This window comes from Xyrauchen texanus, chromosome 20 (genome assembly GCF_025860055.1).
Source record: "Xyrauchen texanus isolate HMW12.3.18 chromosome 20, RBS_HiC_50CHRs, whole genome shotgun sequence".
NCBI classification, from domain to species: Eukaryota; Metazoa; Chordata; class Actinopteri; order Cypriniformes; family Catostomidae; genus Xyrauchen; species Xyrauchen texanus.
Genome location: NC_068295.1, coordinates 33,498,256 through 33,777,956, shown reverse-complemented (window position 1 = coordinate 33,777,956; position 279,701 = coordinate 33,498,256). Strand labels below are relative to the sequence as shown.

The 279,701-nt window shown below is 39.4% G+C and overlaps 3 protein-coding genes across 3 annotated transcripts; 2 read left to right on the top strand and 1 right to left on the bottom strand.

Moving 5' to 3' along the window:
- Positions 1–8,239: 8,239 nt before the first annotated feature.
- On the bottom strand, positions 8,240–29,560 carry LOC127660685 (suppressor of cytokine signaling 5-like). Its single transcript, XM_052151051.1, has 2 exons — positions 29,238–29,560; positions 8,240–14,603 (listed from the first exon to the last, which is right to left on the bottom strand). Exon 2 carries the CDS (start codon positions 14,584–14,586, stop codon positions 12,874–12,876), a length of 1,713 nt encoding a protein of 570 aa, XP_052007011.1. The 5' UTR covers positions 14,587–14,603; positions 29,238–29,560; the 3' UTR covers positions 8,240–12,873.
- An 11,380-nt stretch (positions 29,561–40,940) lies between these two features.
- LOC127660682 (protein kinase C epsilon type-like) lies at positions 40,941–185,345 on the top strand. The gene is made up of 15 exons (XM_052151047.1): positions 40,941–42,680; positions 77,882–77,945; positions 101,606–101,768; positions 109,110–109,144; positions 116,043–116,131; positions 116,503–116,632; positions 118,733–118,875; positions 119,439–119,532; positions 120,559–120,773; positions 121,988–122,161; positions 144,105–144,259; positions 165,905–166,043; positions 168,971–169,159; positions 178,828–178,974; positions 183,580–185,345. Exons 1-15 carry the CDS (start codon positions 42,333–42,335, stop codon positions 183,724–183,726), a joined length of 2,232 nt encoding a protein of 743 aa, XP_052007007.1. The 5' UTR covers positions 40,941–42,332; the 3' UTR covers positions 183,727–185,345.
- A 5,543-nt stretch (positions 185,346–190,888) lies between these two features.
- LOC127660680 (endothelial PAS domain-containing protein 1-like) lies at positions 190,889–265,438 on the top strand. The gene is made up of 16 exons (XM_052151046.1): positions 190,889–191,189; positions 214,585–214,775; positions 226,774–226,925; positions 228,442–228,526; positions 232,383–232,495; positions 232,581–232,783; positions 240,702–240,808; positions 256,540–256,687; positions 257,135–257,328; positions 258,110–258,291; positions 258,373–258,483; positions 260,171–260,637; positions 261,518–261,614; positions 261,713–261,818; positions 263,489–263,638; positions 264,015–265,438. Exons 1-16 carry the CDS (start codon positions 191,164–191,166, stop codon positions 264,164–264,166), a joined length of 2,484 nt encoding a protein of 827 aa, XP_052007006.1. The 5' UTR covers positions 190,889–191,163; the 3' UTR covers positions 264,167–265,438.
- The last annotated feature ends 14,263 nt before the right edge of the window (positions 265,439–279,701 follow it).

Sequence of the window (279,701 nt, the reverse complement as noted above, 5' to 3'; positions counted from 1 at the left end):
GTCTATGTGAAAATATGCATCTTGGAGACCTATTGATGTAAACCAGTCTCCGTGATGAATAGAATGAGAATGGCAAATTGAAGCCAGTAACTCCTTTCTACTATATTCAGAACCCAAGGATGAACTGCGAATGTGAGCCAGCGCTCCATCAGAACAGCGGAAGGACCATGACGCTCACTAGTGGTGCGACGCCCTCTAGTGGTGAAGAGAGGGAATGTGGCTCTGAACTGGGAGTCATATTCATGTTTTTTGTTTTATTTTTGTGTTTGTTTTTATTTTCACACAACTCTGCACCCTCAGCACTCTGCCTGGATGCGCCAGAGAATTTTGTATTTGAAACATACCATGAATGCTTGTGTGAACTTTCTCCTTTGGCCTCAGAACGTCCCCACGGGTGGAGGGAGAAAAACATTTGCATGGGGCAACTGGGGAACGTGTATTATTGCCCTGCACACACCTTGGGAATGAAACAGAACCATCTGTTTTGAACACAGGAAAACGTCCAGCATCCATCTCTGTTTCCCCGCGTGAGGGAGATGAGAGACCCGGACAGAAAAACCTGTGGTGCTGTCTCTGTGCCCCTCCTTGAGGCAAACAAATGCCTCAGGTCGCCTGTCTCTTCTTATGCCCCTGGGGGTTAAAAGGACAGTGTCTCACAGTAAAAGACAGTTTTGGCTTTTAATGGCCCGGCTTGGGATGCTGAGCAGCGTTTCCCAGTTGCTGGAGCTGTGTAGTGTGGTCGAGGCTGTAAATTAGGTTGTCTTCCCTTTCCAGAGGGCCTGAAACCAGTAAGACTTGGCTGATAAGTATGAGCCGGTGGCACAGGTGGGAGACATTCCTCAAATGCCTCTCCCTCCTTTCTCCTCAGGTTGCACAGCTGGCACATAGCATAACAGTTGCCTTCGGATCTATGGGGGTGTCCCTGACAAGTTCAGCCGTAGGGCTCTCTCACCTACCACCACCAATCCCATGCTTATCCCGCAGCTTTGAACTGCGCCGCAAGACTTACGCAAGTTCAACACTGCGATAATGCAGATCTTCTCCTAGAGAACAGGGTTGGGAACCAGAGTCAAACTATTGTCCCATCTCCTCTAACAGCTTGGCCTGAGAAGCCGTCAAGAGGGACGTTGTGTTGAGGGCTGGAACTGCAAGAGCTGAAGACTTATATATCTATAAGCTCATCTTCCCTGGTAGTGCGGCCCCCCGTGAAGGAGAGAAATTTCCCCATGTCCTCCATCCCCTGGACGTCAAGCCTCGAGAACCCTTTGCACTCAGTGAGAAAAAGGCTTATCCCAATATCGCCTCATTTCTGCCACACAGGTTGGGATGGCTTGGAGGAACTGCTTCATTTGAGGGAGGCAAGATGGGAGCCTCTTGCCATCTTGCAAGTCCCTTTCAGCTCCCGTACCCGCTGGCTGTGACGCCCAGTCAATCAAGAGTTTATCCGTGGCCCTGAGACAGACCTCAAACAAATCCAACTCGGACTGAATCGGAGATGGAGAACACTCCTCCTGTGTGCTCGGTGGCCTGGACTGATCCATGGGCAAAATGGTACCTTCTTTGTCATCCTCGTCCTACTCGAGGATGTCAGATAAAACTTCATCCCCATCGTCGTCTTCCTCTCCCGCCAATGTGTACTCGAACCGCGGGGGAAGGACTGGAGATACATTGTCCATCATTTCGCCCCATGACTGGACCTGCGGACACTCTGCTGAATCTTCTCTGACGTTAGAAGAGAGACACAGGTTCTTTTTGCTCGCGACTGTAACCCTCAACCTTCTCTCTCGAACCTTTGAGAAGGATGAACAATGGGGGCAACCCTACGAGCTGAACAATGCGACCTGAGTGTATTTAGCCCCCAGGCACAAGATGCAATGTGGATGAGAATCTTTTGCTGAGATGCAGGTGGCTCATGCACTTAAATGGGGAGGGCGGCCTTTTCCACCTGAACTCTCCGGCTCTTTGGTTATCATTCTTCTGCAGTAAGTCCACCACAATTACACAGAAAATACAATGAGCCATGTATTATTTTCCTCTTATTTGAAGCATAGAGAGTGCCGCAAAAAGTCTGAAAAACACAGAAAACTCACCAGGGCGCATTAGTTCACTCAGCTATACAAATAATTGCCACTCCACAAGCTTGCATAAAAATATTTATTGTGTTTGGACGATGACCGAAAGAACTAGGTCACAAGTACAAGTGGCCGAAATGGGCTTCCTCAGAAGGGTGGCGGGCTTCTCCCTTAGAGATAGGGTGAGGAGCTCAGTCATCCGTGAGGAGCTCGGAGTAGAGCTGCTCCTTTGCGTCAAAAGGAGTCAGTTCAGGTGGTTTGGGCATCTGGTAAGGATGCCCCCTGGCCGCCTCCCTAGGGAGGTGTTTCAGGCACGTCCAGCTGGGAGGAGGCCTCGGGGAAGACCCAGGATTAGGTGGAGAGATTACATCTCCACACTGGCCTGGGAATGCCTCAGGGTCCCCCAGTCAGAGCTGGTTAATGTGGCTCGGGATAGGGAAGTTTGGGGCCCCCTGCTGGAGCAGCTGCCCCCACGACCCGACTTCAGATAAGTGGTTGAAGATGGATGGATGGATGGTGTTTGGATGTTATCAGTGTCTTCGTCGTCAGACTATTGAACAATAAATCCTAGTGTGTCTGCAGAGAGCTGCTTCCAAAAATCTTCCACAGGGAAGAGAGCAAGAATGAGGCTGCAACAGGTAGCTGTGGTTTATATTAGGGAGGTGGAACTCCTTAAAAGCTGAAATGATTGGTATGTCAATCTTGACAGACGTTGTGTTATTGGTGCTTCCACAATCGGTAACGCCAGGGGCATTCCATTAGTGAGATACCGAAGGAGTGTTAGAAAGAGAACTGCGTCTTCTTGGGACTTTAAATAATTTTCTGCTCGATATCAAAATGTGAACAGTCATGAACACTTCTACCTGTGTCGACAGTTTATGACCTTACCCCAAAATCATTTATGACCTTACCACTTCTAATTAAAGATTATAAAGACAAACATTTATTTACTTGGAATAAAATACACTGATGGATCACACCCAGAAAGACCAGCAATTTGTGTCAAGAAAGTAAATGAGGTCAAAATAAAACAATTCAAGGTTTGTCTTTAAATGTGAAGTGTGTAAAAATACAAAACTAAAGACTGTTTTCAAAATGGCCACTAGAACACTTCTCCTTTCTTCTATTGGTCAGCCAAACAGAAGGTCATGCCCCAAACTCACGCTATTGGTTTAGCCAATGTCAGGCAGGTTGGGATGAGAGCAGCACAGAGCCACATAATCTTTACACTTTTCGTGGAAATCAACCTTTACTTATATTGTATATTTGTCTTTGCACATTGAACTGAAATAGGAGAGGGTATTTTAACATAGAAAAAATATGACACAAATCACGTTACAGATGCTGAGACCATTTTTTCCAATTATGCATGTGAAAAGAGCATGTTAAATAATAATTGCACACTGTGCACTACATTTTTGTGGTTTTCTGTCATGTTTTTTCACGTATAGTTGACTGACAGAGGCAATATGCCAGTTTTGCATAACACATTAAGTTAGAACTAAAACTATGCCAAAATGACTTAAGCGCACCACCCACATGAATTGGTTAATCTTGCAATACATGGCAGATACTACATATTTTCATGAGCTTGTGGTTAATCCGCTGTAGAGAGCACAGTAAGGCTTGTTTCTGCAGATAAAGATACGATAGTGATGGCTGTGTTTTTCTTGGCTCCGGTGGCCAAACTGGTGTGCAGGAAGCAGATTTTGGCCCTGCCCTCTCCTCGCGGACAGCTTGACTGCTGCCTTCCACACTGGGTGTAAAATACTATCTGGGGATGTATTTCTGGTATGAAATATGGATGGGAGCCTGTGCATGTGTGTGTATTTGGCAGGGAAAGTTGAGCAAGAGGTCACCGTTCAGTTTGCCACCACAGACATGGAGGCCGTCCAGAGCGAACAAGACAGCGGCTTTTTCTCCCTCTCTCATTCTGCATTGCTATGGATTATATGTGGAGATATGAGGCATGAAAGAAGTGCACGCACATGTTTGGAGAGACCTGGGTGTTTCTCTGTGTGCGAGAAGCAGTTATAAGGGATTATATATTTTATCTTGTGGTTACATTGGTTTCAAAGACCTAGTTCCATACCATATTTAAATTAGAATAGTTTTTGTGAATTCTATCTTCCAAACTAAAATTTTAAATCATCATATTTTGGCTATGGCTCTTGGGTAAACAAGTGAACACAATACTGCAATGCATTCAAGGGTCAATTATATAATGAAGGTAGATTTTAACTGAAGGTTTGAACTATGTTCTCAAGGTATTTTTCATAAATTCATACAATTTATCAATTACAATATTTGTTGGCTTAAACAATGGCTTAATATTTTCATACATTACCTTTAAAAACAATTCTGTTTCGTGAATAATTTTGTGCTTCATAAATGTGGTAGAACTTTATTTTACAGTATTATTCTACATTTACGTACTATACAACAACTACAGTAATTACTAGGTACTAACCCTAAACCTAACACTAACCCTAACCTCAACCCATATGTGGCGAGCAGGGCGGGGCTGAGCGGCGTTAGGGCAGAGCGAGGCTGGGAAGTTAAGTGGTGATTGAGGTCCACCTGTGTGCCACACTGGTCTCGCGTTCCAGTGAGGGGCGGCGGGAGTATTTAAGGAGAGGAGACAGCGGCAGACGAGAGAGAGACACATGAAGCTGTCTGTGTGTGCGTGTGTGTGTGTCTGCGTGTCACTGTGTTGGATGCTGAAATGCAAACCTTTTGTGTACTGCTGAAAAGCGGTGTTTTATTTTGTGCGATTGAAAAGTGCAACAATAAATGTCTACGTATTTTGTCAAGCCGGTCCCAGCTTCCTACTTTCCTTAACTGTTACACCATATTAAGTACATATAGTTACCTAATATTACTCAGTGCTTTCGTAAGTACGCTGTAAGTATAATGAAAGTGCACGTACTGTAAAATAAAGTGCAACTAAGGCTGGTCGATATGACAATATATATCATGGGATGATAAAAAGTGTCAATCGATAGAGTTTTTGCTATATCTTGTATATCGTGATATGTAAATATCCATGTGCGCAGCATGGACTTATCTATCAGTGGGCTGGGCTTCACGTGAAACTCAGAGAAGTTAAGAAACATGAACAGAGCTTTTATGCCATTAAAATTTTTTCGCTGACCAGCCAAGCAAATTCAATGACATCCATCTTGCGTTTGGTGCTTCATAAGTGCTTAATATGCTTCTCATCTGACATGCGCATCTGTTTCATGTCTGCATTTTCAAGTGCACATGAGTCCAGCAGGCTTCCCCATATTTAAAGGAGAGCACAGTCCAGGATCACTCACACTACTTAATCATTTTGAACACAGGAAAAACCCTTAGAGAAAAGCATCTCCACAGAACAGGACAACTCCCAAAGAAGTCAAGAAAATTAAGAGAAGCTTGTTATTAAACCAGGTGCGACATCTGTGGTGTGGGTTCACAAATGCCAACACAGAGCATAGAAATATAATCTGCAAAATGTCTCATGACAATAATCACTCATAATACAAGCAATCTGTTTTGCCACCTCAAATGAAACATGTAAAAGAATGAAAGCCAAAAGATGTGTTTTGCATTAATTAGGTAACAAAATGTATAATTTTTTTTGCAAGAAGTGCAAATTTGTGTTAATTTTCTTTTAGGTATTATTGTCTTTTTTGCATATATTTGGTAGATCGGAAGTTTTGATTTTTATTTTATTTTTTTTGCTATTGTCAAGTTCCAGATAAAGAGATAAATATATAAGAGGAAGTATTTAATTCACTGACTGAATCATCCAAATATCTGCACTACAATGTGGTTATTTATATATAGACCAATTTTTATTTTTACTAAGTTTAACTTCTAACGAGCATTCTTACGATTTTTCTTAAATTTAAACCCTGACCTAAACCTAACACTATCGAACCCCTTATCCAAAACCCTAAATCTAATCATGATTTTAAAAGGAAAAAACTTTTGGGTAACACAAAAGAAAAAAAAAATATCAGGGTGTGGAAGAGACAAGGGAAGCCTTTATGACCCGGTTGTTGTAAAAGTCGTAGCTTTTTGTATGAGCCATTTCTCTGAAATCAATATTTTAGTATTGATTTCTATACTTTTTAATCAATAGGTGTTGGGGCGGTTGTGTGTTAATTTCTTACCCTGGTGAAGAGGTATGCTGGCTATGGAAGGCTTGAGAAGGTTGGAAACGTCTCTGTAATCTAAATTAAAGATTTATTCACCCACTGACCAGCTTACTTTCATCAAAAAGGACAAAAATTTGAAGAAACTGGTTCTGGTTCGAGGCTGGATAAAATTCGATCTGTACACACAGCTTGCTACATAGAGCAAAAATTGAGAGAGTGTTGTTTTCAAAGATTAGGTTTCATTGATTGTCCAGCAGCGCTTGAGTGATGAATAATGTAATTTTTAATAAAGTAAACCTAAATGGCTCCTTTTCTTCCGCTCAGTCCCCCATGTCCAAAGGATGAGTTCAATTATTCATGAGGTGTGGGTGGATAATGTGTAACTGATAACCTGCATGCTATTTATATTTCATTTCAAAAGAACAAATAATACTGCCAACCTCCAGGACAAATCTCAGCTCATATGCAAGTGATGTAACTATACTTTCTGTTTTGATGGAATATCAAAATGATTACCACATAAAAAGAACAACGGAATTTATTGCAAAACAATTTCTAAAGCATATTTAAAATATATATATATATATATATATATATATATATATATATATATATATATATATATTGTCAATAAAGTCAACATGAAACTGCATTTTTAACCCAATTTCCTTCCACAATGTGACAGATTGGATTGCGAAACATTGTCCCTCCCTATTGTTGGACAGGAAACATACATGGCTATTTTGAACTATTTATTAGATCAAAAAGCAGTTGGAGGATGACGGCTTTCAATTATCTATCTGATTAATAATTATTTTCATAATTTGTTTATTTTTTTTTCAAAAGCAGATGAAAGAACCCAATCTGTGAACAGATTTACTGCATGAAATACACTCAATACTTTTATTAATAATATTAAGACAATGAAGCATTCACAAAGCACCAAGAGTGACAACTACAAATGCATTGGCTGTAACAATGAACAGGTTATGCAAAGAATAAAAGAAAGTCAAAGAAAATATTCAGAGGTGGAGAGAAAAGACAACAAACACAAGAAATAAAATGTGAACATCATTGTTTCCTAAATACAACTCTTTCATCTGGACATTAGTTAATAAAATGAGAACAGACAACAATATTTGGTGATACGTGTTTGATTAGAGATGTGTTAGTCTGTGGTAGCTGAGAAGGCTGTTGTGATTGGTCAGAATGTATAAGGCGTTGAGGAGGCAGAATGACAGTCATTAGCCCCCATTATCGTCAAGCCCTATCAACACAGCACCCACATACTGTACACACTGCTACAAGTGTGCACGTATAGCATTAAAGTGACATAGGATTGTGACCATGGTTACATCACACTCATTGTGTATTAGAGATACTGTATGACTTACTGTATGTAAAAAATAACATCTTGCTAAATGCTACTCTGCTTGCATAAAACTATTAAACAACACTTTTTGATACTGAGAACCAAAGTCAAAATAATCAGGGGCCTGATTTATAAAATTAGATTTGATAATAAATTCAATGGTTTTTAAATTACGTTACAATTGATGAACAAATTATTTATAAGGAAAGAAACAAACATGAAATCGTCTTTTTTGTTTGGTATGCCAGTGCATGTTTGTTTGTGTGAATGAATGAATGAATAAATGAGTGATCACATTTGCATGCACAATAATATTTTGGCCAACACTTTACAATAAGGTTGCATTTGTTAACATTAGTTAACATGAACAATACGTTTACTGCACTTTTTAAACTTCTTGGTTAAATGTTAACTTCAACATAAACTAATACATTTTTAAAATTCAAATTTTTATATGTTAATTTCTGTAAATGCATTATGAACTAACAATTGTATTTTCATTGGCTTAATTTAACATTAACCTAAATTAATAACTGCTATAATATATATGTATATATGTATGTATATATATATATATATATATATATATATATATATATATATATATATATATATATATATATATTAACAAATACAACCTTATTGTAAAGTGTTTCCATATTTTGATATTTTGAACTTAGTCGAAGTTGAATTGAGAATATGGGCAGAATATTGGCGTTTTATGAAATGTTCATACGAACAGTTATACGAAATAATTTCTATATAATTATTGTGCGTTCATATTTTTATAAATGGGGCCCCAAAGCTTAAACACTGGCCCTTAAGGAAAATCTAAAGTGTTATGCTCTAAACAGAAGGATATGAAAGTTCAAGATCAACTGCTGCCCTTGCCAGTCTGTAGTATATAGTGCATTATATAATTCACTCTAACTAACACATTGCTTTAAACCAGGAAATCAAATTCTAGACGGTTTATAATCATATGGCAAGAAAACCAACATTTAACAATTATGGTTACATTTGAGTATGTGTGCATGTATCAAGCAATATTTCACCAGCTATGTTACAAGCAAGGTCTAATTGACATGGTCATTTAGTCAGTATGTGCTACAATGGCTGACATAAAAAAAATTCCCATGGGGAAAGGGGAGCACCAGACTCCATTTAGAGAAGCTGTTTCATTTATCAACTTGTTAACCATTGAAAACATGGAAATAGCACACCAAGCCATTATCACTCAACACCGCTCATAGAAGTCTCAAAAGAAGACTCCTCACTGTAATCTTTGTTGCCTTCTGCAGCTGACTGCTGCTGCTGCTCTTAATTCCCCCCTAAATGAAATGCAATAAACCATGCCTGAGTTACTGGAGATCACTGTGTTGGATTAAATTGGTGTCACACATTCTTCACATATTGGTCATTTTCAAAGCCAGTGGTTCTCCACTGGTGGGTCAAGACCCACAAATTGATTCCAAGTCTGTTTTGATAGGGTGTGGAGAGAAACAATTCTAAATCCAAATAATAAATAATGCAACTAGCTACCCATATAACATGTATATTAAGCATAGCAAAATAAATAGGCTTATCTATGTCTAATAGACATTGTAATGGTTTTAATGGGAACTGTGCTGTTTTGGTGTGTCTCTATGGGTAATATTGGTCGCATGTTAAGTTTAGTGGATACCATTAGGGACAAATACATATCTGTAATTGCAACCAACACAAACCATTATATCCTAATGGAATATGGCCCCAAACAAACTATACTCGTCATAGTATTTAAAGTGGAAACCATTAGAACTATTGTTTTTTGTTTTTATTTTTAGCAATATGTGTGTCCAATAAAAAAAACATGGCTAATATTTGTCTCATGTTCAATGCGTTATTCTGGTAAATCAAACCTCTGCTGTTGTTCATGCATTTACAATATTGTCCATTTGGTTAATGTCAAGTTAATAGTGTTGCACATTGTTGGGACTATACAGTACATGCTAAAATTACAGTTCAATTATTGATTTCAAGGACACTTTTGTTACTTTCCTACGATAAACAATTTTAGTAATGTGTTTGATTGCCAATTAATGTCCAGGGTAAAATCTAGGTCCAGAAGCACAACCAGTTGAGAACCACTGATATCAATTATTAACCAAATAACAGACCATTCCTTACAGTATTCAATAGAGCACTTTTTGTGTTAACCTTATGCTAATGCTTAAGTATATAATCCGGACTAGCAAAGAAAAAGCTTTCTGCATTCACCGTTACATATCTGAGAAAGGGGCTGATCCTGACGATGTGGTCATTTTGGGGAGGAAGAGGAAAAATAGAGCAAAAAAAGTCCTTTTAACAGGTGGTAAATTTAGAGGTTAGCATTAATTTTAGCCTGTGATTAGTGCCTGTACGGCAGGGCAGGAGAGACTCGCTCACTGTGTATTGGCATAAAGAGTCTCAAATGGCTGTAAGAGTACAGTGTTTTAAAAAAACTGTGTAAAGAAGGGATTTTATGAGGAATAGGCTGCCACTAAGCGTTTAACAGACCTCAAACCAACACCCTTGAAAATACTGTGTACATCATCAGAATACATTCCTGAAGTTGAGCAGAGCCTCTTGAATGTCTTCAGAATTTTACTATTATTTGCCACTAGTCTCATTTAGCCTTGTTTTAATATTTTGCTAAGAGGAAAAATGTCCTTGGAGTCATTATATGTGTGTTTCCTTACATAAAAATACTGTGGTGGTACATTGTTACAGTGATGGCTACAGAACAAATTGATATGGTTCTTTATTATACGATGGTACTGAATAATAAACATGTACTAGGTACTATAGTACATGGAATCCCAAAGTTCTTCAAAGAAATATCATGGAATTACCAGGTTACTGTACATATCGAAAAATCCATGGCATTACCATGTCCTTAAAAAGAAAACAGTACTACTATTTTGTTACTCAGACAAAAATGAGACTATGCATAACATTTGTCAAATGTAATTAAAAAACTGAGACACATTTAATTTTAAAACTGTGATGTGTTAATGTGTGTGTGTGGGTATATATATATATATATGGCTCAGGAGAGGCTTTGAAACTGCTAGCTTTAAGTGTGACCAAGGGATCTGGTGACATGTTCTGTCTGTAAACAATTAAAAGTCTAGTTTACCTAAGGTCTAGAAAGCCACTGACATCTTCTGATGTGTACCAGTGCACAGTTGACATAATATGAGCCTGTATACAGAGCATACAGTGTACAGGGTGGAAGAAATTTGGTTGTTTTGAGTATTCAGGAAGGTCATTCATGTGGAAAAAAGCCTAAAATTAACAAAATGACTTCCTTTCAGCAAAAACCAAGGCTTATTCTGAAACAGTATTTAATTGCAGTTGAAATAAATGGCTTTAAAATGAGTGCTACTCTGCCACAAAAATGGACACTATAATTAGTCATTGTGCTCAATATAAATAATCAAAAGGCATGGTGGAAAATCTCTCTTGCACAATAACAACTTAGATACACACCTTTGTCCCTGATTATCAAACATCCAAATACTGCAAATTGTCACTCTTTTATAACTAGTATGAAACTACTATGCATGGGCTGACATCTGACTGGACTTTAAGAGCCTACCATTATAATGCCAAATATCTGATATCAAAGTGGAAAAGTGCAATTTCTGTGCCACTAGTGGTGCCAAACAGAAATGCAAAAATAATGGTTTTCAAACAGGTTTTGTGGACACTCATCATCCTCCATTGGTCAGAAAAACAGATCATCCTGCCCCAAACTCATGCAATACTTCAGCTTTAACTTATATTAAACATACAAGCATGATTTTGTTGGCCTTAATCAAAATGTTTTGTAATTCAACTGCAAAACATTTTTAAAAGTATAGAGTTTTAAAACTTTTTACAGTGTTTAGGGAATCTCAAACACTAGTGCACACTATTATGATGAGGGAAGCATAGCAGCATGCTTCAAACTGAATAAAAGTGCAACATTATCAAGTGGAACCAACCAAACTTGAGCTAGACACCAATCCAATAAACATATACACAGTGATGGCATCTATCTGTGTTCCAACTATATATAAAGTGAAAATCTTAATTAGAGATATCTATACAAGTTTTGTATGGGTGAATTTCTCTCTCCTTTGGTGATTGCATATATAAACATGTTTGCTTAAAGCCTAGAGCACATAACATTTGCACAGGCTAGGTAAAAGATACTTGACAATTACATCAACTTTGGGTGACTTATGCTGAGAAAATGGGAGAATTTGGGGGTAAAACTTACATCCAGTGAATAAGGTCCATAAAAAGACACACAGACAAACAATATAATCCATTTATATGCATGTACTTGAGTCTATAGGTCTTTGTGCGGTACATCAACAACAATTAAAGTGCCATATGTTATTTTAGACTTTCACTGATAAAAATAGAAAATAGTAAAATAGATTGTTTAAAACTAGGTTAATGCTGGGATATGACACTACATAAGAGTCTGGTTTTAAATAATACCCTCTCTATCATATGGCACATGGTGCACTATGCCTGTGTGCCTTCTCTCGGTGACCACTGATAAAGAAAATGGTAGCATTTTGTGTACAGCAGCTCCCACCTCCTTATGCAATTAACTCATGCCTTTCATTGTCTGCTCCCATTTATAAAATAAAACATGCTTAGTACTGGAAGTTGCGTGTCTAACGGTGACCATGTACATGTACACAGAGCTTAACAAGTGCTGCCTCTTGACATTCCCAGGAGATGGCTGTAAAGTTTCTTAAAGATATTGCTGATTAATTATCTGTGACTTAGCAAATATCTTTGCTAGGTTTTAGAACATAGCAGATATTCAGGTGTGAGGAGTTCCAAAAATTACGTGTATATATTTTAACACTGGACTAAGCATATAAGTCATCCATTTGCCAACAAAACAATGTGACAACTCTTGTATACTGCTCAAAATAGTGTAATACTCTACAAAATATAATGCTGGGGGCATGCGGGCAAACAAATGATCCAGAGAAAAAGAACAATGAGAAAGAAACCTTCTCATTCCCAGCATGCTGAACACTTCAGCACATAAGCTAGCCCAACAGCATGTACTGCTTTGAATCATACTTATAAATTCCATATGTTGTATTAACTAAAAAATGTTTTTAGTTTATAACATCCTCCACCGGATACGTCTAAAGTCAGCTATATGATGGATAATATCAGCCACACACTCCTTTGGCATCATGGCTTTTGCCCACACTCCTGCCTCCCTCAGGCACAGAGCCAGACCTCATTTGACCTTGAGCGGTGGCTCTCTCTCCAGCCAGCGTACACGCACTTTCTGTTTGTAGTGATATTCCTTAAGGAAGTTCTGCATGGTTGGAGGCAGTGGAAGGGCACCAATGCCATCGTAGCTGGTGTGTCGGCAAATGGCGGCTCGCGCCAGGTGCTGAAGACTGAAAGGGAAGGTCCGGTGTAAAGGAGCGGTGAGCAAAGGCTCAAAAAACATACAGGCACTAGGGTCTTTATAGTGCTCTAGTAGACCTGTTACCGTGGAAGAGTGGAAGACACAGGGGTCATGTGCATCAAAGCTAAAGTTGTGATTCCATTGTTCGATGCGTGCATGCAGTGAGCGGTTATAGCGCCGAAAACTTACAGAGAATAAGTAGTCCTCCTGTGCTGAGTCGCGCAGCAGGAAGGTGCCTTCAGGCCGTCCATCCAGCAGTGCTTCTGCCTTGTACCGGTCCATCACTCCCCAATAACAGGGAAGTGCAGTTATGGCCTGTAAGTCAGGCACCAAACAATGGATATAGTCGATCTGTGTGTGGACCTTCCAAGGCCCCAGCTGTCTGGAGCAGTGAGCATCCCCAGAGGCATGCCTCTGCTTGGGTCTCCTTGTCTGCAAGCAGAGAGTTGTTGAGTCCTCCTCAGAATCACAGTCAACAGGGTGGGTTAACACTGTCATACTCGCCACAACCTGTGTGGCTATCCCGGACAACCCCCCAGAAATAGAGGAGACTGTTCCCAGGCTCCTGCCCTCCCCAAGTCCATCCCCGACACCAGGAGCCATCTTTGGTCCCATTTTGTAGAGGGAAGAGCTCTGTGAAGTTGCCTCCAGTGTATGGATTTGTGCATTTGGAGGAGGGTCAACTCCTTCCTCTATACTAATCCTGCGCCGTTCACGAAGTCTCTCCTCTTCATCCTCAGGGGATGTATGCACTGAATCAAATGCATCCAAAAGAGCAGTTGAGGAATGAGGGCTGACTGGCGCCGTATGCTGCTTAATAAGGTGCCACTTGTTGGCCAGATCAGAACCAGGAGGGAAAGGGCATGTCTCTAGCATCAGTTCGGTTAGGTGGATCTTACGTTTGGAGGAAACCTGACCTTTGGCTGACTGAGTACGATGGTGCATGTGCAGAGGGAGGCACAGGCCTACGGTGTCCCTAAGTCGCTGCCGCAGAGAGAGGGCACTAAGGCGGCGCCCACTGCTGCCAACTAATACAGAATCATTTATCTCTTGAATAGAGCTAACCCCATAGCGACGCTCCCTCCTGGCTGTACTTCCTCTAGAGCGTCCTGTTTGCCTGTCGGCCTCAAGTGAACTCTGTGTTTTAGTTGAGCATGAATGCTTCTTTTTACCTCCCCAGGGAGCGTGACGGGAATAGGAGTCTCTACGCACTAGAGGGCCCCTCCGGACATCCTCAATCTCTTTGTCAACGGTGATTTCTACTATTTCAGGAATATCTGCCACACAGTTATGTCCTCTGCGTCCTCCAGTCACCACTGGGAGTGGTGACAAGGTCCGTGAAGGGATTGAAGACCTAGTTTCATAGGGTTCACCTGCATGTGCTCCTCTGCCCAAGTCCACCACACACTGGAAATGGTCTATATCCTGGACATAATCTATATCCTGGTTACACAGATTTGAATCTGAGCCATCGTTGTGGAAGAGGGCTTGGCATCTATTCCTGAGGTTACCCCACATCTTGCCAACGTTCTCCATAGAATGGAGCCCAGGACCTGTCAGGAAAACAGGCAAAGAATTAACAATCTTGGATTTGTGAAAGCAGTGAAGGTGTATATGCTGTGCAGAAATGTGTGCGGTTATGTTTGTGTCATTTTGATGGGAGAAGGTCTGTAAAAACTAAATTCCTTGGGCATAGAAATAAATGCATATGTCAGGATGATATTTCAAACTGTTAACAGTGTGAGCAATAGGATAAGCTAGTAGCTGGGCGAAGTAGATTGTGAAGCATGTTAGACCTATAGTATAAAGCAGCACTAAACCATGTCAAGTGTGTGAGCTTGAGTTAAAAGAATGTGTGCATAAAGTTATATACACAGATCATGCATATGTAAAGTGGGTGCAGGAGTGGTACAGTTAGTGCAGAGTTGCCAGGCAGACATACAACGAAACAAGGCCATGTCTATAAATGAACTGAGGGATCTACTCCCAACTGATCTACTGGTATGTACTGTATTACTGAGCCAGTCTGGACCTGACCAAGAACTTTCACTGTCATGGCAGCAGACTCACACAAATACACACTTAAACACACAAGAGAGAGAGTGAGGTACAGACAAGGGAGTGTAGATAGGGGGAGAGGGGGTACACAGACAGAAGGGAGAGTAGATAGGGGAGAGGGGGGGTGCACAGACAGAGGACATATAGACAGACACTGTGAGGCTGTTTATGTTTTCCCTTTTTAACTAAGAGAAAGTGCTGATCTTGTGATTGTGCTGCACAAATTATGCAAAATTGAGGCCAATGGGAGATCATGCTCAATTTTCCCCATTATAATGGGAGACTAAACGTATCATCTCCATAGAGAAAAATATTCTTGGTCTTATGCCAAGAAAATACATTTGAATTAAAACATAACATAATATTTGAACAGACCATTTCATGAGCTTAAAATTAACCCCAGTTTTGTCCTCCAGCAATGTAGATTACATTGGAAGAGATGAGCTGTGGCAGTGTATCCATATTGTTTTGCTCTCAAAGCATCTTGACAGGTGGCACACTTGATGGGGACTTGTGGTCTCATAGCTTTTGCTTATGTGTCTGTAAATTCCACAAGATCGTAGAGTGTCTCCCATTTAGGACTTAATGATTCAGATGTGTGCTCTCAAGCTCCTCCTTTGCAGCCACTATGCGCCCTCCATTTGAACAGTTCTTGTGCCGAGGTGCACGTGTGGACTTTACAGAGGGCAATTCTAGACACAGGAGTAAATGGGGTCCAAAATGTCTTGAGATTTATCCATTTCACCACACTCAGAGGTGTTTGAAAACACATGTGACCATATAGTGCTCAAAGTGTAAAAGCTCATCTGTTCTAATGTGCTCCAACAGTAGTGAAGCACTACCTGTTCAACTCTCAATTAACCGCTGTGCTAAAACAAGAGTTTTAAACTTTTCCAGTTATGTCTGGCTTTGAGGAAATAACATGTCCAGTCTAAAAATGTGAAAAAGTGCATACATACATACATGCACATGAACTTAACGGAAGTTCTGTAGTGTGCCTTTTATCAACATTCAATGATGCAGATAAGAGCAACACACCAGAAACTCAGTTAACATAGCTATTCCACTGGAATTCTGCTCTAAACATCACGTGTTTGATAAAATGCAAGTATAATTGAAAGAAACAATGCACATTTTTGTCTAAGCTTTATTTTCACTTTTTTGTGCTTTATTATAAATGCAGTAATGCACATAGTGAGCGATGAGTGCAATCATGAAATCAGAGACCATCCCGCAAAATCTAAACAAAGATCCTTACAGGTGACACATATTCTGATCATCTCTCACACCTTTATGTGTCACAATGTCTCACAGTATAAATGTTAATGCTTAGTTTTAAATTGAAGAGTTTTATCAAAGCTCATTTGTAGTAAAGTTTGGAATCTTGCGCAGTTTCCACACTTAAGGGGTGGTAGCACCTTTTACTACAATCTTCAAACTTGACCTCCCTTCCCTGAATTACGAGGGACCAGAACAAAAAAATATACAGCCTGCACTTTCAGATTCCTACAATACGGTAGTACTTCTTTTAAAGAAAATTGTCTTTAATAAAATCTTTTATGAACCAGACTCACCTTTACATATATTTTATTATTCACATACTATAATTGAAAGGTTCACCCCAAAATGAAAATTCTCTCATTATTCACTTACCCTGATGCCATACCAGAGGTGTATGACTGTCTTTCTTCAGCAGAACAAAAATGAATATTTTTAGAAGATAGAGCTCTGTCAGTTCCTTAATGGAAGTACACAGGTGCCAGCACTTATATGGTCCAAAAGTCACATTTAGGCAGCATAAAAGTAATCCATGCGACTCCAGCCGATTATATAATGTCTTCTGAAGCAAATCGATAGGTTTATGTAAGAAAAATGTAGATAATTAAAACTTATTAACTTTAAATCTATACTTCCATCCAGGGTTCTGATGCTGTTTGAAATGGCAGAACTCTCGCATAACGTTCGTTCTTCTGTTTTAAATAAGCGCCACTTCCAAATTCTAAAGTGAACTCGTCGATACGCTTACATCACACTTCGCGTCAGCTGCTGGCAGGAAGCGCTTTTAAACAGTTAACATTTGAATTAGGGATGCACCGATCCGATATTACCGTAATTTCCGGACTATTGAGCGCACCTGAATATAAGCCGCACCCACTGATTTTTAAATAAAATATCATTTTAAACATAAATAAGCTGCACCTGTCTATAAGCCGCAGGTGCCTACCGGTACATTGAAACAAATGAACTTTACTCAGGCTTGTAACAAAAATAAATAGGCTTTAACGAAACACGGTGTGGCAGCGGGGGCGTGGTCAAGCGCCTGTCCGGGAGAGAAAAGCGGTAAGGGCGCTTACACCTTAGCTAAATTATGTCTAACACCGGTGTCTAATTTCAGTAAGCATGGGGAGAGCGGCTTAAAAAGGCAGCAGCCACAGAGCTGAGAGAGTGACACACGTCAGTCTAGTGTTGGCGCATAGAAGAATTGAGAAACTTTATAAAATTGATTGTAAACATTGCTGTGGCCATTAAAAGCCTTACCTGGAACGTCAAGTGCCCTGCTGAAAACTGTCACACTGGTGCTCGTGTGACAGTTTTCCCAAGGACACGTGAAGCAGGGCACTTGAAATTAGACACCGGTGTTAGACATAATTTAGCGCAGGTGTAAGCGCCCTTACAGCTTTTCTCTCCCGGACGGGCGCTTGACCACGCCCCCGCTGCCACACACGGCTTGTAATAAAACATTTGCAGTAAACAGTAGCCTACCAAGAAAGTAATTGGTCACTATCTTCCTCGTCCTGTGCACTGAAACCACTGAAGTCATCTCCTTCGGTGTCGGAGTTGAATAGCCTCAGATTTTGTCTTTTTGCACTGAGTCAATTCCTCACGCTGCTGTTTCCAACGGCTTATCATCGACTCATTAAGACCAAGCTCCCGTGCAGCAGATCTATTTCCTTTTCAACAGCCAGATCAATCGCCTTCAACTTGAAAGCAGCATCATATGCGTTTCTCCATGTCTTTGCCATGGTGAGGGTGACAAAATTACTACCGTAATCAGAATGATGGGAAGTTTGAGAGCACTCGATTTAATCTAAACAGTAAACAAAAAAAGTTGTTTTGACCTTAACCCGTTCGGCAATTTCATTGGTCTAATGAAAGCTTCACGCTGCCGAAAAACTGAGCACATCACAGAATATTTTTTTTTAAATTTTTTTTTTATAAAATTTGAAAGCGGGAAAAATCCATATATTAGCCGCGTCATTGTATAAGCCGCGAGGTTCAATGCGTGGGAAAAAAGTTGCGGCTTATAGTCCGGAAATTACGGTAGGTGGATCTTACGTTTGGAGGAAACCTGACCTTTGGCTGACTGAGTACGATGGTGCATGTGTAGAGGGAGGCACAGGCCTACGGTGTCCCTAAGTCGCTGCCGCAGAGAGAGGGCACTAAGGCGGTGCCCACTGCTGCCAACTAATACAGAATCATTTATCTCTTGAATAGAGCTAACCCCATAGCGACGCTCCCTCCTGGCTGTACTTCCTCTAGAGCGTCCTGTTTGCCTGTCAATCGGTATAGTCTCAAATACTGAAGCTTTTAGATGAATCGGGTATCGGTCCGACGAGCCCGATCCAAATCCGATACTGTGTGTTAGTAATGTTTATTAATGTCAAGCTAAAACACAAATCATAAAAGAACCATAAAAACACAAATAAAGTAGTTCATATGACTCATGCATTTTATTCGAAGCCACTTGAAGACGTGCAATAGCTCTGTGAATCACAAAAGGCTGTTTTTAATAAGTAAATATATAAAATGCACGCGCAGCTCCAGTGCATCAGTGAATGGCGCTGCTCTGTTTACACACACTCGTGCCTATTTTTAGCATTCACGCAGTGTGCAATATTGGAGCACTACTAACGAACAACATCTCAGATGTAGATGCTCAATAGTTCGGTTCACTTATAATAAGCACTACTAACGAACAACATCTCAGATGTAGATGCTCAATAGTTCGGTTCACTTATAATAAGCACTACTAACGAACAACATCTCAGATGTAGATGCTCAATAGTTCGGTTCACTTATAATAAGCACTACTAACGAACAACATCTCAGATGTAGATGCTCAATAGTTCGGTTCACTTATAATAAGCACTTAGAATGGCACTGGAGGTGCATTTTATCAGAATTTGAATAAGAAGCAAATTAACTACAGTGAACTTGCCTACAAACAGACACATACAATACTTACTGGATAGTTCAGAAAGTCAAAATAAATATGCTGGCAAAATATGACTTTTGGACCATCAATGTGCTGGCACACATGTACTTCCATTATACGAACCTGACAGAGCTGTATCTTCTTCCAAAATCTTCAATTGTGTTCTGCTGAAGAAATACATTCATACACATCTGGGATGGCATCAGGGTGAATTATGAAAGAATTTTCATTTTTGGGTTAACTATTCTTTAAGACAACATATCTCATAATGAAACATGAGCAGAACAAAATTTGTGTGCAAATAATTAATGAATCCATTCTTACGTAAATTGTCCCATTTTACAAAAAAAAAAAAAAAAAAAAAAAAGGTCCAATGTGTGCAAACTAGGGACTGGCCATTTTGTTTAAAATAATAATAATATAATTTGTTTAATATGATATAATATATATATATATATATATATATATATATATATATATATATATACACACACACACACACACACACACACAAAAGTAGTTCAGGTCCTTGAATCTGATTGGATGAGAGACGTTCCATGAGCACTGATGGTCTGACACCATCAGCATTCGGACGCTTCACTGTGTGTATCACTCCACTTGAGTTCGTCAATCTAAACTAAAGTGTAAGAGCAGGGAATATGTGTTGAGAGCTAAAGTAGGCTATGTGTCTCTTTTTACTATTTTATTCTATTTTTTTTACATTACATATGTTAGCCAGCAGGTGGTGGCAAAACATCATTCACGTGAAGTGAATCTGTTAATCGTTGTTTACATGGAAATGTGCTCCATGATCGCTCGTATTTCTACTACACTACTAAAGCTAGGAAATAGCTTTAAACAGCTTTAAACTAACAACTTTAGCATTAAGGCTCATCACAGCTGAGAGACACAACAGACTGATTGATTACAGAACTCAACGTGCTTACCTTGCCAGAGTTTCCACATTGGATACATACTGTTTAAAATGGCAGAGGACATTACGGTTTCTATAGGGAATGACTCTTGCGCACCGGCTACCGCGAAATAGAGAGGAATACCCCCGCTTGGACGGCTATTTTTCCACTGAGAAAGCTGTTCTTAAGAAAGCTGACAGCATCTCTGCTTGGGTGTGGCAACAGATGATCACACACGCTCCATGTCTCTCTCTCTCGCTCTCTCTCACACACACAAACACCCATCCATCTATCTATTGATCTATCTATACACACACACAAACACGTGCGTGCGTGCGTAATTACTCTAGTACTAGTTGATGCACATAAACATATAGGCTGTGTTATACGTCTTTGGCTGCTGCATTGCGTGTCATTGTTCCAGTGTCATTTCATTATTATAGGCTCTTATAATGTAGTATGTTACAATGGCATAATACAAATATAATGCATGATATTTAGTCGTTATGTAAAGACTCATTGACCAATTCATTGTAACAATGCTCAGAATGTGCATGTCTGTTCTTCCTTCAGGTTACCGTAATAAGCTTAGTAGGTGTGCACCAATGTTTCTGAACAGTGTATCTACAAACTGCGGTTGGCGTGACTGGAGATGACATAACCATTGCATTTTTAAAATGCCGTCTTAAGTTGAAAATAGTTTTGAAGACCCTGCTTTTCTGTTACATTCAGATGTGATTCATCTAGACGTTTGAAAGAAAGATTTGCCGTGTGTGTGCGCATTCTTCTCTAGAGTTTGGAGCACCATCTTTGCCCCGGACAGAGTCACTCTGCGCTCTGTTGGAGTTTGTTGCTGTGATGATTCATGCTTTCTCCCATTTAACCAATTATAAACTACATACTGGGAAAACTGAAACGCCACTCCCTCAGCACCAAGGGAGATTTACAGTCAATGATAATATTCACTTTTATTAAATAATATACATTGAGTCAAACTTTCTACATTATATGACAATACAACTCGTTTAGCAAACATTTGCAGAGACAGGGTGTTCAAAACATGGTGGATTAAACTTTATTTTGATTACACCTGTAGAACAAACGTTTACCAGTTTGGTTGCTATGAGACATCTCTGACAATCAAGGTACTGCCGTAATCAATCTCAAAATAAAAAAGGCCCTTCTTTGACACGTTTGTGTATAGTTGTCAGGTATTTGTCAATTAATTTCGAATTCAGTGATAATTCAAGTCAAGCATTTTCATGATCGATCATTGCTGTCACTTCCGAGTACTCAGTACTGTGCTCATCCCCATTGTAAACAGTGTCCTATTATATTATGGTGTACTTCATGACAATCTAAACTATATTACTGAGCACATGTTAAGCCTATGTGAAACCTTAAATGAACACGTCACGAAGGATGATGGGCAGGGAGTAATATTAGACTGAAGAATCACTTACATTGAGACTTTGGATTTAACCCATCCAATGATACGACACTTCAAGCACCAGCCTTCTAAGAGGCCTTTCAAACTGGCAGTTTAGTCGGAATCAAAGTATGGTTTGCATGAAAAAGAGGTAATATCAAAGCTGTTTTTCTGACTGGGGTGCGGACCACTGGTACGGAACCAGAGATTACCTTTTGGAGGTGGTCCGAGTTTGGTTGCAATGGAACTGTGGAACAGTTGGCATCAATGAAAAAAATCATTTGTGCACGGAAATGTACAGGGGCTTGATAGAATCATAATGAGAGTCTAAAACCAGTCCAATACTGCAGAGGGCATCGGGAAAATTCACACTTGGATTCGGACCGAAGCAAATGTACCCAGTAAGAAAACCACCCAAGCATCTCAATTATCCGGTTTCCCCCCCAACCATAACTTAAAAAGCTTCATTAGGTTCAGGCAGCAAAGTGTTTGCATACTCCAGATATGAGATAGAAATGAAGTATTCTTTTATTTCACACGCTCCTTTAAGCTATGCTCTTCCAGCCTACCACAATATCAGATGCATCGGCCTTGTGTTTTTTCCATGCGAGCTGGCATATTTTTTCCCTTGACTATGCAAATCACTTTCACAAAAATAAACAGCTCTAGCTTCCAAGAAAGAATGCACTGAAGAGGGTATTCTCTCTAAACATTGCTCAAGGGACAACAAAGATTAAATAACTTTCTGTAGAACATTTTTCACAAGTATTCCTTCATAGAAACCACCTAAAAGCCTTAAAGGAATAATTCACCCAAAATTGAACATTTTGTCATCCTTTACTCCCTCTCTAGTCATTACGACCCCTATTTTCTGTCTTCTGTGATACACAAAAGTAGATCTTAAACAGACGGTCAGACCTTCTGACACATCATAAAGACTACGTTGACACTTTTACAATGCTGTTACAATAAAAAAGAGCTACTTTTTAAACTTGTTATAATACTTTTCTGTCTTTTGGACACTTGGCTGGCAGTATAAATTTCGTTGAATTGAAAACACAACACAAAGTGCAAAACCACAAAGCTCAGAATTTCTTCTAAAGACCTCCTTTTGTGTTTCACATTAGAAAAAATATAATGCAAGGTTACAATGTCATGAGGTAGTAAACAATGCCGAAATTTTCATTTTTGAGTGAACTATCTTTAAAATGACAACTGATGCCATTCAAATATCGACTCAACATGTCAAGTCAATGTCATCAGTAAACAAACATCTTGCCCTTTTTCTGCAATTAAATGATGCACAGACGTGGCACAACAAGAAGGGTTTTATAACCTCTACTTCAGTGCATGCTGTGCAAAAGTTCTCCTCAAAAGCCTTGATCTTCTCCTCAGACTGCTAATTAGACAGTTACATGGTGATAGTCTGCCTTCTCTCAAAAAATGCACTGATCCAGCTCTCTTGGATGAGAAAGTGCAGAAAAGCATGAGAGCTCCCCAGAACCACTGTGAGTAGTTCAGGCCAAAGCTTAAGCACATGTCATTATCAGACCAGCAATTTGGGATGTGGAACTACTCTTGTGAAGCTCTCTTTCATAAAAGCACTTCAATTCAGTGGTGTAGGTCATGAACAGAGTGCATGGATGAATTGCCAGTTTAAGAGCTAGTATGAATGTGTGTTATGAGCTCATCTCATCTACCCATGTCCTACTGTCTGTCCTCATTAGCTGGGCTCTTCTCTGATTAGATGTTAAATAGAGGTGAGATCATAAAGCATTCCCAAAATAATATATAGGTTTCCCACACCAATTAATTTCCATGGTTTATCCATGACTTGTCCAGTCATTCATAATTACTGCATAAGGATTAAAGAAAAATAAGAAATTATAATAATAATAATAATCGAATGGAGATTGCAATCACAATGAGCAATTTCTAGATGATGACAGACAATTTTAGAGCTGAGGATGAGGAAACCCCAGTCACGGAAGAAATGTCCATGACTTTTTAATATTTTGTTAGTTTCCATGACTTTTCCAGTTCTGGGAAAATTTGTAAAATTATATATATTTCTAGGTATTCCATGACATCGGTCACCCTGAATATACAGTAGATTACAGATTATACACATGTTTACACAGATTTCTGAAACAATACACTTACTGTTTATCTCTGATGCATGAATTATTAAATCACAAAATAATAAAATATCTGAATGTTTCTTATTACTCCATTACAAAAATAACATCATTCCCAATTAGGGATGCACTGATATGAAATTTCTTGTCCGATACCAATTAAAAAAATTATAATTTCATCTGTTGAACACATGACATGCCAAACTGTCATGAAGTCAAAGTCTGCAGGTTTCAGAGCATTTTGGATGGTTTCCCTCATCATATAGCCTACAGTTAAGTGCCATTTTCACAAATGACACATCCATTTATGCAATTTGTTTCTGTATTAACATACAATAAAAATCAGATATTGCATGTTCTTATAGCACGTTTTTACGCTTTTAACTGACAAGGCTTTGGTTTTCATTTGGTCAATAATTGGCTGATAAAAATCAGCAGTCAATACACCAATTCAATACATCAGTCAATACACCCCTATTCCTAATCTTTATTATTTTCGCCAAAAAATCTGGATTTTCTGAGATACTGGTCTATCCATTACAATAGAAGACAATAGTAAATATTACAGATTTGATTGATGGATCACCGCTTTTCACCATGTTAAATTTATGTTGTCTTAAAACACAATGACATATAAAGAGATCAATAAAATACAATTATAAATAAGGGACTACAATAATCACCCATGGTGGTTTGGATATAACACCAAACCCTGAATTAGGGCTGCACGATTTGGACAAAAAGTCATATTGCGATTATTTTGAAAAAGATTGCGTTTGGAACTGCGATTATGATGGTAATGTTTTCCACATATTCAACTGCAAAAAGGCTGCTGGGGATTTCACACTTGAGCCCTCTTAAAAAGAACCAAACTGAGACCTTTTTTCAGTTCAACCACAAACAAATAAATATATAAATGGTGAAACAAAGTCTTCTTCATATCCAAATGTTACCATCCACCGTGTACCTGTTTTTGTCCATTTTGTGAGACCGTCTCAGCCCACTAATCATCATCATTCGTTTTTGAAACCATCAACTTGAATATTAGGGATGCTCCAATCAGGATTCCAATACAATCTCCACATTTTCTTTTCATCTCATCAATCGATGCTGATCATTTAACTTTTTATCAGCAGCTCTGTCAAAACTGGTTATATGCTAACTTTCTGCTCAATGTCACTGTTAGCTGAATTTCTCTGTTGGTAAAACCATAGTTGTTGCATAGATTTTGCTGTCAAAAATAATGTTGATTGATTGAATAATTCAGTATACACAAAATATAAATGTTACTCTTTATTCTAGGCCTTAAAAACTAGTTGGCTTATACAAACTATTATTTACTGTATATAAGATAGCCCTAAAGAATGAGGCTTAATGTCAAACTGAAGTTGAACTGATAACCCATTGGTGTAATAAAGTTTAAAGTGAAAATTTTGGTTAGTTTGTCACCATTTAATGTAATTATTTTTATTCATTATTTTATTATATTTAATTTAGTAATGCATTATAGTATAGTAACTAAATATTTGATATAGATTTATTATATGTACGATCCTTTTCATTTTGTTGGATGTTGGTAAAATTAGTTCCGCTTTCACTTGTTTCCGCGGAAGTGTAATAAGGGTGACACGCTCTCTCGTGAGGTAAACAAATGACAGGAGACTGGAGAAAGAGAAGTTTCTGGACTCTGCAGGTGTTACTTTTAATGCTGTTTGCTCAGCAAGCATTTAATAAAGATGTTTGAATTATTCCCCATCTTGTATTCTGCGTTATTATTATGATACCTGTGCCTTGTGGAGACTGAGATGCTGCGCCAGTTTAGTATAAATAAAGCGTTTAGCGCACATAAGCAAACGGAACCGAACTCTGAGCACTTCTGTTACTCTAAGCATGAGAGAGAGTTGTGGAGCACAGAACCGCTCTGAAAACACCAACAATGCTCTAACTTAATATACACTGCAGCGCAAATAAACTTTGAAGAGAGCAGAATATTTATTTAATTAAATCGCAGCCCTCCCAGTTTAATAATCGCATAAGGTCATATCGCGGTTTCGATTTTATTTCGATTAATTGTGCAGCCCTACCTTGAATTGTTAAAAATGTCTTTTAAGATATGTCCACTGTACCAGACACCATGCATCAGAGGGTTAAAGACACAACAATAAAACAATTAAGCAACATATCACAGAAGATTGAGAACAGTAACCCTCAGAAGTGTTGGATGCCTTAATAAACATGTACATATGAGCAGATAATAGGCCAACAAACAACAGCCTAACTGCATTTTGACTTATGTTCAGGGCACTAAATTCAGTATCTAGTATCTAGTGCCCACACTGAAAAATAATTTTTAAATCACACAATTGTGTAGAAGTATTACAATTGAATTATTACTTGATGAAAAAGACAAAAGAAAAGTTATTTAATAAAAACCTATATATGATCTATAAGGACCTTTTGAAGATGTAGCCAAACTACACCCTAGCGGTTCACCCTAAAGAGAAGAAATGTACAAGGACTATTAAACTCAGAAAATATCTTGGTTTGACACGCCTATTCTCATGGGGTCCAGATAAATGGCCTGGCTTTTGGACAACATTAAGTGGCGGAAGTGCGTACTCTTTTTAATGAAGAAAGAAAAATAAACAAGTAGTGATTTGTAGAATCTCACATTCAGAGTTTACACAAAATATTGTTGCAAAGCTGTTTTTGGGAATATAACGGCAAAATCTGATTAGTTACCTTGTTAACATCTTAAATGTAACAAAAAGTCATTTGAATGAATGACACAAGAATTACATCTAAATCAGTTGGACCAAAAGTACATTGTCATTGACAAACCCATATAGATTCATCAATATTGTGAATACTGGAGAGGATGCACCCCCTCAATATCTATAGGGGTTATGCCCCTGAATAACATCCTTTATAAAATATTAAGTCTTGTCATGTAAATATGTGAAGTATTTGGACTAGACTGAATATAGGAACTGAGTGAAATCAGTTGGCTACAAACTACATGCAGCTGTTGAGAATGATAAGGTAGTGAAATATTTGACTGCTTTTTGTAGATCCTGCAATTTGCACAATACATTGCCAGTTAATAATAGTAAATTATCGTGATGCATTCAATAACTAGAAAAATAATAATGCTCATATTATTGTTATGAACTCGGCGGGGTTCATTAAACTCAGTACCTGCAGTTCAGATGCTTTAATGGTTGTTTTGTGGATGCAATCTCTTTCAAGAGTAATCCAAGCGATGAGCAGGCTAACTTTACGCATCACTTGAGTGAGTGTGCTGAGCAGCCTGGAGAGGAGAGCTAGTGTGAGAGAGGGGAGGATGTTGGAATGTTACATTGTAACTAGGGTTGCCACTTTTGAAGTTGTAAAATAAGGGACACTTAAAATATATATCCGTTCTTATTTGCTGAAATTATAACTTTCCTGACCCATGACTTCAATAATATTCTTATTTTTTAGATTATTTATCAAGTTTATCTAATATATGTACACATTTTGTTGGTTTATATTAATACATATATTAATAAATGTTTTCCTTCACCTGTAGACTATTTCTTGTCTTTGACTCATTGATTTTGAAGTCAGAAGTTTACATACACCTTAGCCAAATACATTTCAACTCAGTTTTTCACAATTCATCATAGAAAACATTCTCTGTCTTAGGTCAGTTAGGATCACTACTTTATTTTAAGAATGTGAAATATCAGAATAATAGTAGAGAGAATTATTTATTTCAGCTTTTATTTCTTTCATCACATTCCCAGTGGGTCAGAAATGAACATACACTTTGTTAATATTTGGTAGCTTTGCCTTTATTTTGCTTTATAACTTTGGAGGTATGCTTGGGGTGATTGTCCATTTGGAAGACCCATTTGCGACCGAGCTTTAACTTCCTGGCTGAAGTTGAGCTGTTGCTTCAATATATCCACATCATTTTCCTTCCTCATGATGTCATCTATTTTGTGAAGTGCACCGGTCCCTCCTGCAGCAAAGTACCTTCAAAACATGATGCTGCCACCCCCATGCTTCATGGTTGAGACGATGTTCTTCGGCTTCCAAGCCTCACCGTTTTTCCTCCAAACATAACAATGGGCATTACGTCCAAACAGTTTGTTTTTGTTTCATCAGACCAGAGGACATTTCTCCAAAAAGTAAGATCTTTGTCCCCATGTGCACTTGCAAACTGTAGTCTGGCTTTTTTATGGTGGTTTTGGAGCAGTGGCTTCTTCCTTGCTGACCAGCCTTTCAGGTTATGTTGATATAGAACTAATTTTACTGTGGATATAGATACTTGTCTACATGTTTCCTCCAGCTATCTTCACAAGGTCCTTTGCTGTTGTTCTGGGATTGATTTGCATTTTTCGTACCAAACTACGTTAATCTCTAGAAGTATCATGGTATGATGGCTGTGTGGTCCCATGGTGTTTATACTTTCATACTATTGTTTGTACAGATGAAAGTGGTACCTTCAGGCATTTGGAAATTGCTCCAAGGATGAACCAGATTTGTGGAGGTCCACAATTTTTTTTTCTGAGGTCTTGGCTGATTTCTTTTGATTTTCTCATGATGTCAAGCAAAGAAGCACTGAGTTTGAAGGTGGGCCTTAAAATACACCCACAGGTACACTTCCAATTCAGTACACCTCCTATCAGAAGCTAATTGGCTAATTGTCTAAAGGCTTGAGATAATTTTCTTGAGTTTTCCAAGCTGCTTAAAGGCACAGATAACTTAGTGTATGTAAACTTCTGACCCACTGAAATTGTGATATAGTCAACTAAAAGAGAAAAAAATCTGTCAGTAAAATATTTTGGAAATATGAATTGTCATGTCCTAAACAACTTGCCAAAACTAGTTTGCTCATATTAAATCTGAGGAGTGGTTAAAACATTTGTTTGAATGATTTTCACCTAAGTGTATGTAAACTTCTGAATTCAACTGTGCATTGTTCGATCTGTGTAATTTTGTACATCTTACTGAACATTTATATGGAGAGAAAACAAATCCAGTTTTAGCACAACATGTGGACATTTCAGTCAGTCCCTTACCAACCATAGGCAACATTTCCCATTTATATCAATGTAAAATTAGCGATCTGGGACGATTTCACCGTGACGCCATATGACCACCTTAAATACGGGACAAATTTCAATACGGGACGCATGATTTCATCTTTAAATACGGGACGATCCCGTATATTATGGGACGGGTGGGAACCCTAATTGTAACATTCGTAGAGGGGAAACATCCATGTGACATCGCTCGCGTTCCGTTACATAAAATCTCGAGAACTCGCAGGCAGGCTGCTTTATCCGAGCACATAAATGCGGCGATAAATATAAAGTGTTAAAATATGCAAAGCATGTCGCGTTACAATCCTTAGAGGGGATAAGGTAAACGGGTGTACATACCTCGTTTATTCTTGGTTAATTCTTCGTAGCCGTCTTTTGTCTACAGAAGATGGCTATTTAGAAGGTGTTCGGCTAGCTACTGTCCCACATGCGATCGGTGAATAAAACAAACGAGAAAAAGCGTAACATCACATTCCTGATATTGGTTGTTGTAAAGCATTGGTAGAAAAGAATCCATCTTTCTGGGCGGTTGGAACGGCAGCAAAATCCCAATGCAAATCTCTGGGCCACCTCTCTCCCGTCCGAGCCCGTCCTTCTCCTTGTCAACCCGCTTAGCGGAGCCGTGCAAAGGCGTGAAGAAGAGGCCGATAATGCGAAATCGTTGGCGGGTTGGGACTGGCGAAGTGTGGGGAGATGTAGGAAGAGATCGTACTTCCGACGGATGAGGGGGAGTGACGGACGTTGTGGCCCGCCAATGAGATTGAGCGCGTTGCCTCGGTTGCCACCCTGAAAACGTGGAGATTCGAGATAATACATGAGTGCCAAAGGATGAATGATTAATGATTACAGTCGATCAAACAAAGTAGCCATCTGTTGGATTTATCAGCTTATCAATAAGAGTGATCCATAATGCCACTAAAGGTTGTAAGCAAATGACCATAAATGTGCCTGTAGCCAACTGCAAATTGGGTTTGTTCAAAAGAGGGTACAGGTTAACAGGATAATAGATCAAATAAAAATAAATATTATATAAATATGTTATATTTGTATTATTGTATTCATATATTCTATTTATTTATAAAGAAAATATTTACAATAAAACATACAGATAAAAAATATTAAAATAAAATATAAATCTCATTTTAAAAAATTTGAAAAAACTAAAAGTTAAAAAAAATATCTTTCAGTTCGCATGGATTAAATTTTTTTTATAGTTTATATTATCAAACAGCATGAATTTTTAATTTATTTGTTTGTTGTTTTTACCAAATATACACTCCCAAAAAGGATGTGTTAAATTTAAAAAAAAATAATTTAAATAAATTACATGTGAGTTTTTTGTGTGTTTTTATGTAGCATAATTTTTTATTTTTTGAATTGGGTTAATAAAAATGACACAAAGTGTTAATTAATGTGTTAATTATAACACATTAATGTGTTACAGATCTTAACACATTATCTGTGTTCATGCTATTCTAGTAACTAGACACATGTACACTCATTGTATATCACTGTCATGCGATTGTCTAATCAGCCAATCTTGTGGCAGCAGTGCAAGGCATAAAATCATGCAGATAGAGGTCAGGACCTTCAGTTAATGCTGACATCAACCATCAGAATGGGGAATAAATGTGACCTCAGTGGTTTTTGTGGGCGGGTTTGAGTATTTCTGGTGTACAGTACCTAATAAAGTGATCCGTGAGTGTATGCGTTAAGAAATGACACAGGTTTTGTTGTTTTTAACAAATCAACTTTGTGAATTTACAACAAAAACAAAGTATTATATGTTTAACCATTTAGAATATCGTATAATGGAGAATAAAATATCTTACAATAAAATAAAATGTGACTTTATTACTGTAATCCCAGAGGGGTAATTTAGTTATGGACACACATAGTGGAAGGGACAAACTGGGGAACTGATGAAGACAGAAGTACATTAGTGTGTACAGGGTAATTTATATGAATACATATGGTGCTGTTTGTCAGGTTTTGCATGTCTTACATTGGTTCTCAATCATTTTGGCACAATTGTCGAATGACTATTAAACTTTCTTAAACTATATGACTAACTATATGAACATTAGGTCATTTGTTCTCATGACTATAGTCATTTATAATTGCTTTGGCACAAAATGCATTGAGTAAGCCTCGCAGATCAAAATAGTTTACATTCGTTTGCTATTGAATGATATTACTCTCAAATGCAATTATACACATGTTCACTATGTAAATCCCTACATGCTAAATAGAACAACCAACAATCACAATAACCTGTCACACATATATTAGATACATAATAGTTATGTGGTATTGTTGTAATAGTTGTCAGATGGATAGACTTTGGCTAGTCTATCCATTTAGAGCAACCAAACGCAAATGCTGTCCAATTTAGCTGACAGGTGAAACTCATAACCTCTCAGTTCTCAAATACATTTACAGTATACTGCAAGGGTAAGACTGAATTTCACAGCTGTGGATTATGGAGCAGGCAGGAGACCCACAGGGGCAAGAGCCTGCTCATGCAAGAGGAAGGGGCATTAGAGTGTGGGGTGGTATGGTGAGGGGGAGAGGAAGAGATTGAGGGGGGCACAGAGGATGAGGAAGAGCCAGAGAAAGCAAAGGCACAGAGAAATCTCAAATGAGATACGGGCAACAATTATAGACCATGTCATCAACCGTGGCCTAAGTATGACAGAGGCTGGTTTGAGAGTGCACCCTAATCTGGGCCGGTCCATGGTGTAGTCAATAGTCCAGACATTCAGGAGAGAAAATGGCTGTGTAATAAAATATTGTTCTGCAATATTCCTTCACACTGGTATTCCAGTAAACTTGGCCAATGCATGTCTCCGAATTTATGTAGAATACATTGACTTTTCTGTGCTGTATTTGCTGTCTAGGATTGAGGGTCTGCCCCATTGTGGTGGCAGAAGATCAGTTTTCACTGCTCAACAAGAACTTGAAATTTGTAATCTGGTCATAGCAAACAATGCTATTAGACTAAAAAGATATTCAAAGTGCAGTCACACAAGATGACGGCATCTTTAAAAATGTCAACACCGTCAGCCTCTCCACAATTGATAGGAGTGCTGAAGAGAAATCGGATTGCAATGAAGCAACTCTACAAGATACCTTTTGAGAGGAATGGTGAGAGAGTGAAGGAGCTGAGGTACCAGTATGTACAGGTAAAAATTCATTATTGTACACTACACAGTGCTGTAATCTCCATGTTTTTCAGTATTGACAAGTACAACCTGTATATGCAGAATGTTACAATGTGGGATATGTGTAACTGTATGATATACAATATCTACTGTAAATTATAAAGTTGCTTTACTATCTTTTATTGAGTGATGGAGCTGGAGGCTGATGAATCCCCACACATTTGAGAATGTTGATGAGGCAGGATTCAACTTGACCAAAGTCAGGACACGTGGCCGTAATATTATAGGTCACCGAGCCACTGTTCTTTTCTGCATGGAGATGGAAGGTCTATAATCATGGTCCTCATGACCAGTTGTCCTTACTGGGTGAAATGGATGCTGGTTGTGAGGATATCACAGCAGATTGTTGTAGGGGTGGCGGCATCATGCCAAAAGATTTTTCCCTCATTGCATTGCAAGGGAAGATATCAGGTGTGATGTAGATGAAACTTTTTGGCCAGACAGATGAGAGATAAGAAGACCCATGAGGTTTTTGCACGTATTGTAGTTCCTGAATTTTGCTGTTGTGTCATTTATTATTTTTCACTGTACAAGCTTTCTTTATGTATTTTCGGTTGACAGTAAAGTGTGTACATAAAATGTTGAGAAATGTTTGAATAAATGTTTTGTTGAAAATATAGTGTGTGTGTGCCATGACTTTTTGACATCAATACTATTCAGCTGCCTACATATACAATGTTAGCAATTGGACAATATTACATAGTGGGTAACTCACACTTTCAGAGTACACTGTCATTTGACAAGATATCTTTGCATTTGACTGTCTTGGTCTAAGCAATGATAAAGTAACCTTTTCTTTTGATGACAATGATGTATTCATTGATGGATTTATTTATATTTGAAACATGATTGAGGTGATTACTCCATCAAAACTTTGAGAATTCACCTTTTGGAGGTCACATAGGGTGGTGTGCTGAATGTACAACGTGATGTGAGGATTGTACTTCGAGTTTTGACAATTGTAAATGTGCCAAAACCATTGAGGAAAAACTATAATATGGGGTATGTTGGTCCCATACATGCACAAAATTGAATGTGCCATGCTCTATATGATTCTTGTCATGGAGTTTAAGTTTGTTCAGAAGGGCCGTTCATGTGTTTGTCAAAACAAAGAAGCATTGTCCATGATTTCTGAAACTGACAGTTGCAGACAGTGATTTCTAATGCACTAAGTATGAACATAAATGCTGGCCTTTTTGGTAATGAAGTAAGCTTTAATACCCTCAAAGAGACCTAAATGGCCACTTCTATTCTTGCTACACAGAGCCTACACACTCATAAACCCTGCATTATCAATGTCTCAAAGGGGCATTCATTTTCATCCTACTGTTGATGTCATCATTTGGAGTCACACCACATGGTAGACTCATGTGAGGCCATATAGAGTAGGCTAGAATATCTTTGACTATGTCATTGGAGGCTGAGAATCAGCCTCAGGGAAATGTCCCGATTTCTAAATAAAATAACCATTCATTCTCAAGTAGACATCACTCATCTCATTATTGTGACTGAAACAAAAGTACAAAGAGCTCAAAAAGACCAGAGAAATTGTAGAGTAAGTGATGGATGAATCAAATGGTGAGTTTTCATTTGCATATTTATAAAGACTGTGCTCGCCTTAATAATTTTAGACTTCAATAGTTCTAACATTTAGATTTATGACAGCGCGTGCAGGTCGCCTACTCTTTTAACTGAAGCGAGTGCCAGCAAGAGCGTGGTTTTGAGCGAGAGCTGCTTGAGGTGCACGGCTCGGAGAGGTTCGAACGGGGCACCTTTGAGTGCGTCCAGGACCATGGCCAGGTCCCAGATCGGCACCGAAGGTGGGCGAGGAGGGTTCATCCTCCTAGCGCCTCTTAGGAAACGAACAATCAGATCGTTCTTTCCCAATGAATGTCCTTTATCAGGATTGTGGGACGCTGCTATGGCAGCCACATAGACTTTGAGCGTGGAGGGTGTGCGGGCCACCTCCAGCAGCTCCTGCAAAAAGGCAAGTACACTCGGTATCTTGCACGTTTTGGGGTTCAAGCTCTTGGTATCACACCAGTCACTGAACACTTTCCACTTTTGGGCATACAAGCGCCTCGTAGAGGGGGCTCATGCCTCAGCAATGGTTTTCAGAACTCCACTGGGGAGGTTCTCGGGAACCCGTTGAGGGGCCATGCATGGAGGGCCCACAGATCGGGGCGGGGATGAAGAATCATCCCGCTGGCCTGTCCGAGGAGGTCTTGCCTCAGCGGAATCGGCCATGGGGCAGATTGCATCATCTGTACCAGCTCTGGAAACCACGTCTGGTTTTTCCAGAGTGGGGCTACCAGGAGCACTGCACATTTCACCTCCCTGATCCGACTGATGACCTGAGGCAGCATCGTGATCGGGGGAAAAGCATACAAGGGGCGGCTCGGCCAGATTTGGGCGAGCGCGTCCGTGCTTTTTGAGAAGAAGAGAGGGCAGTGTGCGTTTTCCTTGGAGGCGAAGAGGTCGACCTCTGCCTCGCCAAAGGTTCGCCATAACCACTGAACCGTCCGAGGGTGGAGAGACCATTCTCCTGGGAGAACTTTGTCTCTGGATAGCATGTCCGCTCCTTGGTTCAGGACGCCTGGAACGTGCGCTGCTCTTAGCGAGCGCAGGTGGTGTTGTGACCATAGGATGAGCTCCCTGGCCATAGAGTGCAGGGAGCTCGACCTGAGTCCACCTTGGCGATTTATATACGAAACTACCGTCATGTTGTCCGTTCGGACCAGGACGTGTTCGTTTTGCAGGTACAGAAGCAGGGCTCTGAGAGCCAAGGCGACCGCTTTTCATTTCCAGACAATTTATATGTAGGCGCTTTTCCGGGTTTGACCAAAAACCGGAAACAGGCCTGCCCTCGTAAAGGGCCCCCCATCCTATTTTGGAGGCATCTGTCGTGATAATTTTTCTCCGCGTATTCACGCCCAGACTCACGCCGGTTTGATACCATTTTATGGCTTTCCAGGGCGTCAGGGCTTTTATACAGCCGTGATTCACTCTGATCAAAAAGTGGCCTGAGCTCCACGCGTGAGTGGGGACGCGGCTCTTGAGCCAGCGTTGGAGAGGACGCATGTGCAACAATCCTAGCTGGAGTACAGCTGATGCCGAGGCCATGAGGCCGAGCATTCTTTGAAATCGTTTGACGGGGGCGTGCGCGCCCGTTTTGAACGATGTTGCAAGGCGTCGAATAGAGAGCGCGCTCTGATGAGAGGCGCGCTGTCATCTGCACTGAGTCTAGCACTATTCCCAGAAAAGAAATATTCTGGCTGGGGGATAGCACGCTCTTTGCAAAATTTATTCTCAGACCCAGGCATTGTAAATGGCTGATAGTCCAAGATCTGTGTGTCATTAACTGAACCTCTGATTGTGCTATGATTAGCCAATTGTCGAGGTAATTCAGTATCCGCACTTCCCTCTGTCTCAGGGGGGAAAGTGCTGCGTCCATACATTTCGTGAATGTACGGGGGGCCAATGATAGGCCGAATGGTAGTACTGTGTACTGGTATGACTGTCCCTCGAAAGCGAATCTCAGAAAAGACCTGTGATGAGGCGCTATCGGGATGTGAAAGTAAGCATCTTTCAGATCCACTGATAGAAACCAATCCCCGGGGCGAACTTGCGCGAGGATATGTTTAGTTGTTAACATTCTGAACGAGCGAATCATTAACGCTTTGTTCAGATGTCTGAGATCCAGGATGGGGCAAAGGCCACCGTCCTTTTTCGGGACGAGAAAATAGCGGCTGTAGAAACCCGCCTCGCTCAAAGAGGGAGGAACAGTTTCTATAAGCCCTTCTCTATCAGTTTGAGCACCTCGGTGCGTAGAACATGTGACACATCTTTCCTCACTTTCGTCTCGACCACCGCTGAAAAGCGGGGTGGTCTCGCGAGCGAATTGAAGTGAGTATCCGTGTTTTATTATGTTCAAAACCCATTTCGGCATGTCAGGGATTTTTTCCCAGGCTTCTGCTCGCACAGATATGGGCTGAATGCCGGCTGGGGGTGTGTCGTAGTGACGTATGGGCCCCGCCGGCAAATCGCTTTGTGCTAACACAGAATCTACAGCTCTCAGAGGCGCAGGTGCGCGCTGAGCAGCTGTATTGAGTGCTGAGTGCAGAGGTGCGTGTGAGAGTACAGGCACATGCGCTATTTCCGAAATGCCGACAGCATGAGTGCTTGAAACTGTATGAACAGTGTTTTGAAGTGGGGGTGCATTCATCATTATGGGCACGCGCGCCACGTTCATAAAGCTTTCCGCATTTAGCGGGGAGTTTCTTAGCTCGCGCATTACATCTGTGATGTTTGCGGCATAGCTGTTTGAAACTGTGTGAGTAGCTGTGTGTAGGGGTGCGTGCAATGCAGCAGGCACACGCGCTACACTTATAGCACTTCCCGTTTTTACTGGGGAAGTGTTTATAACTGTGGGAACAGTGCTTGTGTGTAGCGGTGCATACATGACAATAGGCACACGATCTACATGTTTGGGACATCCAGCCTGAGCTGGGGAGGTGTTTGGCACTGTTTGGACAGTATTGATATGTGGGAATGCGCACTTTAGTGTGGACATGTGAACCCCTAGTGACACAGGCAGAAAATGATTCTTTTGGGGATTTATGTGTGTCGCCGTAAAAACGGCGTTTGATTGCAGGTGAGCGAGTTTTATGACTGGCCCATTGACTGCTGTATAGACATTTCCAGCCGCCTGTAAGGGGACTGGGTAATGTTTTGAATGTTTGAGAGGAAGCAGTCCGGCATCTGCGAGACACGTACTTCCTCTTTTCCTTCCTGCTGCTAGGAAGACTTATGAGGCTCCGAATTCAGGGTGATTCTGGGTCGAGGGCCTCGTTGCTCCTGCGGCTTTCTTCGGCCAGCGGAACGCGAGCGGCATCGAGCGTCCTTCTCCAGTCTGCTCTTAGGCTGGGAGACGGGTGGCTCTGCCCTGGCTCGCTGCTGCTGCTGGGGCGGTTTTTGAGATGAGCTGGAGCGCTTAGGCAGGAAGTGATGCATAGCTTGGGAATCTTTTCGTGCCGCAGTGAAGCGCTCCGTGAAATCTCTCACCGTAGATCCGAACAGGCCGCTCGGAGTGACAGGCGCGTCAAGGAAGGGTGCTTTATCCACGTCCTTCATCTCCGTTAGCGTTAGCCACAGGTGGCGCTCAAGGACGACCAAGTTAGCCATGGCCCGGCCAATGGATTGGGCGGTGGCCTTTGTGGCTCGCAAAGCTACGTCCGTAGCGGTGCGCAGGTCCTTAAAAGCATCAGGTTCAGGTCCAGACTCGTCCATAGAACGGAGAAGTTTGGCTTGAAACACTTGTAGAACCGCCATCGAATGCAGCGCTGACGCAGCTTGACCGGCGGCGGCGTATGCGCGACCGGTGAGAGCTGATGTGGTTCTGCACGGCTTCGATGGGTGAGAAGCTCTGGTCTTCCATCCAGCGGTGGAGGGTGGGCATAGATGGTTGGCCACAGTCTCCTCTAGGGGCAGAGTTGCCTCGTAGCCTCTTTCTCTCGCGCCGTCCACTGAGGAGAGCGAGGAAGAGAAAGAAGGCTTTAGGCGAGCCGAGTGCGGGGCTTTCCACGACGTTGTGAGCTCGTCGTGCACCTCAGGGAAGAAAGGAGAGGGTCTCTGTCGGGGGGCCTGCCGGCGCCCCTGCAGGAACCACTCGTCCAGCCGGCTGCGGGTGGGTTCTTCCGGAGAAGACCAGTCGAGCCCGAGGTCTTCCACGGCCTTGGACAGGATACGGACGATCTCCGAGTCCATACCGGTGCCCGCACTCGTGTCCGCTGTTGTAGATGGCGCGGGGTCGAACGAGCCCGGCCAGTCGTCAGATGCAGCGTCAAGAGAGAGGCTGTCATCCTTTCGATCGTCGTCCCCCGATGCGCCGAACGAGACGAGACCCACCGCTTCGTTGGAGGGGTGCAGGCCCGCTCTCGTGAAATGGACCGGCTCGTGGGAGACATCTAGTAGCGGCGATGCACGCGGGACTGAGCCGGCGTGACATCACCGAAGTCGGGTGCTCCGGCAGCCTCTGTGAGCGGCGCTTTTCTTGCGCAGCTCGAACAGAGGTGGCAGCATCGGGGCAGCTGGCTCAGCTGGCGGTGAAAACGGCAAAGCGAAGCGCAGCTCGGCGAGGCCCAGGAGTCGCATTCAGGACATCCGCCCTGAATGAGTGCAGCTTCTGCATGGTCCAGACCCAGGCAGCGAGTGCAGAGGACGTGCCGATCTCCGTTGTGAAGAGGGCCTCTGCACGAGGCGCAGGCTGAAGGCATTTGCAACAACGCCTTGGAAAATCACTCTTTTAATTCTAAAAAGAGTCGCGGGGGTGAATGCTTGCAGAAGAAAAAGGATATGCGATGCGCGCCGGATGGCGTAGCAGAAGGCTTTGAAGGCGGCTGAAGGTGCCGGCGTCCTCTCAGCAGTCCCGCTGTATGCGTGTCAACGGCGGCGAAAGACTCCAATAATCCGGAGGATCCAGCGAAGAGAAGGTCTTCGCTGAAGGAGATTAAATCTAAAGAACCGGAATGACGGGATGCTCATTATATAGCCCTCATATGCTAATTTCAGCAGGCTATGAGCGCTGCGAAGCGGGCGCCCCCATTGGTGGCGCGTTCTAAATCGCCCCGTCATTGGTTCGAGCAGTTGCCGCAGCACAGCCAATGACCGAGCTGCTTCGCTCATCACTGTCTGCTGTGCAGCTGCAATGCGTTTTACATAAAGACTTCAATATTTCTCGAGAAACAGAGTTTTCCCATAGCGTAAGCTACTTACGCAATAGGAGAGACCTCTCGATAAGGGAACCTGTAATTTATAACCAAAAGAATCATACCTTTTAGCCAACAAACTTGCTTTAAAGTGTTTTAAAACAGACACTTTTTAAAACCTATTTACCTCAAAATGCCTTGATAGAACTCAAAAGATTTGTCAACTAAACAACAAAAAAAATAAATTCTAATGAGATGAGTCATCATATATATACACATTTTATGTAGTTCCAAACCCAAACGACTTACTGTCTTCTGTGGGAAGAACTTAAAAGGAGATGTCAAGAATAATGATATGGACTGACAGCCTCACGTTCATTTCAGCCTCATTAGCAGCATCTACATTTTACGATTTATTCTCATATTCCTCAAAAGAAACAAAATAGTACAGGTTTAAAAAATAAAAACATCAGGGTGAGTAAATGACAAAATTTTCATTTTTAAGTAAGTCAACCCATAGACAATGTTACGCTTTATTAAAATTTTGTATTGCGCATTCCATTTCAAGACATGATATTGTAACTTAAAAGAAACCTGACATAACAGAAAAATAAACATAGTCTCATATTACACATTTTAAAAGGTGTCCTGTATTGGAGCTGGAACCACTGAGTTTTGGAGCAGGTGAGCCAAGTGCTCAAAGTTGATGGGCAGTACACAGGGGAAATAGCTGTAAAAGATGGCAATAACCAATGAGTCAGTTATCACTTTCAGAACATGATGCTGTATTTTATGAAGGGGCCCCGTAATAGTACCTCCTAAAACATTCACACAAAAGTGCTAAAATGCAAAATTCTAAAAATATTACCGTACAGCTGCTTTTATTAAATTAATTAACATAATGTGAAACCAATTTATTGCCATAGCAGATGTAGTACACTGTGTAATATATTCATTTATGGTTTGTGCTCTATGATCATCTATTATGATTCATGTTTTATAAAGACACTATCTGTACTACTGATCTTTTGTAGGGTCTAGTAGTGTGTCTGCTTTGATCTGCCATGTAACATTAAGTGTAAAGGTTTTGATGACACATTTCAGACAAGAAACTTGCTAATGATCAGGTCACTATACAAATTGGCAATTTTCAGCTGTTGACATTTAACAAGACACTACACACACTTATAACTAAGAGAAAATTATATGTACCTTAATTCACAGTATTCCTCTGATGGCGTCCGTTTCTTTAAAAGTTTGCGGTCTTGGAGCATATCTGTATGCGCTTGATTCCATGCCCATGAGAGTGCTGTGAATCTGGTCCCGCCCTGATAGGAAACCAAAGCATGATTGGATGAAGATAGAACGTGTTATGATTGGTCAGAGTAATGTGACCGTTATCTGATTGGCTTGAGTAGACGATGGGCGGAGTCCTCCTATTTGTAGATTTGTGTGCACATCTTGATGCTAGATTTGTTTCAAAATTGACAAATGCGTGTAGCGATCTGCAAATGTACAGGAAGCAATCCACAAATAAATGAGCGCACTTTACAAATGAATGCTGGACAGAGTGTTTGTGAGTTAAAAAAAATACATTTATTAATCATTTTTATATGTGCAAATACAATTTTATTTATTTGTGAATTCACTTTATTTTTTGAGAAACTCCTAACATATATTTATAAATATCACTCTTTTTATTTGTGGAACTCATATTTGTGAACCAACTTTCTATTTGAAAACCTCTTTCCATTTGTATGTTAATATGCAACAATTCCATCTCCATACAAATACTATGCATGATAGTCTAAGACTTATATAAAGACACTGCCATCTGTTGGATTTAAATGAAGCACAAATCTTCAATCGTTGTTATTAGATGCTCCAGTACCAAATATATTGCACAGTGCTCCTCAGTTTTAATGGGCATTTTATGATCTCCTGAACATAAACTGTTTCCTAAATAAAATGTTTCACACTATGAAGTGTCTCAAGCAAAAAGGGCAACAGGTTTGTGTAATATGAGCTTTAGAAACTGTTTTTATTAATGCCATTCTAGGCAATCTGGTATTTTAAAGAATAAAACAACAGTGTCCACTCAAGTACACATTAGTTATATATTATTTAACACATCCACATCCATAAATTGTCTTTAATCATAAAGACCCATTTCTAAAACCAGATGCTATGCTGTAGGGTGCAATGGAAATTCCATCCACAAGACAGTGCTATTGCTTGACTAATGATGTTGATAAGGTGAATCTCAGTATATAACTGTACGAAGCGGTCACATTGTAAAGTAGAAATAATTGTTAGTGACATCAAATAAATAAATAAATATTGCCATAAAACATATGGTGTTAAACTGCTCTGAACTGAAAACTACCTCTTTTGCACATCTGATGCCAATACATTTCATGCAGCACTGGAGTTTTCGCAGCATTGATTTGTACACATTCATATGCATGATAACACCCACTAAGAAAATTAAAGAAATTAAAAAATAAGGAAAAATAAAACCCTCTTTTGCAGTTGGCGCTAAAGAATAAGTTTAATGTAACGTTACTAAATGGGGCAATGTAAGTACCCTACATAAAGTGTGTTCAAATAATCACTAATCATATTAAATAACTGAAGGGAAACCAAGTATATCCGGTGTAAGCTTTAAGATACAAATGCTTTCTTTAGGCAGTCTGTTTGGTTGTCTGCATTGCATGCCTTGGACAGAGTACAATTATTCACAATTTACATTCACATACACGCATCATCTGTAAAAATCCCAGTCAATGATGCTTGACCACAGTGCGCAGCAGCAGCAGGTCCAGGGCCCCTTCAGAGCTGCACTCACACTCCGCCGTCTCCGCTCACTAACTGACGTGTTTTGCGCATTTCCTGCAGCAGCCTTCAGAGTCGGGAGAAAAAGAGGCAGGTCTGCATGAAACTGAGTACCGACGGACAGGAAAAACGAAGGACCCTGGGTGAAGCAAGAGAGTACGGAACACTTGTAAACATCAGGCTTTGGCTGCGACCGTTCTTCTTTCTGGAGCGAATCAGAAACACGCTGGGAGAACTTTCCTCTCAATGTGCGGAGGAGGACTGCCAGGGCAGACACATCTCCAGCCAGCCAGACGAGGAACAGGAGACCCTGTGGAGATCCCGTATATATTTCAGGCATGTTTTAAGGTGTGGAATGTTGGTTGTGTCTCTGTTAACACATCGTTTATGGCCATTTTCTCTCCAGCGTGTCTCGCTCAGTGTCTCCAGGGTTGTTGGGCAGCTTCAGTATCACATGTAGAGTGTTCATAGATCATAGCAATTCTGTTTGGACCGGGAAAATAGCCTTTGAATGCATATTTACGAGGACGAGGAAGGTATTGTTATTTCACAAGGATAAACAATACACAAACCAGTAGTGGACCGTGAGATACACCAGTTGAATAATTAACCAAGCGCTGAAGTGGAATATTATTGTCACAAAAGCTCTCTGTTGACACTGTAACGCCATGATGGTTTTTAACGGTCTGTTGAAGATTAAGATCTGCGAGGCTTTGGACCTGAAGCCCACAGCCTGGTCTCTGAGACACGCCGTCGTCCCCAAGATGCAAACCTTCCTGCTGGACACATACATCGCCCTCAACGTGGATGATTTTCGCGTGGGTCAGACCTCGACCAAGCAGAAGACCAACAGTCCCGCCTGGCACGATGAGTTTGTGACGGAGGTGCGCGATGGCCGGAGGATCGAGCTGTCAGTGTTTCATGACGCGCCGATTGGCTACGACGACTTTGTGGCCAACTGCACTATTCAGTTTGAGGAATTGCTGCATAACTGCAGCAAACACTTCGAGGACTGGGTAATAATGTTATAATTGTGGCTATTTTATTTTCTCCAAGGTAAACAACCTCAATGCCTCAACCTAAGATTTGAATTATAAAACAGATAGTTCCAGGTGCTGATTGGACAACAGCCGTGATTTATTAATGATAAAGCACAGCTATTAACTCTTCACCGATTCTATTTGTATCACTGCGTAGTATAACATTATTCTTGTTAATGATTTTATACAAAAAAACAACAACAACAACCATCAAGGCCACTCACATGAGATAAAGATTCCAGTAATATCAGTAACCCTCTAAAAGCTGTTTAAATCTACATGGAGAGGGTCCCCTCATGGGGGCTGCCATGTTGTGATCACATGACCAGATACTTCTTGCTTAATCTCTGTGCCCTGTTATTGGACACTTTCACTCAATGACTACGTTTACATGGACGCCAGAAAGCTGGTTATTGCAAGAAGATGACGTGTTGTGAGAAAGCAGCGTTCTTATTTACATGCACTGTATAAGCGGCGTACTCTTTACTCCCATATACATGGGGCTCGATCAGTAAGCAGCTTTCTCCAGAGCAATGTAATTTCCCAGTAACACTTGTGTAAATAACAAACATGGTATCCGAGGTTCACTATTTTGTTCTCTGTTGCTTCACTTTATTTCCAGATATTCCAGGGTTGTTTATATGTTTCTTTCCTTAACTTTCTATTGTGACCTGCAGCGGAATTTCACTATAGTGGGGTTTCCTTTACGTAAAACTCTAGGATTCCCTCTATGTATGAGCGTACTGTATATACATGAATGTGAGGGACCGACAATGTTCTACAGTGGTATTTATAAATGGGTAGGCCTATAGTTAATTGTGTATGTGCTTTTCTCACTGTAGAAAGGTTTCGTTGACTTGTTGGACTCCATCCTATGACGTTTATTGTTCCTCGCACATGTGCAAAACCTGTTCAGAATGCAGCGTATGTGTTTACATGGCCACATAAGCAGCTTTCAGTGGGAGAACCCTAGGTGTGTTAAACCGCTTTATCTTAATCCCTTAAACAGCGTAAGGAAATCAGCGTTCGTGTTTACATGTTTTTTAGAACGCTGCTTTCTGCAAAACCTTGGAATAACACGCTTTCTTAAGCGCATGTAAACGCAGTCATTGATTAAGGTAATGACTGACTGTGAATAGTGTATTTCCACAATGGCAAGTCCAAAATGACCTGCAAAGAAAAATTACAGAGTGGACCTTTACGCACCAATAAGGTATGAAAGGCCATGCTATCAACAGTTTTCCTAACCAACCTCTGGGCGGCGCATAGATGATTCTGATTGCCACTGGACTGTTTTCAAGTTCTGGTCTCCATAAGAAGCGATGTAAAAACTACCAAAGCGAGCGATCCATATGGAGAAAATATTACCATTTTAAGTGTGAGAAAGATTAGTTCAGGCTTAACTTGGGCAGTCCTTGGCTGTCATAACTCAAAGTTGTGAATGATTTCGAGTTGCTTTGGATAAAAGCATCTGCTAAATGACTAAATGACAAAATGTAAATGTAAATAACAAAGTAAAGAAATTCACTTCCATTGGAAGTGCCTCACTGTAACCCAGACTTTTGCTTTTTTTAAGCGGCATAACAGTAAAGCTCCTATCTACTTGAACGGGGAAAGACCGATTGTTCAAGATTATGATCAAAAAAAATCTTTCAAATCAAGCAATAAAATTTGACAACAATGGTTTCGTAAATTGTGCTTTACCTCAATCACACTAAAAATGCAATTTTTTTAGGCTGGTCTAATTAATGCACATGCACGTTATCATAAAGCATGGCTGTTGACCAATCAGAATCCAGGACTGGAACTATACGTTTTATAAAAAATTTAAAAAAAGCAAAAAGGCACTAAATGCTGTGCCATTACTGCTATATTGTGAAGATAACACGACCTCTCATACCTTATTGCATAAATATACTCATTATTCACTCACCCACAACTAAAACCGACAGGATCCAATGCAATGACAACTTGTATTTTCCCCTTGACTGCTTTTGACATCATTGGTGTCTTGTGCAAGCAGCAGATGTGTGTGTTGCTTGCCTCTTTCACTGATGCCACCTGCATCATTGCTGCAGCAAACGCCTCAGATGAATGATCAGATAACCTTGTTGCATAGAAACAGTTCACTGCCTGTCATAAATATTTCTGCAGCTGCAAAGAGCCATGTTGCCATCATTAATGAAGACATATGGTAATCTGATTGCAAATGGAAAGGCAGGACAGACTTGCATGTCATCGTTTATAGGGAGGGTAGGGCAGCAATTTTAAATCTGATATTTGGAAATTGGAAAAACTACATCTGGGTGTTGTATAGGTAAACTCAACGTGGTTTGTCAGCTAACCTAAAATATGGTGCGTTTACATTTCTACTTTTTGTAGGATATTTTCAATGTTTTTTTATTGCCTTGGAATGAGGTCTACAATCACCTTAACATCTGTATTTTAATGGCAAAAATAGTACAGTTCGTATAATAGTATAGTGCAGTTCTTATAATATTTTGAAATGTTAATGGTACGTTTGATTCCACCGCCCCCACAGGTTTTTTTTTTCAGACTGTTTCAATACACCCTTGAATCTGTATTTGATTGTCACTGACAAACTCCATCGTATGCACCTAAATAAGCATCAGTTTTGTATACTGACTTCCTTATCCAAATTTCTTGAGCTCAGTCTTCAGTCAATAGTCCTACTTAATTTCAATAGAAGTATAGCATCTGTCTTTGGCTTGGCCGCAGACACCGAGCAGCCTCGGAAGCTGCTTTGCTCTTTGTAGTCTTAGACAGACAAAGATGTGCATTACTGATATGCGATCATCAGTTCTGTTGTGATGTTGAGAAGTACTGTGTCTGTGAAATCGCCTGCGTTTATGTTGCCATTTTAGATTGGATTGGCACACGATTGGTCCCCGTTATTAAGACAGAGAGCATTATCAATCCTTATGTGTGGAGAAGCAGGGTGTCCTGATTTGACCTATTCTCACAAACACATGGACAGATAAGTCACATATATTCAGAGAAGTTGCCTGAAGTGTATGGCTCTATTCACTGAACAAAATATGAAGATGAAATATATGTAAACAGATGTATTTTTATACATATTATACAAAACACAGAGTATGTCTGTGTTTGTCGCACCCAATTCCAATTTGTCCAGATCCATTTATTCAGACAGTGTCATAAATAACCAGTATATTTAATTTAGTTGCACAAGTAATGACTTAAGCGTCAGTACGATGCCACAAGATTTTTTTTTTCTCTCGAAAATCTGAGAGGAACTTTCATTGTGGAAAGAAATGACAGAAAACAGTGGTCAGGAAATTTTGCCATGAAGCAAGACAACAGCATCTGGCATTACTGTATTTTACACATTTCACTTGCATATGTGTCTGAAACCACTCACTGATTCACTATTCACTACGCAGCTAATTCCACAAAGTTCACTATATGGGGAATGATTTAGTGAAAATGAGTGAATGCAGACACTATTGCAAATTGTGTATGATGTTAAATACTCGTGTCTCAAATAAAGAAGAAATTACTTTAAACCCATCCTGGTCTCATAGAAACATGTTAGTATAGACCATTGCAAGGATGTTAACAATAACAAAGGAATTAATACTGTACTGCGCATGCCTGGCCCTGAAGCATTTTTGGTAGCAGCATTTTTGAACCCAGATTTGTAAAAATAAAATGACTAGCATGTCCATTTGGAGTCTAGCTAAAACAGAACAAACAAGATATTTGCAAAAACCAAAAATAATCAATGAGGTGTCATTACAAGGTGCTTTAAATAAACTATTTTAAAGAACATCAAACGTTTACCTGATGTGACTTACCCAGACGTGTTGTTGATACTAAGCTCTATCAGAGAGAGGCGATGAAATTGGATTATAAATTTGTGTTTAAACTCGTGTTTGCGCGAGTAACGCGAATCCGCGAGTATTCCCCCTTCTCTTCCGGAAAAGGACAGGAGGAGGGGCTTCTATGACTTGGTTCATATTAAAGTACAACCAGTAGCTGGAATCAAATAGAAATGCATATTTTCAGAACTTACCTGGTAGTCCAACTTCCTCGCTCACTTTCCTCCAAGCGATTTCTTTTTTTGTCTGGTCTCTGTACATGTATGACGTTGTGTCATACAATTACGGGTGCCAACTCACCGCTACAACAATTTTTTCATCCATTTTTCCAGAGTTCTTCTGCTACTACGTCAGTACGTTAGTGACATCCGGACAATCTCAATGCCTATAAGCTTTCGTGACAACACGGCATGCAAATTTTTCACTCGAATTGAAAGATTTCTGATGAAGCGATTTCACGTGTTCGAGTCACGCCATTCACTTAACTTGCGCTGCCCGGCACGAATTCGTGTCTATTCACGTCAAATCCGAATGCCCCTGCTGAGGTCTGTGCACACCACCTCTAAAAGGCTGGGTTATAAAATCTAGTCTGCATTGACCACTTCAGTCAGCACAGTGTGAGAAACCAGCGCCCTCTAAAGCGGCACAGTTTCCTAATAAAAATCCATTATAGCTCTTTAGTAAAGTAAAATATAGACCTAAAAATGTGTTTAAAGGAGTTTTGTTACTTTGCATAAAATTGTATTATTCCATAGGAAGGTGGACATTTCTGTGTTGTTGCCCATTTGCTTTTTATGACACTCTTGGTTAGGTTTAGGTTTAAGGTTTAGGGTAGGGAAGTCATTTTTTTTATTTAAAACTTTGTTGAACATTTAAGGTGCTGTAAGTGATTTTAGCCATTCTAGAATTTTCACAAGCTAATTCCGTTGGATTAGCCATGCCCCTCTTTCCAAAACCCCCACTCCAAAAATACTAATGAGCTTTATTAAGAACGATATCTAGCAGAAACGGTTGTTAAAAACAGCAGATAAATAGCACCCTCAACTGACAACTTTTATGAGCAAAATGGCATAACATTGAAATTAATCCTCAATAATTCACTGCAATTACAATCCTATATGAACGCAAAAAATGATTTATGGGTAGAAATCGTCAGAGGCCGCGGCCTGCGGACAAATTTTTGTTTGCTGTTTACCAAGTCTAGTGCTGTCACAGAGACAGGTGATATATCTTATGACACTTATTTCATTCATATCTTTCAGTGAGTAAGACATTTTTCTTTGATACCTTTCCATGAAAAAAATCGCTTACACCACCTTTAACATTAAAAACCTAATTTGTTTGGAAGAAAATGTAACTTTCTTTTAGTGCCACTTAGTGGACATTTCATCATGGAACTGCAGTGGCAAATGTCGAACGGTCAATTTTTTTTTCTTCTTGAGATTAGTCCCTTTAAACCAGATTTTACCATTCAGATTAAAGCACATGTTTAGAAATTAGATTTTAATATGATAGCACATACGGTGGCATGTGCTTGGATGGGTTTGTGGAAATGTAATTTTATGTTTTTTTTGTTGTTATTGTTCAGACTACAAACTACAAAAAGAAAATCTTATTTTTGCTGCATGTCTGAACAAAGCCTGAGTGTGTGTCTGTCAAGACAGACTAGATAACAAAAAAAACAAGAGCATCTGTCTGTTGTACAGATGTGCACAGAGGTGGGCTTTGGTGTGACTCATGGGCATCGCTTGCATAACTTGAGCAATTTGTATGAATGTGTTTTAGTGTGAGTAGGTTCTAGAGTTTGTCCAGAGCTACAAGTATCACTCATTTAAGAATTTCCCACGAACCCAAAACTCACATGAAACACACACAAACACGTCTATCAATGAACAACCCTTTTGGATCGTGCCCACACTTGCACGCTTTAGGCCTGTTTTGTTCTAAAGGGCATGTCAGTGTTATGTTGTTAATCTCAGGCAGCTCTTCACAGGAGCTTTTCATCTCCATTTGCTTTGAGCGAGAGTACCATTGGTGGGGCCAGTTGGAGGTGTGAAGGCTGAAGGCTGCCGGCTGTGTAAACTTCAGAATAAGTTTAAGGTTGGGCTAAATCCACACTCCCCCCTTGGTCTGTCTGCTGTGTCCTTTTTCTTCTCTCAGGTCCCTCAAACTAGACCAGTTCACCCCATTCCTTAATGGTGTATCGAGGAACTGGGTCATAACTTGGTATGGGGGGTGGAGCTAGTTTTTACACAGATTACAGAAAACTCTCCCCATCTTCCATTGGTTGAAATGCCAAAAATTCCGTCTGGGCCTGCTCATAGCTGTTAACAAAGAACATGCGTGCTAGATGGAGTGCCAATAATTAGCTGCAGTGTGAAAGTGGCTATGAAGTATCACACTTAACCCTAAGCTTCAAAATTCATTCAGCTCAAAGGATAAGCCTTCATTCTCAAAACTTTTAAAAGTTACAATGTTAATGTCAGCCTATATTGCACAAGAGATCTTTCTTGCACTAATATTTCTTCCAAGCACACATATTAAACTATTTGACTTCGTTTCTGCATCCTAGATGGTGATTATGCATGCCATTTTTGCAAAACAGGAAAAATATTTTTGTGTGTATTTTTATCCTGTTGTAATTTAGATTTTTTTAGAAAGCCTACATAACTCTACTGAGGTAAATTTTGCGTGTGCATTGCACAATGCATCTCGTAAGATGTGTAGTGTAGTGTGATACTTACAGCATTTGTCATTCTACATAACAATATGGCAAGCTTACAGTTTGTGGGCAAATCCTACATATTGTAGTAGGGTGTATTGATGTAAACATTTGTCAAGAGCCTTAACTTATGTTTTTGTTGAGCTGTAGTTGGTCATTCTTTGTTTGTTCTCTCGTAAAAAAAAATGGCATGATATGTAAATACGTACCATACGTCTGGCCAGTGCCAGCCAATGCTATCAGCTGACCAGCCAGGGCCAATAGCCTCGGACCACGAGCCGCTAGACCAAAATCAATCTGCTTTCCCACCATCGGGCAAATAACTCAGCAGCGTTGCCCAAAAACCCACCCTTAAAACTCAGCTGCGGTGACAACATCACCACAACATTTAACAAGAAATAGGGAAGCTCAAGCTGAGGTATCATGATATGTACTGTAGTTATCTATAATAACAAGTTTATATCGAATGTAATCAGCAAGATAAGTTAGCGTTGACAACTCACCGACTGTAACTGCCATGGTGTCCCGAGTTGTTTCTCCACTAACAGCGGTACGATGTCCCTGCACACCATCTATTAAACTTCACCTAACTATGGAAAGTAATTTCTTCAGGCACCGCTTTGTCCATTGGGTGTTTTAATGGATATGTACTGTGCCAACATTTTTTTTTTTCATCCCGAATCTGTACCGCGTACTATAACCTGTATTTGGGAAGTTTGGTGAAACTCCGCCTTTGACATTGAATGCACCTCTATGCCCGGTTGGCATTGTTTGTCCCTAGAGTAATTGGTGGGCCAAAGGCCATTGGCCGTTGGCCCCGAGGAAGCCCCTAGATGGCACGATAAAGCCCGGAAGTTACAGTGGGAATGCAGCTGGCCCTGGCATGCAATAGCATGCCTTCATTTGTCCCTGATAGTGGAAGCACAACAATCACCAAAGGAAGTGGCAAAACAGTCCACAAGTTGGGGTGGCTGTGGCTCAGGTGGTAGAGCGGGTCGGCCGTTAATCGTATTGTTGGTGATTCCCGGCCCACATGACTCCACATGCTGAAGTGTCCTTGGGCAAGACACTGAACCCCAAGTTGCTCCCAATGGCAGGCTAGCGCCTTGCATGGCATCTCTGCCATCATTGATGTGTGAGTGTGAAAGGGTGAATGGGACACATGACAGTGTAAAGCACATTGGTAACCTAAGGTTAAAAAAGGAAGTGCAGAGCATTTCCAAGTTGTAATGCAAGTTTGGAAATCTGTAATATTTGCTTGTTTTGGGGGTGACAACATGTCCGTTTGCCTTGGAGGATCCTTAAAGTCAAACTGGGATTTTTAATTTGCCTGTTTTCATATTGAAGCGCTCTCTGTTGTCATACATGGATACGTGTCATAAATGACGTGTTTGTTTGCCATTTAAACCTAGCGTATCAGTTTAATTTGAACCAGCTTTGCTTGTCTCCCTCTCTGCGCATGGGTTAGAGGGAGAGAGAGAGCGTGTGCTCTTATTCAAGTGACTGTGATAACAAAGCACTTTTTGATAAAAACATAAAACAAGTAACTCTGAATAAACACTTTGATGTTCACAATTAAGAAGTCTGAAAATATCTGTTTGTATCTTACCTCAGTTTAAGTGAACTTGCTGATGTGTTCGGTGATTAAGTTTGTTAGTGGAGAATACTCTTTGATATAGATACACATAACTCACTCCGGCTTTCAAGAAACAGGAACACTCCCGGTTGAAATAAATAAATTGTTACATGTGTAGGACGTTTGCGTTGTAAGGATGTACATGCAGATTTCAGATATAAAATCGGTGATTGAATGATTAATGTTTACACGCTGAAATTAAATGATTTCCTATTAAGTCAGTAGGGACATTGGAATGTTTGGGCAGAGCAATATGGCGGTAAAGTGGCTTCACATGATATGACATCAAAAGCAAACAGTTCTATATTAAATATCTCTGGTTTGGATGCTTTTGCAGCAGGAAAGAGCAGCTAACAATGTGAGACTGCTTTTTATAGCATACAAAAATGAATCTCTTGGTGACTAGACTAAATATTAGAAGGAATGACCTGAAGCCGGGTCTTTAATGGGGACTTTAAGGGGCAAAAATGCCTCTTAAAGTAACGCAAATGCCTTGGAAATTATGAATTCCCTCTTTACATTTTTCTAATATTTTAGAAAAATATTATTTGATGCTGACTTAAATTTATTGGTAAAAACCTTACTAAATTAATTTGGAATTTATATTAATACATTGATTCAATTTAAGTATTTTAAAAAAAATGGCCTTATAAATCAGATCTGAGGGTAAATATTGCCTCACAATAAAAAAGTTTATTTCTGACCCTGACCTGAAGGCACAAAGCTTGATGTGCATCAGTGCAATTGTTGTTATTTTAAACATAGTGATTTTTCTGTTGTATTTGTTGTAGATGAGTACTGCAATTCAATATTATTCAATTCAATATAATTTCACTGCCTTTATTATACCATGTAGGGGTGGGTGGTTACAAAATTTTAAAGTAGGGGTATATTTATTTCAAAGTAACAGAAAAATATAAAATGTATAAAACCAATATCGCACCTGTGTTGATGTACTGAATATCAGCACAGCTGTGATTAACTGCGGGACAAGGCCAAGCAATTTTGCTGGTGTGATATTGCTTAAATATATCTGTGTTTCTAGTTTTCTTTTGCAACATTTAGATTAAAGAGCGAAATGCCACGTCTGGTGTAGCAGGTCCATGTTGTATGTAAGCCATTGTCTTGCACAGGTGTCATTTGTAGATCACACTGCAGTGGTCTGATATTTATATCCTCAAAATGCCATTGCTCTGAGGCCATGACTGACAGACAGCAGCAAAATAAAAGCTGTCTGGATTGACAGGAGCCTTTCGTAGCATGACCTTGTTTCCCTGTGGGGCCCAATTGAGGAGTGGACAGTAGTATCCTCCCGGTGGCCCTGAAGGAAACAGGGACTGGGGTACTGCCGGGCCAAAGCTAAAAATACCAGCGGTGTGTTTGAGTCACACGGTAGCCTGGACTTCCTGTTTTCACTCTCCCAAATTTGCTTCCCAGAGAGGGGACACAGAAAAGAGGCTGGGGGGACATGATGCCTTAAGTGACATCAAGAAATACACGCTTACTCAACAATGTTCACGATTCACACAGAAAGAGAAAAGATGGCCAACACGTGAGGGGAGGGCTGAAAGTAATATGGGATTATAGACAAATTTAAAACAGATGCATTAGAATGTGATTCTCCATTCTCATTAATCCTTCACACAAGGTGTTTTAGCTTTACCTACTGTAGTATCAGAGGGGGCACTGATGCATCTTTGGTTCTGTGAAAATGAAATGCCATGTCTGAGCTGCCTTAAAAGCGAAGTGTCTAATTTCCACGCCACTTGCATCATGCAACGGAATTGCATAAAGAATGACTGATCGTGAAAACACAGTAATTGCTTGACTTTTCAACTTACAAACACTTTACACTATAAATCTACATCCACATTCACTTACAAATTCTTCTTTTGTTTTTGTCGATTCACATTCTTTGTGCATATCTCCACCTACTGGACACGGAGGAGAATTTATAGTAAAAAAGGACTTAAATATTGATCTGTTTCTCACCCACACCTATCGTATTTCTTCTGAAGACATGGATTAAACCACATGTGTCTTATGAATTACTTTTATACTGCCTTTATGTACTTTTTGGACCTTCAAAGTTTTGTTTACCATTCACTTGCATTGTATGGACCTACAGAGCTGAAACATTCTTCTAAAAATCTTTGTTTGTGCTCAGCAGAATAATGAAAGTCATACACATCTGGGATGGCATGAGGGTGAGTAAATGATGAGAAAAATTTCATTTATGGGTGAGCTATCCATTTAATAATGTGTTCTCCCCACTTTACCCATTATATTTACACCCCTGCTTAGGACAAAACGTATTTGGGGATGTCTGCTTGATAATGATATATTGGCTGCATCTGAATTTGCATACTTCCCTACTACATATGCCAATAAGAGTAAGCCAATGAGTAAAAAAGTAGTTATTCCTAAAACAGTACACGAGAAATACACAGATGACAAGGGCTGGACTGGAAAGAGAAATTGGCCCAGGATTTTAGGGGGGGCACGCGACATATTACGTTTCTATTGTATCTCATGTTTTTGTTGAGAAAACAAGCATATCCTCATGCTCAGTAAACTATACTCATTTATACACACCAGTTTAATTGATGGAGTGTCCCTCAGCTAGCAAAGTCTTTCTCGGATGCCATGTTTGTTGTTTACAGAAGCATCACAGGGATTACGTTGCTACAGGAACTCTGCTTTCTGATGAGTAGCACATATACGGGAGTAAAGAGTACACCGCTTATCCAGTGTATTTAAACAGGAACCCAGCTTTCTCGCAGTAACCCACATTCTCATAATAACCCACTTACTGGTGTCCACCTAAACATAGTGACAGAACTGTTTGTTCATTAAATGTGATCAACTTGTGTCCACACTCAACAGCGCCACCCAGTGCATTCTGTTGTGAGTTTTAGTTTGTGTTCAGGATTTAACATGCATCTCACTGTATGGCTAGCAATGCAAAATTTTGTGAAATTCGAATAGTATTTTAAATTTTTTAATACTTATTGCAAACAAATATTCATGCACAACCTAGTTATTTCATCATATATTCGAGTCACGGGACAGTGCCCATTTTTCCATAAGTAGTATGTACCTACAGAATGTATTCATACTACTCACTTGCATATAAGAACGTACTTTATTACCGGCCGGGAAGTGCATTCTTCAAATACAGTACATTCTGATTCATTCATAATCATTCTTTTTCATTATTGATGTTGGTTGTATTTTTGTGCCTTGGGCTTAACCTGTTAACCTTGAATGAAAGTCATATTTCAAGTGCTGTTGTGTTGTGATTATTACCTGCCAGGTTACACAAACATCTTATCTATGTTTCTCCAATTAGATGGCAGATTGTTGATTGTGGAGACAGACAGAAATACACAACAGCTGTAACCCTGTGATGTGATAAGAGGGAGGAACATGTTTCCTCAAGTCCACATTCCTTGAATAACAGAATAACTTGGAAAAAGTCCCTGAAAAGAGAATGGCCCAGAAGAGCATCCATAAAGGCCTCCTTTTATGAGAGTGTAGGGGTGTGTGTGTTTCTAAGGCAGGGTTTAATTGAAAGCGATGCAGGAGTGGTGGTTAGGTCTTGTGTTGAACTAAGAGAACATGACTCCAGTTTACACTCATGTGATCTCTAACTTATTTTAAATTCACGGTAATGTAATAGTGCTTTGAAGGGAATTGCGATACAAGCAGTCTTTTAGAATTCAAAGTGTGCTTTTGGAACACGTAAAGGATTCGGTGATTACAAAGCAAAACAAAGAGAGAGAGAATGCATGTCAGGAATGCTTTTAACTGTTGGTCCCTGATTTGAAATATGGTTGTCACCACTTAAAATATCAGCTAAAGCACATACCAGTGCTTTTAATCTCATGTCAACACACGCACACACTGGCACAGAACCATTTTGGTAGACAGTCTTGTGTTGAACACATTGTGGATGTGTAAGTGATTTTGTTGGATGCATCTCATGAAAACCTCATGGACATAAAATGTGACCTGGGGGCTTGGGTCTGTTATAAATCAACATATTTTTTACCTATACTCTTTGTATCGATTATTCACTGAAACAGTTGTTTGCAAATTGGTATTTTATTTTAGGACAATTAAGAGTTTTTGCATTTGTAAATGTTTTTTATGACAATTAAGCTAATTTTTACTATTTAAAATTAATAAATAAAAATTCAGCTGAAGTTGATTCTCATTATATTCTTATTATTGTAAGGCATTCATTTGTATTAATGAACAAATGAAAGTATAATTTTTTTTAAAATTTTTGTGTAGAAACATTTTAGAGTTTTAGTTTGGCCATTGTTTGTTGATTTTGATGACGAAACATGGCAGGCAATGACTGCAGTGAGGTGGGATGTTGAAGGCAAAGATGACAAATTGCAGAGGGTACTGAGAGAGATATATGACTGGAGCACAGGTTAAGGAAAATCCAGTTAAAAACAACAATAGAGCGTGAGCATGTGAGATACAAAGCACAACACACGCGAACGATCTGACAAACGCAACTCTCAAGGGCTGCTTATAAAGGGTAAAGGAGATAGCGTGCAGGTGTCGCATTAATCAGGCAGCATGCTGCAGCGTAATTAACGCCACACCCGCAACAACATGAGGGAAGACACACACACACACAAAAAAAAAGAAAAATGAAAAAACCCTGGTGAGCCTTTCGTAAATTGAGAGCTCATTAACTAATTGAAATGCTCGTTAACGAATATAAAAGCTTTTTAAAAATGATACAGGAAGCAACCCAACAACATACAGCACTTATGCGACCTTCAAATCCTTCTGGGAAGTTCCTACATATGAGTTTGGAAGTTGTAATTATGAGGTGAGGTGTGATTAAGTGATTTTGGTGATATAAAAGGGTACGTTGGGCAGTTTAATTTTGCAACAAAATAAAGAGCAAAGGGTGCACATTAGGTGTGTAATTGATGCTCCATTTAGGCATTTTATAATAATTTCATAATCATAATGGCAGAGATGGGAAATTTTGTTTTGTTGTTTTAAGCATGTAGTTTCATAAACATTCATGCATTATGAATGTTTGCATTTCTTTGAGCCTTAAGTTGGGGGCATGTCACCGAACGACACTGTGGTGGCATTTTTGTGTGCTATTTTTGTAACACTCGGATGCGTTTATTCAGTGTTGTATGCTAAATATGGAGACTCCTATACCTATAATGGTTGCCATAGTCATGATTTGTGTTTGAAGTTCCTGACCATTCAGACTGAAAACATGTAAACAATTAAAAAATGTGATCTCAGTGATTTGGACTGTGGCATGATTGGTGGTGCTGGTTTGAGTATTTCTGTAACTGCTGATCTCTTGGGATTTTTACACACAACAGTCTCTAGAATTTACTCAGAATGGTGCAAAAACAAAAAATATCCAGTGAGTTGCAGTTCTGTGGACAGAAACGCCTTGTTAATGAGAGAGGTCAACAGACTATGGCCAGTCTGGTTCGAACTGAAAAAGTCTATGGTAACTCAGATAACCAGCTCTGTACAATTGTGGTGAGAAGAATATGCTATTCTGAGATGCAGGTTGGTGCTGTTTTGGTGGCACAAGGGGAACCTACACAATATTATAAAGGTGGTTTTAATGTTGTGGCTCATCAATGTATATATAGTACTTGTGCTGCCTGTCTAAACAAAGCCTTATTTTCTGCATAATATTATTTTAGTATTAGATATCCTAAGGATTTTTTAAAATATTTTGATATAGTATTTCTCTATGACCGTGTGTGTGTGTGTGTGTGTGTGTGTGTGTGTGTGTGTGTGTGTGTTTTACAAGGTTTATGTGGACATTCTTACATTTTCTTACATTACAAACTGGTACTTACGAGGGTATTATGCTATAAATGTGATTTATGGGGACATTTCTTGTGTCCTCAATTCAAATCACTTAAAAATCATACTAAACAATGTTTTTAGGGGATAGAATCTATAGTTTGTACAGTATAAAATTAATTATGTCTATGTATGAGTCCTCATAAGGATAGCCGCACTAACGTGTGTGTGTGTGTGTCAGTGGGGTATCGATTAGCTTGTGAGATCTGGTGTGTCACCACACACACACACACACACACACACACACACACACACACACACACTCTGCAGGCAGGAGACATCTGAGAGAAATAGCACAACACATCCCTGTGTCCTGCCTAAACAGCTGTTCTCTTTCACCTACTCTTGCTTTCTTTTTTCATCTTACATTCTCTTATTTCTATCATTTCTTTGTTCTACCTGCAGTAGCATAGCCAGAAACGAGTGAGTGGGTGGGCCAAGAGAAATTATCAATTGGATGAGATCTGTAAACATCTAATTTGTTTATTTAATTAATTAATAAAAAAATAAAAATGTTCAGTGTTCAGCTTGTAAGAGAGAAAAAGCATAAGCGATTATAGCGTTGTTATAACTACAGCATTCTAGTTTTGTTTTTTGAGTTGTTTTGAAAACTTTAATGCTGACATTATCCAGCACAACAGCCTCTGATGTTAGCGGTTCATGGTTTGTGGTTCAAGGCCAGCAAGCTTTTGGCTGTTGGTGGAATAAGACAATGATTGGGTGGAATACCAAATGGGTGGCACTGGCATATCCAGTCTATCTATACATGACACATCTGCACAGATTACATGCATTCAGCATGTTCTACATAATGCCTTTTAGCTCTCATTTTTTCTTTACCCTCAAACTTGAACTGGGCTGTATACAGAATCGTAAAAATAATGATTGTTTCAAATGGATTTCTCAACTCCATCTGCAATTGGTTGCACAAACGAATAGTCATGCACCAATTCATGCCATTGGTTGAGCCAATGTTGTTGTGCTAGGCTGGTTGGGGTTTTCAAACAAATACAGTAGAACAATGTTTTGATAGTGTCAGATTGTTTAAAATTTTCAGGAACAACAACCTGGTAATGGCTTACTTATTGTCTTTGTATCTGTAAGCATCTGTAAGCGTAACATTTGTTTTTAATATGAGGGTGTGTTCACACTTGGCAGGTTTGGTTTGATTAAAACAATCTCTGGTGTGATTGCTCTGTTAGTGCGGTTCATTTGAACAAGTGTGAGCACTGCCATCCAAACCTTGGTGCGTACCAAACAAGCGGACCGAGACCCCCACAGGAAGCTGAAAAATTTGGGGGTGGGTATGTTTTCTTTAATGCTGGCTCAAGTAAGAGCAGGGGAATCATTACACTGATAAGTACAGATTTTTCTACCAATTTCAATTATAATAAAATTCGTTCAACCCCCAAAAAACCTTCTGTTTTCACTTCTTTAAAGGTCATTATATAATAATACCGTATACCATGATATATTCTAAGATGTTATCTTACCATGAAAATCTCATACTGTTGCAACCCTAGTCTAAATACATTTATAAACTTTTTCTATCAATATACCATAGTTAATACAGTTAGTGTTACTACAGTAAATCCATGGTTAATGTTTTTAAGTGTTGTGAATGTGATGTTAGGATTGAAAAGCCTTTTAATTTATGTTCTCTCTGGTTTTCTTTGTCAGTGCTGTTTAGAATGTTTTGAGTTGTTTATTTTAAACTATTTTCATCACCGAGACATAAGAGTTTTGCAACCGATAATTCTGTACTGCTTTCAAATAGGTTTTGCAATCCCTACTGCGCATCTCACTGGTTCACAAATGCGTTTAAAATAGTCTGTTTTGGTTGAGACCAGTCTGCAAATTACTGCACCTGCACTGCGCTCGTGCTACTCTATCAATTGAGCTGTGTTGATAATTGATCTGTAGTGCTGTCATTCATCTTTTGAAGTGAGCCAAATGTGCTCCAAAATATAACGTTCTGATGACACGGGATAAGGCTCATTAATATTCATGAAAGTGCTAACTGATTGGTCAGTGAGACTGAGGCGAGCAAGCTGGGGACGGGAAGATAAATGGTAAATGAGTTCCACCTCTGTGAGGGCAGGTGGGAATATTTAAGGAGAGGAGACAGCGGCAGACGAGAGAGAGAGAGACGCATGAAGTGATGTGTTTGTGTGTCTATATGTTGAACGTGTCTGCTGAAAAGCAGCACATGTATTGATGTTACAGCTGAAATTGTGTGACACTGAAATGTGTATGTGCAATAAATGTCAAGCCAGTCCCAGCTTCCTTCTTTGCCAGTCTTGAATCCATTACAGAGATGTTCCAATCTCCTGCCATCCTACGTTTAATAAATAAGCCACATGAAATTAAGTGAGTTTGATATGTGTGTTCTCTTTCAAGCATATGTTTCGGTGACTCACTGTCCCTTACACGTATTCCTCAGGAGCCCTATTGCATTGTGCCATCCCTTACTAGCTACAGATGTGACGCTCGTCAGTGATGGGCTGTAGCTTCCCTAAAAGTAGTGAAGCTATTAGCTTAACTACATTTTTGAGAAGCAAGATGGTACATTTGCTAGTTTTTAAATCAGATAGCTTTTCAGTAGCAAAGCAATGCTTTTGACAAATTAGCAGCATAGCATTGACACAAGCTACACCGCTACATCATGCTTTGTACCAGGTGTTTACTAATGCCAGTTTTGAATCAGAACTAAATATGTCCGATCACAAATGAATTGGTCACACGTGACAAGAAAGCGGTCTGAATCGGTTCACAATTCAATCTGAATGACTCAAAGCTTGCGCTCGCACTGCTGAATCATTTGGCACACGCTCTCACTTGTCAACAAGCTTGTGGAATATTTGATATCTTTATTTTCTGTGTTAACACTGATTTGTAGAGGATCTACAATCAATCAAAGGAACCAAACCTGCCAATATTATCCTTTGCCAGTGATGAAGAGAGTCTTTATTAAGTTCAATACATGTGCAATTTCTGAAAGACTTCTGCAGGTAAACAAATTTTCCAACCAAAAGAGAATCAAAACACTTAGTATACACAAAAACACTTAAAGTATTATGACATTACCATGTTTTTTTTTTAAACATGTACCATTACCTTGAAGCACCATGTAAATTCAATAGTATATGAATATGGTTATAATAAATCAAATTACCTTTGTAGTAAAATGGTATTCTTTTGAAGTACTTTGAAGCACCATGCAACTACAGAATGGTGCATTAAGGGTTGTATAACAAAGTACCATGGTATTACCATCTAATACCATCAGAAATCACAATGTTATTGCCCAGATGTGCTCTCTCTCTCTCTCGCACACACACGCACATGCGCACACATGCACACAATGCCCTCTTATCAAAAGCTTCCAGTAAATACAGTACAGAAATACAACAGCTAGTCACAGAATTACAGGATAAGATGAATAGTATACTGTATGTGCGCAAAGTTTTTATTCAGAAATGTGCAAATTAAATTACGTTTAAATGGGTATGGGTTTGAAGAGGTAGTAGTGTGTGTGTGTGTGTGTGTGTGTGTGTGTGTGTGTGTGTGTGTGTGTATATAAAAGTACAAATTTAGATTTTTCATATTGAACACGTTTTTGTAGAGGTAGTAGTATAAATATGAAAACTAAAATATAAAAATAGTGATTTTACTGGTTGAACACATGGGTTTGTATAGGTTTAGCAAGACTAAAAATGAAATTACATTTCTTTTACGTATGCATATGTATTGCACCTACTATATAATAGGGTTGCAGCGGTATACCGGTTTCACGGTATACCACGGTTTGAAAATTGACAGTTATCATACATGTACATTTGCTTATCTACGGTATTGAGAAAAACATGCAACCGGACGAAGAATCTAACATGCGCTTGCGCATCTCCTTTATTCCTTGTCTGCCTGTCAGACTCGTCAACTACACACACAGGCACGCAGGCACGTGCGCACATAGTTTAATAATAATCTTGCAAACAGATAAAGCAGACATGGGCAACATACAACCCGCAGGCTTGATCATGGTTTAATGTGGCCCGCGGCTCATTTATCGTAAAAGCGTTTTTATTTCTCATTGGATATTTCAGTTAACTTGCATTGGGACCTAACACTTCTCCACAAGCGTTTAACATGCTCAGGGTTGCCAGATAAGAGACGAAACTATGAAGATAATTTTGGTGCAAATCAAATGAGCACCTGTGACAGTGTTATTTGTAGTTGTAGAGATTAGCCACACATGTGTATCAGTAATTTTATTTTAAGAGTTGCAAGCTTGTAGATTTTTTTTCTCTCCCACAAACACAACACAACAGTTACACGTTCTCAAAGTCTTCATTGCAGGTGCACAAATCCTTTTCTATGAATCACAAATTAAGAAACTCATACGCTCACATTTTTTATACAGTTGTTGCAGTAAATACAGGTGAAACTCGAAAAATTAGAATATCGTGCAAAAGTTCATTAATTTCAGTAATTCAACTTAAAAGGTAAAACTAATATATTATATAGACTCATTACAAGCAAAGTAAGATATTTCAAGCCTTTATTTGATATAATTTTGGTGATTATGGCTTACAGCTTATGAAAACCCCAAATTCAGAATCTCAGAAAATTAGAATATTGTGAAAAGGTTCAGTATTGTAGGCTCAAAGTGTCACACTCTAATCAGCTAAACACCTGCAAAGGGTTCCTGAGCCTTTAAATGGTCTCTCAGTCTGGTTCAGTTGAATTCACAATCACGGGGAAGACTGCTGACCTGACAGTTGTGCAGAAAACCATCATTGACACCCTCCACAAGGAGGGAAAGCCTCAAAAGGTAATTGCAAAAGAAGTTGGATGTTCTCAAAGTGCTGTATCAAAGCACATTAATAGAAAGTTAAGTGGAAGGGAAAAGTGTGGAAGAAAAAGGTGCACAAGCAGCAGGGATGACCGTAGCCTGGAGAGGATTGTCAGGAAAAGGCCATTCAAATGTGTGGGGAGCTTCACAAGGAGTGGACTGAGGCTGGAGTTACTGCATCAAGAGCCACCACACACAGACGGGTCCTGGACATGGGCTTCAAATGTCAAACGCCTTACCTGGGCTAAAGAAAAAAGAACTGGTCTGTTGCTCAGTGGTCCAAAGTCCTCTTTTCTGATGAGAGCAAATTTTGCATCTCATTTGGAAACCAAGGTCCCAGAGTCTGGAGGAAGAATGGAGAGGCACACAATCCAAGATGCTTGAAGTCCAGTGTGAAGTTTCCACAGTCTGTGTTGGTTTGGGGAGCCATGTCATCGGCTGGTGTTGGTCCACTGTGCTTTATTAAGTCCAGAGTCAACGCAGCCGTCTACCGGGACATTTTAGAGCACTTCATGCTTCCTTCAGCAGACAAGCTTTATGGAGATGCTGACTTCATTTTCCAGCAGGACTTGGCACCTGCCCACACTGCCAAAAGTACCAAAACCTGGTTCAATGACCATGGTATTACTGTGCTTGATTGGCCAGCAAACTCGCCTGACCTGAACCCCATAGAGAATCTATGGGGCATTGCCAAGAGAAAGATGAGAGACATGAGACCAAACAATGCAGAAGAGCTGAAGGCCGCTATTGAAGCATCTTGGTCTTCCATAACACCTCAGCAGTGCCATAGGCTGATAGCATCCATGCCACGCCGCATTGAGGCAGTAATTAATGCAAAAGGGGCCCAAACCAAGTACTGAGTACATATGCATGATTATACTTTTCAGAGGGCCGACATTTCTGTATTTAAAATCCTTTTTTTTATTGATTTCATGTAATATTCTAATTTTCTGAGATTCTGAATTTGGGGTTTTCATAAGCTGTAAGCCATAATCATCAAAATTATATCAAATAAAGGCTTGAAATATCTTACTTTGCTTGTAATGAGTCTATATAATATATTAGTTTCACCTCTTAAGTTGAATTACTGAAATTAATGAACTTTTGCACGATATTCTAATTTTTCGAATTTCACCTGTATGGTGCAAAACACATTCACACACCCGCATCAAAAAATTTGAAGTCACGGACAAATTTTGCTCATCCGCAAATCAGTATCTGAATTTATCCAACGAGAGTTGCACACTTTTTTTTCCTTTGATATTTTTCTCGCACAAACACAAGTACAAAACTATAACTGCTTGAATCTGCTGCTATGATTCTCAAGCACTGTTTTTCGTGCGCTCTCCCTTTTGCACCACATGTCTGTGTAAAATATGGAGCAAAAGTGATTTGTGCATCTGTAGAGGCAGCAGGCGGGCACTGTTCAGAGATCAGAGAATTTTGGCCAATCAGAAGAGCTAGTTTGGGCGCATCTCCATTGGTGGAACATGATGCCCGAACAGGAAAAAAAAAACTTTCTGAAATCACTCACCTTTATACTTTTGTTTATAGTTTATATATGCACGCTGGTCACTGTGGTCAAGCCAGCCGCGATTAAAATCCATATAACAGAAGGACGTGCTTTCTGACTCCTGTTGAGTGCAGAAGATAGCCAATCCTGTAGTTCAATTAAAAGTGCAGTGTTTGAGAAAATTAAAGGCAACAACTCCCCAAAATTATTAATGTTGTTGAACTGAATACAAAGCAATAACCACAAAATAATTACTACAAAATTAACATCAACACTGAAATAAGAGCGTGCGTTTTATCTGTCAATCGGACACACATGCATGTTGCATTCGTTTCTATAGCAAAAATAAACTCATCATGCATCAAATAAATAAAGACCATCACGCCATAGAAAGCAGGAGAGCTTTGTTATAAAATGTTCAGTGTAGAAATCAAATTAATCATGCTAAAAAGTCATGTTTTCATTTTTAAATACTTTGATAGTAATGATGTAAAAACAGTTGCAAATGGACTGTTTGATTCATGAGAAAGTGAAGTTCAATGAAATAATATCCATAATATCTTAGCCTCCCCCTTCTTTAATTCTGTTTTTATTTAGTTTTTTTTTTCTAAAATAAAGAAAATCTCAAATACATAACGCCATAGCTTAAAGCAATGCAGCTCCTGTGTAAGTGTATGAACCACTGATCAGTGTTGTGTGGAATTGGCTGTGATGCAAGGGGCACCAAATTGGTCACGGCAGGTCTGATGACGTTTAAAAGAAAATAATGACCTATCTATACTAATTTCATCAAACAGGCTTTTGCACCCTGTAAAATACCCTAATTTGGAATGTACCTTATTTTTTTTTTAAATGTACGTTTACACTGTGCTCCTGGGAGGGGTGCAACATGTTATGTTGTTGTTTTTGTGATTATTTCAGTATGAATAGTTGAAAATGGTCATGTTCATGTTTTGATGCAATATATATATTGCATCAATACATAAATACATAATGTCATATGTTAATAAGCATGGTATGTTTGAACAAGAAACCCTTCAAACATGAAAACTTTTTACATGTGTTTGAATATGAGGATCTGATCCACGTGCCTTGAAAAAATGAGATTTTTGGGGTGATTTTGCCTTTAATTATATTAATAACAAACCTATAAAGGAAAGCTTTTTATGATGTGTTTGAACATGAGGAAGTGATGAAAGTGCTAGGATGAAGTTGATTTAGCCTTACATTTTTTCAAAAACTGTAGAGTTAAATTACTTGAAAATGGAAACAGTAACAGTCAGGGTCACTCTAACCTATAATCCTTTAAAAATGTGAGCAAACCTATAAAGGAAAGCTTTTTAAGAGTGTTTGAATATGAGGAAATTATCCAAGTGCTAGGATGCACTTTGAATTTTGGGGTGATGTCTCAAACACTGCACTTTAAATTGACATACAGAATTTACAATTCAAAGTTTATTACACGGTACATATGAATGACAATGAGAGATCCTTGGCAGAAAAGTCACATTTATTTTATGTAATATGTACATTTAATGTCATTTAATTCATTAAACTTTGGTTATAAAATATTTACCTGCCCTATCCAAGAGTCTTAACCAGTCAGATTTCACATAGGCTAAATCAAACATATTAATAAACACCAGCACATGACAAATACTTAATAAACTTGTTTTCGTCAATATAGTATTTTTGATACAACAACTGTATCAAAAATGTGAGCGTATGAGTTTCTTAATTTGTGATTCATAGAAAAGGATTTGTGCACCTGCAATGAAGACTTTTGAGAACGTGTAACTGTTGTGTTGTGTTTGTGGGAGAAAAAAAAATCTACAAGCTTGCAACTCTTAAAATAAAATTACTGATACACATGTGTGGCTAATCTCTACAACTACAAATAACACTGTCACAGGTGCTCATTTGATTTGCACCAAAATTATCTTCATACGAAACACCCCAGTTTGAGATTTATACTTGCGCAAATTGGAAATATTCTGCCTAATGTAATACTTATTTTGTTCAATCTGGCAACCATGCACGCGAGTGTGCTATTTCTATCTGGCTTTCCCCTTTGAACAAACTTAGCGATCTGTAGTGCAACATTCTGCTCAAGGAAAATTGTTATATGGCTACAGTGGCAGTTTAAGTTAAAGTTTCAAGATGTGTTTCAGCTAGTATTTATTTTTCATAAATACATTAATTTATTATTATTATTACTATTATTTAAAACTAGCACCCTGACCTAACCATGGTAATGAGGAGCCTTTCCTTCTGTGTAATATGTGTATAAATATGTAATATTAGGTAACAAATGGGCTCATATACGTAAATATGCTCTTCAATTTTAAAAGGGGGAGAGAAAACTTCCTGTAGATTTTGTTGTTGACATCATTAACAAAAATAATGACACCTGATGCATGTCCTTGTACTGGAACATGAACAAAACTATGCAACATAAAAGGAAATGCAACCCAGGATACATTAAATACAGGTTATGTTTAATCTACAGCAGGTCGACACTTGATTTCCAATGTAAAATCTGCGTCCTGAAGCAAAACCAGTTGAGAACCACCGAGTTAAAGGTACAGACAGGAGCAGTCTGGCCTCGCTGTCTCGCACCTACAGTATATGTTAATGGTTAATAATCATAGGACATTACTTCAAAAGATCACACAGCTGATGTTATTTTTCATTTAGTAGTTCATTTAACATGCTATGCTAACATGTAAACTAACATGCTTTAGTTATATAACATGTTATAGTTACATTATATTTTTTATCATGTTTATAATTCTGTTTATTATAATTCTGTTAGCTTTCTTATTTTTTCTATTTTATTTATTTTCAAAAGGGAGACTTTTTTTACACATATGTACCAAGAGTGGACGCCGCATCATTCTTAAAAGTGTAACACATACTTTAATAAAAATAAATGGTTTCAAGTTTTAAATATAATAAAGTGTTTGCTCAAAAATAAATAATTAACTAAAAAAAGTTTTCACTAATAATAGTAATTGTGTAATACCTTATACCGTGAAACCATGATATTTTCGGAGACAGTTATCAGTTACCTGTTCCGAAGTGTAGCTTTTAGCTTAGCATAACACATTTTTCTGTTGAGTAGGTGGTAGCTTAGCTAGCAAAATTTTAGTAGCTTGCTCAACACTAACGCTCGTGTCTGGGAGTGGCTCCGCTTTCCAGTATAAGAGGACCGAGTCACTTCGTTATTCATAAACCTCTCGCTTCTCTCCAGAAGCCTGGTTTATTGTTTGTGATATTCATCGACTAGGATCCACACTGGCCGCTGACTACTCATTCCGGTACGGAGTTCTTTTGTCGAATTACTGGCCACCAAGCCGTGTTCGTTTTGTCCTGCAATTTGCTCTCTGGCTAATAATTAGGATTTCTTTAGCACTCCAGCTAAATGGCTGCAGCAATGCAGAGTACTGCGGCTAATGTGATGAATTCTTCATGGCTTTGCTCTTGCGGGAACAAAATTTTTTGCAAAGACACACACCAGGTCTGCGCTGCTTGTCTTGAGCTGAAACATGGCCAAGCGATGATTGACAACCTGAGATCGTGTGAGCATTGTACACGTTCCACCATGAAGAGTCTTCGTCACAGACTAGCACACCAAGCTAGCCTGTCAGGCCAGGATCCCTTCTTGTCAGCTAGCCATGCTTTGGCTACTGCTCTGCAAGTATCCATTTCTGGAGAGCTGCCCACCACGGTAGCTTTGACCTGGAGTGAACAGCTCGATGCGTGCACCCCTTCGTCCACTGCGCTCCATCCAGATGAAAACAAGGAGGAGGCACTTGATTACAAGGACGAAGACAGTTATATTTTCTTTTCTCTGTTGAGAGGTTCCTTTTTCCTTCTGCTTGCACAATCGGGGCAACCCCTCGCCGCGACGGGAACCACGGAAGAGGCAGGTGAGGCACCATCCTCTCCACTTCTCAGCATTGATCTGCAAGGTGGGTGCAAACACGTGGCAGAGAAACTAAATATTCCGCGGCCGACTGTGGTTGGCTTCAAAGTCTTGATATGAGGGCAAAAGGTTGCTTAGGGCAAAATTGGTGCCGAGACAGCTTCTTCTAATATTTCCAGAGCTATTGGAAGTGTTTGCGGTAACCTGGAAGGATAAATGCCCATTCAGGGGGGATCCACGCTCAATGTAGAGGGAATGGAAAAAGAAGGTCTTCTCCGCATGCCTCCCATGGAGCCTTTAGTTGGATCTTTCGTATTCCTAGGTGACAGAGACCACATGTGAGTGCGGCTGGTAAGAGTGGAGTTCCAGAGCAAAAGAATGCTTGGCCCAGGAAGAACTATCCACCTTCTACAGCTCAGATGGATCAGCCTGCTCCTCATTCCACTTAGGGAGCGATGAGGAAGAAGGCATTCTGATGGGTCTTTTCTGTGGGAAGCTCAATCAGACCCAGTTCATTAAACATTATTTTGATTGTTCAGCTGGTTCCCCGACATGCTGTCGTCTGGTCCTCAACCACTCCTCCACCCTCTGGTGTATCACAGCCACTTGCAGTGCCCTGTTTTCTTTTCTCTAAAGGATCAGAGCGCTCTGTTGAGAATAGATGCACATGGAGATATTTATTTTATCCTCAGAGCGCTTGGCACTGTGGGACTGGCCATGAGTGGTTCAATTTGAATGTAACTGGTTTACCCAACAGTGTTATAAGGGCCATACAGAATGCTAGATCATCATCTACAAGATCTCTTTGTGAGGTTCCTTTTCAATGTTTAGTGGCAATCATACTATCATTTCTACAAGATTTGATAGATAAGGGGAAGGGATTCTCAACCATTAAGGTGTTTTTGGCTGCTATATCAGCATGTCATGTAGGCTTTTATGGAAACACAGTAGGGCAACATCCCAAAGTGTGTCGTTTTATGAAAGGCACACATTAAGCTCTCCCAGTCTCAAAATCACTTTCTCCCTCATGGAACTTAGCTATGGTGCTTGAAGCTATTTCTGTGTCTCCATTTGAGCCCTGGACAAAGTTATTTTTAAAATATTGTCGTTCAAGGTGTGAATATTGTTAGCAGCTTCAGCTAAATGCTTTAGTAAAATTCATGCACTCTCAATAAATTCTGCATGTATGCAATTTATGCCAGGGCACGCAGGGGTTATATTATGTCCAACCCCTGCATTTATGCCCAAAGTCATTCAGTCCATTGTTCCTCTTGATCTTAGAGCTTTTTGTCCACCACCTTTTGCTTCATTGGAACAGCAAAGGTTGATTTCCTTATGCCTGGCCCATGCACTGTGTATATATACACAGAATTGATTGAGAGGTTCAGGGAAAGTGATCAGCTGTTTGTATCTTGGGCGAACCAACACATGGGGAAACCTGTCGCCAAACATCAGCTTTCGCATTGGGTAGTGGAAGTGATTTCTTTGGCATATTCCAGTAAGGATTTTATGGCCCCAACTGGTTTACGTGCACATTACAAGAGGGGAATGTCTGCATCGTGGGCTCTCTTTAAGGGGTTTAAGATAAAGGATGTTTGTGAAGCTGCAAGCTGGTCTTCATCAAGGTTCTATAAATTGGATGTTTCTTCACAGACATCAGTGCATGCTCTTCTGAGTTTAGGTTCTTGAGTCCACCAGGACTCTTCCAGCCCTGGATTTAATGTCAGAATTGTTGGCAGAATGTTTTGAAACAGGCTATCTGGCAATATGGGAGTTAGGATATGCCACAGTGAGACACCGAAATATATGCTTGAAAGAGATAGGTTATAGGTTATTTGCGTAACCCCGGTTCTCTGATAGCATTAAGTGAAGTGCCTAACCAGATCACCCTCCTTGCTTTGTGAAGCGAGGAAGAGGTGTGCTTGTTTTGAATAACAAAGTGACGATGTATTGTTCCTTTTATACTGGGAAGCGGAGCCACTCCTGGACACGAGCATCATGTCTGCCAGCCAATAAGGGCTTCCACAGTGAGACACCTCACTTAATGCTATCAGAAAGCAGGGGTAACGCAAGTACCCTATAGTTATGCGTTGATGTCACTGTGAGTATGCAAGTGTGTTTGTGTGAGTGTGTGTTGGGGTCACACAGAAAGTGGTGATGGCAACTAGAGTGGTGATGAGGCACTATTAACTTAACACATATGCGCTTCTATTAACTTATACACATATGCGCTTCAACCAGGGCCGCCGCTGGCCAAATTGATGCCATACGCAGAGTTTCAGGTGGACGAGGGAGGGGGGGTTTACATGATATGAGCATGAAGTGATCGTCTGTGTTCTGCAACTGCTTTTGGGTCCTTGAATAATGTATATCGTGCAAGTAAGGGAAAGATGGTGCCCCCCTAGGGAGTTGGTGCCTTACGCAGACTGCATAGTATGCATGCAGGGAGAGGCGGTACTGGCTGCAACACACGCTGCCAAATGATAATAGTATCTTCCTCTCTCTCTCCTGCCCACTCTCTTAGGAAGGGCACCTGATTCATGTGGCGCACCATCGCTGATGTCAGGGTAGGAGGTCATCATGTCACAGATCATTTATACCTCTTGATATCGAAAGGTGAACATTTGATTCTCTAGGCCCTTTCCCCACCTACAGTCCTGGTACTTTTCCCTTAGTAACTTTTTGATGAGAACTTTTTAGAGGAATGGAACACCTGAGGAATCTTCCCCTCTTGGATTCTCACTCACATAAGTAACCCCCATATAGTCATCATTTAGTATCGACAATTTTTTCCTATGACAATTTTTGCACGTGGGATTCAATAACAACAACACCAATAAAAACTTTGGCTGCAACCTAATCATTTAATGGTTTTCCTGACACTGTTTTGGATGAATGGAACTCTTAAGGAAACAGCTTTAAAAGCACCTTATTTCATCCTACTAGCCTTTGAAGGCAGCATTTTACCATTTTGAATGCAGTCTGTGTCTTCAGGTTACAGTTTACAAAAGGACGTGCAGTGTTCCTGATGCCGGAGTGAGAGGAGGGATGAAGCGCTCTTTAACCACGCAGCACATGCAAAACCTAGCGAACAAGATGTTGAAAATGCAATATTTATCAACACAATATTTTACAATAAAGGCTTTTATGACTCAAAATAAATTACTCTCTTGAAATACTGCCTCATTTACTTAAAAGAAGACGTTTTTGCAGTAACCATGCAGTAACAGGCATGCAGTACTTCCCTCATATAAACTAGATTTTATGACTGTACAATAGAATACAATTACCCACTCTCAATAAACATCTGATTATTTTCATCCGTCATCCCAGGGACATTTTTATATAGTAATCCAGAAATCACTTTATTTTCTGTATTGTCACACAGTACAAACAGTAAAGATGCAATGAAAAGTCAAGTAAATTTTATTTGTATAGCATCTTTCACAACACACATCATTTCAAAGCAGCTTTACAGAAGACCAGGCATTAACAGAAGATATAACTGTCTATAATGTTGTAAGCCCGTTTATCGGTCCAATGGCGGTCTCCAATAATACGGGTTAAGGTCTCTGCGCATTACTGTCTTTCCTTTTACACAACCCAACAAGATTAAATGAAATACATTTTCTCTTATGTATTACCTCGTTATTTCATCTGACACCATAAATGAAAAAGGTTTTAATGATATTAATATTAATGAGCATTATTAAAAGTGAGCGAATGTTTGATTATTATTTTTAACTCTTTAATTATATTTTACCCGTTCAGATTAGGAAACTATGTTGCTTTGAGGTCCTCGCGTGTTTTTCTCTTTTATGCGGGTCTCACGATCACAAGCTTCATCCGTTTTGGATCATCAAACAGAGATAATTGCTATATACCTAAGATCGGTCACATTCACGTTTACACAACCAAAGATACTTCAGTATAGCCCCCATGGAATTGCATACACTTGAATTTAACTTAACGTTTTCTTCAGTAGAGGTCACGGCCACTATTACAGATGTAAGTTGACCAACATAACTTCTCTTGTAATAGCTTTGGATTGGCCGTGCATGGTTTCGTGCGTACACTTATCTGGAGAAACATCAAATTAAAACAGAGGTAAGACACACCCGAATTTAGATTGGTCTAGCTGCATTTGCTGTTCTAAACGGAAATTCCCTTTTTGTATTTGCAAACCAAGTACACTTGATTTGATGCCAAATATTAGTCGTCACTAATCTGACACATACGAATTAGTCAGAATAAAATCAAATGTTTACAATTTATTGACCAGGTAAATAGAACAATAATTCACAATCCAATTCATAGAGTAAAATCATCAATCAATCAAATATAATAACAACAATTCAGAAATCGAGGAATTTATAGAAATATTTACCTGGCAACGAAAACCACACACAGCGATCGTGTGGGAAGAGTACCTACAGACCCCTCGAATCTTTTGCCCATTTTTCTTATAAACCCAGATAATTCAATATGCTCACCAAATGGTGGTGTCTGTCATTATAATTAGGGTTCACAACTGTGGGATCAGAGTTTGTAATTGAATGGGTTCTTGATTCCTGTAGATTTACATGCAGGAGGTAGTTTGTATGGAGGATCTGGGGAAGGGCACACCTTTAAGGGGCACACCACATTTCTCATATTTTATAAATTCTTTTTGCTTTTCATTATGGCTGGGAGAATGAGACCAGCTTACCAGGCACACTGAGACACTTTAAATTATACCAAACATGTATATTTACTTTTTGTACACACTTAACATTGCATAGGTTTTTAGTGAGCTTTAAAGGGTAACTAAACCCTAAACCAACTTTTTTTAGTTAATGGTCTGTAAACATGGGGCTTTATTAGTACTGGTCATTGATTCAAGTAATTTTTTTGACATTTGTGTATAAAGTGTTTTAATTCTACAATATATGGTGTAAAAACGTCTGAGTGCTGTCCTCTTCAGGTTGAACGGTGGCTACTGCAGTTGAATTTTCCTATTGGCTGTTGCGGTACTTCGTGACGTAAGCGGTGACAGCTGACGTAAGCAGGTTCCAGCTCACCACGCCAGATTCATGTACATGTCGTCTTGCGACCGTTTGAGAAATAATAATAACATAGAGTCTGACAGCAGCTGTCAATTAATCCGTCACTACGAGTCTCAGGTACCCCACCCCCCCCCCCCCCCACCCGCTCAGCCCCGCACTCGGTTCGGTCCCTCTATCCCCGCCGGGGTCTGCCCACTTTCCTGCATTTTCAAATGTTTCTGGTGGGTGGAGTCAGACTCTGAGCAGGTGTTTAGTTACCCTTTAAGTGAGGAGGAGAAGGGGGGAGTAAGGGGAGATGACGAGACTGTAGAAATGAGGTGCGAGCTGTTTGCTGCGTCTCGGATGTTGCTGTTACATATGCAAGAGAGAGTTCAAATGTTAATTCTCATGAGAGCCTTTTGTTTTCTCGAGGAGTAGCCCAGACACGCTGGCACACGCCTTACAATGTCAATGAGTCATCATTGTGTAATTAGATAAAATACGATTGTCAATCATGTTTAAAAATAAGTAATTAAACAATAATTGTATTTATAATCCCAGTGAACAAGCCGACGGCGACTGTGGCAAGGAACACAAAACGCCATTAAATGTTGGTTAATGGGAGAAAAATAACCTGGGAGAAACCAGACTCACTGTGGGGGCCAGTTCCCCTCTGGCTAACATCATGAATATAATGTCAATATTACTTATATATAGTGCAAGTCATGGTTTAAAATTATTAAACTAAGTAAGTGTTAAGGGACAGTGTTTAAACATTGTATGTACTGTAAGATTAATGACCAATGTCTTTAAAGTCCAGCCTGGATTAACCATAGAAGTTCACATAGATGCAATTGTCCTTGTTAATTGGCTGATGAAGGCTTTTGTTGGCAATTGATAGTCTATGTATTCCATTTCAAGAGCGTAGTCCATCAATAGGCCGAGGTGATTCAGGCAGAGATTAGTGAGGTTCGGTGTGGTCCATCCTAATATGAAGTAACCCATTTCTTATGGTTGGAGTTGGCATCAGTTCATCTTCTGAAGTCCATCATAATAGACTGAAGTGATGTTTGGCTGGCACCGGCTGCATTTAGTCATCATCACACAGTGACACATAGCAGTGGAGTCCAACACGAAGCAGGAATGGAGCTGGATCCAGCCGTTTCTGGTGACCTCAGGATAGGAGTCCCGAGGTTGAGACAGGGAAACAAATAAAATAATATAAGCATAGATGCCATTAAATTTATTGCAGAGATATAAATCATGATTAATGTTTCTGGTTTCTGGTTCCGGCAGACTAAACTAAAGCAGCCTAATTGTGGGTTGAAGGATAAATTATGTGTATGCCTGGCTAGTCTTTAGTCTAGACTTAAACTGAGGGAAAGTGTATGCATCTCGAACAGTGTTAGAGAGACTATTCCATAGTTTAGGAGCCAAATATGAAAAGGATCTACCTCTTGTGAATTTTGATATTCTAGGAACTATTAACAGGCCAGAATTTTGCACTCGTAATGAACATGATGGAATATAGCATGGTAGAAGGTCACTTAAGTACTGCGGAGCTAGACCATTCAAATCTTTGTATGTAGTAAACAGAGTTTTAAAATGAATACGAAATTTACCATATAGCCAATGTAACGATGATAAAATGGGGCTAATATGATCATATTTCTTGGTTCTCGTCAGCACTCTGGCTGCTGCATTTTGAACCAATTGAAGTTTATTTATTGATCTTGCTGGAAGTCCTCCCAGTAATGCATTACAATAATCTATTCTTGAGGTCATGAATGCATGAATTAGTTTTTCGGCATCAGCAACAGAGAGCATGTGCCGTAATTTAGCAATATTTCTTAGGTGGAAGAATGCTGTTCTACAAACATTGGTAATCTGATTTTCACAGGACAGATTGGTATCAAATATAACACCCAAGTTCTTCGCTGTTGAAGATGATGTAACTGTACATCCATCAAGAGACAAATTATATTTTAGCTGCTTATTTATTGAGTTTTTTGGTCCAGTAATTAGTACCTCTGTTTTTTCAGAATCAAGTAGAAGGGAATTTCTGTCCATCCAATCTTTTATTTTATTGATACACTCTGCTAATTTGGAGAATTGTGAAATCTCATCAGGTTTTGAAGAAATATAAAGTTGTGTATCGTCGGCATAGCAGTGGAAACTTATTCCACAATTCCTGATAATATACAGTGCAGCATATGAGCATATACAAGGAGAAAAGCAGAGGCCCTAAAACTGATCCCTGTGGCACGCCATACTGTTGTTTGGTTTGACAATTCCTCATTTACATAGACAAAGTGGTAGCGGTCTGCTAAATAGGACCTAAACCATGCTAATACAACTCCACAAATGCCAACATAATTCTCTAACCTATTCAAGAGAATGTCATGATCTATTGTGTTGAATGCAGCACTAAGATCTAAAAGCACTAGAAGTGAAATGCAGCCGCTATCAGATGATAAGAGCAAGTCATTTGTAACTCTGATAAGTGCAGTCTCTGTACCGTGGTGAGACCTAAATCCTGACTGAAATTCTTCATAGATACTATTTCTCTGTAGAAATGAAAAACACTCAAATCATCTCCTGATTGAGTCATGCAGCAGCTCTGCTCAAACACACACACACACACACACACACACACACACACACACACACACACACACACACGTGAAACAGGTGATCCTCTTTGGATACTTTGTTTGTTTATGTTATTTATGTTAAGGGAATTCAAAAGTTAGTGCAATTCTCTGAGTAGCAGGCTAGCAGTTACAAATTTGTTTACAAGTGGCGGCTGCCGACTTCTCATATTTCTCATTGCTTTGTGTGACGTTTTTGACCAATCACAGGTTGCAGCACCTCCCAGAGTCCCTCTAAGCCCCCAAAAGTTTCTTCCCAGGAGTGGGAGCTAAAAATGTTCCTTAAAACAGCTTTGAGGAACTATAGTTCCTCAAGTGCGAAAAATAACAAAAAGTACTAGTCCTGTGGAAAAGTACTTGAAACGGGCTTAAGTCCCTGCAGTAGGAAAGAGCCTTATATGAGCTGTATACAAGCCTACCTTGCTTTGACCTACCAACGTGAGGTTTACTCTGCTGTACATTATGGACTTACCTAAATGCAAACATTGCCTTTCACACACTCACATACATGGGTGCACATTGACACGTACGGTATGTGCAAAAAACTTTCACAGATTCAAACATTCACTATATCTGCTTTTTTAATATGGCTAGTTGATACATTTGGTGTGTCGCTGTACCTGCAAGATTGAGAGAATTCAGAGATCAGCTTCAGCATGACATCACAGGAAGTGGGAGGAAGGAGGTTATAAGGTAATTTGATGGTAAAATGATTAGTCAGAGTGTCCTGCCCCCAAGTCAGTCAAAGTCCTGTAAATCAGTGCAAAAATATTCTGGAAAGTCTCCAGTATGGTATTTATAAACCATTCACTGATATATTCATTCATGCTCCATTATCCAGGGAGCTAAGAAACACTACAGCAGCCCCAGGACTTACAAAGGCACATCAGGTTTGAAAAATGAAAGTTGGATTTGAATATTCATAAATTCTACAAACAGCTTGTGGGTAGTGTGACCTGCTATACACCATGTAAAAATTATTTAAAAAGCATTAAGCTAATACTTGTAGAATAAATGTAATGTCTCATAGCTAGTATTTTAGCAATGAAACAGTTTTGCACTAAAAATGAAGTGGCATGCTGTTGCATTAATTGGGCTAAGTAAAATACAGTTTTAAACTTAATGTTTAAAACCAACATACAAAACTGCTCACATTTGTGTAATTGGACTTTTGACTCCAAACCTTATGGTTACTGAGCCCTTGTGACAGCCTCATCATGTGGTCACTCAGATGTATTTTCCAGTGAATATGTAGAGTAAAGAATCTCAGCTACTGTAATCAAATTGACCTTGATGCTGGTACTTTTGGTTTGCGTGTGAAATTTGTGTGAGTGTGCTTGCAAAAGATTTTTTGCACTGGTGCATCCTGTGTAAAACCTGTTTTGAGTGCACTAACATGATACAGCTCGCCATAACCCAACTCCCACACACATCCTCGCTGTCTCTGTCTCTCTCTAGTCTCATAGCATGTACAAATCTCTCCTCTCATCCCCACATCCTCCCTCCATTTCCTGCTGTAATCTGGTTTTGATGGAAGATCTGTTATACTGTCATTAGCTGCAGAGAGGAGAGATGGCTTTATATCAGCACAAGACTCACATGGCTCTTGCTGTTTCCTCTCTCAGTGACACATACTCAGATATTTGTTTGACTGATCTTGATCGTGCATGCTTGTTTATTTTTGTCAGTGTTATCAGTGATAAGGCATTCATAGGTGGTGTGCAAACTTAGCGAGAATTCATAGGCACTGATTTATTGTATTACAGTCTTTGCACACACCTGTAAATCAGTGGAGTAATCAGATTATCTATTTAGTCATACATTTAGGATATAAACACCAGGATGTTGGCCTACAGGGTAGTTGAAAAATAACATTATGAACATGAACATGCTAATTTTCAACATAATTAATATCATTAACTTTTTATGTGAGCCAAAAATATCATAGAAGCACCAGAAAATGACGTGGTTGCTTAAGCAATTGTGCTTTTTCTTTCACATTTGCCATTATGACACTATCAGTTAGGTTTAGGTTAGGGACTAGGGAGATGGCGCATTAACCTTAAAAACGTTATTTGTTTGGGGGAATATTTAACTTGCTTTTAGAGTGGACATTTACCTAGGAACTGCCGCGATACTTGTTAATTTATTCCATAGACTTTTTATAAAATGCTTTATAAAAGAGTTGTAAGCCATGAACCATGCCTCCCAGCACCGAGGTGAATCACAACATCATGAACTTTGTTTTGAGGCAAAAAAGTATTTGAAAATCAGACATAAAGACAAAGGTACAAGACTGTGTACTTACCGTCTTTTATGAGGGCACACACTACTGTACAATCCCATGAAGCATTGCGAATAATGTTGCATTTAATAAAAACCGATGGGAATATATACAACTATTGATTTTAGGTTGTTGATTCTAAGTATAGTTACATATTTTATGTTTATTGCAAAATATTCCGACATGTACAAATATATAAGTAGTTTAAGGGTGAAGGGAGACCGACTCAATGTCATTCACAGTGCATCATTGGAGTGTACGATCGCTCCGAAGCACATTTCGTGGGCTTGGTTGGCCATGGTTCTCTGATTGGTGTAGCTTTCTCTGCTGGACCATGGGTAATATAGTTGTTTAACATAAATTCTGATATCAAACACGATTTTTAAACAATGAAGTTGAAATAACGCAGACCGATGGCTTCAACGGAAGCATATACCATTGATGAACATTTTCGTAGCTCAAGGAAGGTCTGTCTTTAAAGATTTTTAAGTTATCATTGAAAATCTATTCATCAATTGGATAAATTAATGGGATTCGTACTTCCAGAACCAGACTGATGCTCTATTTCATTTAGCAAACATTTTGCCACAGGCACTGTATTTTCATGAGATCGGGATGTATAAAATAATTACAAAAATGCTGTTTTAATCAGTTACAATAGTTTATAATTTACTATGGAAATTAGGTATTTTGCTATTGCTTATATTGTTGGCTCCATGCTTGTGGTTTACCTCATTTGCAATTTGTAAATATAAATGATGTATTGTTTAGATGGGTTAAGTTCTGCTGCTAAAATTTTCATTCTTGTTTGATTGTCCTTGCAGATAGACCTGGAGCCAGAGGGAAAGGTCTATGTTATTATCGATCTGTCTGGATCGTCCAGTGAAGGTAAGACATTAGTGTACACTGTCTGTGATCGCATTACATGTCATTTAAAGACTGCATGAATCATGTTCCTGTGTAATCATTATCCCTAATATAAGATTTCTCAAAAGGACAAAATCTCACACACACAGGTTTTGATTCCAGTCATCTTGTATTCTGTTTGATACACCAAAAAAATTAAGTGTGGGATACACAGTAAATAGGAGTGTTGTATTATTAGGTCACTTAACATAAACCACTTGCCTTATTGGTAAAGGCAATGCCTAGCCTTAATGCTGAAGAGCATGGATGCGCATTAGCGGGACCAATCTGAAAAATCTTATTATTTTCATAAGTATGATTTCAGCTATAGAAGCTACTGTAACTTAATGATACTTAAAAAAAACTTTAGGATTTTGGTCACATTTAATTTATTTTATTGAAACGTAAGCAAAGCAAGAAGTTTAGGATTTTATTTCAAGTTTTATTTCATAAAATCCTTAGTATGATGCATGCCTTAAAAAAAAGCTGCCTTGGGGTTTTGCCGATCAGAATTCATTTTATGCCTTTGCTTTTCAAGCAAACAATCTCTTCATATTTGGATTAAACATTGCTGGTTTAATCACCTCGGCGTTCACGTTCCTCTTCGAAGCTGGTTTCATTAGCAAGATAAGAGAATTATTGTTATATACACCTAACTGATTGTCAGTGGGGGTTAGGTTTTTCTATCAATGATCTCAATTCTCTCCATCATACATAAATACCTACTATATCAGTATGGCTTTTCAATCTGCTATGTTTCGTTTGAACAGAGCTCGGTGCACGCCGATCTTTGTGTTTGGTATGTCAAAGGTTGTGTGTTTTTTCCAGTGTGGCAGGGTGTCGTGTGGGGGCTATTTCAAGTTTGACCTGTATGTTTTTTTTTGTTCACATTTTATTTAGCATGCATTTACAATACAACAATAAATTTGCAAAATAAAGCCAGAACTGTTGCACACTGTAACGTTACATGAATAAAACTTTTATCGATGTTATTGGTTACTTCAGTAACACAAACTTACTTCAAGCTGCCTTGAAGGACAAGAGGAGGAGGAAGATGATGCCGCTCCGTGTCTCTCCTGAGAGCTCATCTTTACAGACTGATCGAAGACGATTATTAGACGATCGAAGGTCTCATATAATATTAAATTATATAATTATAGGTCAAATATTATTTACATATTGTTAGTAAGTAATACAACAAAGCACAACGTATTGCATAACTACAAATCACCGCGAGAGCTTTCCAATATCGCGCCACTGAGTGACGTCTGTACATCCGGGTCAGAGAGCACCTGTCCATCAAAAGCTCACTATCCAATCAGAGTAGATCACTGTTAAGCCCACCCCCACGAGAGGTTTGTCTCAAAACAGCAAACGAAAAACTGCGAAGCGTAAGCGAAATCTGTGGCAATGTATTCAGAATCCACGATTTGCAAAGCGAATCTTTGAAAAACATTAACAAAAAATGAAGCATATTTGAAGAGCCTGTTAAATTCGATGCGACTGAGTTCATTTTTTCATTTTAATTGTGTTTTTCTTCTTTTGTAATGGAATATTTTTGATAGTTTCTGAAAAAGTTACGTTCAGTTTTATAAAGTTACATTCATTATTATTGACACAATCGTAATTCCATAGTTTCATGGCGGGTAATGTACTGTGCTCCAAAACATTGGTGCTGATTGGCCCAAGAGGAGTCCTGTTCGCCAATGAACGCTATCTATCGATCTGCGCTCGATTGCTCTTCCTTCATCCTCCAACTACCCGGATGTCTGTCTCAGTAACTTGAAATTGAATTTGAGAACTGAATCTGAATTGTGAGAAGTGAATGTGAAGACATATAGAGAGTTTAATTTTCAGTGAGGATCAAATTTTATTGGACTTCAGTTCCAAACGAATAAATTCAATTTCAAATGATACAATTCAGATTCAGTTTTTGAATAAATTCAATTTTAATTAAACAATACAATTTCAAATGATGTGATTCAAATTCAGTTTCTGGTGGCACATATTTCAGCCCATACTGCACGTATCTTCACAGAAATTGATGTATGATGTCACAGTATCTTTGAGCTCGTCCAGGTCTGTGGCTGCAGCCTCAAACACCCCAATCAGCACAGTCAAAGCAGGCTTATAGGTCCAGCTCTGCTTCATTTGTTTACTATTTACAATCCTTACTACAGGTTTAGCTGATTTTAGTTTCTGCTTGTAGGTCAGGAGAAGATGAACCAGACAGTGATCAGATAGTCCTAAAGCTGCACCTGGGACAGAGTGATATGCATCCTTTACAGTAGTGTAGCAGTGATCCAGTATATTGTGTAACTGGTGTAACATTGTGGCAGAGCAGGAGCAGAGCAAGATGAAGATGATGGTGAAGTGCTGAATCCAAATGCAGTTTTATTTACAGTGCTGGTATCCAAATGTGATTAAAAAACAAAACTTGATTTGACTTAACTGTTACAAACAACATGACACCAACAATACTCGACCAGAGACAATGGCAAACATGAGGGCTTAAATACATGGACATGGGTAACAACATGACATTGACAACCAATGATGAGACTAAACTAATGAACATGATAACAAGTCTAATAAACAGGAACCAATAATAAAACAGAACTGATAATAAGATAACAAGACACACAAAACCAGATATTCACATGACCGGAACAAATGAGGGGAATAGGAAATCACAAAAAAAAACATCACAAACAAACAAAAGTAACAAAAACACTAGAGAGCTCCACACGGAAGCAGCCATCTGCAGCGCCATCTTATCCATCAACTGCAGGAACATGCTGGGTACCGAGACAATCGACAGAGATGTGCTGGAGAGGACAAGTGAGTCACAGAAAGGGACAGAGACACAACATGTTTGCAAAATAAAGTTCACAGGCAGTCCATCATGCTGGTCCCTCAATCAGGTCAAACCATGATGAGAAATAACCCCATCACAGCTCTGAATCCCCCTGTGCTTATTACTGCCTGCCTGAGCTGTGTGGAGTAATGAATACTGCAGATACTAATTTGCACTCAGTGCTTATTTATGCCTCTTTGACTACAAGAATTTCTGTATTGTTTCTAAGAAAAACAGACCTGTCCTTTTCACTCTGCTCACTGACATTCAGTATTGAAACGGAGTCATTATGCATTCAAGATGTAGACTGCTGTCTGTGTGTGTGTGTGTGTGTGCGTGCGTGCTTTCTAATCCATTTACATGAAATCTGCTCCGTTGCCTGAACAGTTAGAGTGAAATTGCCATTAATGGTTTTGATTTTGAAAAGATACCTTTTGTACTCAACTCAAATGTGTCTCCTCTAAAAGATGTGATGAGCGAATGGCAATCATATGCAAAAGGGAATTGAGAATACAGAAAGAACAAGAATGTACTTAGACAGAAATAATGCCCCTCTTGCTCTCTTCATCCCAAATCAAAATATCCCACTCCCAAATCTCTATGATATTCTGGTCTGTAAATATTACTTGGGTCCCTCATTCAGTGTTATACTATGGAATTTTTTACTGATCGTAGGTCCAGTCATTTAGAAAACTGATAGTACATCTTTGCTTAACTTGGCTTTGTAAGCAACTCTATTTAGCCATTAGCTTATACTTTCATTTAAAATGTTTTATGAAGCTTGATCTCATGAAAATTATGTGACACTGGTGACATTTTTGCAAAATTACATTACACATATTGCGGCTGTTCCGAGGTGAAATGTCCATTGTGTGGAGCTAAAAGCAAGTTAAATGTTCTCCCTAACCTTTAAAATGTATCATCTTTCAAGTCATGCACTTTAAAATGTTTAAATGTCATAAGATAGCATTGTGTGAGGAACTGAGTGAAAAGTAAGCATTGATGAATTGAAAATCTGCCATCTTACTTGTGATTTGTGTGAATAAATATCATTGTTGTTGTAGCGCCTCTAGTGTTCATTGCACCAGGAAAGTGGCACGATATATACAACAAGCCACGTAATGATAATTTTGCAAAATTGTGATGTACAAAACCAGCCCAGATGGGACTTGTGATAGAAATCAAGTATATTCAGCGCATTTGTTTTTTAACACTGAAGCGTGCCAAGTCTTGACTATCACTCCACTTTTCCCGTGGAGTTCAAAGCACCGCTGGAATTTGATGCTCTGACGCGACGAACGCGTCTTCAACTGGCACAGTTAGACACAGTCCACCGGCAGATTAATATCGTGGAGGATGAGAGATTAAGAGATTTAATGCCCATTGCAATGAATACTAAACCTATAGGGACGAAAGCCATATTTACACAGCAAAAGTGGCACTGAAGCTGCATCGGAAGTGGCAATTAGGTGTATTTTTACAAAGCAGGAATAAATGCATTTACAAAGAAAATGCATAAATAATGTTATGAGATTACAATTTTAAATGTAAAATAATGAATTTAGAAATATGAAATGAATGAATACTAGTAATTAGTCAATACACAACCTATGAGGAATAATCTTTCATTAAGTCAACCTCCCAGTAAGACTTTGGGAAACATTTAATGTTACTTGAATAGACCAATATTTCTATCTTTTTATTGAAGGCACTTTTTTGGGAAAATGTTAATGAAGCATTGTATTGTTACATATTGTTTAGTTTTCTTTCATAAGATGGAAATAAATGCATGTTGACAGGAAAATAAGTATATATGGTGTCAGAATTCGCCATTTTCAAAATCTGTGATTCTTCTTCTTTTGGCTGCTCCCATTAGGGGTCACCACAATGGACCATCAGTGAGCCACATATTTGACTTGGCACAGGTTTTATGCCAAATGCCATCCTGATGCAACCCCCAGTGGTGGGGTGGACTATCACTCACACCTATTGGGCACTTTTACAGGATCCAATTCACTTCATGTCATTCATGTTTTGGACTTGTTGGAACTTTTGGAAACCAGAGCACCTGGAGGAAACCCATGCAAATGCATGGAGGACATACAATCTCCACACAGAAAGACCCAGTTGGTCCAGGACTCAAACCCGGAATCTTCTTTCTGTGAGGTGACAGTGCTAACCACTGAGCCACCGTGCCCCCCTTTTCAAAATCTGCGAACCTAGAAATGTTTTTGCTATAAATCACAATCAAGAATTTTAATAGACTGACAGCCCTAATTAAATGTATATTCCTGGTAAGCACTATAATTCAATGTAGTTTTAACACCTGACATTAATTTGTAAACATGCTATTTTGGCCTTTGCACTAAGAAAAGTGAAAAAATTTAGACATGTTATCGGTTCATCTAACCACTGATCTACAAATGTCCCAGACCGACTGTGACTAACATAATGAGTAAAAGTGGATGGCATGCTGGCTAGCTAAAGTAGTTGTCAATGCCATTCTAGTTTGTTTGTAGACGCGTGTAGCACCACAAGGAGATGTTCCGTTAAAAAAAATTGTAAGTCCAGATGTTCATGTATGTAGTTATAACACTATGTGTTAGTTGTAGATTGACCATATGTTGTTTGCACAATGTTAACAAGCTAAGTAAAATAATAGTGTTCCCTTTACAAAAAGCTTCACTTTGATGCTGCGCTGCTAAGCGCTACGGGGGAACAACTCTAGCTGTGAACCGAGCTGAAATAGTGTGTGTAACACGTCAATAAACATTGACTGGAATTTATAGCCTCGGCTGATGTAATCATTAGATGCACCTGTGGCCAGGCTATAAATGGATACGTCACCAGGTGTCGTCAGAAACTCTTTTTTCAGAGTGATTCTGTTTCTGTGTGTTTCACAAACCCTGTCAAAACTTTCTTTCCTCTGTTAGGAGTTAGAATCAGTTAGGCAGTGTGCAGTGAACGTTGTTCTCTTTGTTCTCTTTTTTCTTCTCTCTTCTGTTTAGAAAATATTATATATATATATATATATTTCTAAAAAAAAAAGAAAGAAAAAAAGAGAGAATGACTGAAAGCCACAAACGGTGCGTGTTCCCCTCTTCTTGATCTATTGCTGAAGAGGACACACATCAGTTTTTGCTCTGTTTGTTTGGGGGTAAGAGCATGCTGCTCTTGTGTTGCAGCAGGGTGGGTGCGAGCACTGCGATTTGCTTTAACAGGCAGAGTGCTTCGTGCTCGCCTCACTTGCTTCCGGGAGTCAGCACTCACGAAAAATAAAAAAATAAAGATCGTTCGTGGGGCTCTTGCATGGATTTGGCTGAGGAGCAAGAGACGGGTTGATCCCTTTCTCTCACTCTCTCCCCAAACCCAGCTGGTCCTTCACATGATCTCGAAGTGCGTTCCGACGCTTCTTCGGATCATGAGGAGGATCGCGATTCTCTTCCCGCCTCCGAGCTTTCCGTCCGCGATAAAAAAAAAATCTACGGAGGAATTGCTCGATGTTGTTACTCAAGCGGTTGCCAGATTGGACTGGCCACACGAAAGAGACACCAAACCCTCCAAATGAGGGGATAGATTTTATCTTCCAGTCTAAGAAAGGGAACGCCTCATGAGTCCCTTCCCTTCTTTGATAACCTCAATGAAGAGCTTTTTCGCTCATGGAGGAACCCCTAAAAAAATAAAAAATTTATTAATATATTTATTAAATAAATAAATAATAATAAAAAAAAAAATATATATATATATATATTTTCTTCCCGTGTTCACATACCCTCGACGTCATTATATTCGACCATCGTGGGTGCTGAGGCACGGGGGTATTCAATGATGCCGCCGGTCGAAGAGACGCTTGCGGGCTATCTCTCGCCGGGCTCGGCATCGTCACTTAAGAAGCACTCTCTCCCCTCAAAGCCTTGTAGGACAACCTCCACTTTAGTGGGAAGGGCTTATCAAGCAGCAGGTCAGGCTGGTGCTGCTCTGCACACCATGCTGTTTTACAGGCGTACCAGAATGACCTCCCGGACGACCTGAGTGTGGGTTCTGCGCTTGACGAGCAAGCCTCAGACCCGCCTCAGTCCTGTCTGAACGGAGGCTCAAAAGCAAAGCGTGGCGAGTCGTGCTCCTCCTCCCAGGGATTGGGGACAGTCTCGCCTCCCTCGCCAGCCCCCGAAGCAAGACCTCAGGGCTATCATTTCTAGTAAGAGAAACCCTGACGGTCTTGCGCCTAGATTAGGGGGTAGCTCCCCTCGGGACGGGGCGCGTGCTTCACTTCACCCCTCCCGGTACCCCCTCAAAGCCCCTCCATTCCCGCCACCTCTTGGTGTTTCGGGTTGCAGAGGCTTCCGTCAAAATTGGGTGTTTTCGCTGTTCCTGCATTTTATTCAGGATGCGAAACACCCGACAACCCCTCAACAGGAAGTGTTCAAATATAATACCCATCTCAGAGATCCTGGCAGTGTGGAAACTTCTGCCGGATATATTCTTTTCTGTGGGTCTGATAAGGCCGTCAGGATTTAATTCACTCGCCGCTTTTCCGTGTTTCAAGGACGTGTTCTCACACCGTAAACCGGATTTCTTTTTTGTAAAAACAAAAAACTCAATCTCCTGGTTAAAGGGGCCATGGTATGTGTTCCCCTTCCAGAGAGAGAGTTAGGTTATTACACTAAATACTTCCCGTTTCCCATGGAGGATGAGGGGTGGCGTCTGGCTTAGATCTTAAAGCTTGAACTACCCGTGGGTGTTCAAGTCCAAGATGATGCCTGTCAAGACGGTCGTGTCTCAAGCCCTACAACTCGTTTGGCTGGTCACCATCGATCTTATGACGCACTTCTATACTTCATTTAGAAGTTCTGCCACAACATGGAAAGTTCCTGAGGTTCACTTCCGGGGGCGAAGTCTTCCAGGGTCAGGTTCTTTCACTCAGCCTAGCCCTTTTTACCCGCACATTCACAATGCATGATGTAGTGCTGGCTCCTTGCGACTCCGGGGCATCTGCATTCTGAATTATGTCGACGAATGGCTGATCCTAGCGCAGTTCCAGGAACTGGCAGTTCAGCACAGGGACATCATCTTAGCTCATCTGTTTCTCTGGGGTTGAGGCTTAACGCCAAGAAAAGCGTCCTCTCTCCCACTCAGAACACTGTCTATCGGGGCATCGTATGGAGTTCAATCACAATGCGGGCACAACTGTCTCCCGCTAGTATTGAGTCCATTCAGATCACCCTGAGCAAAGTCAGGCTAGGTCAAGGTTGCACTGTTATCAGTATCAACAATTTCCAGGTCTCTGGGCGACCGCATCCACGGTGATCCCTCTGGACCTTCTGCTCATGAGACCGTTTTTGTTGTGGCCAAAAGCCAGGGGATTTCTTCCAAGGGCCAAAACCCCTAGGCTAAATAGGGTTACGCGCCTCAGGCTTCGTTCCCTTTCTATGTGGTTCAGACCCCGGTTTTTTGCCTTGGTTCCCACTCTAGGTGCGTCTTGTTGTCGCAGGCTGCTAACAACAGACGCCTACCTGATGGGTGGGGTAGCGGCCTTAAGTGGTCGTCCAGCTTAAGGGGATAGGAGGGTCGTCAGCTCGGTTGTCACAGTCACTGTCTCGGGTTGATGGCTGTATTTCTGGCCCTGAAATACCTCCTCCTGAGGCTACCATGTCTTTGTTTGGGTGGACAATACAGCGGTAGCCTCTTACATAAATCATCAAGGAAACCCACGTTCTTGTCAGCTGTATTTCTGACACGTTGGGTTCTCCTTAGGGCCCAGGGCAAGCTCCTGTCACTCAGGTCAGTTATATCCCTGGATGCCTGTATATGGGAGCAGATTTACGGTCCAGACAGAAAATTCCAACGGGGGAGTTAAGAACTCCACCCTAAGGTAGTAGTTGCCCAGAGTTTGCCAGCAAGGGTTTTTGCCTCTTACTGATAGCACCCCGCTGGCCGAACAGGGCTTGGTTCTTTGAGCTAATCTCTTCCCTCGACGGCTCGCCTTGGGCGATTCCGAACAGGAAGGATCTTCTATCTCAGGCACAGGGCAATATATCATCCCTGCCCCAAATTGTGGAATCTTTCATGTTTGTCCCCTAAGGGTACCAACTGAGGGACGCAGGGCTGTCTCCTGAGGTTATCGAGACCTTATTAAATGCCGGGCTTTTTCCACTTGGAACAAGTTTGGGTGAGATCTTAGGGCAGAAGAGGACCTCTTCGCCTCTATGAATAGCGCAATGTCTCCTCTACTTCTCCCTGAAATCACCCAGCCCCCTTGGGTCTGGACGTTAAGACACATACATGACCCAGAATGCGTCTGTATGCGTTTCCCCGGTTTCTCTGCTCCCGGGAGTCTTGGGAATGTTCACCAGCAAGGGTCTTGCCTCTTATTAATGGCGCTTTGCTGGCCGAACAGGATATGTTTCTCAGAGTTAATTCCTCTCCTCGACGGCTCGCCTTGGGCAATTCCGAACAGGGAGGACCTTCTCATCCTTGGCCCGAATTGTGAAACCTTTCATGTCTGGCCCCTAAGGGTACCGAATGAGGTTCACAGGGTTTTCTCTTGAGGTTATCGAGACCATTTCAAGTGCTAGGGCTCCCTCCACTTGGAACTGATCTGGGTAGATTTTACAGGGCAGAAGAGGACCTCTTCGCCTCTGTTGATAGCGCAATGTCTCCTCTACTTCTCCCGAGTCGCCCAGCAACCCCATGGAGGGGCTGATCGTAGTAACGCATTCATAGCACAAATGCACCTGCATGCGTTTCCATCTACTAAAGTTCTTATTACAGAACCAGCTAACTGCCAGTTTGCTTCAGTTCTGGATTTTCTGTAGAAAGAACTGTCAGCGGGCACTTGCCTCGCCACTGCCAGGTTCTATGTGGCCACTGCGGTTTTCCACGGCTTGGTGGGCGGGGTGCCCTCAAAGAGGCATCCTCATTATTGCCTGGGCCTACGAGGCAGCGGTCAAGCTTCAGCCAGTAGGTTTTAGGGCACACTCTACCAGAGGGCTCTCCTCCTCTAAAACATTGGCTAGAGGTCTTCCTCTGCAGCAAGTTTGTGATGCGGCAGGTTGTCCTCTCCGCACACATTCATTAGATTTTTATAGTTTGGATGTTCTGCCACTCCGGGCTCTTATGCCCTTGAGTCGACATCTCAAACTCATGTCTGGACAAGTTTGTGATGCGGCAGGCTGGTCCTCTCCGCTCACATTCATCAGTTTTTATGACTAGTTTGTGTTGCGATAGGGTTCTCTTCGCACACATTCATCGAACTTTATGGGCTAGATGCTTTGCTACTCCGGACTCTTATGTCCTTGAGTCGACATCTCAGCCCATGCCTAAACAAGTTTGTCAAGCTGGCCCCTAAATCTGGGGCCGGCTTGACAAAACACGTAGACATTTACTGTTGCAATTTTCAGTCACACATAAGGCTGCTTTTTCACAGTACACAAAAGGTTTTCTTTTCAGCAACACCACAATGACACACAGACACACACAGCTTCATGCGTCTCTCGCTCTCGTCTGCCGTTGTCTCCCCTTCTCAAGTACTCCCGACACCCATCACTAGAATTTAAGTCCGGTGTGGTACATATGTGGAGCTCATTCACCACTTATCTTCCCTGCCTCACTCTGCCCAGATGCCGCTCAGCCCCGCATATCAACTTATTTATATGCCAAAATATGTATAACTAGGACTATAATAGAATATTAAGAACAATTTCAGTTGTTAGAGCTGTCAGAAGTAATGCTTTAACGCATGCGATTAATTAAAAAGTTTAACTCATTCATTTTTCTTAATCGTGATTAATGCATTTACAGCTAATACAGTATAAACACCTGTTATCAGGGAGGAACCTTTGTAATGTGTCCTACAGGACAAACACACACTACACACACAACAACAGTGCTTCGTGTCAGTGATAAAGTGATGGAGAAAGGAGCTCTTAACACTATTTGATGTACAAAACAAGCCTAGATGGAACTCGTGATGGAAAGCAAGTATTTTTCAGCCTATGTTAGGCACTTTGTAATTAGAACAGAAGAAAGTCAAGTCTTAACTGTCACCAAAGAGCAGAATGAGACATTTTGGTCCGCAATCACTTTTCATGTGGAGTTCAAAGCATCAATTTATACTTGTGTTGCCGCCCTGATGCAAATCAAGAATGCAGCTTAACAATTTCTGTAGCAAAGCAGATAGCCACAGTCTATCGGCAGATTAATATTGTGGAGGATGAGTGTTTAAGAGATGTAATGCCCCTAGGCTAAATAGGGTTACGCGCCTCAGGCTTCGTTCCCTTTCTATGTGGTTCAGACCCCGGTTTTTTGCCTTGGTTCCCACTCTAGGTGCGTCTTGTTGTCGCAGGCTGCTAACAACAGACGCCTACCTGATGGGTGGGGTAGCGGCCTTAAGTGGTCGTCCAGCTTAAGGGGATAGGAGGGTCCTCAGCTCGGTTGTCACAGTCACTGTCTCGGGTTGATGGCTGTATTTCTGGCCCTGAAATACCTCCTCCTGAGGCTACCATGTCTTTGTTTGGGTGGACAATACAGCGGTAGCCTCTTACATAAATCATCAAGGAAACCCACTTTCTTGTCAGCTGTATTTCTGACACGTTGGGTTCTCCTTAGGGCCCAGGGCAAGCTCCTGTCACTCAGGTCAGTTATATCCCTGGATGCCTGTATATGGGAGCAGATTTACGGTCCAGACAGAAAATTCCAACGGGGGAGTTAAGAACTCCACCCTAAGGTAGTAGTTGCCCAGAGTTTGCCAGCAAGGGTTTTTGCCTCTTACTGATAGCACCGCGCTGGCCGAACAGGGCTTGGTTCTTTGAGCTAATCTCTTCCCTCGATGGCTCGCCTTGGGCGATTCCGAACAGGAAGGATCTTCTATCTCAGGCACAGGGCAATATATCATCCCTGCCCCAAATTGTGGAATCTTTCATGTTTGTCCCCTAAGGGTACCAACTGAGGGACGCAGGGCTCTCTCCTGAGGTTATCGAGACCTTATTAAATGCCGGGCTTTTTCCACTTGGAACAAGTTTGCGTGAGATTTTAGGGCAGAAGAGGACCTCTTCGCCTCTATGAATAGCGCAATGTCTCCTCTACTTCTCCCTGAAATCACCCAGCCCCCTTGGGTCTGGACGTTAAGACACATACATGACCCAGAATGCGTCTGTATGCGTTTCCCCGGTTTCTCTGCTCCCGGGAGTCTTGGCAATGTTCACCAGCAAGGGTCTTGCCTCTTTTTAATGGTGCTGCGCTGGCCGAACAGGATATGTTTCTCAGAGTTAATTCCTCTCCTCGACGGCTCCCCTTGGGCGATTCCGAACAGGGAGGACCTTCTCATCCTTGGCCCGAATTGTGAAACCTTTCATGTCTGGCCCCTAAGGGTACCGAATGAGGTTCACAGGGTTTTCTCTTGAGGTTATCGAGACCATTTCAAGTGCTAGGGCTCCCTCCACTTGGAACTGATCTGGGTAGATTTTACAGGGCAGAAGAGGACCTCTTCGCCTCTGTTGATAGCGCAATGTCTCCTCTACTTCTCCCGAGTCGCCCAGCAACCCCATGGAGGGGCTGATCGTAGTAACGCATTCATAGCACAAATGCACCTGCATGCGTTTCCATCTACTAAAGTTCTTATTACAGAACCAGCTAACTGCCAGTTTGCTTCAGTTCTGGATTTTCTGTAGAAAGAACTGTCAGCGGGCACTTGCCTCGCCACTGCCAGGTTCTATGTGGCCACTGCGGTTTTCCACGGCTTGGTGGGCGGGGTGCCCTCAAAGAGGCATCCTCATTATTGCCCGGGCCTACGAGTGCGCGGTCAAGCTTCGCCAGTAGGTTTTAGGGCACACTCTACCAGAGGGCTCTCCTCCTCTAAAACATTGGCTAGAGGTCTCCCTCTGCAGCAAGTTTGTGATGCGGCAGGTTGTCCTCTCCGCACACATTCATTAGATTTTTATAGTTTGGATGTTCTGCCACTCCGGGCTCTTATGCCCTTGAGTCGACATCTCAAACTCATGTCTGGACAAGTTTGTGATGCGGCAGGCTGGTCCTCTCCGCTCACATTCATCAGTTTTTATGACTAGTTTGTGTTGCGATAGGGTTCTCTTCGCACACATTCATCGAACTTTATGGGCTAGATGCTTTGCTATTCCGGACTCTTATGTCCTTGAGTCGACATCTCAGCCCATGCCTAAACAAGTTTTTGATGCGGCAGGTTGTCCTCTCCGCACACATTCATTGGATTTTTCTAGTTTGGATGTTCTGCCCTCCGGGCTCTTATGCCCTTGAGTCGACATCTCAGCTCATGCCTGAACAAGTTTGTGATGCGGCAGGCTGGTCCTCTCCGCTCACATTCATCAGTTTTTATGACAAGTTTGTGTTGCGATAGGGTTCTCTTCACACATTCATCAAACTTTATGGGTTAGATGATTTGCTACTCCGGGCTCTTATGCCCTTGAGTCGACATCTCAGCTCATGCCTGAACAAGTTTGTGATGCGGCAGGCTGGTCCTTTCCGCTCACATTCATCAGTTTTTATGACAAGTTTGTGTTGCGATCGGGTTCTCTTCGCACACATTCATCGAACTTTATGGGTTAGATGCTTTGCTACTCCGGGCTCTTATGCCCTTGAGTCGACATCTCAGCCCATGCCTAAACAAGTTTGTGATCCGTCAGGCTGGTCCTCTCCGCACACATTCATCAAAATTGAATGGTTTAGATGTTTATGCTACTCCGGGCTCTTATGCCCTTGAGTCGACATCTCAAGCTCATGTCTGAGACCTCTCGCGTTTTTGTGAGTACACTGCACATCCGTAGGGGTCCGGACAGCCCCAAGTGCGGTGGCGTGGGTATTGCGTTCCCCGTAGCGCTCAGCAGCGCAGCATCAAAGTGAAGCTTTTTGTAAAGGGAACGTCTCGGGTTACATGTGTAACCCTTGATCCCTGAAAAAAGCGGAACGAGATGCTGCGCTGCTTTGCCGCACTGGGACGTCCCAGGACTGCTCTTCAAAAAGAAGTATCTGACGACACCTTGTGACGTATCCATTTATAGCCTGGCCACAGGTGCATCTAATGATTACATCAGCCGAGGCTATAAATTCCAGTCAATGTTCATTGACGTGTTACACACACTATTTCAGCTCGGTTCACAGCTAGAGTTGTTCCCCCGTTGCGCTTAGCAGCGCAGCATCTCGTTTTTTTCAGGGAACAAGGGTTACACATGTAACCCGAGACGTTTTACATTCTATGTGGGTTTTGTGTTTATTATTCTTTCAAGAAGGAAATTAGTGTATATTCACAGTAAGACAAGATTAATATCAAAGTAAGTTATAAAGTCTGCAGCATTGGACAAAGTAGGATAATGAACAAATATTGCTTTTTACCCTATTACAAGGGATGCAGAAACCCTTTCCTTCAAGTCATAAAATGTCGAATGCAATATGCTGCTTTAAAAACGGTATACAACACAGGGCATATTGTTCTGTGGCTTCAATATGTACAATATGTAATATTTACACAGGGGTCTCCAACTTTTTTTGCACCACGGACCGGTTTCGTATAAGATCTGTGTCACATGTGAGTGAAAGAAATCAGATTGTGAACGTAGCCATTTTTTAACTATAGTCCATGTAGTAAATTACAACATGATTCTACAAATATGCATGATGGATAAATAAGTATAGAACTGTTCAGGTTAAAGTCCAAAAACCTGGAAGACTAATTCGTCATGGGTTCCCTCAGGATTTTCCTATTGTTTTTTATAATGGGGTTTGTGAACTTATAAGTAAAATAAGGTCTGACAATACGTGGGCGTTTTGTTCTACAACATAAATTACAAAGTCATACCTCATTTTAAATTACATATTTAAAAAAAAAAAACCAGCTTAAATTCCTATTTGAGGTATGAAAATGTGTAATTTATGTTGTAGAACAAAAAATGTCCACGTATTGTCAAGTAAAGTAAAACCACAGTCAAAAACCCCATTATAAAAACCAGAGGGAACCTATGGCGAATTAGTCATCCGGGTTCACCTACAAATTGATGTCATGGCTGAACAGCTCTATTGGGCATTATTGAACACATGATCCCTCATGTCCATGCATGGCTCTGTTTGTTCTGATGTTCTGGATATTTGTTAGTCTACTCAATTAGACTGACAGTGTTCCCAGACTCACACTAAACAGCTGATTAATTAACACAGTTTGCTATTTCATGCTGCTCAGTTCTTATAACTGTATCTGTGTGAGTGTGTGTGTTTGAATATGTACCTATAGTTTGAAGACAAAACTGTCCCCAAATGTTAGCTAAAACTGACAAAACCACCCTTTGATGACATTCAAGGACATACTTAATTGGGAAGTTTTTTGATAAAATAAAGTGAATTCTTTTTTGTTTGTATTTATTCTAGCAAGAAGCTTTTTAAGGGTTGGGGTGTGTGGGCTAGGGTTAGTCTGTAGTAATTATAATTATCTTTATATTAAATAATAGAAGTCTGTGGTATGGGCCTATTTAGCTTTACGTAATTTCTGGATGCTTGTTTTGTTTTTGAGTGTATTTTATGTGTTGTATTTTTTGTTTTGCTGTGGTACTCTATGCATATCCGTTTTCAGCAGCTGGTTTAGTATGGTTTTGCTGAGTATGCACACTCACTCCACCTGTGTTTATCTAAACCAGTGTACCTCTGACAACTCAAGAAAACACATGCTCGGTCACATGCCTCCCCACTGTGTGTGTGTGTGTGTGTGTGTGTGTGTGTGTGTGTGAGCTACTGGTTTTGTTTTCTCTCTAATGTCACCTCTGTAGTTTTCCTGATTTTATGTATTTCTCTCCCAGGCTTAGTGATGACTTTAAAGTGTACCTGCAGTCCATTAATCATATAAAGACTTTCTCTCTCATTTGGTCTCTCTCGCTCTTTCTTTTACCCTCTTACACATTCAAGCGGTGAATTATTAAAGGAATAATTTACCCAAAAAGGAAAATTGTCATCATTTACTCCCTTATGTTTTTCAAAATCTGGTTGACCTTCTTTCTTCTTTGGAACACAAATGGAGATTCTAGGCAAAATATAAGCTTCAGTCTTCATTTACCTTCAATGCATCTTTTTCCATACAATGAAAGTGTGGGAAAAAGTAGTTTGCTACTTGGAAAGCTACTGTCATGCTACAAAAAGTTTTGATAAGTTAAGTAGTGTTGATAGATACTTTAAGTTAGTTACTCTCCAACACTGCAGCCCAGATTGTTAACAATTATACCACACCACCATAATTTAGTCTTGGTAAGAACTTTTAGCTCAAGCTGAGCCTCATGCTCATGGGGCCAGCAAGCCAAACCTGTTTACCCTTTCCTTTGTTTACATTTATATGACTGCGTGAACTGCTACAGTGTCACTAGTAGAGTTCGACCGACAGTGGATTTTGATGATATGCTAACTAAGCTGGTGGAAAAAGCAGATAAACAATTAATTGGCCAATAATTAAAAAAATTGATATTGAATGTTAAAACAAATTCTTAGACTTTCTGTAAAGGGCAAAGACTAAAAGAGGGAGCAAGAGTCCAAAATTAATAAATGCACGATTGTTTGCAATAGCAACTATCGATGCCGATATATTTGTAAAACCGATATATCGTTCAACCTCTTTCACTAGTTGATAATTTGACAACACTCACATCACATACATTAAATAGCTTGTAAATTATTGAAAGCACTGTACGATCAGTGTAAATATTGTATTTTGTGCTAATCATACAGCCTTCAATGTTTTTGAAAATATTTGTTTCAACCTGCAAATGAGTGACATTATGCAATATTAATATGAAATGGCACATATTTAATTAAGACAAAATCGTAGAAGACAGACAGATAAATGTTGCATGACTATCATTTTAAAATAATTATTATTGTGTTCTGATCGAGTATTGGATGTGTACAGAAGCATCTTGAGCACTTTTTTGACCCTCTGTATGTGTGCATCCAGTGACTCTGCCTTGTTGGACTAGGCTAATACCTCACCCCTGATGACTACTTAGGGGTATTTTTTTACTAACCATTTAAAACAAACTGTCTTATACATTTCTGTACATCATACAATAATTATAAACACATTAATTTAACTCATTATCAAGTTTGAGAATTGATTTCCTTGTAATAATTAAGAAAAGGAGGAATCTGGGGCCGGCTTGACAAAACACGTAGACATTTACTGTTGCAATTTTCAGTCACACATAAGGCTGCTTTTTCGCAGTACACAAAAGGTTTTCTTTTCAGCAACACCACAATGACACACAGACACACACACAGCTTCATGCGTCTCTCTCTCTCGTCTGCTGCTGTCTCCCCTTCTCAAGTACTCCCGACACCCATCACTAGAATTTAAGTCCGGTGTGGTACATATGTGGAGCTCATTCACCACTTATCTTCCCTGCCTCGCTCTGCCCAGATGCCGCTCAGCACCGCATATCAACTTATTTATATGCCAAAATATGTATAACTAGGACTATAATAGAATATTAAGAACAATTTCAGTTGTTAGAGCTGTCAGAATTAATGCTTTAACGCATGCGATTAATTAAAAAGTTTAACTCATTCATTTTTCTTAATCGTGATTAATGCATTTACAGCTAATACAGTATAAACACCTGTTATCAGGGAGGAACCTTTGTAATGTGTCCTACAGGACAAACACACACTACACACACAACAACAGTGCTTCGTGTCAGTGATAAAGTGATGGAGAAAGGAGCTCTTAACACTATTTGATGTACAAAACAAGCCTAGATGGAACTTGTGATGGAAAGCAAGTATTTTTCAGCCTATGTTAGGCACTTTGTAATTACAACAGAAGAAAGTCAAGTCTTAACTGTCACCAAAGAGCAGAATGAGACGTTTTGGTCCGCAATCACTTTTCATGTGGAGTTCAAAGCATCAATTTATACTTGTGTTGCCGCCCTGATGCAAATCAAGAACGCAGCTTAACAATTTCTGTAGCAAAGCAGATAGCCACAGTCTATCGGCAGATTAATATTGTGGAGGATGAGTGTTTAAGAGATGTAATGCCCGTTGCAATGAAAATGCAACCTATTTGGGGACTAGTTCCTTCAATTTGTCAATCTCCCACTTAGACTTTGGGAAACATTTAATGCTACTTGAATTGTTGCCATTTTAGTGCATTTCTATCTTAATACTGTGCTAGGATTTGTTTGGAAAATTTTTATAAAGTTACAAATGATATTGTTACATATTGTTTTGTATTCTTTCCTAAGATGGAAAAAATGCATTTTGACAGAAAAATAAGTATGTACTGTATAGTGTCAAATTTCAGCACTTTCAAAATATGTATAACGAATGGTTGCTGAGATGAGACAGGAGACGTAGGATCTATGTGCAGGTTTTAATAAAAATTATGACAGTCAAGCAACAAATGGGAACTCAAAACAACAACAAACAAGAACTGACAAAGGAATGCAAAAACGAAAGGATATTTATACAAACAAGAGCTAATGAGGGAATGGAAAACAGGTGAGAACATCAAGGAACAGATGAGGGCACTGCATACTGGGTAACGTAGTCTGGGGGAAACACTTCAAAATCCGAGTCTTAGGAAGCATGAGGGAGACAGACTGTGACAGACTACTATCAATCACGAAACAATTATGTGATTAATCATGATTTAAAAGTTTTAATTGACTGACAGCACGAAAAAAAAACACCTAGAATGAATTTCAAGGGCATTTCTTGCCCCCCACACTTTGAATTTTGGTGTCATTTTTGGTGGCCGTTCTGCCTCAAGTTCCCCTCAGTTTGTAACTCTGGATTACAGAGATTTTACCATGGGTACAGGTTGTAACTTGTTCATGGTTTATTGCTTTTATGAAACAGTGACAACAGCAACATGATAAAAAGCTAATGTTCAATAAATAGTTTATTTATAGTTTTATTAATAACAATTGGAATAAACAATTCTTGCATCAAGTAATTTAGTTCATTAGCGTAGCTGTTTATGGTTGTGAAGCAATTTAGCAAATGAGCATAATGATGGATTTAAATGCATCTCATCCAATCTGAATTTAAAGTTGAAACTTTCCATTTTATAAATTGGCATATTTGCCATCAATCATTCTGCTCTCAAGAGTTTGGCATCAGCCACTGAAAAATCTGTATTGGTCGACCACTAAAACATATGGAGGTAGATATTGCTACTTTGAAAATATTTTATTTGGACTGGGTGTGCTATTCTGTGTGCTCTTAAGTGCTGTGAAATAGATTCTTGGGAACATGAGGCATCCACCCATAATGAGCTCTCTTCTGGTTGTGGTTTGAAATCAGTTTGTTTCTTAAAAGACCAGAGACATATTTCATTATGATGGCTATCTAAAAGAAGAATAGGGCATAAGAGAATGAGAGAGATTGAGTTTATGTGGCAACTGAGAAACATTAATGTGATGAATGATATAAATAATGTGCCTTATATTCCATTATAGAAGTAGAGGGCACCACACCGTCATGGGCATGGCTACACTTGTTGCTTGGCAGCTGTTGCCTGCTGCTAGGTGATACAGTAGTTGCTATGCGGGGACAGGGGGTAACAGTAAGGTCATACCTTTTATGTTGATTAGAGTTGGAACTAAATAGTGAAGAACGTCCATGACCAGAGTTGACTAGCCCTGATACAGTATGTATTGTAGAGTAACATGCACTGATTAATCATACATAATTAGTCCAGGAAGTTAATAAGGTATGTTTTGATTATCATGTTATCTGCTACTATACTGCTGCAGTAGACTGTCTGTGATGGACTGTGGTTTGGGAAATGTGTGCTCTTATCACCCTCACTGAGTGTTTTAATGAGTGAGAGCTGATAAATGACCAGCCATATCATACTGAGATGCAGAATGTGCTATTGCATCTGTATCTTCTCCTCTCTCTCTCTCTCTCTCTCTCTCTCTCTCTCTCTCTCTCTCTCTCTCTCTCTCTCATTTCAAGCAGCTGAGAGGAGAATGTGAGTGATGCAGATGAGACAGACTCACTTCAGTGGTATTAGTGTGAGACTAGACAGATGCCACTGGTCCATTGTCCTTAGATGGCAGTTAGAACAAGACCAGCCGTGGAACATCTGCACATTCAATCCCCATTGTTTAGAGACAAGCACATTACAGAGTGTTTAACCCTCATTTTCTGTTTGGGGTCTGAGTGACTGTAAGACCATTTTATTAGCTTGAGAAACCTACTTAAAATTGAAGTATTGATACTAGGGCTGTCAACTGAATGTATGCATTTAGTGTGATTAATTTCATGACAAAAATTATGCAACTAATCATGCCCCCGACCTGTACGTAAATTCATAAGAAGGAGTGTTCTACCATCAGAGCAGTTCAAGTAGGTGTAGCTGTATACCTCCAAATGGGGGCAGAATCTCCAAAAGTGAGCGGAGTTACTCCAAAAGGGGTTGCGGCAACACCAAAAGGGGGTGCAACTTCCATTCACGGTTAAGGTTACGGAAAGGGTTAGGTAAGGGGCTCCCTATATCTTTAATGGTGGCTTGGAGCTCCCGCCACTTTTTGAAGCACTGCCTGTAGCTATACCCTTCTCGAGCAGTTCAACCTTGATGAACCACCTTGATGTTTTAGCGAATCTATAGCAGTAGGGGACAGTCAGCGCTCCATCTGTACAGTACAGGCAATGCACCAATCAAACCTACCAAGTGAAACCAATGAGCAGTCAGCACAGCCTTCCACAGACATGCTTTTACAGCTGAACCGAGCACAACAGAATGCAGGTATCTCGAAATGTGCATTTCAAAGTTTCAAACTACATTTAAATTGACACGTCATCGCAAAAACACAGCACTTCTAATTAGAGACGCTGAAAACTTGTGAGGCATGATGCAACAAAAGTGATAAGCTCAAAGTGCTTGTCAGACACATAAGTACATACTGTACATCAACAATTAAAAACAGCACAGAAGGGAAGTATGGCCAATAATAGGGTTATATTCTATGGTATGGAAATATAACAAACTATACTTTGAATTTAAAGCCAATTTTTTCTTCCATATTTACAATGTTTGTTGAAGTTAAAATATGACATAATGGGTAACTGTCCCTTTAAATATTTATATGTACACATTTATTACAACATTTTGTTATATATTTTTTTGTATGCACTTACAATTTATACCTATTTATACGATTTACAAGTATTTACATTGATATGTATAACAAGTGCTAAAATGGTACTGTTTCAACCAATACATGTTTTTTAATGGCCGATGCCGATATCCAGAGAACAAGTTGGCCGATAGATCGCTTTGATACCGATATGTCATGCGATATATTAGTATATTACATATACATATACATAAATTGGCTAATAAATGTTTTTTTTTTATTTAGCATATTTACACAGAATTTCAAACAAAACTTTAACTTTGTAAAAAATAAGATGTGTGTTCTATATGGCAGACAGCAGTTTCTCCTGGTTTCTGTTTAATCTTACAATTTTAGAAATTTGTTTACACAAATACATTTAATACATAAGGAAGAAGGAAATAACCGTGCACACAGTAGTCCAGAGACTATTGAAAGGCATACTGTATGTGCACATTAGCAGTCACATTTTTCTTACAAAAGACAGAATAAAACTAATTGTGACATTCACAGTGAATATAACATTTAGTTATAGCACACGTGAAGAGCTTTAATTTGAAGCAAGAGCAACAACCTACTGACCACAACCAGTTTACTCGGCCCTGATTGCCTGCTTCAGATATCAGCATATTTGCAGATGGTAAATGATAATTTTTTTTATTGATATTCGCCGTTTTATTATTAGACAAGAAAGTTAACAGTTACAGGGAACTGTTGAGAAGAGAGAGAGAGAATGAAACACCCAAGCACTTAAAGCTTCATGAGCTCATACGTATCTGACATGGCTCTGATATATGGGACCTTTTAAATGAGATGTTGTTGCATGCCAGTCTATTATTGTTGTATCACGATGGCACATAACAACCAAACTGTGATTGGTAATTTATATGTCTCAAACGTCTTCTTCACGTGCAAGCCGGCGATTTTCTGCGCCGTCACGACTTGAAAAAAAAAAAGCTCTCATAAAGGTTTAAGGTTTAAAATCAATATACTGATCATACAATGTAATTTAAAACAGTAGGTTGACTTTTTCTTTAAATTAAATTGGTCTGTGCTTACAGAAATACAAAACACTGCTCCCAGTGGCCAAAGCGGTAAGTATTGTTGGGTGTATGGGCACGTGTGATCTCCATTTCCAGGCGTAATGACCATGTAGAGGTGCCAAAAATGGGTTGTAAAGCATTTATTTGTATTATTATTATTATTCTGTATGTAAAACAATGAAGAGGAATGCATATTTTATAAGCTGAACCCCTTAACCCAAACCCCAAACCTAAACCTAACCATCAGTGGAGTAAAAATGTAATGTTCAGGGGGAAAATGCAACCTACAAATTACAATCCTCACTGATTAAGCGAACGTGATTACTTTGAACAAGGAATATTCTTCTCTGTCAACTATTGCTGATCTAGAAGGTTTTGCCATTTGCTACCAGGGCTCTGTGTTTCTTTTTGGGGTTGGCAAAATGCAGGAGCTTTCAAAACATATATACAGTGTCTTTATTAATAACAGGAGATGACAGTCAGCTCACCAGTTTGGCACAACTTGCAGTGTTATTTTGTTACTCAGCCCAGCCTTTCTAGTTCTCTCTCTCTCAGGGGTGAGAAGTGTGACTGCAGCAGATGGATACATGGACATGAGGGAATATTCAAGAGTGATCACAGTTCTCTTTCTCCACAGATACATTGAAAAACAGAGAGAGCAGGAGAATTAGAAATAGAAAACTTTGCTTGCTCAGTGACAGTTCACCAATATTGTGCCTGTGTCAAGGTCATGCCCCCTCAGTCTATCTGATATGGATCCCTGCCTCTGCATGGCCTCTCATATCACACAAACACACTCAGTTGAAGTGATAATTCTCCCAAAAATGAAAATGTTGTCATCATTTACTCACCCTCCAGCCCTCTACATTGCGAGCATATCAATCGCATACGTGACCAAATTTTGCTTTATGTGACTAAAATGTCTATATTAGCCACTGGATAGTAAATGTTCAGATTGAGTTGTGTAGTGGTGTAGAATTTAAGCACAGCAATCCTTAATCTTTATATAAACGGCTGACGTTTAATAATCTGGATTCAGACTCGTCTTCTACTGCATGCTGTATCTTTATGTACCTTATTTGGATGTAATTGTTCCTAAGGGGGGCCTTGATCATGGTGTCACTGTCGCTTTAGTTAAGGCGTGATATGCCATAGTTACATTTACATTGTATTTAACCACGTCAACTCTGATTTTGCTTAAACCTTTCCACAAAATGTTTTCACAACATTCTCCATTTTACAGCATGGCTGCAGACCAGTGATGTGCCTGTTGGATGTCTATTAGAAGGTTAAAGTGTTGCAAAACACTTTAGATTTGAATTTGAGAACTTGCAAGTCAATATACATAATGCAATGAAATGATCCGTGTAATTCTCATTCTAGAAAGCATTTGATTGGACACAAATCTGTGTAGCACAAGATGAGTCATCAATAGTTTTAGTCTGTTGTCCCAGAAGAGGAAAAATATGTTAGCATTTAGGAGTACACTTGCAAAGACTTGCATCAATCCTCAGCCACAAAAGCCTTATTTTGATTTCATAGGGTCTTTAATTGCACCATGATTGCATTGTTGTGGCTTTATAACATAATTTAATCTGTGTGTTTGTATGTGTTTTGCAGCAGGAAGCTGTGAGAATGAGAAGCGTGTATTTCGTGAACGCATGCGGCCCAGGAAGAGGCAGGGAGCGGTCCGGAGGAGAGTGCATCAAGTCAACGGACACAAGTTCATGGCCACCTACCTGAGACAGCCCACGTACTGCTCGCACTGCCGCGACTTCATCTGGTGAGTCCCGTCCATGCGTGGGGCGATGACTATCAGCTGTTATTTACTGTCTTGTAAAATGGTGTTTGTACAGCTGTGTCTGAGTTTTGACATAACCAGTGTATACTCCCTCCTCACGGGTCCTTTCACGGGTGGTTTCCCCTTAGAGTTTCCATAGTAATGACAGGGAAGGCCCTGAGGCTTTGAGTGATGGCACTACAGTAGGAGTGTATTGAGTGTGTCTGGTCTATTCTCCAAATGGTGGCAAAGCCTCCTCCACACTGCGCAAGAACACAGCCATGCACTGGCACTCTGAACCCTGTCTCCCTGGAGAACATGAGGAATATGCAGGGTTCGTACAAGGTGCTTCAAGTACTTGAATTTGTCTTTTTCAAATGTAAGTTCTGGAAAACCCTTGAAAATAGCAGTTTTTACCAAGAGGTGCTTAAAAAGTTCTTGAATTATAGAAAATCGTAAAATATGTTGCTTAAATCATTTAATAAATGAAATGTATTTAGTTATTTTAGAAAAACACGAAGACAGCCCACTACTGTAGACCACTGCTAAAGCGAGCAGCACATAGATGGCGCTGTCACATGGCACCTGTTACTTTTGACAGCGCTGTTCAGAATGGGCCAATCACAATCAAGTGTTACTGGAGGATTTAAATTTTATAGATACTACTGTTGCGGATTTAACAAGTATGAATCCGTGCAACTATCAGTTTTAATTACAATTTAATCTCGATTAATATCAAGATGAATATATCGGGTCAATATCAAAATATGTTGACAAACATGTTCCTTGACTTTTTTTTGTCATGAAAATGTTTTCAAATTGTGAAATATATATATATATATATATATATATATATATATATATATATATATATATATATATATATATATATATATATATATTATTTATTTTTTTTTTTTTTGTTTTATATAATTTTATTTATTTAACCATTAATGATATGGTTTGATTCTGTTTTACACATTTTTTTGAAAATATATTTGAAATTGTTACTTGAATGGTTAAAATTAACGAAAATAATTAGTTTTATTGACATCTCAATCATAGTCCTTGAAAACAAATTACACTCATTTGGGTTATTTTGGCAACCCAGCACTGGGTCAAATATGGACAAACTCAGCACTGGGTTGTTTTGACCCAGTTGGGTGGGCTAAATAAAATCTATTGGTTAAAAATGACTAGACTGCTGGGTTAAAATTAACCCAATTGGGTTGGAAATTTACACAGGTATCTTGGTCATTAAAACAACTTTAACACACAAAATGACATGAGTAATACATGCTACAGAAATAATAAATGGTAAACATTTATTGAAACCCTGAAATGTAGACAATATGCACAACTAGACACCAGTTTTCAGTGTGTTTGCATGAGTTTGTGCAAATTAAGTGCAATTACAAAGGATACAAAATTTACTTTTTGCATTCAACCAAACTTTCTAATATAACGCAACAAGCTGAGCAACAAGCACAGGAAAACAGTCAAAATACATTTTTGTAGTCAAAATAGTAAAAATTTCAGTTCTTAAAAAAACAATTCATAACAGTTTTTTGCCCTTGATCCTGGCTCTGCACTGACAAAACTCAATCAACAAAAAAATGTATTAAATGCTTAAGATGAAAACACTGTTTTGATGTGTAGAATGCATTAAATGCAAACATCTACAGCAATATAAGAAGTTTAGACAGATCCTTAGTGGGGGATTCAGTTCCAGGAAGTCCATATACCACAATCTGTAAAAATTCCCACACTGGGGAACACGGTTTGGGGAAATTGACTTCTAAGGTGTAGAATGCCTTAAAGCAAACATCTACTGCTGCCAGCAATGTTTTTGTCAAATTATTCTCCATTTATAACAACAAAGGCTTGAAAGCACTGGTTGTTGTCTCCAAGCATCAGGACATATGGAAATTTGGTGGTGTTTTTTGCACGTCGCAGGTACTCAGCCATATTGGTACCAATCTGGAAAGAAAAAATAAATAAAACATAATATACTGTAACTCTGCATCAATGTAAGAAGAATACAACTCTTGAATGTTTGGTCATTACGCTTAAAGCACTAGTTTCATTGAAGTAGTTAATGTGACTCACAATTACTTTGTATGCTGCACAGCCAGTATACAATGCTGAAATCCAACATGGTGGCTACATCAATAAAATCATCACTGGTTCTTATGTCATGACATTTGGTCTCAGGAGAGACAAGAACCAATGTTTGAAGTATTGGTATTTCCCCATATTTGATTAGAGCTTGAATTGATAAACTATAATTTTGTTTTGAGAACAAATAATAATTTAAAGGAATAGTCCACCCAAAAATACAATTGTCATCATTTAACTCACCCTCACGTTATTCCAAATCTGCATGACTTTGTCATCTTCAGAACATATTTGAGCTCAGCTGTTTTTGTCCATGTCATCAAAAGCAACCAAACCAAAACTTTCAAGCTCCAAAAACGACAATTACACCATGTGGCTCAAATCGTATATCAGAAGTGTTCTGAAGCAATACAATAATTTTATATGATGAACTTACATTTTTATAAGTCATTATTTACTCTCAAATCATGACACTCATTCTAACTTGCATATACAAAAACTACAACACTGCCATTAAATCAAACCTAATGTTATGACATCATGACATCACTGAGTATCAATGAGGTTTGATGCTAGCTTTGTGATGTCATTTTGTATGTGTTATGTGTGTTCGCTGATTGGTGTAGTGATTTGATCACCACAGGTCTTGAGTGATTTGAGTGTGTATAGTCGTCAATTATCAATCTAATCATCATTTAAAGTGATATGATCACTTCAGAACACTTCTGATATATGACCCGAGCCGAGAACTTTTATGATGCCTTTATGTCCTTTTTAAGCTTGAAAATACAAATCATCATTGTCTGTCATTATATGGACATTAACAGCTGAGAACATTCTTCAAACGTCTTCATTTATGTTCCAAAATTGAATACAAGTCTTACAGGTTTGGAATGACAAGAGGGAGAATAAAATAATGAGTTCTAATTTCTTGCAGAATTGATCCTTTAAGTGAATACTAAGACATTTTTGGGTGTTTTAAGCTTTTGGAGTCATTAACTGCAAAATCAGAGCATTGTATATGTAGAAATAACTGTTAACTTACGTATGTCTATGAAGGCCTTCCTGGTTTCTATGGTCTAAACATTTTCTTTCCAATCTTGTAGACAGACATTGGAAGCACCATATGAAGGACCAATAAAACGATGTCAATCTGTTTGTCTTTAGAATGAAAACAAACAAAATGTTAACAAAAAGTCTTGTTAAAGGTGCACTCAGTAATTCTAATCCAACACACTTTGTCAAATTCTGCAAATATCTCCTCACAGTCTGCTAGCTGTAAATGGGACAAAAACAAAGTGGACAGGACCAATCTACACAACACTACTCAAGCCAATCAGCAACAGGGGTGGTTCTTGCATGTGCACAGGATGAGGGGTGGGGGCAGAGTGAGAGATGGAAATTAATTAGAAGAGCGATGGCAAATCTGGCTGATGCAAACTTTCCAAACTCCAAGGAGGACAAATAGCTGAGAAACAGACAAAGAGAAAAAGGTCAGATGAATATAAACTAAAAAAAGAAGGATTATGATAAGTTGAGGACTAGGAACTTCATCAACATTGGCAACACCACAATGTATTATTTATGCTCTAATAATATGTTGGAAAATTAGCAATGTTCCACTGTGACAGCTATAGGTATCACCATTGAGGCATGTTGTCACAGTGACTTTTAATTGAATGTTTTAAGTATCTTTAGATTCTGATCTTGCGGATAAAGAATATATTTGAATATAATTCTATAAAATATATAGTATAATATACTCGATTTAGATTTGGAATGTTTTGAAGGTTAGTAATTATGACAGAAAAGTTTGGGGTGAACTGTTACTATAAATGTCATGTTTCTGCCCTTTTGTCAGTGGTGTGTTACATGTAAATCAGTTCATTAGCAAACCTGTAAAATATTATAAATGAATACCCTCAAATTTAGGAATTAACTCCTCAAGATTCCACTCTGTCAGTTTACTTTTCACATATTCATCCATCTGTAAGAAAATACATAGCAGTTAAATGGCATCTTATCATTATGGCCAAATTTGTATTATATCCCAATTAAAGAGAATGGCATGGCAAATTTGAAGTCATATGAAGAAAACTAGCCTTAATTTATCTATGATTAGGCATTTCTGGCTATTTATAACGTGTTGTCAGGTCTAATGTACTAAATAAAGAACTGAAAATTAGGTAAAAATGCCTCCTAGCTCTATAATAGTTGTGTAATGAGGGATGATGAATAAAATTTGCAATCAAATGTAAAACTAAATGCAGTAACTAGTTAGAAGCAAGGCGGGACATTTCGACACAAAAAACTACCGAGCAACTTTCAGACAAAATACTACTTAGTTAGCCTTGTTTAGACATGTTTTCCGTTAAACGTACAGCTAAACAGAGCGATAATTCGCTAGAAACAGGGCGGGAAATTACCTTTCTGACAGAAAAATCAAGTTAGAAAGATAAACTTCACCCTATCACATTTTAGGTAGATAAATATCCAATAAACATACGTTTATAATGAAATAATCTAAATTAACTGATAAAAAAAAAGCAATTTTAAATATCACGTACTTTTTCGCATCTAGACTCCAGCGTTGAACATTCAAGACGCATCACGGGTGTCATTCAGCTGTGGAGTAAAATTTGTTTCCTCTGCCAACGAAATTAGTCCACCTAAACCCAAAGAATTAGACTTGCCGCCAAGAAGCACACAAACTTAAAGATTATCCGAATAAAGGATGTGAGGGAATCGACATGATGATTTTAGCGTCTTTACATTTAAAGCATTTTAAAATCTCTCCTCTTAAGCTCCACTTTTACAGTTCCTGTGCACAGGTCACCGCATCTGCGGTCTTGGTGTGATAGAAATTACTCCAACCAAAACTTGCGAGCATTAAAAGAACATGCTCCTCGCTGCAGACAATTTCACACTTCTCTCTCCTTCCCACTTTGATACGCTGTTTTTTATATTATACATATTCCTGTCATGAACACTGAAAACACGGACACAAAAGTGATACTATATGAACACTCGAGAGAACCGTTGGAACTTGTTTAACGTGACGTGCCTGCTCTCTATACGCAACCCAGAGCTGTTGGGTTACTGGTGAGGAATGATTGCCAACCCAAGTTCGGTCAAATCAACTCAGCTTTCTTACCCATCAGTCTCAACCCAGCGGTTGGGTAGAAAAAATAACCCAGCATTTTTAGAGTGTAAAATGTGCTTGAAAATCCTTGAATTTTACTTTGAAGCATCTGTATGAACCCTGGAATATGGCTGTTTGAAATTAAATAGTTCAGGCCTGATGTGTGCAACTAAAACTAAATGGAAGAGAAGTGATTATGAACACATGCCTCATGAAAGCCTACTTCAGCAGGTTACAACTTGCCAATTACCAGGATACTAGAAAATCCCCCATAGCATTGTATCAGTGGATGAGGTTGATAGACCACCCACAGTCTGTTTGCTAACCCTCTGATGAATAACGGCACACAAAACTGGAAAATACTTTTTTGATCTGGCAAGCTGTAACCTTATTGGCTGGCTTTACATTATTGCAGTGAGTAAAGATGTACAGAGTTTTTGGTAAAACTTTGCAATAAGGTTCCATTAGTTAACATAAACTATCAATGAATGATACTTTTACAGAATGTATTAATCTTGTTAATTTAAGCATATAGTAATACATTTTTAAAATCAAAAGTTGCATTTGTTATTACACTATGTACTAACATAAGTTAACTAGGAACAATTGTACTTTTATTAACTGACATTAACAAAGAGTAAATGCAGTAAAAATATATATTGTTAATTGTTAGTTAATTATATCTAATGCATTAACTAATGAATGGAACCTTATTGTAAATTATTACAGTTTAGGCATAGGCAACGCACAGCTGTACAAACCAAACTCAGGCTTGCTTGACACTAGAGACACCACAAGATGATTCTTGCATTCAAAAACAGCTGGACGGAGCGCAATTCCAAGGGCAGGATCTCGAGACATGTTTTTCTAAGTTTCAAACTACATTTAACTTGATATAGTGTCCTAAATATGCTGTGTTTATGGTATGACACAAGCAAGTGACACACTTCAAAACTGTCTGTTGGACACATGTGTACATTAGCTTATTTTCCACCATCTGGCCAGTGAGAGCCATGGCTAGCTGAGGCCAATTCTCCGACTAACTGCCATGGTTTCCTGATTGGTCTCTTCACTGACAGCGTGGTGATGTCCCAGCACACAATTCATGGTATGGAACCATTGAAAGTTCTTTCTTTGGGCACCGCTTTGAACATTGTGCATTAATGGATTTGTAAAAACGTTGTGCTATGAATACACAACTTGGCAAGTTCAGCGACAATATGCTTAATCACGTTTGCGTTTTGGCAGATGCCGTCCTGCTGACGTTGCACATTTTCTTCAGCCCAAATATTCAGAAGAGACCTGATTTAGTCTACTGACCAGTCCTGACAATTCTCCACTCTCCATTTGATCTGTTGAGGTTAGCTGCTAATAGCTAGATATGAAAAATTGGGAAATGAGTATAGTTTTGCTGCCCCTCTGACCTGACTCGGCTAAACTCTGCCTTTGACATTCTTTGGAAAGAGGCCGTTGCCCGTTGGCTCCGAGGAAGCCCAGAGGAGGCACGATAAAGCCCCGGAAGTGACAGTGGGATTACAACTGGTCCTGGCATGCACTAGCATTTAAAAGCCACTATTTTTACTGTCTTATCAATGCTTTACTCGTCTGCCACTATAATATAATGCATTTTAATTATCTAATCTATTATTTTTCTATAAAAATATATTAATTATTAATCATTATATTGAATTATGGTTATTTGAGGGCCTTTCTCAGCAAATATTCTTATATGTGATTAATTGCGATTAATTTGATTAATGAATCGACATTTCATGTAATCAATTAAAATTTGAATCGATTGACAGCTTTAGTTTCAAGGTAGCAGGCTGCTTCAATAAACACTTCCAAGGAAGAACTAATCACTGTATTTCGATTTCAGATTTACTAGCTCTAAATGTCATGTCCTATCTCAATGTCATTACTTGCCAGCCTGCATAAAACTACTATATGTGAAGTGGGTTGTGTTAGTCAGGATTGCATATCTGTTACTGTGCACTTGTTTGTTAAAATACTGTGTTAAGTGCCTTGATACTGAAGTCACTGTACAAGAAGAATGATAATTAAACCTTTCCTTCTCTCCACAGGGGTGTGTTAGGAAAGCAGGGCTATCAGTGCCAAGGTAGGCAGATAATATTCAATGTTCCTACATCTCTTTATCAGATGTTTCTGCCGAAATAGACATTTTTCAATTCAGCCATTTGATATTTAAATGACCAACATCCAAATCTAAGGAATCAAAACACTTAAAGGGATAGTTCACCCAAACATGAACTTACCCTTGATCATTCCAAACCTGCTTGAATGTCTTTCTTATGTGGAAAAAAGGAGATGTTAAGCAAAATGTTAGAGACTGACAGTCTCAGTCACCATTCACTTTCTTTGGATGGAAAAGAGCAGCATCAACTTTCTTCAGAATTTCTCCTCAGTTAAGAAATTACGACATCAGAGTTTTCATATTTGGATGAAACGTTTGGTTACGTATGTAACCTCCGTTCCCCGAGGGAGGGAACGACACGTTGTGTCGGAGAAGCAACACTAGGGGTCTCTCTTGAGCGCCGATATCCACCTCTGATCTATGAAAAAAGGCCAATGAGAGTTGGCAGCCAGTATTTGCATGTCCCGCCCCCGGACATATGGGTATTTAAGCGGCGCAAATACGGGAGTTCATTCAGGATTTTTCTGAGGAGCCGGAAATGGTCCGGCCACAACAGTGGCTCGGTTCAGCGACATGGCGGAGGAAAGACACAACGTGTCGTTCCCTCCCTCGGGAACGGAGGTTACATACGTAACCAAGCGTTCCCTTCTGTCGCTCTCTCCACGTTGTTTCGAGAAGCGACACTAGGGGACCCATTCCAATCTTGCCATGCGCTGAACCGTGTACGTGAACCGCCGATACAGAGGCGGGCAGGGATTTCATCCAGTGCCGCGCATCGTCTGTACCTGGCTGCACGTACCCTTCCCCAATGCCCCATAAGAACATCGGGATCCTTCTAGTTACCCTGGGAGGGGAACAAGGCGATGTTTGCCAACATGGGAACGGGCCAGCCTGGCTGGGCCTCTTTTCTCTCTATGTTTCTCGCATAGAGCAATCACGGCCGGGGCCCTTACACGCATATAGGGAAGGGGGTCTTACCCAGACCCTGCGGAGACCACACCTGCCCTATATACTTGGGGAGGAAAAGTGGTAGACACGTCACACGGCCGTCTTAGGGCTCGTGTGGAAAGTATGGTGCGGTGGTAGATCCAGCCTCGAAAGGGGGGAGTTGCTACAGCACGGCGACCGGGGCAGCTGTAACTGCCTAAGGGAGACATGGGGGTCCGCTCGTAAGGGGACAGAACCGTGGAATTACACACAGGGGGAGTCCGAACCGGAGGCCTTCTTATTTTACCTGTGGAGCCCCTATACCAGTACGGGGTGGCCATCAGGGTACCCGCAGTGGCTTGGGTCGGCGAGTTCCTCCACTGAACCGCGGACCCGGAGGGCTGGGGAGGAATCGACCAGGGTCCCAACTTCGAGTGGGGCGCCCTGGGAAGAAGGCGCACTACTTTACCTTGACGTCAGGAAAAGGGCGCTGAGCGCAAGCGATCCACCCGGCCGGTCGGTCTACGTGTTACCGAGTTCTACGGGCTCGGACCTGAGAAAACACGAGACGCAACCGACTCAACGCGGAGGTTGTAAAACCTCGCGAAGGTGTTGGGTGTTGCCCAACCTGCGGCTCTACAGATGTCTGCTAGGGAGGTGCCCTTGGTCAGTGCCCACGAGGACGCAACAGCCCTTGTTGAGTGAGCTCGGACCCGCAAGGGTAGGGGCACGGCCTGGGTGTGATAAGCCAGTGTGATGGCGTCGACAACCCAGTGGGCGAGCCTCTGTTTGGAGACGGCATTCCCTTTCTGCCGTCCCCCAAAGCAGACAAAGAGCTGCTCAGAGCGTCTGGTGCTCTGTGTGCGGTCCAGGTAAATGCGCAGGGCGCACTGGACACAGCAACGAAAGGGCTGGGTCTGCCTCCTCCCGGGGCAGTGCTTGCAGGTTCACTACCTGATCTCGGAAGGGTGTGGTAGGAACCTTGGGCACATAGCCCGGTCGCGGTCTTAGGATCACAGACGGATCTGCCGGACCGAACTCCAGGCAAGTGTCGCTGACAGAGAACGCTTACAGGTCCCCGACCCTCTTGATAGAGGCGAGCGCGATCAGCAGGGCCGTCTTAAGAGAGAGGGCCCTGAGTCCAATTGATTCAAGCGGCTCGAAGGGAGGTCTCTGGAGTCCTACCAAGACTACCGAGAGATCCCAGGAGGGAACTAGGCCTGGCCGGGAGGGATTCAACCTCCAGGCGCCCCTCAGGAACCTGAGGATCAGGTCGTGCTTACCCAAAGACTTGCCGTCTACAGGATCGTGGTGGGCGGCAATGGCGGCAACATACACCTTGAGGGTGGACAGGGACAGCCTCCTGTCCAGCCTCTCCTGTAGGAACAGGAGCACTGACCCGATCGCGCATCTCTGCGGGGCTTCAGTTCGGGAAGAACACCAATCTGCGAACAAAACGCCACTTTAGGGCGTAAAGGTGCCTGGTAGAGGGGGCTCTGGCTTGGTTGATTGTATTCACAACGGTCGCCGGTAAGCCGGCTAGCTCTTCCGCATCCCGTCCAGGGACCAGACGTGGAGGTTCCAGAGGTCTGGGCGCGGGTGCCAGAGCATGCCCCGTCCCTGAGAGAGGAGGTCCTTTCTCAGGGGAATTTGCCAGGGAGGAGCTGTCGCGAGAAGCCTGAGTTCCGAGAACCAAGTCCGAGTGGGCCAGTAGGGGGCCACTAGCGTGACTTGCTCCTCGTCCTCCCTGACCTTGCACAGCACCGGTGCAAGAAGGCTCACTGGGGGAAATGTGTACTTGTGCAGCCCCGAGGGCCAGCTGTGTGCCAGTGCGTCTGTCCCGAGGGGAGCCTCTGTTAGGGCGTACCAGAGCGGGCAGTGGGAGGTTTCCTGGGAGGCGAACAGGTCTACCTGGGCCTTGCCAAACCGTTCCCAAATCAGCTGGACCGACTGGGGGTGAAGCCTCCACTCCCCGCCGGGCAGGCGTTGTCGTGATAGCACATCCGCTACGACGTTGAGCTTGCCGGGGTGTGAGTGGCACGCAGCGACTTGAGTCGCTGCTGGCTCCATAGGAGGAGACGGCGGGCGAGTTGTGACATGTGGCGGGACCGTACGCCGCCTTGGTGATTTATGTACGCCACCACCGTGGTGCTGTCCGATCTCATGAGGACGTGTTTGTCCCGAACTAACGGGAGGAACTTCCTGAGGGCAAGAAGGATGGTCAGCAACTACAGGCAGTTGATGTGCCAACGCAGCGGGGCCCCTTTCCAACGGCCCGCTGCACACGGCACCCCACCCGGACCGGGAGGCGTCGGTTGTGACCAGAACGCGTCGGGACACCTGCTGCAGGGGCACTCCAGGCAGAGGTCTGTCCAGGGTCGGAGTGTTTTGAGGCAGGCAGGGGTGATCCTTACCCGATGCGTGCCGTGGTGCCATGCTTGTCTCGGGACTCGAGTCTGGAGCCAGTGCTGGTGTGGTCTCATATGCATCAACCCCAGTGGCGCGACTGCCGCGGAGGACGCCATATGCCCCAGGAGCCTCTGGAAAAGTTTTAGAGGGACCACTGTGCCTGGCTTGAAGGAAGCGAGGCAGTCCAGCACCGACTGAGCACGCTCGCTCGTGAGACGTGCTGTCATTGAGACTGAGTCTAACTCCAACCCGAGAAAAGAGATGCTCTGAACCGGAGTGAGCTTGCTCTTTTCCCAGTTGACCTGAAGCCCCAAGCGGCTGAGGTGCCGGAGCACCTGGTCTCTGTGTGTGCATAGTAACTCTCGAGAGTGTGCTAGGATGAGCCAGTCGTCGAGGTAGTTGAGAATGGCGGATGCTGGCTACTCGTAGCGGGGCAAGGGCCGCCTCTGCGACCTTCGTGAAGACGCGAGGGACAGAGACAGGCCAAAGGGGAGGACTTTGTACTGAAACGCCTGGCCGTCGAACGCGAACCGTAAGAAGGGTCGGTGTCATGGCAGAATTGAGACGTGGAAGTACGCGTCCCTCAGGTCTACCGCTGCGAACCAATCTAGATGCTGAACGCCAGCCAGAATATTTCTCTGCTTGAGCATTTTGAACGGGAGTTTTAACAAGGCCCGATTGAAAACTCGCAGGTCCAGGATTGGTCGTAAGCCGCCGCCTTTCTTGGGTACAATGAAGTAAGGGCTGTAGAAACCCTTCCTCATTTCGGTTGGAGGGACGGGCTCTACCGCGCCCTTGGCTAAGAGGGTCGCGATTTCCATGCGCAGGGAACAGGCATGCTCGTTGTGTACTGCGGAAAAGCGGACGCCCCTGAAGGGGGGCGGGAGCCGGGCAAACTGAATTGCGTAACCGAGTCGAATGGTCCGGTGCAGCCAGCGTGATGCATTGGGAAACGAAAGCCACGCTTCCCAGCTCTGCGCTAGAGGCACCAAAGGGACGAGTATTTTGGACGTACCCGGCGGGGCCTCGCAGCGGGGGCGGAACAGGTAATGCAGCGTCGGGCGGCTTCGTTGCGGCCTGAGGCTGAGGTGCTGAGAATAGACTCAAAGCACTTACCTTGCTCCGCGCGCCCGGCAGGGGGCGGGTTCGTGACTGAGGAGGAGGTCCGACGTCGGCGTCCTCTGGACTCGTCTGAACCGGCCGGCCGGGGGACAGTCGTGGGCAGGCAGAAGGCGGGATCGCCGCGTCCGGTGTACCGGGACTGTCGTAATCTGAAAGCACATTGCCGTGAGAACGGCATTTGCGGGCCAGGTGACCCAGAGGCAAAGGAAATAGCTCTTTTATTGAGAATGTGGGTACCACAGCCCCCGTCAGGGGGTGTGGCAAATGAAAAAACAAAGGATTCTCCACCCGGCCCTCCACCGGGCGACGGCACGGTCTTACCACCTCCAGAGCTAACGTCTTCGGCTCTGGGTGGGCAGTCTCAGGAACGCTTGGGAGCCTTCCGGGTCCTAGAGGGGGTTCGTGAGACAGGGGGCGTACGCCGCCTGCGGGGTGCTCGACGCTGGGGCTGAGAGCTGGGCCCGAGTTGGGGCGGAGCAGGAGCTGGTTTCCTCGCTGCAGGGGGACGCCCTCGGCGAGCAGATGGGGCAGGGCCCGTAGCGGCAGGTGTGCGGCGGGGCATGATGTGAGAAATGGCCTCCGTCTGCTTCTTCACCGCGGAGAACTGTTGGGCGAAGTCCTCGACGGTGTCGCCGAAAAGGCCAATCTGGGAGACAGGTGCGTCCAGGAAGCGGTTCTTGTCAGCCTCACGCATCTCGACCAGATTGAGCCAGAGATGGCGTTCCTGGACCACTAGGGTGGCCATCGCCTGTCCGAGTGCCTGCGCTGTGGCCTTCGTCGCTCTCAGGGCGAGGTCGGTCGCTGAGCGCAGTTCCTGCAGCACATCAGGATCAGGTCCACCCCCGTGCATGCTTCTGAGTGCTTTGGCCTGGTGGACTTGCAGGAGGGCCATCGCATGCAGGGCGGAGGCAGCGCGTCCAGCCGCACTGTAGGCCTTCGCGTTGAGCGAGGATGTTGTCCTACAGGGCTTGGATGGGAGTACGGGGCGGCCACGCCAGGAGGTAGGGCTACTGGGGCATAGATGGTACACAACTGCCCTATCGACCTGGGGAATCGCCCCGTATCCGTGACACTCTCCGCCGTCGAGGGTGGTGAGAGTGGAGCGGGTGGCACCTAGACGAGCGGAGAGCGGGGCTCTCCACGTAGACGTCAGCTCGTCATGCACCTCCGGAAAAGCGGGACCGGGGGATGCGTGGCCGCGAACGGCGCTGCCCCCAGGAACCAGTCATCCAACAGTGAAGGCTGTGGGGAGGATGGAGGGTTCCAATCCAACCCCACGCTCACGGCGGCCCGGAAAGCATGTCAGACATCTGAGCGTCGGCCTCAGCCTGGGCCTGCTGGCCCGAGCGGCAGTCCAGGGAGTCCTCGGCATCAGACATCACACTCTCCGATGCGGCGGCGAGCTCATCTGCTTCGGGCTCGGGAGGATAGACAGCCAGGCCGTGAGGCGAGCCGCTATCGCCGCTGAGCATGGACGGGGACCAGCGAGCGTGTCGAGGAACGGGAGGTTCGCGGGGGCTACCCGGCGAAACTGCACCCGCTGCCGCCCCAAATCGCCCCTAGCGCCAACCGCATCGTCCTCAATCCCGTGGGAAGAAGGAACAATGCGGGTGCAGCTGGGGTGGCTTGCTTTCTGTTGAAAGCAAGCCGCGACCGCAACGTGGTCATGGTCATGTTCTCGCAGTGAGAACATGAACCATCCACAAACGCTGCCTCGGTGTGATCGCAGCCCAAACACACGAGACAGCGCCTGTGGCCGTCTGAAGCAGAGAGGCTTCTACCGCATCCAGGAACAACACAGGGGCGGAAGGGCATCTTGAAAAAGACGCGTCCTGAAAAGGACGTTCAACGCTGCTGTGTTTTGCTCTTTTAGAGAAATTCACTCTTAAGGGAAATAACTCTTTTAATACACAGTATGTGTGTGTGTCTGCGCTGTCGAAGCGCTCAGGGGCAACAATGCACGCCGTGCAAAGTAGGAGAAAGCCGTTGTTGTGCGCCGTCAAATCCAACAGCATGCAGATCGTCAGAGGAAACAGGAACGTAGTGGTGTGTAAACTCGCAACAAACTGCAGACAGACCATCGGCTCCGAAGAAATTTTCTGAATGAACTCCCGTATTTGCGCCGCTTAAATACCCGTATGTCCGGAGCGGACATGCAAATACTGGCTGCCAACTCTCATTGGCCTTTTTTCATAGATCAGAGGTGGATATCGGCGCTCAAGAGAGACCCCTAGTGTCGCTTCTCCGACACAACGTGGAGAGAGCGACAGAAGGGGAATATATATTACAATGGCTGGTTCAAATAGTAACCTCTTAAAAACATTCTTATCTTTGAGCCCACAATAATAAGTGAGGAAAGTGAAATGAAAGCTGATTTGATCTCCTCTGTGTGTCTGATCATTAGTGTGCACATGTGTGGTTCATAAACGCTGCCATGAGCTCATCATCACTAAATGTGCCGGCCTGAAGAAACAGGAGGACACCGCGGAGGAGGTGAGCAGAAAGAACAATCTAGTTAATATCTCAATTGTTTCTCCAAGACAGCAATGAGAATAAATGAGAGAAAATTGAGATTGATGTCACATTTGTCTGCTCTTGAGATCTCAACAATGTTTCCATTCTCAGATCTGCCATGATACCAAAGTCTGAAGTCAAAATACAGAGATCTCAAAATGAAACATTTCTGATGATGTTGTCTTTAGACAGTAGAGGTTCTAGCTTGTATGTCACCCTGGGCAAAACCACCTTCTACAAAATTACATAATAAACAAAATAACTAAAAGCATGGAATTTTGCAGCTTTCCCCACTTTCTGTCTGAGAGCGGTGCATAATTGTCTTCTTGATCCTCTGTCGCCCTCTGCAGGTTGGTTCTCAGCGCTTCAGCGTAAACATGCCTCATAAATTCAGTATTCACAACTACAAAGTCCTCACATTCTGTGACCACTGTGGTTCATTACTGTGGGGCCTGCTGCGGCAAGGCCTTCAGTGCAAAGGTAAGCAGGGTTGCAGGGTTCCCACGGTCACAGAAAACCTGGACATATCAATCCATTTTAAAACTGGGATTTCCAGGCCTGCAAAAAACATGTAAATGAGTAAAAGGGAACATTAGGAATGTTTTTTTTTTTACATATAAGAGGTCATTGAACTATAAAAACATACTGTTAGTTTCAGAACTCACAACTTCCTCAATGCAAAAAGAGCATTTGTTGAAATAAAGCTGCCAAAACGACTCGTTCATTTGAACAAAACCATTTACTTACAACCATGTGATATTTTACTTTGTTTATAAAACCCATACACTTCATAAAATGAGAAATACGTATGCCCTTAATTTCTTAATTTTTTTAGCAAAATGTTACTCAAAGTCTTTATACAATACATTCACAAAGCCGATCATAGGATTTATATTGAACCCCTTTCAAATATGAAAATACGGAAAACTAGACTTATAAAACTAACTAAACAATAAAACTTTTAAAGTTTTTCAAATTCAAGTAATTGACCTTTTATTGATTTTTCTTATTATCCTTTTTTTTAATCTTCTAATCTGTTGTATTGTCTAAACTACTTGCCTTTTTTGATTTTCTACATATTTTCTACAATCACAATTGCTGCAAATGCAAATAAAACTTTGACAAACAAAACAACAACAACAACAACAAAAAACTGTGGTAGACATTTGCATCTGATTGCCTCCACAATATAACATCAACCACCGCTTTACCTTTAATCCCTTCCGTTGCCCACCCAGTAGAGTGAGCATTGAGTTGGCAAGAAGAGAGAGCAGGTCAGACAAGTCAAGTCTTAAAGGAGAAGCAGCTCCAAAACAGAGCATTTCTGACAGAGGGTTAGAAATATGGTGGTTTTTTTTTTTACAAAAAACTTTACTAATATTAAAAGTGAACCTCAAGGAAAATATTACAATAATAAAAATGGTGAGTCATGTCCCCTTTAAAAACATCATGCATATTTTGTAGTGTAAAGCTTATGAGCCAGTGGGGTAATATCACTTTGCCATTTAGAGCCTTATTGTACATTTATAAGTAGAAATAATTGGTTTGACCAAAATATTTTATGAATATTCACAATTTTCTATTTAATTAATATCGGATTTACCGATACATGGCACCATTTGGAGGGTCTCTACAGAATAGCACCTAACAAAGCCATTTCACCAGTGTTCAACAGCAAAAAAATTAAAAAAAAAGGTGTATACTGATAAATTAACGTAATTATTTTATATAGTTTGCATACATTTTTTACCTTTTTAACTGGGACTAAAAATGAGCTGAATATTTTAGAGTGTAACCATAAACTTATAATCACATATTTTGTTTGAGGAAGTCCCTTATTTTGAGCTTGATTTTTCAGACCAGGTCCCTTATTTCTTGAGAGACCTTGTAACACTGTCACTATTAAATCACCCACCCTTAGCACAGAGTACTGCCATTTTTAAAAAGAATGTTATTAACCGTTCTTTAATTTTGTTCTAACCATTTACCAATTGGAATGGAGGCTGTTTAATGCCAGAACCGGAGAGAAAAAACACTGTTTCTGCTCAGAACAAACCAAAATGAAAATATTTAATTTTAAGTCCCTTCTTTTTACATAACATCCAATCATTCTCATTCTCAAACACATTTTAATAAGCTCCAAAATAAATTACCATAACTATGATAGCATAAGTAATAATAATCATAATAATGCATATTGTATTTCATTTTATTTTGCCAAAACGCAAAGGAAAGTTTTTTTTTGTCTTTGTCTTGTAGAGATGCTCTACTGATAAGTCTACTGACTACTGATAATGATCGTTTAAATGTGTTAATTAAGACTGATACATGACATATACATGGAAATCTGCCCTGCAAAAAAGGTCATGGAAAATTCATGGAAATTCTTTGGTCAAAAACTGTGAGAACCCTGAAGTTTTTAATATTGGCTTTCCACACTGGCTGTCCTCAGCTAAATTGCTCTTACCTAATAGTCAAGAAATGCCCAGTCATGCCAGATTAAAAAATGTATTCTCATTCACATGCTTCACAATACATTCTAATCTCTGTTGCTGTCTCCCTCCCTTTCTCTATCTGCAGTTTGTAAGATGAATGTACACAAACGTTGTGAAAATAATGTAGCTCCTAACTGTGGGGTTGACGCACGGGGCATCGCTAAAGTGCTGTCTGATCTCGGAGTCACTCCGGATAAACTCTCCGGCAGCGTGCAGAGGAGAAAAAAGGTGAAAGGGCGAATCATTGGGAATTAATGGGATCACTATGGATGCAGCAGGAATTAGTGTCTGCACTGGAGGAGTAGATGTGAAGGAGTGAAAGGTCAAAAGCCTTCAGCTCCTCCATGCATCTGTATTTATAAACTCTGCATCCTGATTACATAAAGGTGTTTTATAGTAAAGAGCATTTGGCTACTTGATTAGGCCACTTGAAAGATAGTGGCCGTGTCTCCTTCAATTTCCTCACTCCCTATGGCATGAGTCAGTATGTCTTGAGCATTCAGGCTCTAGCGAGAGCCTTGATCCACTTATCTGTAACATTGAGACACTGATGGCTTACAAGACATTACAACACAGTGCATGCATCATAAAGCAAAACAGATAATGAACATAGCTTCCAGACATTAAATTAATATAAAAAACAAGGCACAAAATGCTCACAATATAGATATTAATACTTCTGGACAAAATTGCAGAACATGCATAAATAATGCAATAAATACAAATAATTATTGGTTGTGACACAACCAATATTTTGTGAAGATGACAATTTGTTCCTGTTTTTAATACAGATCTCTCAGTGTGCTGATCCATCTCCTTTACCCATATCTACACCATTAGAAGACGATCGATCCAAATTCGCATCCACCTCACCGTGTGACCAGGGTAATCACACATATAAACCGTTTTAGGTTAAATAGAACAGCTGTTTGTGTGGCGTTTGTAGAGCGCTTGCAATGGAAGTCTGGGCCATTGAACCAGTGAGTTTTTGAGTAGAAATTTGCATTATACATTTGAGTTTATTTATTTATTAGACCTGTGATGGACTGGCTACCTGTCCATCACTGGCTACCAGCACCATATGTGACCCAATATAGGATAAGTGGCTAAAGAAGATGGATGGATGGGTGGATGGATGGATGGATGGATGGATGGATGGATGGATGGATGGATGGGTGGATTGATGGATGGATGGATGGATGGATGAATGGATTGATGGGTGGATTGATGGGTGGATGGATGGATGGGTGGATGGATGGATGGTTGGATGGATGGGTGGATTGATGGATGGATGAATGGATTGATGGATGGATGGATGGATGGATGGATGGATGGATGGATGGATGGATGGATGGATGGATGGATGGGTGGATTGATGGATGGATGGATGGATGAATGGATTGATGGGTGGATTGATGGATGGATGGATGGATGGATGGATGGATGGGTGGATTGATGGATGGATGGATGGATGGATGAATGGATTGATGGGTGGATTGATGGGTGGATGGATGGATGGGTGGATGGATGGATGGTTGGATGGATGGGTGGATTGATGGATGGATGAATGGATTGATGGATGGATGAATGGATTGATGGATGGGTGGATGGTGGATGGATGGATGGATGGATGGATGGATGGATGGGTGGATTGATGGATGGATGGATGAATGGATTGATGGGTGGATTGATGGATGGATGGATGGATGGATAGATAGATTGATGGGTGGATTGATTGATGGATGGATGGATTTTTTGTGGTAATCAACAGCATGCCACAGATGCTTAAGTTGTATTTAATCTGGAAAATTCCTTTAACTACTCAATAGCACCTAGTACTTTCTTACATTACTTCACTTACTGTGATGTCAGAAATAGTTCTGATCTGGGTCATTAATTGTTGCTCTATAGATATAAAGGATTTGGAGAACTTTAGGAAGGTGTTGTCATTTGACCATCACGGTGAGGAGCTCAAGACAGCCCTATCTTCCTCTCTGACTGAAAGTGTGTCAGAGGAGAGATATGAGGGAGGAGAGAATGAAGAGGTGAAGATGGTCCATGTCAAACGGATGAACCTGGAAGACTTCTCCTTCATCAAAGTGCTCGGGAAAGGCAGCTTCGGGAAGGTGGAGCTCTTTGAAATTCAATCTTCTGTTTTAAGCACACAAATAACACTTACATCTGATTATTTAACAACCAATCTACAAAGCAAATGGTGTGTTTTGACAACTCTCAAATTATATTTAACAAAGCTGTTTACATTGCAGTTCTAGCAGCGTTGTGCACTTGAAATGTGGACAGTCTTGTCAATTAAAAAGAGATCGCTCACTTTTAGTCTAGATTGGGTGTACAGTAAATCGAAAGTTTACAGTGTTTGCAAGGCAGAACTGCTTTGACATTCCTCAAAAATTCTAGTTTCTTCTAAAATCCCAACCCTTATTATTAATTGATTAATTAAAAATTAATTCAGCCCGAACACATCTATGGGGTTTTAACTGCAAAACGTATTGAAACGTATTGATATATATATATATATACACTCACCTAAATGATTATTAGGAACACCATACTGATACTGTGTTTGACCCCCTTTCGCCTTCAGAACTGCCTTAATTCTACGTGGTATTGATTCAACAAGGTGCTGAAAGCATTCTTTAGAAATGTTGACCCATATTGATAGGATAGCATCTTGCAGTTGATGGAGATTTGTACCCGGTGGGGTCTTCTGCTGTTGTAGCCCATCCACCTCAAGGTTGTGCGTGTTGTGGCTTCACAAATGCTTTGCTGCATACCTCGGTTGTAACGAGTGGTTATTTCAGGCAAAGTTGCTCTTCTATCAGCTTGAATCAGTCGGCCCATTCTCCTCTGACCTCTAGCATCAACAAGGCATTTTTGCCCACAGGACTGCCGCATACTGGATGTTTTTCCCTTTTCACACCATTCTTTGTAAACCCTAGAAATGGTTGTGCGTGAAAATCCCAGTAACTGAGCAGATTGTGAACTAGTCAGACCGGCCCGTCTGGCACCAACAACCAAGCCACGCTCAAAATTGCTTAAATCACCTTTCTTTCCCATTCTGACATTCAGTTTGGAGTTCAGGAGATTGTCTTGACCAGGACCACACCCCTAAATGCATTGAAGCAACTGCCATGTGATTGGTTGATAAGATAATTGCATTAATGAGAAATTGAACAGGTGTTCCTAATAATCCTTTAGGTGAGTGTATATATTAATTGCAAAATTAAAAGAAAAAAATAATTTCCAGTCATCAGAGTGGATATAGTTTGTTGTCTGGTAAGGACCTAGGAGTCTGAGTGTAGTGTTTGTGTTGTGTGTACAGGTGCTGCTGGCTGAGTTGAGAGGCACAGATGAGGTTTATGCTGTGAAGGTGTTGAAGAAAGATGTCATCCTGCAGGATGATGATGTGGACTGCACTTTGACTGAGAAACGTATTCTAGCATTGGCCAGAAAACACCCATACCTTACTCAACTCTTCTGCTGCTTTCAGACTAAGGTAAGAACTCGCACTACTGCCAGGAATGCAATTTAATATATAGAGCTTTCTTTTTTTCTGCTCCAGGACAGGCTTGGCCTGATTACATACTTGAAGGATAATAATTGGACACAAAAAAGTCATACCAGTTACCAAATGCCAATAATGTCCTTTAATAGAAATGGTGTTGTTGTCTACTGCCACTAGGTGGTGGTGTAATATTACATAGTTACATGTACCAGTAAAGCATTTTGACTTCAGCTTTTATGCTCATTTGGTTCATTACAGAGATCTGACAATGTAGCTCTTTATCTGTAAAGATTATGACATGGGGAAATAAAAGCAAAAACAGGTCAGCTCTCATCAGAAGCACATTCAGATTTTAGACAATGCTAGAATGCTTAAAATTGTGTATAGAGGTTATGGTTACTGCACTGATGACAAGAAACAGCAATTAAAAACAGAACAGCTGAATTTAGAAAAATAAAATGGAATACCAAAACTAAATTGCTTAACCCATTTGCTAACATCTGTACCTCTAAACAGAAAATAACAAATCAAAAAGTTATACACTTTTACATTTCCAATCTCTTTTAATTCTTAAAAGAATTATAAAAATCACTACATAAATCAATATAATATGATAGTATAAATATAATGAAAATAATGTTGATGAATGATAAATCAAATGAACAAAAATAAGACCAAAATAAAACCTTTAATTAAATTATAAAATATATATATAAAACAGTTAGTTCTGGTCCTCAAATCTTATTGGACGAGAGACGTCCCATGAGCACTGATGGTCTGACACCATCAGCACGCAAACGCTTCACTGTGTGTATCACTCTGCTTGTATTCCTGTGGTTCTAAATTAAAGTTTAAGAGCAGTGCATATGTGTGGTTTTTTTTTTTACATTACATATGTTAACCAGCAGGTGAGGGCAAAAGATAATTTTTTGTATTATGAGCCAGTTAGATGACGTGAAGTGAATCCACATCAGTTGTTTACATACAACAATCATCAGTGGCGGTTCTAGCTTGTATGGCGCCCTGGGCGACTGTCTGGTTTTATATTACTTTTAACGATTTCACACAAACCAGAAAAAAATGCAACAATATGTCTGTGAATCTATATATTCACAGTATTATGAATGAATTATTTTGTAACGTTTTGTAGTGTGACTTATTTTCATTAGTACTGTACAAATTTAGAGGTTCGCTATTTGATAGATTCCCCCGCTCACCCTACCTCGGGCTTCCAGTGGTTAGGCCTGAACTATCCCCACCCCCTCCCCATCTCGTACTTCTGAGTGGGAGAACTTCCCAGGTAGTAAGTAGCCTGCCTAGCTCACAAAAAAAACCAAAGTCCCACACTGTGACATAATATCATTGACGTGACGTGCAAATGAGCGATAGAAAACCGATTGCACAAATGTCACATTCCTGATCTTCAGAAAGCTGACAGCATCTATACTAGGGTGTGGAAACAGGTGATGGCACATGCTCTCTCTCTCTCTCTCTCTCTCTCTCTCTCTCTCTCTCTCTCTCACACACAAACATCTACATGCATAAATGCATTTTTTATGACTGTACTCAGTTTTTCCTAATTTGTAAAAATGTACTTGTTCATTGAACTGTTTTATATAAGCAATATCATCCTGCGGCCTCGTGCCTGCAGCTGAATCACAGCGGTGCTGATGTAAGGCCATATCGCACTCTTGCTCATGTGATATTGCTTAAATATATATATATATATATATATATATATATATATATATACACACACACACACACACACACACACACACACACACACACACACACACACACACTGGTGGCCAAAAGTTTGGAATAATGTACAGATTTTGCTCTTATTGAAAGAAATAGGTACTTTTATTCACCAAAGTGGCATTCAGCTGATCACAATATATAGTCAGGACATTAATAACGTGAACAATTACTATTACAATTTGAAAGAAATTTGTTAAAAAAAGAGTTCTCATCAAAAACTCCCACATGCAGCAATGACAACTTTGCAGATCTTGGCATTCTAGCTGTCAGTTTGTCCAGATACTCAGGTGACATTTCACCTCACACTTCCTGTAGCACTTGCCATAGATGAGTCGGGCACTTCTCGTGCACTTTACAGTCTAGCTGATCCCACAAAAGCTCAATGTGGTTAAGATCCATAACACTCTTTTCCAATTATCTGTTATCCAATGTCTGTATTTCTTTGCCCACTCTAACCTTTACTTTTTGTATTTCTGTTTCAAAAATGGCTTTTTCTTTGCAATTCTTCCCATAAGGCCTGCAATCCTGAGTCTTCTCTTTACTGTTGTACATGAAACTGGTGTTGAGTGAGTAGAATTCAATGAAACTGTCAGCGAGGACATGTGAGACATCTATTTCTCAAACTAGAGACTCTGATGTACTTATCCCTATTCTGTCCTTGTTAGAGCCAGCTGTTCTTTGTCGTTGAAGACTGTAGGGTACACTGTTTTATGAATTCTACAGTATTTTTTTTTTTTTGGCAATTTCAAGCATTGTATAGCCTTCATTCCTCAAAACAATGATTGACTGACTAGTTTCTAGAGAAAAGTGTTTATTTTATTCACATTAAAACATGCCAGTCTTGCATAATTACATCAGTAATGTCCTGACTATAGTTTGTGATCAGTTGAATGCCACTTTGGTGAATTAAAGTACCAATGCAAGCAGTGTTGTGTGAGTTACTTAAATAGTAATTATTTCTATTAAAATTGTAATCAGATTACTTTAATAATTACCTAATAGAAAAAGTAATCTCACTAATAATTAATTTTAAGTTACTTTCTAAAACAATATTCCGCTCAACACATTCAAAATAATGTCTATATTTCTTTCTTGTTCATTTTTACACACAAGTCATACATTCAGCAACTCACATTTCTTCTTCACAATGAGTCGTTACAGGGCCATAATTCATGCATTCTACATAAATAAGATATTATAAATAAGCTTATGTTACAGTCAGTTACTGTAATATAAGTATACAAGTATAAAAAAAATTTGACAAAGTAATTTGATTACAGTAACTATTTACTTTGTAATTGGATTAAATTAAATTGTCCCAGTGCTGTTATACTAAATATCAGCACTATTGGAACACCTCTTCTCCAATTAGATTAGAGGACCGGAACTAAAGACTCCCTGCTACTGGATTTTCAGAGACTTGCAGTTATACACATATAAAGAAATAAACACACACACATACACATACACACACACACACATACTCAGGTTCTCTTTGTGTTTGGGTAAGGAACAGGTTGTACTGAATGTATGCCTACATAAGTGTTCCCTGACACAAGGGACAGCACCTGTTTGACAGGAACAGCTCTTCAATGGTCTATAATAAGCTCAATCAGATAAACTCAACCTTAAGGTCAACCAGTCTAATTCTCGGTTAGTCTCTCTCAGTCTGCTGGTGTGATAATTGTTTTAGTTAGAGCTGACTGTTTGAGAACAGCAGCCTGTGCCAGGCCAAACCTCACATGGACATGTTTATTTTCCTCCTCTAAAACCTGGAGTCAGCCATCATGACGGCATCCTTCATTCCTCTAATTTATTTACTTCTGCAGTTTCCCCAAACAAGCAAAAAGAACATTGTGTCCTTACAGAACGAACACGGGTGGGAGGAGGTGGGCAAGAGGAGGGGCTTGAGAGGAGTGTGGAAATGGTGGAGTAACACGAGGAGAGCCAGTAGAGGATGTGAGAAGGTATAAAGGGTGGAGAAGGACATGATGATCTTAAAAGATCTTCTTGTCCTTCTCCAACTTTAAAAAGGAAAATGATGATGGCTAGCCACTTTTACTGATAGTGGCATTATTAAATCACCATTTCAACTGTCTTATTTATAAGGAGAGTATAAAGATGACAGGAAATGATGTGAGAATGTGATCAGGAAATGTGATGAAGTGGTTTTGTACTTGTACCATCTGCATGAGGACCATGTCTCAACATGTCAGAGAACATTGACTAACCTCTAGGTCACATCTCTAAAATTATAGACACTTTTACTAAAAATAATATTCAAAGGATTGTTTCACATTGCAATACAATTTAAGCTCTATCGAGCATGACAATAAGAAAATAATTTAGTCTAAACTAAATAAAAAATACACACTGCCATAAGATTTAAAGGAGTAATTCACACAAAATTGAGAATTCTGTCATAATTTACTCACCTTTATATTATTCCAAATGATTGCTGTCAGTGGTTGTCAACCTTTTTGACTTCAAGGCCACTGTATTGTCCAAAACACATTTTTGGAATGGTATGTAAAATCTGATCAAATAAATATCTACAAAGTGCTGTTCATATGGAGAAAACTCCATTCACAGGAATTACGTAACATAACTAGAGGTTCATTCCCACCTTAATAAGCACATAAAAATATATGAATTACTGACATATAGCAGATAAGAATATTATGCAATATTCATCAATTGTAAAGCAGATGTGAGCAATTAATTACATATACATTGTATGATGATTAAATCTGTAGAGTTAAAGGAATATTCTAGGTTCAAGTTAAGCTCAATTGACAGCATTTGTGGCCTAATGTTGATTACCACAAAACTTTATTTCGACTTTATAAGCACATTATATAGGGCTAATGGCAATCATCTTTTTTTGTTACAAATTTTTTTTTTAAAAACACAACAGAGAGTCGATCCAAAAAAGTAAAACTCCTTATTACTACCATATCTACCAAATATCTGAATATCTACCAATAATTATATTTCTAAACATGGTTTACAGACTACACCCTTTCCTGTATGGATTGCACACAAAAAAAAAAAACACTTATATTTTTTCAATTTGTAATATTCAGTAACTTATTCCTGAACTATAATTGACTTTTACAGTGAATACCAGTATGCAAAAGTCTTATAGAGCCCTGGACAGAAAAAGAACATTTGAAGTATTACTTTCCAAACGTAAATCATAGTCAATTATGGTCCAGGATTAAGACATTGAAATTAATTTACTTAAAATAAAACAAATGTTTTTAGTGCAATCCATACAGGAAAGGGTGTAGTCTGTAAACCATGATTAGAAATATAATTATTAGCAGATATCCTGTGTCTGTAATATTCTGAAAATGAGTTTGCTTGTTTTGGAGTGACTTTCTGTTGTATTTGTTTTATACCAAAAAAGGTGGTTGCCATTAGCCTTAATGTGCTTCTGATTCTTATCAGGCCTGATGTGTATTCCATATGCTGTTTGTTTTCTTTCAACCCTCTCTTAGATAGTTACTCAAACATACACACTAAATATTTGGTCTATTTGGACCAGATATTGTGCTACCCCATTTTGCTTAAACTTACTATATAATGGCTACATATAACGACTAAATTGACTACATCTAACTTGTATGTTAGATCTAAAGTGGGCAGTGGTGGCTCAGTGGTTGAGGCTCAGGGTTACTGACCAGAAGGTTGGGGGTTCAAGCCCCAGCACCACCAAGATGTCACTGTTGGGCCCTTGAGCAAGGCACTTAACTCCAGGTTGCTCCGGGGGGATTGTCCCTGTAATAAGTGCACTGTAAGTCGCTTTGGATAAAAGCATCTGTCAAATGCATAAATGTAATGTAAATGTAAATCTAAAGACAATTTAGCCAATGCATAAATTCATAGAGAACATCAGCATGGATGTCAATTAATTGAGTAAATATACTTAAGTATTATTTTGGGAGGTTTTTACTTTACTCAAGTACAATTTAACTGAATACTTAAAAATATATGAATTACTGACATATAGCAGATAAGAATATTATGCAATATACATCACTTGTAAAGCAGATGTGAGCAATTAATAACACTTATATACTGAATACTTGTATTTTTACTTAATTACATTTCCAAATAATTAGTTTTACTTTTTACTCCTTACTATTTTATTTCAACTTGAAAAGTACTCATTACATTTGTGCAGATATTTTTCTTTCATCTTACTGGATTGAAGCCGCCTTTTCACTGTATCCGGATCAGATTTTTTCCCCCCGACATTTCGGATCTGATTTCAGCTTCGGATACGTTGAAATGTTTGTGTGACTGCCCGACTGAATGTGATGTATTCATTCAAAACTATGAGCTTCAAGTGAGAAACTCTGACATTTTTTGTTGGACAGTTATGAGGTAAAAAATTATCGTTGCTAATTTACAGTATAAAAACAAAAGGCTTTTGTAAATAAATATGTACGTGTCATTTATTTCTACATTTGCCTTCATATTTAAATCATATTTATCATATTTCTATTTCCTATTTGCTGAATTATTATTATTATTTTTGCTGTTGTTAAGCAACTATTAATTATAATAATAAATAGTAAACCAGCAACGATAATGATAATAAAAATACTGGAATCGGAGCAAATATTAATTATGAATCTTATTGAATTTATTTTATCGAATATGCTCAACAGCAAGGTTTGGTAGCAAACCCAACCCGATCTCATGAAAAGTCATACATATTTTACGAGTTGGCAATTTCGTATGGTCTCGCACGATGTTGGTCGACTTCATCACGTGCAAATTCCCAGATGTCTATTGTGGAATTAAGCGTGAGTTCCGCGCACGAGACGTTAAGGACATACTTATTAATATTATGCCCTTACCTAAACCCCTTATCTAAACTTATCCAATCAGTAGAGTGTGAAAACATGATAGGAGGCTGTTGTGTGGGACAGAAGAAAGTAATTGTCGCGTATAAGATGGAAAAAATGTCCAACGACATCATTGGCTGTAGTGAAAGCCATAGGAATTCAAATGAATGCAGTCACATGATATCATATGCCATCCATCCATCCATCGTCAACCGCTTATCCTGTGTACAGGGTCGCGGGGGGCTGGAGCCTATCCCAGCTAACATTGGGCGAAAGGCGGGGGACACCCTGGACAGGTCGCCAGTCATGATATCTTATGAATTAGCCAAATTTAGAAAAGTCGTACGATTCCTGATGATTTCGCCGTGAGAGTGTGTTGAGCAAACCTCAGAAAACAATTCACAAAACCAACAACATTACAATCATTCTTCAAAGCTTCTTTTTATTTATATTTTATCTTTCTCTATATCTCAAGGGGCTGGGTGCTCTGACATCGCAATTCATGAGTGTCTTCTCCCATGCAACGAACAGTGCGTGACTGTGAAAACAAATTATAACAAGTGTCAGGGCAGTCCCGAAGTGGAATGTCAACTGTGTGGTGCTAAAATTGAGTGAAATATTCTCCTGAACATTTTTAAGGTTAATGCTCTGTCGAGACTTAATCAACAAAACTGACCTCCCTACGCTAAACGTTAAACCTAAACCTAATTGATAGTGTCAGAAAAAGCAAATGTGAGTTGAATAACAAAATTCACTTCATTTTGTGGTGCTTCTTTGACACTTCAAATCACTTTATTGTCACACGACCATATACCCAAGTGCAACAGTGGGTGAAATTCTTGTGTGCAGTTCCGAGCAACATAGCAGTCATGACAGTGACAAGACATATACCAATTACAACAAACAACATATTTACACAACACAATTTACATATCAAATGTACATATAATTACACAGCACAATAATAATATACAATGTACTGTAAACAATACACACAATATAGAATACACATACAATAAAAATAAAGAGTATATAAAAATATATATATAAAGTACTTGTATTGTGGAGAATATAATTATGACAGTCCAGTGTGAGATAATAAGATTAATAAAGTGCAGTGCTGATTATTGATCGTGAGAGATCAAGTGTTCAAATGTCTGATAGCTTGGGGGAAGAAGCTGTCATGTAGTCGGCTGGTGCGGGTCCAGATGCTGCGATACCGCCTGCCTGATGGTAGCAGTGAGAACAGACCATGACTCGGGTGGCTGGAGTCTCTGATGATCCTCCAAGCTTTTTTCACACACCGCCTTGTATATATGTTCTGGAGGGAGGGAAGTTCACCTCCGATGATGTGTCTGGCAGTTCGCACCACCCTTTGCAGGGCTTTGTGGTTGTGGGCGGTGCTATTGCCGTACCAGGCGATGATGCAGCCAATCAGGATGCTCTCTATAGTGCTGGTGTAGAACCGTGTGAGGATGTGGTGGTTCATTCCAAACTTCCTCAGCCATCTCAGGAAGAAGAGGCGCTGGTGAGCCTTCTTCACAGCTGCCTCAGTACTGAGGACCATGTGAGTTCCTCAGTAATGTGGACACCGAGGAACTTGAAACTGCTGACTCTCTCTACAGGTGCTCTATTAATGGTGATGGGGCTGTTTTCTCTGTCTTTCCTCCTGAAGTCCACTACAAGCTCCTTGGTCTTACTGACGTTGAGGGAGAGGTTGTGCTACTGACACCAGCGTGTCAGAGTGTGCACCTCCTCTCTGTAGGCTCTTTCATCATTGTCAGTGATCAGACCTACCACCGTCGTATCGTCAACAAACTTAATGATGGCACTGGAGCTATGTGTTGCCACACAGTCATGTGTGTATAGTGAATACAGGAGTGGGCTGAGAACACAGCCCTGCGGGGCTCCACTGTTGAGGGTCAGTGATGAGGAGATGTTGCTGCCCATTCTAACCACCTGATGTCTGCCTGAAAGGAAGTCCAGGATCCAGCTGAACAGCAAGCTGTTTAAGCCCAGAGCCCGGAGTTTCACATCAAGCTTGGAGGGCACTATGGTGTTATATAAATGCTGAGCTTTGTCTACAAACAGCATTCTCACATATGTGTTCATTTTTTCCTGGTGGGAGAGAGCAGTGTGTAGTGTAGATGCAATGGCATCATCAGTGGAGCAGTCGTTGCGGTAGGCAAACTGCAATGGGTTCAGAGAGGTGGGCAGCACAGAGCAGATGTAATCTCTGATTAACCTCTCAAAGCATTTGCTGATGATGGGGGTCAGAGCAACAGGACGGCAGTCATTTAGGCAAGTGATTTTGGCTTGCTTCGATACAGGCACAATGGTTGATGTTTTGAAGCATGTGGGGACTACAGACAGGGATAGGGACAGGTTGAAAATGTCCGTAAAACACCAGCCAGTTGGTTTGCGCACGCTCTGATGACGCGGCCCGGAATGCCGTCTGGACCCGCGGCTTTACGGATGTTCACCCGTCAGATGGCCGACACGTGAGCACGCTTAGGGCTCACGTGTTGACTTGCATGCTCTTCAGAACTTTTTCCCCGGTCCTTTGTATTGAGTTGAGCTTCCGCACATTTTGATCACACTTCAACAAGCTTCTAAATGTACTTGGTTATTAGTCATGCGCTATAATAAAAGTGTTTATATGTCACAAGATAGCATTGTGTGAGGAACATAGTGAAAATTAAGTGTTTATGAACTGATAATCTGCCATTTTACTGGTGATTTGAGTGAAAGGGGATAAAAGTCATTGTTGTTTTAGCACCTCTTATTGTTATTTCCACCAGGAAACTTCTGTGTTATGTACAACAGGCCTCATGAAAATCATTTAGCAAATATTTTGATATTGTAATGTGATTTTATGACCAGGATATGAATGCCACTGGGGGAGAAATATGACAGTCGTCAGAGACAGTAAAAAGGTAATTTAACAAGCCAGTTGAATTTAACAACATCCAATTTCATTCTAGCTAGCTTTATAAATTCTTAAGTACAATTTAATGTGAATACTTTTTACACTGACTCAAGTATTTTTTTGGATAGATACATTTATTTGGGTATATTTTCACTCAGTATCCATACTTTCACTTACGTATAATTATACTCTTTACAATAAAAGTACTTTTTACACCCCTGATGATCCGTAATTTAATTTCAAAATGTTTGCAGATTAAATAAACATTGCACATTCATCCCCAGATTTGTTTTTGCACCCAGATTACTCACTTTTGGTCTCCAGCGCTTTGCATTTAATCAGATCTTGCAGTGAATGATTGCAGGTGTGTGTTCTTTTTCTTTCATGTCTTTTTCTTGCTCTTTCTCTATCTCATCGGCTCTTTGTTGACTCACACGTAGCATAGCACGCTGACCTCTTGTTGACCTGCTCCATTTCTCACTCCATTTCATGTTCCCTTAATGCCCAATTTGCCATCAGGCATTGTTGAGGACACCCTTGCCCGGGCTTGCTCCCCGCAATTAAACTGTCCTGCCCCTCACCCCCGAAAACCGCCTCAGCATCAGCAGTGTGGAGGTCCTTCTCTGCTTATGTAACAATCTAATATACTGATTTTTAATCATTGTTTTCTGTGCAGAATGAAATTATTACACCTTCTCATATTTTATTAGACCTACAATATTTTCCACAATTTAGTATAATAGTAAAGTCATCAACTTAACCCATTTTAATTTATATTTGAGCTTTTTCAAGGTAGCCACCCTTTGTCTAGATTACAGATCTGCACACACACTTACATTCTGTGAAGTGAGTTCAAACTTTTAACTGGTAGGGTATAAACTGTATCACATTTAAATGGTCATTCAAAGTGCTTTAAATTGGTGTAATAAATGAAAAGAAACATAATATACATATAAAAGTCAAGTGTAAAATACATTACACTGTAAAAAGTGGTAACCTGCAATTGTTACTCAAAGAGCTTTTTCTACCTGATCCTAACCCTTAACCTTGTATTCAGGTTGATTCAGTGATGTTAAGTAATATTTGTAACTTCAATCAAACCAGCTAATTTATGTTACCGCATGAAGCACATTTTAAAGTGACAGTTCACCCACAAATGAAAGTTCTCTTATCACCTACAGCTCTGTTGGTCCGTACAATACAAACGAATGGTGTCCAGAAATTTGAAGGTCCAAAAATCACATAAAGGCAGCATAAAAGTAATCCATAAGACTCCTTTGGTTTAATCCATGTCTTCAGAAGTGATATTATAGGTGTGGGTGAAACAGATCAATATTTAAGTTATTTTTTACTATAAATTCTCCTCCCTACCCAGTAGGTGGCGATATGCACAAAGAATGTGAATCACCAAAAACAAAAGAAGAAAAATGTTTTTTTGTTGTTGTTGCAAAAAAGGACTGAAATATTGATCTGCTTATCACCAACACCTATCAAATCACTTCTGAAGATATGGAGCTAACCACTGGATTAATTTGCATTACTTTTATGCTGCCTTTATGTGCTTTTTCGACCTTAAAAGTTCTGCATTGTATGGACATACAGAGCTGAAATATTCTTCTAAAATATTCTTTCAGAAAAAAGAAAGTCATACATATCAGGGATGGCACGAGGGTCAGTAAATAATGAGATCATTTTCCTTTTTGGGTGAACTATCTCTAAGTTACATTAAATAATAATATATACAGTATAAGAATGGCATTAATATGAACATTAAAAATAAGGAGAAAAAATACAATATTAATTCAATAATTATTTATTAATACATATATAATAATAATTAAACAATATAAATGTAATTATTTAAATTTTGTTATAAAAAAATTAATTGAATAAAATAACTTGTTGCAATCAGTAAAGCACAGTAGTTAACATTACAAGACAACTAGTATAAATAAAAAAATAAAAATGTACATCACTGTTCAAATTAAACACTTCTACACATCGAGCATGGTGGTTAAATTCCCAGGGAACATGTGCTGATCAAAGGTATTCAATGTTAACTGTTGTAACCTGTTGTATTTATATTTGATTTCCCCACACCCCTAAAAAATAAAGAATTACATATTCAGTTTAAATGTACTGTTGCTTTGGAAGAAGTGTCTGCCAAATGTCTTAATGTTAAAGTTTTAGAGGAGATGCCATATTCATGAGGTGAAGCCATGAAATCAACGTAGAAGTTGTTCCTAGAATGTTCACTCCTAATGAACCAAAGTTTCATAGTGATTTTCAGACTGCAATCAGCCGCAGGATCACAGTACAGCTCTTATCCTCCTAATTACAGCTAAGCAATGTAAATAACATTATACAACCAGCCAGAGTGCATATGGATACTTATACAGAGGTAGAGAGAGAGAGAGAGAGAGAGAGAGAGAGAGAGAGTAGAGGACTTGTAAGATTGCACATAGCTACACAAACACTGAAAAAAATGGCAATCTACAATTGTAACAGTATCTCAAGGATCTATTTCTATTTGATCCGTACTTATAAAAATAATTTTTGTTGATGTAACACAATTTGCCAGGTTAATCTAGTCAGATTAAATTCGATTTTTGACTTGAATAAAATCTGCTAGTTTAGATGTTACCACATGATGCACATTTTTAGGTTACCCGACAAAAGCAGGTTTTTACAGACATTTACATTTATGGATTTGGCAGACGTTTTTATCCAAAGCGACTTACAGTGCACTTATTACAGGGACAATCCCCCCGGAGCAACCTGGAGTTAAGTGCCTTGCTCAAGGACACAATGGTGGTGGCTGTGGGGATCAAACCAACGACCTTCTGATTAGCAGTTATGTGCTTTAGCCCACTACACCACCACCACTCCAGAGAGCATGAAGATAGTTGCAAATTTTACCAAATATCTTGGAGTTCTTGTGTTTTGTGTCCAGTTGTTCCTGTATGTTCATCTGCTCAAATTTCCAGTAAACACTGCATCTCTGCTGTAGACCAAAGCGAACCCTTTGCCCAGTAGCATCATTTACATCATACGTTATCACACTAATCAAACAAACTGGACTTTGACGGTCAGATTAACAGATTAACTAGTGTGAGTACACCCTTAAAGGGGAATTTTGTGGCTTTTATTCCACATCTGTTAGCTTGACGGTCATCTATATGCTACGCTTCTCTTTAAAGTTGACAAATGTAACCTTTAGCAGATATACAGATATCAAATGTTGTCTCTTCCTTTTTTAGTTACATTTAAACTAATATGCCATTGCTTTCATTTTTGTATGCAGTAGTATTGCAGGTTGCATCCATGGTACTGTAGGGACACCAGAATACCTCATGCCTCTCTGCTAAACTTGTGGTGTAGTGTTGACTTACATTTACTCGCTAAGCCTTGTTTTCCCAGTGCTCTGCTGCACAATAAGCTTTTCTCTGTGTAAACATTCCTCACAGAACTGTGTGTTTGCAAACAGCTTTTTATATTAAACATAGTGGCATGATCAAACCTGAAAAAGAGTCGGAATTGGCCAATTAAGAGCGAGAGAGAGAATTAAGAGATTTATAAGCGGTGTAAAGAGACATCCATCAAATCCATGGTTGTTGTTCTCTTTCTAGAAAGTAAAAGAAATTCCTGTTAAACATGATGAGCGTGAAGTACTCTCCGCTCGTGAAGAGTGACGGCTTCTTGTTGAGAGGAGAAAGTGTCTGTTTATAGTTATTGGTAGCATTTTAATGTAATGAGTTGCCCCACTTCAAAGACAAGTTCACTGAGTCTGTTGGACAGTTTCTAATAGAATTGCCAATGCAGACTGTGTGTTTATTACTGTTCTTGCAAATGCTGCAATATTCCTTGCATTTAAAAGTGGCTTGAACTGCAGTATGACCAGTGTCAGAAACATATTTTGTATTAAAGTGAAATATTTGCAGGTGATTTTTTTTCTACCTTTCATGAGGACATTTTTAGAAACCATATAAAAACACAGTCAAATACTACAACTGAATTAATTAACAGAGATACTTTTAAAATCTGAACAGTAATGTCTGTAACCTGAAAAATCAAATCCAAAACATTAATTATGTCATAAACAAATAATACACATACAAATATATCAAATAACAAATACATCATAAACATCAAATAGAAAAGTAGATGTAAATAATGCACAAGATATCATAACCAAATAATTAATAATTGGCTGGTCATTATTAAAATGAAATGTCATGTTTTACCCAAAGATGTATTCCTGCCAAAAGTAATATTTAAATAAATGGTTTAAGTTAGAATTAATTAAATATTTTTAATTTTTGCAAAGTATATAATCAGTAAAACAATATAGCTGCAAGGAGCAATGATCGGGGTCAAGCATCAAGCCATTCATCAAGCACAAATCAAAGAGCTCGGCACAACTGTCACAACGTTTAAACCAGCTGAGGTGGGTATTGAACCCGTGTCTTGGGTGCCAATAAGTGTTTCCCTCCTGTGTGTGAATCAAAAAGACTGTGTGTATGTGTGTGCATTAGTGCATTTGTGTAATGCATGTCGCAACACATTGATGTTCAAATCATGTGTGTTTGTAGAAGCATAGGCCTACATAGTGTGGTCTTTGGAACATTCTTAAATCATGCTGGATAAGAAGGATCATCAGGTTTTCACAAACTTGTAAAGCTCAAGTACATGCTGACCTTAATGCAAAAAGAGGGCATATCAAATACTTAGACATACTGTACTTTTACTCAAATTGTTTTGCTGAAATTATATTAGAAGAGAATGCGACAGAAGCATTTTCATTAGTGGTCTGAACCTTTTCAACCACACTAAATGTAGTACATGGACAGAGTCCGTCCTTAGCTTTGGACTAAGGGATAAACATTCCTGACTAATGTCCAGGCCCACACACACAAAATACTATGTACTGAAATTATAATTATTTCCTGTTGCTATCAGCTTCACAAAGCTGGCATTTTTTAAACTAGTGTGTAGTGTTCTAATCTCTCCATAGAAAACAGCAATTATTTACACTATGAAGAAAAGTGGGCAACAACATCAGCCAACACTAGCTAAGCTTTTCAAACGGGGGTCCACAGAACCTTTGGGAGTCCATGAATGTATTACATGAACTGAGATATAAAATGTCTAAAATAACAAATATTGGTAACTCTTTACAATAAGGTTGTATTTGTTATCATTAGTACTGTAAATGCATAGGTATCATGAACTAACAATTAACAATATATTTTTTCAGCATTTATTAATCTTGGTTAATGTTAATAAAAATACAATTGTTTAAAAAATGTATTAGTATACAGTATGTGGACATTGACATTTACTAAGATTAATAAGTGTTAAAAGTATTGTTCATTAATTTTAACTGTTGTAGTTAACTAATGTTAACAAAAACAACCTTATTAAAATTACTTAATATTAATTTATATAGAAATATATTTGTAATATATTAAATTAAGCAATTGGGCAACATTTTGATTAATCATTATTAACAAACAGTATGTACAGTAATGCTTAATTAATCAATCACACACTGAAGAAAATTTTCATCCAAAAAAAAAAGAAAGTGCTTCATGTGGTAAAATAACTTGTTTATTTCAAGTCAAAAATATATGTAACATCAATGAATCAACCTGAATACATTAAGTAACATTAGGTAATTTTATGGATTATATCAGGTAGAAAAATCTCCTTAAGGTAACAATTGCAGGTGCCACTTTTTACAGTGTAAATGATTTTACTCGTGACTTTTATATATCTTTATTTTCTCTTTTTTCCTTATTATACCTATTTAAAGCACTTTGAATTACTTTTTTAAATCCAAACACAACAATGACTAAAGGTTTTCATTGCATGGAGACATGGTTTTAATAATGAGATTTCACAGAATGAGTGACTTTTGAGTGTGTGTCATATACATGTGACATCTCCTGGTGGCCTTATGTAATATTGTGCTTTGTGTGGATTATCTAATGATCTATGCAACCGATTACATGTGCATTTGAAAGATAATCATCTACTTTAAATAATGGTATGTAATATTTTATGTTCCATTTATTTTTTGTGCAACACCAACATAATTGTCAAAGAAATATACTTATTTTATTTTATATTTGTATTACTCGCTATATTTTTGTCAGTGAGTACAACAAATAGGCTGGTTGTATTCTACTCTTTGAGAGCTTTCCAATAACATTTAACACATAGATATTCCACCAGTTCAATGTTTTTACTGATTGCAAAAATGTGTACAGTGCAATTTGTTTTTATAAATGATAATACAGAACACTTTTAATTTGTCTGCCAATTTCAAATCACTTGTTCAGTTTTGGTCATAATGCCTACAGTGCATTGTAAAGTAGAGCTTCTAAGCTTTCAAACGATACCTATTTTGCTTTGGTCAAGACTTTGACAGTTATTTTTTATTGCGGGCCAAACCGAGCTTAAAGGGTTAATGTTATTAATGGAATGTAAGTATGCATTATCTAATGTATAATTATGCTAATTGTGTTTGTTAATGAAAGATATTATAGAATGTTACAGAGAAAATCTATATTTTTATCTGTGGGTCCCTCGGTTGCTGAAAAGTTTTGGAGGGGGTCCCTTGGCCTCTAAATTTTGAAAACCCCTGCTTAAGGTAATATAGAGTTTTAACGTTTATTCTTAAAAAACAATAACAACGGATTAAAGTTTGTGTATGTGTGTGTGTGTGTGTGTGTGTGTGTGTGTGTGTGTGTGTGTGTGTGTGTGTGTGTGTACACATTATGTGACGTGTACATTACCTGTAGAGCAGCCCAGATGGGGCTCAGGTGATATACTCTGTTCAGAGTAGCTTGTTGGGTCTTGGTGGTTATCTTACCATCAGACCTTTTCTCTTGCATGGCGCGGGGATGCCAGTATCTGTACATTTCTAATTAGAGGCAGGAAATGTTTATTGGCATTTGATTGGGTGGGCCTTTGCTGTGACTCTGGGCACATTTTAAACAAACTATTTCAGCATCCTGTTTAAATTCGCTTTCACAGCGAAGGGACAAGGCGAGGCAGACTGCCGCCGAATTACATGATAAGTTGAGCTCATGATTTCAAATCACCAAAAATATCATCATTCATATCACAGAAGTGCGGCAGTTATATGGAGCCTGTATAGCTTGAAAATATCACTCACACTTGTCCCGTGTTTATTCTTGTCTAAACTGATAATACAAGAAACAGGTAGCAAAGATTGTGTTATCCTCCACACCCTAAAGAAAGACATTGCTTGAAGGGGATTTTTTTTTTCAATACCAGCCTATTATGCCGAGAAACTACGCAAAATAATAAAATAAAACAAATAAATTAAAAAATGTATAACCTGCAATTGTTCTCTCAGGGGTATATCTCTACTTGATTTAACCCATAAAAATACTTTTTTTTTACTGTAAAATAATAAGTTAGTTAAGTTTACCTAACATTTTTTAATTAAATAAACCTGGTTAGATGTTACCACTTGAAGCACATTTTGCACGCAAACAATTTAAAACAAAAAGTATCTCTATAAAAATCTTTCACAGTAAGTCCAAAATACTGTGATTATTTAGGCAAGGTTGATTTTTTTGGATTAACGAATAACTGAGATATCCCTTTAAAGGGTCCCTCAACTTTTCATTGAGGTAATTTTTTAGGATATAGTGTAAATACCTTTGGGACAAATTTAGTTTAAGCACCTTTTCTGCGAAAAATTTAGTTTTGAGCATTTTTTCTGCTAAATATTTTTTGGAGCAACATTTTCTGCCAACTTTTTGTTTGAGCAACTTTTATTTATTTATTTATTATTACAGGGACAGTGCATATTAATTAACATTGCTGCCAATATGCCAGAATTAGCCAGAAGGCTATTTTTCGTCTGCAGTCCCAAGACAGATGCTAAAAGTTACCATATATATATATATATATATATATATATATATATATATATATAAAAAATAATAATAAATAAAAAAATAAATAAGTTGTACAATGCATTTAGTAAAAGATCCTATTATGTTAAAAAAAAAAAAATTTTTTTTTGATTAAGCACCTTTTTTATTATTTTATTATTATTATTTTTAGTACCTTTTCTGCTAAACATTTAAGCAAAATTTCTGTTAAACTTGTTTGAGCATCTTTTCTACCAACATTTTGTTGAGCACCTTTTTTGTGAAACGTTTAAGCATATTTCCTGAGAACATTTTAAGCAGCTTTTCTGCCAAAAATTTGAGTGAGCACCTTGTATGCACACATCAGGCATTTTATGCAGTATTTTGTGAATAAATGCCTTTTCACACCAAACACAAATTTCTCACCATGATTAACATTTTGGATTGAAACACTGGATTACTGTGAAGCCAATTTACACATGGCGAACATTCGCACAGCGAAATAATGTAATTTTTTACGGTGTGTAAAAATATTTTTTTTCTTTGCAATGCCGTGACCAGTGAAATATGATGTTTAGATCACGTGTCAGAAGCCATTGCAGTTAATAAAACCAGCACAACTGACGCCACTAAAGCACAGAAAGCTGTTTTGACCACCAACATTAAATGCTGAAGTAACTTTAGGAAGAAATCCTGAACTAGCAGTGAGGACTTGTATTTCATAATTTATTCCATATTGCTGAATTTTTTGCTTTTGCATTTAATCTTAAGTTAATTCTTTTATATCTCTGACTTTGACTTTGACTTTGAATCACATTTAAATTAACAACTTTACAGATCTTGTTTTTTCTTCACCAAATATTAATTTTATTAAAACTATTGCAGTGCAATGTGTTATATAATCATAATTGCTGTACTATCGTGAAGTGGTTAACAGCTGTACTGTCATTAACAATAAAGTATCTAATAAGAGGTCAGACGGAAGATGAGTTTTGTTGGTTGGGATTTGTGTTTTATTGCTTGCATTATACAGGCTCTTGGAGCATTTAGATGTCATCACGTTTCATTTGTAACATGCAGAGTTTTAAGCAAATTTATAACAAGTAGATATACATGTAATTAAGATACAGTCAGTAATATTCCAATTGAAAACGTTTGTTTGGACAGTCATTATGTGAAAGAGCATATAGACTCTTGGAGCATTAAGATGTTGTCACGTTTAATTCAGGTTTTAAACAAATGTATAATACAAGTAGATGTTCATGAAAAAAAAACATGTTGTAAATGGGTAGACCAGCTGAAAGGGCATTTGGTTTTAATTTGTTTTTAATTTCTTACTTTTGAAAGTAAAAACTATTTCTGTCAATAGAATAAAATAACACATCTATTGATTTGCAACCAGTCTTTCAAAATGCAGAATGAAACTGTTATAATAATTTAAATTCAATAAATGTAAATGCTGCTCTTTGGAGCAGCAGCTGTACATAAGTCTTGGCGATAGATCTGCCGGGTTTGGGGGATGTAATTTGCGTTTATGTATTGTGCATTTTGCAGCTTTCCTGCTTGTTGGGGGATTGTGCAGTAACATGTAACACATGCTTGATGCAGCATGTCTATTTGCTGCATCTTGTCTTACTGTGCAGTAGCAGCAGCATGTTCACACACTAACACTGTATGTATGTGTATTTTCTAGCAGTAGCCAGTCAACGTACTTGCTCTGCAGCAGCAGCATTATCAATATCTTATCAATATGTCATACCCACATTAACATGATTAACCTTTCAAAGAGTTGCCATGACTGAAATGCCTTAATTATTGTGGGAAACAAGTTCTTCTTGGTTCCAAACACATTTAAACTATTTCTGCAGGGCACATAAATTACTGGTTATTCAGTGATTTCAAAAACAATACTGCATATTTCCTGAGCCAGTCTGTACGTCTGCTGACTAGTACATAAGTCACATTTTTAGACTTGCAGTATGTGTGGGTATGATCTACATCTTGATTCTTTGAAAGCATGTGCATGACCCACTGCAGATAATGAGTTATGTTCTATTCTGCGGAACAGGGCAACGGGTTCATGTGTTCTGAGAATGGCTGAATGGCTTTTAACTTTCCTACATTTATATTCTTTTTTTAGCCATGTTTGTCTCTTGAAATCAGTTCCGTGTAATATTTGAATTTTGTCATCTATCAAAACATATTTTCTTTTGAAAGTGCATTACCCTTATGTCCAAGACCTTATGTGGAATTTCTTTTTTAAGTAAAATTGGAAGCAAATTATGTTCATAGTGTTTGGTTATATTAATGCCTCTTGAACAGTTACATTCTTCAGCGAATGCAGACATAAAACTATCCTAAAATACTTTGGGCCCTATTTTAAGAGCACTATGCCTAACCAAAGTACTATGCGATACATCATATTTGCAAAGTCAATGGGCATGGCCACAAAGTTTTGGTATATAAGCATACGCCAAGTCTGGCGCAAGTGGCAAAATTGTACATGCAAAGAACAAATGGGTCAAGTCGTTCTTCTCCGGTTATTTTACTGTCTGTGTCCTATTATATAGCACTTCATTCCCTACATTTATTCATATAGCAGACACTTTTATCCAAAGTCCGACTTAATTAAGATACAACATATGCGATTCTTAAATCTTAGAGGAGGCAGGTGCAGTGCTGTATTACAAAGTTTCAATTGCATTAGAAAAGTATTAGCCAAGACTTTATTTTATTTTATTTTTTTATTGTTATTTTTATTGTATGGTCAATTGCTCAGGAAAAAGTTGTCTTTAGCCGTTTTTTTTTTTTTTTTAAGACAGAGAGGGAGTCTGCTTAGCCATCAAGATACAATAAAGCCGGAAGTCCAGGAAAGGAATTTGGTGCCTCTTTGTGTTGTTACCACAAGGTAATGAGTGGTGACTCATTTGCAGACCACAGCATTCTGTTGGGAATGTAGCTTTCCATGAATGATTTGAGGTAAGCTGGTGCAGACCCATTGATCCCGTTTCCACCTGGTATTAATGGGTTTGTTCACCCAAAAAAATTTATTTTATCATTTACTCACCCTCATGCCATTCCAGGTGTGTATGTTCTTCTTCAAAACATATTTGAAGATAAATAGAAAAATATCAGTAGGTCCTTAAAATGCAAGTGGATGGTGATACAACCTTTTGAAGCTCCAAAAAGAAAAGGCAGTCAGCAAATTATCATCCATACGACTCCACTTGTAAAAACTAAACGCTTGTTACGCTTCCGGTCAGCAGCAGTACGCGCGTGTGACGTAATTGCGTTGCCATGTTCACGCGAGAGCATGCGCACATGCGACACACCAATTGAATTTGATGAGAGAGAAAGTTAGATAAATAATACATAGACAGTGCTGAGTAGTAACAGACTACATGTAATCCGAAAAATATCAAGTTCTTGTAATTTGATTAAATTACATTTTTAAATACTCGTAATTGTTTCTTTTTTATAGATTACACGATTACATATTAACAAGGCAACAGCAATAAATTGTTAATAATTCACTGATAATTTTCACATCAACATCATATTCATACCCTGTAGTGCAATAATCTCACAGATTAACTTTTTCTAATTGTTTAATGCACTTTTTAAAATGTCATAAGGAGCTCTTTTTGTAAGTAATATAGAATGGAATGCATTTTCTTCCTCTTTGTACTTCTATGGTAAAATGATCATCCTCCTCAAACGCATGTGATTTAAAATAAAATAGAACTAGGTTGAAAGTAATCCAAAAGTTATTGGATTAGATTACCCCAAAAATGTAATCTATGAGATTACATTACTGATTGCACATTTTCATGTAATTTGTAATCAGTACCTGATTAAAATTCATAAGTAATCCACCCAGCACTGTACATAGACAAAGCAATCTTTCAACTGCATTGCTCTCACCGATTGTACAGAACTACAAACATACTGTACAGCGCAAGCGTTGAAGTCCAATTTGTGAACGAATTACTCTTATTTTGAATTAATCAATCAAAGACTCTCAAAGGGAACTCATGAGTTGGTGGTCTGAATCAGTGCAATGAATCACTGTCAGAGTTGTTTTTTGACTCATTACTTTCATCTTGTCCAGCTGTAAATCAAGCAAACATCAAGGTTGGAAATTAGCACATAGTTAGGACCAATTATTAGGTGGTGCTTCCTCAATAGTGCTAAAATAATTGTTGATGTAATCTTTAGGGAACTGGAAATGTGAAGGGGATTCTGAAACAGAACCAGAATCGATAATTTCCTTCTTATTGATACAAATCTATATAAAAATCAATAAAATGTCATCCCTACTTTCATGCGGACTACTAAAGACTTCAAAAGATTTCTGCAGTTTGTTTAATCGAGCATTACTGTGAAGAATACATCTAAGAAATTGTTCTAATGAAACCATGAAAATGTTTTTATGTAGTTTATAAAACTGTTCTCTATGTTCTCCTCAGGATCGTCTGTTCTTCATCATGGAGTATGTGAACGGTGGAGACCTGATGTTTCAGATTCAGCGGTCACGTAAATTCGATGAAGCTCGTTCCCGATTTTACGCTGCTGAGGTGACCTCTGCCCTCATGTTCCTGCACCAGAATGGTGTCATTTACAGGTACAGAAAAACATTGTATGGCATTTCACCCTTCTCTACACTCCGCCCTCTTTGTTACTGTTGCTCCCTCAGACAAGCTTTAAAGAACATCCCATTGGAATATATGGGAGATTGCCGTGAACAGTGCATTTATCAGTATAATGTGCTCATAAAGTGGCAAAAAGTAATTGGGTATTATTATTTTGTGGTCTGGAATGAAGTGTGACATTGCAGAGCATTTTTATCTGCTGCTTTTCTTTAAAGAAATTGCGGAATGCAATTATTCAGTAATATGAAGATTCTGCAAATCAGAATCAAGGAAAATGCTAATCAGAGACAACTGAAAAAGGAAAAGCCTAATTTAATAGCGATTACAACTGGTAACATTTGTGTAAGTTAACAGAACTACTCACTATGGTACTTCAAATGGTTTAGTTACTATCACTTCTACCATGACCTGAATCAATCAATAAATAAAGAAACTTTAATAAAGAAACTAAAGTTATTTAAACAGTTCACCCAAAAATAATAATTCTCTCATAATTTACTCACCCTCATGCTGTCTCAAATGCATATGACTTTCTTCAGCTCTTTGTGCATGTAAAAGGGTCTGCAAAGTTACAAAGCACAAAGTCCACGCAGAAGGGTGTACTTCTCTCCCACAGACAACACTGCTCAAGAACTACAAGAAACGGGCTGTTTGTAGTCCAGCCATTTCTTCCTTAAAGTATCTACACCACTATGTAATACATTTGCATAATGCCCGCCTAAGGGCTACTTTGGCCTACCCTCAAACAAACATAGCCGAGGCCAGGATGAGTTGGGTTAGTGTTGTAGCCATGTCGAGAAGACGCTGTTTCCTTCACTGCGAAAGCAAAACCTCATTGTTTGGTGTACACCCAGTGCACAGATGTAGGCCTCTGCTAACCTGCTAGCTAATGTTATTGTGTTGAAATAGTTTTGTTAATCATCTGCAGGCCCATTTTTACCTACAACTGTGTCGTATTATCCCGATTGATTTTTTCTTACTATCATGAATACTGATCTAGTGTGGAGATGGATTTATTTTTACAAATGGTAATTTTACATCTAAGGGTTTACTGTTCAGCTGTGGGTCGGCTTATACCTAAAGCTGTGCAACAAAATGGTCGATATCAAGAGTCTTTTATAATTACAAGCTGTAATGTTACTGCCGCTATCGGTAGTCCACGGCTAACTTGCTCACTAACTCTCTAATACACCCGGTAATGTCCAACCGGGAGTAAGCCTCTGTTCTCCGTTCATATCTTGGCCAATAAAAGATTGGCTACACCCATTCCAGTAAAAGATGACTAACTCAGAGGCACTACGTGTCTTTTACTTGAAGCTTTGTTAGGTTCACAATAATCAAAAGTGTACTTGTTAGAAAGCTACAAAATTAAAACTTACCACTGTGAAATATCCTGCTCAAGTCGTGCTTGCGAAGGTGGTTCGGGTCAATCAGCTTGTTCTTCCAAACTTTCATTTATTTTATTCATTATCAGACTCAGGCTCTGGCTCGAATTGGTATGGCAAAAACTGACTGTTACCATAGTTACAGTAGTGTTTACAGAGGTGCTCACGAAGCACTGTTTTGGTAAGTGCCATTTCATTTCTGACACGCGCTCTATGCAGGTGACCAATCACAACAGACTAGGCCAGCTGACCAATCAGAGCAGACTTGGCTTTTTGGAAAGTGGAGCTTTAAAGAGACAGGAGTTAAGTCAGAGCTTTTCAGCCAGAGTATGAAGATCGGAAAAAGAAAAGTACGGTAAGAGAAAAATAATGTGAACATTAAATCATGTAAACCTATTCTAGTAGACCCCCAAAATAAAATTATGAACCTGTAAATTAGCATAGTATAGGCTCTTTAAGTCCTTATTTACTATGCTGCATTTATGTCCATGTTGGTGCTTGACCCCATTTACTTAAAATGTTTGGACAAGAACTCATCATATCGAGATCAAAATATCTTTGTTTGTGTTTCCGCAAAAGAAAGTCGTATGAGTTTGAGACAGCATGGGGTGAGTAATTGATGAGAGAATTTATCATTTTTGGGTGAAATGTCCATTTAACTATAATTAAACTTGGAGCAAAAGTTGGTGTCCTTACTGATGTTATTCATGTGCATTTGCACACAGCATACACTTTACTGTATTTCTGGATATTTTCTGTAATTTCCTTATAAAACATCCAGAGATTTACATTAGAAAAGAGACTAAATGTGTCAAGTAATATGAAAGATGCTAAGATATGATTGGTCAGTAATGTTTTGGACTGAAAACAACCATCTATTCCAAGTGTTTCCTGAAGTTTAATCCATCATCCAAATAATTTATTTTCTCAGCCAGCTGTCACGCAGTCCTGCACTGATTATGTCTGAAGCTAATTAAATGGAGTTTGTATTACAAAAACTTGGGTTTTGTATCTTTAGTAACTATTTTGCCTAGAGTCAGGAGCCCTTGTCTGCCTTGTTTACCTCAGGTTGTTTACTTTGATGAGCTATGTGCAATGATTTATTCGTTCCCAGACAGTTTGTTTACCCACTCAATTGTGTGTCATTAACCACACACAACGGGCAGTGCTTCTGGGGCTGGAAAGGTCAGTTTTGCTTGGGATAATTTGTATCCATTGCTAGATTTTTCAGTGCTGGCTTCATGCATACAAATTTACAGGCTTACTGGTTAATGTATAGACAGTAAAATGTATAGGTTTGATGTACAACTGTCAATATATTTCAATGTACATTCATCATACAACTGATAGCAAGTACATCTCCTTGTATATTGTAATGATCTTAAAGTTATAATATACAGAAGGGGTCTACAACACTTAAAAATCAAGTCATCATGAACTCTTCTTTCAATCGCCCCTCTGGCCCTCATTGAACCCATTGACCTGTGAGTTTCCTCACCCACCCATTCTCGGCCTGTACCTAAGCTCTTGTTGGTCCTGGGCAGGAAGACTCTCATTTGGAGTTTAATGTGGTATTGAATTAAATGTACCTCCTCCCCAGGACTGTCTTCCTGGATCCAAGGAAATGGGGTTTTCTTATGAAAATAGGACACTTCGGATGAAAAGGTCAAGTAGAGGTCCAGTGGTTTTAATTACAGTGAGTTTATAATTTTCTCCCCCTTATATAACAGAACGCTGTGCTCTTGAGGCTCCTACATCATGTCATGTTCAACAGATAAACCGTAATTTCGGTTTAACAAACAAAGGTTGAATGCATTTACCTGCAACTTTTATTTTGAATTTGAAACAAGATACTAGAATTGTATGACAAGACGTAGGGAACAAGATTCACCAACAATACAGCCAAAAAAAGATGTGACCTGATAAATGACTGAAAACCAAAGAGGCTAAAAGTTGGTTAGGGATTTTAACAAACTAATAACCTTTAAGGCCCCATTTCCTTGAGGTATTACGATGTGTTTCAGGTGATCTGTTGCTGTTCCGAGACACCTGGTCTCTCAAATGCGTCTCCTGTGACCACTTGTGTTCGGACTTGGAGGGTCTCTGTTTCAAGACAACATACATCAATCACTATGCCAGTGTGTTACTGCACGATAATAAAACACAATAAAGTCAGTAAAGTCTAAGAAAACACAAAAAAAAAAACTGTGCTATTTCTTCCAGATGCAGTTGAAATTTAATCTTAGCACAAGCACAACATGTCAAGCAGAATTATCCATTATTTTAGTGAATTACCTGTATTAAAGTAGCTTCAAGTGTTCGTGCTTCTTGTCTGTTTTGATATCAGACACTCTCAAGAAGATCAGTGAAGTTCTCGTGATTGTGTATGTATCCGAAATTTTCAGATCGGATGGTTGTTTCTTTTTAAAGCCGCTCGTAAATGGCAAAGTTTAAACTCTTGTTTAATTAACAGGTGAGGGGTGGCGCTTCACTGCTGCCGGGACACATACATGACAGATTAGTGTTTACACCTCAAATGTAATGTAGTCACATGCGTTTTTTTACCACATTTGTGAGCCGATCATAAAATGGTTTAGATCCCATTTAGATCTGTATTTAGGGCTGACCACATGTGATCATATCACCCGAAATGCATATTAATATCAGGTGGAAATGGGGTCTAAATATTACATTTTGGCACATACTGTAACTCATTCCACACATTTGTGCTGCGGACATGAATTTTGTCCAAACAGTGCAGCTTGTTGAGGAGAAGTGTAATATAACTTTTTAATTGATCAGATTGTGAATTTTGTCTGGTGGATGACAAATGGACGAAAAACCCTTAGACTTACATTAAAGGAGGGACCCGGGCCATTTCTATGCATAGCAAACCCATAACCACCCATAAAACCTTAGCAACCACATAGCAACATGCTAAAAACCACTCAGAGCACCTTAGCAACCATATATCAATGCCCAAGCAATGTTCAAGTAGATGTTTTAATAACATAACTATATACTGTACCCCTGAAGCAAACAGTGTTATGTGCAAGGCCCAAATGACACTGACTGATTCAAATCAAACAGAAGCTTCTCGATCTGTTGCTATGAGAGGTATCACTCATTGCTGCACAAGTTATGAGTGACGCATAACAAACAAGCCAGACCTTTATTGATACAGCCAGTCATTGACTTCATTTGAAAGTTCTATTTAAGAACACAAGGACTTGAACGACTGCCATGACTTCCATTCATGTCTCTGTACCACCACAGCCGTCTGACCCTAGTTTATGATTAAGATCACTGACATGATGTTTCTTTGGCAAAAAAGGGAAAACCGGACAGGATGTGATTGAAGCCAATATGAATGGCTTATTGTATGAAATAAGAATAGCAACACACACACATGCATGAACGTCCAATCATACACCTCAAATTCACCTCTGGCGCCAGTGCTGATGATTACCTAAAGATGGGAAGATTAGACTATCAGAAGCTGTACAAGTGGTTGTCCTCATTGATGGTCACTTTAAGAGCAAAGCATGCTGGGAGATTGATTGATTAGGGCCCCCATCTTATTATAAAGTGTCTTTGCTCTGACCTATAACAGGAAAAAACAAAGGAAACATAAATTGTGCTGGTACTTCATACTGGCAATGGGGAGCATAAAATAATTTGGTGTTTTGGACACCGATGTTTCCTTAGGGACCTGATAACCATTGTGGCACAGATTGAGCATTGTTCAAGATTGAGTATAGGGTAAACCAGGGCTTGTTTTCACATGGGGAAATTTTCATAAGGACTACATCTCAGTAACTATAAGGTTTTGTGTTAGAAGCAGAAGTGACATCATTTGGCATGTTAATTTGGTTATGACATATTGATAGGATATTGGTCTTGGTCAGTGATGTAGTCCTACAAAAAGTCCCTGTTCATCTGACCTGGGGTGAAGGGGATCTTCTGACGAGGATAGTGTTCCCTGACTGCTATCATTCATTCAAACATGTACCACATGCGAGGAAGGGTAGCCAGAGGACTTTTTGGGAGTTGGGGCCATAAGCAAACTGTGTAATCTGGGTATATATGAGCTGAAAAACACTGTATTCAACATGTTTCTGAGAAATACCCCAGTGGGATGATTTCCACTAATAGTTTATTCAGATTAGTGGTATTTATCAAGAATTTGTGTTTGTTTTTTATTATTATTTATTTATTTTTAATTACAAAGCAGGAAATAAGATGATGCATATTCTGTGAGTCGTTTATCTTAACATGAACAATATATGAATAGTAATAAAATATGTAAATGCTTCAAAATCTGTTATTGATATGGGTTTAATTAAAATATGATTGATCATTTTATTTTGCCCTCCTGTATGTTGTAGTTGCTATATGCATATGGCCCTGACTACACCACTGCTCTTTGCAGACTATATCTGCAACGCTGTTGCTGCAGCACAATTAGAGAAACACAAGACATGCTGCATTAAGCATGTATGACATATTGCTGCACAATTGTCAAATGCATAACACAAAACACAACCCCCCAAACAAGCATATCTACCACCTTGACTTGTGGTCTGCTGCTGCTCTGAAGAGCCATGTATGCTGGCAAGGTGTTGGCCTCCTTGGCTGAATGACATAATGACATTTAAATAAATCTCTATGTGTGCCAGGGTCTGCTTGGCTGAAATGGCTAGTGACCTGACTCATAATGTGTACCTGGGCTTGGAAAAACCAGAGCTTATTTAACTAGTGACATGGCATATCAGTGCCTGGTATGACTACGGCTTACCTTGATAAAGACATGCTTATTTGTGTCAAGGCCAAAGCAGACCTTGCTGTGCAAGCTAATAGAAGAAAAAGCCTCAGCAACCACCTGAGCATTTACCAACCTAATAGCATTTTTCAGAGAAAACTCTCTATGCATGCTGCAGAGAATGTAGTGATGGGTCATTCATGAACGATTTGTTCATTTTGAACTAATCTTTTATATGATTTTATATGAATGAGTAGTCTCAGAGTGGAATTTGTTCATTTTGTTGTGGCGGCGCGTACACACAATCCTTTCCCGTGTTTTGTTCATTTGACACCGGACAGCCGCATAGGCTCTGTACAGGAACTTGAAATTATTAGTTCAACTCCAGAGTCGGTCTTCGGGTGCAAGTCTTCCATTCATTTGACACATGACAGACGCATAGTTTCAACACAGAACATGTTGGAAACAGAAATTATTTCATACTCTCAACCTTCCTTAAATACAATCTTAAATAAAATACTAGGTATTATTTTTGTCCTTGCAGTTGCACAGTGTTTCGGGTCTCAAATGTTAGCTTCTTTTTTAAGAAAAATAAATATTTTCATTTATAATTTGTGAATTTTTCTGTTATGATGGTTCTTTCCATAACATTGAATCTGATAAGAAAGCGTCTAGGTTACGGATGTAACCTCCGTTCCCTGATGGAGGGAACGAGACGTTGTGTCGAAAAAGCGACAATGGGGGTGTAGAACCCTCACGGGAAGGAGGACAGGAAACGAAGGTTCCAGGGAAAAAAAAGGTAAGGTTTTTAATGTCTGTCTCACAAACAATTATAAGAAAATCAACACACAATAACACAAGCGCAGTGGGTTGGCTTGTTCTGGTCGACTCCCTCTGCTCTGCGGCCGCTGGCTTTTTCACCGCTCTCCTCACTCTACTGCAATTAGAGACAGGTGTTAGTCATAATTTGGCCCAGGTGTGAGCGCCCTTACCGCTTCTCTCTCCCGGACGGGCGCTTGACCACGCCCCCGCTGCCACAGGGGGTCTCTCTTGAGCGCCGAATATACCTCTGATCTATGAAAAAAGGCCAATGAGAAGTTGGCGTACAGAATTTGCATGTCCCGCCCCTGAACATACGAGTATAAATGCAGGGAAATGCGTCTGTTTCATTCAGGATTTTTCTGAGGAGCCGGAAATGGTCCGGCCACAACAGTGGCTCGGCTCAGCGACGTGGCCGGTCGACACAACGTCTCGTTCCCTCCATCGGGGAACGGAGGTTACATCCGTAACCTAGATGTTCCCCCTCTGTCGCTCACTTCGATGTTGTGTCGAAGAAGCGACACTAGGTTTCCAATTTAAATCATGCCATGCGCTGAGCCGTGTACGTGTACTGCTGACACAGGAGCGGGTAGGTACTTGATGTGCCAAAACGCCCAGCTATATCAGACTGCACGTACCCTTCCCCAATGCCCCATAAATTCGTCGGAACCCTTATTACAAGGGAAGGGGGTCTTACCCAGTTTCCTATTCTTTCAGGGTGAAAAGACCCTGCGGAGACCACACCCGCCCAGAGAGGGGGAGGTAAAAGTAGCGAAATACACCACATTGTCTTTTAGGTCACATGTATGAAGTGGCGCGGTGTTAGACCCGCCTCTTCGGAGGGAGGAGTTGCTACAGACACGGGGACCGGGGGGGCGGGAACTGCCCATGGGAGACACGGATCCACTCATAAGGAGACCGTTCCGTCTCTGAAGGGCGTGGTAGGAACCTTGGGCATGTAGCCCGGCCGCGGTCTTAGGATCACATGTGTGTCTGCCAGACCGAACTCCAGGCAAGTGTCGCTGACAGAATGCTTGCAGGTCCCCAACCCTCTTGATGGAGGCGAGCGCGATCAGCAGGGCCGTTTTCAAGGAGAGGGCCCTGAGTCGAAGGGGGTCTCTTGAAGGCCTGAGAGGACAACTGAGAGATCCCAGGAGGGGAACAGGCTTGGCCGATAGGGATTTAACCTCTGGGCGCCTCTTAGGAACCTGATAATCAAGTCGTGCTTACCCAAAGACTTGCCGTCTACTGCGTCGTTGTGGGCTGTGATAGCAGCTACATACACCTTCAAGGTGAACAGAGACAGCCTCCCCTCCAACCTCTACTGCAGAAATGAGAGCACTGACCTGACTGCGCACCTTTGTGGGTCTTCGCCCCGAGAAGAACACCAATTCATGAACAAGCACCACTTTAGGGCATAAAGTTGCCTGGTAGAAGGGCTCTGGTTTGGTTGGGAGGGACCCCAGGAACCAATCATCCTACCACGACGGCTGTGGGGAGAACGGAGGGTTCCAGTCCAACCCCACGCTGGTGGCGGCCCGGGCAACCTCAGACTGGGTGTGCTGGCCCGAAGGTGGCAGCTCAGACGAGTCCTCCGCGTCAGATGCCGAACCGCTCTCCGATGCAGCGGCGAGCTCATCCAGCTCGGGGGGGCTCAAGAGGATAGGCAGGCTGGCTGTGAGGCGAGCCGCTGTTGCCTCGAGCCCGGACGGAAGTCAGCGAGCGTGCCGGGGGGCGGGAGGTTCGCTGGGACGTACGACCCGGCGAAACTGTGCCCGCTCGCCTCCATCGCCAGCCGTGTCGTCCTCAATCCCGTGGAAAGAAGGAGCGACGTGGGGGGCGGCTGGAGTGGCGTTCTTTTGGTTGAAGGAAAGCCCACAACGTTGCCATGGTCATGTTCTCGCAATGAGAACATGAACCATCCACAAATGCTGCCTCGGTGTGATCGCAGCCCAGACACACGAGACAGTGCCTGTGGCCGTCTGAAGCGGAGAGCACTCTTACGCATCCAGGAACTACAAAGGGGTACACGCATCCAGGAGCTACAAAGACGCGTCCTGAAAAGGACGTTCAACGCTGTTGTGTATTGCTCTTTTAGAGAGAATTACTCTTTTAGAGAAAATCACTCTTTTATACAACACTCTTTTAGTATTGCGCTGTCGAAGCGCCCAGGGGCAAACTGCACTGCCGTGCAGAGAAAGGGGAAAGCCGCTGAAGTGCGCCATAGATCCAACAGCAGTAATCGCTCAGAGATAGAGGAACAGGTGTGTGACTCGCAGCTCACTGCATACACGACCATCAGCTCCGAAGAAAATTTCTGAATGAAACAGACGCATTTCCCCGCCTTTATACCCGTATGTCCGGGGGCGGGACATGCAAATTCTGTCCTAAACTTTAAAACTTTTATGATATTTTCTTCAGGATATATCATAGATTACAAAAGCTATGAGGAAACCCCATATTATTTACCTGACTACATAACTGATTTTAAATAAACTGTAATAGATTTTTCCCTCTTGATGAATCCCCTTGTTGTATGATTTATGTCCTTTGTCCTTATTAACTGTAGACCCAAATCTAGTATACCTTAGAGAATTTCCCTTTGAATTTACTGGTAGTCATAGACATAATTTTACTTTCATTTTGCTCTTGGCAGAACATATCTTGTACGTAAACACATTACATGCATTAAAATAATACATCATGACCATTTTTATGATTTTTAAATGTAAAGTATTGTCACACTACATGTATTTATCATGAAACAAACAACTTCAGTGTAACGAATGCAGGAGTGAAGGCAGACGAGGAGGTGCGGATCCAAAAGCAGGTTCTTTATTATAAATCAAAGTGAGGGCAAACAAACAGGAACAAAGAAATATCCACGAGGGGAAAACAACATGAACATGAAAAACATCCACAGGCAGGAGAAACAACCATAACATTCACGTACAACAACATTCAACGACCGACAAGGGAATGAAGGAACAAACAGGGTTTAAATACACAAGGACAAGGGTAACAAGGCCAATCAACAAACAGAACTCTGAAACAGGATAACGAGATAATTAACTAAAACCAATGACAAACAAGAACTGAATCAAGGTAATCAACCAATAAAACCCAGATACAAAACATGGAGGGAAAACAGGATGTGACAAAACTAAGAACTGAACAGGAATTTTCAAAATAAAAGTACACAAAAGAACAAAGGAAAACAATGAACATGACAATCAGTGACATCCGGACAATCTCAATGCTGATAGTCTTTCACGACAATGCGGCATGCAGATTTTTTGGCGAAAATTAAAATGAACCGAATGAAGCGATTTTGCGTGTTCGAGTCACGCCATTCGTTTCATTCACGTCTATTCGCATCTGTGCATTGACTTTTTATGTAATCGCGCCACATGAAACTCTCACTTTGCTTTGTATGTGAACGCATCATAAGAGAAACCATCTTACGTGCAAAATGAGCAAATTTAAATATTAGGCAAAGAGAGTGTACACAAGTTGATTGGCTACCCGTTTACACATCATAGCTGTTGGGTAAACAAGCAAACATAATCAAACCACACTTGCATACAGTACATTAGGGCAATGGTCATATATATAAAATACATGACATCATGTCCCACCATTGGTTCAAATTGTGTTCAATGAACTTTTCCCGGGCAATAACAGTGGATGTTAAATATTCATGAAATGGTTGTAGCCAAGATGGACTTTCAAAAATGAACCTACTGTACACTGAGAAATATACAGTGCAGTAAAAAAAGTGGGACAATTTGCCCATGTCTCCTTTATGTGTGATTATTGAGAGTGTTCACCACACAGTGTGGTTGGTGTGTTTTAGTGATAAAGAACCAGAAGACTTCTGGTTCAAACCCTGCAAAATGTAAGCCATGAGCTGCTACCATTATACCCATATGCAGAATACTTAACTCAGATTGCAGCATGCCAAAAATAGATTAATACCATTCTATGAAGCATCATGTGCAAGTCCTGGAAATAATTTGCACCAGCTCTGGTTGTGTGGCAATAAAGACAGACAAGATGATTTTCTTGTTCTATTTTATTTGGCATCCCTGGTTGAAAGCCCTACATTAGAAGAGACTGGTGAAGCTTGCGTGTTAGAACACATTCTGCGTGTTGAAGCACAAGCTGCTTCAAGCGCATGGCAGAACCGCATTTTTCCCCCATGTGAACCTATTCAACCTCAATACTCGCAGCCCTATCGGAAAAAGACATGGTGGCAGTTTTTGATCCCGACCGCAGAAGTTTGATCTGGTTAAAGAGGGCATGTTTAATCTTGACTTTCCCTATCTGTAGATTTTTGGTGTGGCTGGTTTGGTTGTTTGTTCGGATTCAGTGCATCTAAAAATAGACATATAGAGCAAGTGGCATATATGTGTCTCTTCAGGGATTATTCTTGCAGTGTATTGTAGAGCAATGTTTGCCAGGATATAGAAGACGTATAGTCAGTGGGACTCAAAAGGCTTTTTAACTGAACATGTTAGCTGCTTGTTAGATCTGTGTGCGCTCGGTGGCCTTTCACCTACAAAGGAACACCATCAGGCCATTGATACAGTTTACATAAATCCAGGATCACTTCCAAATAATAAAATACACTCTTTTGTAAATGAATTCCTTTATGTAGTATATATGGACTAAGAAGCTCAGTTACAACTCTTTGTATGAAACTCAAAACTGAAAGCAAAATATATTGTCAAGAGATTACACTATAAAAGTGGTAACCTGCAATTGTTACCTTAAGGATCTATTTCTGCTTGATTTAACCCATAAAATGTTTTGTTTGTGTTACCTAATTTATAAGGTAAATTCAGTCAGATTAAATACAGGTTTTAATTTGAATAAGTTGTTATTTTTTAGGTTACCTGACAAAAACCAAAAATATTGCTTCATGTGGTAACATCTAGGGCAATGGTCATCGATATAAAACACATGACATCATGTCCCACCATTGGTTCAAATTGTGTTCAGTTAACTTTTCCTGAGCAATAACAGTGGATGTTAAATATTCATTAAATGTTTGTAGCCAAGATGGACTTTCAAAAATTAACCCACACTGAGAAATATACAGTGCAGTAAAAACGTGTGACAACTTGCCCATGTCTCCTTTATGTGTGATTATTGAGAGTGTTCATCACACAGTGTGGTTGGTATATGGTGTATATATATATATATATATATATATATATATATATATATATATATATATATAAAGAGCAGCGTATGTGCTTTAACGTTGCAGTATGTAACAATTTTCATGTAATATTTATTTTTGCCAATGTGTGAATGGCTTGTAATGCAACTTTAAAAATTAGAGCTTCCCGGACTTCCTAGGTTGCCTATTAAAGCCTTTAGACTGATTTTAGCGGGCCGGTTTTGCTGGGAAAATCCAAAGGATGTGATGTTTATGCTCGCTCCCGAGAACCTTGCCTCAGTGGTTCTCTTCCACTATTTAACAGCGACAACAAACTGCTACACTAGGTAACGTTATCTTAGAGATGGAATCCAGCAAACATCCGGCTCCCAGCACAACACCGACTCATACACAAACACAGAGTAAGCAAAAAAACCAAAAAACATTTATTTACCGAATCCCACCTGGCTAAGCGGGAACGTGATCATGGTCGAATGAAAACTATAGTGAACATCGGCAGGGCATTTGATTCCTGGATGGACCGTTGTTCAGTTTTTGGGATCAAAACCGACTCTGAATTGGCGTTCATCTTATTGGACAGGTAAGCTTACAAAACTGCAAATCATGTGAAATATATTGCCATAAGGAAGTAACTATAGCTAACTTGATCTTGCCTGCTAACGCTGACGGATTGCAAGCTACCTTGCTTAATATCTTTCAAATAATTTCAACGATTTTCTCTTTATACTAAAAGTCAGGTATACAGGATAAATTTAGGCAAATACATATGACACAAAAAATACAATAGAGCAACATAACAGTGCAACAGTAAACTTGTATAGTTCATTTATATGTGTGTATCAGTATGCTATGTTAGCTGATAAGTAGTTTTGGTTTAGTCTCAAAGTTTGTAGTAAAACAATCATACGAGTACGATCAGCAAGTAGCTGGCTGCAGTTCACTTAATGGCCACAGGTGTCATTAATAACAAGGATTTCTGAATCTTACATCCTGCTCCTTCAATGGACACAAGCAAGGACATATGACCTATTATACAAATAAGTTAACATGGTCAGTATTACATATCTGATTTGATGTCATTTGTGACCTTAATTTCATTTAATTTGCAACCTAAAATTTGAACTGCTTCTTGATTTTGCATCACAACTTTTCTGTAAAACCCTACCACACTATGTTTATTGTCCGGTTTAAAAAATCCCAGATTTCATTGTCCAAGACTTTTGGGCCCTGCTGTATGTGACTTTTCTGGGTGTGTTAATGGAATAACATTTGAGTGCATTTGAAGAAAATGCATTTTTTCAGTTTCCGGTTTTAGCAAATGTTTTCTTGCAGAGGTTACTGTGTACGTAATGGAAAAAATCACTCTTCAAGATTCGCTTGAAAACACAGGAAATGCTCTAAATTGATTCTGCTCTCTCTTGCCGTGTGCCTTTCTCTCATCTCTCTCTTGTTTTTCTTTCTTGTTGTGTTCTTAACATGTCAGTGCTTTTCTCTCAAATGAAAGGAGCTGTGTAGCATAATGTAATAGTTAATCTCATTATTTTGTACTGTTTTTATAGCTAATGTTAAACCCTAAAGATTTTCATGTTGTTTACAAGTTAACTTATTGTTGTGCTTTTATGTTTATTTAAAATGCCTTTCAAACCATTGAAATCATTTTTAAATTGTGGATATTGATGTTCCTTGTCAGATAATCTTTTCAAACTTTTTATTACTGTGGCCTTTCTGTTCAAACTGTAAGAAAAAAAGAAAGCATTATATATATATATATATATATATATATATATATATATATATATATATATATATAATTTTTTTTTTTTTTTTAGATGATAACAAGGATAATTATATAAGAAATTAAAGATTAGTAAGATTGTCACGGTTTCGTGTCACCTGCACTGTGTTTCGCGTCGTCTGCACCGTGTTTCGTGTTGTCCGCCCCGTGTTTTCTGTTTCACCCGTCACTAGTCACTTTCCATGTCACGCTCCCTTGTTGTCCGCCCGTGTTTTCTGTTTTACCGTTCACGCTCCCTGTCATGTCTTCCTTGTTGTCCGCCCGTGTTTCACTGTCTCTGTGAAAACTACACTTCCCTTCTTCCCGTCGTTTCCGGCCCTGTCTGCGTGTTATTGTCCGCACCTGTTCGTCATTTTGTTATCACCGTGTCTGTCCATTTAAACCCCGCTGTTTTCCCCTTCCGCTGTCGATCGTTGACGTTACATGTTCTGTGTTAACCTCTCTCCCTGCTGCTCTTGTTCCCAGCTCTCAGCCCGTTCGAGGATTTCCCTACCCTTCGTGGATGGTCGCTGTCCGCACTCCTCCTGTATGTTATCCAGCATTTTTAGTTTCCTTTTCCCATCGTGGACCTTTTATTTTCCCCAGTGTTTGTGTTATTTCAAATAAAGACCGCTTTTGGATCCACACCTCCAGTCTGCCTTCTCCTCCTTCCACACAATCGTTACAAAGATCAGTGTTGTGGAATGATACTTTCATAGTGCAAAAAAGTTTAATGAGACTCTAACACAATATTTTATATTAAGATATCACAATGCCAAAATGTATTTGCCACTTTAAGCTCGGATCCATATTAATCCATTGTTGCGTTCCATATGTCATGAATCAGTGTATCGTGAACACAGTAAATGAAGAAATAAATATACTAAATATAATATAAAATGTAATATAAAAAGTGTACTTTTAATCTTCTTCTAAAAACTCTAATATTTAAAACATTGTTTCTCTTTCATGCACATTATGAATGAAAGATATTACAAACAATGTGTCTTTTAAAAAGAAAATAATGCTTGAACTTCATAATTATGGTCTTGCGTTTTTCCTCTAATGACTGAAAAGAAATGGAAATTTCCATAGAAATTGAAGACTCCCTGGTTAGTGCCCTGGCTACTGAACAAAGGTGCTGATTAGCCGCTTTTCCACTCTCGGGCCAGTGAGAGCAAGGGCTATCAACTGGACAGTCGGTGCCAATAAATTTGGACCTTGAGCCATGAATTCTGGAACTTCCTTTGATGTAGAAAAGCAGGTTGGCCGAGCAGAATACAGAGCACTCGTTCACATTTCATGAACTTTCCATACCTATCTCTCTCTTTCTGTGCATCTAGTCTACAAGGCAAAAGTTTGGACACGTGTCACTGAATTTATTGTTTCTCATGATCTTTAAAATCTTTTTGTTTGAAATGCTTGTGCTTAAATGCTTGAATTCAGCTTTGTAGACACATATAAATTGTGCTTACAATCATGTATGAATACACACAATTAAAATGTATTTAAAATGTATTAAAAGCATCCAGCATGCAAGCAAGCTTATTCAATACTGCTCAAAAGTATTCCAGGTGGATACTTCGAGATATTGGTTGCGTGAAAACTGGTAGTGTAGTTAAACCAACATAATCACACGGGAAGTTGGAATTTTGCTGCCCAATGTTCAAGTATCATAACATTGGCCCCATTATTGCGTAGTTTCTAGTGGCATCTAACATCAGACATTTTTGCATCAGTTCAAGTGCATCTTTTTCTCTGGTGCACCCAGAAGTGCTTTGTATCAGCCGCATAGGAGACCTGGGTTCTTGTCCCACGTTGAATCCAGGAAGAAATTGCGTTCGCATAATCAGTGATGAGCGCAAATCGGAGGTTAAATTTTCCCTCTAAGAAAATATTTTTACTCCACTGATGTTTAGGTTTAGGGTTGGGGTTTTGGGTAGATTAAATAAAATATGCATTCTTCCGACTATTACATCCTTTAAATCTAAATATTACTTGCTTTATAGCTCACTTTTAGAACCCCTCTGTGGGCATTTCGCAATGGAGCTCACAAGAGCCCTTATGTTTAAAAACACTTCCCGCATGGACCACTGTTTCAACATTATGTTTCCGATTTCACTGTGAGATCAGTCTTGTTCAACTTGGATATTTTGGATAAAACCATTAATAAAGAAGTTTATCTCAAACTTGGAAAGTGGGTCTCTCACCACATATTTTCTCAACATTCATTTCAAGACCATTTGTCCACACCTCTGAAAGTAAAGAGTGATTGATTTTATTCAGTGGGGAAAGACAGAAGAATGAACACTCTTGCTCCAACTTTTCAGATAAACAGCAACGTGCCGAGCACCATGGTGTCTGTCTGAAAGAGAACAGTTGTGTAAGTATCCGATGCTCCCCTCCCTCCTGACTTTCCCTCCCTTTTCCGTGAGCATGGTTTTATGAAAACACCTTTGACTGAATGGCATCCTGCAAAGTGATGTTGACATTCTTTTTGCAATCAACCATCAAACCCCAATCCAACTGGTTTCATCCATCTCCTTGTTGTCTTTCATCACTGGCACCTTATCATCTTTCTCTCACTCCTTCTCTCTCTCTCTCCCTTTCTTTTTTACTGTGTCTATCTTTACCTTGTGCTGGTTAAATGAATAGAGACAGAGATGCTCTGCCTGGATACATGCTGTTCCCCACTCTTTAATACTAGATCAGGCCCATTTAAACATCTTATGCACCCCCACAGCCCCATTAGTAGGGCTTCAGCACCCCTTTATTAACACCAAATGTGGCCAGAAATGTGTTCCTGTAAGTTATATTATTAGAGATAAGAAACATTAGGAATTTTACAGTTTCAATTAAGGATGGGAATTTTCTTATCACATAAAAAACAAATAATTGGTTACTAGTAATTTAGAATTTAAGTTCAACTTCCAACATTGAACCTGTCATTCTTATGAAACAATTAGCTCTATGCATAAACAACAACATCTAGATTCAAAAATGAAAAAAAAAAAAACAGATTGAAGTCTTCTTGCAATATAATCTCTTTAAATACATTTTTGGGTAAACTATTCCTTTAACAAGGTCATGCATCCACACCAACCAATTCACTGAGTTGTAACAGCAAGATTTAGGTTAGAGAAGCAGTTTCATGAAGTAAACTCCAATTGCTATATTCGAGTAGTGTTTTAAGTAGTTGAATATTTAAAGTTGAATGAGTATTCGATTAATCGATTACTCATGCACATACCTAGTTTCAATTCTGATTCCACATAATGATTCTGGTTCCTTAGTGGTTAGTGTTAACAATTCTTTCAGTGATTTTGAGTTAGAAAAACAATGTTTGAAAAACAGTACTTATTGTCTCACTACCCTCATTGTCTCACTATAAATTCACATTTGTCTAGCAAAGTAACATAAATTCCATGAAGAGGGTGCATTAAGTGATTTTAGCGTTCTGAAGCTTTCACGTGACTGAGCTGTTGACACCCCCCATTCCACAACCCCACCCTTCAAAGATAATTTCGAGACAAATACCGAGCAAAAGAGCAGAATTGTTTATTCCTGTGGCTGTCAAATTCAACAGTGGCACAATAGTGCCCTCATCTGTCAAACATTATGAATCATAGCCTCAATGATCAGCTTCAAATACAACACTTTGAGAACGAGCAAAATGATTGACAGGTAAAAGGGTCAATGTCCACGATCAGCTGACACATATTTGTTTGCTGTTTACAAAGTCTACAGCTGTCACAGAGACTGGTGAGATATCTCAGGACACTTATTTCATTAATTTCTTTAAGGGAGTTTGAACATTGTTTGCATACCTTTCCATGAAGAAGTCACTTACAGCACCTTTAGCACAGTCTTTTTAATCACAAGAAAGAATCAGGGCTCAAAAGTGGATTGCTGATTTACGTTCACAGCCAAGAGAAAATAAGACGTTGATAGCCTAATCCTCATACCAATGGTGGATGCAGATATTATTGAAACGTTAACAGATCAGAATGTTGTGAAAATCACTGAGCTCCAGCAATGTCTTTTTAGCAAGTCAGTCCACTCGGTGACCATCTTTGGAATGCTCTTGGGCAGGCTGGACAGCTATTTTTCTATGTAAACAAGCGGCATACAGTGCAGCTCCTATGTACTAAAATGGGGAAAGACTGAAATCTCCAAAACAGTTGGTCAAGATTATGATCAAAAAACATATTTCAAATCAGTTGTAAAATCTTACAACACTGGAATCATAAATTGTGTTTCATTACCTCAGATTTCACAAAATTGATTGTATAGCTAATGCGCATGCGCATTCTCCAGATGTTTGACAGGAGATGTTTGTATCTAAATGGATTTTGGTACTTTTACCTGTAAGGTGGGACTTTCTTTCTGCATCTGTTGACTGTTGGGCATTCCAATTTCTCCCATTCATTTGAATAGAAGTGGCCCATCTCTGCTAAATAGTCTCTGGCTCCAGTAGCCTACTTTTCAGAAAGTGGAACCATTTCTGAAAAAGGACCGGTTCTTGATTCAAGCCAGTGACTGGATATCAATTAGCATTATCATTAACATTATTAAAATGGCCATTATTGTAACGATTCAATTGATAAACTTGAAACAATCAATATTGTGTGTGAAAAACAGACCTAGTAGTTTTTGAAACACCTAAGCTTTAAGTTTTGACAGTTCTGGGAGCAGTTGAATCTGATGTTGTATTGTTGTGAAGAAGAGATAAGTGTCAGCGATTATTCATGATTTACTTTTTTAATCTATTGAAAACCCTGAATTTTGAAGTAAAAATTTCTGTTCAGTTTTCCTATTAAACCTGCTTGGATACCCCCTGTGGTATGCACACCACTATTTGGGAGTCACTGCATTAAAAGACCCCTTAATTAATGTTTTCATTTTAAAGAACGTTTGGTGTCGTGGATCATATACTGGAAATTCTTTCTTTCTTTCGTTTGTTATAAATTGATCTGTTGCTCTCTGTCTGCATGCACAGCCTGGCATCAGGATATTAGTGTCCGCTTGATCAAACTTTAATCAGGCATATGTGTAGCAGTCCTGGGATGAGTAAATGATTCACTTACCTGATGCTAAAAAAAGCATTTCTTAGTTCTTGAATAAGGACAACCATAATCTCCTGATTCATGCATAAGCTATTTCAGGATGTGTTCAATGTGTTTTTTCCTCCCTCAACTGAGCTTCATAAATCTGTACAGCTCATATTCTATGACAGGACTTCCTGATCCGCTCTCCATTAGTCAGCCCCTGGTTATCCTGTTGGTTAAATTTAAGGTAAAGAGGCTCAAAATGAAAGTAAACAAAACTTTGCATGACTGTATAAGGGTGAAATAATAAATACATACAGGTGAAACTCGAAAAATTAGAATATCGTGCAAAAGTTCATTAATTTCAGTAATTCAACTTAAAAGGTGAAACTAATATATTATATAGACTCATTACAAGCAAAGTAAGATATTTCAAGCCTTTATTTGATATAATTTTGGTGATTATGGCTTACAGCTTATGAAAACCCCAAATTCAGAATCTCAGAAAATTAGAATATTGTGAAAAGGTTCAGTATTGTAGACTCAAAGTGTCACACTCTAATCAGCTAAACACCTGCAAAGGGTTCCTGAGCCTTTAAATGGTCTCTCAGTCTGGTTCAGTTGAATTCACAATCATGGGGAAGACTGCTGACCTGACAGTTGTGCAGAAAACCATCATTGACACCCTCCACAAGGAGGGAAAGCCTCAAAAGGTAATTGCAAAAGAAGTTGGATGTTCTCAAAGTGCTGTATCAAAGCACATTAATAGAAAGTTAAGTGGAAGGGAAAAGTGTGGAAGAAAAAGGTGCACAAGCAGCAGGGATGACTGTAGCCTGGAGAGGATTGTCAGGAAAAGGCCATTCAAATGTGTGGGGAGCTTCACAAGGAGTGGACTGAGGCTGGAGTTACTGCATCAAGAGCCACCACACACAGACGGGTCCTGGACATGGGCTTCAAATGTCAAACGTCTTACCTGGGCTAAAGAAAAAAAGAACTGGTCTGTTGCTCAGTGGTCCAAAGTCCTCTTTTCTGATGAGAGCAAATTTTGCATCTCATTTGGAAACCAAGGTCCCAGAGTCTGGAGGAAGAATGAAGAGGCACACAATCCAAGATGCTTGAAGTCCAGTGTGAAGTTTCCACAGTCTGTGTTGGTTTGGGGAGCCATGTCATCGGCTGGTGTTGGTCCACTGTGCTTTATTAAGTCCAGAGTCAACACAGCCGTCTACCGGCACATTTTAGAGCACTTCATGCTTCCTTCAGCAGACAAGCTTTATGGAGATGCTGACTTCATTTTCCAGCAGGACTTGGCACCTGCCCACACTGCCAAAAGTACCAAAACCTGGTTCAATGACCATGGTATTACTGTGCTTGATTGGCCAGCAAACTCGCCTGACCTGAACCCCATAGAGAATCTATGGGGCATTGCTAAGAGAAAGATGAGAGACATGAGACCAAACAATGCAGAAGAGCCGAAGGCCGCTATTGAAGCATCTTGGTCTTCCATAACACCTCAGCAGTGCCACAGGCTGATAGCATCCATGCCACGCCGCATTGAGGCAGTAATTAATGCAAAAGGGGCCCAAACCAAGTACTGAGTACATATGCATGATTATACTTTTCAGAGGGCCGACATTTCTGTATTTAAAATCCTTTTTTTTATTGATTTCATGTAATATTCTAATTTTCTGAGATTCTGAATTTGGGGTTTTCATAAGCTGTAAGCCATAATCATAAAAATTATATCAAATAAAGGCTTGAAATATCTTACTTTGCTTGTAATGAGTCTATATAATATATTAGTTTCACCTTTTAAGTTGAATTACTGAAATTAATGAACTTTTGCACGATATTCTAATTTTTCAAGTTTCACCTGTATTCACACTGAATATTCACATAGTGAGCATTGCTATGATTTTAATGCACTTTTTTTATTCGGCCATTAGGTTTTAAAAAAAAACATTTAATTAAATTGGTTTACATATGATGGCAGTAAAACTTATGTTATAATTATGTCTTATTTCTACAGTACTTCAGCAGCTAAATGGTTGGTAAGTTTGATTTAGAGAAAAACTGTGTGGAAAAACATGCCTTCATTATATTTAACAAAATTATGTACTTTACTTTCTGCATTAAACTTATTCACAGTAGCGCCATCTTTCATTTTTGACAGCAGTGACGAGGAGGTTGTGAGAGGTATAGACATACAGTCTCTTCAATGGGTTTTATTGTTGTTTACGGTGTTGTTGATCATTCTGCCGATGAAACATTGAGTTGTGTAAAATTACATGTAGATTTATACAGCGCATGCTATTGCTGAGACAGTAAGTCTACAGTCTACATTCACAATCAAAACTCAATATGGTGCTTTAAGAATAAAGTCTACATGGCGACAATGGCTGTTGGGTTGAAATGATAGTTCCTACGATTGAAAAAAAAATATATATTTTAAGGTTTTTTCAGAGCAAATGACACTTACAAAAATATTGACATATACTGTATGTTGAAAATTGCAATTTTGCCCAGTCCAAATCAGTTTTGAATCTGAGAGACACTGATCATGAAACTTGAAAAGGTTTTTCCAATGAGAAGGAGTTTTTGTTTTAAAAACTATAAGCTTTGTTTGTTTTTTCTCTCTTTGCAGGGATTTGAAACTAGACAACATTCTGTTGGATGCAGAAGGTCATTGTAAGCTGGCAGACTTTGGCATGTGTAAGGAGGGCATTCTGGATGGCATCACGACCACAACATTCTGTGGCACACCAGATTATATTGCCCCTGAGGTACAGTATTTCACACACTCAAAGACACAAATGTCCAATGAACCATTCATATTCTCATTGCCTACTCCTAAATACCCATCAGGGTGATGACATTTTAATTATTGTCCATTTGTCTTTCCCATTTAGTTTTGTGGCCATTAGTTGGTTAATCAATGCAGGGTTTTAACAGATTCCAGCGGCCAATTGCCAGTATTGAGTGGGGTGGCCGGTGTGCAATAAAATTATGATATACTGTATATGTGATATAGGATAATGCAATTTACAATTAAGATGTGGACATAAAAGCTAAAAGGCAATTGTTTACACAATATGCACTCAAAATTCAATAAAAACTAGAGCTGTCAGAATTAAGGAGTTAACGCATGCGATTAATTAAAAAAGATTAACGCGTAATTTTACATTAACGCATTTACAGTGAATTGAGCATAAAGCAGCATAAACACTGGTGTGAAAGGCTGAACCTTTGCGATTATAGAAAACAAGTCCAGATGGGACGTTTGACTCTGGCGTTGATGCCCTGACATGAATCATGAATGTGGCCTCACGATTGCGGTAACAAAACAAATAGCCATGGTCTGCTTGCTGATTAGTATTGTGGAGAGTGTGATTTTAAGAGATGTAATGCCCATTGCAATGAAATTGCAACCTTTGATGCTAGTTCTTTCAATTAGTCAACCTCCCAATTAGACTTTTGGAAATGTTTAATGTTACTTGAATTTTTTTTTATGTGGAAGGCTTTGTTTGGAAAATGTTAATTAGTATTATATTGTTACATATTGTGTGTATTTTCTTCCCTCAAATAAATGCATTTTTATAAGATAATAAGGATATATAGTGTTAAATTTCAGCACTTTCAAAATCTGTGATTTATCCCAATTAACTTATAAAATGTATGCAATTAATCGCTATAAAATGTAAAAAAAAAAATTATTAACTGACAGTACTGATAAAAATATTTGAAAACAGAAATTGTGTATAATTCCTCCACAAAGCTGTTGATAGATTTTGGTATTGATTTTGGTTATCTCTCTATGAGATTAAAGAGATTTTCAGTGTCAGAAGGGAATCACAATCAGCGGTGTGCAATGGCCCTTTTGGGTTGCCCGGTGGATTCACCAATTGACATTTGCAGTATGTTGCACACCACCTACGAACATCCCCACAAATACCCAGCCAGTAGAAATGGGCCATGAGATGGTTTTCTCTTGCCCTAAGTGGCCTGCCATTGGATTATGATGAGCTGCCAGGAATAACATTTCCTGATGACTCTTTTGTTCTAACAACTGGGTTGTATCTTCTTTTGTCTGAGTGTCCTGCGTCACCCTATACAACCGTTCTTTTATAATTGAAAAATACGGGTATGAGAGAGTAATCACCGGCTGAAATTGTAAGCCATCGATTACTCTCACTTGGTCGAAGGCATGCTTAAGGGTTTCTGTGACAGAACAGAGAGGAAGCTGGCTGGTTAAGGAAACCCAGAGAATGTGGTGCTGGCTTTGGTGGAATGCAGCCCCATTTCTGGGGTGCAGGTACATGAAAAGGGGAAGAGGAGGGGAAAGGCAAAAGGAGAGAGTTGAGAAAGCAAGAAAAGGGGGCTCACCGGCCCCCGGATACACTGCCAAATGGTCCTTAACTAGTTGGATTGCCTCTGTCAGCGATATCGGTTGGTGGCACTGAACCCACTCAGCCATTCCTTTCGGTAACCAGATGACAAATTGCTCCAGTACCACGAGGTCGATGACAGCTTCAATGTCGCAATCCTCTACCAGCAGCCATCTCCGACAGGCATTGCTGAACTATTGATTGAAGACAAACAACATTCACTGTATGACAGCATACGGAAGCGCTGCCTGTGTTGTTCAGGGATACAGCCGACCCGTTGCAAGATGGCCCACTTTAGATCCACATACTCCATGATGTTCTCGACCGGAAATTGTTGACCGCGAGCTGGGCTTCCCCGGACAGCAAGGGCAGCAATTGGGCTGCCCACTGGGTGATAGGCCAGCCCCATGCTTTAGCCGCCTGCTCAAAGAGCTCGATAAAGGCCTCTGGATGGTGTTGTGGCCCCATCTATGTGAGCGTGATGTGGGGATGGGCTATGGAGTACTCTCCTGGGTCGTCAAGTTCCTCAATACATGTCGGTCCTCTGCCTGGCTTGGAGCAGGACCTGGAAATGCTGCTCCTGCTCCGCACTTAAGTCCAGGAGGGCTTGATGTTGGGTCTGGTGGATGCCGGTAAGAGTTTTGATGACTTTGGCTAATGGCAGGCACTCCATGATGACGCTGCTTCCTCAAATATCCCAGGTTTTGGCACCACTGTAACAAGTTCTTTAATTCTCTTGTGAAATGAGCCAGAAAAATTTCTACCTTTATCTCATCTTTATTTAACAAGTCAATTTTCACAAATAAATGTAATATACACACACTGCAAGCGTGCATCACTCCTCTCTTCCTCTGTGGCTCTCAGCTCCCTTTTATCACTCTGTCACCTCTCACTGCAACACAGAACAGCTGTTATTAAATCTGCCTACAGGTGTATCTCCTAACCTCTATCATCTCCCGGTCTCGCTCTCAATTTATAAATCTGCATTTTACAATGCCCCCACCTCCACAAGGTTTATATTACGTTTTTTTTTTTTAAGCTTTTTTGCTTAAAAAAGAGACTGGAAACCAGAATTGGTTCAAACTTGATTATGCTTTCTGCTAATAAAAAGAGTGTAGTACTATTATCAACATTTTTCTCTGTTACCCTTTTATGCATTCTACAGATTTTCCATGAGAATCAGTGAAGAAAATTCTTTAAAGAAAAATAAGTCTGCAGATCCTCAGGGATCCTCATACTATCAGGGCCTGATAGTAATATATTCTCAGTTATTTTTGTTGTAAGATTTTAATTACATTCTCTCTGTTGCAATCTTTCTTGTACAGATCTTGCAGGAGCTTGAGTACGGGCCGTCAGTTGACTGGTGGGCTTTAGGTGTGCTGCTGTACGAGATGATGGCTGGTCAGCCTCCGTTTGAAGCAGATAATGAGGACGACCTTTTTGAGTCCATTCTCCATGATGATGTCCTTTATCCTGTGTGGCTCAGCAAAGAGGCTGTCAGCATTCTTAAAGCGGTACATGTTCAGATCTACTCATGGATCACTCAGTGTTTTATCACTTAGTTTAGCAGTCTCATTTAACCTTCCTTGATTTCTTATTCTCAGGAAGTTTTTCTTCTGCCTTGTTTCAAATTTTTCGAAGTCTTATACAATCTTGTTACCTCTTAACCTTTGCTCAGAAAAAATACAAATGTACAGAACTTGTGTACTTAAAGGGGCAAATTTAGCCGTTCTACTTCCCCGAGACTGAGCTGTTGGATTAGCCATGCCCCCCTCTTTCCAAAACCCCAAACTCCAAAGACACCAAAATAAGCTTTATTGAGAGCAGATACGGTTGTAAAAAAACAGCAAAACAGCACCCTCAACTGACAATTGTTATGAACAAAATGACATAAAAATGCATTATGCCTCAATAATTCACTCTGATTACAATACTATGAGAATGTGCAAAATACAGTGCCTTGCGCAAATATTCGGCCCCCTTGAACTTTTTGACCTTTTGCCACATTTCAGGCTTCAAACATAAAGATATAAAACTGTAATTTTTTGTGAAGAATCAACAACAAGTGGGACACAATCATGAAGTGGAACGAAATTTATTGGATATTTCAAACTTTTTTAACAAATAAAAAACTGAAAAATTGGGCGTGCAAAATTATTCAGCCCCTTTACTTTCAGTGCAGCAAACTCTCTCCAGAAGTTCAGTGAGGATCTCTGAATGATCCAATGTTGACCTAAATGAATAATGATGATAAATAGAATCCACCTGTGTGTAATCAAGTCTCCGTATAAATGCACCTGCTCTGTGATAGTCTCAGAGGTCCGTTTAAAGCACAGAGAGCATCATGAAGAACAAGGAACACACCAGGCAGGTCCGAGATACTGTTGTGGAGAAGTTTAAAGCCGGATTTGGATACAGAAAGATTTCCCAAGCTTTAAACATCCCAAGGAGCACTGTGCAAGCGATAATATTGAAATGGAAGGAGTATCAGACCACTGCAAATCTACCAAGACCCGGCCGTCCCTCTAAACTTTCAGCTCATACAAGGAGAAGACTGATCAGAGATGCAGCCAAGAGGCCCATGATCACTCTGGATGAACTGCAGAGATCTACAGCTGAGGTGGGAGACTCTGTCCATAGGACAACAATCAGTCGTATACTGCACAAATCTGGCCTTTATGGAAGAGTGGCAAGAAGAAAGCCATTTCTTAAAGATATCCATAAAAAGTGTTGTTTAAAGTTTGCCACAAGCCACCTGGGAGACACACCAAACATGTGGAAGAAGGTGCTCTGGTCAGATGAAACCAAAATCGAACTTTTGGGCAACAATGCAAAACGTTATGTTTGGCGTAAAAGCAACACAGCTCATCACCCTGAACACACCATCCCCACTGTCAAACATGGTGGTGGCAGCATCATGGTTTGGGCCTGCTTTTCTTCAGCAGGGACAGGGAAGATGGTTAAAATTGATGGGAAGATGGATGGAGCCAAATACAGGACCATTCTGGAAGAAAACCTGATGGAGTCTGCAAAAGACCTGAGACTGGGACGGAGATTTGTCTTCCAACAAGACAATGATCCAAAACATAAAGCAAATTCTACAATGGAATGGTTCACAAATAAACATATCCAGGTGTTAGAATGGCCAAGTCAAAGTCCAGACCTGAATCCAATCGAGAATCTGTGGAAAGAACTGAAAACTGCTGTTCACAAACGCTCTCCATCCAACCTCACTGAGCTCAAGCTGTTTTGCAAGGAGGAATGGGCAAAAATTTCAGTCTCTCAATGTGCAAAACTGATAGAGACATACCCCAAGCGACTTACAGCTGTAATCGCAGCAAAAGGTGGCGCTACAAAGTATTAACTTAAGGGGGCTGAATAATTTTGCACGCCCAAAATTATTTGTTAAAAAAGTTTGAAATCCAATAAATTTCGTTCCACTTCATGATTGTGTCCCACTTGTTGTTGATTCTTCACAAAAAATTACAGTTTTATATCTTTATGTTTGAAGCCTGAAATGTGGCGAAAGGTCGAAAAGTTCAAGGGGGCCGAATACTTTCGCAAGGCACTGTAAATGGCAGGCAGAAAGCGTCATTGTCCGTGGTGCATGGACAATAATTTTATTGCTGTTTACAGTCTAGAGCTAGATACAGGCAAGATATCTTACAAAACTTATTTCATTCATATCTTTCAGGGAGTAGGAAAAATTTTTGCACAACTTTCCATGATAAAAATCGCTTACAGCAACTTTAAATACTGAGGGAATGTGGGATTGAACTACTCTCGCATTGAAGCATTGCGAAAGACATAATCAAAACGTAAAATTATGATACATTACAAAACTATTGACTTAAAGTAATTTATTAGTTATATAGATGCTAAATATTTTAAAAGTATTCCTGAATATTCAGATATATACAGATATATAAGTAGTTGATCGATTACATCATTCGCAGTGCTTCATGGGCTTGGGTTGTCCTTGCTGAGCTTATTTGCTATGATTTTAATTTCCCTGGTAACAGCAACTTCTCTGATTGGTGGATCTCTCTTTAGGATTATGGGTAGTGTAGTTCTTCACAGAGAATTCAGCATTTTTTAAATGAAGTTGAAATCATGCTGACTTGTGGCTTTGACTGAAGCATTTATGATCGCTTAACCTCTGAGCTCATTGTAAGTCTTTCTTGAAAGGTTTATAAATGTTATTGCTAAATATAAAATGATCTATGGAAAAAATGTAAGGGAGTTTTACTCTGAACCCTACTGTTGCATTCTGTAGCTGTGCTTGTTTAAGTGGAGAGGCTGGCAGCAAATCAGAATGCCACTGTGTGTGTGTGTGTGAGAGAGAGAGAGAGAGAGAGAGAGTGAGAGAGAGAGAGAGAGAGAGCGAGCAAAAGATAGTTTAGAGCTTGGAAAAATTACACTTCTTGTGGGAAAGGAACAGATTGTTTGTGTTCCCTGATGGATCTTTTTGTATCTCAGAGGTCTGATTTGGGGGTAAGCTGGCCACTATTGGATGGGTCGCTCTTCCTTTAACAGTACAACTTAAATAAGTACATAGGAAAATGTGCTGTAACCCAGAGGAAAATGTTATTGCTCAGAGATTGCTCTCTTTCATAGCTCACGAGACATTCATTTTAGTTTCAACCTTGTCTAAAATGACTTAAGAAAAAATAAATATAGACACAAATGTAATATACATTAAGAGTGTATAGAGCTGTAAAACGAATGTGGATAGTATACTCCCCTGCACAGGCAAAAATGCAGTAACTACACATGTTATCAATATTGAGTTATAACCAAATTAGTTTTTCTTAGACTATGATCTATCCTGTGATAGAGGGGTTTGGCTCAACTACGTTCTGATTTAGAAAAAACAGTGTGAGAGTGAAACCATCAAAAACCTTTGAAGCTGTTTCATTATTTACGTAGATTTGGCTTTGTAAGGCAGCATAGCTCAGATTATTTGGTCTTTGAAGAACTAATTTTGACATTTTATTGCAGATGTTGGTATCTTGAAAAAGCTGATCAAAGACATTGTTTAGGTCTCTTTTAAAACCCTATAGAAGACGAATGAATGAATGTTACATTTATATAGTTCTTTTCTGACACAACACTCAAAGCGCTTTACATAGTGAACAGCAGACTATCCTCAACCATCACCAGTGTGTAGCATCCATCTGGATGATGCAATGGCAGCCACAGTGTGCTCACCACACACCAGCTTTTGGTGTAGAGAAGAGAGTGGAGATATAGAGCCAATTAATGGTTAGGGATTATTAGGAAGCCATGATTGATAAAGGACAATGGGGGGAACCCCTACTCTTTTCAAGAAGTGTCTGTAGTGACTTTCTCAAGGAGGACAGGAACACAGGGGGTCTGGCACAAGGTAAGTCTTTTTAATTGTTTTTTTATAATGTGCACACACACACACGTAAGCACAGAAACGCTGAGTGGCTGTACGTCCGTCTCCCTCTGCTCTGTGGCTGCTGGCTCTTTATCCGCTCTCCTCGCTCTACTGAAATTAGAGACAGGTGTTAGACATAATTTAGCTCAGGTGTGAGCGCCCTTACCGCTTTTCTCTCCCGGACGGGCGCTTGACCACGCCCCCGCTGCCACATACCCCCACCGCCCGACTCAGGCCGAGGCGTCATCCGACCTGCCTACCACTCCCCCATTTCTGGAGAGGAAGTCAGCGGCAGCCATCTGCACCCCGGTCTGTGGACCACCTTGAACTTAAAAGGCTGGAGGGCCAGATACCAACGGGTGATCCGGGCGTTAGTATCTTTCATGCGGTGGAGCCACTGCAGTGGGGCATGATCCGAGCAGAGGGTGAAGGCCCGCCCCAGCAGGTAGTATCGGAGGGTGAGGACCGCCCACTTGATGGCCAGACACTCCTTCTCTATGGTGCTGTACTTAGTCTCCCTTAAGGAGAGCTTCCGGCTAATGTACAGCACCGGGCTCCTCTCCCTCCACCACCTCGCGAGTACGGCCCCCAGCCCTCTGTCTGAAGCGTCCGTCTGCAATACAAAGGGGAGAGAGAAGTCAGGTGCATGCAAAAGCGGCCCCCACAAAGTGCAGCTTTAACCTGCGTAAACGCCTGTTGGCACTGCTCTGACCATTGGACCGGATCTGGAGCCCCTTTTTAGTGAGGTCAGTCAGCGGGCTGGTGACGTCCGAATAATTGGGTACAAATCTTCTGTAATAGCCAGCCAGCCCCAGGAACTGCCTCACCCCTTTTTGGTCTTAGGTCTAGGGCAAGTCGCAATCGCCAGCGGTCTTATCAATTTGGGGACGCACCTGGCCATGACCCAAGTGGAACCCCAGATACCGTACCTCCACACGCCCAACCGCAAGCACTTCTTGGGGTTTGCGGTGAGCCCCGCCGCCGCAGCGATCTCAGGACGGCCCTCAGATGTTGCATGTGCCGCTGCCAATCATTGCTGTAAATGATAATATCATCTAAATAGGCAGCGGCGTACGCGGTGTGCGGTCTGAGGATCTGATCCATGAGTCGCTGAAACGTGGCTGGTGCCCCAAACAAACCGAAAGGAAGCGTCACAAATTGGTGTAATCCAAACGGCGTAGTGAAGGCTGTTTTCTCACGGGACATTGGTGTCAAGGGGATCTGCCAATAACCCTTCGTTAAATCCAAGGTCGAATAAAATCGAGCAGTACCTAACCGATCGAGCAGTTCATCAACACGGGGCATTGGGTACGCGTCAAATTTAGACACCGCGTTGACTTTTCTGTAATCCACACAGAATCGAACAGACCCATCACTCTTGGGAACAAGAACAACCGGGCTGGACCAATCACTGTGGGATTCCTCTATTACGCCCATATCAAGCATCGCATCTAATTCTTCCCGTACTATTTTCTTTTTATGTTCGGGTAAGCGATAGAGGCGGCAACGCACCACCGCGCCCGGCTCGGTCTCGATGTGGTGCTGTATGATGTTTGTGCGGCCCGGTAGAGGGAAAACACGTCCGCAAATTCTTTTTGTAATTCAGAAACCTCTGTGAGCTGCCGCGGTGAGAGTTGGTCTCCACAAGGAACCGGAGTGTTGAGATTGTAGTTTTTGTTTATCTCCGGTCCGAGCTCCGCCCTCTCCGGAACTACCGTGGCCAGCGTCACAGAGGCCGCCCTCCCTCCATAATTTCAGGAGGTTGAGGTGATAAATTTGGCGCGCCCCTCTATCGGTACGTCTAACCTCATAATCGAGATCCCCACTCGTCGTGTGACCTCAAAGGGTCCTTGCCACTTGGCGAGTAATTTAGAGCTCGATGTTGGGAGTAATACGAGTACCTTATCTCCCGGTGCAAATTCCGTAGCCGAGCACCCCTGTCATACAGCCGGCGTTGGCGTTCTTGAGCTTGGAGCAAATTCTCCTGTGTTAGTTGCCCCAGTGTGTGGAGTTTTGCTCTAAGATCGAGAACGAACTGAATTTCATTTTTACTGTTAGAAGGTCCCTCCTCCCACGCCGCGGATGACGTCAAGGACACCGCGGGCGTCGCCCGTACAGCAGCTCAAACGGGAGAACCCGGTGGAGGCTTGCGGGACCTCTCGTACTGCAAACAACAGGGGGTCTAGCCACTTATCCCAATTCCTAAGCGTCATCGTGTACTGAATTTACTGAATCATGTTCTTGAGCGTTTTATTAAATCGTTCCACTAGGCCATCTGTCTGAGGATGGTAAACGCTAGTGCTGAATCGATTTGATGCCCAAGAGCTCGTAAAGTTCGCGAAGTGTTCGTGACATAAAAGTCGTGCCTTGATCGGTGAGGATTTCTTTCGGAATCCCCACCGGGAGATTATCTTGAAGAGTGCCCCTGCAACACTACGTCGCGGAGATGTTGCTCAGAGGCACTGCTTCCGGATATCGCGTCGCGTAATCCACTAGGACTAACACGGCGATGTCCGCGTGCTGACCGTTCTAATGGCCCGACGAGGTCCATCCCAATTCTTTCGAAGGGGACCTCGATTAACGGTAGAGGGCGCAATGGCGCTTTTGGGGTGGCCGGTGGGTTTACCGGCTGACATTCACGGCACGCCGCACACCACCTGCGGACGTCACCGCCAATGCCCGGCCAATAGAAACGGGCTATTAGACGGAGAAGTGTTTTCCGTTCCCCTAGGTGACCGGCCATGGGATTATAGTGAGCCGCCTGGAAAACCATTTCCGGCGGCTCCGTGGAATCAATAATTGCGTTACTTCCTCCTTTGTTTGGGCGTCCTGCGTCACCCTGTATAAGCGATCTTTAATAAGCGAAAAATACGGATATGAAACGGCGACACCCGGCCGGAGTTGTTGACCATCGATTACTCTCACTTGGTCAAAAGCGTGCTTAAGGGTTTCATCTCGCGACTGCTCCAAGGGAAGTCCCCTCCGGAATTCCGGAGAGGAGGAGCGACAACCTCGCCCTTCCCACATCATTCGGAGCAACCGAGGACGGCCCCGGCTCCACCTCCCCCGCCAAAGCATCGCACATCACACATCCCTTTACTTCCATGCAGGACCCATCCGCACAAACCCCCTCCAATAATTTTCCAAAATTCGGCCAATCAGTACCCAAGATTAGCGGATGGGTGAGGCGGGAACTAACCGCTGCCTCCACACTATGTCTTTCTCCCCGGAATTTGATCGCCAGAGTCACCACGGGATACTTGTGAATATCCCCATGCACACACCTCACCCCCACCAGTTTAGCTGAGCCCAGAGCCCGGGTTGAACCAAGCGTTGGTGGATGGTGGTCTGGTTACAGCCGGTATCCAACAAAGCTTGGTATGTACCCCCTGGATTCTTACCGAATCCGATACGCTCCAGCCCGATCGGGGGCAGCCTGCTGAACATCGGAGACCCGCACCACTGCCCCTATTTCCATCAGCGGACACTGATCCCGGAAGTGGTCTGGGTCTCCGCACCTCCAGCAGACCGGCCCAGGCGCCGCGGCCGCACCCGTGCTGGCGGGTGCCCCCACCTGAGGAGGAGAGCGGCTGAAGGACGGGGAAGGGCTAGGCGGGTGTTCCCAAGGCCGGGAAGCTGGTCTCACAAACGCTCCTCGCCTGCGGGGGGCAGGAACGGACCCTGGGGAGAGAGCAGAGCGAGAGGGAAGAGGGGAGGGAAAAAAAACAGGGGAAGACACAGGGGAAGGGGAGACAGAGAGAGAGGGCTCATCCGCCCTGGGAATCGCCGCCATGTGGTCCTCCGCGAGTCGGACGGCTTCCTCCAGCGACGCCGGGCGGTGGCACTGGACCCACTCCGCCGTCTTCGGGGCAAACGCTGGACAAACTGCTCCAGTACCACCTGATCGACTAGCTCCTCGACGTCAGCGGTCCCGCGAGCAGCCACCTCCGACAGGCATCACGGAGCCGCTGGGCGAACGCAAACGGGCGGTCGGATTTATCGAGCTTCAAGGCCCGGAAGAGCTGGCGACTTTCTTCGGGACTCCGACCAACCCGTTGCAAGATGGCTCTCCTCAGATCAGGATAAGCCAGGAGGCTTGTTGCCGGCAGCTGTTGCGCCGCGAGCTGTGCTTCCCCGGACAACAGAGGGACTAGACGGGCTGCCCATTGGTCTTGGGGCCACCCCCAAATTTCTGCCGATCGTTCGAACAGATCGATGAATGCCTCTGGATCATCTGCCGGCCCCATCTTCTGTAACGCGGGTGGGGGCAATGTGGCGCGGGTGTCCGGGGTCGCGGCTGCCTCCTGGCTGAGGAGGCTCCGGATGGCGTGCCGGTCCTCTGCTTGAGCCCGCATGATCTCGAAGAACCGACGATCCTGGTCTTGCCGGAGCTCAAGCAGGGATTGTTGGTGGCTCTGATGGAGTGTAGCGAGGGACTGGAGGACTTCCGTCAGCTGGGAGGACTCTATTCCATCATCAATTTTTCCCGGGTTTCAGCACCAGTGTAGTGACTTTCTCAAGGAGGACAGGAACACAGGGGGTCTGGCACAAGGTAAGTCTTTTTAATTGGTTTTTTATAACACACACACGGCTGCTGGCTCTTTATCCGCTCTCCTCGCTCTACTGAAATTAGAGACAGGTGTTAGACATAATTTAGCTCAGGTGTGAGCACCCTTACCGCTTTTCTCTCCCAGACAGGCGCTTGACCACACCCCCGCTGCCACAGTGTCCTGGGATTTTTAATGACCACAGATAGTCAGGACCTCAGTTTCATCCAAAGGATGGTGCCTTTTTACAGTATAGTTTTCCCCATCAACATACTGGGGCATTAGGACCTACAAGGTGAGCATCCCCTGCTGGACTCTCTAATACCTCTTCCAGCAGCAACCTTAGTTTTCCCAGGAGATCTCCCATCCAGGTACTGACCAGGCTCAACCCTGCTTAGATTCTGTAGGCAACAAGTCTTGAGCTACAGGGTGATATGGCTGCTGGCCAGATAGATGTGAGATAACTTGGGTCTTTTTATGCACAGAGAATTCAGAGAAGTTAAAATCTGCATTAGTTCTCAATTTAATTTTATTCTTGTTTGGGAGAAACAATTGAGATAATAAATAGATCTTAATTATGATTTTTTTCTTTCCTATGGGAATGCATATTTGTCCGTGTATCTTCGGTCAATGCTCAACACTCACATACATTTATGTGACTTGTTTCTCTGTGTGTCTTTGCATGCATGACTTGCTTGAATTCATGTTGCATTGCATGTTTTGTTTGCTTAAGTCTTTCTTGTTTTACAATCATAGTGTCCAAGCACATGAGTGTGTGCACACTTTCTGTGTTCTTTGTGTGTCAACTTTTTCCTTCACATGTCTAACATTTACTTTGGCTGTTCCCTGCCCGTATGCTAAGCCTTGTGGGAAAGGCAGTGTGTTTGTCTTGGACAGTGTCGTGTCACACTACGATCTGTCTCACTGGCACTGTGGTCATCTTAGGCCATCCTTCCACATGATGCATTCTTACATCATTCAAGCATCAACATTGACAATGTGATCTTAACAGTATTTGTAGACATTCGTACATCAAGTGTGGAGACACTGAAACAGAATATCCGTGTTTTGGGAACATCAAAAGCGTGAACCCTTCTACTTATGAACAGCTTTAGAGATGTACAATGAATTAAAGCTTACAAATCCTTTGAGGTTTCAGGATGGATACCATAAAAGGCCAAAAACAGCTTATGTGTTTTGCCCCTTAATAATTTGTTCTTTCCATTTCTAGTTCATGACGAAAAGCCCCAGTAAGCGGTTGGGTTGTGTGGTATCCCAAGGACTGGAGGAAGCTATTAAAGTGCATCCGTTCTTTAAAGAGATTGACTGGGTACTTTTAGAGCAGAGGAAGGTCAAGCCACCATTTAAACCACGCATTGTAAGTATTGTCATTATTTATTATTTGTATATGTTATTTAATGCATTATTAAAAGTAAAAAAACATTTGTGCTGTTAAAATGAATGCATTTACCACTAATAATGAAAGTGTATAACCTTTGTGATTTGTCCGGCCGTAGTCACTGAGTCAGTGTTGTGACGCACACACCACAAACACACACACTGCAGTGATTCAGTGTCAGTGATAAAGTGATGGGGCAGGAGCTCTTAATGCTATTTGCTGTACAAAACAACCCCAGTGAAACTTGTGACAGAAATCAAGTATTTTTCAGACTAGTTAAGGTGCATTTTAATTACCACAGAAGTATGTAATGTCTTAACTATCACCAAAACGCAGAATGAGACATTTTGTTCTGCAAGTGCTTTTCATGTGGAGTTCAACGCGGTGCTTATCACTGGCCCTGACATGCATAATGTTTGCTGTAACAATGTGGAAAGCCACAGTCTACCGGCTGATTAATATTGTGGAGGATGAGAGTATGAGAGATATTAATTTTTTTTTTCAATTAGTCAAACTCCCTCTTAAACTTTGGGAAACATTTAATGTTACTTGAATTGTCGTCATTTTAGTGCATTTTTATCTTAATACTGTGGAAGTCTTTGTTTGGAAAATATTAATAAAGCATTTTATTGTTACATACTGTATTGTTTTCATTCCTAAGGTGGAAATAAATGCATTTTGACAAGAATATAAGTATATTTATAGTCAAATAAATTAACTACGAAAAAATTATGTGATTAATCGTGATTTAAAATTGTAATCGTCTGACAGCACAAACAAAATAAATTACATCCAAGATGTCAGAAAAAGGAAAAAAAACTTCTAAAGATAATTCTTGAAATACCGAAAAGGATCAATATAAGCAACAAAATAACCGCCAATCAGAACTTTTTTAATGTTTGAAATACATTTATGGAGCGGGACTAATGGTTTGTTCACGTCATGTCGGAATTACAGTAAATACTCCATAGAACTCAAAATTACAAGTTGTAAGCTCAGAATTCTTTGAAAGCCCTGACTTGACATTTGTGACGTCATGCTGAAAGAACCAAAATAGGCAGCAGTTTCAACAGATAAAATTACTTTATATAGATTTCTGTTTGATATGCAATTTTATTACACAGCGCTCTGGAATACTTGATTCTGATTGGTCAATTGCGCCATCTAGTGGTCTGATACTTCTGAGTAACAACCACACATCGGAGTAAGACATATCAGACCGGTGGTCATCAGGGTATCGTGAGTCATGTTTCCTGCTTGTCGAATCACTGTGCGATCTCTACAATGAATCTAATAAAATAATTTCAACTTAAATCAATGTTTCTTGTTCATTTAGTTATTTATTTGGCAAGTAATAGGCTAGATAATGAGCAGTCAGATGGTCATTTTCACAAAACTGCTTCAGTCAAAGCCACAAGTCAGCGTGATTTCAACTTCATTTAAAAAATGCTGAATTCTCTGTGAAGAACTACACTACCCATAATCCTAAAGAGAGATCCACAAATCAGAGAATTTTCTGTTACCAGGGAAATGAAAATCAAAACAAATAAACAAACAGAACTCCCTTATTTATTATAGGCAGTGTTACCTGGAGCTTTTTTTGTTTTTAAACATTTTGCTAGAACATATAGTGATGAATTAATCCATTAATGTAGTGATTCAATATTATGCTGTAATCAACATAAAAAACATGGATCCATTTTGGGGTTATGAGTGTTCCCATAGAAACAAATTATTTCAGAGGTTGGAGGATGTGAACGGCTCTGAGTAGAATCTCAGAGTTCTCATCTTGGAATTACAGTCATTCCGACGTGACGTGAATGCAGCATAACAAGTGTGACACCACTGAAATGTTTTGTTAGTCATTGCTTGTTATGGTTTTAGCTGGTTAGGATAAAAATTCAGAGATTTCTTAAACAAGAAATGGATTTGTTATGTGTTGCATTATTGTGTTGTGCCTGCTTAGGACATGGTATATCTATGTGTATGTGTTGTCTCACCACAGGCCACTCCAAACACAGTTATCAAGAAAATGACAGCACTTGGGCACTTATGGTTCTTGAAGTGTTTGTGTAACACTTCTGTTTTTGGTAGTGTGAACAGCCGGATATGTGAGATGCTCTCTGACATTCAGCACACATCAGAAGCTGTAGTGTGATACACAGATCCATGCTGGCTTCTGTAAGTGTGAGTGGAATGCCTCTCAGATTGTGTCTGCTGCCCCGTTCTCATGGCAGCTTATGAGGCTGATGAGAGCCCTTGAGGGTGTGAGGGAGATGAGGGTTGGAAAGAAATAAAAACAAATTCGATTTTTTTTTTTTTTTTATACACTAGCCGTTGTATTATGCTATTAATGTGGTTTATGAGGACAAACCTAGTGTTCCCATAATTGTTAAAAAACATACTAAACAATGTTTTTTTGAAAAGGTAAAAATGTCACAAGGTTTCCGTGATGCTTAGGTTTGGGGTAAGGTTACTGTTGGGGGATAGAATAGTACATCTGTACAGGATAAAAATAATTTTGTCTATGGCGAGTCCTCGCAAACCACCAATACCAACGTGTGTGTGATTACCTGTGCCTGCCCCAGCTCTCAGCCATACAGTATAAAGACATAAATAAATACATATTTTTACTGTTTTTTGGCTGTCAGTCACCCCGTTCATCTTTTACATAGATACTAAAATTGCAGTGCTTTCAATAGATATAAAAATATATTATTATAATTATATAATTTAATTAAGATTGAAATAAATATTTGTCTATGTATTTTTTGTTTATTTATTCATAAATATTCCTCAATATTAATATTTAAATAAAGATATAATTAATTGTTATTTTCATCTGATGTGCTTGACCAAAGCCTTTCTATTTTTTTATTTATAAATATTCCTCAATATAATTATTTCAATAGATTAACAGAAAAAGATACATTTTTATTTTAATCCGATTTGCTTGACCAAATTCTTTTGTTTATTTATTTATAAATATTCCTCTATTAATGTTAAAATAAATTAACAGAAAAAAAGTTAATTTATTATTTTTATCTGATTTGCTTGACCAAAGTGTTGTATTTGTATTCATTTATTTATAAATATTCCTCAATATTATTATTAAAATAAATTAACAGAAAAAACTAAATTATTATTTTTATCCAAATTGTTTGACTAAAATCTGTGTATTGTTTGTTTTTTGTTCATTTATTTATTTATAAATATTCCTCAATATTAATATTAAAATTAATTAACTGAATAAGATAAATTAATATTTCTATCTGATTTGCTTGACCCCAGACTTTTTAATTGTATTTATTTATTTGTATTTTGATTGTATGGATCTTTGAAGTTAATATAATTTAAAACTTGGAAGCAATTCAGAAAGAACACAGCAAAGTGATATTTACTGTAATGCAGTCAACAAACCTGGAACTATTGTGGTCATAGGAAATTAACCAAGGCAGCCGGTGCCAGCCAGAGATCACTTCAGTCTATTATGATGTACTTCAGAGGATGAACTGAGGCTATCTCCAACCATAAGAAATGGGTTACTTCATATGCCATTGTCTGAACCTTGGATTTAGGATGGACCACACCGAACCTCACCGAAATTACCGGCCAGTTTGAACTGCGATGCACCTCACTGATCTCTGCCTGTCTAATGATGGACTACACCAGGGGTTCTCAACGGTGCCGTTCCAAGGATGTCAGGGGGCACTGAGAGCAAATTAGTAGAGAGGGGGGCATTAGGTTACAAATTGGGGGCATTGAAGTAAGGGAATGAAGTAGGGGGCATTGATCAAAAAAAGGTTGAGAACCACTGGACTACACTCTTGAAATGGAATACACACACTATCAATTATTGTCAACAAATACTTCATCAGCCAATTATCAAGGACAATTGCATCTATGTGAACTTCTATGGTTAATCCAGGCTGGACTTTAAAGACATTGGTCATTAATCTTACAGTACATACAATGTTTAAACACTGTCCCTTAACACTTACTTAGTTTAATCATTTTAAACCATGACTTGCACTAGATATAAGTAATATTGACATTATATTCATGATGTTAGCCAGAGGGGAACTGGCCCCCACAGTGAGTCTGGTTTCTCCCAAGGTTATTTTTCTCCATTAATCAACATCTTATGGAGTTTCAGCTTGTTCACTGGGATTATAAATACAATTATTATTTAATTATTTAATGATTTATTTTATACACAATTTACAATCATTTTTAATCAAATTACACAATGATGACTCTAAGACTTTATAGATATTACAGTTTCATTTTCTGTTAATGCTGGTCTTCTGTAAAGCTGCTTTGAAACGATGTGTGTTGTGAAAGACGCTATACATATAAAAATGACTTTTGAACCAATCACCTCAGTCAGCCAATTAGAATCAAGCTTTTAACCATACCATAATATGCTACATACAATATCAATTCATGTCAAAAAATTCTGTCAGTGATATTAGATGTATGCCAAGTCTGTGAATGCATGTGTCTGTATAAATGAGTTTTGTGCATTCCTATCTTTAAAAGTCAAATTCACTCATTAAGCAACACTTCCTTCTCTGTTCACAGAAAACCAAAAGGGACGTGAACAATTTTGACCAGGACTTCACCTGTGAGGAACCAGTGCTCACGCCAGTAGAAGACACCATCATCAAACAGATAAACCAGGATGAGTTCAAGGGCTTCTCCTATTTTGGCGAGGAGACCCTGTCTTAAAACTAAAGCGTCCATCTCCTGTGCTGTACCTCCTGCACATGCCGTGAACACCCTGTATGGCCCATGCGCTGTGAGCTCACCGCAGGCCATCGTTTACTAACAATTTGATGCTTTAGTTTAAAAGTAGACAGTCAGGCATTAGATTTCTTCCCGCTACAGATTTGAGCTTTCATACACTCTGGTTAGGCAAGAAACAATAAAATCAGCTCCTGTGGAAAGAAAGTCAAATTTATGATCTTCCATTCTAAATAAAGCACATTTGAAGCACCCTAAACCTTTCCCACTTTTATTCTTTCTCTATTCAAGACCTGTAATATAGTGATGCAACATATGTTCAAAAGAATTGGACATAATTAACTCGTAAACAAAATGAAATGTTGTTAGATGTTAGATGAATGCATTCGCAAGACATTAAGCATCTTGTAACATTTCACCACAAGTTTTGTTTTGTGTTATTATTGTTTAAAAGAAAAATACTATTTTCCTCAGTTTCTGTTTTCATATCTTACCTTGCATAGACTCTTGCCAGCATCTGGGATTAAGGCCTTCACTCTTTTGTTTTATGAATGCTTTACAGTTCATTTCATGGATTTTTAGCCTGATTTTGTGTACATTTTTGGGCATTTTCAGTTGTTTGATTACTTTGTAAAGGTGAAGTGTGCAATTTCTGCCCACCTAACATCACCAAACAGAATTGAAAAAATACTGTTTCCAAACAGGTTTCCTGAACACGTTTCCTGTCTGCCATTGTTTGGACAAACAGATAGCCCTGCCCCAAGCCATTGGTTGAGACATTATTGCTGGTCAGGTGCTCAAACCAACAGCATGTTCTGATAGCACCACAGAGTCAGTGTTTATGCTTTTCAGGGATAAATGCTTACTAAAGCGCTCTCTCTCTCTCTCTCTCTCTCTCTCTCTCTCTCTCTCTCTCTCTGCATATTTTGCTGGGATATTTGTTTTTATTTAAGTATTTAATATTTTAACAAAAAATAAATAAATGACACTTCACCTTTAAAGCTTGTTAGGCCTCAAGTGTGCACTCCTGAACTGCCGTCTGTTGGCCCTCACAGGATCTGAGTCCACTAACAGGAGACTCGCATTACTTCTCCTGCCAAATGTTTGTGCCATGATGCGCAATTCAATGTTTCTTTGGACTTCATGAGTGTTATGGATTTTTTTGAGTGTTTATTTTTATTTTTTAAAGGACTCTACATAAGAAACACATTGACATGTTCATGCCAAATAAATATAAACATGCCTGAAAAAGTACCTCTTTGGTCAAACGTGAATCTGTGTATTGCAAAGGAATACATATTTTGTACTGTACATACAGAGGTACAGTGCATATTAAAATAAGTTATATAAGTGTTTTATGTCACTGTAAGTATCATAAATGTGTCTATGTTTTTCTTTTTATTGTATTGTGCAGCTTCTTTTGTACAGTATGTCTTAAGACATTAAGAGATTTTTTTATTTGATATATTTGCCATTTCATCACTGTAATGTCATGATACGTGTTTTACTGTGTGCCAAATGTACTGTACTCAAAGGATGTGAATGTTTATTGTTTGGTTAGTAACCTATTAAATAAGATGTAAAAAAGAAAAAAATAATAATGTTCTGAAATGGTCTCCAAACTTTCTGTAGTTTAGATGTTTTTTTGTTCTTCAAGAATCTAAAAGCATATTCTGTGTATATATATATATACAAAAATATAATTATTGTTATATCCCCATAATTAATTTAACCACTGTAGAGATAAATGGATGGCACAGCATGATGAATAACAGGAAAAGCATGCAGATTTAATGACGATAGAAGAGGGTAGCCCAAGAGCAGTTTGTTCAGAAATAAGGGTCATCGTGACCTACCCTTAAGAGTGATGGATGTGTCCTGTCAAAGCGTCTGTTCTTAATGGATGCTATAGATGTTATACATGCTTATTATATGCTCTTAAAGGAAAAATTCTCCCAAAAATGAAAATTCTCTCATCATTTACTCATGCCATCCCAGATGTGTTTAACTTTCTTTCTTCTGCAGAACACAAACTAAGATTTTTAGAAGAATATCTCTGCTCTATAGGTCCATACAATGCAAGTGAATGGTGGCCAGAACTTTGAAACTCACAAAAGGAGATAAAAGCAGCATAAAAGTAATCAGTAGGACTCCTGTGTTTTAATCCATGTCTTCTGAAGTGATCCAGTTGGTTTTGAGTGAGAACAGAATATAAAAATAATTTCCCTGTGTATCTTGCAATTGCAGTCTCATGGCACTTCCTAGTACTTGGCATATGTACAGAGAGCTATATTTCGCTATAGGAAATGTAATTAAGCTTAAAATCTTGATCATCAAGGAGATTGCTGTCAAGATCTTCACTTAAGCCAGTGAGTTTTTAAGATTGTGATTTAGATTTTTGAGAATTATTTTGTTGTTGGAAATGTTCTATTAGAGGTAGCTTTATTTTGAAATATTAGAGCCAATTTTTCTTGTATGGTATTTTCCCATTAAAATAATCAACTTTGCTCTATATTTGTGGCAGGGCGGAGGTGGGGCCGGGTCGTAATTCCGCACACCCGGCCCCTAATCAGGCTGATTAGCCCGAGAGCTATAAGGGCTGACTGGAGACGGCCGTGCAACAGAGAGAGAGATTTACGGGCAGCTGTCCGACACCTTTGTGTGTTTGTGTCTTTTTGGTTCAGTTCTTCATTAAACTATTATTTATATCGTCAAGCCAGTTCTCTCTTCCTCCTTTCCATTAATCACTTTACAATATTGTTCTTTACATTCAAGAATATTATCTTTAAAATTAAACAACACATCAGAAACACACATTTTTATCACACATCCTAATTTTCTCTAAATCCTTCTAAAACAATCTTGAATAAATACAATGACAAAACAGCTCTTAAATCTAGTCTAAGTACAGACAGATCAATGTTTATGTTGTGAAATAAAATGGTAAAAGAAATAAAAAAGCAAAAACTAATTTTTTTACCAATAAAATTAATCCGGGTAAGAGTAATCCTAAACTGATTTGGAAGAATTGCTATAGTATAAGGAAACACCATAATAGCAATGGTAAAATCTGTGTGAATGGTATCACTATATCAGATGAAACTCAAATAACTACATCTTGAATTCTTAATTTGTGGAATCTGTGAAGGTAATAATTATTGGCAGCATTATGTGAAATGCACTCCAGAAAAATAACCAAAGGACAATCCTGACTTTATAAACTGAGTTTATATCAGCTCATGACTCTTCATTAGGTTGTGCTTTTTACATTATGATTGCGAGATACTGTTTGATTGGACGTTTTTGCCAATTTAAGCAGATTAATAGATCTGTGTTAAATACGTGAAGCTATTTTTAATATCATCTCCTGTTTTTTACCTATATGTTGGTGTGCAGTCGACAAAAAGATCGGCAGCATAGATCAGATGTGTTCTTACTGAAGTGAAAAGATATGTAGACACACTTTATTATACATGAAAACGTGAGGACATTATTGAAACTCATTATAATTATTATAAAACTATTATTTTTGTCTTTTGATAAAATTCATGCTCAGCAAACTAGGGAAATTATTGATTTGCCTTGTTTTTATAATGCTTAAAAAATCTACTAGGTCCTCTACTCTACCTCTTGTAGGTCTAAAATCCCACAATGCACAAGCACAGAGTAAAAATAAATTTGTGCACATGCACAATTGTCATTATTGTAATTGATTAAATAATTTATTCAGGACCAGCTTGTGCTCAGTCTTTTATTGTTGTGTGTGAAACAGAAGCAAGTGTTCGAGAAGATGCCCTTTATTTTTGCAGCTAATTTAGCAATTCTTGAATCTTTAAAATACTACAAATTTAAAAGTAAATAAAATGCATATATTAAAAAAATTCTTACATCCTATTTATATATTAACATATACTGTCATATATTAATACTGCACTGTAAGTGTTGGGTCTCTGCAAGCTACCAACTGACAGCAGATTGAACTTTCTCAACTGGCAAAGGAAGAACAACCCCTGCTGAGCCATTTTCAAAATTGAGTCTATATGGGTCTCCCACTTCAGGACCTGTGGGGGGTGGGGCGACAGATTTTGACTGTGCAGAGTGCTTGTACGCTGCATGTACATGCTCATTGCCAACCTGAATATGAAAAAGTAGTATTTTAATAAAGAGCATTTTCTTACTCTTAATGATTTTTGTTTTATTTATTTAATAAAACAACAACAAAATAAACAGCAACCCCTAGCACTGCCCTCATCCACACCCACTCCAGCACCGTCCACCACCCACCCATCATTGTGTTACTCACTCACTAACTCACTCAATGTTTAGGTATGTTAAAATCCCTGAGTTTCTGATAGAGGGTGATATCATAGGAAGAGTCTGATTATTTTCTTGCTGACTTCAGGCCGAAAATGAGCCAAGTACAAGCTTACAAACTGATATATGATGTCACAGTATATATGAGCTCATCCAGGTCTGTGGCTGTAGCTTCAAAAACACTCTAATCAGTGCATTCAAAGCAGGCTTTTAGGTACACCTCTGCTTCATTGGTCCAGCTCTTTACAGTGCTTACTACAGGTTTAGCTGATTTTAGTTTCTGCCTGTAGATCGGAAGATGAGGAACCAGACAGTGATCAGAGAGTCCCAAAGCTGCTCGAGGGACAGAGCAATATGCATCCTTTATTGTTGTGTAGCAATGATCCGGTATATTTCTGTCTCTTTTGGGGCATGTAGTGGAACATACCACCCATCTTAACAACAGCCCTTTTGGATTGGGTAAAAAGTTGAAAGTAGTTTCTTATTTTAAGTATCTCTGTATCACTGTGGATTCTAACCTTAACTTCAAAATGCATGTTAAGAAAGTTATAAACAAGGTAAAGTTTAATTTCAATAAAAATTTTTATTTATCAGAAACTGTTTGACTACAAATGCAGCAGCATTGTATTTTAATGCAATAATCATCCCATATCTGTCATAATGCTTTACTAGCTGGGCCCATTTCCTGTATAACTCTTGAATCTGTACAATCAGTATCATCAGGCTTTTAAGGTGCTGGACATGAGGCCAAAATATATCATCACAGTCAATCTATTCAAAATCATAATATATTGAGCTGGGATAATTTAATTATATTAACAGATTCTTCTCCTGTATATCAAATCTCACATGGGTTAGATCCTCTTACAGATTTTATTAAACAACGGATAACGGGTAGATCCACCAGATCCAGTGTTAGAGGGGACTGTGAAATACCTATCGAAGATCAGCTTTTGGACAGTCCAGTTGTGCTGTGAGAGCAAGTCAGACCTGGAGTATTTTGCCTAATCATTTAAGGGCTTGTAAAACCGAAAATGAATCGTTCATTCATATGCACTTTAATATCATGGTTAAAAGAAAATCAACATGAAAATCAAGTATGTGTGATAATACTCTATAACTGTCATCAATTGCGAATCAAATATGCTTTTAAGATATTGTTATTTTTTTTGTGTATGTATGTATGATATTGTTTTATGATGTCTATTTGACTTGAGTTTTAAGAATTATATCCCTTTTTAAATCTGCTTTTTAATAGAATATGTGCCCAGGGACTACAGTTGAAAATGTGCTGTGATAGCTAAACTGGCACATATACAGACATGTTCATTGATATGCAATGTCCCTGTAAATCTAAACTGAATAAAGAAAAGAAAAAGAAACAAATGAAGAATAGTTTCTTTCCCCATTCCACAACTATACTGTCTTTATGTTTGGGATCCCAGAGATCCACGACTCAACAGTAAGGCCAGGGCGGGCCGGTGTGAGAGAGTTTTGGGCCAGTTAATGAAACTGTCACTTGCCCATTCGGGCCAGTGCTGCATTGTCGGAAAATGTTGCATGGATTGACCTTGTAAAAGTGTTTTTATTTTATTGCAAACTGCAATATTTGGATTTGTGTGATGCATTGAACGTTGTTGTTGCAAATTCTGCTGATCTGAACTTGTCGCCAAGGTAATGTTATCTAGCTGGCTGACTTAGATAAGGTTTTGTATAAATAGTGAGAACTGATAGCCTTGGAGACATTAGTAAAAAAATTCAAATCAATCGTTTCACCGCAAATCCACTTTACTGTAAAGCATATAAATATTAAAATATAAAAATCGAATTTACAATAAATCTTTTTTTGTGATAGGGCCAGTGAAAATGTTGGCAGGGCATGTAAAATTCTGAACACTTTCTTACCGTTGAGCACTGACACCTCAATGACTTGTGTGTAAAAATCAAATAAATAATTTCTAAATTAACCTATTTTCTCTTCATATTCTTTTTTAAATGTTCCCTTGGACTTAATCCTCTTTTGTATTACAAAGATAGTAGGCTACAATGTGACTGTTATCCGAAATGATAAAACACTTTCTTTGTGGGGTCAACAGAACTGACCCCAGCAAAAACTCCTTGTTGAACTCCAAGCAGAAGTGAAGTAACATTAATGGTGAACATTTGTTGCATGTTATGTTGTTTATTTTTTGAAAAAAAAATTCACAAAGTAAATTTTTGTGTATAATCAGTTTTCATATGATTAGGATCATTCCAGATGTTTCAACCTGGTACTTCTGTGTAGAGTATGTTTTTATAAGATATTAATAGGGCCTTTGGAGTCTTTCAGACCCAAAACAGAACACCAAAGGGTCAAAGGTATCCGCAGAATTCAAGGGAAGTGACACTGAGTTACACTGAGAAAGAAGCAAGCAACATCTTTTTATTTGCTTCAGATTGTAAAGCTGGAAAGGACTTTTTTATAACCTCATGGTGTAGGAGTTGACTTGAAAATGATCTCCAATTCTGTTCTCTTCTACATTCTAGATCAGATGTGCTGCAGAGTTGAGATCCCACCCTGTTACTGTCATTTTGAACAAAACACTCAATACCTTGATTAGCTGATTCAAATGTGTTTGCTTAAAGTTTCCACGAAGCCTTTTGAGAAAGTAACCCTCTAGGATCAGGCTTCTGCACCTCTGCTCTAGATAACACGGGGATTGAACACGCGCTCAGTGCTGAAGGTGGGCGTTTCCCGTCGGCGGAACTAACCAATCACGGAGCTCTAATTGATTGCCCGGCTGTCAACTGCACCGCGGTCTGTGAATCACCAACTTCACTGCTGACCCGCAAAACCACCGAGGAACTCCGGCATTACGCAGTGCTGCACAGCGCTTGGATTTAATAAAGTAAAGTACAAGTCTGTAAGGTAGTGTTCTGAGACTTTTCAGTCCCCTTCTGTCCTGCTCGCGGAGGGTATTTGCATACCATTGGAATGGACTTTATTTTATAATTGTACTTCTTTTTCCTGCGCGAAAATCTGTGGTTGCGGTGACTTGGGGCACGTCTTCTTTGATAGATTGGGTGTTGAACTTCGGAAATTACGAAAGGACAGTGAAATACAGAGAGATGATAGCAGAAAAAGAGAAGAAAAGGTAAGTTCACCAGGCCGTATAGTATGTTTGTTGCGCTGTACTCTGTTGTATTGCTACACTGTAAGCAGCTGTTCACACCGAATGCGTTTTTTCCGTCCGTCCTCACTGTTTTGCCAATTGTTCTCTATGCAAACACGCTGAACAGACGTTTTTGATCGTGGCGCCGCGTCGCGCTGTTTATTTTCAACATCTCGTGCAGGAGCGCAGCGTTTTTAGACGCCTGGGTCAAGTTAAAAAGAACTTCAAACTGTTACAAACGCGCCTCGAGACACCAGCGTTCTGTTCCATTGGTTTAGCGCAAGAGCGCGCAGATCAAGTTTTATTGAACACAAGCAACAAGTGAGTCCAGACGGTCTCCTGCGACGGTCGATTGTTAAGTTCATTTACAGCCTCGCTATTTGTTTAACTCTTTGTAAAATAACGTTATAAGACTGACATTTTTCATGCCTTTATTTTGTCATTGAGTTTGAGAGTAAGTGGCATGAGTAGCCTATATATTGATTCTAATTACCTGTTTTTTTTTTTATTATTTTTTACTGAAATATCAGTATATGCATAATAATATTTTTTTTTAAGTAGAATGTTATTAGAAATATAATTTCATTTATACGAAAAAGCTATATAATAGTTATGATTGTCCTGCCGAATCTGAAAGGTATACTCTGGAGTTCATTCATACGCGTTCGAATTTCATTATAATAGAATAGAATACTAATTTTGCAGTATTTTATTATGCAAGTCATTTACTAACTTATTATTAATCTATAATTTGGTACTTTAGAGTCTAAACAATTGTACTTAATAGTATGATTTGTACTGAAAAGAGAAGCAGTATTCAATTACATTATAAGTAAAACCCCTATTTATCAGGTAGCATTTCTTAAGCATATCTTTGGTGTGTGTGTGTGTGTGTGTGTGTGTGTGTGTGTGTGTGTGTGTGTGTGTGTGGTGTCAGAGGGCCTTCAAGTCTGCCTAATTCTCGTGACCGTTCTTCCCTAACTTGCTCTTTATCTGGTGTATCACAGGGTGGCATAACATAAACAAACATTGCTACTAAACTCATACACTGCCTGGCCATTTTGCCTGTATATGCCTGTTTTGATATAAATAAGCAGATACTTAAGAGAGTATAATTGGATCATTATTGCAGTGATAAATATGTTTCAGCTGGCATCAACCTCAACTGATGCAGTGTGTATAGCTTCTCATTTCTTAAACAACCATGTCGGAAGACATATCCCGTGGTCGTGGAAACTATGTTATTGTGTTTCCGAAGGGGCAAATTATTGGCCTGCATTAAGCAAAGAAAACAGCTAAGGACATTGCTGAAATCACTGGAATTGTTTTAAGAACTGTCAATGCATTATTAAAACATGGAAGGATAGTGGTGAACTGTCAGCATGGCAGAGGAAATGTTGTCAGAAAAAATCTTGAATTGGAGAACACTAAAATGCTTGAAGTCACATCATAAAAAATCAACAGAAGAACTCACGGCTATGTTTAATAGTGCAAGTAAGAGCATTTCCACACGCACACTGTGACGAGAACTTGCAGGATTGAGTCTGTGAGTGCAGTAAAGACAAAATATATATATATATACTTTTATTCAAGATCTATTCTTTAAAAGCAAGTCTAAATATCTTAAATGATGCTTCACAGGTGAATGCATCTTTTTTAAAGGATTTTTAGATATTGTAGACATTTATTTTAAAATATTTGTATTTTTAATATTATATTCAACATTTTGAGATAAAAAAAAAAATGTCTTCTGCAGTATAGCTGCTAAAAGAAATGTACATTGTTTTAAAGGAGATTTAGATAACATATTGGAAAACAAGCCAAAACAAATCAAAATCTTATTTTGTTGCAGTGTATAATGGGGCGAAGACTACCCTCTCTCTACCCTTTCTGTTCACTTCAATCCATCTTTAACTCACAAAAAAACAAAAAACTCTCGTATTAATAAAGCTGCATATTGCTATTTTTCTTCACGATGAGAAATGCACAGTGACGCATATATTATGATTCAATAAGTCATGAGCCATCACGTTATAATCTAGCTGAATTAAGCGTGCTCGAGGGACGAGCGTCCCCGTGAAGAGAGTGTGCACCAGCCGGTGCGGTTTCAGTCTTTCCCCTTAAATCGGGACATACTTGCAACGGGGTGTTTCCTTTAATGTGCTCCGGCTCAGTTTATTCTACAATGATAGTGCTTCTGTATTTACTTATTTGGTATTTTTGTATAATTCCCTCATACTTTGCGATCTACATAAGATGAAGCTGTTTGGAAGGTTTACAGTGCATCTGGACTGTGAGCTGTGTAATTCTTCCTCTGCTCAGTCAGACGTGAGCTGTAGTGCTGCTCTCGCGCATCATTGTTAGAGTTTAATGTGATCTCATGTTACATTAAATGAGATCAAACGACTATTTGACAACGAAAATGTAATCGTTTCAGCCCTGTTGGTCTGATGAGTCCAGATTTACCCTATACCAAAGCGATGGGGGCATCAGGGTAAGAAGAGTAGCTCATGAAGCGATGCACCCATCATGCATAATGCCCACTGTACAATCCTCTGAATGCAGTGTTATGCTCTGGGGTTGCTTCAGTTGGTCAAGTGTAGGCTCAGCAACATTATGCGATAATAAAATGAAGTCAGCTGACTACCTGAATGTAAAGAATGACCAGGTTATCCAATTAATGGATTTTTTCTTCATTGACGGCACGGGAATATTTCAGGATGGCAATGCTAAGATTCATCAAGCTCAAATTGTGAGAGATTGGTTCAGCGAGTATGAGGAATCATTTTCAAACATGAATTGGCCACCACAGAGTTCTGACCTTAACCCCATTGAAAGTCTTTGGGATGTGCTGGAGAAGAATTTCGACACTCCCGTCATCAATACAAGATCTTGGCCAAAAATGTATGCAAATCTGGACATAAATAAATGTGTTGTCGTTGCATAAGATTGCTAAAACAATACCATGACGAATGAGTGCCTTAATCAAAGCTAATGGTGGTCCAACAAAATTTTAGTGTACACAACTTGTATTGTATTGAATGTATTACTGGACTGTTTCAGAGGTGTCCTCAAAAACCAATGCTTGCTTTTCTGCTTGCCTCTGAGACTGTAAAACACATCTGCACTCTTATACAAAAACAAAGGGGTGTGTTTGCGTATTGGTTTGTGCTTTCTATGCAGAATCCATATGTTTTGTCTGTTTACTGTAAATAGAATTGATATCAACTCAACATCTCAACCCTCATGGTATAACTTGACATATTTGTATTCATGCATGTTGTAAAAATAGACATAGTCCCCCATTCATGGCCCCTCATACTGTACTGTATATATGCTGCCATATGGATGAGTTTGAATAAGTCATAATATGGTGAATGATAAATGTAATTATATACTTTTTGCAACTACACTGCACAACCGGAATAAGCAAGCCTTTGCTGCATTCATTGTTATGGTAATAATCAAGGCTTTGACAAAGCAAGACGTTTTTGTGTCCTCTTCAATAGAAGTTAATTGATTGCTGAAGTTCAAGGTTACTTCCTAATGGTCAGTTTTTACTCATCATTTGTTTTAGCTCTCCGTTGCGTCACCCCTGAATCATCAGGCTTTTGTCTCTAGTTCATTCTGTGCTTGAGTTGAAGAGAGAGAAATGGCTCATTTATGGAGAGAAAGGCTCTGCTTTGTGAAGAGCTCTGTTAACTCAATGCTCCAGTCCTTACACCCTCAGGCAGAGAGCTGGCTATGAGCCTGCTGCAACTTGTGCACACTGTTTTGGTCCAAGCTTTGCCACAGTAGTGCTTTCCTAGCCAGATATTGGAGGTAAATCTTTTTGAACTCTTTAAGAATTCTCACGTTAGAAAGAAGGCATATTGCCTGATGGATTTAGTATGGTGGTTTAAAAGAAAGAGTGGGGTGGTGGTGACATTGCTGTTAACTCAATTACACTGTTACATAAGGCAAACTTTAAATTGCAAACTTTTAGAATGAAGATTTCATTAACAAAGTACACAATGATCACAATACAATTGTGATGATTTTACTAGCAATGTGAAATTAAGCAACATGTAAATAACACACTGATTTTAAAATTAAAAAGTTAAATTAAGTTTCCTAAAGCCAGCCTCATTAGACTAGTTTTGCAATAATTAATTGTGTACTGAGGACTTATCAACAAATTGGCAGTTTCAGTGAATCTCTGATTCATCTCTGAATCATTTGCATCATCACTGAAAAATGTTAATGGAAGTACCCTTGTGCATTTTTAAGGGTAGGATACATATTGACCACTTTGATGTGACGTCACTGTTTGATTGCGCCGTCATGTTTGTGACCAAAATGCCATATTCATTGTGCTGTGGGATGCTGTAAAAGTCAGCAATTTTTTGTTTCTATTTATAAATCTTGAAAAGGTGATACTGCTGTTTAATTACCAGAGCCTAAATGTAATTATTTTTTTTCAATACATTTTATCTTTCAAGTGACACGGCTTCATTTAGCTAAAGTCAAGCAGTGACGAAAGGGGGAGAGCTGGGATAAAACACTTGTGGGTCTTTGCTCATTTATTTAGACATGTCAGTTATCTGTACACATGTCAGTTATATTTATAACATCGTCGATACGAATACAATTCAACTGGAGATGCACATGGAAATGGACTATGTAACACCCAGACTGTATAAAGGTATACGATTCATTTTAACATGTTGTAATAAATAAAAAAAAGCACTATAATGTGAATATATACACTCACCTAAAGGATTATTAGGAACACCTGTTCAATTTCTCATTAATGCAATTATCTAATCAACCAATCACATGGCAGTTGCTTCAATGCATTTAGGGGTGTGGTCCTGGTCAAGACAATCTCCTGAACTCCAAACTGAATGTCAGAATGGGAAAGAAAGGTGATTTAAGCAATTTTGAGCGTGGCATGGTTGTTGGTGCCAGACGGGCCGGTCTGAGTATTTCACAATCTGCTCAGTTACTGGGATTTTCACGCACAACCATTTCTAGGGTTTACAAAGAATGGTGTGAAAAGGGAAAAACATTCAGTATGCGGCAGTCCTGTGGGCGAAAATGCCTTGTTGATGCTAGAGGTCAGAGGAGAATGGGCCGACTGATTCAAGCTGATAGAAGAGCAACTTTGCCTGAAATAACCACTCGTTACAACCGAGGTATGCATCAAAGCATTTGTGAAGCCACAACACGCACAACCTTGAGGTGGATGGGCTACAACAGCAGAAGACCCCACCGGGTACCACTCATCTCCACTACAAATGGGAAAAAGAGGCTACAATTTGCAAGAGCTCACCAAAATTGGACAGTTGAAGACTGGAAAAATGTTGCCTGGTCTGATGAGTCTCGATTTCTGTTGAGACATTCAGATGGTAGAGTCAGAATTTGGCGTAAACAGAATGAGAACATGGATCCATCATGCCTTGTTACCACTGTGCAGGCTGGTGGTGGTGGTGTAATGGTGTGGGGGATGTTTTCTTGGCACACTTTAGGCCCCTTAGTGCCAATTGGGCATCGATTAAATGCCACGGCCTACCTGAGCATTGTTTCTGACCATGTCCATCCCTTTATGGCCACCATGTACCCATCCTCTGATGGCTACTTCCAGCAGGATAATGCACCATGTCACAAAGCTCGAATCATTTCAAATTGGTTTCTTGAACATGACAATGAGTTCACTGTACTAAAATGGCCCCCACAGTCACCAGATCTCAACCCAATAGAGCATCTTTGGGATGTGGTGGAACGGGAGCTTTGTGCCCCCACAAATCTCCATCAACTGCAAGATGCTATCCTATCAATATGGGCCAACATTTCTAAAGAATGCTTTCAGCACCTTGTTGAATCAATGCCACGTAGAATTAAGGCAGTTCTGAAGGCTAAAGGGGGTCAAACACAGTATTAGTATGGTGTTCCTAATAATCCTTTAGGTGAGTGTATATATTAGTGTATATTTAATGTATGTACTAATGTTAGTCAGTAAACAACACATCATAAGATCTTGAAGCACCGACTGTATTCACACTGCCAGACTACAATGTAAAGGTATTATTCTTATTCACTAATATGTCTCGGTTGCTTTCTGTGTATTCATGATTTAAAGCAGCTCTTACATTCATACAGATGAGATCATCTCAGACGTTTTGTAATTTTTTGAACAATTTAGAGCAGAAAACAACACAAACATTTGTAACTTCTGAATGAGAGATGCTTACAGTGATGTACTCGCTGGTCACACATCAGGCTTGCCGCCTAATTGAGGTACGGTAAATCATGGATGAAATGTATTTAAATGTCCACAAATGTCAAATTTGGCAATATATTGCTGACCTCAGACCTGTATACACCTTTCCTGGGACTTGGCGTGGATCAAAAGCATTTTTCTTGATATTGTCTTATGGGTGATTTTTGCTTTCACCACCACTGATTCCTCCCACTGACGGTCACAAATATGGCGACTGTGAGGGAAAAGTGACATCACTGAAACAGACCAATAGTATCTGTTTGTTTTCTTCTTCTTACTCTCCAATGGCTGTCTATGGCAGCCCATAGAACCGTACATGCAGTAGGAAAGTTATTAAATTTGCCACACTGATAGAGGAGGGTATGAATAGCTCCCATACCAATTTGGGGTCTCTAGGATAACTTCTATAGCCCCAACAGCAGTTAGCCTAGAAACAAATTTTTTTTTTTTTTGTCTAATAACTCTCCTCTTGATTAATCAAATGGACCCCACCAATTAAAGTGGCTGCCATCTTGAATTATGTTTCTTTTTTCAGCTGTTATTCCATGAAACTTTGTCTGTTTCGCCCAAACAATGGGTCAAAATTATCTCCAGATTGAGCCACACAGATGTGACTTTACTGATGTGACCTAGGCAGGTCTTACAGCTGATTTTCTATCTTATTTGGGGATTGATAAATGCGTAATGTCAATAATTTCTAAAGACTGCAAATCGATAGCAACATGAAATAGGTTTTATCCCACTCGTTCCCCCTCCTCACTCCATCTGGCTGGTTCCTCAAGTGAGGACAGTGCTTTTAAGTACTTTGCAAAGGTAAACGGGCTGGGGTGGATTTGGAAAGTTTAAATTGTGAATCGAGTTAACGCAGACCTGCCAAACTTGGGAAAATATTTAACATTAATAACATAAGCCTGATGTTATGTAATTTGCAAGCTCGCTTGCTTGCTCACCAGGAATTAAGTTGGCAAAGTAATGTTAAATAATATGGTTTGTGTGCCGCTGAATGTTAAAGACTTTTCATAGTACCGTATTCATAATTATTATTGCAGCCAAACCCGTCACCGTAATGAGAGGAGCAGATCATGACAATGAAAAAAGCGAGTGTATGTTACCTAGAAAGTTACCGGCTGTGTGTGTCCCTTGCAGTTAAAATAAACATGTCAGATGAGGAGGACATATTTGAAAACATTACCTCTCTTTGGCCTGTTAGGATCGCTCATGCTTTTTCAGTTCTGCCCTCAAATTTTCAATCGGATTGAGGTCAGGGCTTTGTGATGGATACTCCAATATCAAAGACAAGGGTCTTTGTTGTCCTTAAGTCATTTTGCCACAACTTTGGAGGTATTCTTGGGGTCATTGTCCATTTGGAAGACCCATTTGCGACTGAGCTTTAACTTCCTGGCTGATGTCTTGAGCTGTTGCTTCAATATATCCACATAATTTTCCTTCCTCATGATGTCATCTATTTTGTGAAGTGCATCAGCCCCTCCTGCAGCAAACCACACCCACAGCATGATGCTGCCACCCCCATGCTTCATGGTTGGGATGGTGTTCTTTGGCTTGAATGGTCATTATGGCCAAACAGTTCAATTATTTTTTCATTAGACCAGAGGATATTTCTCCAAAAAGATATTTGTCCACATGTGCACTTGAAAAATATAGTCTGGCTTTTTTTATGGTGGTTTTGAAGCAGTGGCACCTTCCTTGCTAAGCAGCCTTTCAGGTTATGTCGATATAGGACTCATTTTACTGTGGCTATAGATACTTGTTTACCTGCTTCCTCCAGCATCTTCACAAGGTTGTTCTGGGATTGATTTGCACTTTTTGCACCAAAACAAACATCTTTAGGAGACAGAATGCGTCTCCATCCTGAGCGGTATGATGGCTGCGTGGTCCCATGGTGTTTATACTTGCATACTATTGTTTGTACAAATGAACATGGTTCCTTCAGGTGTTTGAAAATTGCTCCCAAGGATGAACCAGACTTGTGGGGTCCAGAATTTTTTCTGATTTCTTTTGATTTTTTTCCCATGATGTCAAGCAAAGAAGCACTGAGTTTGAAGGTAGGCCTTAAAATACACCCACAGGTACTCCTCCAATTCAGTACGCCTCCGATCAGAAGCTAATTGTCTAAAGATTTGACATCATTTCCTGGAATGTTCCATGCTGCTTAAAGGCACAGGTAACTTGGTCTATGCAAACTTCTGACGCACTGGAAGTGTGATATATTTAATTAAAAGTGAATAAATCTGTCTGTAAACAATTGTTGGAAAAATTACTTGTGTCAGGTAAAGTAGACATCCTAAACGACTTGCCAAAACTTTGATGACTTTTTGGTGACTTTAATGAAAAAGTAAGTGCATGTAAACTTCTGACTTCAACTGTAGCTAAACCTCTACAGTTCTAAAGGCCTACATTCTTAGATAAAAAAAAAAGTTGCTGCTATCCCAGTTGTGTTTCTCTTGGCTTGTGTGAAGGTGAGTGGTGATGAACAGAAGACTAAGCTACCAGTGCCTTGACTTTACAGCTAATTTGCCAAAAGACAAATAGTTAACTTGTGTCTTGCTAACATGCATGTCTCATGAGCTAATAGCTAATGTAATAAGTTAGCTAAAGTTTAACTAAGGCAATATATAATGGCAATACAGGCTAATGTACTGTACTTAATGGAGACACTACAGGTGAATACAGTAAAATTAGTGTAATAACATCATCACAATCACCACACTGATATGAAAATTAGGCTTTAACTACTAAAAATGCACTAATATGCATACATTTGACAAGGCACTGCAGGTGAATAGGATAAACAAAATAACTAAAGCATATCAACCATAAAGTATATGGCGTATTCCAATAACATGAAAAGAATTATATATTTTATATAGACATTTTATTTAGTTGTGTAGTCTCATGTGGTTCTGTGTTTGTCCTATGTTGTTTTTATGTAGCACCATGGTCCTGGAGGAATGTTGTCTTGTTTCGCTGTGTACTGTACTAAATGTATATGGTTGAAACGACAATAAAAACGACTTGACTTGAAAATGATCATACATTATATATACACACACACACACACACACACACACACACACACACACACACACAGTCATTAAGATTCAAAATGATCATCTTATAACATTCACATCCAACTGCACTCAATTGATAAACTCATAATATTTTCATAGAAGATCCCTCAGACACCAATGCATTGGCTGTGTCTGTGACCCAATGCAGTTTTGTAAAGACTAATTATACTTTTTAGGATTTTGTTTTAATTATTTTTTTGGAAATTCAAAACAATTTGCAAATGTGATTTCAATATTGTGATATCAATATCGAATGATATGAAAAATATTGTGATAATATTTCTTGCCATATTGCCCAGCCTTACGTGGGAGGTACAGCAGGATTTAAAACTTCCCATGGCTGACCATTTATTGTAAAGAAAAACACCACAGCCCAAGTGACGATGAAGCAACATGGCCCCCGCTCCTCACCTTGCTTGCTTACAGTCTGTTTTCCTGTCAATTTGGCATCTTTCTAAACAAACAGACAACAATGCAGCCTGGGCTAATCTCTGATCCTCTGGAACATCATGTTCTCTAACACAGCCAAACAACAAGTGCAAGCACAGGCCTCTCAATCAGGATAGGACAGATCACAGAAACGGTGTTTACGTCAAGCACAAGGATGGACATATTGTAACCCATTTCAACAATACAACAGTATATATAGTCTTACACCATTCAGTTGTTCAAGCACATAAATGACTTCATAAGAGGACATATATGTTTTTATATATACAAATGAAAAGCAAGGAAAGAGAGAGACCCTTGCTTGCTACACAATGAATTAGGATAATTTAGAGTAGGACTTAATTAAAATAACCATCGTCAGATAAACATCTGAATGAAAAGTGGCTTGAGACCATCACAACTAGATCAAAAAGAGACTTTTTTTTTTTATCCAGGTACAATGTGAACGCAACTTGGATCATTCAAAGATGTCCATCTAGTGCATGTTTGCATGTTTACATTACAAATGGACGCAAACAGCCGTCAATGTGAACTGCCTCTTTAAGAGTAACTGTGTTTTCTGGCAGTAGAGTGTTGGTAAAACATGACTTAATATGCAGACAAAAAGCATTGTTTCAGATCTGTTGTTTCGATGTGATTTAATGCCTTGGTTCTTTTAGCCATGATATCCAGTAACAGTTGTATCAGTTCAGTGTTTATCATATCATAATTGCAATATGGTTTTTAACCAAACCGTGCAGCCACAATGCAGATTTCTATTTAAAAGAAAGCTTAACAGAACTCGCATTTTCATATTCATTGCATTGGATGACATTCATTAACTTTTGTGGCTAAACCTCTGTAAACTAACCGTGATAATTTGTTGTTCTATTAAAGTTTTTGTTTTGTCATGCTTGGCTGTTGGTTTGGTGTGTTTGATTATGGTTTTGCGGTGCTGTTTAAATGGAAAAACAAAAGCCCTATATACATATATCATTTTAAATGAGAAAAACAAAGTCCACTTATTCTACACAGAAATCGTTTTTAGGAATTCTGTGCAATTATAGGAAATCAGGGGCAAGTGTAACATGATAGTCAGGATGACGTTGTTAAATGATGGGAAACATAAGGATATTGAGAGTAAAGTTCATCTGAAAGCAGATGATATTAGAAATTGATGTCACCGTGAAGAATGGATGGAGGAAGTAGGGGGTTGGTGAACAGGAAGTGTCATGACACAGTGGTCTGTGGGAGGTAAAGAGTGGAAAATTACTAGTAAAGATCTGTATATTTTAAGGCAGATGAGATGGGAGAGAGATGCAGTAGAATAGGAGTAGGAGTCAAGCAGAGAGACTGGAATAAAAGAGGAAAAAGAGAAAATAAGCTCCCAGACTGAGAGCAGAGCCTCGCACCCATGCCGTTAGTGGAGGGTGGGGACTGTGAAGTCTCCATTCAGGTCCTCTAGAGATCCTGTCACAATAAACTGCACATTTCTGTTTAGACAAGTTGAACAGCAGGGAGGCTCTTTGAAATTTTCCACGAAAGTCTTGTGAAAACAAAGGTTTTAACTGCCCACATCAGTCCAAATCTACTTAAATGCCCATCCTTGATACCTCCAAATGATACAAAAAGGAAAAGACTGTGCATTCTGTGAACTAGGACTGGGCGGTTTACATAAAAAGAAAGTATGTCACAATATCTTTCAGCCTTTTGACGAATACACTTGATATATTTATGTATTTGATCTGAACTGGCTTAAAATACTTTTATTAACAGATACCAAGCAGCCAATGTTGCCAAGTAGATTTAAAATGTTTAAAGCATGAAGTATTGTTACAATGAACAAGTAAAAATTTTTTATAAATGTGCAGCTTTTGCTGTGTTATCGTTTCCTTTTTCACCATAATTTCCCACTGGTTACAATTGTAACAAGAAATCACATAATATCACAAACCTTAAAACAATATAATAATAAAAAAAAAAAAAAAAAAAAAAGCACACTCCCAAGGAGTAAAACTCTTTGATTCCCCCATTTAGCCTTAACAGACTGTAGGGGCAAGTGCTGTTAGCGAGCACCTGTGTGTGTGTGTGTGTGTGTGTGTGTGTGTGTGTGTGTGTGTGTGTAAAAACTATTATGAGGCTGAAGCGGAAGAAATCCGCACAAAGCCACTTCCAACATTAGGGAACTGCTTGACATTCAAATTTAATGTGTGTAAGTTTGAATTATGTTTGGGGAAGCCTGAACATACAATAAATCATGCCCCCAATCATACATAAATTCTGTAATCATTTTTATTTTGTTTTTACCAGCGGCGCAATTCAAGCTTGAAGTTCCACCTTCATGCTTTTGCGAGTCGCTGTCAGCAGGGGGTCATTACACAGCTCCAGCTGTACAGGTAATGCACAGCTGTACAGACAACAAACCAACAGCTTTTCAAAGACAGCTGGACGGAGAAGAGTGCAGGGGTCTCAAGACGCATTTTTCAAAGTTTCAAAATACATTTAACTTGACACAGTGGCATTTATGGCAATAAATGTTGAAAACCAGTGAAATGTGAAGCAACTATGTGAGATGCAAACAGATGAAGAACAGCTCTTAGATCTATCTCTGGACATGTTGGTAAACTCAATTCTAATGCGGCATATCATGTTATTAATTCAATTAAATATTGATTGACACCTTTAGTAATGGCATGGAAGATATCATTTTAATTTTAACCCAATCCTCACCTCTTTTCCTCCACTTTCTGAGTCGGAGGTCTCTAAACTTCTCCTCTCCAGCCACCCTACTACCAATCTCCTTTATCCTATTACCTCCCATCTCTGCAAGGCCATTTCTCCTTCTATCCTACCTTCCTTCACACACATTAACACTTCGCTCCACACTGGTGTCTTACCCACTACATTTAAGCAGGCTTGTGTAACCAACACTAAACCCTGCATTTGTGTTCTATCAGGTCTCCTCTTTTCTCTCCCAGAAACACCTGCTAGACAGCAACCAGTCTGGGTTCAAAAGTGGACACTCAACTGAGATTGCCCTGCTGTCCATCACCGAAGCTCTGAGGCTGTCGAGAGCAGCATCCAGATCGTCTGTTCTCATTCTGCTGGATCTGTCTGCTGCTTTCGATACAGTTAACCAACAGATCCTCCTTTCCACACTGAGAATGGGCATCTCAGGAACCGCACTCCAGTGGTTTGAGAATTACCTCACATGCAGGTCCTTTAGGGTGTCTTGGAGGGGAGTAGTGTCCAAGTCGCACAAACTATCTATTGGGGTACCTCAGGGTTCAGTGCTTGGGCTCTATCTCTTCTCCATATACATGACATCACTGGGATGTGTCATTCAGGCACATGACTCTTCTAGCCTTGCTATGCAGATGACACAAGTCTCTACCTCTCATTCCAACCTTACTATCCTACATTAGCTGATCGGATTTCAGCCTGCATGGTAGACATTTCGTGCTGGATGAAAAAACACCACCTCCAACTCAACCTAGCAAAGATGGAACTTCTCGTTGTTCCAGCGAGCCCAGCTAAGCAACATAACTTTGCCATTCAGCTAGACTTGGGGTTGTGGTTGATCAGTTGAACTTCACAGACCACATCGCAAAGACAGCAAGATCATGCAGATTTGCAGTGTACAACATAAGGAAGATCAGACCCTTCCAATCTGAGCATGCTTCAAAACCTCTTGTCCACACTCTTGTCATATCTAGACTGGACTTCCTGCATGTACAATCAAACCTGTGCAATTAATCCAGAAAGCAGCGGCATGTTTGGTTTTCAATGAGTCCAAGTGTGCATGTCACAACTCTCTTATCTGGCAATGGTTGCTTGTGTCAATTTCAAGGCTTTGATGCTCATTTACGGAACAGCCACTGGTTCTGCACCCCCCATTTACACTCACTTCTTCAAGTCTATGTGCCCTCCAGAAGCTTGCGATCGAGGGGTGAACTGTGCCTCATAGTTCCATCTCACAGAGGCACGAAATTGCTTTTTCGGATTTCACTTCCACGATTCCTTTCTAGTGGAACAACTTTCCAAACTCCATGTTGAACTATTCTCTTTCAGGAGCACTTGACCCAATCCTACTAATGCTACTAATAAAAATTCTCACTCTATTCTTTCTCCACTGTCTCTTACTTTCCACCATACTTGTACTTCTCTGAGCAATTTGAAACTTGATATTGCACCACTTCTCATGTTATTGCTTTTCAAAAATAAATTATTATTATTATAACTGTTATTATACATTAAACTGGTGAGATATGTCATTATCACTGCTGCAACCTTGTGGCTTTCCACCTTGCACCTGATTACCCGAGACTTAAACTGTTTGTTCTGTTCACAAACACTCAAGGGTTTGGGAACTGGAATTTTAGCGCCTGGCTGCTGTGTTTCCCAAAGCAACATGGAAATGTTTGTTATGAAAATAGTTATGTGACAGGACAGCAGATGGATGCAGCCTAGACATCTAGACATTTTTTTATTATTATTATTTTGTTTGCTAAATGATGCTAGTACCATAGAAATTACACACTTCAACTTTAATGAGTGGTGGCTCCAACTTTTTATTTATTCCACCAACAACAAAAAAAATTATAAATCCTTGTTCTTCACCAAATATACTATTCAAAGATGCTTATTTACTTATATATAGCTTTTCATTTTTCATTTTGGTTGTGTTGCATCATAAACACAGCGTTTTTGGTTGCTTTGTCAGGTTAAACATAGTTAGCATGGAATACAATGAAGAAGAATGCATATTTTATAACATGCACACCCAAACCAAACCCTAAACCTAATCTTCAGTGGAGTAAAATTGAAGTGTGTGTGTGTGTGTGTGTGTGTGTGTGTGTATTTATACCACTTACTGGTACTTAAGTGTAACTGTGAACTGAATGATGGACACCATATAAACATGAGATATGCAACTTTGTTGCCTAAGAATGTTATTTTTGTGAGTTACCGTTAAAATTCAGAGGTTTCCCAGCCTTGTGCGACACCGAAACAGTTTGGGTAGATTCTGGACAGTGAAGGACAGTGGTGAGTACCATGAGGAATCTGGTCAGTACGAGTCTGGAATAGTTGAGGGGACAGTGCTTAATTTAGTCTATTTCTTGCTAGGCAAATGACAGTCCCTCAAGTCAAAAGGTAGCATGTCATTGTTTGCATGCCTAAAGAGGTCAAAACTGCTTAGTCAAGTTGTGTGTTTATATTTCTGGTTGCTCCCAATGCCGTACAACCGCTTTATCATTAACCACATCTGTGCGTGCAAGGCCATAGATGCACCTGTTCAGCACACTTGCTAAACATAGTTCAAACTGATTTTCCAAGTCAAGTCTGTTAGTATATTTATTTATGGCTTTGTTAAAATCTGAACACATCTCATATTTCAACACAAACTGAATGACTTAAGGAGGCCCATATCTTATTTGTCAAACTGAAATGGATAGCATTTCCTTGTGACAGTTTGACTTTTATCACTCTCGTGTTGAATACTTTGAATTCTCAGTTTGGTTCAGCTAGATGTGAATTTCAGCACAAGCAGGTAAAGTTATTTAAAGAGCAGAGTACTTTGCTTTCAGTTCTAATAGTTTAGTGTTCCTGTAACTCCACTGATAGAACATTTGAGCCAGAAATGGGTGTGGGTTCGATACCCAGGGAATAGATGCACTGTTTAAAATCTATAGATATATAATATACATTTGATATAAGTGTGTATATCTTGAATGCATTGTTAATCATGCACTTTTAGTGAAACTTTGTTATATATTTGCAATATGCACTACTGGACAAAACTTTTGAAAGGCTTGACTGAAATGTTTCTCATGATCTTAAAAATGTTTTGATCTGAAGGCGTATGCTTAAATGTTTGAAATTTGTTTTGTAGACAAAAATTTAATTGTGCCACCATATTAATTTATTTCATTATAAAACTAAAATTGAATTTAAACATTTTTGAAATTGATGACCTGGACCAAATAATAAAGTAAAGTAGCCAATAGTTGCCCAAAGTAGATGGGAACTCCTTCAATACTGTTTAAAAAGCATTCCAGGGTGATGCCTCAAGAAGTACATGTCTGCAAATTCTAGAGAAAGGGTGACTACTTGCTAAAATATAACAGTTTTGATTTATTTTGCATTTTGTTTAGTCACAACATAATTCCCATATTTCCATTTATGTTATTCCATAGTTTTGATGACTTTACTATTATTCTAAAATGTGAAAAAAAAAAATATACATATATAAGAATGAGTGTTTCAAAATTTTTGACCGGTAGTGTACATTATATTTATGCATGTGTGTATATATATGTACATGTCTGTGTCTTCTTTCTAACTAGACAGTAATAGAGAGGTTTTTAGGACACCCCTTGTGAAACCGAGGATGTCTGGTCACCCTGCACTTTAGAAATCAAATAAGGTATAAACTTTAACTTTTCAATGTTGAGCATGTTTGCGGATGGCTTGTGTGTAATTTTTGCCACAACAGAAGTTTTGACAATAGCCATTCTACAGGTCACTACCTGTTTTTCATTGTTGGTCTTTGTATGGTCTTGTTGAAGGGTTAAATTAAACCCTGTAGACTTCCGCGTCTGCTCTAGAGGGTTTAACAAGTACACTGGATGGTTTCATGCCTTTAGTGAATGCTTGATCTCTATTGTTTAATGTCCTGCAGTATCTTCCGGACCTGTGGACAATACAGTAGACTGTCTATCTGTAGCAAGGACGTTGTTGTGCACACTGCATTAAGTATGTGTGTCCAGTCTGAAGGAGTGAATTAAGTATGTAAGACCTTTAGTTGGAGAAATGATTGAATGGCCATTGATCATGACATACTTGCACTATTGGCAAGTCTTTGTAATTACAAGGATGTTTATAATACCTAAAGCAAGTCTCCAGACTAAAAGAGCCATTGGCTCCAAAACTGAAACATTAAGGAGCCAAATGGCTGTTTTCAGTCGCCAAATCTCAGAAGTTATCGATTTAGATAGATAGACGAAGAAAAGGAAGACGGCTGATAACCCATTAATCGGAGGTTTAATAAACATATATAATATGCATGGGACTCTTATTTTTAAATGTCTGAACTCCCCGTTCATGCACGGCAGGTTCGCTGAGAAAGTGAATCTGATTAAAACTGCTACCCTGAGTTCAAACCCTCAGTTCTTTTCGGGTGATTCATGAAAAAGACCCAGTTCAAAAGAGTAATTTAGTCACGACTCTCTTGCACTGGATTTGTTGTTGTTGCGTGTGTGCTGCGAGTTTATCACAACAGAACCTGTGAAAAGACACACTGGTGTGCGCTCTTTAGATGCATTCAATAACTGATAAGATGATATCTGACAAAACCACATATGAATGCACACAACCCGACTGTCACCAATGGCACCAATAATTTTTAATTAAAGTGGCAAGAAATTATTTAGTCGCAATCTGTAGCCCTGTAACGGAAGCTATGCATTAACATTCACTTTCTCAATGACAGTTGCTTGGGTGGTGCCTGCCCCTCCGCAAGTACCCAACCAGAATGCTGGCATCTGTGCTCATGGACAATCAGTTCCAAAGCAGATTGTTTTAAGCCAGTCAGCTGAGTTGTAAATGCCATGCATGTAGTGACTGGATCTACCAGCAGGGGCTTACTGCTGAAGCTAAGCAGCTAAACTTGTCCCCTTGACTGCATTACACCATCTCTACACATCACTCATTCCAGCAACACTGCTATTCATTGGCTAAGTCTTTGGCCATCGAGACAATTATTGGCCCTTGCATCTTGTCTACGCAATTGTCCCCTGCAGGCTTGTTGGGCGCAGGACAGGAGAAAAGAGAACATCAATGGCAGAACACAACCTCCTCAACACGGTCTCCATGGAAACCAGCCCAGCACCTATTTATTGTCTTGTAAATAGGACAAGAGGAAAAGGGAAATGAGTGTTGTTTCTGTTAATGTTGGCAAATCATGGACTATTGTGGAGAGCAAATTGGACTTGTTGTGACCTGGCTGAGGACCAAAACGTCAGCCTGACCGTTATTATATGCTGCTTTTGTTTTTTAAATACAAAGAAATGCTAAAAGGAGCCAAGATCTTGCCAGATCATAATAAACATTTATAGGATTTATAAGGCTGTAATCAATCGAAACAGAGTTGATCCTTTTGTTGTTTTGTGTATGAAGTATTTTTTACTTTTTAAATGTCTAAAAAGGATTTGACATGACTTTTTGTACCATGAAAAGACTTGAGTATTCATACTAAGAACTAACTTGTACTAATGCTGTCTTTGTCAACATGATCACATGGGAAATCAGCATGTTGCTTCCGAATGTTCAAGTATCCTGAATTCGATCCAATTCTACCGAATTCCTGAAAAGTGTAATCCTCCATCTGACATTTTTGTATCAATTCAAGTGTGTTCATCTTTCCCTTTGGAGAGATGGCATGTTTGCTCTAGAGTTCTGCAACCCAACCTGGGCCCAATGGGACCTGAGAACCCGATGGGCTATAGGCCTGGTTCGGGTCAGTTTTTCAAGTAGGACTTCGGGGTTCAGGTCGGGTTCGAGTTTGTGTGAACAGGTACGCACTCTCACTCACAGACACACATGAATGGACAATTTAGGGGTTGTTCACTCTGAATGTGTTTTTGCGTGATTCTGTTCTATTTTCCCATACGTTTAACAACACTTCCAGCTTCGACCGGGGGGGCAGTTGTTTGAATTTTAGTAAGCACAGATGAATTTCAGCAGCAGAACTTTTAAGCTAATGTCCCTGAATTCACAGTGTGATCAGTCTGTTGAAGTCATGTCAGAATAATCATATTTGTGGTTAGTTTAATGTTTGCTTAAATGTTTGTACTATTGAGGAAATATAGAACTTTTCATAAAACATTTGTCATTTTCCATCATTCTATGGGAATGCAGGAGAACAATAAAATACATAAAGCCTCAATTGTACACATAATGACCATCATTGCTTTTAAAGTCTGTTATATTGGCACTAAAAAGATTATGATCTTTACAATAAATGAAAAGAAGAGAAATACAAAATTGCATAATTTCTTTCCAACTATAATCACTTAAAAATCATTTACTCAATTCCCAGGAGGATTTGAAAGAAGCACAAGTATTTTAAATGCTTTTTTCCCCATGTGAAACGAGTATAACTGAAAAGTTTTGACTTGTCAAACATGTGGGTGTTTTTGTGTCTGTGTGACTGTGTGTCCATAGGGGCTATGTTATGCCACAGTTACGGTGAATTAAAAAAATCACTCAGGTGCTGGCAATATACAGTATTCACCTTCTGAAGCGACCCACAAACCACAGCTCTTTGCAATCCATGCATCATTACACTCTGCTGGATACATTTCTGTGTCATGCAGAGGTTTATATCTTACTAGCTGTCTTACACATTCACTTTTATTATAATTGGTAACCTCTGATTATAATGTAAATGTCATGGAAATAAATTCCACCTACCCAGAACGTGTAGCAATAATGTAAAAGTCAAGTCAAGACATTTTTATTTGTATAGCACTTTTAACAAGATATATTGTTGCAAAGCAGCTTTACAGAAAAATGTACTGTAATGTTTTAATTGTCTTAAAGTTTCCAGTGAACAGCTTCATTGAAAACTTTGAAAACCATGCCTTAATGTTTTTGTTTTTATCTTATATATATATACACACACACACACAGTATAAAGAACTATCTTTCAGACTTTTTTGTTATTATTGATTCATTCTGATTATCTATAGTCAAATAATTGTTTGCGATTTGTGGCATTCAGTTCCTTTTAATTTTAGATGGTAGGAAATAAATTCCAGTTCCAGTATATAATTTCTTGTCATTGAACAGATGTATTCTAATTTGGGACGAATCAATATTTTAGTTTATTAAATCCAGGATGTATAAGAGATCATTCCTATTAGCACATGAAGAAGCACTCACTGATGGCTTTGAACAGCTAGAACTGTCCCACTTGAGATCTAGAGATGACCCATCATCTACTGACAGTTTGTGTTGAGTAGAATTAATAAAGCAATGAATTGATAGAGCTGTATCAAAATTACTTACTAGAAAACAAACTCCACTGTCATCATATGCTTGATCTTTTTATTAGTTTTATTGATGCCAGTATTATTTTGATTGTGAGATATAACTGACTTTGCTGAAGGCAAAGATTGTTAATCAAAGGACAACTTTGTGCTTGAGTGAGTGTTTGGATTCAATACCACCTTCCGGACACTGGCCCTTTCTCCACTGGCTTGGTTTTGGGCCTGGTGTGTGAATGTGCAAGAGTGACTTGAGTTGAATAAGAAAGACTGTCAAGAGCACAAAGGGTCTGTTATCCTCTGAAACCTCAAAAATACATAGACTAATGATAAGTGGTGTGAATGTGTGTCTGTGTTTTCATGTGTACCTGTATGCAGAGTATTAAGACATACAGTAAAAACTTGCTATACATCTGTGATATGGGGACAGAATAGGCTATATTGAGATGAATCTCACAAAATGTATGGGTCATTATTTTTTTGCTTCAAATTCAAAATATTAAAAAAATAGGAAAATCTATTTTATTTAAACCTTATATTGCGTTTCAGTCAAAATTGACCAATTAACGTTTTCTTTCTTTCTGAAAACTGTTGTTTATTTCATCCATTTGGAATAAAGTTCCATGACTTTGTTCACACAGGGCATCTGAACACACACACAAGTTGTTTTTTTTTTTTTTTTTGGAAAATTTTCATAAAATTGTATTGGTTATTTCAGTTTGCTACACCTGTGGTGTTTCTGGTCTAAAGTGACCAGCCATTGCAAATGAATGGATTAGACTACAAAATACAGAAATATTAAGTCTTCAGGAGCATCCCAATCCTTTAGATGAGCACATACAGTATATGGATGTATTTTTTGCTTACACCAAGTCCTCGGACATGTGCACACACACAACACACACATAGACACACAGCGTGTTAAGCGCCCATATGTGCATTTGTCTTTCCATGTACACTTTTTAAGGAGTATGTTTGACCTTAGTGCTGCTTTTGACACTATTGACCATGCTATCCTTTTGGATCGTTGAAGTGTGAGGTTGGCATTCAGGGGACTGTGCCAAAATGGTTTGTCTTATTTAAACTGTAAATTTAGCATCATGTACCGCTCCTTTAAAATATGGTCTTCCTCAAGGCTCTGTACTAGGCCCCATATTATTCTCATTATATGTGTGCCCTCTAGGATCTATCTGCCACCAACATGGAATTTTGTATTATTTGTATGCCGACGACACACAGCTTTACGTCACACAAAAACGGGAGACAAGCAATCGCTAATGTCTTTACGTCCCTATTAATCTAGGGGTATCGAAGGGACATAAACCAGAACCAACTAGAACAACCTTGTATAAATAAACAAAGAAGCTTAAGCAGACCACCAACAAGGCTTGAAGCAGGCTTTACTGAGAATAAATGTATTTACATACATATGATCAAACAAAAGGAAACACAAAAATGGTGAAAAAGGAAAGAGAGTGTTGCCAACAAAAAGGAACAAGAAAAACCAACTAACCAAAAGCAGAAAAGACTTACTGAAAACAAAAACAAAAAATAAATCTGCCTACTCTAGCTAAAACAAAAACTTACAATTGGTGGCAACCACTCCTTGCCTGGTGTTACTAGACAGTGTTAAGGTCTACATGTTGCAACACGTGTAGGGACCCTAACCTGTTCCCAATTCAAATATATAACATGTATCCTGAAAGGTCCAAGGACCTTACAAAGTTGAAAAAAGAAAACAAAGCACAGAAACAAACTGAGAGGCTTGTCAACAAAAACCACAAGCAATACAAAACAGGTTCCCTTATATCACAGCCATCTTGGATTTTATAGGCCTAGGTGATCTCAGGACTCCACGTGCGATTGGCTGATCACACAAGACAGGCAGTGATTGGCTGGAACAAAGGCAAATGGAGGAACCAATGGGGGCAGACTCCTGAAACAGAAAACACACAGAGAGAAAAGAAAACACATAGGCCTGTTACGCCACATACGTAACAAACATCAATCATGAATTGTTTGATGGAAGTTAAGTGTTGGCTATCTAATAATTTCTTTGGTTAAAAGACAATAAATCAGACATTTTTATTTTTGACCCATCTTTTGTGGCATTTGCCCATATACTTATATCATCTTAGAGTTATTTCTTAAATAAAGCCTGTTCTTGGATTTAAAGATCTGGAGGTGATAATTCATGCTTTTATTTCATCCCGTCTCAACTACTGTAATTCCCTCTACTCGGGAATCGGTCATAAGCAGTTATCCCGTCTACAACTTGTGCAGAATGCTTCAGCCAGGTTACTGACTGGCACCAGGAACAGGGAACATATTACTCCCATCTTGTCTTCCTTCACTCGTTGCCAGTTAAATACCAAGTCGACTTAAAAATTATATTGTGTGTTTTTAAAGGACTACATGGCCAGTCTCCAGAGTACATCAATGACCTTCTTACACCCTATAATTCCTCTTGGCTATTGAGATCGTTCTACCAAATGCTGTTATCTGTTACATTGCTGAACGAAGAGACTGTGATGATGACGTGAAGAACCCAATTGCAGTTTATTAAACACAACTTAAATTCCAAAAACACTAACAGTAAACAAGAACTAAACGTGAACTTGACAACGACTAGACCAAAACAACCACAAAAATGTGTTACATTAACAATACTCCACAAAGGACAATGGCAAACATGAGGGCATTAACATTTAATACTTTTACATGGGTAACAAGTTAACAAGACCACCAATGAAAATACAAGACTGATAACAATATAACAAGACAATGAAACATGAACCAATAACAAGACAAGAATAATAAACAAAGGAACCAATGTGAACAAAACACATGAAACATGTCTGGAACAGGATAATCACATGACTAGACAAGGAACCTGAAGACATGAACAGGGCTAACTTTTCAAAATAAAATACACGAAAAACAGCATTTTGGATAACGTAAACATTTAAAAACTGCTTTAAGTAAAGATGAGTTGAATATTTCAAGATCTACTTTTCAGATAATGTTGTGTTTGGGCTCGTTTGAATCGGAATCGTTTGCTGTAAGTTAAGATATGTCGTTGTCTGTGTTATATGTATGTTTCAGGAAGTAATGAGACAAAACATGGCAAAAAAGACATTCTTGTTTAATATATATATGTGTGTCAGTGGGTATTTCATATACTAATACTCTGCAGTTTGGCCTCTGAGTGAAACAAACTTAATTTTAGTAATTGAGACCTTTCCAACGATATTTAACACATGGCTATCTCTTCTTTTTCTGTTTTTACCAACTCTGAATAATTGTGATAAATTTGCTAATTATGTGAACTAAACAGTTATAATTTGTCAGCCAATTAAAAAGCATGATTTAAGAATCAGTAGGATCAGCTATATGCATTGTAAAGTCCAGATTCTAAGCTTTAAAATGACACGTTTAGTTTATATCAAGTAAGTGGGTATTTCACATAATGAATATGCAATGATGTTTCCTTTTCGGGTGTGGGCTTATGTGTGCTTTTCCCTAATTGTTTATTTTTCTCTGTGTAGGTGCTGCTCAGAGCGGCGTAAGGAGAAGTCTCGTGATGCGGCGCGCTGCAGACGCAGTAAGGAGACAGAGGTGTTTTATGAGCTGGCACATCAGCTGCCCTTCCCACATAGCCTCAGTTCACACCTGGACAAAGCTTCCATCATGAGACTGGCCATCAGCTTCCTGCACACACGCAAACTCCTCGCCTCAGGTACACAGACACACACAAACATACTAAATCACATCTGGGTAATCATATCTATGATCCTACCAGGGACATTATATCAATATGTCTTATGTAATAAATACAGCACCAGGAGATTTTCATTCCTCTTGTATGCACATTGTTGAACAATATTAATGATATAGTATTATATTCTTACAATATGCACTATCAGTCAAATGTTTGGACAAAGCAACTAAATTATTACTTTTTTCACATATTAGAATGAAAGCATAATCAAAACTATTGCTGCATCCCAATTCGCCTACTTATGCCCTAAAAGTGTGTACTCTTTTTGTGATAGAAAAGTGTATACTTTTGATTGCAAGCATTCAGACCTACTGTCATGTCATAAAATCACATTTTGAAGCCAAAGACCCCTTGGTCACATAGTTAAGTGCATCCTGTCATTAAATACAAGTTACATATTTTTATTTTAACTATCATTTATTCGTTATTAAAGCATAAACTATCATTTATGCTACCCTACAGTACAATGCTTCCTACCTTAGAAGAAGCAGCACGTCGTGAAAGATCTGCCAGTCGCGGGTCTGTCGTGTGGAGCACCGCTGATGTTTCTACATAATGTAACACACACTTCGAAAATCTGCTGGAAATAGTAGACCATCCGGGCAACTTTTGTGCACTCATATAAACATGCTATGATTTAGGACACACTCATTCTAATCTCGGAATATGTTATAGGGCGAATAGGGGGCGAATTGGGACGCAGGGTATAAAAGAATACAAATGGAATTTGGTTATTAATGGATTATTTAGTGTTAACAAAAAACACGGGTAACACTTTACAATGAGGTTGCGTTCATTAAAATGTGTTAATGCATTAGGTATCATTAGCTAACTATGAACAATATGTTTTTACAGCATTAATAAATATTTGTTAATGATAGTTAATAAAAATACTTTTGTGAGATCATGAGAAACATAAATTCAGTCAAGTGAGTCCAAACTTTTGACTTGTCGTGTATCATTTAAATTTAAGATATAAATTATTTTAATTTTATTATTATTATGTATAATGTTATTCTTAAATCATTTATATATTACTTTGTTAATAAAATAATAGTTTCTTAAACCCTTAAACCTATTATTGCAGTGTTTGTACAATAAATGTTGCTATTTCTATAGAGTGCAGCATGATACGTAAAGGTAATCAAACAGTCGACTCTAGAGCACCTGTTAGCACAACATTACAGGTAGACCATACGCCTGTATTTGACGCCATATCAAAATAAGAACCACGCTGCAAATACACACTCTGATGATAATCAAATTGTAAAGCTCTAGTCTGATCTCGTATCTGGGTTTACTATCATTAGCATGGCACTATTATGAGGAAATGTTTTAGTCGTAATGCCAGACTGCATTAACGTTATTGTTGTATTATACAAATGAGGCGGTGCTTTATGTAAGGATATAATTGTGTTAGTGAATATTGAACCTGCTGTAACTCTGTCAGGGTTAATTATCTTTAGCTGTATGTGCTAATCTTATAAATCAAAGCCAGCACACCATGAATACAACGATTGAATAAAAACATATTTCAAATTGAAATGCTGTGCCATTTTCGACATCATGCATAGGTTCTTGCATGTCTTGTAATGAAGTGCAGTGTGTCAAGGTTTAATAGACTTGCAATTATGTTTGAAGATCTACGTCAGAGGGAAAGATTTTCAATGATCATATGGCTTCAAAAGACTTGAAATATAGAGCAAATGTCAAACGGACCAATTTTTTGGTGCTTTTTTATAATCACTAGTAGGGCGGCACAATAATGGTTTAAATGAATATCATGATTATTTTGTTAAAAATTTGAATCACGATTTTGCATTGCTGCAGTTCTGTTGAAAGTTTCTTTGACTCAAGGAGGTATGGCAAGAGGATGTGTGCGTGTTCATATTGTTTGTGTGTTTTGATTATAAAATTAGAATCTCCGGAAGCTGGACAAAAGAGCCCCAACATTCAACATTCCATTCTGTGTTTGAACAGACAGAGATTACAGAATTAGATCACAGTTTTGCTTGCGGGCTGCTACTTTTAAATTGCTTCTGGTGCGGTTTATGTCCTCTCAGGAAAGGACTTGAAGTGAATTGAAAGTCAAATGTTCACACTGAAGTGTTATGACCTATTTGATAATTATTTTGATTACTGTAGGTACAGTACAAAATAATGTGGTTTAACTGCTGTGTGGATAAATTTTGTTTAAATTCGCTATTGTTCAGCGAATTTCTGAACTTTGTTTTTATCCTGTTTTGGGTGATGAATCTGCGTTCACATAAACAATTGCCATAGGTATGACCATCTGATGGAGCTTCTCCATTTCAGTGAAAACACCACTGTGTTCATTTAACACAGCCTCTGCGAACTGCTGGAAGGGCAATGAATCTCAAGGGACTATTACTTGCTTCAGCATTGTCAGCTCCTGCTGGACTTCCTGTGCGTTCACATTAGATGAGAAGGGTTTCAGCAGATTTTCAAGTTTGTCTTCATCAGGTATCAGGAACCTTTTTTCACTAAGGAGCCAATATTTACATTTTTGGTTGATTAATTGTTTCAGATGAGCCATAGCACAAATTAATAATTAGCTATTTTACTTTACTAGTTTTTCAATAAATAAAATGTTTATTATGCCTATAGACTACTCAAAATACAAACAAACAAACATTTAACAATTGTTTATGAAAAAGTTTTCATTGCCTTAAAAAATGTCTTGATATCCGATTATATTGTCAACCCACCTGCCGAGGGTCAGTGAATATTTTTGCTTTATTTATTTTGCTTTAAAAATTTAATAATTTATTGAAACACAAAAAAACTTAAATAAAATACATTTCTAAATTCAAATTGCACTTTAAACGAAATCAAAAAAGCAATTAAAATAACAAAGTGATCAAAAAAATCGTATATATAACCACCTCCCCAAATCCAAATAGTCTCCAACTGCCCCATTTGCCATCACGCAAGCATCAATCAATGACAACATTTGAAAAATTGCTAATAGCTTACAAATAAAGAACTAAAGGCAATTTCAAATGTAAAGATAATTACAATAAGCATCATAATAAATACGCTTAATGAATTCCCTTGTGTTCCCACAACATGCTTCCAAATGTGTATTATTATTATTATTGAATGTGTTTGCATTGCGTTTTGGGAATACAGTTAATGCTGCCTAAATAAAATAAAACTCAATTATAGGTTCAAGGTGTCATGTATTATTTTATGATTGAATCACTTTTTTCTTTGTTTATAAGAATATATATATATATATATTATACAGTACTGTGCAGAAGTTTTAGGCACTTGAGAAAAATGTTGCATAGTGAGCATGTCTTTAAAAATAATGACATAAATAGTTTTCATTTATCACTTAATGTCATACAAAGTCCAGTAAACATAATAAAACTAAATCAATATTTGGTGTGAACACATTTGTCTTTAAAAAGGCACCAATTCTCCTAGGTACTCCTGGACACGGCTTTTCTTGGTTGTTGGCAGATATGATGTTCCAAGTTTGTAGGCCTCCTGATCTTCCATTTAAATTCTTCTTTCGCCACAGTTCTTGTATCAATTTAGGATGTCTCAATATCTTCTCTTCATGTAACCCCAGACTGACACGGTGTTCATTGGGAGCCATGCTATCTGTTGCATGGCTCCCTGTTCTTCTATTCTAATCTTTTCTATTTGTAAAAGTAATGTTTGTGAGTCTAACTTTTATATTTCCTATTGGCACACTAAAGCTAAAGATCTAAATAACCATCTTAAGGCAAATGCTTTTGTGAAACGTCTTTTGTGCCTAACACATGCAATGACAGCTTTTCTTTTGTCTGTTCTTAGATGATAAAATATAATAATGTTTCTTCAAGCTTTTGTCTTTGTGACTAACAGCATTTCTTGTCATGTGCAACTCTCGAGACTTCTCACAGGTCACCCACCTGTTGCAGGTAGATTAGCAAAATTACTTTTTACATACACGTAAAAAATAACAAACATTTGTAAAATCGCTCCTAGAAAATGCTCTTACCGCTAAGATCAATAGTTATTGGCAAATGAGGCCCAAAACTCTGTGCATGTCTTGGAGAAGCGCTTTCATTGCACTCGTGAACAGCAAGCTCACTGAGCACACATATCAAATCAGGCACGCATCGGTGGCTTTTCTTTCATTTGTTCTTATATATAATCTCACATGTTTTGTCAAAGGTGCATCTTTGTGTTTAATTTCTTGTCATATATCACTCCGAGAGGTCTTACATGTCACCCTACACAGTGGCTGGTACATCAGCAAAATTACCTACCATTGCGCTTGAAAAATCTGCATTTGGCCGGTGTTAATTTCAAACCCTGTTCACCAGGAGTAGGCTGTATGACAAATTTGGGAGAAAGGAAATCAAAACAGTGTCATTGACTTCAAGCTTTGCAATTGCACCCACACTTTCTGCAGGAAAAGTATCTCTAGAAAGTTTTAAACAATCATGTGTTGGTGAATGGTTAGACACCAGGTGAGCCACTTGTGGCTTGCGTGCCATAGGCTCCCGACCCCTGGTCTACACCATAGAGGCAGAAATTCTCAGAAGACTATTTAGCAACAACGGCTTTCTTTGTTTCCAAAGTTGTGAACCATGAAAGAAGATCCATTGTGTCAGCAGGGAATCTTCTATCAATTTCATCAATCAAGGATTCAACATACCTGCACTTCATGTCATCAAAAGCTGGCTTTTGAATGTGGCATTCAAAAAGTTTGTCTCCTTTAAATTTGTTTCCTTCAAGAGAGCTGAAGAACTCCTGTTCTGCAGGACCAGGGTGAGCTATTAATTGTCTCAATGCCTCCTTTGGTTCCTTGAGTCATTGGTTGGACTGTGGAGAAGTCCCACATCCTTCATCATGTGACAGAGGGCCACAAAGTGTAACTGTCTCACAGCAATCAATATCTTTTTGGCTCTGCCAGAGTCTTGACTGTTGGAGGCTGTCATGTGTTCCAGGACATCTCTCTGAGCTTTCGGTGACCTACACACCATTGACACTGCACTGTGAACTGACCACCATCTCACTGTGCGGGGTTGGTAAACTCCAGTTGTTGCTCAATCTAGCTCATTCTAGCACCATCTGTACAAACTGCTACAAGGTTTCTTCCATCTAAATTCTTCTTTGTCATCAGTTGTCTAACATCCTTAACAATCGTGTCTGCTCTTTTATCCATATTTTCAGAGTTTCTGAACAATTTTGTTAGAATGTTACTTATGTCTGTGGACTCATCTAGCACAAAGGAAAACACTGGACTTTTTAGGACAGCCTTAGCAAGATCATCAACCAGTGTGCCTGCAATAGCTTGTTGCATTTCTGATATTTCTTTCTCATTAAGATAGCTTCCATAGTTTGATAAATCTGTCTTCTAGCCATCCAATCTTTGAAATCATTGATACACTCTGCTAACTTGGAGAATTATGAAATTTTGTCGGGTTTCAAGGAAAGTTGGGTATTGTCGGCATAACAGTGAAAACAAATTCCATAATTCCAATTTTGTTTCTGGTGATTTCAATTTCTCAGTAAAGAAATTCATAAAGTCATTATTACTGTGCTGCTATGGAATATCAAGTTCTGTCGAAACCTTACTAATTTATCCAAAGTGCTGAATAAACACCTAGGATTATTGTGATAGCAATAATCAATTAGTAAGCAATTTAGTAATAATCAACTAAATAAGCAATTTAGCTTATTTAAGGTAAACAACAGAGGATTTCACTTTTAATTTTGCATCAGAAATGAAAAACAAAAAACAAAATACCATTTAAAAAAAAAAAAAAAAAACCATTAAAATCTGCGTTTTTTGCCTTAAATTCGTGTCTTGCTTTGTTTCTTTGTTGCTTTTTCTGCCACAAAATTTTAGTGTTTTTTCCCCCACTTTTTTATCATCGATCCTTATTCTTGCTGCTTCTTTTTCTTTTTTTTTCCCTTTTCTTTGAGACTGTAGGACATGAACACATTGTAAATCAGATCTTCTGAATTGGGCCTGAGAAACATTTTTTTTGTTTTTTCCCCTGTATAATAAATAAACTCAAACTCAACTACTCTTACAGCTTATTGCTAAATAGCAAGGATTTTCTGAAAATAATTGTATAAACAAATATACAATAATTATAAATTATGTTAATAATAAATGCTCTATCCTACAATATATCAATAAAAAGACAAAATGGCATTTAGTTAGAGCCATAAATAAACAGTATGGATTAATAAAATAAACTGTATTACCAAATGCACAATCCTCCTTTTGGAGGGTTTGTCCAACATAATGTATTTGCACATGTAGTTATTTGCACAGTTTTTCTTTGTAAATCACCCGCAATAGGCCCACAAAATGCACACGCAATTTGATCTTGGTGTACTGGATCCTAGTAAATTTGGGCCTATGTCTTGTATATTAAAGAATAATAAAATAATAATAAAGTTGCCATATCTCACCTAGGGCACCAAGTGAACCAAGACTGCCACTGGTGCCCCCTCAAAACAAATAGATCCATGACACCTTTTTGTTTGGGTATCCAGTACATGCAGAATTGGAAAAAGAAAGAGCGAGAGAGAGAGAGAGAGAGTGTAAGAGTGTAAGAGAGAGTGAGGGAGTGGATACAGACATTGAAAGGCAGCCCTGTCAGTATGAGATGGTACATCAGATTGTGTTATCAGGAGGTCTAAGAGCTCCGTGCTGGAAGTATGATTGGTGCTTTCTTTACGGCTGGCGCTCTCCATCTCGGGCAAGCCAAAACATAATCGAACCCTGGCGCCACATCCAACCCCTCCTCCAAACATCACCCTACCCACGCTGAGGGTGCATGGGAAACACCTTTTACATAAGATCCCCGTCCCCTATACGCACTGATGTATAGAACTGATTCGGTCGCCCATTGAATCACTCTTTTCACCCATGGGTTGCTTTGGAAAAAAGGCTGTTATGAAATAAGTTGTGGGTGAGATATGATCAGATTGGCATCAGTGCATGTTAATGACTGATGTTATTTTAAGTATGACACAGTCAAGTTTCACAACTAAGTACAGTTGCCCAAATACTGTATGTAATACTGTAAGCTACAATTAAAAATGTTTGATTCTCTTTTTGGATTAAATGTATTTAATAAAAATTTAAAATATTTAGATTTAAAATGTGTAAAGTATATACTATATATCAAACGGTGTGGCATTCAAAACAAGTGGTATTGTAAAGAAATATTGCACAATTATTTACAATTCACAAAAATATATTTTTGTAAAGTTTCAAACTATAAAACAAAAGATTTAGTGTTCAAATAGTATTTTGAAACATTGTTGTTGTCAAACGTTAGTGGAACATGTCCATAGTTAATGTGATGATCTGCACCTGTGGTTACTCTGCGAGGACACTAGTGTGAACTTTAGGAAAACTTACTTCATACATCAAAAAATTTGGCATTTACAAAAAATGTATTACCAGTTGAATTGAAGTCATTAAAAAAAATGGCTGAGGGAAGCATCATTAGTTTGCTACTTGGTTTGACATTTTGTTATCTTTGCACTGAAATGTGTACATTTTTAAATATGAGTGTCCAAGTACTTTTTGGGGCCACTGTATGATCATGCAAAATTGGATTGTTTGCTCATTTATGCTGAAAGCATAGTTGAAAGCGACTGTTGTGGTTTATATTAGTGAACGGCTTTAAGAGGCTATTTCCTCCAGTCCATTCTGTCCAAAATTCCAAGGTCAGAGGTCTATAGATTTATGTGGAAATGCGTCGTAACCGCTTTCTTTTATGACAATAAACAAGTTATTGAGTGCTTGTTTTATTTTATTTTGTTACTTTATTTAATTTAATTTTTGCATCTTTTTTTTGGTTTGGTTTGAAATCATTTTTTTTTGTTTAAGCATGCTCAAACCTAGAAAAAAAAATTGTCAGTGGGGTAAAAAACATGAAGCTAATTCAAGATTCATTTTCTGAAATGAAGTCGTATTTTGTTATGATCAGTTTAGCTTATTAATGTACTCAACGGAGGAACTGCCTTACCCTGAGTCACAGCAATAAACCTACAAGAATAAATTATATTCAGAACTGTAAGGATCGATTTGGCAGGACATTTTAGGCCTCCATCATTCATCATTGTATGTTTACGTTATTACAGAGAAAAGAAGGAATGGCACAAATTTGGATTGGATTGGTTTGATTTTGGACAGACACATCTCGGCAGAGCTTTGATGCACATTCCCTTTTAGTCCTGCATTATGTAAGGCAACTACAAATAGATTGGTCTGAAACATCCTCCTTGAATGCAATCTTGATGGGTTCAAGTATTGCAAGATGTACTTTGACCTTAGAAGATCAATATTAGAATGGAAATATGATATAATCTCTAGATCCCAGATGACCATTCGTCCCTATAGATACATGTCTATCTCTACCACATAAACCGACTCAATTATTTCACTTCGATCTGAACTTGGATGCCGTTTAGTTTTATCTCAAATTGAAAGCCATGGTGCAAGAATGCCTTCAAAGATGTAACCTTAACTCTCGTGGGGCCACGGTCTCTGGGCTCGGCACAGATCCAGCCCTGGGACCTCAGTCTAGGCCTTGAGAAAGTTTCTTATCTAGAGGAAGCACACTGGAGCAATCACAGGCTTCCAACCCCCCAGTGTGGAGCCGCTCTGTTCTCCATGTCCTTGTGCTCGACAGCTCCCTCCTGAAGCTCGGCCCGATTTGCTGCACTATTCTACCATAGTAGCCAGGTTTAAGTGCTGGTTCTGTATTACCAATGTGTGGGAAATTTGTTTTTATCAAACGGTCACTTGACTTTGATATAGGGTATTATATGTACTATCCAACTAGTAACTTTTGTTTTGCATCCTTTTCTATTTCAATAAAAACATTTTCCATATTTTCAATTTAATTACATTGTGATAATAACAAAACAAGTGAAAAGTAACAGTTTGAACAAATTGAACTGACATGAATTTCTGAATTTCTTAGTATTTTGTATGCCTCCCTTTTGCTTGAATGATGCATGCACTCCAGCTGGCATGAACACCATAAGTTTGTGCAAGATCTGTTCATCTGTGTTATCCAGCATGATTTGCGAATGTTCCAATGAGCATCTTGTTTTTCAATGGACGCAAAAAAATCTGATCTTTTGTATAACGATAACTTATAACATGGTCAATGTAACAAATGTGCTTACATTTGATTCGTGACCAAGTGCAGGATCTGAAATATTTCAAATATTACAACTTTTCATATTACTTAATATTTATCATATAAACATTTCATGTTTTAATATTTCAAAATACAAAAAAAATCCTGGTTTGAATAAATAAAAACAGCAGAATTTCAATGTGACACTTAGACCCCACTTTATAAATATGATATGTATCCATAACGTTTTGCATCAGAAACCAAACACAAATACAACAGCAATATTACAGATCATGTGCCTATTACTGTATGTTTGCTTTGTTCTCTGTAGGTTTGTGTATGTTTCCAAAAGTCTGTATGATTTTCAGAAAAGCGTAACCACAAATATTGGCTTTGATTGCATAACCCCCTCTCAAGTGTTTGTCACAGATGTGGGTTTCACACATACAAGGTAACAGCTGGAGTTTGCCTCTTGAAATTGACAGACTGTATAGATTTAGTGGCATTAAAACAGCAGGGCATTGTGTCTGACTGTTTGTGTGAGTGTATTTTTACATTTTTGTTGGTGTGTGTGGCATTTTTAAGTGGTTTACGAGGACTTTTCTTTTTTAGGTTACAAGCTGGTAATTATAAGGGTATTAACTATAAACGTGGTTTATGAGGACATTTCTAGTGTTCCCATAATTCAAATCTCTTAAACATACAAAACTATGTTTTATTGAAAATGTAAAAATGCAGAAAGTTTTTTGTGAGGGTTAGGGGTTAACTGTTAACAGTATAAAACCATTATGACTGTAGAATCCTCATAATTGTGCGTGTGTGTGAGAGTGCGTGTGTGTGAGAGTGCGTGTGTGTGAGAGTGTGTGTGTGTGTAACGACAGAAGAGATGTCAGTGTTGTATGGGGGGGTTCAGAGTAGCAGGATGAAGTTGCTGTTGTTTATTTTGGATGCCTGCCAGGGACTTAAGAGCCAGAGCAAGATTCACATTCACAAACCTATACATACACTCAAAAACATATACATTTAATCAGTATTTTTGTCTTGTTTTCCAGTATAAATATCTAAACATCCTTAAAGCAATATACATTTACTTGAAGCTAATATGCCTCAAAGTAAGCTTCTTTTTCTAAACTTTTTGGCATATTGTTTAAATGTAAACTAAATTAATTAAGGATTAACAAGTTAAAATAACAAAATTAACTAAATTAAAAGTGCTATAATCGAATTTATTAATGGAAAGGTATAAAACTGTTCCTACTCCCTAAAATATATGAATGAAATAAGTGTTGTGAGATATGTCACCGTCTCTGTGAAAGCTCTATATCAGGGATGGGCAACTGGCGCCCACGGGCCGTATGCGCGCCCTCTGTATCGTTGAATACGGCCCGTGGGCCGCCAGTTGCCCATCCCTGATATAGAGCTTTCACAGAGACGGTGACATATCTCACAACACTTATTTCATTCATATATTTTAGGGAGTAGGAACCGTCGGACAAGACAGAGGATTGATTTTATTTCTTTAAAAAGGTATTATGTAAAGATTGCATTCAGTTTTTATGATTTTATTACAACTATTGACCATAAGCGGTCACAGATCTGCTGATCACTGTAGGATTCTAGCATAGAACATCTTACATTTGTTCATCATTTTTAAGGTAAATTGAGCTCAATTTTACCTCAGCTTGTCAGACGAAATCTGTGACATCTGATGCTGTTTCACTCGTGCTTGTGAAAAATTTAAAAGTTGTTATAAGAGAGAGAAACTTTGAAGAAATGCACAATTGAGATGCCTGACTGATTGTTGAAATGTCTTGTGAATAGAGAGAATGTTCTCTGACACACGGGACTGTTCGGTCCGGGCGTGTGTGTTGTGGTGCTGAAATGTTTTGTATTAATGCACTGATATATTATGTTCTTGTATCCAGTATTGTTATTGATGATAATATATTAGATTTTAACTAATACCTATAAGCTGTTTTATGAGGTGTGGTTGAAAATGTTGTCTGGTCATTTGTGTGTTTGCCTGTTTCTAATGTAGACAATGCAAATGAGATACACTTTCTTAAATTGAAGTATATTGCTTATCAATTGAACATGAATTTGTACAAGTGAACGGCATGTTTTAGTAAAAACGCAAGTTACAAAATAATTATGTTAGTTTTTATAAATAAAAATGTCAATATAGGTAACAAAATCTTTAAAAGAACATTGCATTAGTTGTGCATAGATTATCAACAATGAGGAAATTTGGTAAAGGGGTGAACATTGTTAAAGTGCGGATTTGTCCCTTGGTAGAATGGAGAAAAAATGTTGGCCCTCACCCCCTTCAAAGTTGCCCATCCCTGATCTAGACTCTAACAGCAAACAAAAATGTGTCAGCGGTCAATCTGTCAATAATTTCATGCATTCTAATTGTATTGTAGTTTCAGCTAATTATTGAGGCTTACTGCTATTGTTATGCCAAGTTGCTCATAACAGTTGTCAGCTGAGGGCGCTATTTTCTTCTGTTTTTTAACAATCATTTTTGCATGATTTCAGCCTCAATAAAGCTAATTTGGTATCATTGGAGTGCAGGGTTTTAGAAATAGAGGGCGTGGCTAATCCAACATTTCACAGCACCTTTAAATAGAAAAAACAATTTGCCATTGGACTAAAAGAAATAAACTTAATTTGAGATCCAGTTTTTAAAAACAAATGATCAATTAAAGGTAATGTATGTTTTTGCATGAAACAGAACAAAAATAGTGATTAAGAAAATAATTTCTTGTATGGTACACACACACACAATGTCAAATTCTTTTGTTGTGTTGCAGGCTGTGTTACCAGTACAAAGACGACAGAGGTAGACAGACTGATGGACAGTTGTTATCTGAAGTCACTGGGTGGATTTGTTACTGTGGTAACATCAGATGGAGATATTATCTTCTTATCGGAAAACATCAACAAATTCATGGGCCTCACACAGGTGAGAATTGACGCATACTGTATCAGAGATCCAAAAAATAGATCAGTAGACAATTGGGACAGTTTATACCAAAACAAACAGATACTCAACTATAAAACCCTATAACATGACTTAAAGACCCTATAAAAACTGGTGTTTTGAGACATTTAGTCCATGTCTATTAGCTATGAAGCCATCTATGGCATTTAACTCCTAAAAGTCATAAAACGAACTTTAATCAGATATACACATTTATAATTTACACTTGTTCTCTTCTGGGAAAACATAATAAAAATATTGATGACTCATCTTGCACTACATAGATTTTTGTCCAATTAGATCCTATCTAGAATGAGAATGCTCCTCCCCCTCAATACCACCTGCAACCAACTAGCAAGTAGCAAATTATGATTGATGGCTGTGATGTATCTAAAACCTTTTGGCTGGCAATAAAAAGGGAGGACCCCTTCAATGTTGCCTACCCAAACTTCCTGTTTCAATAGGAAATACCTCAATACAGGAAACTGTGCCAACCAAGCCATTTTATGGGGTCTTTAAACACAAACATTTTGCAGATAGCGTCACAAATTTTCTTGATGTTGTTTCACACAACTCGATGCATCATGCAAATTGTCCAGTAACTGTTGACTGCACATTGAAAGGTCAGTCGAAAATGAGAACAGAGTTCAAAATTGTTTGAACTTTGAGATTTGTTGAGTTACAACACATGGTCTGCGTGCATTGTAGCACATTGGGGAACACTGAATTGAGTCTTGTGAAAGGGCCTTTAGTCTCGTTACAATCTGTTGGTTCTGTTGTTTGTCTCTGTAGCATTTTTAAATTTCCTTTGCTAATCACAAGCAGATTAGATGCCTTTATTAACCACAACTCAAGCCCTTTTCCTTCAGACAATGTTTTGGAGGAAGGATGTGTCGCTTTCTCCATTCCCTTGATTAAGCTCAGCCTCTGGCTCTTGGACTTATGTACTAGCTTATGATTGCTTCCTTGCATATGGCTGCTGTTTTGGGAAACTATAGCCTGTTATCAGTTTGTTACCAGAAAGATTCTGATGAGTAGAAGATTAGTTATGCATGAAACCTGTCAAGAACATGTCCAGGTTACATTTCACCGCAGAATAATTATTTTTCTAAATGTAATTAAATTTACTTAAAAAAATCAACTTAAAAGAATTTGTATAAGCTAAAAAGTTTAGAACTGTCAAAATGTATGAATTAACGCATGCGATTATTTAAAGTTTAACACGTTAATTTTTCTTAACGTTACCCAACCCAATTGTTATTACCATAATTCCAAAGAAATCTAAAAGAATAATTATATATCATTTAAATTGTAAAGTATGTAAAAATTTTGGTAGTGTTGTGGTACTATACCTTTAAATTATGTTGATTAAAAGTCAGAAATATAGTATAAAGAAGTATTGTAAAGAGTATTTGGAGGGAAAATTTGCTTATTTGACAAAAAAATGGAAATGGTCTTATAAACACACATTTAGATATAACATGTCTTTTGTTTGTAGGTGGAGTTAACAGGTCACAGCATCTTTGACTTCACTCACCCCTGTGACCACGAGGAGATCCGTGAGAACCTCAGCCTCAAAACTGGTATGTCATGTAATTTTTCACAAAGCTGCAAATTTGTCACTAGTTCCACACTGTACCCTCCCAGAGCCCAGTATACACTCACTGATCAGTATTAGGAACACTATGGTCCTAATAAATTGCCCAACGTGGTCTTCTGCTGTTGTTGCCCATCCGCCTCAAGTTTCGATGTGTTGTGTGTTATGAGATGCTATTCTGCTCACCACAATCATACAGAGTGGTTATCTGAGTTACTGTAGCCTTTCTGTCAGCTCGGACCAGTCTGCCCATTTTCCGTTTACTTCTCTCATCTACAAGGCGTTTCTGTCCACAGAATTGCTGTTCACTGGATGTTTCTTTGTTTTTGGCACCATTCTGATTAAACTCTAGAGACTGTTGTGTGTGAAAATCCCAGGAGATCAGCAGTTACAGAAATACTCAAACCTGCACGTCTGGCACCGACAATCATGCCATCACATTTTTGATAAATGAAAGATGAATGTGCATTTCTCTAAATTGGTTATAGCAGTATAGAGAGAGGATCTGGTGCAAGTTTAAAAGATGTGCACTAACAAACTTTCTTATCGCTTTGAAAAACTGACTTTCAGAAATACTAAAGTATCTAAAGGCCTAATGCAAAGAAAATCATAACTTCATAGGAGAAGATTAGTTATGTGAAGAAAAAACAAACATGCCTTTTAGAACAACGACCCCTCTGTCTTTCCTTTATTTGACTTCCTCCATTTCATTTTGCCTTTCCCCTCTTTGCATACCTCTTCTAACATCTCTTCTCTGTTTTGTTAGGTTGAGTTTCATTGTTGCTAGAGTTTGCCATCTTCACTATGTTAAAATACTGGAGCCTGGAGCGTGTTTCCTTGCCTTTTTGGAGCTGTTGATAGATTAAAGCTTGTAAAAGGGCAATTCGGTCACCTTTGTTGTGTCTAACCCATGGACCTCATGTGCTGCTCTTTTAAAACCACCAATAACAACAAAAAATGCAGGGGCATCACGCACCTATTTTTGAGAGGTCATCGTGGAAGTCCTGGCTCTCTTGGTGCCCTAGGCGAGATATGATTATATGACCAAAGAAAATTCATTTTGCAAGTGTATGATGCAGGGGGACCCAGGTTCAAATCCTGATCTAACATGTATTTTTATAAACCAAGCAAAATTTCAACTGATCCTGATAGCAAGTGATCGCCATGCCTTTTAGTTGTATGAAAAAGAACAGCTTTAGCATTTTAAAAAGAAAAAAAATTTGTGCCGCAGGAAAAATCATACGAGTTTCAATCGACATGAGGGTGGGTAGATGATGACAGATTTTTAGTTTAAAGCAAATGATCTGTGGAAGGTGTGACTCAACTGAGATATGTGAATGGGGGGTTAACTTTGACCTCATGATGTAACTGTTCTAACTGTCACTGACTTGAGGAACATTGATGTCATAAGGGCTGAACTCATGGGTTGTGTTTTTTAAGACATAGAGATTAACATTCCTCACTTGTGTGCGATGAAAGATCAAAGACAAGCCGTTCAATAAGAACAAGATCTACATTACCTGTATTTTGCTTTAGCTTGTAATTCTATTTTGTTTAAGCTTATAATGTATTTTAACAGAAACAATATTATTAAATTGAAAGTGCTGTAAGAACATGTGTTAAAATGTTAAAATATCTCTTCAGCTGAAGTTTCCATGTGCACAAAGGGGAATGCTTGAAATGTTTTCCTGAGATGTTCTCACCAGCTCTAACCTCTCTTTTCATGTATGAGATTGTGTTTACATACTCTGCTATAGTTGGGGACAAAATGTTCTCCATAAGTGAGCAAAATCTGACAAAACCTCCCTTTTGGGACATTTAGGGATGTCCTCAATTGGAAAAAGGATTGGTACAGGAATTAAATAAAGTAAAGAACATAAATAAAATATATAAATATAAAAATAAATTGTATTTTTTTTTATTCTAAAAATGAAAAATGTTATTTTAGGGGTATGTGTGGGATAAATTATATAAATGAAATACATTTAAAATTTATATAATACCATTATTTTTAAATTCTAAAAATGTGTTCTTTTAGGGGTATAATGTGGGTTAAGTTATATAAATATAAAAATAAAATCACTTTTAAATCACTAATCACAAATGTTTTATTATAGGGGGTATTTGTGGGATAGGTTAGGTTATATAAATACAATAAATATTTATAAAATATAAAAATAATATATTTTAGGGATATGATGTGGGTTGGGTTGTATAAAAAATAGAATACATTTTTATATGCACTACCATTCATAAGTTGATTGTCACTTACTCTTTCTTTTATTTTTATTTTTATTTATTTTTTCACATTTTAGAATAATAGTAAAATCCTATGAAAAAACTATGTAATAACATAAATGGAAATATGGGAATTATGTTGCGACTAAACAAAATCCTAAATAAATCAAAATTATTTGTTATATTTTAAAAATTAAAGTTATATTTTAGCAAGTAGTCACCCATTTTCTCAACCAACTTCTTGAGGTATCGCCCTGGGATGCTTTTTAAACAGTATTGAGCATCTATGTTGGGCACTTATTGGCTTCTTTTCTTTATTATTTGGTCCAGTCATCAATTTCAAAAACATTGAATTACATTTTAGTTTTATAATGAAATGAATATGGTGGCACAATTATATTTTTGTCTACCAAACTAATTTCAAACACTTAAGCATACAAATATCAAAAGATTTTTAAGATCATGAGAAACATTTCAGTCAAGTGACCACAAACTTTTGAACGGTAGTATAAATAAAATGATTTTAAATAATAAAAATACGAGATGTTATTTTTAGTGTATGATGTGGGTTAAGTAATATAAATAAAATAAAATAAATATTTATAAAAATTTTAAATTCTAAAAATACTAAATCTTTTTTTAGGGATAGGTTGTGGAGATAGGGTGCCTGTTAACACTGAACAAACACATTTCACATTTTAGAATTTATTTATTATTATTTATTTTATTTATTCATAAATAATATATAACATGAAAAAATAATATTACAATTTGAAAAAAAAAAATCATAAGTTCTTAAGTAAGGCCTGCACCCCTGAGTCTTCTCTTTACTGTTGTACATGAAACTGGTGTTGAGTGGGTAGAATTCAATGAAGCTGTCAGCTGAGGACATGTGAGACATCTGTTTCTCAAACTAGAGACTCTGATGTACTTATCCTCTTGTTTAGTTGTACATCTGGCCTTCCACATCTCTTTCTGTACTTGTTAGAGCCAGTTGTCCTTTGTCTTTGAAGACTGTAGTGTACACCTTTGTATGCAATCTACAATTTCAAGCATTGAATAGCCTTCACTCCTCAAAACAATGATTGACTGACGAGTTTCTAGAGAAAGCTGTTACTTTTTTACCATTTTTGACCAAATATTGACCTAAAGACATGCCAGTCTATTGCATATTGTGGCAACACAAAAACAAACACAAAGACAATTTATGTATTAATTTAATGAACCAAATAGCATTCGACTGTGTTTGATATAATGGCAAGTGACTTTCTAGTAGCAAATGATCAATTTAGCATGATAACTCAAGGATAAGATGTTGGAGTGATGACTGCTGGAAATGGGGCCTGTATAGATTTTATAAAAAATGACATTTTTCAAATATTGATGGTGCTGTTTTTTACATCAGTAATGACTATACTTTGTGATCAGTTGAATGCCACTTTGCTGAATTAAAGTACTAATTTCCTTCTGAAACAGCAAAATATGTACATTATTCCAAACTTTTGGCCACCAGTGTATATATAAAAACAATAGAAGTTGGTGGTATGTCTTTATTTAGATATTTAATTAAACAAGTGTCTGTGTGTGTTTGTGTTAATCTACAGGCATGGGGAAGAAAAACAAGGATCTTCGCTCTGAGAGAGATTTCTTCATGCGAATGAAATGCACAGTCACAAATCGTGGACGCACAGTCAACCTCAAGTCAGCCAACTGGAAGGTGAATAACTTCTTCTCTATGATAAATACTGATCTGGAATCAGACTAAAATTTGTAACTCATAAAGATGATGGTCGTTCTTGCAGGTCCTGCACTGCACAGGGCACTTGAAGGTTTATAACAGCTGCCCTGCACGTGTGCTATGTGGTTTTAAAGAGCCGCCGCTCACCTGTGTGGTGATGATGTGTGAGCCAATTCCCCATCCATCAAACATCGACACACTTCTCGATAGCAAGACTTTCCTGAGTCGCCACAGCATGGACATGAAGTTTACTTACTGTGATGACAGGTACCTCTCCCTCAAACACACACCACCATACTTGCAATGCAGTCAATATATAAGTCAACAGATTGTATTATCAGGTGACACACTTGAACTCATGAACCTGAAACATGAACACACATTCTGCTAATTACACAAGACATCTGGTATTTGACATTTTCCATGATAAGGATACAGCAGGTTTTTAAACTGGGGTCTGGTGACCCCCAGGGCGCCAAAACGGAGTGCAAGTGGGCCCGTGGAATATCTCTGAGAAAAAAAGTGAATAAGGTTTTATTTAAGTGAAAAAAGGGGGGAATAAACTTCAAATGTACAGAATTTTACATTATCACGGTTTTATTCTTCTTTCTCAAGACTGGTTGGAAATCTTGACATTAGTCGTGATTAGTTTATTGACTGTCATAGTTTTAACAATTATGAAATTAATCTGCATACTTTTGTGAAAAAATGGCACAAAACCTAAAACAAAGTAAATGTACTTTATATCTACATACAATTTTTATCCTTTCTTTTTGCTTTCATACAATCACAAATATAATGCGTTTTTTGCATAGCCGAATTTCAAACATTACAAGTTCACGCTACTAAGACAGACAGAAAACATGGACAAGTTCATGAAAAGGAAAACTATCGATGATTGATATGTGGGATAGTGGTGTGCCATGGGATTTTTTAATCCTAAAAAGTATGCCGTGGCAGAAAAAAGGATGGGAAACACTAAACTATACCACAAAGAGTTAATCTGCAAAAAAGTGTCCAAAAGAAAACACACAGCAGTATGTACATTTTGCAATACAATGCTTACCGAGATGGCTGGGACAACATCAAACATTTATCGGCACTTAGAAACATTTATCGGCACTTTCCGCCCCTGTGTAGTTCCTGGATGTGGTAGTGTGCTCTCCATTCGTGTGTCTGGGCTGCGATCACACCGGGGCAGCTTTTGTGGAGGGTTCATGTTCTCATTGTCCTTCAACCGAAGGAACGCCACTCCAGCTGTCCCCTGCGTCGCTCCTCCTTCCCACAGGATTGAGTACGACGCGGCTGGTGATGGAGGCGATCAAGGGATGGCAGCGAACGTCCCCGCGAACCCCCGCCTCCGGCACTCTCGTTGACTTCCGACCGGGCTCGAGGCAACAGCGGCTCGCCTCACAGCCAGCCTGCCTGTCCTCTTGACCCCCCCCCCCCCGAGCTGGATGAGCTCGACACTGCGTCATAGAGCGATCCGGCATCTGACACGGTGGACTCGTCTGGGCTGCCGCCTTCGGGCCAGCACGCCCAGGCTGAGGTTGACGCCCAATCTTTTCTCAGCACCAGAGCCTCAGGACGCACTTTCGCCTCCCGACGCCGTACTACCTGCTCTGCCCCGCTGCGAAGCCCCGCCGGGTACGTCAAAAATAATCGTCCCTTTAGTGCCCCTAGCACGGAGCTTGGATGCATGGCTTTCACTTCCCAACCCGTCTCGCTGGCTGGCCAGGACCATCCGACTCAGTTATGCAATTAAGTTTGCCAGGCCCCCGCCCCCCTTCGTGGGCGTCCACTTTTCCACAGTACACGGTAAACATGCCAAGTCCCTACACGCATAAATCGTGACCCTTTTGCTCAAAGACGTGATAGAGCCTGTCCCTCCAACCAAGATGAAGAAGGGTCTCTACAGCCCTTACTTCATCGTACCCAAGAAAGGCGGCGGCTTACAACCAATCTTGGACTTGCGAGTTTTCAACCGGGCCTTACACAAACTCCCGATCAAAATGCTTACGCAAAAACATATTTTAACTTGGGTCCGGCATTTAGATTGGTTTGCAGCGGTAGACCTGAAGGACGCGTACTTCCACGTCTCAATACTGCCTCGACATCGACCCTTTCTACGGTTCGCGTTCGACGGCCAGGCGTATCAGTGCAAGGTCCTCCCCTTCGTCTTTATGAAGGTCACAGAGACAGCCCTTGCCCCACACCGAGAAGCCAGCATTCGTATACTCGACTACCTCGACGACTGGCTCATCCTGGCCCACTCCTGAGAGTTACTATACGCCCACAGGGACCAGGTGCTCAGGCACCTTAGCCGTTTAGGGCTTCAGGTCAACTGGGAAAAGAGCATGCTTTCCCCGATTCAGAGCATCTCTTTTCTCGAGTTAGACTCAGTCTCAATGTCAGCGTGCGTCACCACCTTCAGGCCAGGCACAACGGTCCCTTTAAAACTTTTCCAGTAGCTCCTGGGGCATATGGCATCCTCTGCGGCGGTCGCGCCGCTGGGGTTGATGCATATGAGACCACTTCAGCACTGGTTACAGACTCGAGTCCCAAGACGAGCATGGCGCCGCGGCACGCACCGTGTGATGGTCACCCCCGCCTGCTGCCAAACATTCAAACCCTGGACAGACCTCTGCTTTCTGCAGGCAGGAGACCCATTGCAGCAGGTGTCCCGACGCGTCCTGGTCACGACCGACACCTCCAGATTGGGTTGGGGCGCCGTGTGCAACGGGCACGCAGCTGCGGGCCGTTGGAAAGGTGCCCCGCTGGGCTGGCACATCAACTGCCTGCAGTTTCTGACTGTTTTCTTTGCCCTGCAGAAGTTTCTACCGCTAGTTCGGGCAAACACGTCTTGATCAAATCAGACAGAACCACCAAGGTAGCGTACATAAATCGCCAAGGCGCCGTACGCTCGCACCACATGTCACAACTCGCCCGTCATCTCCTCCTTTGGAGCCAGCAGCGACTCAAATCCTGGCAACCTCAATGTGGTAGCCGACGCACTGTCACAACAATGCTTGCCCAGTGGATAGTGGAGGCTTCACTCCCAGTCGGTCCAGCTGATTTGGGAACTGTTCAGCAAGGCTCAGGTAGACCTGTTTGCCTCCTGAGAGACCTCACACTGCCCGCTCTGGTATGCCCGAACCGACGCTCCCCTCGGGGCATATGCACTGGCACACAGCTGGCCCACGGGGCTGCGCAAGTACGCATTTCCCCCAGTGAGCCTTCTTGCACAGGTGCTATGCATGGTCAGGGAGGACGTGGAACATGTCACTCTAGTGGCTCCCTATTGGCCCACCCGGACTTGGTTCTCGGACCTCGTACTCCTCATGACAGCCCCTCCCTGGCGAGGAAAGACCTTCTTTCTCAGGGACGGGGCAAGCTCTGGCATCCGCAGCCAGACCTCTGGAACCTCCACGTCTGGCCCCTGGACGGGACGCGGCAGATCTAGCTGATCTACCACCTACTGTCGTAGACACGATCAACCAAGCCAGAGCCCCTTCCACCAGGCAACTTTACGCCCTAAAGTGGCGCTTGTTCGCGAATTGGTGTTCTTCTCGGGGCAAAGACCCACAAAGGTGCACGTCAGGTCAGTGCTCCAATTTCTGTAGGAGAGGTTGGAGGGGAGACTGTCCCCATCCACCTTGAAGGTGTATGTAGCTGCTATCGCAGCCCACCACGATGCAGTAGATGGCAAGTCTTTGGGAAAGCACGACTTGATTATCAGGTTCCTAAGAGGTGCCCGGAGGTTAAATCCCTCACGGCCAAGCCTGTTCCCCTCCTGGGATCTCTCAGTGGTCCTCTCGGGCCTTTAGAGACCCCCCTTCGAGCTGCTAGAATCAGTTGGACCTCTCATTAAAAATGGCCCTGCTCCATCAAGAGGGTCGAGGACCTGCAAGCGTTCTCTGCCAGCGACACTTGCCTGGAGTTCGGTCCAGCAGACACACATGTGATCCTAAGACCGCGGCCGGGCTACGTGCCCAAGGTTCCTACCACGCCCTTCAGAGACCAGGTAGTGAACCTGCAAGCGCTGCCCCGGTAGGAGGCAGACCCAGCCCCTTCATTGCTGGGTCCGGTACGTGTTTTCCGTACCTACTTGGACCGCCTGCAGAGCTTTAGACGCTCTGAGCAGCTCTTTGTCTGCTTTGGTGGACAGCGGAAAGGGAACACTGTCTCCAAATAGAGGCTCTCCCATTGGGTGGTGGATGCCATTTCATTGCCCTATCGCACCCAGGCCATGCCCCCCCCTTGCGGGTCTGAGCACACTCAACAAGGAGTGTTGCGTCCTCATGGATACTGGCCAGAGGCATCTCCCTGGCAGACATATGCAGAGCAGTGGGATGGGCAACACCTAATACCTTTGCGAGATTCTACAATCTCAGGGTAGAGTAAGTCTTGTCCTGTGTTTTTCAGGTCCGAGCCGGTAGAACTCGGTAACGCGCTGACGGATTGACTGGGTGAATCGCTTGCACCTAGCACCTTTTCCCTCAGCTGAGGTAATACCGTGTGCTTTTTCTCTTAGTAGAGCCCACTCACTCAGCTCCCTGGATGACTCCCCCCTAGCCCTGTGGGTCCGCAATTCGGCGGAGGAATTTGCCGACCCAATCCACTGCGGGTGCTCAAATCTACCCTTTACTGGAATAGGTGCTCCGCAGGTTAGGGCTTCTACGTGGACATTCCACCTGTGTGTATTTTCCTCAGTACGGTCTCCTTACGAGTGGACCTGTGTCTCCCTTGGGTTCCCGCTGCCCCCCGGTCGCCGTGTATGTAGCAACTCCTCCCTCTGAAGAGGTGGGATCTACCACAGCGCCACTTCCCACATGTGACCTAAAAGCCCATGTGGTGTATTTCGCCATTTTACCTCCCCCTCTCTGGGCGGATGTGGTCTCAGCAGGGTCTTTTCCCCCTGAAAGAAGAGGAAACTGGGTAAGACCCCCTTCCCATGATGCGTGTAAGGGCCCCAGCCGTTTTGCTCTATGCAAGAAACATAGAGAGAAAAGAGGCCCGGCTAGGCTCTGCTCGGCAAGCGTCACTTGTTCTCCTGTCTAGGGTAACTATAAGGGTTTCCAATGACATTATGGGGCATTGGGTAAGGGTACGTGCAGTCTGATACAGCTGGTCGTTTTTGCATGTCAAGTACCTGCCCGCTCCTGTGTCAGCAGTACACGGCTCAGCGCATGGCATGATTTAAATTGGACCCCTAGTGTCGCTTCTTCGACACAACGTCGAAGTGAGCGACAGACAGGGAATGTCTAGGTTACGGATGTAACCTCCGTTCCCTTATTGAGGGAACGAGACGTTGTGTCCTTCCGGCCATGTCGCTGAGCCGAGCTACTGTTGTGGCCGGACCATTTCTGGCTCCTCAGGAAAATCTTGAATGAAACAGAAGCATTTCCCTGCCTTTATTACCCGTATGTCCAGGGGCGGGACATGCAAATTCTGTCTGCCAAATTCTCATTAGCCTTTTTTCATAGTTCAGAAGCAAGAGAGACCCCTAGTGTCGCTTCTTCTACACAACGTCTCGTCCCCTCCATCAGGGAACAGAGGTTACATCCGTAACCTAGACGTTATGTTTTTGCTTGGGATCAACAATGTCGAGACAGGCCACATAAAGCTATGTAGCTAATGCATATAAAGTTTTGTTACATCATCATTAGCTAATATCCGCTCTGACATAAACATGACACGCCACAGTACCGCTCCCTCTCATTGGTGAGAGAGCTAGAGATGTGACAGCAGAGAGTGGAGACTGAGTAATGCGCCTTCACTTATAATAAAAAGGCTGCATTGCATTTTGCTTTTTTTGCTATACAAGGCGTGTTATTGGTTCAAAAACAACAAAAAACGTGCTATATTGTTTAAGAAAAGACAGAGAAAAGTGAAGACTTAAGTATTAAATAATTGTTTGATATATTCTGTACTTAATTATATTTTCTAGGGAAAGAGTCATCCAGAAAATCTGATGCTTACACAAAAAATGTTTTGTTTTAGGTGGATGGTAAAACTTGGAAAAGGAGTGTTGTATAAGGATGGTTTGTATGAGGATGGTTAAGTTGATTTCAGCTCCTTAGTGTTTGTTTGTACTTGTTTGCTCATAGAAAACAAAGGAAAATTCCCACACATAAAATTCACCTCTACACACACACACACACACACTATATATATATATATATATATATATATATATGGCAATAAAAGAGGTGAATGACGAAGAAACTTAATTTGTTTTCTGTGGGTGTTTTTATGGGAATGTGGATCTTTTAAATCAATATGAGGAGTGCCTATTGTTTGTATGTTCCACATTTTATCGTAAGTGTGTCATGCAGTGTGGGACTCGCATTGGTCTGGTCTTGGTCTTGACTCTGTTTTGCCCTGCCTTGGTCTTTGTCTTGACTTGGTCTCAACCCCTCTAAGTCTTGGTCTTTTCTCGGTCTTAATACACTCGGGTCTTGGTCTTGACTTGGTCTCAGTTTAGGTGGTCTTGACTATAAAACTGCCCAAATGTAGGTAAATACCTGTGACCATGTGTAACAGATTAATCCAAAATAATTACATACACTTAAATTTTTTCAGTTCTGTAACCTTGTTTTTCAAAAATAATTGAGTCAGTAAACTGTGATTGACATTCGAGGCCCAAATAATCACTACAACTTGTTGTAACAATTGTGTAACTCTCTGTGACATCGTTGAACTGATGGCCATCATTTACAGGTACACTATAACATTTCCTAATGGCTCCTGAGACAAAGAACTTGCTGTCCCCTACACACATGCACACACACACAAGGTTCAAAATGTTCATCGTCATGGTTTCTGTGATTGATGTCACCATAACGTCACACCAAAGTACTAAACCTGTTTCCCTGCTAAAGAAGTCCAGACTTGCAAGGCGTAGAGAGATCTGGCGACACGTTATTTTAACGAATAAGCACCAGAAATATGTGATGTTTAATAATCTGATAGAACAATGTATTTAATACTGTAAAACGACTTGATCTGTGCTTATAAATGATTATTTTACATTTTATACAACAGTTTGTCTGTTCCTCCGATCAAAGGGGACCATCAAATAAAAAGCAATACATAATACATCTTAATTATTATTATTTTCACAACGTTTCTAAAATGTTTTTAAAAAGACATTTGTTCTTTTTTTTTTAATAATTTTATTATCATTTTAATCCTATTATTGTTTTATTATTCTGAATCATTTTATTATAATGTTTGTATATTATGATTAATAAATTATAATATTGTCTTTATACTAAGGGGTTATACTATTTGTACATAAATTTGAATGCAGAAATTGAAAACATGTTCATCATATTTAAGACATTGTCTATATGAATTGCATTTTAATGTTTTTTTGAATGAATTACGTCATTGATCCAGATATTTGTTAGATAAAGTCTGCGTTAGGAATTGGATTCAAGAGAAAGAATATTATGTTGAAGACATATGTGTTCCAAAATGTTCCATGGTGAGCTTTGTAACGGCATCCACAGCTTCCTCAGAGAGCTCTTACCTTTGTTACCAGGCAGAATATGAGAAAAGTAAACTTTTTGAAATGCCCATCTAGTGGTGTGTCTGTGTCTGTCTCTGTGTCTATGTCTGTCTGTCTGTCTGTTAGTCTTTATTGGTGGTTAGTTCAATGACTGGAGAATAGAGAGCTCTTTAATGAAGAGAGGCATTTAGACACACACACACACTCTCATGCACACTTGGAGTCAGTGATCTGCAGCTGTCTGCTGTTATGCAACTTTAGTATAAGGATCAGCTTAATACACAAAAAACTATATCACCTTTTTACCTAAACTAAGCTAAATAAAACTTTTGTCACATTAACAGTATTCACCTAAAAATCACATGTTAAAAAAACTTTTTTTATGTTTTTGTCCTGAAAACAATATTCGGATAAAAGGAAAAGCAGACAGACAGACAGACAGACAGACAGACAGACAGACAGACAGACAGACAGAAAAGTGTAATAGATCTCTGAGAACAAAGTCTCTGAAAACTCTGTAGAAACAAGTTTAGTGAGTTCAGCCAAACAGACCATATGAAATGGATCATTATTAAATTGGCCTAAAAAGGTCCAAGAAGATCAAATAGTTGAGGAGAGTTTTAGAACAATATGTGCATGTGTTAATGCTATCTGAATTTCATTTTTTAGAGTTTCTGAGTTGATGGGTTACAATCCTGAAGATCTTCTCGGTCGATCTGCATACGAGTTCTACCATGCTCTGGACTCTGACAACGTCACCAAAAGCCACCAGAATCGTATGTCATTCATGCATTTTTTCTCAATCAGATCTTTAAAGTCTTATGATACTTATTTTAAGAAAGTTAGAAACTTTTTCTCCTTGTTTCTTTTTTCAGTTTCTCATAAAGTATGTGTTATTTGAAAATAACTGAACTTTTTTTTTTAAATAAAATCACATGTGAAATCATATGACTACCACTGCAACACTCTTAATATCCAGTTGCAGTGCCAGCATCAAATGGTACCATGTGAGTGAAACAGGGACAAGGATTAGAAAGCCAGTGTTGCGGTCCTGAGAAAGAGCGATGGATAGGTCATTGCAGGTACCAAGGCCCACGGTTCTACTAGAGATGCACCGATTTTAATTTTTTTTTTCATCGATTTTCTTTCTAAGAACTATTATTGACCGCATATACAAACAAAATTTACCTTTCTTCAATGCTACATTTTATATCATAATAAAATAAATTATTAATCATTACAATTTCCCCCAAATTGCACTAAGTTACAGGATCTTCTCTCACTTAAACAACTCTCAAAATAAAGTGCTCTGTGACTGGAAAGAGGTAGAAATAACAATTAACTGCAAATGAGTTGCTTTATATAACAGGTGTCATTTTCCACTTTTTGTAAATTTACCTTTTTCTTTTTATTACTCGTCTAACAAAACAATTCCAAAGATCTGAAAAACTGAAGTGTCCAATACGCTCAACTTACGTTAGATGTCCAAATATCAGTTGTAAAACTGAGCACTGCTTCGGGAACGGCTTGTAACCATACCGGTCAACACTCCCGTTTTTCCCAGGAGTCTCCCGTTTTGTTATTTCTCCCAAAAAAAACTATTTTTGTATTTGTATGGCCCAAACCACGTTATATGAATAATCACATCAATATATTATTCCAAGGTGGTCCAGTTGCCAGATCTTGAATGAAACGCATCCTACTCACACAATCAACACATCATACACATTACAAATCATTTATGACCTCAACCTGGCAACCTACAACACGTTTGCGCTGTTGATATCTGCGCAGGCAGTAGACGCGGGATGTTAAATCAAGCATCACTGGTAGTGGGAAGGAGAAGACTCAGCTGGTGCTCCGGTGAAAAAACTAAATATACATGTAAATTTAACAACAGCTGGATGGAAGAATTTAATTTCATATCCCGAAGCCATATCGACAATGCCCACGCCTTTTACAATGTGTGTCGCACTGATTTTAATATCGGACACGGTGGGGAAAATTACGTTACTCAGCACATTAAATCACAACGGCACAATTTGTATAGTATTTAGCCTGCCTCTGCCATCCAGCACCCCCCTTCCCCTCTCCCGGATTTGTGTACCCAAATGTTGACAGATAACAGGCTGCGTGTGTGACATGACACGAGATTAAACAAATCGGGCAGCGCGACGTCGGAAAGTACCTCCTACTCTGTATCGAGGAAATTTATTCGATTTCTGAACCCTCTGTCCTCAACTATGGAGAACAGCTGGTCATCCAGGGCCATGAATTCCATAATTTTCCTCGTAATTGCTTTGGTATTTTCGTTGCTCATACCAAGGAATGATAGGAGAGGCTGCTGACTTGTGACTGTCTCTGAGCTCTGGCTAGCTTCAGCCGCTTTCACTTTTTAACTTCTTTTTTAAAATGGGCATTTTCAGCTGGGTGATGGTGTTTTAAATGTCTGTGACGTCCCTGAGTCGTGTGATTTAATTGGTTCTCCCCTTACTAATTGATAATTAGTATCGCTATAAAATGCTGTGTGTAATTTGCTCAAGGGCTCATTGGGATAGCTCCATGTCTTAGGAGTGGCTGGCCCAGTGAGATCTCTTCGATCTATCCTCGTGCTTTTCTTACCGTGTAGCGTAAAGTTTTGATATTGTTATATTATTTGCTAATGCTATGTTTTCCCTTTGTTAACCCTAGACCCATGTTACCATCCACGGTTGTGGTGGTTTATGCTTACTGACAATAAAACAATTCTCTTTTGAGTTTACTAAGACCTGTTGTCAGACTCCCCTTTTTATGTTGCGGCTTGTAACGAGCCAGTCGTGACATAAAAATTGGGGGCTCGTCCGGGATGCTACACGAGTAAGTAAATGCGTAATATTTTCAGCGTGTTCACCTGTAAATGAGGAGATTTCAGTGAGTTAGTGTGTCTCAGCTGGATTTAAAATCCTTCCATCGTGGCACTGTTTGTTATTTTCTTTGTTATTTTGCCTTTCTTATTTTTGAAGGTTATTCTGGATGGAGGTTTTAAATCTCTGTCGGGGGTACGCTTCGGGCTTTTGGTTTGAAATGCCAATTGTCTTCGAGTTCAGCGTTTAATGCCGCCCCGAGTCCGGTACACCTTTGAAGAGCAGGAAGGTTTAGTTAGTTCTGATTATAGGTAGGAACTGGAATCTCATGTTCATTTAAGGTGACACTGTGTTATAGTCTCCGTATCTGTTTCTGATACCTGCCGGATAAATGGATAATTTCGGGAATGACTTGTGGTAAGTCTTTGTTTATCTATTAACTAAGGTGGGGTTCGCACCCGGAGCGTGTATGTGACGATTCCTGGCGAAGTGGCCGACAGGATTTGTAGTTTCTAAGCTCTAGTTTAACAGCGTCTCACGCGCGTCTGTACTGCTGTTGTGTTTGTGTTTGCTCTGTTTGTTTTCGTTTGCAGAAATGTCGTCAGTAATTGAAGATTTCTTCATATTTCCTTCGGAAATCTTAATGGAGAAATGTACGAAGGAAGAGCTGTTGCAGATTGCCGAACACTTTGATGTGGAGGTAACCAGTAGTGATAAGAGACGTAAGGAAACTCTGATGGAAACTGTGAATAGCGCACTTTCCGAGCGGGGTATTTTAGAGGTAAGGTCTCAACTTATTCATTCTAAAGAGACTGTAGTCTCTCCTCCTTCTGACACGGACAGTTTAAATGCAAAGTTTGGTGAAATGTCTTTGCTAGAGAAGCAGTTGTGTGTTGATGCGGATAAACTTCGCGCCCAGCGTGACGCGTGTGCACTGAAGGAGAAAGAGCTAGAAAATGATTTTGAAATAAAGAAGTTACAACAGAATTTAGAATTACGTAAGCTGGAGTTACAGTTTGAGAAGGAAAGGGAAGAAAGATCGTTTCAGCTGAGGAAACTTGGGTTAGAGCTGAATGCACAAACTGTTGAAGCTCCACTTCACGTTGAACCAGTGCTCGCGACACCTGTGTTTGATGTTTACAAAAACATTAGACTAGTGCCGCCGTTCTTAGAGAAGGAAGTAGAGAAATATTTCCAACATTTTGAGCGTGTTGCACAGTCTTTAAAATGGCCTAAAGAATTTTGGACGTTGCTGTTGCAATGTGTTTTAGTCGGGAGAGCACAAGAGGTGTATTCAGCGCTGACTATAGAACAGAGTAGTGAGTATGAAGTCGTTAAGTCCACTATTTTACATGCTTATGAATTGGCACCTGAAGCATACCGTCAGAAATTTAGGAGCAATTTTAAACCTGAGCAGTGTTCTTATCTAGAATTCAGCTAGAGAGAAAGAGAATCTGTTTGACCGCTGGTGTGCCTCAGTAAAAGTAAACACTAAAGAACAGCTTCGAGAACTAATTCTGTTGGAAGAGTTTAAAAACTGTGTTCCAAGATCCGTCGCCATGTACCTAAATGAACATAAAGTAAGTACATTATCAGATGCTGCTCTAATGGCAGATGAATTTGTCCTCACCCATCACATTTTTGTCAGTCACTCAGATCAGAGTAGGTCTAGATTGAGTGTCTCTGCTAAAAATAAAAAGCTTGTGAATGTTAGCGTCAAATTCTGCTGACAATACCTCAGCTACTACGCACAAAAGGTGAGTTAGTTTGCTTTTATTGTAAAAAGGCAGGACATAAAATTTCGGACTGTATTATTCTCAAAAAGAAAGAGAAGCTGCTAAACCTGTTGGTTTAATTTCCACGTCAGGTAGGAAACCTACTGGTCAAGTAAATAAGCAGGTCGAACAGGTGGATGTTGAACAGGTGGATGTGAAGAATGTTAAAAATGACTCTGATTTTTCACCATTCCTCTCTGAAGGGACTGTGTCGTTGCCTAATTCTGAGGAGACTGTGCCGGTACGTATTCTCAGAGATACTGGTGCAGCGCAATCTTTTTTGTCGAAAGGACTTTTGTCTTTGTCTGAACGTACTGCTACAGGGACACATGTATTGGTGAGAGGGCTAGAGATGGGGTTCATGGAAGTTCCTCTACACCGCATTCACTTAAATTCCAAACTAGTCTCAGGCGATGTAGTAGTTGGAGTTCGGTGAGATGCTTCCTGTTCCTGGAGTCACGTTTATACTCGGAAATGATTTAGCCGGGGAAAGGTCTGGGAAAAGATAGATGCTGGGGTTCCACCCATAGTAGGTTCTACTGTAGAGAAGTGGGTTGCGTCTTCTGACCGTCCTGATTTATTTCCCGCCTGTGCAATAACTTCGAGCGATGGCAAATAAAAATATGCCAGATGAAGTGGAAAGTGTTCTTTCTGATACTTTTATGGTTTCTGAAAATGATTCTCAGCCAGAACTTAGTACAGTGTGTCCTGAAGCTGAAAATGTGGTCTCTAAGAATGAGTTGCAGTCTGTTGTGGATCGTAAAATGGATAAGTCCGATTCCATATTTGAAAGTCTGTGTATTGGTGATGACCATGTTGACACTTGTTCTATGTCTCCACTTTATAGTGTGACTCGAGATGACCTTATTAAAGCGCAGCAGTCAGATGATACACTTCGGGAATTATTCTCTTTAATCCGAGAAGTGGGGGATAAAACGTCATCTCCTTTCTATTTTCTCCAAGATGGTTTGCTGTGTAAACATCAACCTATGAGCTCTGATTTTTCACTCGAACCGAGGATCCAAATTGTAGTTCCTCTTAGTTTTCGCCAACCCATCTTACAGCTATCACACCAAGGCATTGCAGGTCACATGGGGGTACGAAAAACCTGTGATAGGGTTCTAAGGAAATTTTATTGGCCTAGAATCAAGAGAGATGTGGGTAACTACGTTCGGTCATGCCATACTTGTCAAATGACTGGAAAGCCGAATCAAAAAGTTCCACCAGCTCCTTTACAGCCTATTGCTGCAGTTACCACCCCTTTTGAACACTTGATTATCGATTGTGTTGGTCCTTTACCACGATCTAAGAGTGGAAATGCTTATTTACTTACGGTAATGTGTCAGTCTACACGTTATCCTGCAGCTTATCCTCTTAGATCGATTACTACTAGAGCTATTCTAAAGGCTTTATCAAGTTTCATGTCTATTTTTGGCATTCCAAAAATTATACAATCTGATCAAGGCTCGAACTTCATGTCTCGACACTTTTCTAAAGTTATGCGACAACTAAAAATCAAACACAATATCGCAAGTGCTTATCACCCTCAGAGTCAGGGAGCGCTAGAGAGATTCCATCAGACTCTTAAGTCACTTTTGAGATCTTATTGTGTTGAACTGGATTGTGACTGGGAGGAAGGACTTCCGTGGTTGTTACTGTCTATTCGGTGAGGTCGTGCAAGAGAGCGTAGGCTTTAGCCCTAATGAGTTAGTGTTTGGACACATTGTTAAGGGTCCTATTGCTGTCTTGGCAGATGAGTGGACAACTTCCGAACCTCCGAAAACGTTTTAGATTACGTAAGTAGTTTTCAGTTATCGACTCTATGAAGCCAGAGCTATTGCTCTACTGAAAACTAGGTAAGTCTCAAGCTGAAAATGCAGAGGTTGTTTCATCGCAAAGTAAAGTCCAGAAAATTTCAAACTGGTGATCAAGTGCTGGCATTGTTACCTGTGTTGACAAGTCCTTTTCAGGCTAGGTTTGCTGGACCCTATATGATTGCGAAGTGCCTCTCCAATAATAACTATGTGTTAAACACGCCAGAACGGCGAAAGAAAATACAGGTTTGTCACATTAATTTATTGAAACCGTACGTGAATCCCGTACCCTATTTGTCTGTTGTTATGGTAACAACTACTGAAATGGTTGAGCCAAGTGTTTTAGAAACAACTGAAGAGATTGCTGACAGTCCAGAGGAGATGAAAGGTCCTTCTCGGGGAGAAGTGGAAGGACGACTTAATAACTCGGAAATCCTTGCTAATTTTGCTTACCATTTGTCTCATCTGTCCGAATCAGAGAAGACCGATATAATAAAGTTGGTAAGTTCGTTTCTCTCTCTCTTTTCTGATGTTCGACTCGAACTCACGTCGTTGAGCATGACATTGATGTTGGTGTAGCTCAACCAGTAAAGCAACATGCATATCGGGTAAATCCTATCAAAAGAAAATTACTCCAAAAAGAAGTGGAGTATTTACTTGCTCATAACTTCGCAGAGCCCAGTTTTAGTTCTTGGAGCTCTCCGTGTATTTTAGTGAGCAAGCCTGATAATTCGTATCGTTTTTGTACTGACTACAGGAAGCTAAATGCCTTAACAAAACCTGACTGTTATCCTTTGCCTAGAATCGATGATTGTGTTGACCGTGTTGGCTCTGCACAATTCATCAGCAAATTTGATCTTCTGAAAGGATACTGGCAAGTTCCTCTAACATCTCGCGCTAAGGAACTTTCTGCATTTGTTACACCCGATAACTTCCTGCAATACACTGTTATGCCTTTCGGGGTAAGAAATGCTCCCGCTACGTTTCAGCGGCTGATCAATCACGTGTTGGCCGGACTAAAAGGATGTGAAGCGTACCTCGATGATGTGGTCCTATATAGTTCTTCGTGGTCTGAACACCTTTGTCAGATTCGAAAACTTTTTGAACGTCTAGTGAAAGCCAATCTGACAATAAACCTAAACCCAAGTGTGAGTTCGGAAAGGCCACTGTGACTTATTTGGGTAAGGTAATTGGCCGGGGTTGTGTAAAACCGATCCACGCGAAAGTAGAGTCTGTCTGTAGTTTTCCCATACCAACTACCCGTCGTGAGTTGCGACGATTTCTTGGGATGGTGGGTTACTATAGAGGCTTCTGTCAGAACTTTGCGGATATAGTTTCCCCGTTGACTGATTTACTAAGCCCCAAGAAACCCTTTAAATGGACAGAACAATGTCAGTATGCCTTCGAGAATGCCAAATCTCTGTTGGCGAATGCACCCGTATTAGTTACTCGAACTCGAGAAACCTTTTCTGCTTGCGGTTGACGCTAGTGCTTATGGTGCTGGCGCTGTTCTGTTACAAAAAGACTCCAACGACATTGAGCATCCGGTCAGTTACTTTTCAAAGAAGTTCAATTGACACCAACAAGTATATTCAACGGTAGAAAAAGAGGCTTTAGCTCTTGTTTTAGCCGTTCAACATTTTGAAGTATACTTGAGTTCACTTTATGGTCCCATTACTGTGTACACTGACCATAATCCTTTGACTTTCCTGGATCGGATGCGTGGTAAAAACCAAAGAATAATGAGATGGAGCCTTATCTTACAACCTTTTCACTTGGATATTAAACACATCCGTGGCAGAGATAACATCATCGCTGATGCTCTCTCACGGATATAAGAAGACCCATTAGTGGTGGGTGTTTTTGTTTGTTTGTTCTCTCCTTTCCCCTCTCTGATGTCCTAGGGCCCAGGATTCTGAGAGCGAAATGGAGTGGAAAACAAGGAGATAAGTATCGATGTTATTGTACATTCGCATGTATAACAATAGGTTTGTATGTATTTGTATGTGTGCAATGATTATTTTTGTCTGTCTTGTTGGTTCTCCAGGGGAACCTCCTTTTGGAGTGGGAGGTGTGACGTCCCTGAGTCGTGTGATTTAATTGGTTCTCCCCTTACTAATTGATAATTAGTATCGCTATAAAATGCTGTGTGTAATTTGCTCAAGGGCTCATTGGGATAGCTCCATGTCTTAGGAGTGGCTGGCCCAGTGAGATCTCTTCGATCTATCCTCGTGCTTTTCTTACCGTGTAGCGTAAAGTTTTGATATAGTTATATTATTTGCTAATGCTATGTTTTCCCTTTGTTAACCCTAGACCCATGTTACCATCCACGGTTGTGGTGGTTTATGCTTACTGACAATAAAACAATTCTCTTTTGAGTTTACTAAGACCTGTTGTCAGACTCCCCTTTTTATGTTGCGGCTTGTAACGAGCCAGTCTCTAATTAGGTTTGTTGTTCCGAAATTTAGTGTGGTGGTTCCCCCGCGGTTTACTTTGGCCTTACAATTATTACACATTTCGAACTTTATGTATTCTTCACTCACAGTGAAGATCTTCCACGCCAATAACATGTTTACATGCGGCTGTGACGTTATTGCCTGCACCGCTGGCAACAAAACGGACAGGCTTGGAATCGGAAAGACGTGAGGCTGACCGGCCGGTCACCGGTCCGGCCGAGCATGCGGAAAATCGGTTAATTCAGGTCCCTGGCTGGTCGATCGGTGCATCTCTAGTTTCTACCAACGTTTACGGTCAACCCTTCAACACAGAACAAGTCAGTTTTATGAGGGAGGGAAAAGCGTTGTTTGTGCAATACACTTGTAAAGGATAAACGAGGCTTGAGAGGAGAAAGGAGAGCGGACCGTAATGTGTAGTTTAATTAATTCACCGCAGTTACTGCATTTAGACAGCACATTTGTGCTGCCTATTTGACTAGTAGAAAACACCATGTGTGGTGTTGTGGGATTCTTAGTCACTACAGACAAGCCACAGTTGCAGGGAGACTTGCAGTTGCGAAGTCTGGGCTCCTTTCAGCTATGTAGACGCAATACATAATTTATAGTTTTTTTTTTATGAGCACACAAATTATTAGTGAAAAGAGCAAAATGACCAAACTGCTTTGAAACTTAAGCAATGAAGCAATCTTGGTAGAGTATTAGTTGGGAGAAAAATTTTTGACCAGCAGAAACATGTAAATTTGTGTGATGTAAAAAAGGAAACCTTGTTTAATTTGATTATTTCTTGAATTTGATCACAGCACCTTACTTCTCCTTTAAGAGAGAAAGCACACATAAACATTAAAGGGCACCTATTATGGTTTTTAAACGTGCCTAATTTAGTTTTTAAAGTCTCATACAATAGATTTACATGCATCCAACGTCAAAAAAACACTTTAATTTGCTCATCATTTAAATTGCATCATTACGTTTTTCTTGTGTCAAAAACGACTCGTTCAATGATCCATTCTAAAGCATTCATTCGAAATGCCTCCTTTCAGAGAGCCTGCTTTGCTCTAATTGGTCAGATGTCCCAGTCTGTTGTGATTGCTGTAACGCTTAGTGTAGTGTTTAAGGGCAGTTCAAAGTTGTTTGTGAGCAGCCAATGAAGACCAGAGGTGGGTTTGTTGTTTCCAAATTATGTAGGTTAGTACAAGAAATAAGTCTGGAATTACTAACGACTCGTTTCAGGTGTTCAGAATCTGTTCTTTTTTTTGCGAGTCAATAACTCAATTTGTGGTGTACTTTGATTTTTGTAACTTTGCAGAGATTGATGTGCTATAGGAGCTACCATCAACACATAAGAACCAACATCTTACTAAAGAAAAAAAATCTGACCCAAACACTGAAATACTTATACATAAACAATTTATATGCATATAGAAACCTGATCTCCTGTGCAAGAGTCGGTCAGGTATGCAAATCCTGTTGCAAGTAGTTGAGCCATGTGAGACTGAACTCGGCCGCGTGACCCAACGCACGCAGGTGGAACGTGCTACCCACTAATGTTATAGTGAGCCCAGAGCACCTAGTAAACAAACATTGCCATTTGAAAAGCAATATTGATGGAATGGAAGGATAGATGAATGGGTCATTGAGAATGTAATAAAGGAAAACCTAGACCCCAAAGACAACCAGATAGTTGCTTTGATGATTGTTCCCCCAAAAGAATAATAGAGTTAAGGGGCAAGTACCTACGGTAAGCACACCACAATGTGTAATCCAACCTGAAGCGACTGTTGCTTTGAAAGTGAGGCATAGTAGCGTGTGGCCAGGTTGTGTGTTCAACTCACATGTGCTTGGGTGAAAGCCATGAATCGTATGATTATAGGAAGTCAGCTGTGGGCCTTATGAGACATAGACTGGATCATGATAGGATGAGATGCTGGAACTGAATGAAAGAATGACTTAATGCTACCACGAGTCCTTCGTGAGAAACATCGCTTATGCTTTCATTTCTTGTGGTAAATTTTGTCAGTACTTACTGAAATTCAAAGCACTGCCCCCTTTGGTTGAAGCAGGAATGTGAGGACACATGTGAGCACAAATTTCTGGATGAAGTGTCCACAGAGGGGCGCCAAAAGCAAGTTGCGGAGCGAGTTGTTTTTTCAGCTGCACAGGCTATAATACAGAAAAAGAGAAATGTATATTTTATTAACTCTACCTCCATACCCCAACCCTAAACCTAACCGACAGTGGAGTAAAAATGTTATGTTAGAAGAAAAATGGAATCTGATTTGCAATTGTCACAGATTATGCGAATACAGCAACTTCCTGGTTTCAACGTGGGATGGGAACATTGTGTTCACCACGCTGCTGACAGAATGCTCTTCTAGTTGCGCCATTTAGAAGGTTAACACTCTTGAACTGATGCAAACATGTCTGATGGGGAATGATGCTTGTTATTAACTCTGCAGAATAGGGCCGATGTCTGGTTACTGGAAGATTCAGAAGTTACTTGCTGACTTCCCATGTGATCAGGTTGTTAAAACAACAAAAAATTAGTCAAAATTATTGTTTGTGGGAATCGATAGTGTGCCTAAGATGTTGTCGAAAGATTGTAACTGTATATAACCCAAAATATATCGGAAATTGAAGTCAGTGAACCTGTCGCATTTCACAAAAACAACTGCCATATTGTCTTCTCATCTTTATACCATCAACATGCCACCCGAACCTAATTGCCCTTTAGCTTTCGTTTATCGCTCTCTTCTCCTAAGCAGAGGTAAAACTTAATATCTGGTGACGTTCACAAACACTGACTGTCTGCACACCGCAAACAACGATATACTGAGGTCGCCAGTCCCCAGGTCAAATTGTATTTCAGACAAATTGCATTTGGCATGAATGTTTGAGTTATGAATGTGATTCAAAAGAGCCTTATTGGATTTTCTCTATTAGGGATGACCTGGGCAGCCATTAGAACATCTTGAACTACATTATGGGTGACAGAAGAGATAAGAGCATGGATGGTGCTCCTCAGCCTGGCCAGGTGTCCCAGATTGCTCCCTAATCAGATGCTGGAAGTGGAGTGGCTTCTGTCCACAGTGACGTTAACATGTAATTTGAGTCTTTTCATAGTGTGTAGAGGAGAGAAAAAGTGTTGATCTGGATTGGGCTTGTTGAGAGAAAGAGAGTGGGGCTGCCTTGTGACTCTGCATTTCTATGAGACAGAGAGAGAGTTTGAACTACCTCTATTTTCTGAATATTTTCTATTGTCTGAAGCACTGTTCAGATGGAATTAGTTTTCTAAACTGCGTTTAAGTTACAATTGTTAACATAATATATCCGTCTATTGTCTGAATGTGGGTGTTACAGAAGGACATGTGCTCTAATGACCTTCAAGCATAGACATCATAAGAGGATGAGATGGCCCACTTATACATAATGGCAGAAATCATAAGCTAAATATAGCGGCAATAGTGCCGCCTTACATTTGAAAGAGCCAATCACCTTTTTGATAGAGACATTGTGTTTTGAAAATGTGAGAAAATGTATGTACATTATTTAAAAACAGTGTTTTTTTGCTTGATTTGAGCTAAAGAAGCTAAATTTTTGCTACCATTGCAAATTTGATAAATGTTATTTGAATGTAATCTTGACTAACCGTTTTGGAGATTTATTTTTTTCCACATTTGAGTATATAGGAGCTTTACTTGTATCAACAGAATGGTGCTCCAATTATGTCTGTGGCGTTACCTGACTTGCCTTAAAAGAACTTAGGTTCAGGTCAACATTATATACTGTATATAATTAAGGGAAGGCTCATACCATATGCTGCTAATACAGTGGCTATTCTGATCTGACTTTCCTTATTGATTTATGTCTCTATTCAAATCGGATGGGATGCTAGCATAACTAAAACGTTTTACACAAAAAGTTGGCAAAAAGGTCTAAATATGTATGTATTATCTCCTTGCACATTTAATTATTTATATATTTATTATGCCCAAATATATAGATTTATTAAATTTTTTATAAATGTATTTGTTTATTTATTATTTTTGCAGGTTTCATCCCCAATAGTGCACAACATGGAGCACAACGATAAATTTAACTTTACAGTTGTAACACAGTTAAAGGATGGGCAAGGAGGAGGCGAGAACCGGCTTGTCAACATAAATCATAATTTAATGCAAACTTTAACCAAAAGTACAAACATAAACACACACATGACGGACATGCCCGTAATTCTCTCTCTCTCGAACCATCGTCACCGGCCGCCTTTATCCCTCGTGCGCCTCATCAGGCCGATTGGGGACCGGGCGCGCAATATTCCGACCCGGCCCCACCCCCCTCAGCTCCACAACAGTGTTTGACGAAGGTCATAATTAATTGTGGGGAGAAAAAAAGGCAATCCCACGCATTTGTATCCAGATGTGACTAACACGATATGTAATCCTGACATGTAAAAATAACTTTCAGCATTAAATTGCATGCAGGATATGAATTCTACATATCTATAACTAAATATTTACTAGTTTGATATGATAATGATATTGAATGATAATTCTTGATATTAGCAATTGAAATATCACATCCACATTTCAAAAATGGAATTGAAACTATTAAAAACATTATTTTCATTTTAGTTTCTTGGACCTTATTGTTTTTGAATGGTGTAAAATTGAAGGTTTTGCCTATACTGTAATACGGTTTAAAATAAACAACTGTTACTGTACTAAAGAGAAATTCAGTTCAAAATGAGTCCTGTATAGCAATACGTATCAGGGCCTCTGCATCATGCTGTGTATTGTAGTGATGTTGTTGGTGCTACACAGCCCTTGTCAACACTCCTTTATAAAATTGCTAAATAATTTAGAAGTTATGAAAAAAAAACAACACTTTTGACAGGTTTATTTTAAAAATCACAAAGACTTTTTCTCTTTGTAACATACAGTATTTTCTCATATACCTGTGTTCATAGACATTTTCCTTATAAGCACTTGAATAAACTTTTACTAAGAATTCACATCATTTATCAATGGAGCGGAGAAAATAAACATTCCCATACATCAAAACACAGTTCTGAAGATTGTATATTTCTCAGGGAGTACATGCGTATACATTCAGAAGCACTCTTCATACAGACGTGATATAATGTAGATGCATAGGCCACTGGCTCCTAAGAGAACAGCCTTTATGCAACTTCCTTTCTCGCTGTGCGTAGACACTCACAAGATTTGCTACGTCAATTTGGTCTTCCTGCAGTGCAGAGCATGCACATGCTGGGAATTAACTGCATGACCCAAAAGCAATGCTTTCCCACGACTGATCTGGACTGAGTCCAGAGCCAAAGAGCCAGAGAGACAGAGTGTCAAAACTCAGATCAGCAAGCCCTCATTGTCTGCGTCCCTCTGTTTGTCCTGATGCTTATGTTAGATGTCCCTCGATGAGTCTGACTGTCTGTCTGTCTGTCTCAGTTTATGTTACAGCTACCCAAGACCCTTCTTCTTCAATAACAGTTGTTTTAGAGATAATTGAGAGAACATTTTGACTGATTATTTAATCATAATGTAATTAGAGCCACAATGCAGCATTTAGAAATTTTTAGGTCCACTTTACAAGCTAGAGCAGAGGATTAAACAATAGAAAGAGAGTACATTTTTGTCAAATGCTATAGAAAATGCCATTGTATACATAGTTATGAACATGGGTAGCACAAAGGGTGGGCTACAATGTGGGCTTAACCCCCGAATTTTTTTTCTATATTCTTATAGATACAGTATATGGTTATGTCAAAAGTATCAAGCTGATAATATATATAAATATATTTTAATATTAAGTAATATACTGTATATTCAAATTAGTAAGATGAGCGAGACTTTTTAGTAATATTTTAAGAGTATATTAAGTAAATAAAGTAAATAAACTATATAAATAACACCTCACAGATGAAACATTTAAACTTTTATTATAACGTGTATTATCTTATATTCTGAATTTGAATGAAAAGATGGCCCCATACATATCCACAGAGTTTTGGGCTTCGAATATCCACAGACCCTAGTACTGCCCCTGGTTATGTATTTGTATTAGAGCTGTCATAATTAACACATTAACGCATGCGATTAATTAAAGTTTAACGCGTACATTTTTCTCAATCGAGATTAACGCATTTACCGTTACTGCATAAACACTTGTGTGGAGGGCGGAACCTTTGAAATTTGTCCGTCCAGAGTCATTACACTGATGTATACACCACAGCGCCAGAGCCCTTCTATCAAAAGGAGACTACAAGCTTGAGCATACGCGGCGGTCCCATAGACATTCTATGGCCAATACTGTTGTAACCATGGTGCTAAAAAATATCGCACTAGTTGACAGTAACTCTCTTTCCTATGATAGGGCAGCGGAGGTTGTTATCTCAGTAAATAAAAGAATCTCTGACAGCGGGTCCCTGTCAGTGATAAAATGATGGAGAACAGAGCTCTAAACTCTAATTGATATATAAAACCAGCCCAGATGGGAAAATCAAGTGTGTTTCAGCCTATGTAAGACTCATTTTAAATACCACAGAAGCATGTCAAATCTTAACTATCAACAATATGCAGAATGAGATGTTTTTGTTTGTAAGCACTTTTCATGGTGAGTTCCAAGTGGTGCTTGACACTGGTGTTGCTGCCCTGATGTAAATCATGAACGCAGCTTCATGATTGCTGTAACAAAGCGGAAAGCCACAGTCTACCGGTTGAGTAATATTGTGGAGGATGAGAGTTCAAGGGATTTAATACCTACTGCAATGAAAATGCAACCTATGGGGAGACTAGTTTTTTAAATTGGTCAAACTCCACTTTTGACTGGGGAAACTTTTCATGTTACTTGAATTGGTGATATTTTTGTGCATTGTCTTTATATTTTGTTTGAAAAATGTTAATAAAGCATTATATTGCTACATATTGTTTTGTTTTCTTTCCTAAGATGGAAATAAATGAATTTTGACAAGAAAATAATTATATATAGTGTAAATTTTCAGCACTTTTAAAATCTGCGATTAATCTCGATTAACTACCAAAAATATGCGATTAATCATGATTGAACATTTTAATCGACTGATTCCACAAATTTGTATACATGGATATGAAGTGCTCCTGGAATAACGGAGTGATTTTTATTATTATATTGATTATTATTTAATTTTATAATGTTTTTAATGTATAATGTTCACACACACAAATAAACACACGTGCACACACACCCAGAATAGTTCAGTGAACTATACTATTTCAAGGTCAGTAATCAAATTAAAGCAAATTTCCTTTGAACTAAAGGTCAAATTTGTTTACTTTCATTGAAACATGATGCACATTAAAACGTTCTGAAATAATTCTGGATAACATGATAATCAGGTTTTCCACATATGCTGTCATTAAAACAATCGTTGGACATAACAAATACAATTGATGTAAGAAATTCTCAAATTCATGTACATTTTTCACTTCAAATTTTCACTCAAATAATATTTATTTTTTTGTTTTGGAAAAATGCAAGATTGAAAATCACTTGTGATCATAGATTTTGCACCCTACTTTGTCTTCTCAGAATGTCTTTTAATTTAATCTGTTCTCTTCCCCATCTAGTGTGCACTAAAGGCCAGGCTGTAAGCAGTCAGTACCGGATGTTGGCCAAGCATGGGGGCTATGTGTGGATGGAGACCCAGGGCACCGTCATCTACAATAGTCGCAACTCCCAGCCACAGTGCATTGTGTGCGTGAACTACGTGCTGAGGTAAGGCAGAAATGAATGGTGGTAAAGCCTCTCATTAGTTTGAACCTCTGTCTGCACTATTCCCTTCTCAACAAGGCTTGTAATCCAATTAAGGGCAAAAAATGCAATTTAAAACAATCGTTCACCCAAAAATTTAAAGCCTTTTAACATTTGAAAATTGTTCACTATGAACTGTCCTTTGATGCCCTTGTTTCTTCTAAATGTATCCTTTGTGTTCCATGGAAATAACAGTATATGATGTAGAAAAATGTGGTCGAGTAAATAATGACAAAATGATCATTTTTGAGTGAACTATTCCTTTATAAATTAAAATGCATTTGAGCCAGGCGTAGTGGATAATTCATGTGGGCGTGATAAATATGACCACTTTCCTGTCTCTTTACACTGTTCTGCATACTGTATACATACACAAAAGGCCATACGTAAAATCTTGCTCTCTTTTCATAGTGACGTTGAAGAGAAATCCATGGTCTTCTCTTTGGACCAGACTGAGTGTCTGTTCAAGCCTAACCACTTAAGCAGTTTCTTCTGTCCAAGCAAAGGCCTGGGCAGTGAAAAATGTATCAAACTCAAAGAGGAACCTGAAGACCTCACCCAGCTGGCACCTACACCTGGTGACACCATTATCTCGCTTGACTTTGGTAAGGGCTTCCTGCTTTTTGTATTGGTCAACCGAGACAGATTTTTCAATATCCAATTCCGATACCAAGAGATCAAGATGGATGATTGCTGAAATATATATAATAATATTTAAAGATGGCAGTGGTTAGCATTGTCACCTCAAAGCAAGAAGATCCTGGGTTTGAGTCCCAAATAAACTGTGCCTTTCCGTGGGGAGTTTGCATGTTCTCCCTGTGTGGGATTCCTCCAGGTGCTCCGGTTTCCCCCACAAGTCCAAAAACATGCAGGTTAAGTAAACTGGAGACTCTAAATTTCACTGTAGGTGTGAGTGAGAAACACATCTTGCTTGCTTCTATACATGTCTTGATACCAATGGTTATTGGCCAATGTCTATAATCTGAAAATGGTTAGAAATCAGCCTATTTATTCATCCTGGCCGATGGATCAGATTTTTGCTACTTTTAAAGTGATACATCTAGGTTCCTTCAATACAAGTCTAGATACCAAGAGTTATGAGCCAATGTCGATAATCTCAAAATGGCTAGATAATAGCCAATTAATTATCCTGTCAGATATATAGGTTGATTGCTTCTTTTTTGTGCCACATTTAGCTTCCTTCAACACATGCCTTGATGTTGAGGGTTATGAGCCAATGTCGATAATCACAAAATGGCAAGATATCGACCAGTTAATCATCCTGGCTGATATATTGGTTTATCGTTACTTTTTGTAACACAACTAGCTTCCTTTAATACAAGTCATGACCTTTTGTAAGTTGGGCTTTACTCTCCTTATCTTCAGGTCAGCCCCAGCACCGGATGTACAGCAAAGTTTCCTCAATTGCTCCTCCTGTCTCTCACACAATTCATGATGTCCGCAAGCAAAGCTATGCTGCAGACATGCCCAAGATGGCCAGCACTTTCTCTGTACCTCAAGCTCCACCTCACAGTAGTGCTACTCCCAGCATAAGCAGTTGCTCTTCGGTAAACCGCCTTACAAAATCTTCTCTTTACTGTATATTTTGATGTCTGATCTGATCATGGTGTTTCACCTCTGTTGGATAGCCTAGCAGGCCAGAAGATTACTACAACAGAGTGGATAGTGACCTGAAGGTGGAGATCACCGAGAAGCTATTTTCCTTGGACACACAAGAGACATCTTCTTTCAACCAAGAGGTTAAAAGATATTTAACCTGTAATATTTTGTTGATCTAGATTTATTTTTAATATCATTCATACTATGACTGACTCCTGCAAATCATAAAGCAGCAGATATCACATTATTAAGTTGTCATATCATTTTTACTATTTAATGCTGTCCCCTAAAGTTCCACATAAAATGTTTTTAAAGCGCTAAAATGTGCAGCACTAATTGTTAAGGTTGGAATGAAACAATTGCAGACATTGTTAAAAGCTGTCTTAAGACATATTTGCAAAGTGGCAGGTACTACAAAGGAGAACAGCACAGTTTAGGAAACCACTTTTTACTTTTGTTACTTCCTCTGTTATTAGGAATAGTTGTATGAATCCTGCTTCATTCTTATTACCTCAATGTGACTGGATGGACTATGTTTCGAATTACTGTATTCACCTGTTTCATGTGACGTCACTGCATCACCAGGCCGCCATGTTTGTGACAAAAATTCCATATTTTTTAATTGTGCTGCGTGCGCTGTGGGATGCGGAAAAAGTTTAATTTTTCTTTAAAAAAAAAGTTTTATCTTTTAAGTGAGATGGCTTCATTTCGTCAAAGTCAATCAGCGATGAAGGGGGAGAGCACGAATAAAAACACTTGTGGGTCTTTGTTCATTTATTCAGACATGTCTGTTATCTATACACTCTTCAATTATGTTTATAACAACATTGATTTGGATACAATTAAACTGGAAATGTGTATTCTATTCATAACACCCAGATTTATAAAGGTATGTGATAATTGTAACACATTGTAATGAATAAAAAAGCACTATAATGTGAATATATGGTATATATTTATTGTGTATGTACTAATGTTAGCCAATAAACAACACATCATAAGATCTTGAAGCACAGACTTTATTCAGACCACCAAACTACAATATAAACATATTATTCTTATTCACTAATTTGCCTCAGTTGCTTTCTGTGCATTCTTCATGAGTTACATGCAGCTCTTACATTCATACAGATGAGATTATCTCAGACGTTTTCTAATATTTTGATCAAATCAGATCATAAAACAACACAAAGACATTTGTATATTCTGAATGAAAGATGTTTATGGTGATGTACCGGTTGGCATGTGCACTCGCTGGTCATACTCAGACTCGTCTGAGTACAGAGTTGAATTGTGGATAAAATATATTTAGTCCTCAAAAGTCAAATTTGGCAATATTTGTGCTGACTTCAGAACTGAATACACCTTTCCTGGGACTTAGCATGGATCAAAAGCATTTTTTTGAGGTTTCACCACCACAGTTTCCTCCTTTTGATGGTCACAAAAATTGTGACTGCCAGGAAAAAGTGGCATCACTGAAACAGGTCAATAGGCATACTTAACCCCTAAATGTTGTTAAATGTTGGCAGCCATTTGTTAATGTTTCAGGTTAAAAATTAGAATGTTTAGAAAAATTACATTTTTGCAGCTTAATTTCAATAAATGGTCTTTTTGGATTGGGGAGGATGTTTGTTGTGAATGTTTTTTATGGTTTAAGTAACTGTTATCTTAAAAGATCAAGAATAATTTCAATTGATTATATTAGCTTTTATATATAATGTCACATTTATAATTTAAATTAGGATTTCTTTATTAAAAGTACTCAGAATCAGGTGTTGAATGTGGAATCTGGTCTTGCTAACCTCTGACCTCTCCAATACCTTTCAGACTGATATAAGTGATCTGGACTTGGAGACCCTGGCTCCCTACATCCCCATGGATGGTGAGGACTTCCAGCTCAATCCCATCTGCCAAGAGGAGTCTTCATCTGAGGCCACTGGAGGTCTGAGAACAAGCCAGCACAGCTTTAGCAACATAGCCAGCCTCTTCCAACCCTTGGGCTCTCCTTCAACAGCTCATTTCCAGCCCAACATTAGTTCAGGAGGGGAAAAGCAGACCATTAATGGAGGGTCTGTAGAGTCATGGCCTAACGTACCCTACAGTAATGGGCCTGTGCAGATGCCTCCTTACCATGACCCAGCCAGCACCCCACTTTCTTTAATGGGAGGGTGTCAGAATTTGCAATGGCCACCTGACCCTCCATTACACAGCAAGGCTGGAATGATGGATCCTTTAGCTGCAAAACATTCTTGCCAAACCATGCCTGCAAATCAAATACCACATTATCTGCCAAGGTATTTCTGCATTGTATGCTGTGTTTGTTAGCGTGTTTCTCTTGTGACAACACTTCATAGCCAAAAGTATGTGGACACACGCCTCTAATTAAAGGGTTTGTCTTTTCAGTAATTCTAGTTGTCATATCTTAAAGACAAATCAAATCAAAAATGAAAATTCTGTTCTGATTATTTACCATCATGTTATTTAAAAGCCTTAGGACTTTATCTCTCTTCATAGAACACAAAAGGAGATATTAAGCATAATAACAGCCTCAGTCAAAGTGAATGGTGAATGACTGAAACTAACATCTCCTTATATGTTGCTTATTGTTTTGAATTGACATATTAATGTGGTGATCAAGTGTCCACATGCTTTTGGTCATGTGGCATAATTGTCACAGTTGTCTCAGAGGAGGAGGACCCTGTTGCAGAGATGAGGCATAAATTAACTTTATTAGGCAAAAGACAAAATATATACAAAAACACTCTCAATGGAGAAAAGGTGAACTGAATACAGAACTAGTAAAATACTAAAACCGACCAAAAATTATGTAGCAAAACCGACAGACTCAGGAAACAGACTGACACACTAACAAATACACAAAACAATTCAGCACAGGATTCAAGACCAAGGGAGCTGATAGAGGGAGGGGTATCTAGGAGAGCAGGTGCTGTGGATGATCAGCTGATTGGAGTAATTATCATTGCCAAGGCAACCGAAGCTGGCAAAACTCAGTGTGACACCTGCAAGACACAAGAGTGTGTGAGAGACAAGGCAAACACAGAAAAATCATTCAGATGAGACAAACAGATAATAAAGGGAGGCACAGTCAGGCCAGACTGTGAAAGTAATATTTGATCTTTGTATTTGCTCTGGATAACACAATTTTTTTTACAGACTCATGGACAACTTTGCGCAGAGCTACAGAGAGATGAGTCCGGCTCCGCTTGCTCTCGCTAACAGTTTCAAGCGCTCATTTACACAGATGGCCATGGTTTGTTCATATTTAACTTGAAAAATACATTATGGATGGACCAGTGATTTCTACATTGTGTTGCATCTCTTAAAGTAAATGTATTCTATCTGTTTTAGGGTGAGACACCCTTCACTAAGTCCCAACAGACTATGTGGAAGAGACTTAGGCATGAGAGCTGTGCCGACATGGACAGGAAATCTCTGAGCACTAACTCTTTATCAGGTAGCATGACCCTTTTATTACACATATGGCCACTGATAGACCACAAATATTATGGGGGAAAAATAATGTAAGGTTTCGGAAGAGAACATCTAGCATCTAACATGCTAAACACCAGTCATAATATGCGCTGGTTACACTCTGTTATTGTATGTTATGGTGACACTGATACTACTTCAAAGATCGGTGTATAAAAGTGTTAATGTGCAGAATACAGACAAATTAATGACAAGAGGGGTACAGTTGAAGTCAGAAGTTTACATGTGCCTTAGCCAAACACATTTAAACTCAGTTTTTCACAATTCCTGACATGTAATCGTAGAAAACATTCCCTGTTTTAGTTCAGTGTAACAAAGGATAAATGTTGGGAAAGGAGGAGGCGAGAATCGGCTTAACAATATATATAATATTTAATGGTTAACTCAAACAAAAAGACAAACACAAACACATACAGGGCAGCTGCCTGTAGTTCCCTCTCTCTCAAACTGTTGTCTCTGGTCACCTTTATCCATCTCGGGCTTGATCAGCCTGATTAGGGGTCGGATGTGCAGCATCACGGCCCAGCCCCGCCCTCCGCCCTACCACATTCCTCTCTCGTTCACCCAGAACACACTAGCAACCGCAATAGCAACGCCCTAGCAACATCCCAGGACATCCTAGCTGACGATGCATGACGTACATCCCACCCTTCCTGCCCCGTCTGCCAGCTGGTCATCCCGCCTTTCTGGATCTGGGAGGGAACAAGGGGAGGGAAACACCACAACAATACTAATATTTTAAAAAGAGGGAAAGGCAAATACGGAATAACAAAAAAAATTACTTGCCGGTTCTCTGATACGCTGTAGCTTGGTCCTCGGCCACTCCTCCACCCTCTAGTGGACGATAGCTGTGCCTCCCCGGGTGGATCGGAGGCAGTCCTCCGGCCCCTGGCAGACAGAACACCCTGCCGCGGTTGGCCAGAAGTCCCGCCCGCACATGGTCGGCAGTCCTCTCTTGACCTCGGCATATTTTAGCGGCTAGTAGGTGTCTCCTCCACCCCTGGCAGTGGCCCTGACCGCTCCAGGTGGTCGGCTAAGAGCCCCTCAAATTTACTATTGGAATGAGGTCAGGGCTTTGTGATGGTCACTCCAATATCTTAACTTTTTCCTTGAGCTATTTTGCCTCAACTTTGGAGGTATGCTTGGGGTCATTGTCTATTTGGAAGAGCCATTTGCATTTGTGAGTTTTAATGACTTCAACCTGTGTATGTAAACTTCTGACTTCAGGCGATATCTTACTTTGTGCAGATGTGTGAATGGCTTTCACTGCAGATGGCACATGAGTGAAGCAGCATTCATATCAAAAGAGTGAATGGGCACTTAAGAGTATTTGAATAGATTTGAACCCTTTTGTAGACTAATTAAACAAAAAAAATGGCATGACATGGTTTTGAAAAATGTCTTTACACAAACGATCATACAGCTTAAGGTGCATTTTTACCAGCTCGCTAATAACTGCACGCCGATATGTTGACTGACTGAAAATCATAAACAGAATTAGATGTCGGCCTCAAAGTAGGTGGAGCTCTAGGTCACCCTTTCATTCTTCGATTTTGTGTGAAGTATGTCAGGCCCTTTAGCAGTTGTTTTGCAGACAACGTCACTAAATTAATGATCAAATTTGTTTTTACTCAGACAAAGGCATGGCCCATAACGGAGGCATGGACCACCAGAACAGGAAGATCCAGTATCCAGGCAATCAGGCGGGCCAAGCTACAAAACGCTACAGACAACAGTGTTGTAACTACAGAGAGTTCAACATGCTGCCCTCCTCTAAAATGGATGGTGAGCTTATATTGTTGATTGATACATAAACTTTTCTGCACATGTACTTTACATTGGGGTCCAAACGTCTGAGACCACTTTGAAAATCTATGATTTAAAATATCATATATCAAAATATTATATATTTCTGGTCAGTCATAAACTTATTTTTGACATTAACCATATTAAAACCTTTGTACAGAAGGTCTGATTTCCTTGCTTTTATTGAAGCACACAAGATGCTCTTTGTTGTGTTGATAATATAATTTGTAATGAAAATAATTGAATTAAATGCAGAGTAGAAGCATTTTAAGTGTGACCTCAGACTTTTGGACTGGAAGATGCTGAAGGATGTTGAATACAGAATACTGATTCTTAGAACTACTTGTGTTTGTAGGAATTGCGAGTCGTCTCATCGGGCCCTCCTTTGAGACCTACTCTCTGCCTGAACTGACACGTTATGACTGCGAGGTCAACATCCCCTTGCAAGGAAATCTGCATTTGCTGCAGGGCAGTGACCTCCTAAAGGCATTAGACCAATCCACTTAATCCAGTGTATTCACTATTATCCCACAGAAATGTAGTCCTTCTTAACCCAACCCAAGGTGTCATCTGACCATCACCAATGTGACAATAAACATCCCAGCCTAAAAAATTATTTAGATATTAAAACCACATTTAAAAAAACTGTTCAGGACAGTATGAATGTCATTGCATTAGATAATTGCAAACATTTTCCACAGTTTTTCTTGTAAAGAAATTTGACTTTTCTCATGCATGTTTGCAATATCTTTTAACCAACTGGTCTCAAGGTGATTTTCAGTTGCCTTCAAGTTCTCACAAGTGTCTTAGCAGAGTAACCACATGGACAAAAAGCGTCCAGATACTGTTTGTTTTCGTTTTTAACAGGATATCTATTGTTGTATAATTTAAAACCTTTTTGTTAAATGTGTAGCTTGAAAAGTGTTTCTTTCTTTAAAATAAATGCCCCTTTTTTCTATTTTGTTTTCTAATGCAAAGACATTCATGCACTCTTTAGTCTGGATTAAGTGGAGAAATACTTTTTGTGGCCACTATACATGCAGACACAATCTCTCACAGTCACACCTAACTGAAACACGTAGCTTTGATTCTATTATTCTTGTCTACATCTTTATAATTTATGTACATGTCCTTTTTTCAGTTACATACAGAATTTTTGGAGGAGTCTAACTGTTGCATTGTTGTTTTTGGCTGGCGGTCTATTTCTCTGCTTGTCAGATTATTTTGGTTTAGCTATTTGCAGTATATCTGCTCTTGTTTTTCGGTCTATCTATTAATGCCAGACAAAAAAAGAAATGAAAAATGATCTACTGTAAGCTAGGCTATTTGTTTTTAAATGTTCTCTTTTCTATCATATGTTCTAACTTTCCTACCTCTGACACAATAAGCCGCTTTCCACACTGACCACTTCTTTCATGTTATTCATGGCTTCTGTGCCTTATTTTTGTTCATTTAGTGGCATTGCTGTGGTTCTGTCACTCTGTTTATTGCCTTAGTGTGGAGACCACTCTAAATACATATATTTTTGTCAATTTAGCTGTAAAAATACATATTTAAAGGAAGATGCTCTGAGATTTCTACTATAGATTTCTACTTTGATGATAAATGTATGTGTTGTAGCGCTTTATTGTCTTGGTACTTTGTCTTGTCTACTCAGTAGATGTGAATCAGAGTCCGTATAGTCGTATTGTCCCATGTCCTTTTTTGGTGGCATTTTTTCTGAAAATGCAAATAATGTTTATTGGCAGGCCAGTCAAGTTTGATTTAAAAATTTAAATTGGGAAGATAGATAGATAGATAGATATATATATATATATATATATATATATATATATATATATATATATATATATATATATATATATATATATATATATATATATATATATATATATTGTTTTTATTTATTTTTTAAAGAAAATCTGGTTTTGTTGTTATGTAGCTGATTGGATCCTTAAAAATGTATTTTAATTCTAGAAATGTCCTGCAATTGTTTAAAGATGGTGCTTAAAGCAGTTTGACCCACATGCGTTTTTTACTGTCCTAATCAGATGCAATTCAAAAAATTTCCAGCAACAAGCAATTTGTCTGTCCACACCGAACGCGAAACTGCTGCGTGACGTTTCACAATCACAGACAATCCAACCCGGACTCATGACAGCTATTAATAATTGTATGAGATGCCGAAATTGTATGGATTCGTTCAAGTTGGCTCATACAAAATCGTACAACTTTTACTCCCATAGAGAAAATTAAAAACCAACGAACAATGTTATTACATTTTTTTCTAAGTTTAACCCCTATTTCAACCCCTGAACCTAACAATGATTTAATAGGAAAATAACTTTAGTGTACCACGGAAAAATGAAAAATTCGGGGTTTGGAACGATACAAGCGTATTACAGGTTATTGACATGCATGAGCATTGTTGGGTAAGTTACTTAAAAATTGTAATCCACTACATTTATTTATCTAAAATTTAAATAAGATTACTTTACTAATTGCTTAATTGAACAAGTAATCACAGAACGAATTACTTTTAAGTTACTTTCTAAAACACATCTTTTATACAAATTAAAAATAATATCTATATTCCTTTCTTGTTCATTGTTACACACAAGTCGTACATTCAGCACCTCACATTGCTCCTTCACAATAACTCGTTACGGGGCCATAATTCATGTATTCTACATAAATAAGATATTAGAAATTTGCATAACTCTATAATATACTTAAAATGTAATTCAGTTATTTGAAAGTCAGTAACTGTAATCTGATTACAAGAATTTTACTTCACTACTTAATTACTTAAGTAATTAGAGTACATTAACTAGTTACTTTTAATATGCATTTTACATGAGTCATTTGTATTGCATAAATAGAAATGGAATGAGTATGCAGTTTGTATACTGATGTTTCCTTTGTTCAAATAAAGTGTTGGAGGCTCGCTAAAATTTTAGCCTGCATAGAATCGATTTGAAATTCTGTTTGTTGATTGGTTGGTCTTTATGGGAATAAAAGTCATATCTTTTCATAAGAAATATAATGATAAGTTATATGTAATACGATTTCGCCATCTTGTACAAATGATTATAAATTGTCATGAGACTATGTTGGCCAATCAGAGCATAATTTATGTTTCATGTACAGTTATGAGGAGTAGGATTTTGGACTAATGTGAGTTCACAATGGGTGGTGCTAGCGAGTATTCACAGAAATCGGAGACAAACAATCGACAAAAAGAAACTGATGCAAGAGATACCTTTTATCGCTTGTCACTTTAACAAGTCGCGTCTGGCTAAGACACGGTATTATATTATAACATTTAGCAACCTATTTTAATTGCCTTGAGGTTGTCTTTAAAGTTGAAACATTCATTTTGATATCCAAACTATTTCTTAAAACGTTTAGTTATGACCATACAAGGCCTTTTTGGCTGGTGACAATATATAGTTATGTCACAAGGACTGTAGTTGTTGATTGTCTAATCTGCTGTTCTGTTATGCGTAGACACGCGTTCACAAACAAACACATGTAGCCAAGCATATGCCTTAGAAGTTCTGATACATTTTTATGTAAATTGTAAATGACTTGTATCTAAGATTCTAAATAATTCTAGGTACAAAGATAAGGTTTGGCACACAATCCAGGAAGAGCAAGTTTTGAAAGTAATATTTTTCAATATTGTTAACAGACTGGAGATGTGTTGCTTTATTGTGGTTTAGCTGTGTAAGATGGTATACAAGAGTGTGGTTATGCACAAATAAGTAAAGCTGATTCAGTAGAAGAGTGAATCTCATGAAATGTTTTACTCCAGACTCAAGAAAACAATGATGTGTGCAATAATAATATTATGTTTGTTTGGCTTAAAGAACACAAACCCTAATTTTCATGGTAATTTCCCCTAATTTTCCTCCAAAATGCCACATAAATTCTCAATATTGTAATGGGGAAAAATCTTATTACTTTAATATTAGAAAAATAAGGATTATTTTTTTATTATTATTATTTCAAATATTTATATACCATGGTAGTGTTTTATTAGTGTGTTGTATTGCCTTTGATCTATGCTACTAACACTTAAAAATGAAAAACAAATTGTATTGAAGTCATTTTTACTGGAATACATAAAACACTTTATTAAATTATTGAAAACAATTTAATATTGCAAAAATATTGGTCGACAAATTGGGTCTCATTTTCTTCATATTATATACAGTAAATGAAATGTGACCAGCATGATATCATGACATTCACCCATAGAGTATAAATTTTGTTTACATCTGGTACCTTAGCTAATCATTCATATTTATTCTGTATTTACCAACAATTGCTTTTGTTGGTTTCCTGTTCGTTAGCATGTTTGAGGTTTATAAGTGTATTACTGTCCAGATGTCACAGAGAGATTTGAAACTACATCTCGAAACATTATTTCAATATTAGTTTTAGATTAGATTTATTTACAGTGAGGTCCAAAAGTCTGAGAACAGATTGTTTTAGGATTTTGAAAAAATAAAATAAATAATAATAATTAAATAAAAAGTTTCTAGACTACTAAAAAAAATGTAGGCAAATGTATACTCTTTTTGTACAAAATAGTTCATGTCAGCTCTAGTGCATGCTGTCATTAAATCAAAAAGGACATACCAAATACTACGAAACTCTGAAATTCATATTATTTTTTCAAGTCATGCAATTTGTTCAGCTGAAAAAATTTAATAGAAAGAAAATAGAAGCCTTTTACTAGTGTTTACAGACTTGTGTACCCCACTGTAGATTGCCACTCCTATCTGGCTCTGTGACAGGCAATTACAGTTGACATTATATGAGAGTTTGTGACAGGTAGAGAGATAACAGGTGTCCAAGCTGCGTGGGACAGAGAAAGAGATAATAGTTTCTCAGTCTGTCCAAATCTTTTTAACCTCTACACAACTTGGATAAGATTGATCCTTCTTTCAAATGTTTAAATGTTTCAAAAACAGGGAAAACTATATTTTTGTCACCTCTGTTAAGGTAAAGTGCATGGAATTCATCATATACTATAAACCAGATTAAATGTATACATTTAAATGTGCACTCAGTAACTTGTATAATCTTGGACTAACACTGTGTGGATGCAGGATAATTTAAAATCAATCGTTTTCCGTTAAAGATGCCATTGTAGAAATCCACTATACACCGTCAGCATGATTCATTTAATCCAAAAGTAAATGTGTCCAATATCAAGGCTGTTACTGAGATTAAGATAGTAGTATTTGACTAGTCATGTGATTCAAACATGGCAGTTCCCATGTAGAATAAAACCGCTTTTATAAGGTAACTGATATGAGTCTTCATTTCATGTAATTGTTAATTACCTATGTTTCAAATAAAACTTTGAGTAAAACTTTTTTAATGATGAAAAAATACTGAGTGCATCTTTAAATTAATAAATGTAATAAAAAACGTGGATTTCACAGGAATGCAAATAAATATGGCAATTCAGTGTATTACAGCTGTGCTAAGCTTGTATTTAGGCTTGTAGTACTTTAATAGCAGTTCATTAAGGCAATACTTTCATGTATAAACTGTGCCAGAGGTGCCTTAACGCAATCAAATGTAGGTGTCACTGAGCGCTGTGCAGCATTTAGCCATGTACAATAGAGCCAACCCACAAAGTATTGCTTTATAACTATTACTTGAATTTTCAAAAATGAATGCCAAAGTCAAAAACAAATAGGAAAGAGTTAACTCGTATCATACAGTTGCTTCTCACAGTGCAGCCATGATTTTGAAGTTTCAGTGATAGTTGTGCATTTGAATGTACAGAAAGCGATGGTAAGTCTGTCTACAACTACTACAAATTCGCCAATCTTAGACTCTGTTTAGACATAGCAGTTTTTGAATCAATACACTCTCCTAACTTTTGCCTGATTGGTGTTTCTTCAACTTTAAAGACAACATTAGGATGCTCATGCATAAAATAGGCAGTTTCTTTGGATAGTGTCTTATTATAATGTTGGATGTTTTAGTCATAGTAAGCAAAGTACGTACATATTTTAATATGCTACATTTATATTGACATTGTTATTATACTGTTGTTATGATTATTGTTGACATTACTGTATGGGAAATTTTACCCAATAAGAAGCTGTATCTCTGCACTGATATCTTATTAAAGCATATCAATCTTCATTCCATGTCTGGTTTCTTTGTATTTATTTGTGTACTTCACTGAATACCGTGGTACAAGTAAAAAAAAACAACTTTGCGTTGCCATTGTGTATATCCAGAAAACCATGGCAGTACCATAAAACATTTTTGGAATATTTTTGTTGAATTAACATTTTGCAGATAAAGCAATAAACCATAATACATCATTTAATAATAATCGCAATAGTAATAATCACAAATGTTCATTCATGACAACTTGAAAAAAATTTAAGGTGTTATAATGGATTTGACCAATTGGTAGGTTTGGTCATGGCGGACTAGATCTGCTTACACTGCTGCTGCAATGCAAATACAAAGACTTGCCACTGATAGAACATACACTGCTGATTGCTGCACAATTTAACATACAGTACGTAAGACATGCTGCATCAACATGTAGGATATGCTGCTGCAGCAAAATTAGACATATGGTACATACAATCCTTTTGAAGCAGATCTAGAAAGTTGGTGCTTGGGAGGAGGAGGGTTTCAGACAGAAAACTCTCTTAACCAGCTGCAGTAAATCTGGCATATCTGCACACAATTTAATGTAAAAATTGCAAAGGCAATTTAAATGTTAGACAAAAGAGTGTACAAAACATCACTGACTAACAGATTGCGTAAAAGGATTTACCATCTTGCACCACAGTATGCAAGCTAATTGGCTAACAGATAACATGTTCAAATGACCCATCAGCTTGCACCATGTATAGTTTCGTGACTAAACTTATAATCATGTCATTAGTCAAACTGTAGACCAGCGGTCACCAATTAGTGGACTGGGTCCGGATTGGTTCCATCCGGACCACAAGACATCATGACAAATGTTGCCCCATCTCACCGTTTCTACACTTTAGGTTAGCAGTGCGATAAAACAAACAACGGAGCTGTATACACCACAACCACTCTGGGGCATAGATAGCACAGATCTTTCAGCACTATATCCTTGAATATTTTTCTGAACACGCTTAATTTATGCCCTTTCGCACTCCGAAAACATTGCCCCTCTCATCCAGCCCGCAACATGAGGAAGTGCATAGTTGAGTTGCTGACATGGACGTGGTTATTTTTACAACAGTAGACCGTTACAGAAAAAAGCAGTGAGCAGCAATACAGACGATACCATCATCTTTCGCTAAAATACACTGCAGAAAACGAAAATGAAGCAATCAAGTTAAACAATCTTAATTTGTCTGGTATGATTCAGAGAGTTCAGCTAAGCAAGGTTTGTTATCGTGGCTCCAGAGCACTTTAGAATATAAATGATTTTTTCCCATCTAAAATTAGCTATATTAATCAACATGTTTTTAGCCTATTGATAATAAACACAAAGATTTTTGTTTAAATGAATGGCAAAAAAGACAACCAAAACTTGGAACCAAAAATTTTCTGCTTATGATGAACAACATTTCCATTGCCTATTTGATAGTCAGCCCATTTATATTTAACTATAGCAAACAGTATTTTTAAACTGAACTATTTAGATGTACATTGTTTGTTTGTCTTTGGTAGATTCACATTTTATCTCAGAGGTTACCCCTCAAATACCTATGCCTCCTATGCCCCCATAGGTATCTGAATGTAAAATATGTATATATATATATATATATATATATATATATATATATATATATATATATATATATATATATATATATATGCATACACACACACACACTGGCAACCAAAAGTTTGGAATGATGTAAAGATTTTGCTCTTATGGAAAGAAATTGGTCCTTTTATTCACCAAAATGGCATTCAACTGATCACAATGTATAGTCAGGACATTAATAACGTAAAAAATTACTATTAGAATTAAAGAAAAATGTTCAGAACTTCTTAAACTTCTTCAAAGAATTCTCATTAAAAAAATCATCCACATGCATCAATGACAGCTTTCAGATCCTTGGCATCCTAGCTGTCAGTTTGTCCAGATACTCAGATGGCATTTCACCCCACACTTCCTGTAGCACTTGCCAGAGATGTGGCGGGTACTTCTCATGCACCTTACAGTCTAGCTGATCCCTCAAAAGCTCAATGTGGTTAAGATCCATAACACTCTTTTCCAATTATCTGTTGTCCAATGTCTGTATTTCTTTGCCCACTCTAACATTTTCTTTTTGTTTTTCTGTTTCAAAAGTGGCTTTTTCTTTGCAATTCTTCCCATAAGGCCTGCACACCTGGAGGCACCCCTGCACTAGAGACTCTGATGTACTTATCCTCTTGTTCAGTTGTACATCTGGACTTCCACATCTCTTTCTGTCCTTGTTAGAGCCAGTTGTCCTTTGTCTTTGAAGACTGAAGTGTACACCTTTGTATGAAATCTACACTTTTTTGGCAGTTTCAAGCATTGTATAGCCTTCATTCCTCAAAACAATGATTAACTGACGAGTGTCTTTTTTGCCATTTTTGACCTAATATTGACCTTAAGACATGCCAGTCTATTGCATACTGTGGAAACTCAAAAACAAAGACTATTTAATGTATGAATTTAATGAACCAAATAGCTTTCAACTGTGTTTGACATAATGGCATGTGAGCAGTACCAAATGATCAATTTAGCAAATTACTCAAGAATAAGGTGTTGGAGTGATGACTGCTGGAAATGGGGCCTGTCTAGATTTGATCAAAAATAACTTTTTTCGAATAGTGATGGCAATGTTTTTTACATCAGTACTGTCCTGACTATACTTTGTGATCAGTTGAATGCAACTTTGGTGAGATAAAGTACCAATTTCCTTCTGAAACAGCTAAATCTGTACATTATTCCAAACTTTTAGCTGTCAGTGTGTGTGTGTATGTGTATATATATATATATATATATATATATATATATATATATATATATATATAAACAATAGAAGATCCCCCATAGCCCAGTACTTTGGTTGTCTTTGGGCCCCCAATATCCTCATTCTTGCTCAGTTATTAAGAGTATTAAAACTTTTTTTGTTTATGATTTATTATTTCTTTTTTTATTTTACAAAATATTATTGCTGCAAACTTGGAAATGTGTAATAAATATAAAAAAAAAAATTGCATTTCTTACACATATTGTCAGAATGGTTATTAAACATCTAGGTTACTGTTGTAACCTCCATTCCCTGAGGGAGGGAACAAGACGTTGTGTCGAATGAAGTGACACTAGGGGACTTTCTTGAAGGCCTCGGTTACCTCTCAACTTGAGAAAAGGCCAATGAGAATTTGGCAGACATAATTTGCATGTCCCTCCCCCGGACATATGGGTATAAAAGGAGGGAATCATGCATCTGTTCATTCAGATTTTGCACCGAGGAGCTGAGAATAAGGTTCGGCCATTACAGTGGCTCGCTTCAGCGCCGTGGCCGGGGGGGACACAACATCTCGTTCCCTCCATCAGGGAATGGAGGTTACAACAGTAACCTAGATGTACCCTTCCCCAACGCCCCATAAAAATCATCATAAACTTTTCAAGTTCCCTGCATCCTGGAGGCATGGGAGCAGGCCATGTCAGCTGCGCCTTTTCTCGCTGGGGCCCCACGGAAACCACCACCTGCCCAGGCTGGGGGGAGGTAAAGTGTGGCGAAATATGTCACATGGGTTTTCAGGCCATGTGTGGAAATGGCGCGATTGTAGATCCTACCTGCTGTGAGGGAGGAGTTGCTACAAACAAGGCAACTGGGGGTAGCGGGGACTGCCAAGGGAGATGCAGGTCCGACAGTAGGGCAACCGTACTGTGGAAAATACACACAGGGGGATTAATCCACAAAGGTCCATCCTGTGGAGCACCTATTCCAGTACAGAGTTAATTTTAGTACCTGTAGTGGGTCTGGTCGGGGAATTCCTCCGCTGAATTCACGGACCAGAGGGCTAGGGAGGAAGAACATCCAGGGAGTTTGAGTTTAGTGGACTCTCCTGGGCGAAAGAGCGCACATGATCACCTCAGTGGAGGGGAAAGGCGCTATATGCAAGCGGAAACACCCAGTCAGACATTCCTGAGTTCTACGTGCTCAGACCTGAGAGAACACGGGACGAGACCGACTCGACCCTGAGATTGTAAAATCTTGTGAAGGTATTTGGTGTTGTCCAGCCCGCTGCTCTGCAAATGTCTGCTAGGGAGGTGCCGTTGGCCAGTGCCCACGAGGATGCCACACTTCTCGTCAAGTGTGCTCGAACCCACAAGGGGGCGGTTACGGCCTGGGTGTGATAGGCCAAAGCAATGGTGTCAACGACCCAGTGGGATAGCCTCTGTTTGGAGACAGAGCAAAGAGCTGCTCAGAACATCTAAAGCTCTGCGTGCGGTAAGCAAAGCATGCACCGGACACAGCAATGAAAAGGCTGGGTCTGCCTCCACCCGGGGCAGTGCTTGCAGGTTCACTACCTGGTCCCTGAAGGGTGTCGTAGGAACCTTAGTCATGTAGCCTGGTCGCTGTCTTAGGATGACATGGGTGTCTGCCGGAACGACCTCCAGGCAAGTGTCGCTGACAGAGAACGCTTTCAGGTCCCCAACCCTCTTGATGTAAGTGAGCGCGATCAGGAGGACCGTCTTCAAGGAGAGGGCTTTGAGCTCGACTGATTCTAGCGGCAGTGGACAGCCTCCCCTCCAGTATCTCCTGCAGAAATTAGAGTACTTACCCGACTGTGCATCTCTGCGGGTCTTTGGATCGGGAAGAACACCAATTCACATACAAGTGCCACTTCAGGGCGTAAAGTTGCCTGGTAGAGGGAGCTCTGGCTTGGTTGATCATGTCTACGACAGTAGGTGGTAGGCCACTTAGATCTTCCGCATCCCGTCCAGGGGCCAGACGTGGAGGATCCAGAGGTCTGGGTGCAGAGGCCAGAGGGTGCTCCATCCCTGAGAAAGAAGGTCCTTCCTCAGGGGAATTCGCCAGGGAGGTGCTATCGCGAGGATCGTGAGATCTAAGAACCAAGTCTGTGTGAGCCAATAGGGGGCTACTAGAATGACTTGTTCCTCATCCTCCCTGACCTTGCACAGCACCCGTGCAAGTAGGCTCACTGGGGGAAATGCGTACATGCGCAGCCCCCGGAGGCAGCTGTGTGCCAGCGTATCTATCCCGAGGGGAACCTCCACTAGGGAGTACCAGTGCGGGCAGTGGGAGGTCTCTTGGACTGCCTGGGGGTGGAGCATCCACTCTCCGCTGAGCATGCCCTGTCGCCTGCTGCCATCCCCAAATCGCCTTCATCGCCAGCCGGGTCGTCCTCAATCCCGTGGGAAGAAGGAGCGACGCGGGGGGCAGCTGTAGTGGCGTTCCTCTTTAAGAAGGAAAGCCGCAACCGCAACGTTGCCATGGTAAAGTTCTCGCAGTGAGAACATGAACCATCCACAAACTCCGGCTCAGAGTGATCGCGGCCCAGACACATGAGGCAGTGTCTATGACCATCAGGAGCTTTATTAAATCGACTGCATCCAGGAACTACACAGGGGCGGAAGGACATCTTTACAAAGACGCGTCGTGATAAGGACGATCAATGCCAGCTGTGTGTTTGCTCTTTTAGAGAAATAAACTCTTTTAAGAAAAATACTCTCTTTTTAGAAGCACTGTCGATGCGCCCAGGGGCAAAGCTGCACTGCCGTGCAGAGAAGGAGAAAGACACTGATATGCGCCATAGATCCAACAGCAGATGCTCTACAGAGGTGAGTGGAACTGTAGTGATCTCTGCTCGCTGATCGCACAACCGCTTGGCTCCGAAGAAGAAATCTGAATGCACGATTCCCTTGTTTTATACCCGTATGTCTGGAGGAGGGACATGCAAATTTTATCTGCCAAATTCTCATTGGCTATTTCTCAAGTTCAGAGGTAACCGAGGCCTTCAAGAAAGTCCCCTAGTGTTGCTTCATTCGACACAACATCGAAGTGAGAGACAGATGGGGAACAAGTTATTATTGTCAGGACTTTTGGTGGGGTGGAAATGGCGAGACCGGACCTCTTGGAACTTTAATTGAATACACCTGCTGTAGACTATTTATAGTTAGTAGGCAAAAGTTGGTTGGTAGGAGTGTGCAATGTTGGACACTTCATCCTCTTAATTGTGGCGACTTACCCTATGTAGCAAAACAATTGTAATTAATGGTGAATGTGGTAACTAACAAAACTTCTATGAAGACAGAACCTTACAAATGTAAGTTGAATTATTTACCATCACCCCACTCTGGATGAATATGTACATTATTTGAGATATAAGTGTTAAACAGAGTTTGGCTAACATGCAAAACTAGTGTACACAAATCACATACATTTGAAACATCACTTCTATCAGCTGAAAAACTGGGGGTTTGAACTATTCACTTCATAAAGGGCTTTTCATAACTCTAAAAATATCTTTCACTTGTTGTTTACACTCAACTATAAGCCAACTACAACATGTATAAATGTGGTAATCAGGTAAAAACCTGTATAAATACTCTTAACTAAATGCACCCTTCATACTTTGAATAAATTGGCTGCAAGCTCTGTAATGAATCTGCTGCTGAGCTATTCTTAAAACAAATAAGATATCAATCACCATTAAAATGTATGCATTTCGCCATGTTTAAGTTGCAGTATGTTATTTCTGTCCTCTCAATGGTAAGTAGCTTGTAACTGGTTTAATTTGTAAAATAATGATAGGCAGGACACGACTCCTCACTCCTCAGGACAGTAACAACATTGTGACTAATTGAAAATGTCAAGCGAATTTATGCCATTATTTTTATATCACCAGACCTTGAATTTGAAAATTCATGGACTGGGTGGAATTTGATGTTATCGAAATGTTTTGCTTTTAATTTAAAATATTTGAAAATATTTTGTGAATTCACCTAAAAAAAAATCAGGTTGTGAAATTCAAGTTTTTATTAATCAAGTGCTGGATTTCAGGTCGTGAAATTGAGGTCTCAATATTTAGGTTGTTGAATATGGGTTGAGAAAATCGAGGATGATATCTGGGAATGCAAGGAAGAGCAAACTAGTGTTGATCCATCTCTCACTTGGACAATCACAAAGAGAGGGAAACAGTTGTGAAACAACATTGTGAAAACACAAAAAGGTGTTCTTTAGTGATACTTATTATAATGTTTTCTTTAATGTATTTTGAAGAAAAGATCAACTTAATCAGTAAATTGGATCCTTCACCTATAACAGCAAGTTTCATCAAGAACCTAATTTCATAATCAAATGGGCAAAGGACATTTACCAGTGGAATTGAGTAATCAAACCTCTTTTTAACTGCAAGTCTGAAATAATAATAATAATTTGTAGTCGAGAAGTATATATACTACTATATATATATAATATTATATGCCTTCAGAGAACAAAAGAGTGTGTTTAATCATTACATCCAAGGTAATATGACTCGGTATATAGCTACCTCTTGATGTTACTGTAAATAAGTGAAATAATACAGACCTATGGCTGACTTAAACAACAATCACCTTTACCCATTTTATAAGTGTCTCTCACAATAATCGCAGTGTTGGCGGTTTGATTCCTGGCCCACATGACTCCACATGCCGAGGTGTCCTTGGGGAAGACACTGAAGTTGCTCCCAATGGCAGGCCATTGCATGGCAGCTCTGCCATCATTGGTGTGTGAATGTGTTTGTGAATGGGTGAATGAGTCACAGTGTAAACCTTTGAAAACTGCTAAGGTTGAAAAGGTGCTATATAAGTGCCGACCATTTACCATTTGTACTAGTGCTGAATAAAAATATAGTGAACTTCGTATGTACAACAAACATTCTGTTCCCAATTGTTTACATTACCAGTCTGGATTGCTTGAGTTAGCATGCCATCTTGCTTTTTTATAATTTTATCAAAATGCTGGATAGTCTAACCACATATGTATTACATATGTAGACTACTGATGATTTGTCAGTCTCTTATTTATTATGTTTATTTTCAGGCAGACCTTGTTACCTTCATGATATTACAAATCTGAGCTCCATATATAGTTTCTTTTGTCTTGCATGTAATGCATGCGTGAAAGATAAAAATAGAAAAGTGATCATTAAGTGTGTCATTTAACCTTAAATGAGTGTGGATGCTGCAGTGGATGGTGTGAAGCCTCCATGCACGCTATGTCTCAACGTGTCAATAAGCCATGTGATAAGATGCGCAGGTTGACGGTCTCAGTCATAGAGTCAACTGGGATTCGTCCTCTGCCACCCTTTTTAAGGTCAAAGATCTATCAACTTTTAAATTAAGAAAACTGACCACCCTTCCCTAAACCTTAATTCTAAATCTAACCAACGGAGTCATAAGAAGAAAGGGTGAAATGCAATTGCTGAAGTAATCACGTCATGTTGTGGCACTTCTATGAAGCTTGTAAATGTTGTTGGTTATGTAATGCAAAATAAAAAATTATTACCTTACAAGTCATGCGTGATTGTAAACTGTTTACATAAGATATCGTGTGAGGAACAAGGCAAAAAGATAGCATTCATTAACAGATAATGTTATCTTTTATTCGTGATTTGTGTGAAAGGGAATACAAGTTGTTGATTTATCTCCTCTAATGTTCATTTCAGCAGGAAGCTGCTGTGATATGTAAAAATTCTTTTGCATGATTTAGGTATAGTAATATGTTTTTATGTGACCTGCTGAAAAAAGATTATTATATTATTTAAGCTGGTCTTGCTGGTGTTCAATTGGTTTGGCTGTTTGGAATATGAAGCACATCCCTTCCTTGCTCTCTGTCTTCCACAAATGGACAGAAATGGAGGTTGCCTCACTTTGAACATGTATAATGTTTGAGATGTCGTATTAGCAAACAAAAAATGTTGGAGAAATAAACCAACCTAAAACACCTATTATGGTCAACCTTTAACGGTACTTCACATTATATCTTCATTGATCCGTAAGACACACGTGCAGAGAGCTGTCAATCTGTCTTGAATACACATTGAAGTTTCGTTCCGAAGGAAACCTGTTAATTTTAGACTTCCTATGATTTCAGACCCTCAAATGTCTGTATGTAACTGCAACTTAGATATAGTATAAAAAAAAATATTTATTAGAAAAATAGGGTGTATATATACATTACATTCTCACTAGATCCTTATTACAGTAAAAATGTATTCGATAGTTAACATGGAAAACTGATGGTATCAGGTGATGATACCATGAGTATAATACTCAATGAGAATCCTATACCATTAAGGACCTGAGTGGGACCCCACTTGCCTCAGGGCCCAGCATAATGTTTCTGGTTGTCTCCCCCTAAAAATGACCCTGTTCCGAGGTACTTCAAAAATATCATGCTATTGCCATGGTACCATGTCCACAAACATGATCATGCATTTTTTTGTTAGTGTAAGACTGACCTATGTTTAGGTCACTTAAGTTTTTTGGACAGTTAGTCTAGTCATGTTTTGTGAAGAGCAGCGGTAACACTTTAGAATACTGTATCTTACTTAATGCATAACTAATAAGGAATTACTGCAGACCTAATAGGTAATTCTTCATTAACACTTAAGTCACTACTATTAACTACTAAGGAAGATGTGTTAACTAATCAGTATGTAATAGCATTTTATAGTTGTGTTAAGTAGTAGTCACTTATAGTGGGTATGGGGTTCCATTCCGTTGTTGATTTCTGGTTACAGACCACACTCACAAAGCAATTGACCATACAGGCCAAAACTACTAAATTCGCTGTAATGACTCATTTTGGGAGTGTAGTAATTCCACGAAATGCGTATTGCATTTCCATAGTAATAATAACATTAGAAGTAAGGAAGAAGAAAGGGCCACAACCTGAATATTGTAATGGCTAATTGTTATGATATTATTGTAATTGTAATTAATCGACTGTTCATTAGTAGTTACTCAATAGTTATTTCTCCTGTTGCTGAATTAGTAGATAATTAAAAG

What these genes read in the sequence shown, in the direction of transcription:
- LOC127660680 (XM_052151046.1), top strand. Translation starts at nt 191,164, where the DNA reads ATGATAGCAGAAAAAGAGAAGAAAAG. An exon ending in ACGCAAACTCCTCGCCTCAG is followed by an intron (nt 214,776 to 226,773) that starts GTACACAGACAC and finishes GTTGTGTTGCAG; the next exon opens with GCTGTGTTACCAGTACAAAG. An exon ending in TCAAGTCAGCCAACTGGAAG is followed by an intron (nt 232,496 to 232,580) that starts GTGAATAACTTC and finishes TCGTTCTTGCAG; the next exon opens with GTCCTGCACTGCACAGGGCA.
- LOC127660685 (XM_052151051.1), bottom strand. Translation starts at nt 14,586, where the DNA reads ATGGAGAACGTTGGCAAGATGTGGGGTAACCTCAGGAATAGATGCCAA.
- LOC127660682 (XM_052151047.1), top strand. Translation starts at nt 42,333, where the DNA reads ATGATGGTTTTTAACGGTCTGTTGAAGATTAAGATCTGCGAGGCTTTG. An exon ending in GCAAGGCCTTCAGTGCAAAG is followed by an intron (nt 116,633 to 118,732) that starts GTAAGCAGGGTT and finishes CTCTATCTGCAG; the next exon opens with TTTGTAAGATGAATGTACAC. An exon ending in GGAAAGGCAGCTTCGGGAAG is followed by an intron (nt 120,774 to 121,987) that starts GTGGAGCTCTTT and finishes TTGTGTGTACAG; the next exon opens with GTGCTGCTGGCTGAGTTGAG.